Source organism: Athene noctua, chromosome 2 (genome assembly GCF_965140245.1).
Source record: "Athene noctua chromosome 2, bAthNoc1.hap1.1, whole genome shotgun sequence".
NCBI lineage: Eukaryota > Metazoa > Chordata > Aves > Strigiformes > Strigidae > Athene > Athene noctua.
In genome coordinates this window covers 129592205-129880562 of record NC_134038.1, presented here as the reverse complement: position 1 = coordinate 129880562, position 288358 = coordinate 129592205, and the positions used below count along the sequence as shown (strand labels likewise).

The following is a 288358-nucleotide window of genomic DNA, read 5'->3' as shown; positions in this document are numbered from 1 at the left end:
GGCACAATCAGTAGCTCTCTTCACTTCAAGGGACATTTTACACTTCAGTACACTATTCAACAGTTATTTTGGGAACCAGAATGATTAAAACTGTGATGTCTGTAAAATCCCCTTCCATTTCTGGGAAAGCAAAACTTTAAGTTGAAAATATATTTCCTACAGTTACACTGTGAATTTCAATGTTTCCAAGAGATACATGATAAAACACAACTTGGTAATAAATGTAAGGCATTCTCTGCTCTCAGAGTGTTTGGTGAGCAGTTTCTTTTCTTTTCTCTTTTACATTTTTCCTTCCCCAGATTCTGCAACTTCTGGTTTTAGTTATGCTTCTGTACTGTCAGCCCAAAACCAGTCCAGCAGCTGTCTCAGTCCTTTCCGCTCAAAACTGACACTCTTCCTGTCCCTCTTTCTCTCTCTTTTTTTTTTTTTTTTTTTTTTTTAAAGCATTTTTAAAGCAAAATATGTTTCAAGCATTGTTTTTAATGAAATCTTCAGAGAAAGCTGACATATCACTCAGGCCTCCATATTTAAACCTGGGGATTTTTTTCCTAGTTGCACAAAGTTGAAGGGAATGTGCTCCAGTTTTCTGATGCTGATGTGGCTGAAGGAAGGTCTCAGCTCATGTCTCCTTAACAGGAGAGAAGATGAAGAAGACATGTTAGCAAGCCAGAATAAGCAATGACCTATCCTTAGTGTGTGATTTAATGAAACATTTGAAAGCTAAGGGAAAAGAATGTCAGATCTATAAGTAAACCATTTACTCAAAATTTAGAATTTGGGCTACATACTTAGTTTTTCAATACTTTATTCAGCCCAAGATGGTGCCACCATAACACACAGGACAGACTTCAACTCACCTAACTTGAGTTTTTCTAAAGTCAGACAGGTAGACATGAATTTATCACCTCAAAAAAAGCACCTTTTGAGAGGGAGTAATCTTAGATGCCTCTCCACTAAAGGGGAGCATTTTTCTAGCTTTTAGAAATTGGGGTTGATTAACCCCATTGATAGTTCTTATGGATGATTCATGCTTAGCACACAGGTGAAATGAGTTCAGTCTGACAGCTTTACAGCAACACATAATTTACCTTGACTCTAAATGTGACCCATGCCATGGTACTTTCTATCAATTTGTTCAGTGGCCATTATTGCAAGACAGAGGATGCTTCTGTTATGCCTCTGCTTCCAGTCTTTAGAAAAGGAGGAGCATTAGCTGTTGCTCTGAAATAGCTTTATTGAACTGGCGAATGTTGAAGTTAATTGATCTAATGGTTGTTAGCCTGATCATTTCCAGCTGAAACTTATTAACAAATCATTTAAACCTATTTTTTCATGTGCCAACATAAATTACAGGGTTAAATAGCAAGTTCACTCTCTGATGTTTGTCTTCCCTATATGATTATACATAAAGTGCTATGTGATTGTAATTATGGGTTTTTTTGTGTGCCTAACACATTGTCTTCTGCATCCTTAGTTACAGTAGTACTGCTGTTATGCTACTTAATCATTTATCTAAATGAAAGCAGTTGATTTTTTGTTAATGAACCTTAGAGAAACAAGGTAACAAAAAATGTTAATCATAGTTACCAGTAGAGTGTGTTTGCATTGACAATAGTTACATTATTTTCTTTAATGACAGTTCTGAAAAGCTTCACACATTAATATTCAGCCGGACTGAAATTTATATATATACAGTTACCTACAGCCTTTCTGACAGCAGAAGAATTTGGTCACTATTATAAGGTGGGAAACATTTTAATTCCTTTCTCTGGAAGCTGAGGAAAGAGAACTTGCTTGCCAGCTTGCCACCTGTGAATTTTAAATATTCTAAGTTATCAAGCAAATTACACTGGAGATTGTATTTTAGTGCTTAACTCAGTCAAAATGTTTCATTACTATGTTTCCATTATCGTATCATCATTTACAGTCCAATCCTATACATTCCATCTCACTAAAAGAATGATTAACCTTTTCTCTACTACTTCTATGATTTTTTTTTTCTTGTGTAATGGCTCCCAGATCTACAGTAAATTAATATCCAGTCACTACTTTTCCTAAAGGTGTTAAAAGCCTGTCTTGAGTAATTTTTTAACCTTTTGCCGCTGTAAAACACTTCTACATCTGCTGATATTAGTTCTCAGGGATCTTCTTCTACTAGTTCAGTCACATGCTTTAAATAAGTTCTCACAGAAAGAAGCGATGGTAGCATTACACCAAAAATTATATTTCTACTGCTTCAAGGTCACTAAAATTTGCCAGACTTCCTGCAGAGAGACTGAGTTGCACTCTAGTATGAATTGCAGTCTTAACTTAGAGGGCTGATTTAAATCCAGCTAAAATCAATGTTAAGACATTAGCACTTCACTGTTTCTATTGACTCACTACCTAGAATAATTGGTCCATGATAAATAGAACTCAAGCCACCAATGAAAATTGTATTTTTATTTGTGTTATCAGTCTTCTTGAGTTCCATTGAAATTTTAAATGACAAGAAAGTACGATCTGTCCTACCCTATATCCACAGAGGAATGCATCTTCATTAGGATTTTCTTCATCAAGTAGCTATTTTTTAGAGCACCAATACTGCAGATTAAATTAAATGAAACTACTTCTATTTACCTTGTTCTCCTCCCCGGAGGTAACTGTGTCACTATATGTGTCAAGCACAGTAGAAATCTGGAGACTAATAAAAAGCCAGAGACTCAGCTATAGGACAGACAGGGAAAGGCCCGTAAGCGTTATGCAATTAGATGCTTTTTAGGCCATCACATGAATATATCCTCTATGTCAGTTTTCCTGTAGATCTCAGACCAGGGGGTTCTGTATCGCAATACACTTCATTGTGCAGTGATCTTACATGAATAAGTATAATTCACTGTATTATCAAATGGCAAGGATGACTGTCCCCCAAAATACAGTACTACTGTGGCATATACTTTCATACTGTGGAGCTACACTAGATGAGCAGAGAACAAAAGGGAGTCTACACAAATATAACCTTAACAGAAAGAAGTTGCAAGGAGCCTCTCTCGTCGGTGGTAGGACTGTGACTGTGGAGCTCTGCATGAGCCATTCCACCCTCTGGAGGGAGGGGAAATGAAATGATGCAGCTGGTATTTGGATTAAAGCTGAATGAGCAAGATGCCTCCTCCTAGTGCTCCTTGTGCACAACTACTGCCAGAGTGGGGACACTGTGCAAGTGGGGATGCAGTTCATCCTTGTTGCTTTTGAAAACTTCAGCACCTTTTTCCTCCTGGAGTGACTTCACCTCTTACAGCATGGGAGGGACTGCTGACTTCACTACAGATAGACTGAGGAGTTTATTTTCCCCAGCCACAATCTTGAATTTTTCAGGCACGCTAAAATTCATTTGAACCAGAGAGGGAAAGAAATAAAACCTAGAGGCAATTGTGCAAATCTCTATGCTTTAAACTTCTCCACATTCTCTCCATAGGCCAGTGTCTCTGCATTTGCTTCATTTTATATGAAACTGATGAAATTCATATGTAGCTCCTCCAGTTAGGTAAGTATTTCCATAAATATAACAGTAATTAAATTCAGCTATTGGCAGAAATGTAGAAAGTGAAATGTTGCCAAAATAACTGACTTTGCCATACTGCAAGTTTAGCCTTCTACAAAAGAAAAGAGTTTGAAAGTCTATGTAATAGCTTCATATTTCACAGCTTTAAAAGCACTTTAATTTTAGTGTGAGAGGACCATTCATCTCCTTTTATATACATTCATTGCGCATATCAGGGCTCCCTATAGCAGTTCCAGAACTGGCTGTCTTCAGTGCTAGCCTAGCATAGACTATAGATTGTTTAGTATAGAAGTTACTGCAGTGCCTATAAAGCAAAGACAACTCAAAAATCAAACTAACATCTAATTTAGAGATGTGACTTTTGTCTAATGTAAACAGACCTACATGGAAAATATTTCCTAAGTAAGTGCTTTTCTGAAGCAAGGCAATGATCTGTGGGATGAAGATGACAGGGAATTATCTGAAATTAAAAAATGCAAACTGAGGTAAGAGAATGACGTGGCAGTCAGTAACAACAGCTATTTAGGATCAACCAGAGGAGTTCAAGCCTCAGCCTTGGCATGCCAAATAAAGTTCTTCTAAATGATAGAGTGGGAATTCCAAATAGACTCTGGCCAGTCTGCTCAGATCTCACTGGACCACAGTGTGAGGCACGGCAATTATGCTCGCCAAAAAATGGCAGCAGTGGGGAGCTCCCTCTTGCTCAAACCCTTCTTCTTCCATGTTTGGGTAAGGGGCCCGTTTCACTCACTTCACCCATCTTCATATACACGTTGCTTCACTCATGCAGCAAGGTGGGATGATTCATGTGTATGCAGTGCTGTGTCATAACAGTCTCTCATAGCTGGTTTACCAGAAGCCTTAAAGAGTTCCTATTTTTTAATTCCTCAGCAGGCATACCTCATGTGAACTCACTAAGTGCAAGCCAAGGATTTATATCGATACCTGTGTTGCACAGCTTCTGCAGTGAGACCAGAGTTTCCTTTCATGATTTAATAAGCAGGGAATTAGTCACAAATAATTGGAAGTGGGGCAGACTCACTCCTTTTATTAACATTTTTTTTTAAAAAGAGTGCTCAGTAGGGCTATCTTTCAATTTTCTCTCCTTATATATGGAGAATATATATTCAAATACTTTAAATATAATTTAAAGATTGAAGGTTTTATGTGAGCTCTAAGAACAATAATAATAAATAGAAAGCAAAAGCAATTGAATCTAATTGAAGCTGACTTTAAGAGAAATGTATCCTCCTCCAGCTTCTCTTGTAGAAAGAATCTAAAATTAGTGGGAATCCAGAAAGGGTGTAAAAGAGAATAATAGTTCTGCTTTATGCTCCTACTGCTGCCTTCTTCTAAGAAGTGGCTACTTAGTCCAGTGCCATGAAACTAAGATAAGAACTGATTTTTCTTTCAAGGCAAGCAAGGGTCAAGCACTGAGTCCCTTGACTCTGGTTATAAGGATGTATGACTCACATACCATTCTTGAACTTTACTTGAAGATTTTGTATGACAGTTATTTACCTTTTGTTATTTTGGCCCATATTCCAGCAAGTATGTGCTGTCAGTTAGAACGACTTTTGTCTGAAGTGCTAAGAACAAACAACTGAGAAATACAATTTTTATGAGAGTGTGTCCTAGGTATTTGTATAGTCCTATAAATACATATGTGTCCATACATATAATTATGTGGGTGCATGTCTGCTTTGTACTGGTTCCTACTGAATAGACTATGGAACAGTCCCTTTTCCATAGGTGACTGTATTTAAAGATGTTTGGAAAATCAATGCATCCTTGATAGCAAACACTGAACCTTCATAGGAAGACACATGAAATGGTTTCTTGTCAATCCAAAATTAATTGCCTAGGCAAGAAGCAGGAAAGCTGTGCGCCTAAATAAACTGTTTAAGGCTGAAGTAATGACTGCACCAGAAACAGGTCAATTGATGGTCCAGAACATTTCCTGTGCTGTGGGAATGTCTAGAATCAGAGTAAAATACTAAATTATAAATAATTTTGCTGCTAATTATTGCAATTTACCACATTCTGGTCAGTCTTTTCCTTCCCCAGTTGCTCCTTACTTAGCCACTCATACTTTCAGTTCACCATTCCCTAGCAAGAAGCCCACAGCAGAGAGAGCTGAGGGTTGCTTTGAGGCAAGCTACAGCGGCAGATTGCAGAGGGAACAGGTCCCACACACACTCCCTCTGAGCTCTCTAGCAGCTTCTCCATTGCAGTTTCTACTGGGAGGAATGTTGCTGAATGCGAAAGAAACAAACCTGTGCAAAATAGTTTGGACTTTTATAGGAAAGAAGAGCTTTCAGATGAGGAGGGGAGTGGAGAGAAATCTTGGTTACAACTAACTACCTTTCCTCCTTGGTCAATTCTGTCTTCACGATGTCTACTCCTGTGTTTGTTGGTTTAGGCCTGTAGCAGGACAGATTTTAAAAAAATTTCCTCCTTACTAGACTGCTGGATTTGGCATTTATTCAAAGGGTAAGGGCCCACCCAATCAGCCTGCTGGGACCTTTCCCAATGAAAACACCTCTCTGCTGCAAGCCTGTAATCACTTGCAAGTGAGTACATGGCTGAGGAAGCAGGGGGAGAAAGGAATTCCTCCAGTTTTTCCCTTTTGCAGCTTTTCATTAAACTACACCTGTGTGTGCTCCATTTCTTCAAATATTTTTGTTTCATGCAGCAGAAGGGGGCTGGCTGTGTGTCTGTGGAAGTAGTTTACCACAACAGCAACATCCAGTCATTCTTTTTTCCCCTTTTATTAGCAGAAACATCATTACTTTCTTCGTGGTCCTCATCCCAGATAGAAATGTGTGGATGAGGAACTAATCCACAAGCAGCAACTGTATGGCCAGCACATTCCTCCAGGGCACAAAGGGGCTACCTCCAAAGCACCAACAGGGCTTCAGCTAACCAAAAATAACCCCAAACCATCAGATATCTGCAGAGAGAATTTGGAGCTATTTTCCCCTGCTTCCAGGCTATGTTGTTCCCAGGGGCTGTGACTGTTCAGCAGAGCGCATGGCCACGCGTGTGCTGGTGGCTGGCCCACTGCTAGAACCGTGCCTGGAAGGGAGTGGGGATCACCGAGAGAAGTTAGTTCTGCTTCACACAGCTTTTCCTGAATTTCTTTCACTGTCCTTAGAACGGGGTGAAGACAAATTATGCAGTTCAGTAACTGCCTTGTTGAGCTCCTCCCTCTGTCCATCCTTCCCCCCCCCCTTTTTTTCTTTGGTGTACAGCCCACTGACTACGTGGACACTGTGTGGAGGAGAGCCACGGCAAGGGACTCGGAAAAGTGTGTCCTACGTTAGAGCTTTTCCTCCCTTTCACAAAGCTATCCCTGCTCTAGCAATTCTTCTCACAGCTCTGCATTTACCAGAGGAAGAGAGACAATTTAAGGAATAAAGCTTCAAATCACTGTTTATCACACTGAAGCTGTAGTGATTTCCCACATCTTCAGCTTCAAATAATTTCAACTTGACTGTGTGGCAGGAACACTTAGCAGCATTTGACATTTCTCCCTTATCTCCTAATCCCTTAGACAATAGCTTTGGGAAACTCAGATCATAACCCAGTGCTGATAAAACCTGCGATTAATTGATACATAGCTAGATATAGTTCCATTTACCCAAGGTGAGGGATGCCTTGGGGATCAGCATGCCCCTTATTCATAAACACACACAAATCTCTCTAAAAGTTTTTATGTAGAGGTTGTGTTGTGCTAAAAGCATTTTTAATTGTTACTGTCTGTTCTTTTGGCTTAGTCTCATCATAAAAAAGTGTATGAGCTGCATGCTGAAGTGAGAAATGCATGTAATGTGCACAGGGAATCTCGGAGTGCTTAGAAACTGTATTTGGAAAGGCAGAGTATGAATGGGAGTGGACTGGGGATGACTGTGGGGCATGAATCTGTGACAAGAGGATTATGCCAAGAGTTTGTTGGTGTGGAAGCAAAACAGAGCCCTCCAGCCTGCTCAAGATTTGTCAGAACAGGGGGTATTGTCTTCAGGATGTTTGGTGCAATATTTAAGTGATTTAAGAATGTGCTGAGAAGGAAGAACAGTGTAATGGTTTGGCAAGTATCACGGAAATACATTGATAATGTGTTATCAGATGCAAGGGCCTTAAGGCACAACTCTGGGGTATCATAAGGCTCTGGGGGGAAAAAAAAAAAAAGTGATTACTAAATAACAGCAGAATTTTCTCAGAAACTGTGAGAAAGGACAAAAGTAGGTAGAGGGAAGGAAAGATGTTTCAAAACATTAAATTCTCTCTGTCTCTGTAGGATATCCCCACAGCAATGAAAGTCAGAAGCACTCACCCCTCCAGCTACAGCTGCTTTGTTTTTTTCTGGGAAGAAAAAGCCAACAGGGTATCTTCATCAGGGACTCACTTTGGTCTAACATAAACAGAATTTGCTTTTCAAACTGAAGTGAACTTGAGATTTAGGGCCACCTAATCTTCTTAAAAGATTCCTGCTATGATTTGTGGAATTATGTGACCTTCCTGCTCTGAAATCCTCCTGCATCCTTATTCCAGGTCAATTTTCTTTGTAGTTGGGGTAAGCTACCTCAGGGAGCACTCATATGAAGAGGCTGATGCCTTTTCCACTGTGGAAGTGGGGCACCCATACCAAATGGGGGTCCTACCCACCTTAGGCTCCTACGAGGAAAGGGGAGGGAGGGCTGGATGAAATTCTCTGGACACCTGATAAATACACACTATAAGTAAATAAATGCTTGAGGAAAGCAAGAAAGTGAGAGAGCACATAATAGAGATAACAGAACTCAAACTGAAGAGTAGGCGGTGGAAAGGAAGGGAAGAGAAAATGCTGGAAAAATGCAGAGGCCAGTATTGGGGGAGACCAGCTACATTACAGAGCTGCTCCTGGGAAGTCAGCCAGAGTATCTTTGTAGGAGTCTTCATCTCTCTCTCCCACTGTAAAACAGTGCTAAGGCCTCACAGAGCATCCAATTAATGAGCTTAACCAGTGGTAACAGGAACATTGACTCAGATACCAGATATCATCAAATCAGTTCCCTAGTCTGTGCCAGAATGGAAGTTAGTAGATGGAGATTGAGAGTTCTCCATCTCCTTCCCTGTAAAACCTGATGGCTTTCATTAACCCCAAATTATCCCTAGCATTTTCTACTTTTCCTTGTGCTTCAGGAGCACTCTGAGAGAATGGCTACTTTATAAAACTCTTCTTTCTACTTTTCTAATAATATTGCTGCTTCAAATTTTTACGTTTATTTTTGTAACCATTTTTTCTGAGCTTTGGAAAATCAGAGAAATCATGTAAGTTAATTTATTTTTCAGGAACACAGCTGCTGTTCTTACTTGGAAGAAGATCCTGCTGACCTCCACTGGAGTTTTACCTGCAAGGGCTGAAGAACATGAATGAGTAAATTGGACAAAGAACACACATTCATCTCCAGATAAAATAATGAGAACTGGCAGACAGAAAATACCATTATAACCAGAGCATTACAATACAGAGATGCAGGTATGTGTTCCTGGGTGATTAGCATCTGTAATGTCCTGGAAGGGCACAGCTGCAGGCAACATCTAAGCTCAGGCTGCGAAGGTTGTGGCAAGTCCTGGTACATGGCATACTTCTTTCCTGGTCCCCCGATCCCCTGTTTGCGGGCTACTGCTCCTGTTGCAAGGTAGATTGAAGGCTGCTGAACATCTTTGTGTCAGGCACAGTGATGCCCCTGTGCTTGGACTCTCCCTCACCCTCTCCTCTTGTGGCAGGCACTTCCCAGGGTGGAGCCCATGCCTCCTGCTCTGACTTTCATGCTGCTGCTACACCTTTACCTCTTTTCCTACAATCAAATCCGTCAAACCTCTGAATATCATTCCCCTTCCTGTGATACCTGAGCCCCTCCTTGAATGACCGAGTCAGTCTTTTTGGTTCTTTCTGTTTCACAGAGACTGGTGATAAAGGTCCACCAGTCCCCTGGATCGGAAAAAACCAAGCATGTCAGAACTCAATAGCTCCACACAGGAAAATTTGAGGTCATGTCTGATTAAATGAAAAGCCTTTGCCCCAAAATGTGGCTGTCTAAATTTTGGGCATGGTGTGTTGGCATATGTTTGTATGTGTCTATATGTGTATGGTGTGTGCTTGTATATATACCTAAGAGACAAAGAGCTGAACACCTCTGGAAGATGTTCAATTTGAGACTCCACATGCTCTACTGTATGTGAATAAAACCTCTAAGAATAAGACTGCAAACCCTGCTTCTATTCTTAATGACAATCTAGCAATTTGCCTGGCAGAGAGAAAATATCTACAGATACACATAAACCCATCTGTTTTTCTAGGCACCATGTGCAAGAAAGTGTATTTGCACCATAGCATTTGTGTGTCCCAAATAGCTGCAGATAGCAGTGCATTTATACACCAAATACAGATTTAGTAGATAAAGACTTGATATGAGTATGTGAACACCTGCCAACTATAATAAATATTAATGCCTGTTGTTTGACCTTGTCTGACTTGCATGTTCTTTCTGAAATGCCATGCCATGGCCTTCAGCTGTAGTTCATCATCCTGCTCCCCACATCAAGTTTCTATACTGGATCAGAGATACGCTGTTTAAAAGTGTCTTCTCCCCAGCCTTCCCAGGACCCTACCCTACACAGTGGGGACAACCTACAGAGCAGCCAGACCATTCTCAACCAGGATGTGCAGGGTGCTGTGCTTTCTAGCTGCTTTCTGGATAATGATAAGAAATCAGAGATGTTACCAGGGCAATCAGGACTAGGGTAAGGCAGATGTGAGAACTGAACATCAGGAAGGAAAATCAACAAACCTGGAGGGTCAATAATTACCCTTAGCAGGGTATGATGATGGAGGCATGATTCAGGGAAGGAAAGTGTAAAAGACATCTCATTAGCAAAGGAGGACAATGAGCTGACAAAAGGCATAAGCAGTGTGCAGATAAGAGAATTCTTCTGCTGAAGAGGGCTTCCGAGATTGTGAGAGGAAATAATCAGGGAAAGAGTGACATGGGCAGGGGAAGAAGCAGGTCACAGTTTCAGGGTTGCAACATAAAAAATACTGTATGTAATATGACCAAAAGTGTCATCTGAAGATCTCCCTGATGTGACTGTGACTATGCTTTGTGACTGTGCTTTTTTTGAAGATAGGTCATACAAGGGGTGGTAGGGTATGGCCTGTAGTCTCCAGAGGCAGAGACATAATACAGATTAAATTTCTCCTCTCCCAAGTTCAGAGGGACCTTCCTGTTGTTTGTTAGGAAAGCTCAGCTGTTGTTGAAACTATCCTGTTCAAGGCTCCCACCACCTTTAGGTGAGGTGTGTGGCACAGGTGTCCCAGCTGGGTTCACCGTGCTGGGTGCCAGCAAGGCCACGAATACCGTGGCAAAATGGCGCAGCTTTTTCCAGGCGAGGCGTTCCTCTGTCTGTGGTGCTTGCACCAAACTCCTCCACGTTGGCTGTGGGCTGCAACCGAGGAAATCCAAAATTTTGGAGCCAGCTCTCGTGGTTGGTGCCCAGCCCTCCTCCCTTTCAGGCAGAGGAGCAGCAGCGTGTCCGTGGCGGGGGGGATGTCTGCTTTTGCGCAGGAGGGATGCAGGCAGACGGGGAGGCCGGAAAGCAGGGGAGGGACGGACTGCAGGGAATGACAGCAGGGTTTGCCCTGCTCCGAGGTCTGGATACTCACACTGCATGGAAAAACAAGCATTTCACTTCATTCCCTGACTCCCCTCACTTCCAAGCAGGCTAAGGAGGGCACCTGCTCTCATAGCCATTATTTTTTACTGATACTATCAGCCAGATCCTTGTATGGTTTACAGCTGCTTGCTCTTTTGCTTCCCCAGTAGCAAGACAGCAAGCTTTTCCACCTCTTTTGAGGCTCCTCCTGCCTGACATTTTTCCGTTAATTTTGATGATGACCCATTTAACTTTCACAGGACTCACTTCAGTATGTCCAGAAAACTTCAGTGAGGGTTAACTTCAGATAACTCTTCCTCTCTTTAAAGACATTTACAATGTCTGTAACATATAATGCAACTGAGATCAGCCATGCCTTTGAATGGAAAATGTATCTGATTATTACAAGGACTATAGCTTTGAAGACTAACAATCTTTTCTAACTTCTCACATGGTGAAGAACTGGTAATATCAGAAAAAAAATATTCTAAACCATGACTGGGAGCTTTGCAAATAAATCTGACTTGAAAACATGGTTCAAAGACTATTTGCACAATAAATTAGGCTCAATTAATTGTTTCATGAATTCCGGAGTTTTATTTCTATAAATAAGATGGGGAACTGCTGCTTTCTTTAGTAAACCCTTACTTTGTGCAACACAGCTTCAAACTTACTCATCTGAGAGTGGAAGAAAACCCAACATACCATTATTTTCAAAACCTTTCTACTTTATTTTTATATCCTCTTTTTCAGCTAGTCTTTTTCAGTATAACAACCACTCTATATTACAGGGTGTATCCAAATTCAGAGAAAAACTGCTGGCCAATTGTTTCTGAGGAACTTTCCAACGGCCTGAGCTGCTCTGTTTGTGAGACTGAGTGCCACGTCGCTCCCTAGTTTTAAAGGCTGAGAAAACCATCATGGTTACTTTTGCAGTTCTTGATGTGGTTCTGGGTGGTAACTTCCGATGGCCAACATTGTTTTTTTCCCCTTGGCTGCAAGGACATGCCATAACTGTACTTGTTGCATCAACGACGGAGCACTCTGAAGTGTAAAACTGGATCACAGGGACCATCTAGTGTTCTCAGCCTGCAGTCGACACAGCAGCAGTGCTTTTTATCTGCGTAAAAAAGCTGTCAGTGTTCTGCAGTCTGCTGGTTTAAGTATCTCTACTTCTGGTTTGTTTTTTTGTTGTTTTTTTCTTTTTTTCCTTTTTTTAGTCATTTGGGGCTTAAAAAGCATTTCAGAGAAAGAAATCAAATAGCGCTTGAATACTATAGGTCAGCACAACTAGTTTTCAACTGTTTTGATTGATAAAATGAGAAAGGTATTTTTGAGTGGTCTTTTTAGGCATTCTGCTCTAAAGAAAATGAAAGCTGTGTTTTTCAACATATTCACAGAGAATCTGTCACTACTTTTCAGCTAATATTTTTTTTAAAGCAAAGTGGGAAGGATGTTGAGTGTGGCAAGAGGGTCCAAAGTTTCAGTCTTGGATAAATGTTTCTTCAAGCCTGCCTGAGACCATCCCAAGGCTGCCGTTCCCTGCACAGCAGCCTGTGCTTCTCTCTGCACTAGGTGCTGCGAAGGCAACAGCTGAGGTGTCCAGGCATGACAATCAGGACACGCTGTGCCAGAGAGCTGAGTGGTGAGGCCAGCGGGAGAGAGACGGGGTCTCTGAGAGATTTAGGTGCGACACGGCTGAGAATTAGGATACTCCTGGGTCAGCTGTCAGGTGAGGAGGAAAAGGATTTCTGACATGCTTGAAAAGAGGTGGAGAGGAGCATAGCATGGCTGCAAGCTGGGCTCCAGCTGGGATCACAAAAGGGAAAATGAGGGTGGAAACTGGAGCTGTGAGGAAGGACTGAGGGTGTCGAGGCTGTATTTGCCACATACCTCATCCCCACCCACACATCTGTAACAGAAACCCTTGGCCAGGGGACAAGCATATGCTGCTGCCCTTCCTCTCCGCCACAGGGTACTGCCTTTCCCCTCCTACTCTCTTTTGCAGACAGAAATTTGTCCCCTCAGAGGGTCAGGCTTCTGCAAAGGACTTCAGGTTTGAGGAGAAGAGATTTTCTAAGAATATAGTCAGCATTTATGGTTTGATCCCAGGCAGGAGTGCAGTAGTGTAGCTTTCCATGTTGGGACACTTACATACTGATTATATCCAGTTAAAAGGTAAATGGGACAGAAAGTTTTAGTAAATCGTGCTAACTTCCCAGAATCCCAGGGCTATTTCATCCCACTATAAAAGAAAAAGAGGCAGAGGGACTTAAGGAAATCTGAGGGTTGATTATATTTCAGTTTACAGATAAGAAATTCCTCAAAAGAATATCTAGAGGCCATGAAGGGAGGGAGGGACAGAGAGAAAGAGGAACATACTCCCCACAGTCTGATTAATGATGATTCTGCTGCACATTTTGTCTGGGTGATTTTTTTCTCTGAACAAGAAGCCTTTGCATGATCAGTTTGTGAAAGTGTTTTGATTCACAAAATGGTTCAGTTTGCCAAAAAAGGAAGAACGAACTGGCAAAATATCTGGAAAAAGAGAAAAAAATTATTCAGAACTTCAGAATAAAATATATTTCAAACTGTACATCAAAATGTCTTCATTTAAAAATAATTTTTAAATGTTCAAAACCTAAATAAAACATTTTGTTTCATATCAATCTGAACATTTGTCCAAATTAAGAGGAATTCCATACAGTACTTCTCATTTTATACATCTATACTTGTACTCCAGCTTCCAAGACTACATGTAAGCCCTGTTGATGTGTTGATTCATTGATAGAATGAAAGCCTGGACATGTCCTACTGACCCACAGCTGATTGGAAGGACTAAGGTAGGAAAAAATCTGTGATTTACTTTAAAATCTGGTCTAATCCATAGACCAGGACAGCAAGGTGTAGCCTTTATAGTGTATGGGATGGAACAAACAGCACAGGGTAGTTTTAAGCAACAATTTTCTAAAGTGTTAAAATCTTACAATAGTATTCAAAACCTTTTTTTTCTTTTTAGCTTTGTGAGATTGAACTTTCCTGAACTTCCACCATGCCAGTACATGCTCCTGAACTGGGAAATTTACTTTAATTGACTGAGATCAAGACACAGCTTTCATTCCAAATCAAAATGTTTGTTTTCCGTAATCATTTTAATAGCAGGATAATGTATTAAACTTAATAGTAGACATGATAAGAGGTGATATAATCTTACTGTAGACAATGTCAATCTCTCCACCATATGCATTTAACAAACGGCAAATTATGTTCTTTAACTGCAGCATAGAAGTGGGTGAGACCCCATTAGTGATATGTGGGATAACAGAAAAACTTGTGACTTCTTTTAGAAAAAAGGTTGGGAAATTTAGCAATTTTTTTCAAGACATTAAAAAAAAAAAAGAAAAAATAGAACTTCAGTAAAATATTTTTACTTAGAATGAACAATGAATTTATTTGAAGAATAATGTTCAAGTCTTCAAAATTATTTCTCTGATGAAGTATTTTGACACAAGTTGCTTTCTTCTTAAAGTTACGTTATTTCTTAATTTATGGCTTTAGTTTTTGCTGTTCTTGGCAACGATAGGCCAAGTATTGTTGGTCTTGCGCTGACGTGCATTAGCCACATTTAATAAATAGGTGTGAGTATATTCTGCTCGCTTTGTAAACTCTGCTCATGCCTCACCCCTTCCAGCACCACAAGAACTCTGTCTCCATGTCCTCTCTCAGACAAGCAGCAAAGTGGTCCTCGATGCATACAGGATCAGCCAGGATATGCTGACAGGCCCTCCTGGTGTAACTGCCTCCATGAAGGCACTAATTTGAGTCTTCTCCCTCCGGATGCTTTTCCAGGTGTTTTCAGGACCATGTCTCTGTGATTGCTGCTGCCCCATCAGATCTGGCTGAGATTAGTTATCAGTTCAGAATTTATTGGGGGTAGAGGGAGACACATGGAAAAAGCAATTGCATAAGGTCATAGTTTAACAAAAATAGGTTTAGCATATAATATTGGTTATGGATTAGGATAAGTGCACTGCAGACATTCAGATTCTCTGGCACTCCCTGTTGATATCTAGATCCCACGATCACTTTTGTCCAGTGTAAATCTGCTCTTTGCCTAAAAGGGAGATTGTACCTCACTTCCTCCTCCCCTCTGCCAGCACCAGCACTCATGTGGCTCATGTGAACAAGATCACAGAGCTGTGCAAACTGCAAACTGGCTAGTGGTTTGCTGGGCTAGCTGCCAGTCTAATTAGCCAACGTTTACTGCAAAAGAGCTGTTTGCCCTTTAGTGGCCTTCCTCTGTCAGACCAAATATCTCCAATTCACTAGTAACATGTCACAAGAGGCGGCTCTGGGCACTGGCTGACTGTGAAGATCAGAGACCCCATTCATGTCAGACCATCACAACACTTTTTCAGAAAAATCTCTGAAGCCTGTTTTTTAGGAGGAAGAAAGGGGTGTGGGGAGGTGTGCGTGTGTGTGTGTCGAGAAGAGACAGGAAGCTCTGCTAAGAGGGCGTGGAATAGAGCTCCCGCTGTCTATGTGTAGTTTTGCTGCAATCCTGCCATTTGAGCTGTGAAGTTGCATGCTTGTGATGTGCCTCTGAAGGCTGTTGCAGCAGCACTCTTTAGCCTCTAATGATGGTCACCACAGATGAGGCCTTTTGATTAACAGGATAATAAATACACAGAAATTTGCTGTTCCTGTACTTTCCAAGGCAACAAACTCACAAAGGCCAGATTTGAAGCAACTGGGCTAGTAAGTACTTACTAGCAGAGATCTTTTCCTCTGAGTGTCATCAGATTTTAATGGAACTGAAGTCCAAACTGCTGTGCTTTAAAATACACAACTTTCCTACTAACACAGGTGCTGTTGGGACTCTTAAGATTGCTTTTCAAAAACAAATGCAATGTTTTGTAGATGTGACTGCCTGTGGCTTAATGTACCTTCAAAGGCAACCAGTCTGTATCTCTTCAAGAAGAAAAAACTGTCACACACACGTATAAAGGCCTCTGTTAATGTTTGGTTTTCTGCTTTTTATCATAAATTTAGAAATTTTCCTTCTTTTCATCATGTAAAATTATGATAATTGAGAATGAAGCATATGCTTTCTCTTCATATATGAGGAATAATAACAAAAATAAAGTACAAAGCATTAATCTCACAGGTAATAGACTAGTGAAAATCATAGGGAGTTAAATAAGGAAGACTTTATGGCAGAAATCATAGTCTGGAATATTTTTCTGTTTATCTCCAGGCCTGAATAATTCAGTACAAATCACTGGAGCTATTCCAGATTTTAACTCATGTAATGAAGATCTAGATGTCATCCAGAATCAAGATAGAAACATATAGTTATAAACATTTGCAGTAATTAAAAATATAGATTACTCTTTCCTTGTGAAAATATGTAGCCTTCCTCTGTGACTAGTGAGAGTTCTTTGCAAAACAAGGATAGTTCTGCCCTTTAAGCCTTTTGTGGATAAATCAGTAGTGATAATTGTTTGTTTAATAAAAAAAATGAAAACTAATCTATTAAAATTCAAAATCCTGTTTGGTCTTTACTCTGTATAAACATCATATAAATGAATGGAAAAGGCATGGAAATATATGATAGTATTTTTGTGATAACACCACACTATTAATATTTGGTATGTTAGGAAAAATGAAGCCATTAGAGAACCAGCTAACTAATGCATCTTTGTTGAAAATTAAGAAATCCTACATGAGGTTGTGTGTAAGAGACCAAATGCTTGTCACTGTTACTGTTTCTTCATTCTGTAGGAACTGTAAAGTCAGCTGCTTTGGCTAAGGAAGGACATGATCTAAAGAAGTCATGCAGGTGATACTCTGCAGGTTTTAGAGCCTAAATGTCAGGGAAAAATCTTTTTGTAAAAGAGCTGACTGAGCATCTCTGAAGTTGCAACCATCATTGCAGCCCTTTCACAAACCAGGTAACTTGTGAAACTCAGAGTAACCTCAAATTGTATGAATCTAACTCTCGCGCCAAATACAATGATTCCTACCTTTGGTTCTCTTTCCAGTCTTATGTGGTTGCTAAAAGAATTCTTCTTCCTGACTTGCGGAGATGTACAGAAAATGTACCTGCAGAGCTTCACTAGATGTAATCTTGCCATAAGGTATTCCTACTAGTTAAGTACTATCAGAGACTGTGCAGTTGTTAGAAGCACCACATGGTGTCTGTAGTGCAAAAGAAAAGAAGTAATATAAAATAAAACTTGAAATTTTTTAAAAGATTATTTTCTTGGAAACCTGGCCACACTTGCACAGTGGGAAAGAGGGAGGAAGCATAGTGATTACAAGTAATGAAAGGAATAAGAAATTTGCAGGTTTCTAATAGGGACATTAAAGGAAAGAGTCAGAGGCTGACAACTTAGAAGCATGGAAGGATGGGGCTGGGAGGAATCTCAAAGGGTCACCTGGTTCTGCAGCTGTCTCCATGTAATTCTTGACAAGTGTTTGAGAAAAATGTATGAATGATGAGACAAGAAGACATAGAAATAAGATATTCCTATCTCTTAAAACAGTTGCTTCACTAGCCTTGGCACTGGATTTTATTTTTTTTTAAACTCAGTCTTTCTTGCTCCATGTCCTGTCATTATGGATTTACAGTACTTCCTTGAAGTAAAGCACCCCAGACTGAACTCAACCCTTTGATGGAGGCCTTATCATTCCTGAGCAGAGCAGACAGATTGACTTGTGTGCTTTGCTAGTTCTGCTTCTATTTTTCAACTTGGGGTGGTATTTGCATTTCCTTAATATTTTAATTTTTTTTTTCAGCTTACCACTTTTAAAAAATCTCCCTTCTTTTCTGTGTAACAGACAGACATTTGCTTCTTCTCCAGTTAATTATTCTGAACCAAATGAAGTACCTTGTTCTTGTCCCTGCATCATGATTTTTCAGAGCTTTATTTCCAACTTTTAAGGATATGATTGAACTCTAAATTGTCAGCATGACTGGAACTGTTCTCAAAGTGGTCATGTCTTCAGATGCAGATCAGTATTGATGATTCTGAGGATATCTGGATGCAGCTGAGACCTCTGCAGGACCTCAGTCAATAGAGTCTTCCATTTTTACAGTTAATCACTTACAGTTGCTCTCTGAGAATGGCTTTTCACTTACTCCCCTATAGTTTAATCTAGGCTATACTTACCTAGCATGCTGGTGGATTAATTAATGCTGATTACATTTTGTTTCCTATTCTTTTTTCTAGACACTTACGGTTTGTTGGATCATGACTGGCATTTTTTTCAGGTTAACTGAAGTTAAGCTACTGGGTTTTCAGTTCCCTGGTTCTTCCTTTTTCATTTTTTAAAGGCAAGCCTCTTGCATGCTGCTGAATATCTCCTTTCTCCTTGAATAACTAAAAATAATTGTTAGCAGTTCTGAGAATTATTATCCAACCTTTTAAGTATTGTGGGATGAAGTCACTAGACCCAGATGATTCAAACATTAAATACTCAAAGACGAGGTCTTTCTTTTCTGCCACATATTAATTATGCTACCTCACTTGATAACGTTGTTTTCAGTGAAGATTATCTTAGTGAAAATCGTTGTCTTAGTTTTTCCTTTAACTATGGATGTGCTTTTATTTTGGATGTCTTGTGTTAATTGTAGCTGATTCTATTCCTTGCCTTTCCAAGCAGTTGTGCTATACGTCTGTATTCATCCTTGGTAGCTCAGCCTTCCTTTTCATTTCTGCCTTATAGCCAAACTCCCCGATTGTCAAAATGATTTTGTCAAAATGATCTTATACTATACTTCCTATGCTCCAACCACAATTGAGTAATTAAGCTCATGTCCTTAATATGAGTTAATTCATATCCTTGCTCCCTTTAACTTTTTCCTTTAGTGGTGACAGAAGATGTTATCAACAAATCCTCTGAGTTCAATGGTGTCTGCCTTTCTGAAATCTGTAATCTAGCTTTTCATTCATTTCTCCTATCCTAATATTCATGAACTTTATAATGTAATGGATATTCTCATCTCTGTTACCTTCTAGTTTGAGAGATGCATTTTCTTTGTCAGAATCATATGTGCAATACCATCCCTTCTAGATGATCTCCCCATCTAATCTATCACAGAGTATTATGGCACATTTCAGAAGTTTGATGGACAAGTTGTACTCCATGTCTAGTTGGTATCTGGGTAATTCAAATCTCCACTAATGACAACCTGTACATTAGGGATGTTTCTTAACAGCTTCCAAAAATCTTCATGCATGTGTTCTTTCTTATTTAAGGGCAGTCTCCTTCCTTTTTGCCTTGCCTCTACCTTCTGAACAAGCTATACCCTTTTAGAATAATATTTGTTCACAGAAGTTGTCCCACCAAGTCTCCGTTATAACACCAATGTCAAGCCATGGCCACGCGCAAGGAAAGGTACAAGTGACTAAACTCACATGAAAGCAGGAATGGCTGAAAATGGCTGAAGGCCAGTGACAAAATGTGTATCTGAATCCCAGGTTAGACTTTGACTCAGTCTGTTCCAAATTATGGTTTGGCATACAAACTCTTCTGCATTGCTGGCTTGTGTTGGCACTTTAAGCATGTTTACACACTTTCACCATTTAACAACACTCTTAGTATAACTGATATTCAGGAATAAATTTATTCCTCATTTGGAAATACATTGTGCTTACTGAACAAATTATTTTTATTTAAGACCTATGCAAGTATATCTGAGATGTGCAATCATTTAAAAAAGAAGGGATAAAAGGGAAGAGGAACCTGATCCTGTCATCTTTAGTTCCTGTAAATAGCATGTGAATCCTTTCTGATCCATGCTAAGAGATGCAGAGCAAGGTCTGCAGATTTGCAGCAGGATTTTTGTCCTCCCTGAATAATAATTAAGTTATTACCTTTATTAGTGTGCTTGTGGTTGAACGATTTTCTTGCTAATGCTTTTAAAACATACATTTTCTTCTTAATGCTACTCTGTCTTTTGGGGATTCCTCTCTGATACCTGGAACATAAAGATTCAAGATTTATTATCAAAATCTTGGTTAAAAATAGATTATTTAATCAGCCGCCCACATCACATTCACAGCTGAAAGCTTGATTTTGGAGTAGTGTAAAGATATTAATGAGAAGAATTATAATAAGAAAAGAAATCACTGAAGATAAAGCTCAACTAAAAAAATCCACAGTTCTTCCTGTCATAGTCCACTACATTCACAGAGAGACTTCTAGTCTTTAAAGTATTTTTAAGAGTTGAAAGAACAGAGAAGGCCGGGGTCCTTTGCCACAACAGACACAGTAAGTGCCAAGCCATTGTCTGACTGCAGCAGCTGATGGGGACAGGAGCTGTGTATAGTAATGACTTCCAAGCTCTGCATGTTTTGAAGAAACACTGCAATCACCTGGAGGTGTGTGGAAATGTTGTTGACATCTTTGGAAGATGTTTGCACATCCCATAACTTTTGATTAGATTAAAGTGAACAACGTTTATTACAGTAAATCACAGTTTTACCCGCGGGCAATAATGACAAATCCCACACTGCAGCATAGCAGTATTTGAGCTAAACAGACTTAAAGATGTTCCTTCCTCACACCTCACAAAAAAATTATTCAGCAAGTCCTGCCAGTTTTGATTTGAGAAATCCAGAATAATCACAGATTGGGACCCACACTCATAAAGTGCCGCTGGGGCCAGAAAATTTCTTCCTTTAGTAGCCATGATGGCCATGGATCCGTATCTCACACTCAGAAGCAGCCTACTGAAGGTCCAGCAGCGGCTCTGCTTGCTAATGTCCTCACTGTCTCCACCATAAACCCATCCTCAATAAATAAGAGGTGAAACAAAGAGGTACAGTGCCCACCTTTTTCCTGCAGTGAACTGCAACAGTGAAAACAGCTGTCCTAGTCTCAGTGATGATCTCTGGGGAGCAAAAAACACATTAAAATTTTTCAGTGATAAAAATCTGTCTTCTCTGCCCTTGACAAAATCCTATGGGCCATCAACACAGCAGCCATGCAACTGGTATCAGCTGCTGGAAATAGATTGTCCTGGCAGCAGCAGGGGGCAAGAAGGACACTCTTGTAACGGTTATGGCACGAAATGAATGGGCTCCGACTACTTTACTTTCAGATGCTCGTTTATATCTGAACTGAGCCTCTGGAAGACTGAAGGCTGTATTGGGCAGGCACTATTATTTTATGCCTTTATATATCCTCTAGTGTAGCAGGGCCATTGTCAAATATTGGACTGTTAGGGCACATTTATGAAATGAAGCCATCAACCCGCTACAGCTATCAGTGCTTGGTTCCCTGAATCAAAGTACTTCAAAGCAGGAGCACAAATATTTTAAACAACAACAACAACAAAAAAAGCAAGTCAACCTTTTCAGACTGAGATGCCCAAATCCATGTTTTGATAAAGAGCCTGAAGTACTGAATAATGAAGTGAAAGGCCTTGAGTCCAGCAGCATCAAGATATTTAAGTATCCACCCCAAATCAGTCATCCAACTTGGAAATTTTTGGTTTGCACTCTCTTTCCAGAAGTATAACATACAAAATATAAGTCTATTTCTATTCTTATATAAATGATAGCAATATATTTAAAAAAATCATCACGGTGGTCATAAAAAGCAAATACAGCTAGCTTATATCTCCTGATCTTTCAGTGTGTTATGTGTACTCTAGCTTTTATTTATGCCAATAGCATCTCACACTAACTTTTTAGAGCTGAATTAGCCTGCTATAAAATTTGCAGTCTGGTATATCCCATGCTACATTAAGAATAGCATCTTTTCCATAAACTTGTATGCTTCTACATTGTTGAATTAAATGAAAGTTTTATATAAAACAGCACAGTTGCAAAATAATAGCAGGGGATTTTTAATTTTCATATTTTATAAACACTTCTTTCATATTTCTACTTGGATGGTATCTGTTTTCTAAAGGCAAATTCACTGCTGGAGCTTTGGTTGGCACCATCTTCACACAGCTTGAATGGAAAGAGGGCACACTCTGCTGGCAGCAGTCTTCCCAGCATTTTAAAGTAATGCTGTGAGGAACAAAGTTCTTTCAAAATTACTGACTATGAGTTTTGTTCAAAACTCATCGCTCATTGGCACCATTATAGTGATTAAAAATTATTTATAGCTTTTTTTTTTTAATTTAAATTGGACTAATTTACAGGTACAAAACACTTAAAACAATTCAGATATTTAATATGCATGACTGAAGTGCACAGTTTTGGTTATAAACAACAGATCTCAGGATTTAGGGGGAAAACAATGTGGTCAGTAGAAAGATTCCTGTTGTTGTTACAATGTTCAAATCTGGCTCGCTCAAGAAATTTAGCTCGAAAGTGACTGGGGCATAACTCACACATAGTTTTATGAAACTTAACATTCAGCTGCCTTCCTGAGGCTGAGAAGACCAACTTTTATCAGAACTTTAACTTGCACATACAGGAGGTGTTCTGTCTGAGTCATGATAAACTGAAAATGGAGACACCAACACTTAAAAATGCCTCACAGTAAATGCTGGCTCAATTAAAAAGCATCCAGGAGGACTAGACCAGTAATTTAAACTTTGTGAGTCAAGCTAAAAATTACTGCACTAGAAAGAATTCAAGGTAATCCAGTCAGCAGGCTGGGATCATTCAGTCCTGGTGTAACTCATAACTGATCCAATTTGGTTTAGTGCATACATTCCATGCATTCACAATCTTTTCTGGGTCTTAGTAAACCTAAACTATTTTCCCAGAGATTGTTTTCTCAATTGTGTGTTGGTCTGTGTTTCATTTTTCTTCTGTCTGAGCTTGCACTTAATGCGGGACCATTTCAGTGATGCTGTCACAGAAAATGTTGATTCCAACCCCTACCTAACAGCTCACATTTTGCCTCAAGAACATCACATCCCTCCTTGTCTTTGTCATTGCAACCCACATGGCCCCTGACAACCAGCTTTAACACAGGATGCTTTGGTAGACACCTCAAGAAGTTCACCAGTTTTGTACTAAGCAGTCACATCTACAGACATCACAAATTTAGCTACAGGTGTCTGAAAAGTGAATCTTCTGCCACCATCGGCCGTGTTTTCCTATCATCAGTGATCATGGGCCTCGAAAGGGTGTTTTCATTGAAAAAGGGATCATAAGCATCACCTTGGGGGAGGGAGGAAGTTTTGCCCATTCTCCATCTTGATTCTTTCTTTCCAGAAGATACTCTTTTTCCCTAGAAGCCTTTGAGGTGAACGAGTTGGGGGTAGAAGGGCTTTACGGCATATCTTTTTGTCTCCTGACATCCTCCAGTTCATCATTTTGGCCACGAGATGGTGATTTATCCCTCAGGATGAAGAGCTGCCTTCTCCACATGCATGTATGTGTGTTGCTTCCCTACAAAAACTTTTAACTGCCCATCTGAGATCTGGTACAGCGAACTGCAGGATCCCACCCTCACAGAAGATTTCAAACTCCATTCTGGTTTCCTGGTGGGATTTTTATCATCTATCACTTGGAAAACCACTTCAAGCTAGCTACTATGTCATACCTCTTTAAACACTCATAACTCCAAAATTATTACTTTCCTTCAAACTTTTTGTGTTTGCAGAGGAAACTATTGATCCCAGTTTGCAGAAGATGCAATGAACGCCATATATAAAAAACGCAAATCAGATATAATCACTAATTGCCATATGTGATATTAAATGACAAAACATCGCTCTGCTGTGAAATGAATATTCCAAAGAAGTTCCATGTTTTGAAATGAAAATTGATATTTTGCTCTTCAATTTTTAACCTTTCCTAAATTTTGTTTATTTTTTCAGTCTTCTCAGTGCATCAACACGAGAACCTCGTCAGTCTAGGCTGTGCTGCTGCATTTAAATTCTTCTGAAGTTTTGGTCTTTTGCTGTAGCCTGTTTTGAGTCTCATCATGAATTGATGACTTGCCCTTGCCCTAAAAGCGTAACAGAATAAATTCTATTCATAATTAAAATGTTAACTTTTTCTCAAGCCATATTCAAATTTGGACCTATGTACCAAGAAATTCCACAGTAAATATATACCGTGCCGTTGAATGAACCCGTGACATTTCATGAAAGAAATACCGACACATTCATTCTTTTTAATGATGCATAGTTGTTTTTTGAAATATTTGTGGGTTTTTTTTTCCTCTGGATATTATTCATATCATAAATACCACTAACATATATTGGTTTTATTGGATAATTACCACTTGTATTGATGTGAGCTTTCTCTACTGTTGCCACAGAAATTTTTTCTTTCTCAACACAAGTCCTAGACAAGTTCTGTAAGAAGCAAAGAGGTGTCACTGGCTTGATTTCATGAGATGTTCAGCACTTGATTTCAATGAGAATTGCAAGCCCTTACCTTTCTGGAAGAGGGGAAAAAAACCAAATTGCTTTTATCTGCCACTAGCTGAAATGCATTTTAATGTGAAAGAAACAAATTATGCAGATTGAGAGAAACTAGACAAGTTAATTGCATCCTTCAGCTTGTAGCATTCATGTAGGTCCTAATTAAGCAAACAACCTTCTTTTTGGAGGTTATGTTGTGAGGGCTGCTCTCACGTGATACTTTCAGTTGACTGCTTAAATAATGTGAAGCCTTTTGTATGAATGGTTGGAGCTCACCCCATTTTCACCTGCAGATCTCCCCCCTAAATATGAGGGCCACTAAAGTATCTGAGGTGAAAATAGTTTTCACCGTGATTTCAAATATCAGTATTTAATAAGGTCTTAGGCATACTTAACAAGAATCAAAGCAGAAGCAGGGACATGCTGTCTTTCTTTCCAGGGGACAGCAATCCCATCTAGAAGAGACCCCATACAGTGAGTTTGTCTCACTTGTCTGCTCAACTAACCCTGGAAGGTGGCCTTGTAAAACATCAACTTTTCCTACACAGTCTCAGTTGTCACTTTCCTGACATATTTAAGCTAAATTAATGTTCTAAGTCTTTTTGCACTGGAAGCTGCTGTTACTTATTTCTCATTAGAAATGTAATAGAAGTTGAATATGCTTTATTCAGTTAGCATAGTGTCTGGAAATGTCTCCTGTGCATAGCATATTTAATATTCCAGACCATATTGCTCTGAGGTTTCTCACATGAGGCAGCCCAAAATTCACAAAAGCTCTACATTTCTTTTATTTCCAGCAAAGTATATACAGACCATTCTCGAGGAGTTTTGTTGTCCAGTGTGATTCATTTGGTCTTCCTGTAGGATGAGATGAAACCAAGCTACACTAATTACGCCTGTTACTGAGAAAATTATAGGGCTTGTTAAAATGAAGGATTCAATGCAGGAATCATCAATTTTACCTTCCGATAAGCAATTAGCAAATAAGGGTGATATATTTAATAACATGTTTTATATGTGAAAGAATAAATTAATTACTATGATGACAGTGATTTAAGGCAATGACGTGTAATGAAATTTCCTTAACTACAGCTAAAGAATAGATGGGTGTCTTGCTGCCTTTTCCTCTTTTCAGTTTTTCTGCTCAAAGGACACTGATGCTCCACTGCAAACTATCAGCTAGGGTCTCCTATGACCTTTCATTCCAATGCAGCTGTTTTGCCACACTTAAAACTTTGATTTTTATGTTTTTTTCAAAATTAAGTATTGCTTTGAAGGAAGCATTTAACAGTCTCGCACTCACCTCCTCTCATCTCTTTCATTTAGAGTCAGGGTGGGATTTTCAGGAGCTGTGAGTCCAAATGTTTCAGTGAATTCAGATCCTGGGTATCCTGACAAAGCATCCTGACAAAGTACTCTCAGAGGTCAGGACTGGAAGTATTTGTCATCCAGATGACAAGCTATGAGACTGTGGAGTTGCCATTCATGTATTAGATGAGTTGAGTGTATGTAACTTAGGCAGAAGTAGTGCCCCAGCCCTCTGAGCCCTGCTCTATCTTGAACTATCCTATCTGCTACATGCCCTGGGGGATTTTATTTTAGATTTGTAAAGCCAGGATTAAAAATTTGCCTGTAGTTATGGGCTGAATTTTATTTCTTTCAGAAAAGGAACCTTCAAATGGTCTTCACTGCTGTTATTGACATCTACATTACACTAGTCACCTTTTATTAAAGCTAAAAGGTGAACAAGCTAAGCAGGTGGAAAAAGTTCTTCAGAACCAATGAATCACCTCAAACATCTATGATCTTCTCCTCTGTGGTTTTGACTTTAACACAAAGGAACATAAAGTTATTCATTTGTAAAAAGCAACTTATTAAAATGTAACATTGCAAATGCAATTTGCCATTCAGGAAATATTGAAGAGAAAGGAAACCAAGCACAGAGGAACACAAAGCTGTGATGGACTGTTTGAGCAATTAAAATCGATCTCTCTGCCTACACTGTTAAATGTTTTCCTTGATGGTGCTAGTTTGCTGCACAGATAATGGGGTATAAGACTCTTTAGGGAGTACTTGTGTACTGATATAGTCTACATAGAAGGATGGTGACCAGCAGATTGAGGGAAGTCATTATCCCACTATATTTAGCATGGTGAGGCCAAATCTGTGCCTGGTTTTGGGCACCCAGCTCACAAAGGAAGTGGTGAACAGCAGAAGCCTCCAGCAGATAGGTACTGAGATGGTCACAGACTGAGAGCACATGACTAGGCTTCTTTGGTCTGATGAAGAGGAGGCAAAAAGGTAAGCTAACAGCCATCTACAACTACTGAAAAGGTAGTTACAAAAATATTGGAGCCAAATTTTGCCAGGTTGTGCCAGATGCCATAGCAGGGGACAACAGTCGCATATTCAACTTGGTAGGTTCAGGTTGGACATTAGGAAAATGTTTTCTCTAGGTGGTTAAGTGCCGGGCAGGAACAGGTTACTTGGGGAGATTGTGGGATCTCCATGCTTGGAAGGTGTCAAGAGTCGTCTAGGTTAAACTACATCTGATCTTACCCTATTTTGGCAATAGTCCTGCTTCAAGTGGAAGTTTGAACTAGATAAGATCCTCTCCAAACAATACTTCTATGAGTCTTTATGGACATCCCCACTTGTGCTGCTCTACCTTCAGGACCTAGCTGGAATGGTTAGTGAACACAAAACACTTGAAATGGATTCATGCTTTCACAAGCTGGTCTTTATTATCAGGTTTTCACATCTACAAGAATCTTAATTTTTAATCCCCAAATAAATTTTTCAGCAAAATTCTGTTCCTATTTTGTTCAAAATTCAATGCAGAATAAAAAGTGTTTTCGAAAAGCTGATATGGAATGGAACCAACATCCTTCAGTTAATGTTCATCCTCTTGCCTTAGAAATAGCTCGGGAATATTGGATTTCAACATTTGCTTGCTGTGTTAGTGCTTGTGTTTTATTCCACATTTTCTTTGCTTTATCTTACTTAGTCTGCAAGGTTTTTGTAGTAAACACCACTGTTTTACAAAGCATGAAGCAAAGTTACGTTGCTATAGAGATGTTTGCTATAATGGTAATAATACCTCATTATGTATTAAGATAATAGAATATTATACTCCCTGAGAGGAAGACATGTACAAATCTTCACAAATGCAAAGTGCAGTGTAACGTGAATATTTAAACATGTCTGAAACACACAAAATATTCAGCTACAATCTTTCTGAGAAGAATTTTTTTATATATGCAGTGAGAAAGTGAACATAACCCCCCCATATTGTTGTAGAAGCTATTTCAAAATTTATGTATGATGCTGTTGCATTTAAGGTAATGAATTAATTTGGTAAGGGATGAATCCCCTTGCATTCTAGCCAGTCTTCAGAGATTAGAGGGGCTAGGGGCGGCTGGACTTAGCTCTTCATAGGTATGCCAGTTGGGGCTGTAACTATAGGCCTGACATAAGATACATGAACAGCCCGTATGCTGTGGGTCCTGTTGCATTCAAAAGAAGTCAGGTTCATGTATAGTACAGTTTAATCTTATGAAACATCTACAGATTCTTTGAGATCACCCACGATAAATGCACAAACTGCAGGTTGGCTATATAGCACTACACACAAAACCCAGATTGCAATCTCACACATTTAATTCCTGTATAATCACTCGGCATAGCTGAGAGCCCAAATTTTACCAAAAGGCGTCACTTCGGGGCGGGGGGGGGAGCACAAACCTGTCAATCTGTCACTCTGATTTGGTATCAAATTATAGTCCCTCTGAGTTAGATACAAACTCAGAGTAGTGTTTATCTACGTATATATGTGTGAGTGGGTGGGACTGTGGTCAAGCCATTGTTTCTTGTGTAATGACACAGCACATTCCTTGGTGCAAGGTGTGCACTGTTTTTGTGGGAAAAGAGGAAGGATGAGAGATAAGGTCCTCCAAGTACTGCAAAACAGTCCCTGAGAGAAGGGGAAGAGCAGGAGAGCAGGAGATAAATCTGCACAGTTATGTCAAATGTTCCTTGAGAAAAGTAGAAGAACAGGACTGCACAGCCTCCCTGTCACCTTACATTCCTCGTGGATGCCACGGCAACACAAATCACTGGATCTCCATCCTGTCCTGTGTTTGTTCTGGGCACCATGTGCTAAGGAAATGTGTGGTTTTCATATTTTTCAGTGTTTTGCTTTTCCCACACTTCCAACAGACGCACACTGCTGTCTTGGCCATAGTGGCATAAAAACAAAAAATGAGAGAGAAAAAGAAAAATGTCAATAAATTTATCCATAATCAGCATCTGCCATGAACCTCAAAGTTTAAAAAAGTCTCTGTGGTTAGGTGCCTGAATCATGATAGATACTGAAAAACTTGAATATTCTAAACTGCATGGTTAAGGACATCTGATGAAATGGGAGACAGCTGTATAAAGACCAGGAACTGATATATCAAAGGACAGATTGGGACAGGAAACATTTCCTTTAATCTAAATCTGCTCCAAGACAAGCAGTTCCTCACAGCAAAGATTGTCAGCTTCAGTAGCCACCATGTCTAGTGTCCTGTTTGAAGACTTGTGCTAGAATGGAGGGCATGGTGGCAGCGTTAGAAGGCCTTGCCTGAATCATCACACCAGCAGGCACACCATCCCGCCTCTCTGAATCGATCAGGATCGCCCAGATGTTAGAAGGGTAAAATCTTCAGAACCTGCGCACATTTGTGGAGCAGACAAGCCTGTTTTTATTTATTCCTCCTCCTCCACTTTCCTGGAATGCAGCACTCCTCAGAATAAAACTATGTGTTACTGGGTCACTATTATGGCTTTTTGGCAATTGCTGCATATGTGAACTTAGTGGAAGATTCCTGTATTTTTCAAAGTTAGATGTTTCACAGCAGGAGACATGTATTCAAACAGTCTTAAAATTAGCTTCACAGGAACTGTCCCTTTCCCAAGGAGTACAACAAAACGGCTGATAATATTTTACGTACAAAAAGGTACAGATCATTTAAACTATAATTATGAATTTCTGCGGATCCTTGAAAACATAAAACTATTGTCTTTCTCAGTGATCAGAATCAGGAACAGAGGTCTTCGTGATTGTCACCCCCTCATGGACCACAGGTATCTGGCTCCTCAGCACTTCCCTGCTAGTTGAGGTGACTCAGGCTGGGAAGCACTGGAGCAGCGCCACTGAGAAATGACACTGCAGCTGGAGGTTAGTAGCCAGCGAGCTCTAGTCCCCAGAGCATGGTAGTGTCCCTGCTCGCCATGGTTTATTGCCTTCCTTATTCACCAACCCAGTTCTGTTCAGTAGGTCTGTAAAAAGCATGGAAGGCCATCATTTCTTGATAAAAGTCAAGCAGCACAGTGTCAGACTATAAGCTCTTCACAGTAAGGTCTTGGTCACACAACGGAGTGGTAATTCTGGCTGGGGCCATGCCTCTTTGTACTGTAGTACAAAAATGAAAATATAAAATGTACAGTGCTGCCCAAATGGAGAGGCTAAGCACAATACAGATGCATTTTCACTTTCCAATGAATGAGCTCTCGGTGCAAGAATACAAACTGGATGTGATATCTGCCTTTCGTCTTGAGCTTTGGGAGTTCATCATACACATAACCAATGTTATTGCATAGAACATATCCCCTGCTTCTAGCAGTGCCATGTAAAAAAATTGTAGGGTGTTGTTGAAAATAATGATAAGTTTAGGTCCTCTTCCACATGACTGCACATGAAGTAAATAGCTTGTGCTGGTTTTGGCTGATGTAGAGTTAATTTTCTCCATAGTAGCTAATATGGGGCTATGTTTTGGATTTGTGCAGGAAACAGTGTTGTTTCCAACAAACAGGGATGTTTTAGCTGTTGCTGAGCAGTGCTTGCACAGAGTCAAAGCCTTTCCTGCTCCTCACCCCACCCCACCAGCAAGCAGACTGGGGGTGCACAAATAGTTGGGAAGAGACACAGCCAGGACAGCTGACCCCAACTGACCAAAGGGGTATCCCACACCATATGATGTCATGCTCGGCATATAGAGCTGGGGGAAGAAGAAGGAAAGGGGGTATGTTTGGAGTGATGGTGTTTGTCTTCCCAAGTAACTGTTATGCGTGATGTAGCCCTGCATTCCTGGAGATGGCTGAACACCTGCCTGTCAGTGGGAAGTGGTGAATGGATTCCTTGTTTTGTTTTGCTTGCCTGTGTGGCTTTTGCCTTACCTTTTAAACTGTCTTTATCTCAACCAACAAGTTTTCTCACATTTGCTCATCTGATTCTTTCCTGCATCCCACCGGCTGGGAGTGAGCAAGCTGCTGTGTGTGGCTTAGTTGCTAGCTGGGGTTAAACCACAACATAGCTGAACAGCAGATTGGCTCCTCTTCAAGTTTCCTAGCAACAAAGCAGGTAATGCAGCAAGCAGCAAGTCAGGCTATATAGTGTCAGCATCTGAAATTATGAATTATACACAAAAAAGTGCTCTTTATATAACAGATACTTGTTCCAAGACTGAGTGATGCCTGCAGGACAATATTGTGAAAGTGAAGTCAGGTCTACAAAAAGCTATGGCTCTCAGCACTCTGTTATATCGTTATCCTCTTTAGTCAATAGTTTGCAATTTTTGGTTAAGAAAATATGGGAAATTCAAACCAGGAAGGGTAACAGCTGCTTTGTCCCTTGTTGATGTGCTTACTATAAAGAGAAACATCCATATTGTTAATGGGGCTTGAAGGACAAATTAATATCTCTTTAAAATCTAGACAAATGTTGTGCCAAAAAATTACCATTAAATCATGACCACAATTAATGCCCTGTCATTCTGACTCAAATATTAATAAAATCAGCTTTGCTTTGGAGCTTTGGAGATTATTATTTTTTTTTTTTCAATTGGCAGGACTTTGGGAGCAAGGACTATCTGTTGGTTTGTTTGTACAGCACCAGCCCAGTGGGAGCCCTCTGAGCTAGGCTTAGCATGTATGTTAGTCATCTAGTTGCCTTGGTGCTTTGGAAGTGCAGATTGTAAGAGGCCTCCCTAGTCACCTCCTGCCTCCTTCAGGCATTTTTCCCCTACTGCAGGTTGCCTTCCCCTCTGCTATGTGCAGCTACGTGTCTGTACACCTGCCTGGCTCTCTCAAATCCCATCCTTCTATTTAAATTGCATCACGTGAAAGTCTGGTTCAGGAAGGTGGCCACAGAGAGAGGCGAGTGGATATGACTAAGGAGGCAGCAAGGGTCCAAGAACAATTAGCTTCAAATAAAGCAGGAAGGGTCTTAAACTGGCCAGGCAACTGCAAAGTGCACCAGAGCAGGAGCCGAACGGTCTGCCTGCACAGTGGCAGGAGCAGGATGGCTCCTGCAGATGACTGGGGGGGGGCGTTTTGCCCTTCCTGTCTATGACTTTCAGACCCTGTAGCCATGTCCACCAGGCCTCGCTCTGCAGCTCCAGAGGCTGGCTGCTGCCCAGGCAGCCCATCCACACCACAGCCCTTTTTGTTAATGTTTAGTTTTTAGTTCACCTCACCATCACTGATGGACAACTAGACCTTGAAGCACTCCTGTGAAGTAGGAAGGGAGTTCCCATGGCTATTTGTCACCTTTTCTGACCACCTCATGTAACTACTTCAGAGAACTTCATGACTAACTTTCAATATTATGCAGTGGCTTCTGTTTTTCCTTGTTTCATGTGTGAGATTAATTTTATATTGAATTTCCTGATGTCTTATTCACCTTCTAAGCCTTAGAGCAATCATGTTTCATTTTATTAATCTTCATTCAACACTACTCACTACCCTCAAGCCTAGTGTTTTGAGTTTCATAGTGATTCCACCAGAAATATGCCAGTTCCATTCACACTGAAGCCATGCTTTGTTCCTGTCACATTTTGCTGTACTATGACAAAGTAGGGGCAGTTTTTTGTACGCTTATCTTTCTTGAGGCTTTTTGTCTTTAGCACTCTCCCTTGAAGTTGTTAGGATATGTTTCATGGAGGAGGAGGTGACTATGCAAACTATTTTAACTGCAAGAGAAAAAACCCTGAAGTGTCAGAGGATCAGAAATGCCTCTGTAAGTAATGGTGGGATGTTGGGGTATTTATAAAGGGAGGGAGATGTTGTGGCCACATCTGCATGGCCTGCCAGGGACGTGACTGCACTGGGACTTTGTCCCAAGACTCAGGGAACTGTGGCAACTGAGGTTTTGGGATTTTGTGTGAGTGTTGGATATACTAAGGAGTTTCTAGTTATTGACTCTACAGGGTGAGCAGGGACAATAAGGCAACAATCCTTTTGTGCATAACGCTGGCATCACATGAATACCTCTCTCCTTTCAGATTAAGATATTTCCTTGACAACGAGGTTGGTGATGATGCTTAATCACACAAATAATTAACACTGTCCACTCATGCTCGAGAAGACAACAGCCTATAGCATGACATGTTCCCAAGGCCACTTGTCTCCTGGTGAGCCTCCTCATTGAAAGAGAACCTCTGGTGTTCCATGTGCAGCCCAGTCCTCCATACTGTTCTCCTTTGTGGAACCAGATGGGCTTCTCCCACACCGGTCCCACAGAAAGGTTTGCAATGAATTTAGAAATAGACAAATGTGTTCACTAACTTGCAATTTCAGATGGTGAGTATGAAAGTGGATTGAGGTTGGGGCCCACAGTTTTTGTGAAAATTGTGTTATAAAGCATTAGAAACCTAGCTCCAAACATCAGCAAAAATACCAGGGTTTCCAGCTGCAGCAGAAATAGTTCTGCCCAATCAAGGAAAAAAAAAGAACAATCAGAAATGCAACTGCTTCCTAAAAATGGAATAATGAAGCCACAGCATCAAAGAAAAGTCCTTTAGCAGTTTTAAATGATGTGCTGAAATGGCAATTCCTTGCCGACAGTGATACTGATTTAGAAATATAAGCACATTGTAAAACAATGGCTTTTAACTATAGAATCAGAATCAGCTGTATCGTAATGGCATTTTTTCCTTTATTGTTCAAATCAACTAGCATTCACACATGTGCCCTGAGGAGACAGCAAGCAATTTCAAACATCTAAATTTCTGCAGATTTTGCACACAGCTTTTTAACGCAGAGAAAGACGGGTCGTGCTTTTAATCAGTTCATATTGAAAATGTCAAATTATTAGCAGCAGCTAATACTACAGTTATTAGCTTTGAGAAGGTTCAAGTATCTTGCATTGGAGAATGTGGGTCTTGTGAAGGGCTCTGATTCTCTACCAGATTAATTTCTCTTGAATCCTTAGAATATTAACAAAATGTCAAAACTCCTACCTCTATATTTTTCAGGGCAATCCTACATGTTCAACAATGATGGTCACAGACAGGGTCTGGTTACCAGGAGACAGAGTCAGACTCTGGAGGGCAAAATAAGCCAGCGGGCACAGTGCATTTTGGGGAAAGGTGGGAAGGGTTAGGTCAGTTATCTTTAGGTGTTTGCTGAGGTAGACTGAAATCAGGGCAGTTTCCCCTGACAGACCTATGAGCCTACTGCTGAGTGTTGTAACTACTGCCACCAGAACTCTTGTTACCACACACATGTCTTCCCTGATCTGAAACTTTCCTAGACAGTGTTTGGGCTGCAGGTACCTGTTGTCCAGCTCCATGATGTCCACCAGTGAAGAGCACAAGCTGCAGCTCCTTCTTTCAGCCCAGGGGGAAAAAAAACAGCTTTTTAACTCTGTGGTTCACATGCACATAAGTGTTACTTAGAAAAGAAGTCAGAGTTGCATCTTCTGGTGATGCTATAGCTAAACTTAGAAAGAAATTAAATTATCTGGAAGACCCTAGGTCACTGTGATCTCTGCTGAGGTCAAATGAAGTGGGGTGGTGGTGGTGGGGCAACAAGTCAAGCCGATAAAAATTCAGGAGTGTTTGGCAATCCAAGCACAGGATGACAATGGCCAGACGTAGATCTCACACTAAGGACAGCACCAGCCTTTGCACAGTAATGAAATTTTGATAAAGGATGACATGAAACACACCAAAAGAATCTTGAAGTATAAGGACACATAGTGGCTGATAAGAGAGTTCCCCATTCAGCAGTGGTTTATCATCCATTGCCAGCTGACACAAGAAAATAAAAATCTCAAAGATATTCTTGAGACTAATGTTTTCCAGTTGAGTAAAATTGGAGTTAAGCCAAATTGTTAGCTTGAACATATCACAACATCTTGTTTCAATTTTAATGAATTTTAGACAGTAGCTTTTTAGTATAAAACAACTGTGCTGCATAAACAAGTCATTCTCAAGTGGAAAACAAAAATTTTCCTTTGAATAAGGGTCAATACATTGTATTCTGATGTTTTCTCCATTTTCTTATATTGCAGGATTCTCATGAATGACTTAGGTTTCAGTAACCGTACATTTTGCTATGAAAAAAATCATAGTTGAGAAATTGCTAGTCACATTCAGAGACCATTATACAATCACCATATTAAAACATGACACATTATCATTTTATGAAAGAAATTAAAAGCCAGAGGCAAACAGACAGTACCAGATTATAATGTAGGAATATTAGCATTAGAAGGCAGCATGGGACCCTTTCCGGCATATTGATGAAGATCAGCATATGCTAATCATATACTAGATCCACAGAGAGGGAATGTGGACTTATGTTCAAGTCTCTATAACCTGTCAGATGCAAGATTCACTCTTGACTTAGAAAAGACTTTATGGCTAATTAAATTTAAGCTGCAGTGTAGAGGGTTAGGAGGTGAAGAGGACTAGTGAACTGGAAGAAGAGAATGTATGAAGGTAAATGCCACAGCTTCCTACCAACCCTGACTCTGATGGGATCAGATTTACAATTTCGAGAACAGACATCAAGGGTACAAAGCTGTCAATAAAATTATCATCTGGATGTTGTATAATCTATAATGATGTTATTTTCAGGAGCGTTGCTCAGGAGGAAATCACATCCATTTGATAACACATTATGTCAGTTCACTTTACTATATACATGCTATATTTTACTATATTATTTGTATTTATGTACTGAAGCTACACATTTGAAATGAATACTGACTGCAAGGAAATACAAATTTGCAATGAGATTTAAATGATTTAAAAATAAACATATAGCTGAAATGAAAGCCTTAGAACCTGTTGTAACGGAAAGAGAAATCCTTCACATATAAACTAAAATGAATTATAAACATTTAAACTTCTTCCTCTTCTAACAACTGCCTTCAATTTTCTTCAGAAGGACCAAGTCTGCAACTTAATTCACTTGCTGTGGCAATTCAGTTCAGTTGCTGTGGCATTTCAGTACCTGGCAACTGAAAACTAAAAGTAAGGATTCCATTTCTTAACACAAATTTGGCACAGAGCTATCTGGAAAATCAGTGTGTTTGCTTTACAACATCCTTTTTAAAAATTTTGTTTGCAGTGCAGCATGGTGTGAGTAGCAACAGTCCATTCATCTTTGTTTCACCTTTTTTTTATCTTCCCACTCCTCACTGAAAAAGAGGAAAGTGAGTGAAGGGCAGAAGCAGATCTTTCCCTTCACAATTTCAGAGAATTTAATGTTTTACTTAGTTTTGGTTGTTTGTTTGGTTTTTTTCTTGACACTAAAAAGATTGGATCCAAAATAAAATTCTGTCAAAATTTTCTGGGAAAATGCCTTCCTACTTTTATTAGTTTTAACTGAAAGATCCTTATCATAGCACAAGGTTACTTCTTCAGTAGCATCACTTTTTTACTTGATAATACTTGCTTACGGCTTTTCCAATGCATTGATTTCTAATTTATTCTCTTAATTTTCTGGCTTCATTCTGCCTTTGTTGTTTAATCTCTTTTGGCCTCACAAAACAAAAACATAATTGACATTTTGTAAATAGTGAATTTAAGGTGAATGATATTTTGTTTAAATACCCCCTTGACCATCTGTTTTCCAGTTCATGGAATAGAGCTGCCTCTGAATGTGCATGTAAATGCCATTAGCATTTACGGGAGCTGTCACGTACATCAGGGAAAGAATGCATTCTCCCCTGCATTCCTCTCCTCTGAGCATTAGCACCATGTATTCTGTTGTGTTGGAGAGGCAGGAGGTTGTAACACTCAAAAAGTTTTTCCTAGTAGATGTGAGTAGCCCATCTTCCAACCAATGTTCTATTATTCCAAATTTCAGTATTTCATCATCTCGTTGAGAAACTTTGTGACATTAACAATACAGACACCTTTCCAGTTAATTTGGCACTTCAAAACAAATGTGTTTATACGGTTTTCAGGACCTGATTAGGACAATGAAGCCTACACAGCTGAATTAGAGCTGAAATCATTGCCACAGTCAAGTAAGGGATGGTCTCACCGGAACAGAACTCTATATGATTGTTATATCATTCCATCTTTGGCCCCTAAAGTGATATGTGTAAGATGATACAAGACAGTTATATGAACAAAAAAGATTTAAAGTGGTAATAACAATTAATGAACCTGAGGAAGTAACTCCCTGAATTATCTGAAAGGTTACTGAAGTAGAATGATCTTTTGAAGTAACCTTGCTTTTTTTCTTTTGGGAATATCTCATTCCCTGCACTCTTTCAAAAATGCCTGTTTTTCTTACTGATAGCCTTCAGCAGTGGCCTCTAGCTCTGCACCTCCTTGCTGTCACTACATTGTTGGCTGGACCAACTGCTGGACGCAGTTGAATTCATTTGGCAAGTTCCAGCAAATGCAGAAGATTATTCACTTCAAAGGATGCATACAGCATGTGCGACCTCCAGGGTCCATGGGATTTAAGAAGCTGGGTTTGCATTTCAGAAATACGCTCATACAGATGGAGATTTTAATAGGAAAGCCTCCGAGGAATGCAAAGTTTGATGCAAGGAACAGCAACAACAGAGCAAAGAGACTGGCAGATTTGCTGGGTCTTCCAAAATTAAGAAAACACATTGAGGATACAGGTGGTGAATAAATGAAACTGTCCCTAGAGACAGAACTCCTGCAGGTTCCTTGAAACTAAATCAAGGCAGATTTGTCTCATTAATTCTTATTAGTGGCTGGTTACAGACAGTGTGATTGAACAGGAAAATGTTAATGGTAACAATGGCTGACTTTGCACTAAGCATAATTGAAAGTTGATGCTGCTTAAGGAACAGGTTCATGCACTTCAAATCAAGATTAGAGTTATAGCATTTTCAAATCAAGTGAGATAATTTCTTCTGATAGCCTTAAATTCTTTTACATCTTAACTGAATAATTCTAATCAAAAGGGTATTGCTTTCTTTTGATGATGGGAATGAAGGAAAGCATTCCTTGTCTACTGACATACTTGAATTTCCATCATTATTTCCCCTTGGTTAATCTGACTGTTCTTTAATTTGTGTGCCCATTAGTTCCTGCACGTTTGTTGCAGAATCTTTTGAATCTGATGGCCAGTTTCAACTAGCTGTGGTAGCAGGATCAAAGTTAATCAGGTTCCTAAAGGTTTTGTGAAAATGGGTAGTCCTTACACTATGGCAGCTGCGTGAGCTCACCAGGCTATTTTTCCACTTACCCTGGGGTGGGCCTGTCACCATGCTGTGCACTGCCTGGTCAGGCAGCAATGCACCACTTGGGATTGGCAATAGTAGGCATCACCACTTGCTCAGTTCAGTAGTGAAGCAACAGGAGGAAGCTGAGGTGCTGTGAAGGGTGTAGAGAAAGTTGGAAAGGGGGAAAGCAAGGTTCATGGTAGTAAGCATGTGTCCAAGGACATAAGAGAGACACATACAAATAAAAGACTTTGTTCTATTAGATTGACAGCAAATGGAGTAACCTGGTATGCTCTGGACACAGTATTGCAAATGAATTTCAAAATAGGGTATATAGGAAAAGTATGTCTGAATATCTGCAATACATGCATAACTCATCTTCCCAGTTATTGTTCTTTCATGGCCTCTCCCAAAGCCCTTTTCAGTGCAGATTAATGTCACTGAATTAGCTTATCCAAAAGTAGAGTGAAATGTGGTAGGAATATAACAGCTAGCAGCAAATAAGACCAAAAGAAGTTGGGTTTAGGAGCTGCTTGGTGAAACAGCAAAGCTAGTCAGAAACACACAAGCAGACTACATAGAAATCTCCTGCAATTTCAGGGATAATGCTTTGTGTAACTATCATCTGTTTATAAAACGTCTATCTTGAAAATAGTAAACATTTACCCAGAATTTAATGATTTAACTTCAGGGAACTCAACTCTTTCTGAAGGGATTCGACAATGGTTGGTGCTAAAGCACTGTCAGATGTTGAACAAAGAGCATAGAAGATACTGATGGTCATCAGCGCTTAAAGGCTTCTTCCTTGCTCAGCTGATTAGAGATCAGAAGTAGAACTAGAGCCTCAGGGTCACACTTGGATTCAGGGAGTTTCCCTTTTGTCTCCAACCTCTTACATTCAAGAACAGGATCTGAAGATAGATTTCAGGCTCCTTTCCCATTTTTTAAGCTTGAAAACATGATAGCTGAATCTGGGCCCACTGGAGCACTGCACACTCCATGGTCTAATTGCCTCGTGTCTAATTACTTCCTTCTGAAACAGTTGTCGTAAAAATAGAGTTAAGGGTATGAGCCACCTTCTTTTTAGAATAGTTATATGAACAAAACTGTATTAACAAGTTCACTTCACTGTGTAGGAGAGCTGTGGTTTACGTATTATTGTGATTTGTTTCCTTTTCTCAGAAGATACAGCTCATTACTTTTTAATTGCATGTCATGCTTTATTTTGGGAAATTTTTTTTGCTGTGTTAGTCACATTCTCTTCGTCTACCAGCAGAGTGTGCTGACTCACAAGAACAGTATTTTTTGAGTAAATGTAGGGCTGAAAGGAGATTAGAAACAGAAAATAAGTTTTAGGATAGTAAAAAGGGAAAAAAAAAAAAAAAGCCTGTCTTCAGGACCACATATTAATTTTCCACTTTTTATCTCTGGTGGCCTTAGAAATTCTGTTTTTATGAGTCACCCAAACTGACTGGATGACGATAAAACCCGGAGATGATCATCCTAACTTTTAAATATGAATTTAAATTTCAGGATAAATGGAAATAAGCCTCAGTTGTTTGAAATTCACTCCAAATATTTCTCAGATTTTGTTCCCTGGAAGTATTCTGTTCCAAAGATTCTAAAGTTTGCCCCAGAACTGTTTGGAAATGCTGTTTGTTCTTTATTCAATGATGTGATGATCTATGATTACAGTTCAAATGTAAGCCATTAATGACTTCTGTTATTTAATGCTAGTTGAATTAAGTTACTTCCTGTTTTCGGATAACCACCTCGGCTAAATTTCATTGTAGATCTTTCTGGTAGCCTCGGGACTTTTTGTTTTAGGGCAGACCTCTGCAGAGAGCTGTAGAGTGCAGCAGAGCACAGCTAGCCTTGCTGTGTGCTTGTGAGATTTGGGAGGCTGGGCAGAGCTGGTTAGAGATGTTGCCATCTCAGTGACAAAGCTTTAGTTAGAAATAGTATACATTCACCAGCCAGTGCAGAACTGGATGCAGAGACAACCTCAGGCTGCAGCAGCAGCTGGGTGGTAATGGTATCTGCCCTGCACTGAAAGCTAAGGGTTGGGGTTTTTTCTGCTTTATGGTGGTCCCTATGGCACAGCTCAAAATTTACAAGTGTTTCCTAAGTTTGGGGCTTTCTGAATGTGTCCATGGAAGCTTCATATTATTTTCTGGAACCAATAAATGAGAATAGCACCTGCAGTCCATTATGATTTTATGGAGCTATCTCAACTGTTTCTGCCTACCTGAGTGCTGGAATCTTCTTGGTCCTAAGTTAAAAGGTGTGGGCTGTCTTCTCCAACTAAGCAGCTTCAAGCTTAACCACCAATGCTTTATCCTCTACTGCTTCTAGGCAACAGCTGACTGAAAAAAAATCAGCACAGTTACAGCCCACACGATGCACTCACCCACACACCAAATACGAGAAGCTTGCTTGAGGGTTTTCAAAACACGGAAAAGAAAGCTAAGTGACTTGAGAAAGAATTTGAATTGTATATTATCTGAGCTTATTGACTGATTCAAATAATATTCTCTTCCTAAAAATCTGAACACTGAATAGTAAGTTTCAGAATAACATCCCAAGACCAATTTTTAAACTTTTAGACATCTGAAGAGACTGTTGAAGTATCGAAGATGCTTTTTGCGAACATGAATGTACCAAAGAGATTCTTTAGCCTCCAAGTTGTCATTGGACAAGCAGCTCCAGACATTAACCTTGACATCTTACATGGGACAAGACTTATTCCACCTAACTGAGGAACAGTGGCATCCTAGGATTTTTTTTATCATGAGATTCGTAAGTAACATTCACAATATATGTTACACAGGGGACAAAATTTAGAGTTTAACTTCTAAAGCAGCTTGCATTTAACCCGATAGGCCTTAAATTTGAGGCCCTTTTCCTGGCCACAGATTGACCTTAGGACAGGCACTGCTTGTGCTTAGCTACTTTATACAAAACAACTGCATTAATGTAAGAATGCTCAACCTTATTCTATCTGAAGATTATTCCTGGTTCATTCTGGGCTGCTTTTGCTACAAGCTTTACCTGATCCTCTACTAAACATATTTGCCCTTGGGCAATATTCAGTCCTGAATATCACCAGTACGCTTTAGAAAATGTTAAATGACTATGGAAGCAGGTATATTTAAATTAGTAAGCAGATGTTCCCTTAAGGTTATGCAAAGGGGAAAATGTTGAGGAACACCAAGAAGGAGTTGCTTGCTAGTTGCAATTCCTTAGCTGCAACTAGTGATATAATGAGAACATTACTAGCTTACTCTGTGGCCCTCTAATTCTGGAATAAGTTGGGTAGAAGACAGAATGCTTAGATGACCCAGCTGGTCATCCTGTCTTATTTCTCATATGTATTGCTTGATATATCAGTAATTGTTGTACTAACTGCCTGAATTTCTCTGTCTGAAAGCTAAGATGTCATACAAAAATATGAGAGCTAAGGGTCATATGCAAAATGTAAAAAAATCCACATGGAACACATGGTTTGGATGTGTTCCAAACTTAACTTGGGACATCCAGAGCTTGAGTGCGCTGAAATACCCTTTAGACATGCATCTTTCTGTCCATCAACTATAGATGGGTTTATAACTTAAATATCCTGACTACACACATAAAGGTGTGAGGACTGAATCAAGACAGTATCTAGGTGGTGTTCCCCTTCCATATGGAAAGGATTCACTGGCATTACTGCATTGGGCTTATAGAGTGATATATTGATAAATCAATCAATCTCAAATACCACCTAAACTGTAAGTATTGTAGATGCATATCTGCATAACTTTTGTCTAATTTTCAGGCTAAACACAAAAGCAACAACCAGTTTAAGAACAACATCTTTAATTATATGTTATGCACAGCAGAAAACATGGACTTTTTTATTAGAAATGTCGCACATCACAGAAACTGTCAGGACCCTGAGGGCACCAATAGGCCTTAATGGCCTTGCCCAGCCTCACTGGGGACATCCACCCACACTTTCCGCCCACTAGTCCAGGAGCTCCTTTTAGGTGCACCTGGAGCCCTTAGATTGGGTTATTTAGGGCTCTGTCAATTCAAGTATTTTATATTTCTATTGCGGGAGATTTCACTACATCTCTGGGTAACCTCTTCCAATGTTTAATTGCTGTCATGATGCAGCATTCTTTTCTTGTATCTCACAACAGAGAACAGTAGAACAGTAATATCCAAACTCTCTAAATAAATTAAGCCTTTTCAGCAGTTGATATTTATTTGTTACTAGGTGTTTTCCAGTGGGTGCAGTTGTGTATTTTATGTGTTGAAACAGAAGCACAAACAAGGAAGTCCTGACTCATGTGGGATCAATCCTCTGTATTTTCCCTCTTTGCTATATGCTGCTGGAATTTTCGTCTCCTTCAGCAAAGATATTGGCTGGCTGAAGGTGTGCCTAGACTTCTGGGGAGGAAGCCATCAACAAATGTCACATTACATTTCTGTAGGAAAACACTAAAGAAAGCCATCAGGCTATCCCTGTCAAGTGATGGAGGTCAAAACACAGTTCAGTCTTTCCATCCAGGTACTGAGTATAACAAACCCTGCTTGAAAAACACCCAATTTTCAGACCTGGGAACAAATGTTAAAACATATTATTATTGCTGAGGTGACTGAGATATATTTGTATTCACCATTTGTTTTGCAATTGTCATCTTCCTTTTTTTTTTGTTTTTTTTTTCTCTTTTTTTTAATAATTTTTATTTTAAATGAGTACAACTTCACACATAAAGATCAGTGTTTCTGACAATAAGCTACACACTATTCGTGTCACACTGTGCTGACTTTACACACTTAGATGAAAAGAGCCATAATTAATCAGACCTTACTTTTTGGCCTGTTTCTGGGTAGACTAGGGTGAAAGCATCCCATTAACATGAACTGATTCAGAAGGCTTCAGGTGATGCAGCTAGTGATCTCATGTCATCTTCCTTGTCCATATCTCAGCCTATATAACTAAAGCATACTGAGAAGATTAGAAAATATTAGAAAAAAAAGGGATTCATATGAGATGACACTCATTTGCTTTCATTTACAGAATTATTTTTTTGTTTGTTTGCCATAGTTCTTTAGATCCATTTGGTAGTCAAACACAGATTAATTAAAGACAAACCCTTATTAACAACAATAATGTTAAAAAGATTTGGTTAGCTACAGTCGCTGACTATGAGATGACTGATGAACCATTGTGTCTCTTCAGATCTAAAGGTAATAAAATAGATAAGGTGTCCCAAAATCAGATCTTTCCTATACTCAGCCTATAAGTAAAACAAGTAGAAATACATAAACTGACAAGAATTCAATTCACCTGCTAAATTTTAAATTATGTCCTAGAGGTAGAATCGGCTCAGTCAGTTACGCTGCTGCAACTTCTGCTTCAGAAAGCATAAAATACTATTTTGCATAGACATTCACAAGAATGGAAGTTTTAGAGTAGCAGAGTTCCTTCTTGTGTTCATGTTTGGAAACTAGCCCAAAAATTTTCAATGGCCACAGTTTTGGTGAGAAGGGAAAAGAGAAATGCAGGATGTTAAGACGGGGTGAATGGAAGCAACCAGTGTTCTCATGCTGACATGAAAACTGAGTGGAGGATGCAGTAGCCTGAAAGGGTACAGTGTAGATAGCAACACTAAGTGCACAACAATCCTCAGAAAATGTATTCTTTGAATGGAATGTGACAACAGTGGCTGGGAAATATCGCTGCTGGGAAACACTGGGAAACAAGAGGTTAGCCTCTAGGTGGGAGGTCTTGGAAATTAGTGCAAGAGCCTTCATATAGTGTCACCATAATACATCAGTGAGTGTGAGACTGTGACATAGATATAGCCCCCTTGAGATATAGCCTATATCTAGGCAAGACAAGCAGGGTCCCACTGAGAAGCTAATTCTAGGCATGGGCTTTATCAATATCAAGGAGTGTTTGTCTTCACAAACCTCTGTGAGAATTAGCTGGTGATTCTCCTGAAGTTGTTAATCAATGAACACTGAGCCACAGTTTAGGTTGAGAGCTAGGAAAGAAATGTTGAGTGTAAAAAATGTATGTTTAGTTCTCCTTAGTCTATCTCCTTTCTCTCAACGTGCTAGTTTCGTGCAAAATTTTCAGGAAGCTTGTCCATTTCCATCCATAGGGAAGAGCTCGAAGTTCCTCTGTTCAGACCCTCCCATTTTACCCTTCTCACTCTGTTGGGTCAACTACATTGTTCTGCTCAGTTTTTCCCTTTTCTGTCCTAAAAGAGTTTTGTTCTCCTCTTCCTTAGCCCCACTAACCACTTTCTTCTCAGCTTCGTGTTTCTGTGTCCAAGACCATTCAGATGTCACCCAATTTCCCTGTTTTTTCATGCACCCATAAAAATCCTATTTGTACAGCATTTGTACAAGACAGGACTCCTCCAAGCCCACTCTGAATCTCTGAAAATCTCAAAAGGGCAATACCAAAAGTTATCAGTAATTTTAAAAGGATAAGTGAACTATTATCAACATTTTTACTCTTCTAGATCTGTCAGACTCACTCAAAGTCCTTTGGCAGGAATCCCGAAGAACAGCATCCCAATATGAAGTCTCGTGGCTTTTGTGGGAAAGGATCAGTGAAACAAGTATAGGACTGTTGACATCAGTGTCATAAATTCACAGTAGTAATGTGCATATACTGAACAGTGGGCATGCTAGCCGTTGATGCCTGAAATCAGAGCTTGCTAACAGTGCACTGAAGGGAAGCTATGAATGGTTCCTTTTCCAAAACAAAGGTAAGGTTGGGAGCATTCCTCTGAGGAGGTTGTTCTATGAGGCTTCCACAATATTTTTAAGGAGTCAATGGCTTATCTTTGGACAGAACCAGATTTTCTCAGGTGGCAGAGATGAAAAAATTAGTATTCTCCCAGGGAAAGGAGGCTAGCATAAATCTGGCAGGCAGCCAAACCGTGTTTTCCCACCTGGAAAGACCCAAAGTGCCTCCTCTGTACCACCTCAGCCAGCACCAGGGGTCCTCACTCAGTGTTCATTCTCCAAAGTGGCCAAAACTCTTCAAAGCCCAGTTTCTCTACAAACATTACAACTTCACACAGACTTGAAGTGCATTTATGGATTAGCCAGTAATTAATTTGACTGAATGTATATATGCAGTGTTCATTTTCCTCAAAATGCTGATCTTATGAAGTTCCAAATTGTGATAAGCCGTATTAGTGGAATTTATTATATTTTTAATTCAAAAAAAGCCTCAAAAGTGCTTGCTATGTTATATAGTGGTATTTTTTCTAATAAAAATGATTTATTTGGATATAAGTTGGAATTCTGATGGGTAGAGAGAGAGCAGTCCTGGGAAATAAGAATTATATCCATAAACGAAGCATTAGAGCATTAGGAACAGAATGACAATGATGCCTCACTTTGATGAATCCTCTTGTGGCTTTTGCAGATAATCACTTTTCCTAGACTTCCACCAGTTCTCTTCCTTTGAATTCAAAACAGGACTAAAACGTTTTCTCTCAATCTCTCTGCTCAGCAAGCTGGAAAAATACAGGAAGCTGTGTTGGCTGCTGTTCTGGGATGTGAGCTTGCCAGAGTTCAGCTTAGCTGAGGAATGAAACAGACCACATGTGCAACACTACAGGACTTTAGTCGGCTTTAACTGCCAGATAAGTATTAATTCTTTTAGGAGAAAGCACACCCATCATCATCATCCATAGCATCATGCCCTAGCATGGCTATGTGAATGGACTCTTTCCTCCTTCATCCTTTCATCTCTGCTAGGAGCTGGCATACTCCTAAAAAACCTGAGGGTGGGAACAGCACCACTGATATATTAGAGACAAGGATAAACAAGGCAGTCCTTTAACCTGTTAACTTATGTCCTGCAGTTGTACCTCAAAGCCATTATGGAAGTGATGGGTCAGTTTTTCTGCATATTCAGGATGCTACTACTGAATGGCAGTCCCTTGATATGAAGAGTTCACAATCAAAATAGCTAATATAGACAGAACAAGTACTAATATTTTCTCCATTTTGCCACAAGGATGTAAAATGTCTCCTGAAAAATGGCACCCAGATCGTTTGCAGCTTATACTGGGACCAGCTAAATCTGCATCTCTCCATCTTCCAGCAGATGCAAGCTACAGCCTTGACCCAGTGGCAGGTGCCATTTGTGTCACCACAACATGGGAGAACAACTTTGTCAGATGAACTTACAAGAACTTGGATTTTTCTAAAAATCAGGTATCTGACACAAAGATATTAATGCTGAAAATAATTCAAAAATGTGTCCATAATAAGTATATTATATATTTGAAAAATAGATGAGGCTAATAATTTTCCTTATACATATCTTTGTTACATTATCACTTCCAGCTTTGAATGGTTTTTGTGGACTTCTTCCTAATACACAACCTGTCAAGCAGCCAAAACCATAATTACTTATCAATAAATGGCAACTGTCTGCATCATGTATCTTCCCATTTAAATGTCTCCTTGAATCCACATGCCTCATCCAGTTTACATAAGGTCTTGCATAACTTCACAAAACAACTTACATAGTCGTTCCTTTGTTCTCTTGGTCCGAGAGTTTCCTTATTTTTTTTCAGTAATCATTGATGCTAAATTACAACAGCTTGGTTTTGGGTTTTTGTATTTATTTGTTTTCCTCTTTAATGGCCAGACCTTGCCAATTTATTTCAAAGGAAATGGGAAAATAAACATATTTATGCCTCCTTCATGGAAACTTTATTCCAGCTCCTTTGTAATAACAAAGTCTTCTGGTAGGAAGATACCAGAAATGCAACGGGTTATTAGCAGTGGAAAGACATGACCTTCAGATGGCAGATATAGATAATATTTCACAGTATTCTTCCAAACAAAAATACTGAGTGATGAATGGGAAACTGCAATACTCCGATCCCTACCAAAAACTAATGTGGCCATTTCCAGGCTTATTTTCAGTCCACTGCCAAATAACCGTCATGTCTGTTGTACTGCATCCTGTCATCCTGTTAAATTTATATTGAAGACACTAAACAGCAATTTTACATTTGGAATACCTTGGGTATTAGCTGACCTTTAGATTAAATGGCAGCAGCAGCAATATTTAAGATACCATTGGAGACACAGTGCAAGCTTATTGGACTGGTGCACTGGGAGTCTTTCCCCAGGATGCTCCCATCAGCCTGGTGCAATCATACCTCAGAGGTCAGTCAAAAAAAGCCTTAAATAGTAATCAAAGGGGTGCAGGTTTTGTTTCCTTCAATCTTATAAATGTAGACTTTGACGAACTCTCTTAGAGGAACGAACACATTTCTGAGAACACTTTGACTTCACTGTGTAAGGGAGGATATTCTGTGAATACGTTTTGGCCTTCTTAATCACGGTGACAAAGATACAATAACTGCACTGGTGAGAGCTATATGGCATAATAATTACTCCTCTGAAAATGAGCAGCACATTCTCAGTAGCTGAGAAGAGATCCATCTAATGTACCCTATTCTAATTTTTATTGCCAAACTCTAGGAAAAAAAATGTGGCTATTACTTGAGTCTAATACTGCCTTAAGAATGGTGGTAACTGCCTTAAGATTTATTTTGAATCGTGCCTCAAGAGGCTTACAGGTCATTATTGTATCTGGAATCACACAAGGAATATACTGCAGTACACAAGTAAGTTAGATACCAAGTTTGGTACTCCTTCAAGCTCCCAAGATATATTTTGGAGTGTAACATAAAACTACTGGTTCTGTGATAGACAATCCATCCTTCAATCTGCCAGAGAGGCAAATGAGTCCTGTAAACCCCTATTTTTATTAGTATCTAAGATGAAAACAGACAGAGGAAGGAAGATCTATCCCTCTTAGATGGCTGCCTCTCTAGCCATTCCTCTGTTTAGCAATAACAATGCAGTTCCTTTCTCTCCCACTTTTCCTGTTATTGATCACTTCTTGTGAAGATTTGGGTGTTGAAAATTTGGCTCTGACAGTGGAACAGCCCCTCAACTGATTCAGATTTTGCTACTTATTCTAAGCAGCTATGAGGGATGGCTGATGGTGAATAGCACTGACTACTGTGAACCTCTACATGCTCAGTCTCAGACCATCACTGACCAGCTGTCATGTCTGTATTACAGTAGTTGCTGTGCTCAAGAGATTAGAGACTGGAATTCCTCTGCCCTGTTAAGAGACACTTGAGAGGACACATGATACAGGTCTACAAGCCACATATAGTGTGATGAACATGACTAAGGAACAGTTGGTTTTTATCCATCATAATATATGAGCTAAGTAGCCTCAAATTAAAATAATCAGGCATCAGGCTCAAAATACAGTGTTTTTCACAGAAGATACAAGCTGTGGATCACTTCATGAATTCCAGAAATTGACTGAATTAAAAATAAGACATATTAATGGAGGAACAGTCTACAAAGGACTATTAAATTCCATGGTAACATTCTGACTTTAGAATCCATAGATGCTAGGAGACTGTATCAGTGAAGTATCACTGCATAGCTGCTGTTTTTTCTGTCTTCCCGGGACATCAAATTTGGCCACTTTCGAAGTTTTATTACTTTCCTCTGTTTTCCTTTCAATATGGAAATATTTCTAAGAATAAGTTTTAAAGAAGTCATTATCAGTGCCTTTAACTTTATTATAATTATTAATGGGAATTAGAGCTACAGAGCACTGTTCAAGTTCTTCAGTCACCTTTTCTTTCATTATTGGATTTATACAAGAAGTTTTTGAAATAATGCATCTTTTAGGTTGAAAAAAAAAAATCAATTAACATGTCAATGGCAATGTTTGTTTTTTAGCAAACAATGTTATTTTCCAATAATCTATGAAATTGTAATACGATGTTCAAGGAATATCATAATTATCATGTCAAATGAAAAATTCTTATTATTGCTTTGAATAAAAAAATGAGTATTTGTTTATTGTAGTTGTACAGTTATGTCTTTATTAATGGTAATGGCTTGGCTTCTTTGAAGGGTGTAACAGTAAACAAAGCAGCTTTTTCCTGTAACTGGTCTCATCATGTACCCATCAATAGAAAATCACCTTTTCAGTTCTGATCTGTTATTCACGGTTTACAATCAGGCAGCAGAAGTCAGAAATTACCCTCTATTTTATTATTTTGGTCATATTACTAAACACAATGCAAAGGTCAAAAGCCGTCTTTTTTTGATTGAATGATTCAAGAGTGCAAATGTTATAAGTAGATGTTACCTTTTTTTCAAGACAACAGGTAAAGGACATTTTTAACATGTTAAGATAATGCAGACTGAATAAATGTCTGTCTGAAGGATGGGAGTTTTATTCTCAAGTTATCCTTATACACTAGTTTGAATTGAACTGTACATTTATTCACTTTAGGAGACTCTTACTCAGTAAACATTTCTAGTAATGCCTGGAACTGTTTACTCCAAAACTACCGTCTAAAATTGATAAAGGTAAAAGGAGTGGAACTTTAATAGAAAGATTTGATTTCTCTTGAGACAGCTCAATTTCAGTCTTTCTGTCTTTAATAATGTTTTAGTGGCACTAGGTTGTCTAACTGGGTTAGACTTTATACAGAAATCATGTCATTATTAAAGTAAAAAACACAAGCTATTTTTCATCAGTAGTGTTTCCTCTAATACTATTTCTGCAGTACAGCAATACAATATGGTATTTTGTTTGCTGAATGCCAATTAATTATACGAACATGTTTTTGCAGATATTACACATTTGTACAGATCACTTCTCACATTAATGTTCAGAAAATCCATTTTGGGGGTCAGCAACTTTGGGATTGTCCATGCACCCTCTCCTCTGTTCCATCACTCTAAAAGCCCTATTTGAGCTCTGCCACAATCTCCAGTTGCATCTCCACCTGCTGGTAGATGTCGCTTCACTGTAGAAATCACTTCCATCAGATTCTACCCATTGGTAATGCCTCCTGCAGCTCCTGAATCCAGTTGTCTTCGGTGTCTAGTTTTCGTCTCCTTTCCTGTTGCTTCTGGCACCACTGCTGTCCAATTATTCTTGTTACTAGAAACCCTTTTCTCAAAGTTCTCCAGATGGCTGTTTTACCGATCTCTGTTGCCCCTGCTGTCAAGGCTGAATTTTTTCTCACCACCAGGATATTGGATCTGTTTGTCTTAGGCATGCTTGGATGGAGAATTATGTATTGTCTGCTCACCAAGTCCTGTCTGAACATTCATTGTGTCCCTTAAATCTGATTGATTTAATCTGATGGTTTTCCTACACTGGCTGCTCTTTTTTAGCGCTGCCAGCAAATGCTTGATCTATAGCTGACATTATGCTCAGAATGAGCATTTCATTTGCATTAAGCAGAGCAGAAACTGACATTCTTTTTCCTTTAGCTGCACTAAAACAGCAACGAAAACAGCTTTCTCATATCTCTATCAGGGCATAACTGTGAAAAGACAAAATGTAGGCATTAATGATTTCAACATGTAGAACAGAAACATGGAAACCGCATTAGCCAATTTTCAGCATCAAAGTCTACCTTCTGAGAGGAATGCTTTTTAATGCTGGATAAGCAAAGCTGTAGTTGGCAGGTCAACTATAAAAATATTCTTCCTGTTATTTTCCCAATACAAAAAGTTAATGAAAAAGAGGTTAGTCTATGTAGCCTTTCTTGTTTATCTTCACTGTGGACACTTTGACATTCAATCATGCATGAATGTTATGGCTTCAGCACCAACTGGCAGAATAATTTCAAAAGTGTCATTGCTGTTATACTTTAGAAACACTGTTCTTTCCAAAAAGCTGATCATATTTGAATGGGTGATTAATGGTGACCAATATATCCTGTACGCTATATAGCACCTAGACGGCTGTGCTGTGATACCCCCACCCCCTGCATGGAGTGATGAGCTAGCACTTGGTTTCTCAGATTCTCAAAATCACCAAAGCCCACTGTGCTTGAAGAACTCAATGCAAGGACCTTCTGGTGTGGCTCACCACTTACAAGTTGGCCAATGACTTAAAGTCAGTCTTTTTCTTGTAAGTTTTAAGCACATAAGCCTTCTTCCTAACATTGCCCTCCTACTAACTCTTGTGAAGAAAATAAGAAGGCCAGAAGGAATGGCTGTGGCAAATATCAGAGCATAAAAGGAAAATGTTGTTGCTTCAGGCACTGGGCAATGTTCCCATGATTCAGAGGGAAGGATGCATATCAAAGGCTGCAAACCATGTTTATCTCTCCTGTGGTTGATGGATATTGTTGGCACATTAGTTTCTGGAATAATTTAGAGCATTTTAAGAAGAGAGTTTCAAAAAGTTAAATCTTACCTGCTGTATTCAGATGTTTCTTTCTGTATGATGGTACATGAGGCTTGATTGATTTTTCCATACCTCAGGTGAAACAGCACACCTTTAGTAAGTAAATTAAATCTACATCTAAAGGACTGGCTTCTGCTCTCACATTTGTGTAAAACATACAATTCTCACAAAGTCAGAGGTGTAACCCTGGGAAAAAAAAACCAACAAAACAACACAAAACAAACCCAGAGGCTAAAGAAGACAAGGATTTGTCAAAATACTACTGGGTATATTTGAAACAGTCCCCAGAAGGCAATTGTCATGCATGTTACTGAAGAAAGTAGATAGGTTTGACTCAGAGTAACAATACTTTTGAATGTGATACCTAACTTGGCTAAAAAATTAAGAGGTTCCAAGTTTCACAATTTGGAGTTGTGTCTGAATTTTATCTAACTTCCTTGAAAGCATGACTTACCCTGAGAATAAGTTTGAAACTAAATTATTAAAAGAAGAGAGCAAGGACATATTTTAGCTACCACATATTCACTTAGATTTATTTAGAGCTCCTATTTTAAAGCTAATTTTTTCCATAAGATGTAAGACTCTTCAGCATTATTCCAACTTTTGGTTACTCATGAACTTAACAAAAACCCCTTGACCTCAAAGATGTTGGAGTTTGTTGATTTTCTAAAGAAAAAAAACACCTACAGTTTCTGTCAATATAAGTGCAGCATAGAGTATGTTATTTTATATAGAGCTTTTATAATACATAATTTGATTTATACTGAAGGAATAATGCTGTGTTCTTACTAGTATCTCAAAAAAAATGAGACATATCTTTTTAAGTTGCACTGTTCAGATACCTTGTTAAGTATTATGACCTTTTTTCAGTTTTTATTGTAATATGTTCCTTGATGACTTGAATTGTGTGAAAGTGGGAAAAAAATTCTTCGGAAGGTTTCGTTTTATACATCTAGTGAAATAGACACTGAGCATAATTTTGCCTTAATTGTAAGTAGGTTTTCTCAAAAAAACCAAGATAGGTATATCATGAGTCCCCCTGAAGAAATAATACCCATTAACATACCATAGTTGGAAATCTGATAAATTCTTATCACCCAGAAAACAAAAGTATTTGTAATCAGCACAGTGCCTATCTTAAATTTGTGACCAGGTTACAAAGGTGCTTGCTTTTCAATGTCATGAATCTAGGTGTTCTCCAAAAACATCCGTCTTCCCAGTACAAATAGTAAAAAATTTATTAAGTCACTGGCATAATGATAGTAAAAGATCCATTCCTGCTGCCTTCGTTAATTATCCTTACATGATCCGTGTATGACTTTCCCTGAATGGCCATTAAAACTGAATATTGCTTGTGGGAGCTGTTTAGTGATGTTATGCATGTCACATATGATGAGATACAGCAGAAGACATTTTAATAGGGCATGTGCTTCCAAATCCAAAAGTTCCCCCCTCCCATTCTACACACATATACAAAGAACCTTGTTCATTTCTGCTGCTTCCAATGCAAGTGAATGTTTTATTAATAAAGTGGGGTACACACGGAGTCAAGTCAGTTCATCAGAAATCAGTGATAAGAAACTTTTACAATAATATCTAATCTGTGTTAAGCTTAATTCAGCACCATTTTTTGGAAATTGTATGTGATCAAAAGGAAATCTGTAATTTCACACAAGCTTCCCTAAACATACCGTGGAACACTAAAGGTAGAAGAGAATAATTCACTCCCTGTCACAGAGCAGCCCCCTCAATGGATGAAACTCTACTGAAGTGTCAACTAAATCTCTTCCTGAACTTTATTTTCATCTTCATCTTCCAGCACAATCTCTTACCTCTTCAGAGCTCAGGAGCCTCAAGTTCTGCCTAATACTTTCAACACTTGAACAGTTTTGTTATATATAACAACTAATTCCTCTTCGTATTGTTTACCAAGGAGACAGAAGAAAAAAACAGATGCATTTAGCAACTCTCTATCTTAGAGATAAGACTAATTACATACTCTAGTTACATTTACTTATTTTGAGTTAAAGAACCACAGTATTTCCTTAATATATATGCAATCATATGCAACAAAACGATTTACCTATCTACTCGTTTGTAAGTCTTCACAAACTATGCATCCTAGCTAATTCTAAGATGTTCCTGGATAGTTTTACAAAGTCCTGCACAAGGGATGTGTGGGGTAACGGAAATGGTTGCCTAGAGATACATATGGACGTTCCACATTGATTTGGGATGAAGGGAAGTGTCTGGGCAGCCTCTTCTTGTAGGGTGACAAAAGCACATACCACATGTAGTGGTATTAGTATGTGGGAGGGTAAAGTTGCTGTAGTTTCCCTTCCTGGCATGGGTTTCTCTCTGACATTTTTACAAGGACAGTTTGTTGCTGGATCGTGGCTGGCTGAGCTGTTCTGGCCCTGCTGCGTCAATAATGGGAACATTATCTACCCCTGCAGAGAGAATTCCCCAGCTCGGCAGAGGGCACAGCACTGTCTCCCAGCCTTGAAATATCAAAAGCTGCCAGGTTTTCCATTTCTCTATCAGGTAGTGAACTAACATTGTAAAATAACTGATTGTAAAATAACCATGTTTCCTTTAGGGGCTTGATAATATTATAGCTAAAGATTTGCATTTTGAAATTGCCTTCTAAAGCCTGCTGTCTACATCTAATTTTGGTGCCTAAGAGGCACTTTTGCAGAGTTATTGAGCCCAAAGAAGTCCCAGAGAATGACTGAGTACAATGATAGGAACTTTGTCAATATAGATCTGCCAGCACTATTCTTTTATCTGCGTATGTAAGCAAGTTATTTAACTGAAATATTTAGTAAAAAGAAAATACACTGAGGTTATAATTTCTGTGAGGCAGCAACATTCAACATTTTAAAGTAAATTGTGAATGTTTTAAGTAATTTCTCCTTCCCTGGGCATGAAAGAGTAACACAAGCTTAGTGTAGGTGTTAACGCTCTGAGTTTTGACCTGCCTTTGGTAAACAAACATCAAATCAGATTTAAAAGCACAAATGGCATTAGCTTCACCAGTGCACAGACATGTGCTGCACATATCTGTCTACAGTAAATTCTTTTCTAAATTAACTTCCATATTAAAATCTGACAAGGTAGTTCATGTTTTTACCATGTGTTCTGCTCACTACAACTAAATATTACACATGGGAACCATTTTCCAAAGGAAATTCTGAACTATAAAGGTTAAAAATGTCAAATCAAATTACTCATAATTGGTGGTGTCATTTCTCAGCTTACACACCTGTTAATGTATTGTATATTCCCCTTAATTTTCTTGGTGAATAGCTAGCTAGACTCTTTGTGATGGATTTGAAACATTACTGATTTTTCAGGATAATAGTAATGTGATTCTTTATGGATTAATGAAGAATACCTTGATATTATGAGGTGTCAAACGTGCAAATAAAATTGCAAATTAGCATACAAATTACTCTCTAATACCAAAGATTGCTGAAAGATCTGTAGACAAGTTGACTGCAAATAGTTAACTGCAGACTAGCCATACTAATATTTATGTTTCTGAAGAAAATGACTGCTTTTAGAAAGGTGCATTAAGATGTAATTTGCTACATGTTTTGTATTCTGAAAGCACTGTACATTAACAACTACAATCATCCATTTAGTTAGTCATTCAGAATTTGCTAATAAGCATGTACTAGTCTGTTGTTTCAATTCAGTAGTACTCTATTTATCTAATTCAGATGTCTTGGGAGCTGTTCCCTGCTTGAGAAATGTCAAGAAATATTTGCTGATTTGATCTTTAATCTGATACTTGGATAAATTTCTCCATAATGTAACTCTTCCATTGTTTCTATTCAGAAAAATGAAAAGGAGTAACAATGAGAAGGGCCAGTCAATTATAATAATGAAGTGAAATGGTCTTTGCCTTCTGTCTTTCCTTTGCAATGGAATGGAAGAACAGTAGTTTAGCATGCAGAATAGCAACAGGATTTCACTTATGAACTCCAGGTAAATTAGAAGCAGCTTGTTAAATATCTGGCTCAGATATAATAATTTAGTGTGATTTTTACATGAATCTAGGTTTACAGACATATTTTCTTTTTTTATAACATGCCATTTTTTTTCCTTTTCACTTAAAATTTGTACCTTAAACATACTTAAAAAATATTGTAAACATGCATACCACAAGCCACTATTAAGCTCCATCATTTTGCTGAATAGGCATTTTGAGCACTCATACATTTATAGCAGATCTTGAGGGGTGCTGTGATAAGTGTGAATCTTCTCTAGACTGATCTAGAATGCTAATTACTGTGTACATCTGCATTACCACATCTTCATCATTACACCAGTGTTGGACAAAAACTGGGACATTTTGTAAATATTCTGTTGTAAATATGTTAATGTCTATTATTCTAAATTTATTTTTATTGTTCTCACTTCACAACTTGTTTGTAGATATCCTCAACAGGACATCCTTCAGTGACACAATTTTATCCTCTCTGGTCCATAGATATACAGTCGTGTGTGTGTAAATTTTTTCTTGAGGCCCTAATGTTTAAATAACTATATCCAGCATCAGAAGAATTGTTGCAAGGGAAGCTCAATATCTTGCATTTAGATTTAAATAACTTGATGGAGTTTGTTTTCTAATGACCACAAAAGTTGCATGTGAAGATAACAAAAACGACAAGGAAAAAAAACCTGTTTATTTAAAGCATATTTTGGTATGAGGAACTGGAAGAAAACTGCAGAAATCAGACAGCCTAATAAAACCACTTTTCCAAAGGTGTTGCCAAGGTTATTGAGAACACTGGGCCTATAGGCTGGCCTCTTAACGTGCTTAATTTTTTTATAAAATCTCATCTTGTTTGTCTACATCACTATCTCTGTTTTTCTGCTGTTTCTTTACATACAAAGGTACACTGGGATGAATTAATTAAACACTGGATGATTTAGAAGGTGTTTTCTGCTACTAGCATCTTCTGAAATTCATATACGTTTCACAATTTGTCTGCATAACTTTTATCCAAGACTCCATAGCTAAAGAAAAGCTCAACATAAATCACTTGGATATATGAAGGAAAGATCAGTTCTTAAAAGAAATAATTAGTAAAAGTCTTTGCTATACAGAACAGGTTGAGAAATTAATGATTTTGTAATGATTGAGTGACTCTTCTATTTACATGTTAACTGTCAGAACCAAAAAATTTTCATTTCTCTTGGCTGGGTTTCATCTTTCCTTCCCATAAGCCAAGTGGTAGGGTGGCACTCTGTCCCTCTCCCTGCTCCCTCTACCCCATCCATCTCAGCAATACCCCATAGCTACAGAGTATGGAGTCATGAAGTCCACACAAAATAGACAGTGGGATTTCTGACAAGGACAAGGACTAAATGTGTCATCAAATAATAATTTTGCCCATGAAATTAATGGTTTGATGATTTATTTTTTGACCTTTCTTCCTAATATATCTGTGCAATTTTAGTATGTTTCAGTGCACTGAATAGACTAAAAAAAAAAAAAAAGGAGAGATGAATGATCTCTGCCCTCAATAACCTGTGTAGGGATGAGCACAGACCTGCACAGTGAGACCTCAACTCCTTATTTACTTTGGAGTTCCCCTCACCTCCCATCACCTCCCATACCAGTGATTGAAGTGGGCTGGGACACTGACTTTTGGCAGTTTTCCCAGCAGGTCTTAGAATTTTGGTGGTGGCTTTCTCTTCATGCTTATCCTCTTGAGCATCTAGCACTGAGTGCAGCTGTCAGATGAGATCCTCATCAGCCCTGTCTGCACTCACTGAGGATTCGGCAGCAGCAGTAGCAGCATGCCCAGTGAGTGCAGGATATGCTTACACTGCTCCTCCCTCAGTTTCTTCATCCGTTTCCTCACTGCTTTGAGTATCAAAGTCTAAGGCATAATTTTCCCACTACATTGCCTAATAAATGCTACAAAGTGTTTGAAATGTTTGAAGCTATTACATATGAAAGAGAACATGGGACTTTCTGAAAAGATCATTAAATCACCTTGTTCAGAATTGTAATGAGATTTTACAGTAGTGTAATCACTTGATCTTTTCTTTGTGCTCTTTATGGACCCTTTTTGTTTATGTATTCAATGTATTGTAAAATGTAAAAGGTATTTACACATAAATTATGCCACTGACAATATTCAAACCAAACACAACTCCATTAATGTTACCGAGAGACTGAATAAATCTTTGATCATTTCAGATGGTTCTGCCAGAATTTAATATTATGAAGCGATTTGTAATGACATTAAAAGAAGGATAATTACTCTTTGTGTGAATACATGAAAAATTCTGTTTCAGATCTGAAATGGAAATAATATAGTAGATATAAAGTAGAATGTCTGGATGCTGCTCAGAGGATTACTGGCTAACGAAAAAATTACAAGCGCTAAAACAGGTGATATTTTAAATATTGATAACAAATCTCATCCCTAGGGAGACAAAATTAGCTATATTTTTACTTCATGTCAGAAGAATTTTATGAGAAGTCCCTGAAGAAATTTATAACTTTAATAGCAACAAAGTGAAATGAAGCAAAATAAACTGCAATTCCAAAATTGTTTTTAGTTCTCACTTACGTTTAGAATATCAGCATTTGGCAGCAGTTTGGCTTTCATTTGACTCCTATCTCAAGGTCTGATATTTTCAGAGGGAAGTGGCTCTGTGCATCTTTGTGGTAGGCTGTGTGGGGAGCTATCCTATCACCAGTGGGAAGGCTTGGTTGGCTCAAGCTTTTTAGTAGAGCTCTGAGATGATTGCACAGGGAGACCTTTCCTATTTCAAGACTCACACCTCACCTGAAAGATGCACAGATATATTCTATGTTTACAATAAAAACCTTGGGGACAAAAATCAAGTCTCAAAAAACTGAGAATAAATTTGTGAATTTTGATAGCATTTATACAAAATTGAGAGGACACAGAAAAAAAATGTCTCTCAACTCACTTTTTAGAGGGATTGACTTATCCAAAGCATAGGCATAGCTAGTAGCAACAAACAGGTACTGTCTTTCGATGACAGGGAACCAGTTTTTCTACATAGTCTAGATAAAGTTGGGCATGCCTAACTCTATTCTATTTCATACTCTATTCAATTCAGTTTCTATTCTATTTTCTGTTCCCAGTCTTGTTCCTAGCAAGACCACACAATTATGAAAAATAAAGCAGTGTTGTAGAAATCCTGACTTGCTTAGGTGCTAAGCTTTAGGATCAGGTCAGGGAATACTTAAGCAAATTTGATATCCATAAGTCCACAGGCCCTGATGGGATGCACCCAGAAGTGCTGAGGGAGCTGGCAGATGTCATAGCAAGAAATGGGTGGACAAGAGTATCATGTTCAGCAAAGGGAAATGCAAAGTCATGCATCTGTGGAGAAACAACCCCAAGCACCAGTATATGCTAGGGGCTGCCTGTCTGGAAAGTGGCTTTGCAGAAGAGGACCTAGGGGGCTTGGTGAATACCAAGTTGACATGAGCCAGCAATGTGCTGTTGTAGCAAGCAAGGCTAATGGTGTCCTCGGGTGCGTTAGGAGGAGTGTTGCCAGCTGGTTGAGGGAAGTTCTTCCTTCATAGAGCAGAGATCCTGCCTCTCTACTCAGCACTGGTGAGGTCACATCTGGAGAACTGGTTCTCGTTCTGGGCTCCCCAGTACAAAAGAGACATGGACATACTAGAGAGAGTCCAACAAAGGTCCACGAAGATGATTACAGGACTGGAGCATCTCTCCTGTGAGGAAGGAGAGAAGGCTGAGGGAGGATCTTACTAATGTGTACAAATACCTGAAGGGAGGGTGCAAAGAAGACAGTCAGGCTCTTTTCAGTGGTGCCCAGTGATAGGACAAGAAGTAATGGTCACTAACTGAAACACAGGAGGTTCAGTCTGAACATCAGGAAATACTTTTTCTCTATGAGGGTGACCAAGCACTGGCACAGGTTTCCCAGAGAGGTGGTGGCATCTCCATTCTTGGTCCTGGGCAGCTGGCTTTAGGTGACCTCCACAAGTCCTTTCCAACCTCAACCAGTCTGTGGTTCTGTAGGTCTGTGATTCTGTGGTCTTTCCATTTAAATTACAGGATAATGAATTTTTTTTCCCCTCCCCAGAAGTTCACCATCAATAACATAACAGGCTGCTACAGCAACTTCAGAAGCTTCCCTTGCTTCAAGGATGTTCAAGGATGCTCCTGTGCTGAGGTTGGAATCACTATGAAGTATTGGCATCCAATAATATAGTTACATCACCATGTGGTGCAAAACACTGCATGAAGGTCTGTGCTTAATATTTGCTTCTTTTAACTGTGGAAAACATGCTGTTTATAATACAGCTTTAGGCATATGTTCTGTAATTTGAGCCTCACTACTTTCAGGTGAAGTAGGAATAAAGGTAGATTTCTGTTCTAAGTCACTGTACACGTCCCAGTACTGCTGTGAAATGTAGCTGATTAAGATGGGAATAAAAATAATTGCAGAAAACATGAGAAAATAACATCACTATCATTTGTATCATCCCTATTTCTATTTCTCTGTTGGTAATGGTTGTCACTCTGCTACGTGAAAGAAAGCCTCAGGCCATTTCTTCCAAATAAGCTGACACTCCATTTCAGGCACTGGAATGCATTTTAAGGTAATTCTTTTGACTGAATGAAGCTATGTTTTAGAATGAATAGGTAATAAAGTGCCATTTGGCAGTACTTGAAATAAATATCTTTATCTAGTCTCCCTACAGTATTTTTGCTCTAGGTTTCTCTTCTTTTGCCATCCACTGGTTAAGATTCTAGCTATCTGCCTTCCATCTATTAAAGAAATTTTACCAATAATTGGCACTGTTGAATTCTGCAGTCTCTCAGCACTTAGGAACACTTTTTGCTGTCAGGGACTCCATCCCTCATGAAATAGTCAATTGGCCAATCCAGAACAGCGACAAATGCCTCCAGTGCTTGCCTGCTAAAGATAGTCCATTTATCCCATGAATCTCTTGAGTTATTACTCCAATAGTTTACTACTGATTTCACTGCTAAATGCCTTTAAGGTCTGTGCTGCAAGCTTTACTGAAATACAGTAATTAAGAATTAGAAAGTTATTTACCTGCAGTATTCACTTGTGCTCATGGTCTCATGGATCACAAAGGAACAGAAATCTTTCCTTATGTTGCTATTGAAGGTTAAATATAAATCAGAAATACAACAATATGTCAGAGTACTGCTTTTTCTCATCAACCACAGTATAGGAAATTTACAGAACTGTGCCAAAATACTGGAAGGTAAGACCATGACAATCAGATTCTCCCAGTAAAAGAAAAAACCTGCAAGATCTTTCTGTGTCCTAGCTCATTGAAACTGATCTTTGTTCATCTTCAACAGCATTTGGCTCTCATTTGTCTGCTATGGTCACAAAAAGTCTCTTGCAAAGTCAGGTCTCCAAAGATCTCATCTAGTGCTTCAGGTGCAAAACCTCTTTTTAAGGTAGTTTAGATCAGAACAACCCTCTGTGCAGTGACGTGAAACACTTTAAGAACAACAATAAAACAAGGAAAACCGTTTCCTTTTCTAAAAGATAAAGCTTTGTTTCTCATGCGACCCGATGAAGCAATCAGTTCAAACTGCATTTGCCTACAGGAAAAGAGGTAATTACTCAAACCAGTAACAAATTGCTTTATACAGTATGGTTATGATTTATCAAGGATTTGTATTTCTTTGCCTCCCAGAGCAGAGGCCAAACAACAATATCACTGAAATGAGCCAGATGGTTTCTGCTTGACTAGTGATTATATCTCTGTGGCAAAATACCAAGAGGCAAATACATCAGTTTTTCTTCAAGCAAGCTCTCATTAATGCCAACAGGAGGTTTGTCAGATCGTGGTTTGGCAACACGCACACACACACGCGTGCGCGCGTGATCTGACTGAAAGCCCACTCAGATAAGAAAACTTTTTACTGGTGTCACAGGCCTTTGTTGCCAGCTCTCCAAGAACATTATTTTCTTATATTTTGTATTTAATCACTATGCACTAAAAGTCTTCAGTTAGGCATTTGAATTCATCCATCACCAAGCAAAAATAGTCAATAAACTTACTGTTGCTTGTAAACACTGTACTTGATATTTTCTGTGAAAATCTGTAATTAATTCAATGCATATAATGAGACACTTTGTAAGTAATCAATATCACTTATGAGGCTAAAACTCTAGGAATAGAGTAATTTTCAATTCATTTCAATCTGTCCTGCACTCAATTTTATATCATTAATTTAATTTGGAATTGGTGAAACAAGATACTTCAACAGCTTCTGAAAGTCAATCATGACCAACCAGTTCTTAGCCTCTCTGTTCAAACTGGCAATATGTCAGGTAGCAAAAAGTTTGTTTTTAAAGTTAAATAAAGCCACCAACTCATTATATGGATGGCTATTATCTTCTTTGTTAGTCTTAACCTCCATTTAAGCTGTGACCTAAAGGATAGTCTATATTCCTGAACTGCTGCTGTTAAGTGCCTTAAGGAGGCTCAATATTTAGTCAATACTACTGCATAATAACCTTCACTCTTCTGCAGTCAAAACAGCAAAATCTTCTGCAAATCTTGAGCTGCTAGAGAACAGGATCCCACATTTAACTTTTTTGGTGGTTGCTGACAACAGTGCTATGGATATGCTATATTTCACAGAGGTGGCACTTTGCAGGCTCTTGTTGGTAGTACCACTTCTAAGGTTTCACTTGTGCATTCTGGTGTCTCTTAGCTCTTGTAGTCACTGTGCTAAGCAAACTTACACTGAATACATTTGTACACCATGACTACAAAACCCTTTTCACAGTCACTTCTCTCTGCAAGTGTAATTATATTATTTCATTGCAATGGCATGACTTTTGCTATAATAAAACACATTTGACAGTGCCCTGTTTACCAAATATTCCACAGCATTATTTACCACTCTATCCATCTGTAACATCTGTAAACTTTTCCAGCAACAATGTCATAGTGTCTTCATGGTCACTGAGAAAATGTGATTAACATTTGGCCAGGAAGAAGGTCACAGTAGTGCGTTCATAGCAGTAGCTCATCTGAAAGCTGCCTGCAGGCAGGAAGACATTGGTACAGGTAGGAAAAGGGAATGGAAAATAAAAAGACTTCCCAAAACATACCGGTGGGGTCTGTTAAGGAATAAGAACATGTAGTGTCTGAAGAAACAAATGTTCACAGTCTGTACATAGTTATACAGAGAGCTCTATGTGAAGACAGGTGTGACTGACATGATTGTAGAAAATAGCAATACTGGATGAAAATCACCCTTGCCAAAGCTCTCAGAAACCACAATCTGCCAAAGTATTTCCTGTCTCCTGTGCCTTTCTGGGTATGGTGATCAGCACTGTCAACTTCAGAAGACAAAGTAAAATGCAAAGTCAGTGACAACATTTCCTTGTGCCTATGTACTAATTTCACCCTGTCAGTGTGGTTAGATTAAATTAGGTGGTTACCTTCATAACCAGGTGCTAGAGCTCCTGCCTTAGAAAACAAACGTCTCTGCTGAGGTATATCTGCAATATACAAAAGCACGGACATGCTATTTCTAGTACTTCAGAAATCAGCTCAGGTCTGTCAGCTCAGATATTTCTGCTTTCCATGTTTTATTGTAGATACACCTTTTCAGAGCTGAGAGATTTGCACTGCAGAGAGAGTAACAGAACATAGCCTGATCTTAGCACATAAAAGACCTACTTTTGCCATCATCCACTTATATTTTATACACAAATATTTTTAATTAAAATCACATCCAATTGTATTTTTCTCTTCAGCTGTTGTATTTGGGCCTCTAATTTGTCATACACTGTGGAAACAGCATACTTGAAAGAGGAGTGGTAGTTTTTCAAGAGATATTCACATTTCAAGTTTGTGACATCACAACCCTTTGCTTACAACACATGACAAACATGAAAGGAAACAACAAAAGAGATACGATGACAAAAAAGAAAACTTACAGAATAATTATACATTGGAGTTTTCCTTGAAAAGCAGGAGATTTGAAGTCAAAGATTTTTACTGCACTCTTCAACAGTCATTTTATCATATCAAGGTTCAAAGATAATGATCTTAAAAGATTAGATGTCTATAACAGGACCAAGCCAATAACTGCCTTTTCAGCTCACAGCAGCCAAAAGCAAAACAATTTTGGCTTAGCATGAACTAAGTTTGAATATTATGGTCTCTCACCATACTAAAATTTGCCAAGAATTATCTCTATGTTGTGAAATAAATATTTTCTTTCAACCCAAACCAAAATATTACAGTTTGAAGGATCAGAATGAAATATGATTGGATTTGAAGTAGAGGCTCACAAAATCTGAATTACATGGGATAGGAAGATGCAGTTATTTCTCACCCTTTTTAGAATAATTCTGTGCTGAAGATATTCACCCACAATGTAAATTGTGAGAAGGACCTCACAAGATACACAAAATACAGCATTCATAAGGCACTATAGCCATATTTCTAAATGAAATACTTGTGGTTTGTTTTTTTTTTTTTTCCAAATGAAGATATATTTTATTTTATAAACATTTCTTTGTTGAAACAATTGTTAGGACTGCAAGTGCAAGTACTATTCTCAAGAATATACTAATTCCAAGGTGCCCTCCTGTCCCTTCTCTAGATGCAACAAAGCCAGAGACTGTTTCAGACTTGCCTGTAGTCTGAAGATAAGGATAATGTCATGCCCACCACCATACTGCTTTCAGCTCTGATGACAGAGCAACCTTCAAGTATGCCTTCATCTTCTCGTGATGTAAGGACATTGTCTGCCTATGTATTTCCATAACAGTTGATTAATCTTTTTTCTGCTCAGGGACCGCTATGTCTTACATAGACAGGTTGTTTGCATTCCAGTGTGTTCACATCTCCTCGATATTTCACACATATTTAAGCAGGCTTTCCTGTAGATAATAAATGTTAAATTAGGATCTCTTAGTCTTTTGCAGTTTTTTCATCATCCAACTCCAAGAGCTTGGTTTCCCATTCATGATATTCATGGAAGAAATTGTCTTGCTTTATTTCTCAGTCTACTGCCTACTGCTTTGTCCTGGTGTTGCGATATTAGTGTAGGATGTGAACTTGTTCTTGAAAACATGCGCATGGAAGCAAGAACATCAGGACTAGCAAGGCTTTTAGAGCTTCTGTGTCTTTTTGGCAATTATTGCTGGCTGTTAATAGTTAAAATTAAAATACTTATATATAAAATTTATTTTTTATTACAATTAGTGATGCACCGATTGAGGAGGCATTTATAAACTGTGAGTAACTGGTTTAGCTTTCACCCTCTGCTTCCTCCCCCAAGATGTACAAAGCTGTAGCAACCAAGATGGAACAAGTTAGCTTTAGAAAAGCAGTTGGATTTCATCCCTCACAGATAGTTTTTGACTTCTGTTATAATCCAATAAATTGTAACATCTACCCAAATAGTTTCTCATTAATAGGTGAATGAAGTTAAAGCCCAAGGTAAACTACCAGTTAGTCTTGTCTTTATCCATAATTTTTATTGAAATTAGTCATCCAAATATATTTTTTATGTCACATATTCTGCTATACATTTCTTGTCAAGAGAACAGCACAGAAACTGTTTCCATGCCCAAACAATTTACCCTGGATGTGACCTAATCACTAACAACTTGTCACTAGCCTGCATGCCAACATTTGCTTTTAATGAAATAAATTTCAGGAGTTACATTTTTATTTCCATAGAACCAAATGCCAGTTTGCACTGTGCATAACCATAGATGGGAAGGATGTATCCACTGTTGAGCTTTTCAAGGCAAATCAGCTTTAAGAGTCAATTGACAGAAAGTTGTTTAAACTGTCCAAGATAAATAAACCTGAGGACTTTATTACTTTGATATAATGTAATGGCTCTGCTATATTCAAAGGTGTCCTTTTTTTACAGTTCCTTTTATTAGCTTGATGACTTGGAATCTGTGTGTAGTCATGAATTAAGAGTGCCCTAAGTAAGCCAAAGCTTCACTGGAGATCTTCCAAATCACTCTTCACAAAAGTCTACTTTTATTTGGAAAAAAACTGCCATGAGATGACCCTTCAGCATCTTATCCTCCTTTTCCTCCTTTATTTTGTTTTTGATTCATTGTTAGTATTTCCTTCTTAGTTCGTGAACAGGAAGGGTAGAAAAAGGAATAAAGGGAACTCAGTTTAGGTAAACCTTCGGGGAATGTTTGACAAAGCAAAGACATTTGGTCCTTGGGAAGTGCGTACAAGGCAGAGGAGAAGAGATAAGCACACCATGACTTGTATTTATTTGAGGTGATGGTTTCATTTTGTAACATTCTCATGGTGCATTCTCTCATTCCTTCCCTCACATGAGCAGCATGGCTTTGCAAGCATGCTCAGCCTCCATCTCTTCTTTGTGCCCTACCATTACTCCACTCCTTTTCTGCCTCCAGGTAGTGACATAAAGTTTCAGATGGGCCATGGCATGCTGCCACATGGGTAGTACCTTTGGAATCCTGGAGAGGTTTGGTGTGGAGATTTGTGTAGTGTGCCTGCATTAGTCCCCACACACCTGGAATTATCTAATTTTCCAAAAAGCTGCTTGCCTGGTCTGTGGGAGCAATAGTGGTAGTTGGCTTAGCTCAACTTTCCCTGCAGGTCATGCAGCCCTGGAAGAGGTTTCAAGAGGGTCACAGAAAGCATTAAACAACTGACTCAGGTATACTACCCAAAACACATATTTTGAACAAAAATAACAATTTTCAAGGTAAAAAAATATGTAAGTACTAGATTATACTTTAAAAATTTTACTCATTTTTTGTAAAGCTTATCTCTCAGCTATGGGGGTTATAGGAAAGTTGGGACTTTTTGAGGTTGGAAACACTTCAAAAGCACAGCAAAAAAGTTAGAAAAACTGTGAAGGAGGTAGATCAGGTAATGGTGGAAAGTCTGATAAGAATGAAACAAGGGTAAAAGTTCACCATTCTGAAGTATTTGCCGTTTATAAATGGAAGTGTTGCCTCTCAAACTGGCATCCACAGCAGAGAACTGAGAATGAACATCCTGTCACGGACCCACCAGAAAACTCTCAGGTCCCTATCTTAAAAGATAATTAGGTCAGGAGCTTCCATTGATTTCCCATTTATATACCCTAAAAACCTTTGTGCCTAATTTGCTACAAGGAAAGCTCAGCATGCTGAGGAGTCTGCAGGAAATGACTCTAATTAGAGTTTTGAAGAAATGTGAGAGCAATGCTGAGATGCTGCTTTTGTGCAGCAAGCACAACAGTACATTGAAAAAAAACCATATTTGCTTTGGCAAATATTTCTAAGCAATTAAAAAATATCAATGCTAATACCTTTTTTAAATATATCAGCTGAATCTAAATGTAAACACTGCAGTAACAGGCAAATACTGAATATGAGCAATCATACAAAAATAAAAAAGATTTAATTTTTTTCAAGTTTCTTTGCATATTTTTAACCTAATTTTTACAATGTAGTAGTTTGTATGTGGTTTCTAGTATAAATTATCTTTCTCATAGAATTTCAGAAAGGTAGATTTGGAATTTTTTTTAATTTTATTTTTCTGAATTATGAAGAAAGCATAATGCATCTGCAATGTTCATAGGACCCCCAAATCAGTTCTTATGGAACCAAAAAGATACAGCCTTCATGGCAGAAACTGCTTCTGTTATGAAACATTCAGTACTGTTGTCTAACAAGTTACTGTCCAGGTCTAACATTTTAAGTTTAAAAAATCCTTCCAATGTCTTATTCTATTTGTTTAAACAAAAATTGATATTGTTATTTCATATTTTTGAATTAAAAAATAATTTTAAAAATCTAATAAAATTATCCAGGATGCCTAATGTTGTCATAAGAAGGACTGTTTTATGAAATATACACTTATTTACATTACTCTTTATCAATTTGTAATGGCACTCTATACTTTATAGCTGCCATAAGCCAATTAATTTTCTGACAGTTATTTTCATGTCTTAATGTCAAAAAAATGAAAAAGATCCTCCAAAATGTCAAATAGCTTTACCAGAATACCTTTAGAATACTTATGCCTTAGAATCATAGACTTGCAAAGCTGCTAAATTAATATGTCCATGCACATCTACACATCTGTGTCTGCATCTGGATTTCCTTTTTAAAATGAAAACATCTGAATTTGGATCCTCAGTCTTACTGATTGAAACTATGTTAAACTATCAGGAAATAGAGTTCTGAATATTGTTTCTTCCACGATATCCTGTCTAAAAGACCTTTTCAGCCATCTGTTTGGTCATACAAACATTTCAAACCATCTGGAAGGCATCAGTTTGCAGGCCTTGAGATGGCTTCTAGATCATATTAACTTGACATGATTCATGCAAGTATCTTTTCAATCCACTCCCTCATACCCTGGCATTAAATTAACTTAATCTCTGAAGGTGATCACTGAGCTCATGAGAAGCAAAGTGTATTCACAGCCCCTGTGAGGAGCAAAGATTAGGGAAGGGGGCCATAGTGTGACATACACAAAGCATACAGGTACGATGGATACCCAAGTGCCCAGAGTCAGGCCTCAAGGGACATGGATGCCTCCCCTTCTGGCCTGCAAAATTCTTTCTGTGAGGAGAGTATCTACAGATGGATGTTTTACTGAACTCTGAATTTGTTCTCAAATTTTCTCTCTAAATAATCTTCTGTTCCACATCCAAACCCCTTATCTGAAGCAAAAATTTTCCCTCTTGGCATTTTTCATACAGTGAGGGAGTGTCTTTGTCAGCTATAGCTCTGCTCCACCAGAATACAGATCTCTGTGGTCTCAGGATCCTGCATCCACATGGCAGTTGCCTCCAAAGGCTTTTTCCCTGGGACACTCCTGGATCAGCCTTCACAAACTGAGCTGTCAGCTGACAGTTTTAAATGTGGCATCTCAGCATACCCCAAGGCAAAACTGTTCCCAGGAGGTTGCTTTCTGGCTCTAATCAAGATGAAGGCTTTGGAAGATAAATTCTCTGACACAGTTCCAAAGTCAAAAAGTCATAGGACTTGACTCATTTCCCAGAAGGCTAGATATCTGGAGATGCTGAAACAGACAATAAATCTAATATCTAGTTTTAATAGTAAAAAATGCCAAGTGGATGATGTTGGTGTCGTGTCCACCCCCCCCCCACACACCCCCCCCCACACCCCCCAAATAGCTACAGTGGTTTTATTTAGAACTTTCCACAGCTGACGTACAATGTCAACTTAAGACTTTCAGACCTTTCCCATATGCTCGGGCTGGGTGTATGGAATATCTGGGACTAATATACCACAGCATCTGAAATACCCTAAACCACTGCAAATTTTAAAAGTTTATTAAGCTGATATATTTACAAACTTTAAAAATGTACAAACTTCATTAGGTTTGGATTTTTTTTTAAAAATTATTTAAATACAGACTTCCCAAATTGATACTTACACTTTTGACCATGAACTGAATTCCTTTGAGAAAGACTTTGGTTTCACTCAAGACTTTGTAAGGAAGAACTGCACAGTAAAACCTGCTGCAAAACCTATATGAATCTAGAGTATAAAAGTAAGAAGTGTTCAACAAACCATCTAAAAGGAAGCAACCCTTTTAGAATTTATCAGGCTAACTCTCATCAAAAGAGGAAGAAATAACATAGTTATTTCTCAAAGGAGCAGTCCAGTTTTGATCAATCCTTCATTGCATCCAAAGAATATGTGACTGGGGAAACCATTGCACTGAACAGAAAACTACTCAACTTTTTTATTTTTAGAGCATACTGAGTAATGCGGTTCTGTAAAAACATCTATAAAATTCCTCTAAGAAATGTGCCTGAAGGAAATGCTCTTCAGTTTTAAATACACCAAAAATCTGTCCTAAAAAGAAAAATAATTAAATCCATGGAGGGAAGAGCAACATGAAAAGATTGCAACACGGAAAATGGGGGAGGAAACCTCAGAAGTCAGGCTATGCACATTGTTGTAAAGGTAGCTTCAGCAGCAGGAAGTCCATCTTTTATAAATGGTCAGGTTACCTCAAAATATATGTGATCATCTTATGTTCCTTCCAACCCAGGAAGATGTTTTGTTCTGTATTTTACATTAGAATGTTAACAATCCTTAGATTTTTCAGCTGCAGTTTCTGGTTCATAAACGCTGAGAAGCAGAAATTTCAGAAGAGCTTTCTATTCCTATCCATGGCTTAATTGCTTTGTTGGGGGCCAAAAGAGGGTTATTATATGGAGCACAAAAGACATTTGTCTACGTGCAGGATTACACTGAAGATGTGTGTCTTGGCAGAGACACACATGGCAGAAGCAGCTAGTTGGCATCACATGGTATCTGTACCCAGAAGAGCTCTTTGGAATGTGACGTGTCTCTGCGGCAGCCCCTCACCATCCGCACAGCTCCAGGCAGACATGTAAACAGATGCTTTGATGGAAAGTCATTAAGTCTTTATTTTGAAATTTAGCTTCAAGGAGGAAGCTGTAAGTTAGATAGCCCTAAGGTTAGATAATGAATAAGTCTTGAGAGCTAAGCTGCTTCCTTTTCTTCCAATTTAGGATGCAGTTAACGTTGATAAAGTTGAAATTTGAAATTAAATATGTGATGATATTTTTAGAATATATCAGCTGATTGTTCTAATGACTACTGAATGATACAAGCACAGCTGATACTTAAATCGCAGGACCAAGACTAACTGGTTGATCTGATGATCTCAAATGGATATTAAATCAGTCATCTAAAATCTTCAGCAACTCCTTCTAATATTGATACCTGGATCTGCAGACCTTTTCACATATTACTTATGTGGAATAAGTATTCTCTGTGAAATAGCCAAACGTTCTCCACCCACAAGGTGGGCAATGGTATACAGATATTTACGGGGCACTGAACAAAACATTCTAGAAATAAGGATTTTTCTGTTGTTTTTGCTGCTAGTTCTGCTATTGATTCCTCTTGTGTCTATCTCATGAATACCATTATCACTTTTCTGTCAGAAGGCTTGGAAAGGCTTATTTAAACTAGGAATGACAATTGCAATTAGCCTGTTGTTCATACTGAACAGAGACCTGACAGAACCAGGAGTAGCTCCACTCTAAACTGTTCCCTTTGCCAGTCTCCTCTGTTCTCCTACAGCCAAAAACTTCCAGCAGTATTTCCATGGTTGTCCTGCCAGTAGATTCTTTCTGCCTTTATAAATACCCGTTGAAACAATGTTTTTGACCTTTTTAGATTTATTTTAAATCACTGCACCATATGGCTTGCTTGGCTTTGCATGAAATCTTATTTCTTTATTTTGGTATATTCTGCTTTTGCTGTTCAGTTGGAAGATTGGGTTTCTGTGCCTCATTCTTCCTCTAATCTTTACCCAACATACACACAACAGCTTTCATTCATGACCACAGTAACATTCTTACCAAAAGCACTGGCATCTTCACTGATGTATCCATGGATCTTTATAATGGAACCCCTCTCTCTGTTACTGAAATTTGAAAATTAATTATTTTCTATAGAAATTTTAATCTCTTTCAAAGTGTTTTGCCTATATTAGTTTGTTATCTTACATTATTTGCTATCTACCCAGCTATCCCACCACAAAACCAGAATAAATCGAATTTTCACTGCAGTGGTTTAAAGACACTTTTGATAGAACAGCATTATCGAGTCATAATGTCTGAAAGCAAGCCTAACATTGCATAAACATTTCAAAATAAATTAATTTTTGCTGAAAGACATTCTTGTGAGGAAATAAACATTTTCCCAGTGTTAAGGACAGAAAATAGAAAAACATTATCCAAGACCACACATTGTGTCTGTGGTAGAGACTTAAAATCTTTTCCCCTCGTGTTCATATACCCATAGGGCATCACCAACTCCTACTGCTGATTAACTATATTTTAAAAGAGTGGTTTATACTTAAGCAGCCTTCAGAAACAAGAAAAAAAATATTTAACTGAGCTAAGTCCCAAAGTATTTCTGAGAGCAAGAAGTGGCTAGTTTACATGTATGGCAATGAATGAATGTCTACACTTAACTTCTTACTTGGAAAGGAATAGAATTTTCCAAATGCTGCAACACAAGCACATATAATGGACTGCTTCCTTTTGCTTATTGATGTAGTTTACTCAAGGGACTGCATTCTTTATAATAATTAATTAACCACTGGAATATTCCCTTCCAAACACAAAATGGCCCTTGTGATCTAGCGTGTAAAACTTACAAAACCACTGATTTCAGTTTTAAAAATCTTTGGACAAAATTCAAAACTATCCTGAAAGCACAGATAAAAATCTAAGCCTCTGTGTTCTTTGCTTTTAACTAGAGTTAAGGTTCTTACTCTTTTTCTAGCCTCGTAAACATGTTCTTTGTGAACCATAAAGCAAATCTCCCATAAAGGTCTCATCTTCAGGTTCTGTTAACTTTAAAAGCCCCCCTGCACTGCAGAAGCTAGCTGTGGAAGGACACCAGAATTCACAAAACTCTGGCAACAGGTCTTTATTGGAGACATGCTGTTAGGAAACAGAAGGAGATAGCAGGGTACCTCAGAGCCAAAGCAAGGAACAGTGGTCTTCTACTAGCTGTTTCGTTTAATAGTCTCCTTAGGTGCCTTGGCAGGATTATAGGGTATGATGAAAACAGACTGTTCCTTCTTCTGTGAGTATGTGGGCATAAATCCTGTCCCTTGCAATGATAACACCAACAGAAGTTTTGTAGGATTCTGGAAAAAAAATCAGGATGAAGCTTGTACAGGAAACATGAATAACTGCATGGTCCTCATGTGAGCTTTCTTCTTTCATGCAGTGACTTGACTGGGCCCTGGCTATTAATTTGTATTGATGCAGAAAAAAGTTTCATTGGTTATCTATAAATTCTAGCCCATGAGTACGTTTTAAAGTTGCTGAAAGTATAAATGTCAGTCTTCCACCAAGCACAGAGAGCCCCACTTCATTTTTGTATGACTGCCTACGCTCTCCCCAAGGCACAATAGAAATCTCTAAGACAAGTAATTTAGTAATTTTTTTACTGTGTTCAGTGAAAATTCACATAAATCAATGTCATATTTTGTACTGTCCCCTACTTTAGGACCATGATATTTGCAAATGCTTAAGGAAATATTTCTGTGAGGAAGCTCTTCTTGAGTTAATCATATGCAGGCTTTACTGTCACTATGCTTTTATAATTTCGGTATGACCTACGGTGTGATATCTATGACAGTAGTGTCTGAGCTGTACTTTTATCAGTTTTTATTCATAGTTTTGTAATGTATTTCCAAGGTTGCTGAAGATTTTCTCTACAGACAACAGCCATGGGTCTGGCTGGCTCTGCTCCGCTGAGGGCCCTGCCCAGCCATCAGTCCCACACAGCTTTCAGGGCCCTTGCTGCCCTGGAGGCATTTTGGCCCTGTCTCAGTTTTGTTACAAAATTGTTCCTTGGAGTCCAACTTGAGCTTGTTGTAAGGAATTTTTTGGCAATGTGCTGTCTGGGCCCTGAGCACATCCCCCACTGGGGCTGGCTGCAGGGCAGGGCTTGCTCAGTGCTGGTTGCAAGCCTTGGGTGGCCCTGTTCTTCTGTGACCTGGGGAGAGGCTCCTGGATGTGTGCTAGGGAGGCTTTGGCCAGGGCCCACCCCCGGCCCACAGATGCTACTCTCAGCTGAGGCCCCACTGGTGTCATCCCTGAGCTCCAGCCCCGCCACCTCGCAGGCAGGCCTCGCTTCACCATGGGCCCGGCTGACCCAGGCCCAGGTGCACCCACGGGCTGATGTCCCGGCCCGGCCTCGGCCTGTGCCCGGGGAGGTGCCCGATGCCCAAGGCTGTGGCAGCCCTGGCTGCCTTCCCGCCTCTCTGCTGCTCAGCCTGGGCAGTGGGATGGGATGTGGCTGTGAGGCCCTGCCCCGCCCTCCCAGGGAGCCATCAGCCCAGGGAGCCATCAGCCCATGCGAGGCCTGAGATGCACACTCAAAGGAACAAGTATAAGCACATGTGGAGAGAAAAACAGTTGGTGTGTGAGACTCTGTAGCCTTAGAAAAGTAAGCTGTAAACATGCTGCCAAGGATCCTGTCATGGGCTTTTCCTCTAGCGTTCCAGAGAAGAGAGAGGGATTTCTATGTTACATTCACAAATTCTGCTCATCTACAGCAAATCTGGGCAATTTTATCAGCTTCTTTCTGCTTTAGCTGCATTTTCTAAGCACTTAATCACAAGCTGGGATCAAAATGCCAAAAGTCAGGAAACTTGTGTGCAGTTCCATATAAAAATGGGATACTTCTACAAACCTCATTTGTAAAGCATATTAGACTATCCAAAAGCCAAGAGCTATATAAGAGTTTAGTATTAGCATTATAATTCCATGCTGCTCTGTTCTTCTAAATCTCAGTTCTTTGTGCTTAGTTCTGCATCTTTCAATCCTAGTAAATGCTGGATCCAGTTTATAGGCTAATGAAAGCCACATGCATATCAAATGTGCAGTTCCACCAGAGTGCATTTCCACGTGGCCAAGACCTACACAGTCCTCTTGTCTCCTCAGGTATTTCCAGACTCCTGGAGTCCCTGAAGCTGTTGAGAAATTTTGTTCGGTCCCTGTAAAATGCAGAGGAATGAGAAAAGTACCCTTCTACCTTTTACATAAAATACAAGGAATCAAATTTGTCATTAACTTATTTGATTTATACACTAAATGGTGATATGCCAACATTGCTTACAGTCCTTCTTGGTAATCTCTTTTCTGTTCTGAAACCCACAGGACTATAACAGGACCCCTGCTATAAACTAAGAAATGTGCTTAGAAAGAGTGTTCTCTGTCATCAGGCCGGAAAAGGGAATGAATAATGACTTAGGATGAATTAAGATAAATTCTCAGTTGTGTTTATCCAAGTGAATGATGGAGAAAAAAAAAAAAAAAATACCCAAACCAATAGAAGGGACTATGTAGCCAAATATTCTTGAATATGATGGCTCTTGTATCCAAAGGATGAATGCTGGTAGCAGCCTATCTCCTGTAGTCAATAGACATTCAGGAATGAACTAACTTACAGGGTTTGTTGACAGAAACCTTTCTGTTTGTGTAGGAAGAAGTAAAATTAAATATTTATACTCAATTTACTTCTTTTTTGTGTTTTTTTTTTTTTTTTTTCATTTTGAGGCTCAGCTTGTGAACAAGTGAAAGCCAAGCACAGCTAAGGCAAGGACTTTTGTATTCCTTTTTCCTTTCCCCCATGATATCTACAATTAATAAATTTCAAAATGTACAAAACTCTCCCTAGACAAAAGGTTTATCTAGAAGCAGGTTTTAAATTTTCCTGATGAAAAGTTAAGGAACATCGATATAATGACACTTAGCTTCATTTTTAAAAACAGATTAAATGTTAATATGTAAATACCTTTTTTAATTCGTGGCAAGGAAAGGAAATAGACTATTTCAGATGTTGCTTATTTCCAATTCTAATATGTTTACTAGGAAACATTGCAATATGGAAGTATTCAGTTGGTAAAACACCCCTTTTTGTATTTATAACCTTAGTTTTCTAACATTCTCACCAATCTAGCGGAAAATAAATTGATGAAGAAAATTGAATTGGATGAATGAGCTGAAGCTCATCTACTTTACAGATTATATGCCTTAGAAGCATACACAGAGTGCTTTAACATGTGTCTTATGAACTGTAGAGGGGTAATTACTGTTCCATATTTTCAGAAGTTCTTCGACCATTATTAGTTCAAATATGTTTCAGAATTAAGGTTTCTCAATTTTAATCAAAGATAAACTGTTTCAGTCTTTTCTTTGTCAGTGTGCAAACAGAATGCTTGAAACAACTCTTAAGAGTTTCTATTTACCTTTGGAGTCTGTTAACTCTAGGAACTAGTGGTATGCCACGGGAACAAGAGCCTTGGGATCATTTTTTTGTTTTTAAAGATAAATCCCATAATGATGAAAACAGTCACACATCACTAAAAGTATATCAAGAGGAGTGAACAGAGTACTTATGCCACTTGCCAGTGACAAAAATCTCTAGTGTGCCAAATTCTAAAATGTCTTCTTTTTCTGTCATGATGCTAAAATCCTGGTATGAACACAGTTATTTTTCAACATATTTAAATCTCCTTTAATTACACTTGTAGTAGGAAACCTGTTTGTTCTTAGTAGGAGCAATATCTGTGGTGCATAGAAAATTTTGGAGTATAACATACAGTGACAACTGAAATTTAGCTATATTTGTTAAATTGCTTTTTTATGCTACACACTTCTTCAAAAAATAATCTGTTTCCTTTCAAGAAATTATTTAATGGTGCTGGATACCACCATCAAAATGCAAGAGAAGTCAGAAGACTTTCCTTAGAGTGAAGTTTAGTTTGTTTTATTGAATACATGTTATATCAGCTTGCTTTCTGTCTGCTGTGCTCCAACACTGACTGAGCCAAATACCAAAACAAATTAAAATATCAGAGACAATACTACTCTTTTTGAAGAATATAGGAACATTATCTGTAATGGAAGGAAGAAAAAAAACTTCTCCAAATACCAGTACTGCAGAATGGAATTAGAGTGAAGATGGAGGAGAAACATTCGAATCATCTTATTACTATAGACACCTAATGATTCTGTCCTCACCCCTCCACAGACAGCCAGAAAGCTGTTATTTTGAAAATAGCATGCGTTTCAGTAACATACTGACCTCTAAGAATCTGGCTTATCACAACCTCAAGATAAAAACGTCCTCTGTCTTCTAAACCAGTTCAAGAGATTTGACATGAATTAACGAATAACAGTACTTTCTTCATGTGCTATAACATCTCAGTGTAAAATTCTGTAAAATTCTTGACTGGCCTCAGGTGTGATCATTCTTTCTCTGGTACAGCAACATAAGGAGACTAGTTCTGAGTATTTTTTTTCAGCAGGTGTTTAGATAATAGGAAGCAGAAATAGATACTAAAGTGACCAATTTGCAAAGGCACTTCAGTACATAGAAAATTAATTGAAAATTAGACTTTTCCTGCCCCCACTGCTAATGTTTATAGAAATGAACTGGCTACACCTGTATCATAGAATCATAGAATGGTTTAGGTTGGAAAGGACCTTAAAGATCATCTAGTTCCAACCCCCCTGCCATGGGCAGGGACACCTTTTGCTAGATCAGATTACTTAAAGCCCCATCCAACCTGGGCTTGAACACTTTCAGGGAGGGGACATCCACAGCTTCTCGTGGCAAATCACATGCAGAAATAATGTCAAGGCCATTTTTAGTAAGTAGGCTAACTGGAATGTCAACATTCAGCTTAATTAATGTCAGTTAATTACAGTTATATAGTTCTTAATTTGGTAGTATTTGAGCATTCAGCTAACCCCATCAAAACTCAACTAATTCAATGGCAACCTAATAATTTGGAGCCTGAGTACAGTTTCTGAGAAGATGTAAAGGGAAAATAATTATGGCTACAGTACAGGGGTGTGATATTCAACTTTTAAAGAATATAATGTCTCTATTTGGTCACCTATTTGGTAGGTGACCACTTCTTACTTTGAGACATGCTAAGGAATCTGAGAAATGAGCACAGGGCTGGTAGCCATGACAAAGGACTTACAGGATGCCTTTGGGGCCAGTAGCTGATGGTCAGGTGGGAGCATTTCAAACGCATCTAGACCCCTCGCTTCGTGTAAACATGTGACTTCTACCCTGCCTCTCTCCATTATTTCAAATTCTGCCTGCTGATGCCCAAGGAACATGGTAGACGGTGCCTGAACCTGGAACTGAACTAAATCCAGAACTGCCTCTCCATGAATTTTTGGCATTTGGAAAAATAAAAAAGAAATAAAAATTGAAGAACATAAATTTTAAAAAAAAAAAAAAAAATTGACACTTGTAAAACCTCAACATTTATTTTCAAAATTGTTCTTGTGTGTACTCGGCATTGTTTATTTTTCTTCTGATTTTTGGTTTATTATTTTTGATCTGGTTTCTTAAGGAAGTGAGGCTTGTACAATCATATGGACTTCCCATCTGTCTGACTCCCCAGTTGTCAAATAAGTAAAATTTCCACAACATCTGAGAAGTTTCAGTGACTTTGTAAAAAAGAATTAATTGGCACCCTCTCTGAGGGACAGGAAGAGGAATGCACTGTTATCCCTTCTGCTGGGCACTAACCCACAGTCAGTTACTACATACAAACAGTACAAAAGGACTTCCAGACTCTCTGCAGACTGCACTGGCTCTTGGCCAGCCAGCAGGCTAGAAAAGGCAGCTAGAGAACATAAAAGGAGCCAGAGCATTGGAAGGTGCTATAGACTAAAGAACTGAGGGAACTGAAGAAGAAAGAGAAGTACAGAAGAGACAGATATGGGAAACACTGGGAGTGATGCAAAGGACCATTGTGTGGGAAGAACCACAGTTATTCCAACAAAGTGAGGGCGTGTAAGAGCTTTATCAGTTTTGTTGTTCATAGTATAACTATTCTTACAACCTGTCAGTGGTAACAGTACAACCTAATGTGAAATCTCTATGCTATTCTGTTCTAGCTATGACATACTATTATTCACAATCTGAAAGACTAAAAAGTTGTGAACTAATGTTACACACATCAAGACAAATTGCATTAACCACTGGATACCCACTTGAGTAGATTAAGGGTAACTATGTGTTTTGGCACATGCACTCCCAGCTCATACATTGGTGCTATAAGAGATGTGTGGATATTCGCACACACAAAAGCATTCACAAGAAGAGCTGAGTGTATTGACTCCACCTGATTAGGAAGAATTTTTTCTGAACTCAAGGCTGACACAAATGACCTGATGAGTTTTAAAATAGGACAAGAGGAATCTGAAAGACAGATGATCTCTGGGCCCATTTCTACAACACAGAAAAAATCTCCAGTGAAAGGAGATGAGGAAAAAATAAAGGAATGCTACATGATGACAGGATGAGAAAGAAACTAATACCAGAAGAAACAGTCAGATAAACTATACTTAAAGAGATGGGACTGTACCACAATCTGGCCAGGAATCTGCAATGAGGTCAGGAAGAATCAGCTGAGCAATTCATACTTAAATTTGAACAACATAGATAAGAGCTGAAGGACTGAAGAACATGAAAATGGATATTTTAAAGGATAAAAGAGGCATGGAAGAAGAATAGTAATGAAAGGAACAGTTATTACAGAAAGCAAACTTCAGAAAATAAAGGTAAAGGTGGATTAGCATTGTATATTACTGCTATGATAGACCATATTTAGAAAAAGGTATTACATAGATAAAACAAATCTTTTGTGTGCAAAAATCAATTTAGGGAAAAGGTTATTAAGAAGGGATCTCTCAGGGACATATGAGATGTCTGGTTCTGAATATAGATATATCCAGCTATAACTAATAGAAAGATAACTGCCACTACAAAATATTTCATTATAGGAAGCTCTACAGTTTTGGACAGAAATTGAAGAAAAAGATAATACTAACAACAGCAAGTTCCAGATATATCCTGAACATTATACCCAACAGATTTAGTTTTCAGTTAGTGAATCAATGTTCAGTGGTATTATTTGAAACTATGTTTTATTAAGTGATGAAGATAATAAGCAGTCATAGAAGCATATGGGTGCAGGGAAAGCTGCCAAACATCAAGCTATACTAGATTTGTGAATGGAATTCGTGCAAGTAGCACCGAGTTCTTTAGCAATCTAGATTAAAAAGGAGTGAAAGAAAAAATAATTCTCTGCATGTAGGATGATATAGGATAAACAGTAGTCTAAATATGAATCCAGAATAAGTGAATGCTTTACCTCACTTTCAGTGGGCAGAAGGGAAAGGATGGGATGCAGGCTAGGAGTAAGAAAGAGAACAAGTACTTACAGGATGGAAGAACAAGTTCTCAAGCCCACTGTTCCTATGCCAGTGTGACTGGATGAACTCTAGTCTAGAATTTGGAAGACTCTGGTAAAAACATAGCTTTGTCAGCAAAGATTTTTTAAATATCTACCAAGTCAGAGCTGTAGCACATATCTGGTGAAGAACAAATGCAGTGTGTGTATTTAAGAAGAGGATAAAATGATTTAGGCACCTCTATCTAGTTCCAATATTATACATTACTTTAAAACACAGTTTGGAAGCAAGGCTAATTTAAGACAAGGAGTTGAAATGAAAAAGCATTCAAATCCAAGACAATGATGCCACTGATACAGTAACTTACATTATAGATACATATTGGCATTTTATCTGACTGAGGGAAGGTTTTGCTAAGGTATTCAGATGGAACACCTTCTTAGGTAAACTGAAGAAAATAGCTGTTAGTGCAAGAAATGGGAGATGGGCAGGAATGGGCTTATTAGGGGCTTTTAGATGGCAAACTGGTTACATCAGAATTACATTTTTCCCATGGAAAATTCTCTCCATTAAGGATTTTCATCCAGCTCTGCACTTAATGGCAGATTTGTTGCCAACTTAATGGGAGTAGAATTGAATGCTCCAGGCACAATTTTATCCATGATGAACTGAAAAAGTCAGAGAGCAGTGGCAGCAATAAATAGCAACAAGCCATTTCCTTACTCTATTTTTCATACATTTCTTTTAAGCACATACATGCTTGGCACTTCTTTGTTCAGCTCAGCCTGACCAATTGCAGCAGAATACTATAGCCTCTTTACCAAATTAACCTCTATTATAAAAATGATTGTATTACAGATACAGGAGGTCAGGACTATCTGCTGCAGATGGTCAAGTCCTGGCTCTGCCTGCATGCCCAGATGCTTAAGAATCAGCCAGACCCAGATCTCAAATCTAGCTGGACATGTTTGCACATGATTTGTAGTCATCTACTAAGTTGTGTCTTTCAGATGGACTTGATCACACAGACACAGCCTGACATAAATATGACCACATGGTTTCCAGACCAAGACTTGTTCATGCCCCATAGCTATCCCTGCCTGAGCATGTGAATAGGCCCAAAAATCGTGACTGATCACCATTTCTGCTTCAGAAACCAAAGGGATGTTCCTTTGGTTTCTGAAGCAGCCATGCTGAAAGTTGCAGGTGAGGAAGGCCAGCTTTAAACCTGTTGTGGGTATTTAGCACTTCTCCTTCCAATTAACAGAGAAAGAAGCAAGGAAATTGTCATAAGTGGGAGCTTACTGCTTAGCTGTTATCTTTGTTTATGATTACAGATAAACTTCACTTTTCTGAAGCTGATGAATGATGTGTAAGAGAAGTTTCAGCTTCCCAAACAAGCTTCCACCACCATTTTGGCTGTTTGTAGTCAGTAAGTTTGTGACTCATTACCAGAGCCACATGATTTTATTTTGTCTCAGGCTGAATAATTTTTTCTCCTCCCTCAACCTCCCAAGAACTTTCAAGATAGAGGCATATGCACACATGAATATTCATGACCCCTTTGGGAAACATTTATGCAAATAGATATCCACTGGTATGAATGCTTTTGAAAATGAGAACAAAGAGTTCTAAGTGCAAAAGCAAATTTGCATTTTGGTTTCAATAAATAGGTGTGGATTTTTTTTCCTGAGTATTCAATCAATTTGACAAACACACTGAGTAGACCCTTATTGCCTAAATACTGTGTAGGTAGAGGTTTGCATGTTCTGGTTCATGGTTTGCTGGTAGATCATAGTGAAAGTTAATGGTGAATTGTGAAATTTGTGTTGTAGTGACTTCAGTCAGAAGATCTGAAATGAGTTCATAGATGTTAGTAAGGTAATTTGGAGGGTTTAGAGCCATCCACTGATGCAAAATGGTTAGAAACCCCTGGCTTAATAGAAAATGGGAAAGGGGGAAACTTGGAGGTTTAAAAAGAAAAAAACCCTCTAATATCCACTTTGTGATTCCTGAGACTCAAAGAGACTAACTGAGGTTAAACAATGCTGTTTTCCTATCTGCCCCCTCACAGGTCAACTCTGCTTTTTGTACAGCAGGCTGTATGAAAAATCATTAGACTTTCTCCCTTGAGACTCTTCATGTTCCAAGATTCAGCACAAAGCCTAGTAATGGTGACAAACCTAAATCTGGTGTGTGTTACCAGTCATCCTCCTGCTGGGCACTTGCCAGAAAAGCCTGGCTTCAGCTTCTCTATCATCTGCCAGGTAACTGAGGACATCACTAAGATCTTCTTGTAGCTTCCTCCTTTGTAAGGCTGAAGGAAATTAGTTCTCTCAGCCTCTTCTCATATGCCATATGCTCCAGCTAACAACCTTGGTGGCCCTCCCTTGGACTTGTTAAAATATGTCCATGTCTCTCTTGTATTGAAGAACACAAAACTGGACACAACATTCCAAATGTGGTCTTTGTGATGAACAGATGGAAAAATCAACTCCTTCAGCATGACAAGCTGGATCGCTGAGCTAAGGTCAACTGTAGGAGTTTCAATAAGGCCAAATGCTGGGGGCTGCCCTTGGGCCACAACAACCCCCAGTGGCGCTACAGGCTTGGGGAGGAGTGGCTGGAGAGCTGCCAGTCAGAGAGGGACCTGGGGGTGTTGACTGACAGCAGTCTGAACAGGAGCCAGCAGTGTGCCCAGGGGGCCAAGAAGGCCAATGGCATCCTGGCTTGTGTCAGCAATAGCGTGGCCAGCAGGGACAGGGAAGGGATCTGACCCCTGTGCTCGGCACTGGTGAGGCCACACCTCAATTCCTGTGTTCAGTTTTGGGCCCCTCACTACAAAAAGGACATTGAATGACTCGAGCGTGTCCAGAGAAGGGCAACGAAGCTGGTGCAGGGTCTGGAGCACAGGTCGTACGGGGAGCGGCTGAGGGAACTGGGGGTGTTTAGTCTGGAGAAGAGGAGGCTGAGGGGAGACCTCATTGCCCTCTACAGCTCCCTGAAAGGAGGGTGCAGAGAGCTGGGGATGAGCCTCTTTAACCAAGCAATAAGTGATAGGACAAGAGGTAATGCCTCAAGTTGCACCAGGGAAGGTGTAGACTAGATATTAGGAAGTATTTCTTTACAGAACAGGTTACTAGGCATTGGAATGGGCTGCCCAGGGAGGTGGTGGAGTCCCCATCCCTGGAGGTGTTTAAGAGTCGGGTCAACATAGCGCTTAGGGATATGGCGTACTTGAACACAGTCAGTGTTAGGTTAATGGTTGGACTGGATGATCTTCAAGGTCTTTTCCAACCTAAGAGGTTCTGTGATTCTGTAACTTTCTAGTGCAGTCATACTGTATGCAGTTATTCTTCAGTGTCTCCTCTAATCTACACTTTAAATCATCACTGGTATCACTGAGTATAAAAGGTAAACTTTCAAAATAACTCAGTATCTCACAAAGCCGAGATATGCCTCCTAAATATCTCTGAAGTAACTCATTAACACAAATTGCATGAAGTATTTGCACAGGAATCGGCCTGCAATGTCTTTTATTTACAGAGAAAAATCCATGGACTTGAAAGAAACATTATTTCATCTAATCAAATCTTTTCATAACTGTTTCCTGACTGAAACTATTCCCCTCTCCCAAGAAAAAAACAAAATAAACCTAAAAAACCCCCAAACAAAAAAAACCCACAAAACAAAATAATTTTTATTGAAATGCATTTCCATGACAAAAATAATTTTAGGAAAGATTAGGTAAAAAGATCTTTCTAGCTCCTGTTTTTTTTGTTTGTTTGTTTTTTTTTTTTTTACGTTCTGCTTTTTCACACTTTGGATGACTGAAAAAAGAATAATGGTATTTAAAAACTCCAAACAAACCAAAATACAATCATTCATTTTCTAACTGAAAAAGAATTGTGAAAGCATTTAAATTCAAGGAATTTTAAACAACTGCTTTACAGTTCACATAATCAATTTTGTTTGCTATCATGCCATGAGAACAGTGATTAAAATTTTATTTTTCCTTTTCATTCTGTTTTAATTAAAACTCATTTGCTATTTGCATACTTCTTCATTAGTTCTTCCAGCATAAGCATATTCAGGCATAGTCAGTCTTCAGAAGCGTAACCTCAAAGGTATCTCTGGAAATAGCATTTCTAACTAGGTAGTTTTTATTTATGATGGTAAAAAAAAAAAAAGTCAAATCTTTGGTAAGCAGCAGGCACATATACTATTAAGAGTTTTCTTCTAGACCCCAGGTAGCTATAGACTACAAAAAAGATTCATGCCAGTTGACCATGCTTTTAGTATCTTAAAAAAAAAAAAAAAAAAAGCAATAGTTAAATTGTGGCCTTCAGTCTATAAAATGTCTTCTATCCACACACCTTAATGAATTTGATTATTAAAAATTGCTTAAAAAGCACTTATATTAAATATTCCAACTAATATTTAATGCTTAACTTTTGACTCTTCTGCTGTAAGTAACACTCTAGAGCCTGGAGTCTCCTGGAAATCTCATTCATTTGACGAGGGGGATAAAATTACTGTGAAGATGTCAGATCTAAAATGTGACAGGACTTAAGCAATACTTGACACTTAATACCTAGTAAGAGTCAGCAGAAAATTTTGATGGGAGGGGGTTAACACCATACTAGTGTGACAATTACCTCTTTTCTTTATGGTGAGGAAGGGGACCATATTAGTTTCCTCTGATTCACTTACATGAAAATGTTTGCTTCAGTCTTATAGACAGTTCTCTTTACATTGTATCTAGGAGGTTTTTTATCTCATGGTTGTGCCATCCTTCATTGTACTCCTTTGCATTTTAACAATTTATTTGATTTTGTTAGAAAACTAGAATAATGAATATACATCTCCGCATTGGATATAGATGAAAAAAACCACCTTAGTGATTTGTTCAGGGGTTTTGCTTTTTGGAATACACAAGTGTGAATTCACTGAAGTCAGGGAAGTTGCAGTTCCTTATTAGTGTCATCTCATATAGCAAAAGTAGGATTCAGTATGATTCAGTCTTGTGACTTCACAACCTCCATTTAAATTGATGTTGAATCAAATCTTTGTTTTAAATAGAGGCTAAGCCTCAGGGATGCAGTAGGGATGCTAAGATGTTCTATTTTGGAACAAACATATCTTTGCATGTGAATTTTCAAACAGAATTGGATGGGGCAAAAGCTCTTATCTTGACATGAGATGGCAAGATGTGAAGACACATGTCTATGCTGCAGAACAGACCACAGGTATATGATCTAATTTTGAATGTGTTCATGGCAGAACCAGAAAATTCTTTCAGGAAAAAAAAGCTAAACTGCTTTGAATACTGAATTCAATATTTCTAGCTTCACTAAGCCATAAGAATATGAGAGACTGGATAGCGCCAATTCAGCAAATGCTGGTGCTCTCCATCGCAGACCTCAAAAGTTTGGCCAGAAGAGCTTCTACCTTGGAATATGTAGTCTTCAAAAAAACCCAAACCTATTAGATATACTCTGAATAATTCTATATTTAATGGTATTGATTTTATAATGGGGTTAATTCTGATCTACATCAGTGAAAGACGGAAGACAATGATGGTGCATTGCAAATCAAAACACTGTATTCATATATTTTACATTGGAATAGGAACGGACTTGCTTCTTTGGTAAAGAGCTGCACATGTGTTTGAGGCACTTGACCAAATGGACAAATACATTCCCATGCAGTTCAGGTTTGTTGTGTTTTGAAGAGCTTTAGTTGATCTGATCTTTACCATGATGATGTTTTCTGCTAAGTGACTGTAAAAAATTTAATGAGACGGAACAAAGCTTATTATTAACAGTAAGTGCAGAAAGGCACAGCTGACTTGATCTAGTTTTCAGCAGCCTCTCTTCAAGTGGAAGGTTGGATTATAGACCTCCAAAGGTCATTCCTATGATTCACACTGCTTTTTCATTTTGCATAAAAAATGCAATGATTCTTCTTGGATTTTTGCATTATTAAAGCCTTCACTATCTAATCATTAATTATTGACTCATTAAAATGGACTTCTATGCATAGGAAACATTTCTGTATAGAAGGTTTGTCAAACATTATTTTCAGTACCCTCTTTATTTTCAAGAATATAACAACTACAGTCAGTTTCCTTTCTGACATTTTGAAAAGAATCTCGGGAGCCCTTGTCAGCCTTTTTTCCATTCCTACTTGGGAAAAACTTGACTGTTCTAATGCTCTTAATACCTCCCAAGATCTTGCTCACTAACTGCAACAGTTTCAAAAATCTACATTTTTATAACCAAGAGTGATAAAGTCACAAATTGTGTGTTATAAAGTAGATTTAAGCAAGATAGTGTTTACTAAAATATTGCAGTTTTAAAATCAGTAAATGCTAACTGATGTATTTTGACTGGATGGAATAAATTTACTAATAATCCAGCTTGCCATTAAGACATAAAAAGGTGGTCAAGCTGCATTATATTAATTTATTTTGTTGATCAGCTATAAACAGGCAAGTAGGATGTGGCACAGAGTTGTGTCCTCTGATATCCGTTTACAACAGTATGTTCAGCCTCATTTACCATGCTGTTACTTCAGTTTCAGAAAAATCAAATACCACCAAAATGAGGTGTTAAACAGTCACCATAAATAGTTATACACATGCTAAAGCAGTGTATTCAAACACAGGTGTTGATACACATAGGTAAAGAAATAGAATTTTTTCCTGTTGGTATCATTGATCTACTCTGTAGGTTTTGCAACATTCCTCAAAAGCGGAGTGTTGTGATGATCACTTGTGTTTTCAATATAGTGCCTGCTATTTTGTACACAACTTGTCATATTGCCAGTAAGTTTAGAAGGACAGTATTGCTTTCTGTATTTACACACTCAACGGCATCCCTTTATTTCTCATTAATATGGCTCCTGAACTTGCTCTTATTTACAGTTCTTCCATGGCAGCTGACATTTCTTCAGCTTCATTCATTTGAAATGCTGTTGTAATGAATGTGGATGATACCTGTCAGTAAAAGCTGCCTATGTTTTTAAATAAACTTGTCTAGAGATCAATTGCTTTACCTCATAGAGGGCTTGTGCAAATACTCCCTCTGGATTTATTTTACAAGTCCTTCCCCTGACTCTTGCCATCAGCAGTGTTGGAAAGTCCATAAGCCCTAAACCAAAATGCTGTCTGAGTAAAACTTCAAAATATGATTGAGGCGCCAGCATCTTCCGCAAGTACAGGAAACTGCTTGTACAGCTTTTGGGCAAGCTGTCTTCAGCTTAGCTCCAGCGTTTATGTAGACTTAAAAAGTTGCAATCTTTATTGCTGTACTTGGTCCTTGCTTGGAAACCACTGCTGCTTTATCCTGGAATAGAGATAATAAAGACTTATCTGAATAAAATGTTATAATTGAGACCTGTCAGGTTGTCTACCACCTGTCTAGCTGTCTATCCATGTGGAAAGCTCCTTACAGATAATTTCTTGTTTCTTTTTCTGTGTAAAAAGCATTTAGAGATCTTTCAGAATGGTAGGCCTATCCAAAAGATCTTTTTCCTTATTCAAAGCATAAGGTCAGCACTTCTTTCTTTCCCAGTGAATTTTGCAGTTCCACAGTCTTCTTTTTGACTTTGGCATAAAAAAACTTTTTTTTCATGTGAAAACTTTTAAACCATTGCTGCAAAAATCAAACTGATTGCTTGAATTACATGGCTACCTCTTTAACTTCCTGCAGTGGTCTCCTGTTTTCCATTCTTCTCTTGGAGATTTAGTCCCATCTGGCCTGTCATCTCTTAGAAACTGTAAATAATCTCCCCAAACCACTTCCACCTTCATTTTGCCAAAGATTCTGAACTTAGTTGTCTTGTATTCAAGTTTTACCACACAAAAAAAAATGCGCTTTTTTCAGTCTTGTATTCTATGTACAGGAGGGCTCTTCCACAAAATGTTATGAGTGCACTTAACTTCTTTGCCTTTAAATCTCCCCTTCAACTCCTAACAAAATGCCTGGGAGGGGGTGGGGGTGTGGGGTAGGAAGAGATTTTGGCCCTAATTCATCCTGTCTACCTCTGGATAATTATTATTTAAATTAGGAGACTAGCCACACTGGGTTGTCTTTATCTGTCAGTGAAGAGAAATAGTGATCACCATAGAAAGGTATTTGCTTTCATATTGCCATAAGCAATAAGAACATGAGCCTAAGGCAGTAAAAGTGGACATCTCACTTCAGTTCCTTGATAATTCCAGACACTGGCAGGCAGCTGGCTCATGGTGGCTCATTGTTACCATGACCATTCTACTTCAGCTTGTCCTAACTCCATCTGTCTGAATCACATTTGGTGATTGTCCTTATTAAAACTGGTTCTTGTTTGGGCTTGTCTTTGGAACTCTTCTGCAAAATGGGTTGGGAGCTGCTCCGGAAGTAGTCCACGTGTCAGAGCTCTTCAGCAGATTTTTGGCTCAGGATGTACATCTTAAATGGCTTTTATTTTCTCGTTTCCAAACTTAATGCCTTTAAACATGTTGAAGCACTCATGAAGTTTAAGTCCTTCCCATGTTATATGGAAACATTGCAAAAAGATAATAAATGCATGTTTTGTAGTCTTGCATAACTCAGAAATGGCTGACCCTATGAAAGACAATGTGATGCTGAAGGAATTATTTTTCATCTCGTGGAAATATCAAATTTTTGCTCAACTGTGGAAAGAAAAAGGATATGAAGATGGATCCAAGTCTCCACTATGCTTTCAAGTTTCTATTAATCCCCCATCTTTTATGTCCTGGACATTAGTACGAGATATTTTCCTGGAATTTATACTGACTAGACAGAAGGAAGGACCAAATTATTATTCCTTTTTGTTTGAGGCATTTTATGGAAATGTAGTTAAGTCTTCCTTATTCTTCTGCTGAGTTACGGAAGAAAAAAAATCTGGTTCTCAAACAGAGACATTAAATATATGTTTCTGAGAAAATTTTATCATGCCTGGAATTTGGGACTGAGCAGTTATGAATGGGAGAAATTCCATGGAAACACCTGGGATTACAGCTACATGAACGTGTAACTACACCATCACTTGACTGGTCTTTCTGATCAGTTTATTAAATCCTCATGCTCTACATTTACCCACTGTCCTTATTTTTCAATTTGTTACTAACAGATTAATTCAAGGCACAAATATAATCTGTAGAAAAGTTAGGCTGGGTTTTGGCTGTAGACCTCACTATCTAGGATTCTTCTTATTACTTCTCTGTGTTTACTTTTCTTCCCTTTTCAGTGTTTTTGGATGAAATTTGCTTGATGAATAAATATCACAGTAATTTGAAGATCAAACCTCAAAATTCAGAAATCATTGCACACTGGAAGGTTTAACACAGATAAAGAGTGCTCTAGTGAAGACCAGACTTGAATTTTCCACTAAGTCAAGGATTTTTTTTTGTTATGGCCATGTGAGCCAGGATTTCTCATCGAGTTCATAGTAAAATATCACAGCGAATAAGGGTTTCCCCCATTAGCCAGACATTAAAGTATTTAGGCAGACTCTGAAGCTGCAGTGGCATAAGAATAATATCTGCTGTCAGTAAGTTTTTGAGATGTGCTGCACACATTACATTGGAAATGCCTATGGTTGCACATACATTTAAGTTCCTGATGATGCTCTTGGCAACCCAACAAATAGAAAGGTTGGGGTGTTGGACAGTTCTTTCACTAGGTAAAATAAACGCCAGAGGCCTTCAGTTATTATTTGTTGTACAGAAGTTACTAGATTTCTGACATAGCCACTTGCTGCAGTATTACAACCACTTGTGCTTTTTGGAGCATTATTCAGGACCAATGATTGCTATCTCCTTAAAACTGTCTGAGCTCAGTCAGCCAACAGGAAAGTCCAAAACTGGGAAAACAACCTATTGTTTTTAAATCTACTTTAAATAATAGTTTTTCTAGACAGTCAACAAGTGTGTTTCAGTGGGGCTTTTGCCAGTTTCTTCTGTGTGATGCTTATGAGGTTGTTTCTGGTGAGATGTGTTACTCCAGGGGTTTGTTCATTTTGATAGCCATAGCCTCCTGTTCTGAGGGCAAGAACAAGACAAATAGTGTCTGAATGTGCAGAAAAATCATGATATCTCTGTAAGCGTAATAGCCACTATACATCACAAGATGGATGCCAACTTCTCATGGTCTGTGATAGAAAAGCTAGGAAACTGGATTATCTGCAGTGATTTAAACTATGTAATGCAAGTGGCTTTCATGATAGAGCTCATGAAGTTCTGCAAGGACAGACATAACCATGTGTTGCTGTAATAAAGTACCATTTAATATGTGTACCCTAAGCACATGGCTATGTGGAGAATAAACTTTAAACATGCAAATCAACAACCTGTTCACCAATCTGAAATTAGAAATGAAGTATGATATAGAACAGACTTAGGAAGTTGGACTAAAAAAGCCTGACAACTCACAGGCCAGAAAGAATTGATTTATCAGACTGCATTCTTTCCTCTATGCTGAGGGAAAATCTCCAGGAAATACACTTCTTGAGAGATCTTCTGTTTCTGTCTGTGTCAGAAAAGCCACAGAAATAACCTTTCTGGTGGCTTCCTCTCAGTCTCAAACTGCAGACAAAACTATTTAATGGTGTCTACACTCCTTGTCCACTTTGTAGTTGGAGAAATTCTACTGTTGTTTTTTCATTCTTTTTGAACTTTGCAAAGAGTGCAAGGTCCAGAGCCATTTCATATATATGTGAAGATGTACACAATTTATTTTTTTAGCTTATCCATTTCCTATATTTCTGAACATGTAATGAACTGTTCATATTTTCTGGGTGGAGGTGAAAATATTGCGAAAACGTTTGAGCCTTGATATTGCTTCCTGTCTTTACACAAATAAACCACAAATGGTAGGACTCTAAGAAAGATAATCTTAATTATTTTTGCTTCATGGAGCCTGATTAATAAGTATGTAACAGTGGTGATCTTATTGCTATTGTTTTAGACCTCTTGCTTTCCCATTTAAAATTTTCTATTTGTTTCAGTACATTTAATTCATGGAGCTGGTAATGATCAGACCCTAGATGGGATTTGGAGAATATCTGTTTCCACATCAAATGGTTACAGGCAAGAATACAGCTTCCGTCTACTGAGAAATCAGTCACATTTCCAGGACAGAGGTAGCTTCATCTTATCCTTCTATTTTTCTCTTTTAAGCCCACTGTAATGATGGTGAACATTTCCATAGCTTCCAGAACATGGAAAAGACAATTACAAATAACTAAAGTTTGAGCTCAATGACCTTTGAATAACCAAAGTTCATGAAGTAAATTGGCATAAATCTCAAAGGATTCAGCACTCACTTTGAATGTTTCAAAAATTAAATCCATTAATTAAAGTAATTTAACTTGCATTAGGAAGTTGTGCTGCAGCAATACCATTTCCAAAATGAACACAATTTAGTGGGATTGTTTGGTTTAATTAGATGCCATCCTATGGCATTGTTTTTATAGTAATGATGTTTGATGGCTTGGTTGAAATAACAGTTTGTTTATATGAAGGACAAGACTTTTATTCCTTTCAGAATGATCTTTTTCCAGGAAAGATCCTAAAAGAAATTGCCTTTGCCTTTGTACAAAATGACACAGCCCCACTAGATTTCTTGAGTTTAGGTCCTCTAATGCACCAAAAAAGGTTGCAATAACCTTTTATTGCATTTTATTGATATAGCATCTAATTTTTAAAATGGTAATTACAGATGAATGAAAAAGCATGAACAATTTTAAACAGTTTAGCAGCATTTATATGCCAGTGAAAAAAACACAATATGCCAAAGAAAATGAAGTTTATCTGGCCTTTTCATTTGTCTTACAAATCATCTACAAATTAATAACAACTGACAATTGCATGGAACAGTGTCGGTCTTCATGATGACTGTCTGCTGTTCAAAGAAAAATGAGGAATGAGGGGATAAAAAGGTTTTATAAGAAATCTCTATTCAAAAGCAAGCACAGAAGGAGGGGAAGGTGAGATGAAACAATGGAAAACACTTACACTAGCTTTTAGTTAACCAACAAAACTATTATTTAGCTTATAGCACCAAAGGAATTTGGCTATATCAAAATGTAAATCAACATAATAGGTAACAATTTACCATATGAAATGGGAAGTCGTTAATGCAAAATATGGTGGGTTTCCTTTACAAGATCACTGAATCCCAGAGGTCATAAAAAACTTCTGTACTTATAAAAGTTTCTGTGAAATCAAATGAAATATTTCCTTCCTATCACTTTCCATCCAGTGAACATTGAAGCTTTGGGAGCTATCCTGTCCTCTAAGCCTTATGGTTTACTAATACTAAGGGCTTTTTAAAGAGTTTCAGTGTTTATAAATCAAGGTGATGACTTAAGATATTTTGTCTAGAATAAATATCAGAAAGACTGATAACTTCTCATCGATGCATCAACAGGTCATCAATTACAGTGGGGAGGCAACTTCTCACATTTGGTACAGATTTTAGGAGAGTGCTATTTATATGGACAACACAACAATTAACCAAGTGCAGAAATGTTGTCCTTTCCACCATGCTGACTTCTGTATCTTTATCTTTCTAGTCCCAGCTACTTATTCCTTTCATTCAATTTCATTCTAACAGGTCATCAGTACATTTAAGTAAATATCTGAAACTATCAGGAACCATTTCCAGTATAGTCACCATTCATTATCTTAATGGAGACCTAGGAGAGAGCACTCACTGTTGAAATGGGAATGCTTGACAACAAACAGATCTTTCACCTATAATGATTTGTTATGCTAAACTTAATCATTCCCTCAGAGCATTACTATTTCAAATAGCTTTGTGACAGAACTGTAGCAAGTGTTAAAATTTTGAAATTGCACTTTAATTATATATTGCATGTTACTGAAACAAAGACTAGTGTTTCCTAGCAATTCTAGCCAGCACAGCATGTATGAAAATGTCAGTTTAGATATTGCCTACCAAAATGATGCAGTGCCCTTCTTCATAGTGTTTTCACAGTGATGTGTTTGTGTTGGCTTGTAAGTGTATGCGTAGGAACCATATTTAATGATTCTAAATTATTTTCATTAAAAACTTACTCCATTTATGAATAAATATTGTATTAGTTTATCCTGAAAATTGCAGTTGAGTTCTGATTCATTTACAGATAACCCAGGTCTGCCTGGTAGGATTCATCTCCAGCTAGCCTCAGGTATCTACATCTGAACTAGACACCTTGGAATCCCTTTAAAGTCAACACAGACCAAACTGGTCTCATTGGAGTTGAATGTACAGTGCTTCTCATCCTAGAATACACATCCAAATTAGGTCAGAAGAATCAGGTCCTCATCTCTTTTCTAATTGAGCCAGAAGCACCCAGATGGTGAGCCCCTAAAGAAGGTGAAACTAATTCAGGCTCTGAAACCTTTGATTCTACTTATACATGGTTGAGTTTGTGTAATCCTAATGCTCTCAGTAGGTAGTGCCTATGGAAATGCTTGGCACTTGAGAAACATATATAAGTTGATATATAAGAAGTAACAAGTTCTGCTCATTCACCATCATAGAAAGTCACTAAGAAGGAAGTAACTTTGAACTTAGTAATGATCAAATCTGTTGAGTAACAAATTTTGGCATTTATATAATCACTTTCCATGAGACCTTGAACTGAAGAAACAGCAACAGAAAAAAAAAACAAAAAACAAAAACAAACCTGGAAAGAGTACTGTGAATAATTTTATTTTTATTCTTTTTCTTTCCTTTTTTTTTTTTTTTTCTATGCAGCAATTATTAGGCTGATAAAGTAAATAAGAATTTCTATTGCAACAGCTATAGCAAAAAGAAGTTAGCACCATATGAGATGTTTGACTTGGATTCTCACACAGATTCTGTCAAAACTGAAGTAACAAAATACTGGAAGGATATCTAAACACAGGATACGACTTCATTCTTCACAGAGAATGAGTGTATTATTGTTGTTGTCTTCATCTGGAGGTTTACCAAATGCTGTACACACATGTGCATCCAATAATTGAAGCATCAGCCTCTTTTAACACTGGCCAGCACTTACCCAGTCTGTATAGCCAGATGAGCAGGTTACTTGGGCAGATTTTTCCTCATTTCAGAGGACCAGCATACAAATCCATGCATCTGTTTCTAACTTGCTGATTTTTATTAGCATTTTGTTTCTCAGTGCAGTACTTCACATATACCTTTATTGAATTTCATCGAGCTGCTTTTGATCCATGTCTTGTCATGTGAATTTTGAGCCTGTTGTCCAAGCCCTTCTCAGGGCTTAGTGTCAGCTAAAACCTCTATAAATCATAGTCTGCATTCCGTTACCCAAATTGCTGATGAAAATATCAACCAGTTGTGACTCCAGTTTGGACCGTTGTGGAGTGTCACATGAGACAGTCTTCCAATTTAACATCAAAGTCTGCTACAAACTGCTCTCTATGCATCTGTTTTATGACTGTTGAATTCAGACTCCTTCACTACATCTTCGGCACCTCTTCTTAGGTCCAAATGTACAATGTCTGTTACTGCTACCTTTCCTGCTGAGCTATTTACCCTATAAAGAAAGAAAATAGTTTGACAGTGTTTGTTTTTGACAAATACATTTAAGCTCTTGATTTACTACCTTATTATCCTCTAAGTGCTTGTAACTTGATTGTTTAACAATTCCATTTAATCAGATGACTAGCTGGCAGAGAATATTTTTCTCTCAAAGGTTTTCAAGGTGGCATGTAATTACACCAACAAAATGTTATTGGAAGTACATCACTATGTGCATGGACTGAAACACAGGGTTGTCCCAGGTCATGCTGGAACTAGACCATCTACTGCTGAACAAGCTGCTCTGGAAGTGACCCCAGTACAGACCTACACTGGCAAGTCTGACCTCAGGGCAGATGGCTCTGATGGATACCCTGCTGCATCACTCACATATACCTGTTTTCTGGAAACTAGTTCAGGGATCTCCAACGTGGTTGTCGCATACTGAAGAATCTGCCCCTCTCAGTCCAGCACGAGCACTGGTCCACAGTCCTGACCATGCAAGGAGGCCACATCAAGAAGCACACATAAATCCGAAAGTAAAAAATACAATAGTATAGTGTAGTGACAGGAGCCACCATGCAAGAGAAGTCACAGCAGCTGCTTCTTAAATGTGGTCTTTGTGAGCAGAAACAGTTTCAAACATCTGAACACCCCAGAAAGTTTGAATTTCCTCCTAGACATTTTTCTAAAGGATGCAACTACAGTTCAGCAGAGATTCCAGCACACCATACACTATGCAGAAGGACTAGTTTGGTGACCGAAATATTCTTTTGTGGTCAAGAAATCTATAGAACTCAGAGGAAACAAGACAACCAAATGAACTCTGAAACATTTTCAAGTCGTGCAGTTTCCTTAGGTGATGGTAGTACTGATAGCTCATGATGTACCACACCAAACACAAACATCTGAAAATTGTCCTGGTTAACTGCTATGGCCTGAAAGTAGTCTTTTAGGCACTGTGTCACATTTCCTAGCAATGTTAACAGGGAAAATCCTCAGGGCTGACAGATTTTTAATGGAAAGCATTGGTCTATGAGTACAACTAATTTCAGCAGCCCAGAGAAATGTTACAAAATATCTACTTATTTTCCCTGCTGACAGGGTGCTCTTACTAGTATTTTATTATGAACCTTCCTTTCCATATGTTAAAATACAACCTATGTCTTAAAGAGGATTTTCTGTTTTCCTTGCTGCCAAAGAACTTATGTAGTTTTGCAGGTATGCAACAGGAAGGTAAAGTACTAATAGCCTATTTATCATGCACATAGTTGATAACTAAGGTTTCATTTTTCTCATATGTTTTGCTGGTATTTCTGAATTCCATTTGAATAAAAAGAACATGGTTTCACACGTTTTAAAGGAGAAACACATCTTAAAGTTATCTGTAGAATCCATAAAGTATTGATTGTTGTGTATTGCAGACCGTCATGCTACTGTGAGTCTTGAGAATGGATCTCATATGAACCCCTCTGTGTCATTAGGTGGCACTGTAGAGCAATTCTGACAGCCAAGATTTCCTTCAGCTCAAGAGACCTTTTTGACGGTCTAATCTTAGTTCTCACATACTGTAGGCTATAGAAATCCAACAAAAAGTTCACGTCTCACTCCAAAACTTTGTTTCAACAAAAGCATATTTTTAGATATAGGTTTTGATCTCAAGGAAAATTAAAAAACCCCCAAACCAACCCAAACATATATTACTGTGAGTCCCTGATTTCCCTTTCTGATAACATAAAACAGTTTGTGTCCCAGATCTTAATCTCTCTGTTAAATAATTTGGACCATTTAAACAAAAGTAAGATAAAATAATTGTTTAAATTCAGAGTAAGCAAAAGGATGCATGTTCTTAGCATGGCAGTAAACCAGACCAGCACAGTGTGACAATTCAGTGTGACAGTGAATTCTCATTAAGTGTCTCCTTATGGCAGCACCAGTCTCAGAAAGAAGCATTTGCTTTTTATGAATGCTGGTACTCTGATGCTCCTAAACTTCAATTTCATTTAAACCACTTTTACTTTTGACTGACTTTATCATCTCCAGCCTGTCCTTTTTGCTAAGAGCCTATTTTCTACTGCCTTCACAGAAGGTTGCAGCATGTCAATTTTTTAAATATAATTCCTCCAAGTGTGACTGTACACAATTTCCACTGTTCACAGTGGCATCAGGCTGTGCCTTTGTGCTTTCCACTGAGAGCTCTGAAGCTTCATACTAAAGAGCAGGTGAAGTTGTATATATGCTTTTATCAATTGCTGTTTAGTATCAGGGCCTGGACTACAAGAGGGAAAGGTGCATGTTACACCCTCTTCAGTTTTGTGATAAATTCAGGCCTTTCTGTCTTTGCTGCCACTATCCAACAACACATCTTGTGGAAGCAGGTTAGGAGTGCTTATGGATACATTTATAGTAGGAGATCTAAAGAATTGGTTCCTTGGGTAGAAGATGACAAGCTGGTGGAAGACCACAGGCTCCAAAGCTCAGTAGCAGCCAGAACGACCTCCAGCCCCAGTCTCAGGTGACTGCCTGAGCCAGCCTTGATGTTTAGACCTCAGAAACACTTCAGGAAATGGCTTTTGGGTGGAATGGTGACCAAAAGGCATTTGCTGGTGGGATCAGAAAAAAAAGACTCTTCTTTATCATTTCCTCTTGTACACAGGAAAGAGATTTGGTATGCATCTATAGATAAACAAGTTCTATCAGTGAAATCTGACTCCATCATAAATCAGTTCTTCCTAAACTGAAATAAGCAGTAAAACCAGTCAAAATAAGCAGTCAATATTTTACAATATACAGGGTTTTTTAAAAAAATTAAAAGCTGTTTCAAAGTGGAAAGATTAAAGTATTCCATTTTGGAATGGTAAAACCCAGAACATTTCAAGAGTATTTTTTCTTTTCCAACCAGAAATTAATTTGGCCAAAATTGACATGTTTCAAAATATAATTATATTTTCCATTTTGAAGTGCTTTGTTGAGTCTCCTACCCAGTTTTATTGTCTTTTCCTGAATATTTTAGAGCTTTCAGGCTGGGTTAATCAGCTTTTATGACCTTCTCACATACAAAGTGAAGAACTGTCTTTGATTCTCTATCCAGAAGAGATGAGAGGGGTTCCTTCCCATGGAGATTAGCAAGTGAAATCAAAAGACCTTGAGTTAGACTTTTCATTTCTTCCTGTGCAATTTCCAGAGCCACAGTCTATTTTTGTATGAAGTCCCTGTGGGTATCTATGAGCTAAGCAAATATACATTCAGAGCTTGCTTATCGTCAGTAATGAAGTAAAGGTCAATCTTTTTATGAAGCCAGTGCTTGTGATCATCAGAAAGAAAAAAGGCTTGTATCATTTAGCATCAAAAGTAAGGGATGGGAAATAAACAAGTATGCTACGAACAAACACTTTTAACTTGAATTAAAAATGCAAAACTTGTGAGAGCCAAATCAGACTCTGTTTTGTCTCTGTGATACCTAGTTCTGGCAAAGCACACTGACCAAGACTATGCGACCCTCTGGCCAGTTCCACTCACAAAAAGAAAATGCAGCTGGAGGACTGAAGGAAGTAGCTGTCAGCATTTCTCAAGGAATTAAGGCTGATTGTATAGCAGGAGAAAAATCAAGTTCATCTAGAGCACCTTTGTGATACAGAATCCTATAGTAACCCAGCACATTTACTGTTTTCATTAATGACCATGGCCCCATTAGAAATGAAGGAATAAAACTGATGACACAAGGTGGAAGATACTGGGAATATAGATGAATGTCAGAGTATCCTGCTGCAAGAACTAGATGACCCAGAGGACAAAAATAATAGAAATGAAATGAAATGTAACAATGCTGCATGTAATGTCGTGAATTTAAGAGTAAAAATCTCGCTGTTAGTGGGGAGAAGCTCATTAGGTGGAAATGGCAAACAGAAAAAGATCAAGATACATGAGTTTATCACAAGATAAACAGTCAGAAATGTGATGTGGTATGAAAAAAGCAAACATGATACTAAGATGTATCAAGAGAGGGCTTTCTAGTACAGCCAGAGAAGTGATGGCACATACAATTTCAAAAGCAGAAGGCTGGATGGGAAAAAAAGGCAGAGAAAATGTGAATATTGAAAAATATAAGCTCACAATATAAAATGAGGTCTGTAAGGAATATCATGTCAAAACCCACTGATGCAGACGGGAGTTATTCTATTGAACTCAGTGGAGAATGGATGGATCTCCAGACTCAATAAATGTGGCCTGGAAAAAAAAAAAAGTCCATTTCACGTGTTTTAATCAAAACCACCTCTTTGTGTTATTTTAATCCAAAGGACACTTAAGTCACAGTATTCCAGTAGGACATATAGGCTGTTTGCTTAGTCTTTCTATTAATCTGACTGAAAAAGTTTATGAAAATTATGTCCTGGAATGCACCATAGTATTTATAATGGCTCCTGTTCTTTGTTTTAGCACCTGTAATTCATCAAACAATAGAAAAGTGTAGAACGAAAGATCACTGATACTTTCGCAGCTTATTGACTGACCTTTATGCCTACTTTTGCTATTTATCTTGGCAGTCAAGTATGCAGAACAAAAGTAGGCAGGAAAACTTCTGATTTTTAGGAAAACCCTTTTTAAAATTATGATTCCATTGAAATCACATCTTACCTTAGCTCTTCAACATAAAATTTACCTGGCAATTTTCTATTTGTAAAAGTAGAAGTTGTTTGGTTGTGTGTGGCTTTTATTTTGCTACATATTGCTGTATTGGCCAGGTAAACAGTTGCTAGAATGAAATAGAAAATAATTGGCAGTCTTATTTTCCCAGGCCAGAACAGAGCAAAGTACATTCTTTTCAAGCCAAGAGTAATGGAGTAATCTATGAAAGTGTAAAGATATTAATAATAATTTTCCCATATTGCTATGCTCTATTTGCCCTCATCAAAGATATAAAGCAGAAAGTAAAAAATCAGAAAAATCAGGAAATCAGAAAGTTCATTATTCCACTCATGCTAATTAATAACTACTAGTAACACTAAACCTTTCAATTAATTTCTAGGTGACTAAGGTCATTATGACTTTTATCTAAATAACTTGTGTTTCAGTGTAAGTTTCAGCCAGTGATGCTAAGTAGCAACTGTGGCTTCGTTAAACAGAAATATCAGAGTGAACATCACCATAAGTTTCGTTTCCCCTTTTTGCTATTTTAATATGCATCCCATAATTTTTAAGCTGTTGCGATTTGCTTCTGAAAATGAGTTAGGTGAAACACATATTTTCTTAATCTTAACTTCTTCCACGGTAGATCAAGCTCTTCAATGCTGTGAGCAATATGAGCACTGCATGAGTTCTGAAACTGAGCCCTTCAAACTGCTACTGCACTTTATGACTTCAGCTATATGGACAGTAAGGGAAAAGAGATGCCTCCACAATCTGGAGACTGTAAGAGTTGAAGGCAGACTGGAAAGCAAGTAAGCAATGCAAAGGCTGATTGAATTACTTTGGGAAACATCTAGGGCAACAGGGAGTAATCCAATAGGCTACAACGATGGATGAGGAAGAAAGGAAGAACAAAAGAAAATGACATCTTTTTATATCTAGCTTGAAGAAATGTCTTAGTCCTGTCTTAAAATTATCTAATCTTATATAGAACTACTTTAGATTTAACAGGAGTGAATAAAGAAAAGGCCCCTACTTAGTCATATAATCATAGAATTGTAAAATCATAAAATCATAGAATCATAGAATAGTTTGGGTTGGAAGGGACCTTAAAGATCACCTAATTCCAACTCCCCTGCCATGGGCAGGGACACCTTCCACTAGACCAGGTTGCTCAAAGCCCCGTCCAACCTGGCCTTGAACACTGCCAGGGAGGGGGAAACCTGTTTCAGTGCCTCACCACTCTCACAAGAAAGAATTACTTCCTTACATCTAATCTAAATCGCTTTCAGTTTAAAACCATTATCCCTCATCTTATCACTACACTCCCTGATAAAGAGTCCCTCCCCATCTTTCCTGTAGCCCCCTTTAAGTACTGGAAGGTCTCCCTGGAGCCAACCTCAGCTCTCTCAGCCTGTCCTCACAGGGGAGGTGCTCCAGCCCCTTCATGGGCTCCTCTGGACTCGCTTGAGCAGGTCCATGTCCTTCTTATGTTGGGGGCCCCAGAGGTGGACACAGCACTCCCGGTAGGGTCTCATGAGAGCGGAGTAGACAGGCAGAATCCCCTCCTTCAACCTGCTGGCCATGCTTGTCTCGATGCAGCCCAGGGTACAGCTGGCTTGCTGGGCTGTGAGTGCACATTGCTGGCTCATAGTCAGTTTTTCATCCGCTGATACTCCCAAGTCCTTCTCTGCAGGGCTGCTCTCAATCCACTCATCACCCAGCCTGTATTTGTGCTTGGGATTGCCCTGACCCATGTGCAGGACCTTGCACTTGGCCTTGAACTTCATGAGGTTCACACGGTCCCACCTCTCCAGCCTGTCCAGGTCCCTCTGGATGGCACATCCCTTCGCTCCAGTGTGCTGACTGCACCACACAGCTTGGTGTGACATGGGAGAGGTTGTTATACACAGATCAGCTTTAGGCTGTATCCTATGTGATGTAAAAAAATTGAGAAACTCTGAAGTAAAACTTGTGCTCTCAGCAAGCCAGTCTATTATTCCTACAGGATGTTAACATTTAGTCTTGAAATGTATCTGAGTGGCTTATAGTTTAATTGCTCTAATTTGCACATTTAATTCTGAAAGAATTATTCATTGCACATCTCTCTCTCTTGGGCTGTCAGTCCTGTCCTTCCATTTAATGAATATACAATATTAATATAGAGGCAACTTTCTTTTCTTTTATGAGGTTTCAATAGATTATGTAAGTATTTTCATGTGAATTTCCTTTTATAAGCGGTTCTAAGCCACTGTTTAAATCTAGGTGAATAGTACACAATGAGTCATTTATTGTGGAATTTAATCTCCTTCTATACAAATAGGTAGTAGGCTGCAATTTTCTCAAGCATTCACTTTCAAAAATAGTCATGCAGTAGTTGATATGAATGTATATATTCTGGGCCTCTATCAGATAGACAAAATTCTGATTTGTGTCTAATCTACAAGCCATTCAAGCTTCTATTTTGTTTTGGATACATGTCAAGTTTCTGGTATGAACATTTATAGGTTTGAAGCTTGTTTTCCTTGTATGAGCTCCATCCAGACCTTGTCAGTCAAATCCCTAAGTAATATTGCAGACAGGAGGTTATACTGGTAAGCATGTTCAGAGAGAGTGCATAAAAGTAGTCAGAGCACAACAGAAAACATAGTCTCTAACGTACCCACTGGCATTCTCACAGCTTCTCCTCTCGTTTTACCTCTGTTGCTTTGATCAATGGCCAAATCATGCACCGTGCAAAAGTTTAGAGGCTTAAGGCTTTCATTTCTTTCTTTCCTGAATTCTTCTCTAATTTACAGCACTGGAAGTCCAAAAGAATTTCAGAAGTTTCAGCCAGTTTTTTCATACCCACATCTGTGTAATACATAGAAGCCAGAGATTCTTGTCTCTATGTGATAAAAATTCTGAACTCACGTATTATGAAGGTAACCCCAAAAGCTATTGTAACTATTAATATATATGACCTTGCTTAAAAATAATCTATTCTTCAAAACATCAATGCACATTGTCACTAAAGCTGAGTATTTAGAAAGCATTTTTTTTAAAAAGCAGCATTTACTTCATCATGAATATATTATTCAGGTTTTTCTATATGTTGATTTGTCTGTCCCAATAAGACATTTTTATGAGGATTCATGTGCTAAGACCATCTCTTAGAAATTTACAGTATACTGATTCTGTATGAGACAGCCTATGAAGGAGGTGAAGAGCCTCATTCAGATGCTGAATGTCTGATTCCAGGACTGGATCCTTCCTGTGCTTTAGCAGTCTTTTAAATGTTGTCACTTTGAAACAGGCTCTTTCTATCTTGTATTTATAGATGTAGGCAGCTAGTAAAAACCTCAATGTTTATGAAAAAGAAGCACTTAGAATACACCAGATTTAAAACTATACACATCATATTGTCATGGTGTTCAGTGTGTCTCCAGCTCCTTTGTTAACAGAAAAAAATGTTAATAACTAGATTAATATATACAACCTGGAAATTTTGTTACATAAATGAAAAAACGGAGCTGAAGTTTCTTCTCAGTTGTGCCTGAGATGAAACACCTAAAATTTAACCAGCATTGTTATCATTCTGTGGAAGGTTTCCATTCTTGCTCCAAGATCCCAGTTGGAAATGTAGAAAACCCAGTCCAGGTGCCCTGTATCCATCTAATTCCCTGTACTTGCTATGTCATTTTTTAAGGTCCTGGACATTTCCTGGCTGACTTAGCATGGTGTTTGCAAAGCAGCTGCATATAACAACAGCCATCTCTTAGGGCTACATCTAAGCTGCCACAGAGATACCTTTTCATTATGCTGTTAAAACAGTGCTTTGCCTACTTTGATGGCAAGAAATTTCACAAGCTATCTCCTTAGCAATGCACTTGTTCAAATTTTTGTGCCGCTGTTCTGAAACTTAATGTCATTCATATTAGGCATCTTAAAGAATTTATTCCATTCTTTTTCTTTTTTTAAAATTATATTTTTCTGGGACTCTGATGTCAAAATATATCAGTATAGCTAAAAATCCGTACTTCAAATGTAGAGGGAAGGCAGAGGTGTTTTCAGGTTGACTGCTGTGATTTCTTATACTGAGTCTCAGTCATCTTGTATCAACACAAATATACCACAGAAATGCTTTATAAATTGAGTCTTCTGTATTCTTCCAAACACATTTTTGCTACAGCAGACCCAATAATATCTGCCAGAGGATACGGTGTGATTCATGTTGGCTGAACTGAATACTGAGGAGGTGGATTTTTAGTGATAAATGAGAATGAAATAGACGCAGCATATAGACATATTCAGAGGTGATATTGTAAGGACCAAATGAGATAGATTGGATTAGCAGAGATAGTAAAGGACAAGAAACTTCTCAAAATGCAAAAGGAGGCATACATTATTGTTCACTAACAAATCTGTCCTCTGAGCATCCAACTACAGTACCAGAGAAATGTTCAGCAGTAGGTTCAACGGGCTCTCTGGGTCTGGCCCCAGCTCCCAAGTTCCCTTCCAGCTTATCTTGTGGGGTCCCTGAGCTTTGGGACTCTGCCAAGGGCACTTCTCACCTCTTTAGCCTCCTCCCTACTGCAAACTAGAAACTGGCACATGGCCTTGTTCAGGGAATACCTTGGCTCACGTTTGCTGCCCTTTCTACTTCTTTCCTTTAAGTCTTGAACAGGAAGCTACCTGTGAGACCATAAGTAATTAGCCAGCATCCAAATTTTCCCAGCCTCCTCCATTTTCTGCCCAGCACTACCCCTGGAGCTAGCAGTGGTTATCTCAGTGTGTGGTGGCATGGCCCTGCAGTGCCAGAGCAGTGCCTGGGAAGGTGTACACAAAGCCATGATCTGAACTGAAGCCAGTTAAGAAGGTGATGAAAGTAGGGATAAAGTCAGGAGAGCACATGGAATATCTTGGAAAAAAGTATCTCCAGTAAGGCAAAACTATACAGTAAAGCTGAAGAAAGTGACCTATGGGGCAGATGAGCATAAGAGAGTGGATTTCTGGTTCAGATTACTCAGCTGCAGGCAAACAGCTAATGCCACTTCATGTCCTCATCTCCTTGCAAGTGCAATCCAAAGTTTGGACCATGAATGGAGGAAGACTAACATGAACCAGAACGCATTGCATTTTTAAGCTCGAACTGATGACTAAAGAAGAGTCAGTCAGTTTTACAGTTTAGCAAAGAGGCATGCATGTCTTGGAAAATGTTGTGCTTTGCAGCTCTTGCACTGAAGGGCAGTGAGTAAATGTACAAACATTAGCATTTTGGCATTTCTCCCAGAAACTTCTCTAAAATATCCTGCAGATGAATGAAAGGAAAGACTTCCACCAGGATGGTGATGATCAGTATCTTGACAGCATATTCTTGGCACTAAGGTGCAGGTAGCACTTTGGGCTGCTCCGTTTCCCTGAAGCCTGGTTTCCTGGGTATCTTGTTACTGTTCCCTTGCTCCTGGCTGATGGGACTTCACATGCTGGTGAGGTTCCTGGAAAGAACTACCTCCTTGCCTAGCTCACAGCCAAGAATTACAGCCAAGCTGCTCCCTGCAGGTCTGTGTTTTGATTGTTTTAAGGTGCACCAAACCCCAAAGCCTGCCTGTCTTTATTTATTCATTTGTTTGTTAGTTTGTTTGTTTAAAGCATGCTAAATAAGAGATCCCTCCTGTGCTGGCTGTGAGAAGTGGACTAATACTAGTAACTTTGCCTCAGGCCAGTGGTCAGAACTACACTAAATGTCACCTGGTGACCTGGTTATGACAGGAAGATGTGGAATGGAAAGCTGCTTTTTTTCTTCACACAGATTATAATATGCTTTTCATTTCTCTGAGCAGTTCTTTTGCTGGACTTAGATCCTAACGGGCTGTGACCCAATGGGGAAAAATTTGAGAAGAAATGAATGTTTGAAGTTCACTCAGTTTAGCTTTAGATTTAGAAGCTAAGGGTACTAGAAAATAGGAGAAATTGAATAGGGAAAAGCTATGGAATACAAAAGAATTGTAGTGCTACAAATGAAAAACTAAATTAGAAGTCTCCATTTCTACTCCAAATTGAATTGATATGGTGATAAAATTTTTTTTTAGTAGTAAAAATAATCTGATATGACAAGAAGGGAAATTCACTGTTGATTAAAGCATCCTGTTTTATCAATTGTCATCATAGCCTTCTGAACAAAGCACTAAGAAAACATTAATGTTTGAGACCTAATGTTTAAAAGCTACATGAGTGTGCTACTGATATCAATGAATAAAAAGAATGTATATGTTTTATTTTTTGTTGGTTTCTCCTCCCCAGTCATCCTGTCCACAATCGCACTGCACCCCCCCAAAATTCAGGTCCCTCTGAAGCAACTGGAGGTTGTCTCCCCCTGTTCTTGTTCAGCTGCTGTTGATGGATATGAGTGCCATTCAGAAACTGCTGGCAAAGCGTATATGAATGAAGAATATGAAACTTTTGTCAGATGCTGCATTTCCAGATCAGCTGAGTATTCCAGTATTTCACTAAGACCAACTAGCCCGCACAGTATCATCCACGGAAAAGGAAGTCTGAGCACATTCCCTGAGACTCAGATCTTCAATTTGCTGGGAGCTTGAAAAGTTAAGTTCTAAAAGGCAAAACAAGTAAGCACCATGGTGCAAGATCTGGACAGGTAAGGCAAAGGCCAAGCTGTACACACAGCTGTGCACCAAGAGGCTGCCTCCTGCACCTGTGCTGCAAGGAGGCAGCTGAGTAGTGACAGAGGCAGCAGCATCTTCGCCATCTCTTGGGTTTTCCCCTATGCTGGGGTGACAGAAGTCATGTGGGGAAGGAGCTGGCTACCCCTGGGACACTAGTTCTCTGTGGGCTCAGGATGGCATATTGCATGCATCACATGCCCTTGGGCCCAGGCCTGCATTTGCAAAGTCTGTAGCAGGTAGAGCAGCACTACCACTGGTTCATTCACCAGATTTATACTACAGACATGACATCTGCCATCTTGGGCACTTTTTAACTTTTGGAAATCATATTGGAGTTTGTAAAACAGTTTCCCTAAGGAATTTTCCAGTTGTTTCTGCAGGGCCTGCTAAAAAGAACTGTGGGTACAACATCTTTCATCCGTTGTTGATTTTTGTTGAATGTTCATTTTCTGTTTGCAGTAAGGGTATGCCTACCTGTTGTGCTGAACTACATGGCATCCCCTAAATGAGCTGTCAGCTTGAGTATTACAAGCATTGAAGTCAACTTAGCTATGTATGCTATCCAAATATTGAGCCATACTTCTTGTAGTACTTAAGGTGTCTCACTTAAAAGCAGATTAAGCACCTCTACGCTATTATGTCACATAGACAGTATGTCAGCACTAATGAAGCTTTGGAAAGTCTCAAATAATTTTATCTATTAAATACAGGCACTTCTTATATTTGTCTCTCTTTAGGGGTGACAAGGGCCCACAGCTAACACTGTGTCATTAAATATAGAGATAGGAAGGTAGTTATTTTGTCATTCAGAATAGTAATTATGTTACTCACTGCTGCTCTGCAGAAGCCAGGCTGGCTGCACACTCACTGCGTTGTGATGATAGCTGGTTGGATGTGGTAGGCTGGAACAATGAAAGCTGTAAGAGAGAATACCAATTGATAATGTAAATGGGAACTGCACTCAGCTCTTCTGAAAGTTAAATTAATTAGAGCTGTGAGAATTTATGTCAGAAGATGACAATTCTTTATAACCAAAGTTTTTGTTATAAAAATAGATTTCATTCACTGACATCTCATAGAATCATAGAATAGTATGGGTTGGAAGGGATCTTTAAACATCACCTAGTCCAACCACCCTGTCCAACATGACCTTGAATGTTTCCAGGGGTGAGACATCTACCACCTCTCTGGGAAACCTGTTCCAGTGTTTCACCACCCTCATTTCAAAAAATGTCTTCCTTATATATCTAGTATAAATCTACTCTTTTAGTTTAAAACCATTACCCCTTGTCCTATCACAATAGGCCCTATTAAAATGTTTACCCCCATCTTTCTTATAACCCCCCTTTCAGTACTGAAAGGCTGTAATAAGGTCTCCCTGGAGCCTTCTCTTCTCCAGTCTGAACAACCTCAACTCTCTCGGCCTGTCCTCATAGGATAGGTGTTCCATCCCTCTGATTATTTTTGTGGCCATCCTCTGGTCCTGCTCCAACAGGTCCAAGTCTTCTCTGTGCGGAGGGCTCCAGAGCAGGACACAGCTCTCCAGGTGGGGTCTCATGAGAGCAGAATAGAGGGGCAGATTCACGTCCCTTGACCTGCTGGCCTCACTTCTCTTAATGCAGCCCAGGATATGGTTGGACTTGTGGGCTGTGAGTGTACATTGTAGGCTCATGTCCAGCTTTAATATATAGCTTTTAATACAGCTTTTAATTATAGCTTTTAATGTACCTTACAAAGGCTTCTCAGCTCTAGGATAAGGTTTATGGTGTAAGTCAGATATGTACACCTAAAGATAGGCAGGATGTTGAGGCTCCTCTGCCCATGAAACACACTTTGGTCCAAATGAGCAATTTGAAATGGGGCCTCTTCCAAATGAGTGCACTGACCACTGCTGACTTGGATAGGCTTGCTCCAGTTCTTGCAATTTCTGAAGGATCAAGTTGAAATCTATGAAATCTAATGTGCAGAGAGTTTGGTTTTGTGTGTTTTAAATCTTGACATTTTTCATTAAAAAGAATTTCTTAACCAGACAATGTATAAGAATTTTTACATTAAGTATTTTTAAAGATTCTCTGAGGTTTTCCTGCCATCAAAGGTTCAGAAGTGTGCATGATTGTGTAATATCACCAGAAAGTCCTTTCAGGATCTCAGATTCATTTCAGAAGATTAGTTCAGGTCCCTAGGTCTTAACTTTAGTATGAGTCTATATTTATTTTCAACAAAAGCATTCCCAAGAACTGCTTCACAACAGCTTTTTTTTTTTTTTTTTTCTCTACACTTTCATTCCTTCTGTATCTGACCTTGTGCAGTCTTTCTCCAAAAAACCCAAAACTAAAACCCTCAGATTGATTGTTAAGCTCTGGTAATCAGACATAGCAGATTACAAATTTAATTGTGTTGCAGTGTTACTAGCATGGTTTTCTGTGTGAGAGATTGTACATAGTGAAGCACACAAAGGAAGAAGGACACTAAGGAAAATGAGGTGAAGTATTTTATTGCTGAGCACAGCTAAGAGCTAATCTTGCCCCATTGAAATTAATAAAATTGTTGCTATAGACTAAAATGTGAAGAGTCTGTCTTGATCTAAATAAAAGGAAGTAAAATCATCTTAGGCTCTTGAGACTCTCACAGAACTTTTTCCATCCATGCTGGTGATCATACAGACCCTCTCTTAATACACTGACATGCTGTGATTTTTTCTTTTTAGAGTAAAAGAGATTAAGAGATGCATTAAGGGGAAAAAGGAAAACTGGGTGGTAGGAGAACAATAGGAGTCAGAAGACAGCTAGCTTTACAGGCATATTGGTGAGTTGAAAGAGAGGGGTCATCATGATGACAATAACCTTTCTTGGCAAAGCTTTACTTTTACTTTCCATTGCATCGTGTCTCTTGTTCTTCTTTTGCAATTATTACTAAAAGAAAACCCAGCATTTTTAGTACTGTTTGTTGATGTTATTTATACCTGAAGTCTTTGCCATTCCCAGTACTTGTACGGAAGGATGGGTGTTCCCTTTCTCTCCTTGCAGTACAGCCACAGGCTTAATCAGCAGCAGAGCTCCCAACCCAAACTCATCTCTCACAGCTGGAGAGCCAGCCAGCCCCACTGATGTCTGCAAGATTGTCCACTTTGCTGTGCTGACAGCAGGTCTGTAACTGTATAACCTGCTGTCCCTAACAGACAGAGCGAGGCATATGTGCAAATGGTATTTATTTTCACCTCAGACCTGAACATACATCATCTCCAAGAGTAACCTGTGAGGCAGAAAGAAAAAGAAGTGAGGCTTTTCATTCAAGGTGTTGTGCAAAATGAATTTTAAGAGAGTATGTACTATACATACCTATATTGATTAATATATAGCTACCAATCTGTCCAAAACCCAGCATCTATCTAGTCATTTAGCTGAGAACTCCTCCTCTCAGAGTAAGCCATTACTCTTGATAGCTCTCAGGACCGTATCAGCACTTTTATAATCACATTTGCGCTCATTGTTATGGAAGAAATGAACTATTTATTCTTGAAAAAAAAGAAATATGTTTGGGCATGTCCAGTGAAAATTTAAGTTACATAATCTTTTATAATGCAGAATTGAGACTGCCTTCAGGAACCAGAGAAACATGACCAGTAAATACACAGTGAACATGCTGATAAGACTATCTGTTGTGGTCAGGTATGTAGAAGTTGAAGAGAGAGTAAAGACCATATTTACTTCTAGTTTATTTTACTGTAGCCAGCTAAAAACCAGAAAATATTCTGTAGCATCTTTGAACTGGGTCTGGTTAAAAAAACAGATAAATATTTCATTGAGCTTATTGGCCAGTTTTAATCAGAAGGGTAGAGGTCTTAATGATAATTAAGTGCCTACAAAATTTATAAAAAGGAGCAGAGGAAAGGTCACAGCTGAGGGCCTTAGACCAATTTTACATCAAGGAACAAGCCATAGCCATGCTTCACCAGGCTTCTGGTGCTTGTGGAGCATTGTTTCCAGACATATTTCTTCTTACTTCAGAGTTCTAGGAGCAAGAAAGGCCTTGTCATTGTAACTGAACTTTGACAAAAAGGTCCAGCTGTGGGATAAATGGTCTCCATAGCTTCTGGCTATTGCCTTGCCCTCGCTGTCCCACAAAGATCTTTCGGGTTACCTCAAAATGTATTTTATCTGACATGACTCCTACTTATCCCTGAAGTGCCCTTTCCTAATGACTACTTTCCATGTCCCTGTAGATAATTTCCTACGTTTGTAGTATGGTCCTATTACTAACCAGGTTTTAGTACCCTGCACAGACTTGAAACATTTGGTAAACCAATTTTTCAAATAATGGGCCACAGTATAGTTACTAAAGATCTTCTATTAAAAACATTTGAATAACTAGGAACAGTGGAAAAAATATTTATAAATGTTTGCCCTCTTCAAGTGAAAATAAAATGTATTCATTATTGCATCTTTGAAAAGACAGCTGTTCCTATTAGCAGAACAAAATCCTTGACTATTTATAGTAAGGGAGCACTGTGTCATTTTTTGACTTAAATACATATTATGAATTATTATCTGTGCCTATTTTCTTCTCTGGTCTTAATTTTCCCCTTCTTCCCACCACTCCTACATTTTTTGTAATTCCTTAATTATTTTTTTATTTCTGTCATCGAGTGAATAAGGAAGTGCAGCTTTCTAAAATAAACTGGTACTTGCTTGGAATAATTCAAAACAAATGACATTTTTTGCAGATAACAGAACTTCAATATTTCCAGAACACCTGAGGTTTTAGGGTCTTCCTCAAAGTTTACTGAATACATAAGAGTTGTGATCTCTTCAGATAATATCTGCAACAGAGATAGAAGTTTAATGATGTTCATAAAACTGCATAAAGGACAAGGAAGAAAAATCTGATCACTACACAACAATTCTTTTTTTTTGGAAAGGGTTTCAGCTGATTCTAGAATGACAGTTGATTTATCAAAGAATAAAGTCTTTTCATGGAAAGATAGATACCAGTTTTGACTGTTTAAATATTCAGAATATTCATCTTTGCATAACTAACACAAGGGATTATAAGAAACTGAGTGGGCAGAAAATCTATGTCTCTCTCACACCCTGGTTTTAGGAGGAGGGAGAAAAGCTTTTCTAGGGATATTGATTTAGCTTAGTGGTACCGTGAAATACTGTTCATTTAAAGGAAAAAATGAAAACAACAACATACCAGAATCAAGAGATTCTATAATGTATGGTTATCAACTGTGACGTCTGAGCAAAATAAAACCCACAGGAAATAAGAGCTTGAGAAATTACATAAAAACTTTGAATATTAACAAGTTTGTCATAATTTATTTTTTTTTAGAAATCTCTTGTATTTAAGAGTGACCAATGAACCATATTGGCCTTGTACCATCATTAATACTGTTTGGCGCTATCTCAATAGGATAAATAATTGATGGGCTTTTTGATGTCTCTCCATACAGTTACAGTTTAATTGTTCTGTCTCACCTACTGAAACATTTTTGGGTCTGTTACCACCTGCCATTCTGAGCACCTCAGAGGAAGCTGAGGAAAAATGGATGGCTGAGAAGGAGAATTCTTGGTAAAAGGAATTCCCTACGGAGAACTCGGGGCAAAGTCTGCAGCCCTGCCACTTGCCTCACAGACAGCTTGATAGACTTCAAATTGATAAAATTCATTTGAAGGATGGCTGTAGTCAGCCACCTACAGATAAAAAAAGTGTACAAAACCCAGCTGAAAACAAGCCCAAAACTGTGTAGGGAGGTCCTTGATATGGAATCTTAATGTAGTATTTGTCTTTGTATGAAAAAGAGAGTTGCTTCTTGCATGTAACTAAGGAAAGTATCTTTTTTTCTCAAGGTATTAAAAGCAGGGTCTAATTAATTATTAGCTATGGATATTTTATACACTCATTTTTGGGTTTTTTCCCATTGATGACTAGTTCCAGATTTTTCCCAACCTGTAACAGGTCTCTGAATGGTATATGCGGATAATTTGAACCACTGGGTGGCTCTTGAACCTCACTCACCTATTATTTCTATAAGCCTGGCATAGTTTTTCCTCTGACAGAACTATGAACTTTAATAAACTGGAGGATAACTATTGCCTAAATGGGAATATAAAAGATTTTCTACAGTCTGTTTATGATTTATCAGATGAAAATCCAAAGTTCCTCAAATTTCTAGGATACGTTTTCTTTTTTAAAATCTGTTTGTGCACATTTATGCATGAATCATTTGTTCTTATGAATACTGTAAAAGCAGACTGAAGCTTAGGGCAAGACTATCATCAAATTTCTCTCTGTTCTGGCTAAAATGCTTTAGAGAAAAAAAATTTAAAAATCAGTGGTCTCAAGGAGAAAGTAACATTTCTCCATTGTAAGGAACCCAAATGTTCTGCATAGGTGATGTAAAGGCCTTTCCTAAGGATAAAAGAAGTCTTTACAATGAAATCTGAGAATCCTAGAAGGTACTTTATGCACACTTTTTACCTGCTTTTTGGGAACTGATGTACAATTAGTCTTTTTTTTTTTTTTTTTTTTTAATTCAGCACTGAATTTTTCACCCTTGTCTAAAATTTATTTAGTGACAAAAAAACACACACAAAAAAGCTAGACAATGAATCATCACACAGAGGCAAAGATTAGTGATGACTACCTGTGAAGATAGCGCTATGAACCTTCTGAATGCGAGGCTGCTGAATGATAATATCATAGAAAAAAGAAACTGGTTGATATATTTCTTACATTAAGGTAACACCTATGAGCTGTTAAATCATGGCCCCACCGTGTTCAGCAAGTAGTAAAGACTACTACCTCTGCCCTAGAGTGCTTTGTATTACTGAGATCTTGTAAGGGCTATGATGCTGTCAATAAATCTGGCTTAAGTGATGCCAGGTGTGACTCAAACCAGAGTGACCCTTGCTAAGGAGACATTTCTCTTCCCCAGGCTAGTTCCACTGTGGGCAATACTCTCCCCCAGGCAGAAGAGCACTGCATTTGCCCATGGACTCATCTGCAGAGAAGGAAGCAGTGTAACACATGCACAGTGTGTATCTGCTGTATGTTGTTTATCTTAGGCTGGACAGAGACTTGTCAGATGCAGTGAAAAGAGGATGCCTAGTTGTACCTCAGACTAGATACAGTGCAGTGATCACATACCATATGGATGCTCTGTGCCACTGCACCTTGGGCCAGGGAAGCTTGTGAGCAGAGAAAGGGAAGAGGTCTAGTCGCACCACCCATTCCCTTTCTATGGCCCCACACACTGCCCTGGTCAGAGGCACAGCAGAGCCACCCTTATTTTTTGTGCCCAGCAGCCAGGATGCAGAGAGGCACTTTCCCGAAGGTGCTTCTCTTCCTCATCTGGCTACTACTGTTCTCTTATCTTTTTCTTTAGCAATCATGCTGAAAGAGTTCAGTAATAGGTATCAGTGATGCCCTAGGTATTACTTGTATTTATATTACCTACAATATATGCAAATTCCCTATAATAGCTATTATAGGTATGAATAACACCCTAAAGAACATGCATGTGATATGCATCCTCACTCCATTGGTAATTTACCTTTAAAATGTCAACATAACGGAATGCATAAAATATATGAACATCCTCTTGTATGTAATATCCCTTCTGGATTCTTCCACTGCAGGGAACTGTAGAGTTGCAGACTAAGATGGGTATTTACAGTTGAGCTCTGAAGAGACAGCAAAAGCCTATTAGCCCTGACCCTATGACACTCCACAGGGAAAAAAAAAAAAAAAAAAGCAGAATATTGTGTTAATGAAGAACGGCTCTCAAATTAAAAGGTAAATAGTGATTCTCAAAATCTCACCTAAGAGGCTGTTTTAGCTTACTCTGAACAGAGGCCTCTCAGCCCAAATGGAGACAAACAGGAAGGGTACTGGGAAATATACTTAACTGTCCTGAAGCAGGCACTAGGGACCAGCTGCTATTTATTATTTGAGGAACAGTCTGACCTTCAGGATTCTTGTAGTAAGAAGTAAAGTTACTGACCTGCAAGACTTAACTACTGTGCCTGAAGCTATCCGTGGAGAACTAAGGGAATGAGAAGCAGACAGCTAGAGAGCTGCAGTCACAGCCAGAGCACAAAGGGGCATTCAGCTCAGAATCAGATGTCAGAAAAAATAAAGCAAGGAGTACAACTTCAGAATGAAAAGACTTCCTAGAAAAGCTGAAAGAGAAAATCCAGTCTGGCATTAAAAGTGTTACCATAAAATTGCTAAAGTTGAGCTGTCTGCAAAAGACACTTCACACTTTCAAGTGATGAAGTCGGTGTGAAATGTAATGTCACCATTTCTCACCTTTGGGCTCCACTGTAAAGCTAGCAGCCTGGTAGAGAAATTTCATCGTTTTCAACACAAGGTTTAATTATTAAAGAAATTGAAATAAATTACCTAGAGGGACATTGATTTTTTTTTTTTTTCCCCATAATAAAAAATGAACAGGTGGAGCAGCAGTCAAGAAAATACAAATCTGCTACAGCTAGGAAAATCCCCATTTGGAGCTCTTATATAGTACCAATTCTAGAAGATGAGGTTATTTTCAGGTCACTCAAGACACAAATCCAAATCTCAGGCTATCAAGAGAATACTAGTGATAAGCTATTTAAAAATACCCAGCAGAAGATAAAAGCAACAAGAAGGAAGATGCAAGGGAAAAGACTCTTCAACACATGGCAAGGGGAAAATTATAAAGACTAGTAATGAATGTGGGTTTATGTGAGAAAAGCATACTATTTGAGGTGGAATACATGAGACTATTTTTTCTCTAGAGAAATAGAAGACTAATAAGCAGGAGACCAATGTCAGGGCTAACAAAGACGGAAAGAAATGGAAGAGAAAGCCATCAGTTCTTCCTAACGCACACCCATTTACCAGAACTGTTCATAAGGGGAAGAATTAGATCTCCAAGATGGAGAAATACTTGTCTTGGACTGCAATATAATCAGCCCAAGCACTGACAGTGATAGATGTATACAAAAATATGTGCTATGGGAATTTACAAAGAGAAATCAAACTACATTCAGTTGTGAATATGACACAATAAGAACCAAAAGGCATTTGTCACTGCAGTCAAACAAACCTGCTTCCAGATTGCCAAGGCCCTTCATGACTTCCGTCTCTTTGATGAAATTGAAAAGTTATAATCTATGACTTCTGCTTTCCAAGTAGAGTTTACAGACCTAATGGTGTGGCTCTCTCCAGTAGTCAGAGTGAATGGTTGATAATCTGAGGACATATAGCACTTGCTTCCCTATTTACTTTCTCTTTTAATTCAAATCTTTGCACACAGCCTGCCTACAGTTTTCCTGAACAGAAGTTTTTCTGCCCAGCAAACACTGACACATAAAAAAGAAATTCTGAAAATATGTCCTGCTTTTGACAGAAGCATACCTTAACCTCACTGTTATCAATAACCCAGAAACTGTACTCTCTGAAGATTAGAAGTGAATTAGGTTGTTAATCTGATAAAGTATGACAGGTACTTCTCTTAGCTTATTCCTAAATGGATGCTTAAAAATTGTCTTGAAACCATTTTTTAAAGAGCTGTCATCTGCACATCCTTTAAGTTCTTTGACATAAGGCAACCAGAACGGCATTGTCTCCCTATCCTTCCTTAATCCTTACAGGGGTTTTCTCTTTCAAGTAACAAAATTTAGCCCCTGATAAACAAAATGTTATTTATTTTACATTCCCTCTAAGTTCTTATGCACTCATACCAATGTCTTGACATCCTGCAGCATTTAAATCAGTCTATATCAGGTTTTTCCCCTTTAATTTTCTTCTCAGACCAACAAGCATTCATTTTTCTTTTTTCTTCTCAGCTAATTATTAATGTTTTTATTTTGATATAGAAGGAATGGGAAACCTATAATGATCCAAAGTTGCCCAGGAACATCATTCAGTCTTAAAGGAGATCAATTCTGTCAGATGTTTTTCCAGCAGATGTGCTAGTATAACAAGGAGTTAATGCTAATTAGTCCTATGACTGGCATTACACAGAAGGTTGCAGTGTTCTTTCCGTGATCCTGTAATAAACTAAAGCTTTAAAGTGCCATAGATTGCCAAACAAAATAAAGGCCATCATGCACCTCATCATGTTCTATTCCAAGTTTATTTAATTGTCTCATCAAATGCCCAACATTTGTATATTTAAAATGAGTAAAAACTGTCCTCCTAATGAAAAGTAGATGAAGTAGAAGTTCTTATCACATACAGGTGATGACAAAGGAGCCACAACAATACACCAAGAACAGCTGTCTAATAAGCTAAGTCCTTAATAAGTATCAAAGTAAAATAAAACTGAATTAAATAATAATCAACACATGTCAAAGCTGCCCAAGATGTCTCAGGGAAAGTGGAAGAGAGCATTTCAGAGCTTAAACATTTCAGTCAAGGGCACAGAAGTACACTTATAGTATGCGTTTACTGTTACCAGAGGCTTCATCTTTGGTCCAATGAACCTCCTGACGTCCTGCTGACGTGCTCAGACTACAACCTACACATATGTCTCAGAAAGCTGGCAGAGTGCTGTTTGTGTGTAGCTCGTCAGTCTCATGGCAAACACCAGGGAGATCCAGACTGTCTCTCTCCCTTATCACTCCTCTCACAGCAGGTATCTTTGCTGATATCCTGTCCTCCAGGTATCAGGTTTTTCAGGCATAGTCTTACAGCACTATGGAGGGCACCAGCCCCAGACGGGAAAGTCAGCTATTTCAATGACTCATTAATTAGAGCTTTAACTTGGACATGAGTTTGGGCCTAACTGTACTTGGTGGCACAAATGAGTCTGTGATACATTGGACTACATGCATCTGAGCCAAACAAACAACAGACATCAGAAAGCAGAGTACAGAATGCAACTTCCTCACTAGAGTGGAAGGCTCAACTTTTCTCATCTCACAGTAAGTGCCAAAAGAGTTCAGCTGAAACATGGCCCTGTTGTGCCTAATTGTCTTCCCTGACTATAAAGTGACCTTAGCATGACTAGCTTAGATGGCAAGTGCTATATCTGAAATTAAGCAAGATGAAAGCCACTGCTAGTTTCAGAGCTCAGGGAGCTTGGCATGGTTAAGACAATACTGTTTGATTCAAGCCCATGTGCCTTCCTCTTCTCTACAGCTGCACACAATTACATTATTTACTGAGAAGAGATCCTCAGCTCTACCTGAGTTCTCAAAAACCTGTAAAATAACTTCCTGGGAGGTATCCAAATGACTCATTATATAAAAAAACCAAAGACAAGACAAAGTGGAAATTCTGATCTCAGTGGCTCAACAAGCAGCAGGAAACCCTTGAATGGTCCTAACAGCTATTAAAATGTTAAAAGCAAAAGAGACAAGGAGGTACTTTCAGTTGTAAAAACAAAACCATGACTTTTCAGCTCTGCACACTGCACAAATAAAGTATCAAAGACCCTACAGCCTGATAAAGCAATGTCTAAACTGAATAAACTGTTATTCAAAAAAATTTCCTCTTGAACACTTGTCAGTGAATAAACTGCAATTTACCTTGTTACACTGTCTAAGAGTCTCTTTTGCAGAAGCTTCCATTTACAATGACTGAAAATGTCATTCTGGTAATTTACTACTCCTTTCTCTTATGTAGCTTGCTCTTCAACAGCAATCATATTTTTTTTAAGTTCATTTCACCCTTAAATCATGTCTAATGCTAGTATATTCCTCTAGCAATGCTGCCGTCATTACTGCAAACTATATTTTAATAAGAAAACCTGTTCACTCTACCACCTTTTAAATGATTCATATTACTAAGGATGCTTTGCCCATATGATTTCTTTTATTCTCCATGCTTTGCTTCCACTGCAACTGCTTAAGCAGTTTACAGAGCTTTGTGGAAACCTGAAACAAATGTGTATTCCATATCCCTACTGGTGGAGGACTTCTAACATTTTGTGCCATGTAATGCTCAAAGCAGAAAGTTCTGCCAGCGTTTCCTTTTCCATGTCTGGTTTTTGGAGAATTGGACTATGATTTTCTCTTACAGTACAAAAGTATGAAGAGGTTAGGAATTCTCTGGTTCATTCCAAACTCACTCCATGCACCACTTTCCATCCTGATCCAATTAATCTAACTGCTTAAAATTCAGCATATATTTAAGCATGACTGTTACACTAGGATGACTTTGATTATTGCCTCTACTTCTGTATCATACTTCCTGCACTTGCAAAGCCTTTTCAATTTTTTTGCAAGTCTTTTCTCAGATACAAGACAGCAAAAGTTTTCTTATGATGGCTTAGAAGTCTTTTCTTTAAAGACAGTGAAAAAGAGGATTCAGTCACAAACATTTTTTTTCCTAAGTTATAAAAGAATTGTTTAAAATATGTTGACTGTTTTAAAGATTGTTCAGGCAACTTCTCTTTCCAAAAGTAGAATTAAAAAAAAAAAAATAAATGATTTACAAGTACTGACTTTAGCTCAGACATATAGCATGCAATGTATTCATGAGTCTACCTTATCATTTCAGCAGTAGGTTATGCTTCCATAGCTAGCTTTAAAAGCAGCAGTTCTCAAAGTCATAATTCGTTCTTATTCTGTATTCATTTTGAAATGATGTCTATAAATAGGGCTTTCTGCTCTGGTTCTTTATAATTATCAGAGCTGCTCCTAGACACCTGAAAATAGTCAACTATAACTAGCTTGCTGTAGGTCTTAAATAAAAGTATGATGATTAGTATTTTTAGACTGACACATCAGCGAAATGCTAATGTTGAAAAATTTTAATATAGAACATAATTAAAGTATATCCAAGCACAGTGGCTTCAAATGCATAAATGTCCCTTGCTTCTAGTAGAAATTAGTGGGTTTATGGGTCATAATTAGTACTAATGTTATTAGTTACAGCAGAGTAGCACTGAGAGTTGATGTAAGGTCAGGAGTGACCCTACTGAAGCCGAAGAAAGCAAGGATTACATGATGGCTCTTTGAAGGAGCACAATATGATTCCATACACTTAGACTCTGGAGTTCTAAAAAAAATGCATTTTTAGTCACCTATTAGCAAATTTAAAGTCCCCATTTCTACAATAAAGCCCAGTAGAGTAAGTGGTTTGCTAGTCCAAAGGTAATTCAGTTCAAGAATCATTACTGACTAATCTTATCCATTTATTAAAATTTATTAAAAGAAGCACATCATGGAAAGGAGGTAGCCCTTTAAAAATTAAGAGTGTCAGGGGTCATATTCTTATCATAACAGAAAGCAATAATAACAGCTGCTGGTCTTTATTGCTGGCTATGTCCTACGTTTCCCAGGAGACTTTGGCAAAGCTAAAGACATTGGTAATGCCTCCAGTCTGTGTATGAGGAGAGGAGAGGGTAGGCTGGAATAAACAAGTCTGAAATTCCAGAAGAAGAAATAAATAAGCGTTGCTCTTCATCAGAAAGACTGCTGCAATCTGTCATCACAGAATAAGAATTGCAAAAGATGTATTCCAGCCTTTCAAAATGACCGTGACCTCTCTTTCCTGGAGACTCTGCCTTCAGGTTTCCTTCCCTGCAGCCAAGAACACTTGCAGTCTCGGCAGTCTTGTTCAAGTCCTCTTGGGCTGCCATTTAAGACTTTCTGCTTTAGAAAACGGCTATGTCTTGAATGCGCAATGTTGGCTCTAGACCATGTGGCAGCTTTCTCCCTCAAGGCTCCCTGGAGTCCTGGGGCAAAATAAGAGGAAACATTGTAATGCTGCAGAGTATACATAGTCCCATAGAAAATAATTTCATTGGAAATTTTTAATCAGCTTTAATTACAATAAATCCGTAGTGCACATCACAGCATGACCATATAGCTAATTTTATGAAACCCTTTGGTATTTCTGGGTCAAACGTGCTATTACAGGGTTATACTAATTGAAGCTTGGGCAAAAGGTCCTGGTACCACTACAGAAACATCCAGAGGAACATGTAATTCTTCTGTATGAGAGAGGTTTTAACCAGACTCTTACTTAATCTCTTGTTGGCTTTTACTACTGAACCAAACACACCAGCAAAAACAGAGGACAGTGACACGTGAGACATATTAGGAAGCCAGGTTCTCCCCAAATCAGAGGGAATTCAGCCCTCCTCTGAGCATCTGGCCCAGCAAGAACAGAGGACCTATATTCTCTACCTCCAGTCACATCCCCAGTTAGACGTCACACCTCTCATGCTTGTAGAGGCTCCATGTTTGTGAGGAAATGCTCATTTGTTCGCTCTTGTAATTTCTTTGTTCCTGAGCAGCTTCATTCACAGTGATCCCCTTCTGCAACATGCCCAGCAGTGAAAGCTGAAGACATACTTTGCTGTTCAGGACTCTTCTGTTGTAGGGGGTATGTGTGGAGGCAGTAAAAACAGAGCTCTGAAAAAGCAACTATGGAAAGAGAGATGGGTGCAAATTTCCACAGCATTAGATTCTGTCAGTTTTGTTCCTTGCACTGTTTTCCCTTGTCTTCAGCTCAAACTAGTTGCTCTCTGGCCTTTTCACCCCACCTGTAGGGAATCAGCAATACTTCTTTTGCTGAAAGAGGCACCCCTGGGCTTCTGTGAAAAGTATCCTAGAAAACAGCAGGATAGCCCTGGTGCATGAAAACTACCTTTTCTGGTATGGAAAACAGAGCCACAGCAATGGTGGTAAACATAGGAACTCATTGGCAATGGCAGAATTCCATTTGTGCTGGAGAATGGAAAGAAAACAGATAAATTGGACACTTCTAGTAAGTATTGTTGGGAAACTAACAATTAAAGCACATAAATGTGGAAATTAAACTTAACTGAACACCCACATGCTCTGTGGATGTGCTCAGTACCATGCGTGTCTCCCACAGACATTTAAAATAAAACTCAAGTCTTCAGTTAAACTAATCACTTGAATGTAGAAAGACCAGAGAGGAAGAAATGGTGCAAAGGAAGGTACACGAGCAAAACCAGGTACCAGACCAGGTTATTGTTCTGCTGCTTAAGGATACCAATTAAACTCAGACACCAGAGTGAACAGAGCAGGTGTATTTTACTAGTGATAACAGTGTAATACAGAAAACATGCAGTAAGAAAAAGCAGAATAGTGCACTTAAAGCAGCAAACAGCAAAAAACAGGGTAATGCATTAAATCATTACTACACGAGAGAGAGAATGGAGATTAAGAAAAATACATCACCACTTGCATATATTATCATCATTCAGACCCGCAGTGTCTGGGCAGCCCCGGTTACAGCGAGGGTTTGGGGGGCCTGTCCCAGCAAGTGGGAAATCCTACGCGGTGCGTCCACCCATAGGTGAGGCGTCCAAAGTCGCTGCAAACGGGCCCAGCCTTATATCCCAGAGATCGACAGGCCAGAATAGCTGGCACCTTTGTTCTGAGCAGAAGATTTCTGGTTTCATTCTCCTGTTGGATTCCACCCACAGCCTGGCCAGGGCTCAGGGGGGGAACCGAGGGAGTTTCTAACAAGGCCAGGTACTTGGGTTCTCAGCCTTGGACAAGGCTAAAAAAGGGAAGCTGGATACCTTCTCTCCTCACTCCTGATTATATTTTCTCTAAGCTGCATCTTTCACTAGCGAGTTTACACACTTTGTTAATGATTACACACTAAGCAGCTTGGGCTTGGGGCCTGTTGTTCAGGCTTCAGTACTTCAATGCTTTAGCACTTTTTACATCAGCATGAGTGCATTGTTATAACTTAGTACAATACCTACTAGCACAATGGTTTTCAGTTATAAAATATACAGGATTCATCTATAGGTCACCTCTGGCTTGGGCCAGTCGTCCAAGCCTTAGCACTTCAGTTTTTAGTTGTACAGAGAGAAAGAATCTTTTCTTCATATTAAACTGGGTTGGTTTTCTGCTGCCATGCAGTACTGTGGAGAGATGGGGAACTAAACAGTAGATGCAATGCATGTTATAAGCCTGATTCTTCCAGATCTACCTGAAAACACAGCATCTGAGAATAGCCCTCTGTATTGATTTTGAGCCTGCAGGCTTATTTAGCCTCTGGGGAGACAGAGATTGCATTAAATATAATTAAATGAATCATAGCAGATAGAGTATGGCAGCAAGGTCCTGATCGAGAGCTAATGATAGACTAATTCAATTAAATCAATTGTTGGAAACAATACTCATAATCTGATTATTGCATTTTAAACCCGGAAGGGAAGACTGCAGCAGGGGGAAGGGAGTGTAGCACCAGTACTGAATGCAATAAGATTCAAGACAAGCCCACCTTCTACCCACATTACATCTAAACCTACCACCTGAGAGGCCATGGTACCTGCTAAATCATCCTATCTTGGATAACTCCATACACAACACCCATATTTTCAATACTATCACAAGGCAATATTTGACACGATAGGCCAAGATCCAAGGGGCAGTGTTTGCAGGCAGCCTGAACACATGGAGAAAGTGTACATAGCCATTTCACTAATACGAGAAAGAAGAAAACAAGCAGGGTGATCTTTTCCTTGCACCATGTATTAGCATGGGCTACCTCCTCTTTGGACTTGATAGGATCTCAGTCTACAACCTTGAGAATAACAAAGCTGGGATTTTTCCCCACCCCCGGTGCTTTGTTGGTGAGATTCTCATTTTATACACTTTTAGCTGGAACAGGCATATACTGCTGATCAGCTGAGCACTGAACCAACTTAGTCCATGTTATTGACCTTAACTTTAATTTGCAGCTGATTTACATGTGTTTTGTTTCAGTGTTGAAGGGGTGGTGGTGTTTGTGAGGAGAATAGTTAACTCACTGGGAGACCTGTCTGATGGGGTCTGGTTTCATCCTGCTCTTTGTATAGCTGAATAGACTGGGGTAGGAGCTTAATTCACCACTGAGTTTTCCCAAGTACAGCCCAGAAACTACTCTTAAAACATGCATTTATAAGCTATGTAAAGGACAAGCTGATTGATGCTGCATGACCAGATTCAAAGCTGACAGAATTGGGTCTAGCTATTTATTAATTTTGATTCATAGTCTCCGGGGTCAGCATTTACAGTAAGAAGTGACTTTCTCTCACTCAGACTGACAATAGCAGGCGACTCTTTCTACACTCAAGTGCCTGAGAGGAGATCAGAGAAAGCCAGGTTGCTGGCAAGATGGTGACTCTTTTGCTGGGAAAACAATAGCAAGGCTTATACTCCTAGTTGGGTCCCAGCTGGTGAAAAAGTAAGCGGAGAGCTCGTAATTGCTGTGTACAATATTGCATCACATCTAACAAGGTGTCACCACAGCATTTGGCATTTAATAACAACTAGATAATAGATTACTCTCAGAGCAGCTAGTATTCCAAGTTTTTTTACAGAAAGATTTTTGCAATGTCATTTGCCTAGTTTAACAAAGCTCTGAGATTAAATAGATGACTTGAACATGAAAGCGTCATCTGCAAGCTACTGAAAAAGTCAAAACTTTACTATATAAAGACTAGATTAACACAGTTTGTGGTCTTATTAACAGCAAGGAAAAATCAGATGCTACCTTCAGATTTCACTAGGAAAAAGATTGTTCTCCTCGGTTAAAATTTTAATAAAAGCTGGTGTCACTAGTCACCCTTTGCAAAGGCCTAAGTGGGAGGCTTTGCTTGCAGTCAAATCCTATTTCAGTGAAATAAATCCTACTTTAAATGAAACTAAGTACTGGAGGAAGAAGTTGTTAAAAAATCAGAAAACTAGCACAGTTGTTTACTGCACGTTTTATCACATAGTGCAAGTTTCGATGCTAAAGAAAACAAATAATTAAATCCCAGTGTCGACAAATTCCTAAATTCAACTGTGTTCAAATTAGTAGATGTACCCCTGGCTAAAATATTAGAAGATAGATTTGAGTCTCCCTCCTCCCATTCTCCAGCTAATTCTGGCTTTAATGAATGAAACAAGGAAGGCAGCAAAGTATAATAGAAGGAAGTTATATTGGGGTGGGGAAGGTGTTACTGGTTTGTTTGGGATCGTTCAACTCAACACCCAGGGAAGTTAAGTAAGAGTCTAATATTCAAGATATATTTTCCTATTGTTACAGCAAACTTATTTTAATGCAGTATTTGTATATATTTCTTAAACTACCAAACTGAATTTTTTTGAAAGGTGCTGATGTGACATGTCAAAATTTGTTCTTGTTTTCTGTCAAAACAGTGGCGACCGTGACTCTTTTAAAGTCTTTCTCTGCCTACATAAACCCCCTTTTTTCCCCTATGTGGTAGGCACTATCAATTTTTTCTCTTCCTGGAGATAAGGAGTCAAGGAAATGAAAACAAGCACAGGAACAATTAATTTCACTAGGATGCAAAAAATGAAGTGCCAGTCTCCGGTATTTAAGTAGTATTAATGTGGTGCATTAAAGCTAAGTGCTTGAGAGAGAGAGGGATTCTAGTCTCCCATTAATTACTTTGTCTCAAGTGCTCATACGTTTGCAAGCAAAAAATTCAGAGAGCAGCCCCCAAGTTTCTGGTAGGCCTGATTGCACTGGAAGCAAAGTGGGCTGCTGAGAAGCCAGCAACAGCCCCCTGGGTTGCTTTTCCACCTCCGTACGTTTCAGCATATGGCAGTGATGCTCACATTCCAGCTGTGCACTGATTCTAGGCCTGCTGTAATGATTTAGGATTTGATCTTGAATTGCTATAAGCAAATGTTTTCCACTGGATGGTGGCTTTCATCTGGCAGTAGTGAAGCATTAACATAAAGGTTAAAAATGATCCTTAGAAATTTTTTATTGAGGTTGAATAAACTTCATTGGCAAATGCAAACATCACTTAGGAAACATGTTTAAAATAAGCCACAGTAACAGATCAAATGCAGCTTCTAAAATATGGACAAGTTCAACTCAGATATTTTTCTCCATTAAATCCATGTTATTTCATCTTCCCAGTTTGTCACTTTTATATCTTGGCATTGTAGAAAGGCCAACATTTTTGTATTCCCTAGAGCTACACAGAATCTGGCTGGGTAAATCAGAAACTGTACAGTTCAAAATGACAAACTCATGCTTCCTAAGATGAATAGTATGAGACCTCTGCAGGAACATAAGCATTCATTTCTCTGAGATTTACTGTAAGCTGTCAGAAATAGTATCTCAAAGGCAAAGAACATTTTCACTTACTCCTAGTCTTTATGTAAATAACTTCTACCAAGATCTAGCAGTAGTTTTTGTATCATTGTGAATGGACAAAAACTGCATTTCAGAAATCCCAGCGTTTTAGAATCATTAGGCAAATTAGGCAAAAGAAGAATCTGTCCTGTGAAAGGCAGGTAGGTATCTGGAAGCTATTCTCCTTTGGAGCAAACAGGAGCTCCTTTCAGAGTGCTATTCCTCTCCCCCATGCAAAGTGACATCAAATATTCCTCAGCCTCAGGCCCCCAAAACAACCTTTCCATGTACCTCCTAAATAGCCCAGAAATTGGGTCACTTACCTAGGACCGATACAAGTCACCACAGCCCTTCAGATACATAATTAAACCCGGCTCTCCTACACGCCTAGGAATGCCAAGCCGTTGGCTGTTACAGGTAGTAGTTTTTCAATCAAGCCTGTTAGAGGCTAGGTAGTATCTTACATAAAGGGGAAAAAAACCTGTAATTTAATGATTACTACACTCTTTTTGAAACCTCAAATTAAGGGATGCCTAATTAAAATGTAGCTGGCAATTACATTTCTAGGCATTACATAATTAATCACTCAATGTAGCAGTTCTTTAAGATAAATACTCCTAAAAATATTCCTGAGAGCATAAATATATAACTGCTCCAGTTAAACATGTACAACATGCATACCACCATGAGGTTTCTCTGGATAGCTAAAATTTTAGACATTGTAAAGTATTCTTTATTCTGAGGCTGTTCACTCTGCTGGCTGTACCATAAAGAACCTGAGAAGATAAAACACCGCGACAGAACTAGGTACATGAGCCTTGGTTACCTTCCTCTGCAGACATCTGCTGTAAAGAAGGTTCCTGCAGTGGGAGCAGTTGTCCCCTGCTTGGAGAAGCACATCTCAAAATGCTCTAAGAGACCAGAGAAGCCAGCCTCCAACATTGCTTCATACTAATTAGTTTCCCTCCACATTGTTTCCTTAGAACTATGCAGTGGGAGGAAGAGGCCAGAGCAATTTCATACAACTAAGGTCCTATATCATACTTCATTGCGTTGCAACACAGCTTGATGCCCTGGCACCAAGCCACATCCAACATTCAAATTAAAGAGGATTTCTCTGCAAGACAGAAGAACCCCTTTTATGCAGACTCATTTCCTTCAGTTCAACTTCTACAGAAACATTGCAACTCAAGATGGATGGGGAAACATCAATACTCCATTATAACTTTTGAACAAAAGATCTTGCATAGATGCTTTATAATGCTATCTTCCTAGCAGTTATGCTGAACCATGGGAATTGTTGTGAGAACATAGCAAATTATGATCAGAGGGCACACTGGGTTTAGAGCTTTCTTAGAAAGTTTGCAAGCATAGGATTTAACAAAGACTTCCAAAAATAACACATCAAGAAATGTGCTAATATCACTAAGACAAGAGAGAGATAGCTCTCTACAGGTAAAAACCAAGATAGATTACTGAAGAGTCTCTGGACTTACCTGTCTAAAGTTAGACCCCTCATTAATTTGTAATAGTTCAAGGTGAGATGCAGTTTTCAAACTAAAGCAGACTTTCCCCTAAGGATGGAAGAGTCCATTATCCATTACAGTACAACTACATAAGAACTCAGTCAATTCTGCTCTTTGAATGAAGGTTATGGATTTGGCCCATTATGAAAGACGAGGCTTAAAAGGGTGGAAATTAGCACCTGCTGCTCCTCACTGGATGTTCCCTTATTAAACAGCAGAGTCACCACCATACCTAGATACTCCTCACTTTTCTTCTGCTCTGTATGTGTTGTTATGTATTTGCAGGCCTGTTACTTGACTTCATTTGAAACATGTTCCTATGCAAAAAAGCACTTACACATGCAAGATACATGATTTTGTAGATAAGAATTAGACATTACCATATATAATTATCATTTGCATGCTCAAGTGCCTCTTTGTTTAGTCAGTCATTACATGCATGGAAATAATTTGCTTACATGCAACTGAAATCCTGTAATCTCTGCTGTTATTTGTGGATCATTTAAGCTATTTGCTCAAATTTCTGTGAGGAATCCTTAAATAAGCATTCATTATTTTTTTAAGAAGTGGAAGATTAAAATACCAATTTTCTTTTGAATGGATGATTTCCCTTAAGACACTGAATTTTCTTTTTTGGCTTATAATTTCTAAGGAGCCTCAGCTGGTATATGTCAGAAAGCATCAAACAAGATCACAAAAATCCACTATCCTGACACCTGTAGCACATAACTGAAGAGCTGAATGGGCAAGACTTTATGATTAACTTACCAGTCAAGAAACAACTTCTCCAGGATGTGACTGAAACGGAGTATACAGGATCTTGGACTGCAGCTGTCTATTTAATGTGTTCTGTTGAGTTTACAAATATGACAGTTCTCCAGTATAAACAACCTACTTTAGTTAATCTTTAAAGTTGGCATCACACACATCTTGTTGTTTCACAGTGCAGCTAGGAAGAAAGCAGCTGTTCCAGTTCAAGAAAGATTTGAACCAGTAAGGCAAGGAGGAAATTAGATGTGGTTTTTAGCCGCTGGTGGAGTGACGCTGGATATCCTTCTGGTTCCTGATGAGGACAAAGCGCTCGCTCACTGCATTTGTGTAAGGGCCACAGCTCATGCTGCTCTTGGTCACATGACTGTGGGAATTGGTATGGGTTTATGTCTATAGCAGCTACAGAAAAAGACTGTGCTTTTTAAATGGCCTCTGCTAGCCTCTCTTACCTTGCTAACATCCATATCAAGCAATTGTAGAATTAGAAAGAAATACTGTAATGACTTTTGAGGGTGGTGAACACATACAGTTAAAGAATTTGATGAGGAAACTGAGCAATGCTTTTGTACACAGAGATCTGCAGTATAAATCCTCTTTATGGGGTATTTCTCTTGCTGCATGACTGCACTGATCTTCCCTGTTGCCCATCCCCTTTTCATCTTTTGATTGATTGACTAGACTTGGATTTTTTTAAAACTTTTTTGAAGAAACAAGTTTTGTGACTACCAAGACCTTTTCCTCAAGTCCCATACTTTGCAACCACAATGGAACACATTTACATCTAGTTAATGTTTACCGAAAAAAGTAATTTCCTATAAAATGCTGTTTGGTGACTCAAAATATGACATTGAAGATTCTGTACACTTTCAATGGGCCTGGCTTGCCGAGATGCTGACCATCCAGGTCTTTTAGTTACGCTTTTGGTGCTTTGCATTTAAAAAAAAAAAAAAAAAGAAGAGTTTGTACTCTAAATAGACACTAACAGCTTTGTCAGCCAGCAAAGAATCTCAGGGGTGATTTAACCTGATGTTATTGGATTTTCCTCGATTGGAAGTAAAGTTGCCTGGCATCTGAAACAGAGACTTGGGCAATTGTTTTCAAAGCTCATTAAAACAGACAGCCACAAAGGACTGTTTCCCAGAGATACTCAAATTGCTTATCTGGTACAGTATGGAGGAAACAACCTCAGTAGCTTTTTTACACTGCTGGCCACAGTCTGATCATGAAGACTGCAAATAATCAGTTCTAATTGCCTTTCAAAAGTCTGTTTTGACATTTGAACTACTTCATTGCTTGAACTTCTCTCTTCTTTATCTCACAGCTGCTAGACTCAACCTGGGAGTGATCCCTGGGAAAGTGCAGTTCAGATCAAACAGCTGCTGAGAGCACAATCATTCCAATGCTTCTGGTCGAGGATTACGGGTATAATATTATGAAATAGTAAGCACAATGAAAAAAATCTTTCCTTCACATAGGTTTCAAGCAAGGCACCTTTAGAAAGGTAGAAAACCCAGATGATGATTTATAGCAATCCATGCTTCAGAATAGAAGGGGGAAGGGTAGGAAAAAGCAGATTACATCACAACCCGTGCTGATAACCAAGCAAGGAGTTATTTGCCCTCAAGTAGAGGGTTATCTCTACTAGTAGTAATGAAGAGTAGATAAGTACAAACAGATCAAGCTCTGCTCTCACATAAGCCTGTAGGAAGTCTTGAATTCGGAATTGTAGTTGTTTTTTGATCTGCCCAACTTGCAGAAGATAGCGGAAAAAAACACTATCTTCCTTCCTGAAAAGCATGCTTTCTAGCAGCAAACTAGTGCTCTTCCCCATTGTTTTGAGCTGGTACTGCATCTGATAGAAGCCCTCCTGCCTGTTGCTGAGCAAACATTTCTGGGCCAGCGCAAGTGTGAGGCACTTTTAAGCAAGCTGGTTAAAAGACAATAGCTCAAATCAAAAGGAAGGTGGTTTTAACTTACATCCATTTGCTTGCCAGGTTCATTGCACAGACCCAGCATGACTACTTTGAAACAGTGGGGAAGGGGAAACAGTAATGATGGCTTAACTGTCATGAAGCTATCCTGTGAAGCTAATTTCATTTAAGTAAAGGTAACCTGGAAAATGTAGAAAAGTAGATGGATCTTTAAGAGACACAGATGGGCTCTATAGACTGTACACCAAATCCAAACAAGATTAGAATGGAAATAATGCATGACTACCAGTGCCAAAAAAACACAGAAATGTATTACAGACATGAGGATTCTTCCTTACTTACAGACATTAAATACAAATGGGTTCACTTTCTAGAAGACAGGCTCTAGTTAAAAAAAAAAAAAAAAAAAAAAAAAAAGTCACAGACTTGACATATATATTCCTGAAGCATGTTCCACAAACTACACCAGCCCAGGTCACCAAACCAGTCCCTGTCAGGGTGGCTAAGTTAGAGCTTTGCTTGTGAAGAGACATTAGAGCTCACCCTGAAAGGGCCATGACTACACAGTTGCATGTACCTTACAGAGCTTCGCAGCAAAGAAGCCTTCTTACCCTTGAAAATAAAAATACTATTCTTCACTTTGATTCTAGTGCAAAGAAAACATTTCTTTACACTGAGAAGTTTGTATCTGCATTAATACAGCACTGAAACTGATATCTAAATATGTTATTATTTCTGATATTTATCTGGCTGAACTAAATTGTAAATTGCAGATAAAACTGTCTAATTTTAAAAGTCTTCATGGTGAGACTTTTGACATTTTTGACAGACCACCAAATACTATGAAAATGAATACCTTTTGCAATAGGAAGTCTTAAATTATAATTTTCAGTTGATGCTTGCTGAGAAGAAATTATAAGAGAAGAAGCAGCAAAATCTTTTTCATTTACAATTGAGATAACTACTAGTAAAGATTAACTATGAAGACGCAGAAAATTACTTCCTTTATATAAGAACAGTAGCCTAGTACATACCATTCTTCAGTCAAATTCCAGTAACTACCTCTGCGAGACCACCAACAGGCCATACTGTTCAACACTGGTAGAAAAAACAGCTTTGTATCTACAAAGAAGTTATAGTGAGGGTGCTAAAACACTGTTAATTTTCAGCAGAGTACATAAGTCAACTGATCTAAGCGCACGCTGATCTCAAGTAGTGTGATTTGAACACTAGCATCTGTATACCTCCTCTTGATTTAAAAGTGACGTATCTGTGTTTTGTTATTATCTCTATAGCAAAAACTGACACATAGTCCTTCACACGTGAAACATGCTCTGACATACTTAGAGATCTTTTAAACAATCCCCTCTATTTCTAATTTTCAGTATTTTTATAGTGGAAAAGGTATTCATTAAAGCTAATGCACTTCGCAGAAAGTATTTGATTCCCAACTCATCTTTTTCCCTTCCTCTCAGTTCTAGAAAGCCTTGCACATCTTTACCCCCAAAATGAGAAAAGGTATAAAAAATATGCCTCTAGATGATGAACTCTGTTTACTTCCTTAAATGTCACTGTGGGAATGCTTACCCTACATTAGTCTGTATTCAAGGACAGTTTAAGAACCATTTTCTGCCCAGAGTGGTGGTTCTGCTCCCCTAACCCATCCCTTCCTCCATCCAGGCTCTCAGTCAAATATGATTCTACCACACCTGCTAGACTTCCCCTAGCCTTAAGAGTTACCTTTGATTTGGTTCCTCTGCCTTGCCAAATTATCCAAGACATGATAATTGCTCTCTGCTGTAACAAGAGACAGAGCCTATGGATTTTCTAACTCATGGCTGGCTGGTGGGGTAAGCACAAAGCCGGTGTTGAAGGAGGAGATGATAGAGGTCAGTGAAAAACCTCCAGTGTACCAGGGACAACAAATCAAAGTAAGACGACATTTATTGCTCTGTCTTGACTAACGCAGAGGAAATCACTTTCTCTTTGAGTTTTCTTCAGAGTAACTCATCAGCTCCTTGCTTCGTTAATGGGTTCATAGATATTACATAGAGCTGAGTCAGCCATGATCCCACTGCTGATCCTGAGGATTACTCATGATTTTTGAGATCAGCAACAGAAACTTCTCATGTATCACTAACTTTTCCTTAACACATTAAAGCAACTAACAATCACCTAATTGGGCCCCAAACCACAGTGGAGTCACAGCTATTGTTGATCAGCACAAAAAAGATGTCTTCAAGGGTAACTCCTTGCTTGCTGAAGGTATGTCTGACCACAGGCATGCCTCTGTGTGCTTGAAATGTCATGGGATGTATTTCTAAGCCACATTTCATTCTTTATTAATATTTAGTCGAGGATATTAAAGGAAGATTCTCAGTTAAGTGGTAAAAAGAACAGAGAAAGACTTTGGGAAAAGCCAGGTAACAGAATACCCTGACTTAACCCTCATTAGCAAATTTTCAGTTGAACTGCTCATCCTATATTCAATATTCACCTTTACTGCTTTTACTGAAATCTTTAAGATACGAAGGCACACACAATAAACATCTTTGAGTTTAATTAAAGACAGCACACATGATGTTCAAGAAATCCAGAAAAAAAAGCATGTCTGTTCTGAAGGTCATCTTTCTTCCCTAATCACAGACAATACAGTTTCTTTGATAAAAGATGGGACTTAGTATTTCTGGACATGATTCTGTTTTTCCCTATGACATTTTAAACGGTCCTAAACAACTGATTTGAACATTATGTGCCTGAGCTTACTGCATCCATAGAACACATACCAGATACTACCAATAATATTCCACCAACACACTACTTGGACATACTGTAGACATTAATCAGGTTATGAAGCCATACATCAACCCCTCAGTTCAGGCTACAACTATACTTTGTGAGCATTAAAAATGTGGGTCCAGATTTTGTATGATTTTTGTTTACAGTGGACTCAAGAGCCAAAACTGACAACTGCTAGTATTCAGCTAAATCTAGTCCAGACTGCAAGTTATGAAATTTGGCATTCTCATAATTGCCCTTTTATAATTTCATAAACTGCAACTTATAAATTCATAAATTGCAATTTCATAATTTCTCACTTGTCTTATACTGTTTTCTGATAGTACAAAGAGAAGCAGTACTCAAAAAAAAAGCGGGGGGCGGGAAAGAGGAGGGCAACACCACCCCACCCCCCCCCCACATGCTATGTATCGCTGTCCCCTTAACCCTGAAAACCCCCACCTACAACCAGCTGTATCCGTTCTAGACACTAGAAAATTATCTGGGGACTAGTTACTTTGCACATATCCCTGTTGCAAAAGAAATGCAATCGTAGCACAGTCACCAGATAACCACGACGCAGCTACCTATGATACATCGCTATTCAGAGACGTTGAGGAAGACAAACGTAAGTTTGACAATTTAGCAAGCTCAGTACTTCCAGCATTACACAAAATTACTTCTTGTTAGGGCTTCAAGCCTTGCACCTTTCCCCTGCAGAGCTACTGTTCTAAGCAAATGAGGAACCATGTGGCTCTTTACATCTATTTAATTTACTTGCTGCTAGCTCATAATGACTTGCTAATAGCCCACACCTTGGAAGTGATTAGCACATTGATTAGAAAGTAAATAAGCTCAGTAATCATAAACACAGACCATAATACTCAGAGGAAAAGCACAGGCTATTTTATAGCTTCATAAAACATACACGCATGCACATGCACACACACATCCCAAACTCCCATCAGCTAGAATATATTTTAATACTTTCTCATTTGAATTACATGAAAAAAACATTTTTTCCTTTAAAAATGAAAATCAGCTCCTATTCCCACCCCGTATTTCTACATTTTAGATCTACAGGAGGATGTTTCTATAATAGTATCATCCATTTAGAGTCAGTCATCTGACAGAAAACAAAAGCAATATTACTAAAAGGTTTTGTGATACCTTTTCTTCTCTGTTTCTGAAACTTCAAGATACCTCTTCTGAAAATTAAGGCTATACATATGGTAGCTGAAGCAGCAGATATTTTTAACATAGAGCTACTGCAAATAGCCATGAAGAATTATTTTTAATAGCTATATTCCCTAGCTTTTCTTCACAAATGTCATACCTTCAGCACTTTCCCTACACAGAGATATAAACATTTACCACAGAAAAAAAAACCTTTTAAGTCAGACTTGTCTTAAAATTCATTCTCTGCCAACAAATTTTTGGAGGGTGTCCAAGATCATAATATAGAAAGCTGTGAAATTTGAAATAAATTATTTGGTTGAAAGAAAGTGGAAAAACTGGAAAATGGGCAGATTCAGGCAAATTAGTAAAACATTACTCTCCTTCAATGTCTGACATAAATATGTATTCATTTTGTGGAGTGTAATATTTCTGACTTTGTAGGAAGACATATTGTCCTGGATTCTATTTAGGATTTTTTTTTTTTTTTAATTAAAACTTTGGGTTATCATTATGTATACACTTCACAGCATCTATTTAAAAAAGAGCTCTCAAGCCCTTAGATGTTCAAGACAAAGCGAAATTTTTTATCATGGTTAGTTATTGGTATATACTACAAATTGGAATGAGGCCTATATATGAGGGGACTTCTACATCTAGAGGATTTCTTCAGTGTGGCTAAGATTTCACCATTCCAGCAACTCAGTTATTTATCACTGAAATGTCCTGTCTTCATAATGATTGCTCCAGAGTTTTTACTCTTCTTATTGAAAGTCAGAATACCAAAAATGATGCTTATAGTCCATGAGCAAAAACATAGTACCAAGAATTGCTCAGAACAAAGTGGGAGGAAGGATTCTTTTCTCAAGCTCATATATTAGCTAAAATTTTCAAACTACTGAAGAAGCAATGATATTTTAATAAAGAAATTAGAGTTACTGGTAAACATCTCCAGCTCGGTTGAGGAAAAAAAAGGTAATGAAATTAAATAAAAAGTATGAGTGGAAATATAAGATTAAGTATTCCATACAGCAACCAACAGAACTAGCCAGGTGAGGGTACTGACTGCTAGTCACCAGCATAAATAGGAAAACAAGTATGAAACATTAAAACGAAAATCCTATTGTAGAACAACAGTAACAAGAGACTACCAAATAACTGAGCTCACTCTGCTGCTTCACTGAAGGAAGAACCAATTAATTATTCATTGTCTTTTCTGTCTCTCAGAAGCCAGAATTTTGTAGACCTTAGTATGTATCAGTCATCAACGCACACACACATGTGCTAACTCATGTACAGCTCCTGCATACAAATCTTACAACCCATAACTGGATGTTCTTTTTTCCTCCATTTTTTTCATGGCTGTTGACCAATGGAGAATAAATGATGATGAGGCACAAGAAGTTCAGTTGTGTTTGAGTTAGCCTGCTGAAGCTTGAAAAAGTACCAGAAAACTTGCTGATGCTGCCCACAGCAGTGCTGATTTGTCCCAAGTGGATTTGGAAAGAAGGGTCCAGAACTGTGAAGCCAGGCTACTGAAATGTATATCATACATACTAACCCAGACACATTTTTGTCTGTTTTTATTTGACAAGAGCTCTCACTTTTTGGATCTTATTTTTAAAAAAAAAAAAAAAAAAAAAGCCACTTGTTTATTAGAAAGAAGCACCACTACTGCATTGGTCTACAGCCTCTGTGCACAGCCCAGGCAGGGCTGTGTACCTGCATGCACCAAAAATCTTACGTATCTGATCAAATTGAAAAGTGCTGAGCTGGTCATCCTTGTCCAAGCAGAAATGCTTCTGGGTATGTGTAGGAGGCCTTAGGAGTCTAGAGCAGTGGTTCTCAACCCGTGGTCTATAGACCCCTGGGGAGCCGCGATGTCGTCACAGGGGGTCTGCGAAGGCTTAAACAGGGGTGGGGAACATTCAGCCCAGAAACATTTGGCGTGGCCCGCAACAAGCACTGCACCTCCTTTTCCCACAGCTCCCTCCCCTCAATGCTCCCCTCATACGCATGACTCATGACTACTCATGAGACACACTCTCTTACTTCATGACACACTAGTATATTCGGTGCTAGTATGGTTGGTGGGACTCATTTTAACTAGGTGATTTTTCTCTTGAAGATATTTTCTTAGTCAAACAGCCCTCTTTAGGGCCACAATGGGGCTGAAGTCTGTTCCTCCAAGTGGTGGCCCTGGACCCATAAACAAAAATGTATGGTGACTGAACACAAACAAGGGAGGAGGCGAGAAGAATTGTAAAAAATTTCATCAAGTTTTAATGTAAAAATTGGTATCAAATTCAGAAATAGCATATTAAAATAACATAAAATGGGCCATTTGATCAAGAGTGTTGATGCTATTATTTTAAATTCACATGGAATCATTGCAATAAAGATATTATAATAGGAGTACGTGCATTAACAGATTAACTTATTTCCCCTTCTCTCAAAATTTGAAGACCCTTCATGAGAAAATTGAAATAAATATTTGATGCAGGCTAGTGCTTTAAATCTTGAATTACGTCTTGGTGGTCCACAGCCACAAAAGATATTTAAAGGGAGTCCATGGTGAAGGAAAGATTGAGAACCCTTGGTCTAGAGGACTGAGGGTCTTATGAGTTTAGGTGTGTGCATTATGAGACAGCAGCTACGGAGAGGTTCTTAGGATTGTAGTTTGGGATCTGAAGGCTAAGTGTTGCCTAAAGCCTCTTTCAGAGAGACACTTTTTTTTTAAATGCCCCTAATTAAACTTTTAAAGTTTTTTAGTTTCCACCCACAATGCAGAGACACCAGTGTTTCCTGCATCACTCGGACAACGTGAATGAAAACGTTAAGGACTACAAGATGATCCAGACACAGCTGCAACTATACAAGGACTGAAGACGAACCAGTTCACCCCAGTGTAGTTCCAGCCTTCCAAGCATCTGAAGACTTGGACACTCACTTAATATGTGGCAATCCTGGTGGAGCAAATGTGATGATCCCTCTGAACAGACATTTGACACTTTACAAAATATTTGAAAAAGGCTTCAAAAGTGGTGAACGTTAGAGAAATAAGATATAATTTACATTTTCTGTTGAGAAAAGCGGGGTCTTTCTGACAAAATAATTTCTAACCACTTATTTAGATATTCAAATATATAAGAAATATATATTTTCTTCTAGATTGTCTCAAGACAGATTAATTATCCTTGCATGTGGAAGACTGACACTAAAGCAGCATAATGCAGTGGTAGTCTGTAAACTACAGAAGAGATATTTGCAGTCTGGGCCTTAAGCAGAAACAAGTAATAAACCAGCTATGATTCCTGAATCTACTGAAAAGACACTGAATGGACATTTAAAAGCCAGACAATGGAAATTAACACAGAAACCCAATATTTAGCTGACTCTAATAGCACATCTATGTATCTATATCACATCTGATATGTACAGTAGTAGGATATTAAGCATTAACAGAGAAAATAATAACTTTGCTTTTTGATCAAGTCGCAGTACAAAAATCTTTATTCAGCATAGATGGAGAGATTAACTTTTTCTTTCCTCTGTCTAGGCTACTTCTTCCAACTAAGTTTCTAATTACTTCTTTGGCACTCTGTAGTACTTTTGTAGTTCCATATCCTTTCAACTGTCCAGTCTGGAGTTCTCTCCATAGGAAATACATCTTCTTTGAGATGCTCGTTTTCATAAGCACAATTATTATTGCCTTGTTCTCATGGAACACTGTCTTCAAAGAGATTTTTCATAGTTTTTGTTAATTCTTAATCATTTATAAAACTACAGCAGAATATTAGTAATAGAATCTAATTACTACTTACACAACCACCAGTTTGGGGGTTTTTCCTCTCTTTAAGTGTAATTGCAAAACTAAATTATATCTGTTAGTTTGTTGTAACCTGACAATAGACTCAGAAATAGTTTCAAATTGCTGGACATAAAGCCATGCATATGCTGGCTTGCATACTTCTGAACATATAGGGTACAGCTATGGGAATACAAACAGCCCTATTATTCTGTGCACAGAAATTTCTCCCAGAGCCTCCTCTGCGGTAATTGTGAAGTTGTTATTGCACTCCCATTGCTGATGCTGGGCCCAGTATTGCTATCTTCTACTTTCTGTAAATCAGGCTAAAGCACTTGACTATCAATTTCTAATTGTGTGTGATAATACAAGGGAACACAGCATTATACTTAAGGAAATTCAAAGACCTGCATACTCATAACTTACTGAGAATGTAGCCCTTATTGAATGTGATTAGATGGTCAGTAGCAATACAACTGCTGGATACTCTACCTCATCCGTTTAGTTTGGGGTAGTGCATCAGTTCTGCCAGTTTATTTAATAGGAGGCATGTGAAAAAAATGTGATTGTTACCTTCCAGCATGTTTTTCACTCTTAACACTTCCACTGACCACATGAATCTTGGTAGTTAGCAAATAGCAATTAAGCAATTGTTTACGTGAGGTATAAAAATACACATCCCTGCTAGGATACTAGACACACGGTATAAAAGGTCCACATCTGTCAACTGAAAGAAAAGGTGCCCTAATTTTGTGCTTTGTAACAAATGTACAGCCTAACAGTCTGATTTTCCCTATTAACGTGCCATTATTCAAGATTAAATTTTAAACTGACATAGTTTATTAAAAGCATAGAATAGAATTAACTATGTACAATAGAATTGTATATTAGGAGTTATTTATTTGTTCACTTTGAAGAAATCCTCTGCCCTAAAATCAGTGTTATTTTCTGATGCTATAAGAAATTGCTGCTAAATAAGTTTTTCATTTGCAGATTTGTCTGGTGTAATAGATGTGTGCAAGCTTTTTATTTGTCACCATATTGACTAATATATAATCATTACTAAAAAAGCTGCTTGGTATCTCAGATTAAGTTTTTTGTAAGAGACAGGGAAAACAACCAGCAGAAATCAGGTGATAAGTGGAGTGTTTGAAATGAAGCAGAGAATGATGTCAGAAAACTGTTGTGTGTTTCATAAAGAGGCTGGACTGGAAATATAATTTGAAAACTCATAAAAACCTATAACTGCTCATGAAACTCCTCAGCAGATTTCTCCCAGTGACACAAATGAAACACAGTAGGAGGCAAATATTAAGACATAATGGACCGTTCCAATGTGTTCAGGAAAATACGAATCTCAATCCAGACTCTTAGCTAACCCCTCTGTATAGTGGGTGGTGTAATCATTGCATATTTCACAGCTCTGAAGTAGTCAAAATTGTCTTGGGGGCTTTCTCAAAAATGCTAAGCCTGCTTCAGAATAACTTTAAGAGGTAATCAATTCACAATCTCCATCCTTGGAGATATTCAAAAGCCATCTGGGCATTGTCCTGGGCAGTCCACTGGTGGCGATTCAACTTGAGCAGAGAGTTGGACCAGCTGACCTCTAGAGGTCCCTTCCAACTTCAAACCTTCTGTGATTCTCTGAATAATTTTTATAAGGAACTTAAAAGTTCAAACTGAACTCACGCACTTTTATCAGTTCTACAAAACAGTTTATTTTTTCATATTTCTAGAGTCAAGCACAAAGAGAATTAAATGGTCATTGCATTGAAGCTATAACACCTATTTCATTAAGACCCTAACTTCTACATAAACTGTCAAGTAAAACCATCTAATTCTGACTTTCAAGTCTCAATCAACATCATCCATGCTGCTAAGCAAGTTATCATATTGAATGTCCTTTCCACTAACAGTTTTACCTCCTCTATTGGCTGTTCAGAAATTAATTGCCGATTTCAACCTGTAAGTTTGAAGTGGCATATCTCAGCTCAGAATAAAATTTATTAATCAAAATAAAAACCATTAGAATCAACACATTTTTTGCCAATGGGAAACAAGCATATTTATTCCGGTTGCATAAAATTCTGGACTTCTGGAGGCGATGAAGTCAAAGGCAGTTTCGGCCTCCCCTTGGTTTCTGAAGCGTCTCCCGCACAGGAAGCTGTCGAGATGCTTGAAGAAGTGATAGTTGGTGGGCGAGAGGTCTGGTGAGTATGGTGGATGAGGCAGAGTTTCGTAGCCCAGCTCGTTCAACCATTGCAGCATCGAAAGTGCAATGTGTGATGGTGCGATATCGTGGAGAAGGATTGGACCCTTTCTGTTGACCAGCGCTGGGCACGGCCATTGAAGTTTCTGGTGCATTTCATTGATTTGCTGGACATACTTCACTGTTGTGATTGTTTCACCTGGATTCAGGAAGCTGTGATGGATTAAACCAGCAGCAGACCACCAGACAGTCAGCATGACCTCCTTTTGGTGCAGATTTGGCTTTGGGAAGTGCTGCGGAGCTTCATCACGGTCCAACCACTGAGCCGATCGTCGCAGGTTATCATCGAGCATCCATTTCTCATCGCACGACAAAATACGGTCGAGAAACGGATCGTTCTGGTTGCGGAAAAGAAGCACCGACAACACTTCAAAACAGTGATTTCTGTGATTCTCATTCAACTCGTGTGGCACCCATTTGTTGAGCTGCTTTGACTTTCCAATCTTCTTCAGATGCTCAGAAACAGTTGATATGCTTACCCTGAGTTCTTCTGCAAGTTCTCAAACAGTTGTGCTATATCTGCTTCCACCAGAGCCTTCAATTCATTGTTGTCAATAGCAGAAGGACATTCGAGACCTTCTTGATCTTCAAGGTCAAAATCACCACGCTGAAATTTTTGGAACCAAAGTCATGCTGTCCGTTCATTAACGCTTCCCTGGCCATATACCTCATTGATGTTTTGAGCAGCTTGCGCTGCATTAGGTCCAAGTTTGAACTCATAGAAGCGGATCTGTCAAAATTGCTGTTTTGACATCTGAACTTCAAACCTCCAAAATTTGTCAAAAACACAGTTTATAATTATACAGCGTAAAAGTCCGTAACATGAGCTTTTCAAAAATATATAACAGTACACCTGTTGAAAAGGTACTATTCCTGAAACATATACAGTGAAAATCACACTACAAAACGGAAATTAATTTCCAAACAGCCTATAGTTTATGTGGGTATAGCTTCACTTTCCAATCTGCAGTTTGCCAGATCTGCTAAAAGCCTACCAAAGTCTAAAATCTTTTCCCAGAAAGTAGATGTAGACCACAGTCTGGAACACTACAGTGGAATGATTTCACTGTAGTTGAAATCCTTAGTTGTTTCTGGTCTCCAGCAATGTAGAACAAGATAGCCATTGCTATAAAGCACAAAACACAATAAAAATGTTACATTTTCTGTTGTCTCAATTCCAGTCAGTATTGTGGTTTGTGTACAAATTGGACTTTTAAAATCTTATGTCACTGAGTCTTAGACCACTCAGAAAGGCTCTCTGGTTTTGTAGCATCCTACATACATACTAATTTTACATATTAGTTAAAAAAAAATATGACCTCATCTTCAGAAATTTAACAGATAGCTTTGTATGTGAAAAAAAACCAGAAATATTTCAATATGACATGGAGACTGAAATTTTTGCAGACTCTTGGAACTAAAAGTCAATTGTTCAGAGATGGCCTGATTTCCAGGGGAAGAAAAAAATATTCTGGGAAGAGTAGGTTTGAACATAAACTGAGAAATCTCATAAAGCTAGATGCCAAAGGATAAAAAAGGAACAAAAAAAACAAAGACAGGACTGTTCCTTTCTCCTCTGTTTCCTAAATGCCATCCTTCCTCATAGCTGTGTGCCATACACTGTGCACTGTGTTAGCACTTTGTCTCCATAAATCACCCCTCCTGTTACTCCACTCTGAACAGCAGAGTCATCCTAAGCAGCACAGTCTCTCGCATGGGCTACTTGTGTGTGGTACGTGGTGACTGAGAGGACATGGGACTTTGTAGGCATCATTGGAAACAGTACCTTTAATTATGACCAACCCTGGGTATGGAAAAGAATCATCTCAGAAGCTTCTAGTTATTATTATAGTTGTGTTATTCTCTGTAAGACCCAGATGTATAAACATTATTCACTGTCTTATTATCAGTCTTCTAGTTTAGCCGCTTTGCTGGTCCCTCCTGCTGTTTTATCCTCGAGTTTGGTTTTGTTTTTCTTTTTTTTCAGAGAGGCAAGGCAACAAGATGAAAATTAAAGAAAATAAAATCCCCATGCTCATCACAGTACATATATTCCTATTACAGACTATAAATAGCAACTCTGCTTCACACAGCTGTTAGAAGTCAAGGTTCGCATCACAGAGTGGTGCATATCACACTATATCACACCCCCCCCCCCCAAACCTTAATCTACAAGCCTTGGAGATTAACTGTGAAATTGATTTTTTTTCTGTGAACCTGTCAGTCTTTATTTTCACTTCATCAGAAAGGGGTCTGTATTTTAGTTGCACAGATCAGCTTTCAAGCCCCTTCACCTGGAGAATTTTTAATCAATTCATATAGATTTTTGATACTTAGGGAAATTTTAACATTAAAAATAAATTGTGGTAGTTGCTGCCAGCTTTGAAGGTTGAAGATAAAGAATGCATCAACATGACATATATTCGTAACAGTGAACTGGCAATTTCATTAAAATCCAAAGAATAAAGTTAGAATAGAAACATATATGTACAAATAATAGCACCTTATTGAGTGGCACTGGCCTTACATTTTTTTGGGGAAGCCACTGTAATTGCCAACTTCTAAAATCACCATGGTTTGTTATTATTATTTATCTTGACAGAAAATATAATTCAGTTAACAAGAGGTTATTAGCATTTTTGAATCAATAAATTTAAAAGGATCAGTAAAACCCTCAAGAAAGCATCTAGGACAGGGTCCCTATTTCTTACAGAAGAAAAATATGGCTATTAAAATTGAGGAAGGAGTATTTTTTAATCTATACTATTACATATGTACAAGCTAAAACCTAGTACCTGAATCTGCTTCACATCAGTCAGCTTTCTAGTCCTCTTTCAGCTATTCTTTCTGATTTCAGGATGGAAATTCTGCCTTCTTTAAGGTCAATACCAATACTTCTCTTAATACCTCTTAGGTCAGACATTCCACCCGAGTTTTATGAACACAGTCAAAATAAAGACTGTCCAAAGAGCAGCAATTACTGATTTTACTGAGTTAAACCTACTAAACTGAGTAATAAGGTCTCACATTACATTATGTGAAACATTAATAATCAATGACTAAAGCAAATTTAGAGCAGGAGCTCATGACAAGTCTTTAATATAATGGACAACATACCAAATATTAGCAAATATTTGGGACTTGTGAAGGAAAAATATTTATATTTCTTTTTGTCAGGCTGCCAGCTCTCAAATAGTTTAATGAATGTTTAAAACAGTGAATGGTTTCAAAGATTCTTTATATTTCTTTCCAAGCCTTTTTAAGAGCCAGCTACCAGTAAGGAGTGTGAAACATTAATCTCTTAATTTTAAACCTATTTCTGTTTGCAGTAGGCTTTTTCCAGGGGATCACCATATAGTTAAAACTATTCCTCTCTTCTTTACATGAGAGAAAACACTCGAGAATGAAAAAATACTTTTACTGTTTTGCCAATTATTAGGCCTAGCATAAAGATGAACCAATAACTAAATTGTATTTGACACAAAAGGGTCAGTACATGGGTGAGTGCTGGGGGTACAAGCAAGTCAGATATTATAATCAACATCAATCCCACTGACACCAACAATACCACACAACCTACAATAGGTGGAATAAATGGTGAAATGCAGTTTCCCATAGAAGGGACAGGAGACAACTGAGTCACAAACCAAATACATAAGACAAAGGAAGCCACATACTGACTCTCTACCCAGCCCACGTTTACAAAGGCCAGACCCGATTGGAGCCCAGTCCCAGGGAGGCAGGAGGTCCTTCCCCAACAGGGAACTCTGCAAAGTGCATCCACCTCACAGACAGACACTGCCCCTCCTGCAAGTGGTCCCAGCTTTTATCCCCAAGTGGGACACCTGACCTTGGGTTACTTAATGCAGGACACCTGGGGCTCATTTACCCCATGGCTCTCCCTGCCAGGCTGGCCCACCCTGGAGGGAAGCCTAAAGGCAAACTCACCCCCCCTTTGTGAAGGGCTGTGGGAATCACCCATATGTCAGCCTTAATTTGGGGCTTGGGGTTGAAACCCCAGCATTTTGTTTACAAGGGAAAAGGGTGAGTGAGAGAGGTATCCTCCACCTACCCTAGCACTGCCGAAAACAGTAGCTAGTTCTTTTGTCCCCCATCTTGTGGAACTCAGCTGATTCTCCTAGTGATGCTTTTCATTCAGGTGAAGTCAAGAGATGCTTTCCAACACCACTGAGGTAATTCTTTCATTTCTTATACTTCTCATCTTGCACACTATGGTTCAGGTGATTTGCATAAATAATTTCCATTTTCAGGACACATTTATAAAGTCATTTACATAGCTGACAACTGCATTTCAGTGAAAGATTCATAGCGTGGCTTCTAGTCTCCTGCTAATTGAGGTTAGAAAGGCATTACTGATGTAAAAACAATAATGATATTCTGCAACTCAGTACAAACTTACTAATAATTCAGCTTTGGAAAGAAAACAATCTTTTCATGTTCTCTTTTTAAATGTCATTTAAAATCCTCATTAGTATTCCATGAAATAAAATCTTAACTGTCAATGTGGTCTGGTCTCCCAGGAAGATTTTCAATTGTTTTGCTGTTCGTTCACAATATATGTAAACAATTTTATTTGGCTTTAAGTTTATATTCTCCAGAGTTTTAGGAAAAATAAGCTCTTAAAAGATTGAAGATGGACTATTTTTTAAATCTTAGCTAGAATTTATTGCTATCAAAGTTCACATGAAATATTCTTGAAAACCATTTTTAAAGAATACATTTCACTGAAGAACCTCAAAGTTAAACTGTAACAACTCATCTAATTAACCTCTTACCTAATAAGTGGCAAAAATGAGTACAAAGGATCATATTCTCATTTTCAGGTGCCTATGATGTTCACAGCCCTTATGCCATGTGTGAGCATCCAGCAAGGGTTCAACATCTTTTGAGAATTCTGCCAGGTAGGAATGGTATAATATCTCAGTGCCCTTCAGACCTCTCCAACACAGCACAACCTCCTTGCTTTTGTAACTGTTCTGACCATACACAAGGCTTTAAGTTACTTCTGCCTTCCCACATCTTTTCTTCCAGCCTAAGGAGGTCTCTCTCTTCTTTACTCCTCACTTCCCAAGTAGAGGAGTCTTGCTCAGCTACTGGGAGAATATCTGTCTCCCAGTCAGATTGCCTTCAGTCCCCTGAATCTATTTGAACACAAGCACTAGCTAATTGCTATCAAATTTGAGAAGGGTTATGACCTTAAAGTTGTTAAATTCCTACAAGTATCCTGAAAATACCTGACTAGTAAAAAAAAAAACAAACCCTAATAATGTGCTGGTGAAGGAAAAGCTGTTATGCAAGTTCTCAAGTATTTTGGACAACAGAGAAAAAACAGAGGAGAAAGACTTCATTGCCTTCATTGCTCACGGTAAAGCTTGGTGCTGACTACACCCCAGGCAGCTCTCAAGGTCCCTCCCTTGCCCCTTCCTTCCCTCTCTGCTCCTGGTTTCTCTCAGGACCAGCCCCAAGGCTGCTGTCTGATCTGGCCAGCAGCGGTGGCAGTGGGTGTGCTCCTCTCGGGCATCGTGCTTTACCCTGGGCACCTGAGGAGCAGCAGGTGTTACCTGCCCAGGCTGATGGCGCTGGAGAAGTTCAGCCTGAGACAGCAGTGAAACGTGTGTCACTTCTGCCATGCTGGGGTGCAGGGATACTTCTGAATCTTACCGGCTGCTTTTGTTCCCCACTGGAAGTCCAGCCACTCAGAACCATAAGGGACAGAGGTATTTCCCCTTTCTGACAATCACTGTGTTTGGGGGATGCAGGAAAAGGTCGGGAGAAAGCTTTGATGAAATCAACTGGTAGAACACAATACAGCACACCTGTCTATTTTTAAGCCAAACTGTCTAAATTTTTAAAAGTTCTTATTATGAATCTGTTAAAGGGTGATAGGTTTTGCATATTTCTTGATAATTCTTAAAATGGACTTCTGCTCCATAAATTACATGATTCCTAGAATAGATTCTCATTACCAGCACTGTAGGTGCATCCACGGAACTTGTATTTAGTCCATAATAAATCATGACCTTAAACAGCCTCACATGAAAGTTTGGTGATATGGGTGAACAGGATTTTGCACATGCTGTATTTTTTTTTTATAAAACTGGCAAATCCAGTGCAACATCATCAAAACAAAGAGCTGCTTTTACCAAGATGTACATTATTTCTAACAAAAAGCTTTTCCACTTTATTCTAAAAACTTAGATATATTAATATATTTTATATATTATATATTTTTATTAACTTTGTGCCCCTATTTATTTTTCCTTCAAGTGGCTTATTCATTGCTAAAATGTAGCAGAAAATGTAATACAATAACATAATAGATACTACAGGACTCATACAGGTTATAAGGTATCTGGGAGAGGTGTCACACCTTTTTATATAATTTACAAGATGGATCATATCATCTGACTCTATTGTAATGCAAAGAATGATCATTCCTCTCCCACTGACTCTGAGGGAGGAATCATGTCTCCCTACATAATCTACATGATGGATTGGGTCATTTGATTCTACTGTAATGCAAATAGTGGACATTCTTCTTCCACTGACTTTGAATAATACTTTTCTTTCCTAAACCACATTTCAAGGCCTTAGAGCATATTAGTAAAAACAAATAAATAAGCCTCTTAACATCCTTGGCAAGAAATTAATGTTTTAGTGACAGAGAAACAGAGATGTTAAATTCTGAGATGGAGCCAAATCTTTATTTGGAAGTTTAGAATCCCATTATGCTCACCCTCCATTCCATGTATCTAGCTAGCCACACTCTCCATCCACTTTCTAGCCACACTTTCTGAGTTGGCATCTGCTCTGTGTGCTGCAGGGGATATGAGGAAATACTGTCCTCCAGGCAGTAGCATGTGAGCCTACACTGAATCTTACCTCTCACCACCATGTTCTGAGGCACAAATCTAGAATTAGAGCTAGACCTGCTCTCCTGGCAGGCCACCAAGATTTTTCTCTGGGAATTGGCCCAGGATCTTTTGTGTTTCCTATGATTCATAAAGATCATGAGTCAAATGCGAGAGTTGTAGATCCAGCTGCATGTGTACAAGCGTGTTAAACTTGCACAAACACGGCCTATGGTGGATATGTTAGACTTAGATCAGATCAACTGCACGCCAGCAGTGGCTCCAGTGTCTCTCCAGTCTGAGCTTCAGCTCAGGACAAGTTGATCTGTATGTGCCAAGCAAATGCCAGGCATGAGAGCCAGGTGCCCCAGACCTACCTTGTTTGCTGTCTGGTTTTGCTGTCCTTTCCAGACTTCTTTCAATTATTAATTTCTTAAGAACTGTAATCTCTGGAAAAAAGCCTGAAGCAATATGCAGTCTGTCACATTGTAGTTGGTCATGATTTGTCCAGATACAAAAACTGAATTTCCTAAACCAGAATCACGCAGCCAGAATCATCCCTATCTTTACTGTGGTCAGTGCTGATCCATGAAGGAGGAATATGGTCTGAAGTTTATACTGCTGACTGTACTATTTGTCTACACCGTTCAGCAGGAAATCATCAGAGTAACTCTTGAAACCAGATCCATGACCACGTCTAGGATGGAAACAGGGCTGCTGACTGGGGCACTAGGAGAACACTTCATTTAGAAATTACTAAAGCATGGCCTTTAAATATATATGGAATACGTAACTTTAAGGACAGACTTATTCAATAACAGCTTTTATTTTCAATAAATTAGATTATCTGAGTAACCTCATTTAAAGAAAAATTATCTTTATAAATGAGGATTCATGAATATAAAATTCAGATATGCTGTCTACATTTTCTTTTACAACAGTGGGGTATATGGACCCTCAGCACTGCTGTAATAAACTAACATTTGCATTTTAACTTTATGAGTTTCCAACTAAAGTATAATTAATTAGAATGATCATGTAGCATATGGATTCAACCCAAGAGCATCACTCTGTGTAGAGTTTGCTTGTGTATACTGTCCTCTCCATCCCGTCTGGGAAAAGCCACTCTAGAAACCATCGACCTGACCCCTTCCTCACATTCAGGATCTCAGGGAAGAGATTTGGATAAGAGGGTTCAGTTGAATAATTGGATTTTCTGAGTAAAAGGATTCCAAAATAGCAACCCATCTTTAATCAGCTATGTAGAACTAAAGATGGCAATTATTCAAGGAGATGGTAGTCATCTGATTAGCAGGGATATAAAATGGTGTTTTCTAGGATAGATAAGCTGAATAAGGCCTCCTTAGCAAACCATAAAAGGGAAGGAAAATGTGTTGGGTAAGATAGCTGGTTAATTTGTCACAAGTCAAATGGCGGGATACAGAGTTCCAGTAGACCAAGGCCAGAACTCAGAGATAAAAGACGCAAGAGCAGTCTGGCAGAGTTCGAGCTGTAAACCAGGATCTAATCCACAACAAAGCACTAGCTGGTGGACCTTGAACCAAGGAGCAACCCGCCTCTGGACATGGACAGGTGGATCTCAGGAATCCACAACAAGATACGGATTTGGTGGACTTGAACTGGGGTTAAATGGGGTAGAAACCTTTCCATCCTGTAAGCAGTTCTACACACCTTTTGCCTAACAATGATCCCTAAAGGGACAGAGGATTCTGGTTATTGTCCGATTATGAGTTTAAGACTATGGCTTGTATCCATACAGTAGATGTTTGTATGTGGTGGCATGAATGTGTAGGCTGTAATTTAATTTCAACTCATATATCATGTCTTTTTTGACCATACAAGTGACAATGACTTTTCATGTTATTTTCAATCAAAGACTACTTCTGATGGTGAATGGGCTGTGGGAAATGTAATCTTTCTTCATAGTATAGCTTAAAACATAACCTAAGTTTGCTTTTATCTACGTTTACAGAAACCCATGAAAAGAACCTACGACTTAATTCTGAAATCCTTTCTACACTATAATTAACGATCCCTTCCACACTATAATTACTTCAGTCTTCAATCCCATGCCATAGAAACTGATGAATTTTTGTTACTGATTTCATTAAAAACTAGATAAGGTGCTCAGATTTTCAGTAAGTTATAAGAGCTTTTTCTCAGAAGTGCATCGATGCATCTTTATGGAGAACAACATTACACTTTCTTCCCAGACGCTACACTGCATCTGGCAGATAATATGAATACAGAAATTAAATATTTACTCTTTTGGCATAACATAGTGCTATGCAGAAATACACAAGTAAACTTTGAATGAGCCAGCACAGTACAGGAAGCCATGTTGTCCCATGAGCACCATGCTCCATCCAGTACAGGTAATTAGACCTGCTGCTGCAGTCCATGCAACAGCCTAAGAAAATTATCTTTATAAAGGTGCTTTGAATGGGTAATTTGTTTGTAATGGTCCTTCTGGAAAACGAGGGACTTGCAAGAGCATTTGCAGATCTATGTTCAGGCATTAGATTTTCTAATTAGCCATCAAACAAATTGTTTTGTGCATGATTTGTTGGCCTATAAAGAGAATAAAGAAGTACATGATGTTTTTAATTTTTTTTTTTTTTTTAGGTAACTCCCCAGTGGCCAAGCACAAAGCTAGCAGGAAGCTGGCTCCAGCATCCAGTAATCTTGATTCACGTTCTCAGTTTTGCCTTGCTGGACAAGGAAATAAGGATGATGTCTGCCCCATTTCTCGAGAAATGTGCTGTAGGAAAATGCTCTGCCTGATACAGGTCTGAAAAATTGCTCTTCCCTCACTGAAATTCATTGTTCTTGAAGTTTCTGGTTTTACTGAATTCTCTATTTTGACTGGTGAAAGCCTTTCCCACATGTCTGAAAGGTCAAAATAAACAGAACACAAATCATCAAATTACTGTTTCATTGCATCTTACAAAGCATTGGAAGTGTATGCACCATTCATCCTGTACATTTGTTTCAGTGAAACAAAAAATTACTTTGACTTCCACTTTTCATTTTAAATGTATTAGTCCTCCTCTTTAGACATTACAGTTATTAGTGCTCAGGCTGCTGCAATGGCTCTGAATTCTTATCACTCATTCAGCTGATATTATTACCTAGTCAAGGCTGACATCAGAAATGGTACCTTAATATTAGAGAAAGAAATCATGACTGGAATTATTCATAGATTACACAGCATACACTACTTGGAAGACAAAGACTCAGCAAAGCTGCTTTTTTAATAAAAACTTATAGCCTGATCGAAAGTCAATACAAAAATTCTCCATGAATTCAGTAAATTTTGATTCTAACCCTACCTAATGAAATTTAGGAGGGAGACCAACCGTTGTGTCCCTAGCCTTCCTTCTCCTTTCTGATGTAATTTAACAGCACTGACAAGAAATCTATAAAAATACAGCAGATCTCTGGGTGTGTTCCCTGCAGATTCAAACAAGAGATGGAGCAGCTTATGCTACTAAAAAGTAACTACAGGAAAGAATAAGCAGAATCACAGTATTTATCAACAGCAATTAAGTAAAAATAATTATATTTAAATGATATTATACATGAGCCAATACTTCCTAAGCTCAATACTTCCTAAGCTTATCTTATACCAAAGTGAGGAGAAAGATGCCTTCACTGTTAACAAATTTTTAAAAAAGTGTTGTAATGGTGAAAAAGACTATACTTTCTGACTAAATGCAACTATGCAAATTGCTTCTCTTTCCCTCAGCTGGTCCTTCGCTTCTGACATGTGTCTGACCAACCAAGCTCCCTGAGGCCTCCCTCAGGATAACATTTACCATGACTGGAAAAACTGAGATGATACTGAAGTCATAAACAAGAAAATAACATGGAATGCATTACAGCCACAAATTTATATAAATACACGCTGTAAATTTTGTTCTAAGCTTATTTACTGAGTTGTAAAATCTTACTATGAGTTTACGTGACTTCTCAACCTGTAATCATATATACATGCAAAGCTATGAGATAGGAAGTCTTTATACGTACAAAGTGTTAATGATCCTTTGAACTTGTGTATGAAAAGGTGTAAGATAACTAGGCAGGGATGAGTACACTTGCATATGTTCAAGGAAGCTCCCCTGATTCTCAGCAACATGGTTTTATCAAAGATAACAGAGGTTCCCAGAATCTTGTTCAAGTATCTTCTCGGTTATTTTCTAAAAACAATAAAAGGCTGTCTTGGCAGATACTTGATAAGGGTTTTATTAAAAGAAGATAATAAAAAAATTAATGTAGTTTGAATACACAATTACATGAGACGACTCCAAGCCTTATCCCAGAAAGAAGCTGCCATCTATGATGGAAGTCCATTAAGACCAGAAACAGCCATGGTTCTCTTTGACAGCATTTAAAGAAGTTTTGAATCATTGTGATGAGTGAAACTGATGGGTTTGTTGTACTTGCAGCAACTTACACATGTTCTCATCATTAAGGCCCTTGAATAATAACTGCACATACTATTCCACTTGTGACTTTCACGATTAATTCTTTCTTGACAGTCTAGGTGGCAACAAGAAGCAGCTGCGATCCGCCCCCTTCAGCCATTTAAAGTCTTATGGAAGGTAGGGATTTACACAGCATCTTCTGTTTTTCATGACAGCACTATTATCCAGGAAGAACAAGGCTTGTAACATCTTAAATCCAGTGTCAGTTTTGTCAGCGTTCAGGATATGGGAGGAAACACCTGAGTGATACGAGTGTGTTGGAATAGGTGCATTTTGAGGGCTCTCATTTGCTGAACAGCATTAGAATAAACCAGGATATTAAGTGACAAGAATACCGATGAAAGATGACGACATTGCTCCTTTTTGAAGACACTGAATCCTAATTAAAAATATTCTGTGATGTAGTTCTGCTTCTAGGTGGTTAACGTATTAGTTATATTTAAAAATGTCTCATCAGCTGTTACTTAATTGCACAATGAATCAAGATTTAACTAGCAACTATTTTAATAATTGAAGCTTACTGCTTAACAAAACAGCGATTGAAATATTTGATACTAACATAGTATCATGCAATATTAGCTTTTCAACTCTTTAATGATGCCTGTGACTTGTCAGGCTGTTTTCACGGCCTATAATTGTTGAAAGTAGCAAGTTAATCATGAAGACTGTTTATCAAACATGTAAGAACACTGACATCCTGGTTATTTATTTAACAATTCAATGATAATCATGTAATTATTATTATCATGTTAATAAGATTCCTGGGCTTTCAGTTGTATATTGGAAGTTTGATTTTACAGGATCTTTTCAGACAACTTCCCTGGTGGTTTTTTTTCCTTTTCATTGCTTTTGCAATGGAGTCATGGAGTAATCTACTCATAAAATATATGAGCTGTTTGCTATGTAAATGTATTCATCTAGTTTAACTGGAGACAATAAAGAGAACCAAAAAATGGTAGCAGTGGTAGGACAGTTGCTAGGACATGTGGATCACCCCTTTTATAAGAGATTTCTCTTTTTAAAATTGCTTTTAAAAATTTAAAATTTAGAAAAAATTTAAATTTTATTCATTAATATTTCGGAGAAAGGAGAATGACATACACATTGCCTAAGTAGGGTGTATGACAATAACACACCTATGTAGGCTACTCTTAAAAGATTATAAAAACACAGTCAAGACAGATAAACTTGCAGACTGCATACTTTTTTTTTTTTTTTTTAATGTGCTTTTTCTTGCTATATGTTGTCACTGATAAACCAAACGTTGATGAGTCAGTCACCTTAAAACCACTTGCTGACTTCTGGTTTAAGCTCCCTGGCAGGAAGAACTGCAGATGCCCAGGAACAGCCGCAGCCAGACCTGCTAAGCAGGCACAGCTGCTCTGTGCAGCCAGGGGGCTTAGGGCACGGCCTCTGAGTTGGAGAGCTGCCAGGGAACAGGCCAGAACACCACCAGCAGTACAATTAATCATGTCGACAGAAAAATGGTATTTATTTCGCAGACTCATTCTGTGAAATGATTAATATAAATAAAACCGATCAATGGAAATAAAATTTAAACATAGTAAATATTAATGATATCCATTTGATCTCTATGTCCAGCCTCTGTTGTGAGATGGAATCGCGATTTCATTATTGTCATGTCAGGAGAAGTCTAAAATAAACTTTTCTAAGAGGCACTTTCAGTGTATGAAGAAAACATAAATTCAATATTATAAAAATGGATTTGAAACGTTAATCATGTATCGTTTTCACACCTTGCTGTAAGAAACTGTGAAGAATTAAATGTGCTATTTATAAATTGCATATAGACTGAATTCGGAACATCCTACACAGATTATATATATAAGCACTATGAGTTGTGGAGACTTTACACGTGGCTAATTGGGATTTTATTTACAGAAAATTTAAGTAAAAATGAAAAATGATCCCCTTAAAACAGTGAATTATAACTACAGTCCTAGTGGGGAGATGTACTTTTTTTACCTAGTCAGGTATAAATCCATATTTATTGAAAAATGGAAGAAGAGTCATGGAGGGTGGAAAAGCGTGACATAGAACATGCAAATACTGTAAAGAGAAATCTTTTCACATAGCAATGCCACCAAACATAAACATTTTCTTGGATAGTGTATGAATAAAAAAATGTAAATAAAATTATACCTAACAATGAAAGACTCAGCACAGCTGCTACTAAAATAAGCTTTCCTACTGCCTCCTGGAGCCTCAATTTTACTCTCTGGTTATTTAGTCTGGTTATTTAGTTACTGACTATAGACTGTTACCCTAACTCTCCTTTAAAAGTTGTGTTTGATGAAGATATTGCTCCTAACAGAGCCCTAGGTCAAATCTGAAGCACTCATGAAGAAGGTTTTCTCAGAATTCGTTAATTTTCTGTAAATTTTACAGTATCTAAATTTTGCTGTTTCAAGCATGTAATCCTTGAAGAGACCTCTTTGTCCTGGCAAGGTAAGAAACAGGCCCATCTGTGAACTTCCGATGGTTTTAGCATGAACAGCATCTTTAATCTGGTGTTAGTACTTTTCCCTTGTTTGAAACAACTGATGTAAATCAAGTCTCGAGTCACCAGTGATAGCAGCTTGCAAACTTCTGTAAGAATTGTTGAGTTCCAGACAAAATCCCATTGAAATAGCTTCACATTGCATAATATGGGTGACAGTTCTGCAGTTCTTTTCTTCTCCTTGGCCTTCTCTTCTGTTTTGTATGTGCAACTGGTGCCTCAGTTGAAATTTTGGATAAACTGCTTCAATTATTAAATATTAAAAAAACTAAAGGGGCAGTTTCTACATTATACTCATTTTACTCTGTATAATGCTGTGTGAGTTCTAGGCATCCAGATGTGACTGAGAAGTAAATAAATGTACAACAGTTTCTCAGTGTCTGTCCTGAAGTTGGGCTGATAGAAGACTAGTGTCTTAACTGAACTTTGACAAGACAAGTGGAGAGAAAAGAAATGCTGCAATTGCTTTTCTTTATGCCTTGCAAAAAGATACGTGGGGTGTCTTACAGCAATTACACGGGATGTCAGCAGGAGGGCATAGGCCTTCTTAATGCCATGACATTTTATTCTTCCTTCTACAACTCTACTGGCCTAGGTGAAGACTCCTGTTATACTACAAGCACACTGAAGTAGGAGCTTTGGTCTGTGTTTATATAGCTTGTATGGTACAAGTGGAACTTGGTCCAATACTGGGTGTCTTAGTTCCTACCAGAACACAAATACCAAAGCAATGAATGATATGGCAGCATGTTGTATTGGAAAAGCCAGTGCAGCTTCTTTAGTCCAGTGGATGCCACACTTGAAATAGCAAACTCTGAATGGACTCTGTCATGTTGTTTGCTTCATGCTGGAGTACTGATGATTCATTCTGGTATCATCCTGGGAAATAAATCCAATCTACTGGTATACAAAGTGAGTCACATCTTTAATAAAAGCAGGTAAAACCCATTTCTGATAAAGCATTGCAAGGGGTTGAAGAATGAAGGAGAAATTATCTTTGCAAATGAAATTTAAATAATTCAGAGAACTGAAGATTCAATAATGAATCTGCAGGTTTCCAGTTCGAGTTGCCATATGCTGCAATTGCATTCCTGTTACTTCTAAATAAATGGTGGGAAAATAAGAGGTGGTAAAGCTCCACTCAGCACTGAATTTTAATTTTTTTGACTGCCTGTTATAAGACAACCACTGAAAATTTTCCTTTTTCAAAAAATAAAATTGTAACGTACTGACAGCCTCCTCAACTGAAGGCCGAGATTTTTTTTGCCTTTCAGGATCAATTCTTCGAAGTTGAATGCAAGCTGAAGTAGGTAAGGTATCGAGTAAATTCACGACTGGTTATGTCTAATAGAATTTGCTCTTTTCCTGAAGCTTCAGGGAGGTGACTGCGTGCGGAGGGAGCTGCTCTGCCGGCTCCCGCCGCACCCAGCCCCCAGGCTCTCCCTGCCCCCGAGGCCGCTGCCGCACAGTCCAGCTCCCCGACACGCAGCACGCTTTCAGCGCACCGCGCCGGTGGCCACACGGACAGCGCCTGGGCCGAACGAGGGGTCACACTGTCCCCTGACAAAGCCCTGCTGCGGCGAGGCCCTGCACACCCCGCGCTCCTGCCCGGGGAAACCGCGCCCACGGCGCTGGCGGAGCCGGAGGCTCTGGCAGGGACCCGCCCGCCCCGGGCCGCGCCGCGCCGCGCCTCCCCTGCCCTGCCCTCCGCGGGGCCGGCGCTGCCCCGCCTCGGCGCGGAACTACAGCCCCCATCAGCCCCTGCGCGGCCCGGCCCGGCCCCGCGGAGCCCCGTACCCAGGGGGCCGCGCGCCGCGGAGCGCTGTCGTGGCGCTGGGCGGCGGAGCCGGAGCTGGGCCGCGGCCGCTCCGCCGAGCCCCGCTTCGCTCAGGTGCCCGGGGCGCGGGAGCCGCTCCCGCGCCCTCCTCTTCCTCCTCCTCCCTCTTCCTCCTTCGGCAGCTTCGGACACCGCGATGAGGCGCGCGGGGCTGGGTAAGCGCGGGGCCCTCGGCCTCGCTGCGGGCCGTACCGCCACACCCGCCCGGCCTGGCGGGGCAGCCGCTGCGGCGTTGCCCCCTCGGCTGGGGCTGCGGGCTTAAACGGAGAGGGAGAGGGGGTGAAAGCACGGCGGGGCGGGCCGGGGCAGCCTGTGATGCCGTGTGGGCCGCGCTGTGCACAGGCCTGTGGGAGCCGCTGCCGGAGCCGGCTGGGCAGGGCCCGGCCCGGCCCCGCGCAGGGGCCGCGGGCGGAGGGTTGGTTTCTGCGGGAGAGGGGGTGTAAGGCTTGTAGCAGACCTCGGGAGGTTTGGGTGGGAAAAGTTTTGTGTCCGTTACCCGTGCTGCTGTCTCTCTTCTCTTTCAAGCTCAGCAGGATTTACAGAGCAGCGCTGGGATTTCTGTTTAATCGTGCTTAGGAATGGTTCTAACGCTGTGTTAGTTTGAGCCACGTTTCCATGGGTGGACAGATTTGTCACTCCAAAGTCCTTTCAAAATTCTCAGTTGTTTTTTTAGTACTTCTGTATGCTTTCCTGATATATTGGGGGGGGGGAAGTGTTAATTTATTACAAATAAAATCTGATACAAAAGCAGAAATCTCCCCAGTTTTCAGCTAGCAGCCACGCTGATGACTGTAAACTCTGAATTCCTGTGTCATGTCCTAGAACCACGTATGTGCTGTGACCTCATTGTAAAACTTAAGTAATGATTATGCCTCAGATTTTTATGACTGAGTTCTCGTACTTCATCCTAGAAAGTGAATATTTAGAGGCTGATAAATGCCCTGTGACTAGATCAGGTGTGTCTGTAACACCCCCCTAGATTTACTTCTACCCTTTCAATCTGTGTTGTATAATAGTATTTTCACAAGATGAAGCAAGTCTTGGATACCCTTCTATCTAGACCAGGAGAGAGGTTGGGATGTTTATCATAAAAAGGCGGGCTTTTGATAATGCTTAGGTCTTCAGCCCTTTTATTTGCCAGACTAGCAGCTCACTCTTAGCTGTGAACTGAGAGGGGTTAGACTGAAGGCCATCCAGATGAGTATGCTGTTTCTGAAAAAGTGAAGTGGTGGATGTTTATGGAAGGAGTGCAGGGGAAAGAGCATGCCTTCTTTTAGCATGCCTCTCGTAAACAGTGCCTTCAGGAACATCCTGAAACAACTCCTTTAAAAATCTGCAGAAAACTTTAATGTCTATTATGACTGTTATCAGCTGCGGTAGAATTTGCTGCTTTCCCTTGACGTTTCAGCCATCAGTCTGGAATTCCTTTTTATGTAGTATGCTGGAAATAGAAGCTGGGAACCAGTGCTTATGCTGTGGGCACTAGCTGCTTGGTACTACTTTTTTAGCCTGTGATTATGTTATGGTCCTTGTCTGCATTATATGTCTTGTCAGTGAACAGTGTTGCAAGACAGCCCATGAACAGAACTGCCATGCTGAAGTTTCTGTTTTTCCTGTGAACAGTAGCAGCCAGGCTCCTACATATGCTTTCTATTACATATATAGAAGTGGCAGTGCCTGTGTAAAAGCTTTGGTGCAGTTGTTCACATCTGTTAAGGTACAGTCTACGTAATAATCATAGTTAGGGTATTTTGGTCTGAAGCTGTAGGGTATATTAACTTGCAAACATACTCAAAATTGTGCATCACTTGGTGGGAAGTACTGTACTTAGATGCATTTGTAAAACAAGACAAAGGGAATGGCACTGACTCTAAATTGTGTCGTTTTAGTCAACTTTCTGTACTTGGCATTGGTACTTTGCTTTGGGGGAGGGGGAACTTCTTGACTTTCTGTGTGATGAAACAGAAACATACATTTCACCCGCTCTTGTTGAGAATTTGTTGTTAGCTTAATTTATAGAATAACATTAAAACAGTTTACAAGTGCAAACTAAAATTTGTCTTTACTTGCACTTAAAGAACAGCTTTATGGGTTAATATAAAATTATAGCTGTTATGAAAGTAGCATTATACTCCTCTCTCTTAAAATCTTAATATTATGTGTGCCAAGCACATAATGAAACTGTTTGAGACAGAGCTCTATCTGTGAATGTGCTTGGTGTCTCTCTTTTCTCTATTCTTCCTCAAAAAGAAAAAAGACACCTAGACACAAAAATCTTCAAACTGCATTGAAGAGGAATTAACCAAAGGCGTTCAGACAATTTTAGTGTGGCATTCTGACTAGCCATGTTAAATGTTGATTAATGTTATAGGTGAATTGCTAGTTGGATTAATCTAGTAGGATCTTTATCATAAAGCTTGTAATAGTTCCTTTCTGTTTGCCTTTCTCAGTCTTGGTCTCTCTTCTTTGGTTTCAAATCTTTGATTTGATGCCTAAAACTGTTTTTTCTCTAGACAGGACATGGCTTTAATTCTCCTGTGCCCATGCTGCTGTCCAGCTGTTGTCTGCAGGAGATCTTTTATTAGAGGTTGGAGGAAGCGAATGTGTGGAGCTGAGGAGCTTTCATTCCCTTTTGCTCTGCTTGCTCTGCTGAGTCAGTTGTCTGGATAACAGTCCTAAAGCTCCAACACCCAGAAAACAGAAGCAGGAGTGGGAATAGAATTGCATCATGGTGACAGAAATGGCCATGTTCTGCTTGGAGGCCTGGTCTTGTTTGTAGAGAAATACATGTAAGGATCAGAGTATGCTCTCTCCTTTAACTATGGGTGTGATCAAAGGGTATTTGTCTTAGAGAATTATCTCAACTTTCCTATTTTGAGTTAGGTTTACCGTTCTGTGTGGTGGCCTCAGTGCTCCCTTCAACATCTCCATGTAATGCCTAGGTTGATTGCCATAGATCTAATTGGAAAACACTGCAGGGAAAAAATTTATAGTATTAAATTACAACCATGCCTCAGTTTTCCGTCTTTGATGCGCATACTGAAAGATAACTTACACATTTGGAAAAGGTTGAATTTCTGTCTTGGGAACATGTGGCACCTCTTCCTGATTGCCAAGGGTGACATTAAGGAAATGCATTTTTAAATGGAAAGAGTGCTTTTCCACATGTGAAGAGCACTCGCTCCAATGGTGTTTTCTGTCTAACTACTGACTCTTGTGTTTATAGGCGATGGAGCACCTGCTGGTAACTACGGCTATACCAATAGTGGGTACAGTGTTTATGAAGAAGAAAATGAAAGGTTAACGGAAAGTCTGCGTACAAAAGTCAGTGCCATTAAATCTGTAAGTATTCAATTATAGTGGTATTGTCACATTTATTGAATTAAATTATATGGACCAGCAAATCAGTAGACTTAGTTTAAAATATAAATTTAATACAAGAAAGACTTACTGTCAACCACAATGTACAATCATTCATTTGTATAACTGATTCTTACTTTAATTAGGTTTTTACCTAGAGGTATCCTTTTTTGCTAGTCTTGAGGACGGCTGTGGTGTTGCTTATGGGTTACTGTCCTACAGAATTAATTACTGTCCTCACAGAAACTAGAAAATTTGAGTTTAGGTCAGTAAACTGGCTCAGGTTCATTTAAGAAAATGCACTACTTGGTTTTGATGTTCCCATTGTGGCTCATCAGTTTCTGCTGCATCTGCTGATAAATCTGTAATGTGAAGACAGCTGTTAGAAATAGCATGCTAATATACTCTCAAAGATAAATTTGTTGTTTAATGATTCTGATTCCTTCCAGAGATTGAGGACTTCTTTCAAGCAAGTCTAACTGAAAGATAGCTCTGTGATTTAAAATTGTATGGGTTTTTTTCCTTAACAAGACTTTTTAAAAATACGTTCTTGGCAATAGGTGCTGTTTCTATGTATGTAGTACAAGGCAGTGAAATTCTAGGCCTAAATTCATTCAAATTCGTATTGCTAATAATACCCTGTTGCTTAAAAGTATTTTGTTCAGTCTCAAATAGAAAATAAAATCTTAAATCTAAGAAATTATCCACCTGACTAATTTAGAAAAAATTAAGGAGGTAAAAAGAAAAGCTTTTCTGTGACCTTTGTTACAGAATTTCATTTCTTGTCTCCTTCTCTGGTATGTTACACGTCAGATCAGTGTCCCAGGGTGTGTGTACAGAGCAGTTGATAGTGCCTGATGGAGTAGCATGTGTGCTCTTTCTGCAATGTCTTGGGAGTATGGAATAATCTTCAGATAATCTTCCTAGGATGTTTCATTCTTGATGATAGATTGTGGTGAAATGCAGCAGTAAAAAACAAAGAGATTTAGGTTGTGTCACAAAAACCATGGGTTTTGACTAATCCAAAACACTGGGGCCTGGAGCACATATCCCTCCCATCTAGGAGCTGAGCTGGTAGTTCAGGGCCAGTGTGCTGCTAAGAACTGTTACGGAGGAAGAGCTGCTAAGAAGCCTCAGTGGAGGTTCTCCCCTGTTTCACTTGGGAGCTGCTTTTAAGAGGTGATTCTCCTGGCTGGCCTCCACTTTTGCTGTGTTGCAGCTCGGTCTGCACCTGGTCTTATACTTCCCCAATTTCCACCTTAACCTGCAGACTTGACCTCCTGGCTTTACCTTGGACCTGCCTCAGAGCTGTGGATGTGCTGGGCGGTCACCAGGCTGTCGCTGACCCTGGTTACTGCCTCGGGACTGACTCTTGCTTGCGTACACACGGCTTGCCTCCTTGTGCTGCTGCGCCCTGGCTGGCATAAAGCAGAGAAGGAACAGACAAGTTCACAAAAGTGATTCCCGTTTATAGCATAGCAGCAACTTGCCAAAAGAGATGTGTTAGTGGGTTACAGGTGTCAACTCCAGCAACACCGAGTCGAAAACACCGCTCATGGTTTTCTGTGCTGTGTGCCAGTAGTTTTAACATTTGTTCCAGGAAATGGATAATTGCTCTTAGACTTGACTAGATCTTGAATTTTTGAAAGTCCCTGCAGTAATTCTAATTAGGAATTGTCTGTTGAAGGAGAAAATGGGAGGAGGAGCACTGAGTATCTTCTGTGACTCTAGACTCATCTAGTCCAATGAGGTATTGACAGAATATTGTGGATGTTACTTTGGTTTTTTTTTAAATACCAGTTACTGTTTTCACATTTTACCTGGGGAAATGCTAGTCCTGTCACATATTTTAGACTGCTTTCTCTAGTCTATGTATAACTAATTGCTCATATTTAATACTTTCTGGGTTTTTTTAATAGCTTTCCATTGAAATTGGAACAGAAGTTAAAAACCAAAATAAAATGTTATCAGAAATGGTAAGTGTTTAGCCACTAACTTTGTTTACTAACTCCTTAGTCCTGCCCCATATTTAATGTAAAGCGTTCCTTCTTTTAGTATGAACATTTGACAGCTTATTGTTGACAGTAAAATGTGATTAATACAGCACCAGTATTTCTGTTCAAAAAGATAATGTGCAAATTCGTTATTGCCAAGGTCTTTACACTTCAGATACAACTATTTGTTTACAATTAGCAAATGTATAGTATTATTAAAAAGGCAGTTCTGTATTGTATTTAAAAATAGAAAAGGGAAGCAAAAAATACGGAAGTCAGAAATGCCTTTTTTGCTTGCATCCATTGGGATAAGCAGGTGAAAGTTTTTCCTGGTTAGTTTTCAGAAACTGCCTCTAAAATAATTTTAGTTTGGGAAAATTTGAAAAAAAACAGGAAAAACTGCACTTAGCAAGATTTAGGGATAATCTTTTTTTTCCTCGGAGTGACATGGTTTTTGTTGGTTTGTTTGTTTGTTTTTAAATGTAGGATAATGATTTTGACTCTGCGGGTGGACTTCTGGGTGCAACTATGGGCAGACTGAGAACACTTTCCAGAGGAAGCCAGACGAAGCTATTATGCTACATGATGCTCTTTTCATTGTTTGTTTTTTTTGTAATATACTGGATTATTAAACTGAGGTGATGCATTTTACCTTCAGTTTAAATTGTGTAATTTCAGCTATAAAGCAGTCTTAATTAATGAAGACATTGATCTAAAGTGGTGTATTATGTTGGTAAAACACAGTGAAATTGTTGTAAATTGCATTAACTGTTAATGCAGTGTTATATACAACTTTCTTAATGTATCAGAATTTTTCCCATCATCCCCTGTTTTGGGGGGATTATTTGTAAATATGCAGAAACTGCTAGCATAGTAGGTTACTTTTTTAGGGGAGAATAGTTTTTAGAACTGATTTTTAAAAATACAGAAAGCAGCGGTTCCTCGCATATGAAGTAATTGCAGAATTACAAGGCTTTCTCTTTCATTCTGCTTTTCATTCTGGGCCATGCTCTAAATTAGAGCTCCCGTTTCAGGCATATAGTAATTTACAAGTTGCAAAAGCGTGAAGAATACTTGGATCTTTCTAAATTGGTTTTATCTGAGGATTTGTAAAAGGCTGACCTGAAGCTAACAAATGTAATAGTAGTACCCCCAAAAATTATTTTTGTGAATAGGCCTGATAAAACACATACACTAAGCAGCTTAAATTGTGCGTTCTGGAGAGAACTTACTTAAAACTGGATTTTTTTTTTTTAATTTAAATGTCACAAATCATGCTTATACATCTACTCCTTTAAGCACATGCCTTTGATCATAGGATCAATCAGTATGGACACAATACAAACATTTTCTTTATATTTAAAGTATCTACTACTTAATGATTCCATTGAATCACTGGAACTTTTACCATTAGTATGTTTACTTTTCAGTCTGTGATGATTCCTAAATCTACACTGCATGATGTCTGAAATATAAGATCAGATATTTTGAATTTTATATTAAAGTATATTATGATGCACCTGTTGGAGGTGCTGTCTTATTAAAGTTTTTTTTATTTTGAAGACTTAACTTTGGCTCACCAAATAGTTTCTAATAGTTGAAGCTATTACAGTGCTGAGTTTAACATTCAAAAAGTTAAGTTTCCTAGATATTGAAATTGTATCTACAATTTTTGAAAAACTTTTCTAGAAATACTGTATAACGTGTTGCCATTAATTACAAACTGAGAAATAAAAGTGTCCTGTAGTGTCCCAGCTAGTGTTGTTTATATACATTCTTTTCTACTGTAGAATACCAATGTATGTTTTGGAAATAATCCTGCATTTAGGGCACTATAGTTGTGTGGGGAGCAGTATTAAAATAAGAAATGGAGGTGTATGCTACATTTCTTTCATGTTAGATTTCATATATAACAGAAGTGTGACATGTACGTCACTTATCTAATACAAAACACACAGTATGTGTAAAAGTAATGAAAGCTCAAATATTTCTAGCCAATTTAATCTTTGACTATTAAAAGGTCTACTACTACAAATAACAGAACATCTAAGTACTAACACCAGGATAAGGCATCGTCTTTATAGAGAGAGTTGCTAGGCTTGTTAAACAAGTATAGCATTCCCAGAGCTAGTCAGTAGGATATAGTTTGCCATCCAAAATTGTTGCACTTGTGTAATTTTAATGAGACAGTGGAGTGCAAGGTACCTAACAAGTGAGATTGTCTGTTTGACAACCACATTTCCCTAATAGTTGATCATCTTCTAGAAATATTTCTGGCTCTTAAACATGATGTCTGAACAATTTCTAGGCTTTTTTTATTATTATTTTTAGCAAGAAATTTTCCTTAACTAAAAAGTTAAAGTTTTTAACTACCTATGTAAAATAGGGAAATGGGTGAATGCAGCTAGTTACACGGCTGATAGATTTCCTGTGCTTGTTCTGAAAAATATGCTAGGGAGTCCCTTAAGTCCTGACAGCACACACTTGTAAAAGATTTTTACCAGTCCTTCAGATCATGTATAAAACCAACAAGATTTTAAATGTCAAACCAGACTAAAAGGTAATTAAAGCAGAATAGAAACTAGGTCTTCTTCCTTCTCCCCATCCCCAGTTCTTTAGTGGTGCAGAGGAGTGAGGGGAAATGAATTGGGGGGTGCAGAGGGAATCTTAAGCCTATGTCATCCTTTCTGTGTTTCTTCATTTAAGGAGGGTCGTCAATGTTTTTTGTAGTTTTCTAGATAGGATGGGAAGTGAGGAGAAAGCTTAAGCACAAGGAATATATGAAGCCTCCAAGCAACTTTCTACGTCTCCGTGTTTATTAGAAAACATGCAAGGGCTTTTTAATCTAAGTGCTAAACCACAACTCTTGTTAAGCTCTTTTAACATGAACTTTATGAATTGAGATAACTGAAAGTTATGCAGTCAAAACTGACATTTCTGTATGTTTTTGTTACTTCTGGAGCAAGTACAGGATGTAACATGTTTCCCTTTCTTCACTTCCAGTAAAAGGTCAATTTTCAGTTTAAAATCTGAACTGAAATGCTGCAAGTTTGCTTAGAACGGTTATGGCGACTTAACATAAAGGTGAAACTTTGAGAGTATTTCAGTCAGGAAGGGAAATGGTAATTGGTGGGAACCATGCATTGCAGCCTTAGAATTTTCCTCAGCATCTGCACTTGCTTTACTGTTTATTTTCTGGTAGAAAAGTATTACTCTGACAGTCCTTAAAATTCACAAATAGCAAGATTTCAGGATGCTATAGTGTGATCTTATAGAATAAAACACACTATACAGTAGATATGATACAACAATACTAGTGGCATTTAATTGTACTTTCACGAAGTTGCGGTAACAGCAGCTGCATAGGAATACTGCAGTTGTTTATTTTTGGTTTTGAAATCTTGTACATATTTTTTACACAGTATTTATATATTGTGTTTCTCAATTTAATATGTTAGACTACCTGGCAACCATACAGATTATTTCCAGGTGGAAGAAAATACAATCTTTTAACTATCAAACTGTTAACCTTACAGCATCCTGGAGATTCCTTAGAAAATGCTTAACATGTCCATTTGGTTACTAGGAAAATCCCACTGAATATTTTTTTTGCAATAAGGCAGGTTGTCTCTTCTGACTTAAATGGCTGCTTTAGGAAGAGGTGCTGATGTAGGTTTTGAAGGTATGTCTGATATACAAGTAAAAAGAATAAGATTTAAAAAAGATCAGATTAAGAATTTATGCTTCTCATAGCAGATGTGTATTTCAGTGAGACTTTTTGTGTAACAAATCACAGTAATTTTGAAAATACTTTGTATGCATTTCTGCTCTAAGGTGACTGTGGCATATAACAGAAATTGTACCATCTCATTTAAGTACTAACACAATTTTCATATTAACATGGTTTTTTTTTTAATATTTTTCTTTAATATTTACACACGAAACGATGCCTTGCTGATGAAGTTCAGGCCTCCAGAAGCTTCAGATACAGTTAGACAGTTGTTTGTAGAATTCTAAAACTAAAAATCAATCCCCTACTCCTACCACCAACCATCAATGACAGTGTAGTACAAGTCGATGTGAACTTGACAAAGATGACAGAGCTTATTTTTATGGTTACTTGATAAAATTGAAAGATAGAAAAGGTATTTGTAGTTGAGAGCAAAATCACTGTCCAGTATTTGAATATATCAGGGAACAATTTGTGGCATAATTACTGATTTGAAAGCACAGTTACACTGAAATTAGGTTAGGCTACTAGTGAAATCATAGCTATATCCATATGGAAGTTATATTTCTTAATTGGTGGCTTAGATGCTCTAAAATGTAGATCCACCTTGATTAAAGAAGACATTTTTTCTGAGTGTTAAGTGTGGAATCACTAGACCCCTGAGAAAAAAAAAAATTGCAGGAGGACATATGCTTTCAGACTGCTTTGTATCAACAGAAATGTGATATTGGAGAACATGTGGAATGATTATGGTCGAAGACCCTGGTAAGCAGTTCACTGGCAAAATTATTTTTATGTTTTCTACTTACTTTACCTTTGAAACATGTACTGGCTGTTACCTTCAGCATGCAGTACAAGTCATGCTCTTCCTTGCTTAATTTTCAAGCAAGAGTGGACATGTGTCACTGTCACTTGCTTGGAAGTGTTTCCATGTATTTGCATATGATGGAAAGCATGATTTCATCTGTACCACCTCCTATTGACATTAATCTCAAGTCTCTGTAGGAATATAAAGAGGAGATTTAAACATTTACATCCTGTACCGATGGAACAATATAGAAGTACATACCCATTTATTCTATGCATTTACTGTAGAGCTGCTTTTATGACATTGAAGCCCCTTATTTACAGAAGTGTATTAATGCTGTGGACAGATGTTTTGTCAGCAGTGTAAATACCCTTTTGCGTACAGGGACGTTGCTAATTCAAAATCAAAAGGCTTAAAATATGATTTGGCACGTCCAATTTTCAGATTGTTCAAAAAAATAGCCTTAACTTGGCATAATACTATTTTTGTCTTGGACTAAGTTAAAACCTCTCCTAGCATGCAACTGCTCCTGCTTAAGCCCAGCCAGGCCTCCTGCAGCTGAACTTCATACGAACTTCTGTTTAGGTCTTACCACATAAAGCATCACAGGCTCTTCCCAGGTTTCCTGCTGGACTGCCTGCTCAGAGTACCTACACACTACATACTAATGCCAGTTGTCTGCAGAACACCTCATCCACTGCCTCTTCCTGCTGAGATGGTCTGCAGCACTTCCCACAACATCCCTGCTGTTCCTTTGCCAAAGCTGTAGGTGCCTAAGCCTGCAGTTGAATTTTAGGAGGGGAGGGAACTTTCGGAGGGCCAGCAGCAAAAAGTGTTGCAGCGCTTAACTTTGCTTAACTGTGTGGTAAAAAGTCAATCAGTACATGAGGTATTGGAGAACTGCACAGAGAAGGTAAAATTTTCATTCAGGTTTTTTAACCGACAAGCATGCTGGTCTCCCTAACGGCTCTGTGAGATCTGGCATAATCTGTACGAGTATTATATAGTAGTAATATAGTATGGTATTAGTATTCTAGGAAATTACAGTATTACATAGTATATAAAGCTTCTCTGCTTTAAAAATAAATGGCTGCTCTAAGCTTATTTACTTTTGCTTTGATATTTCTAATCACACTCATTTAAAAACTGACATTAATATCACTGAGTCATCCCTAACAGTATTGCCTAAGTTCCCTGTGCTAGCCAGACTGTGAACTACTGCAGCCTTAAGCAATTTTCTTCACAAATCTCTCTTCTTTGGAGAGAATAAAAAAATCCCCAAACACTGAAACAGTTCTGCTAAGCTACCTCTACTTAATTCAATCACCTGAAAATTCCCCACCTTCCTATACGTCTTGGTGAAGGCAACAGAGCTGGAACAATGGTAGGTTACTTGTTTGTCATGCTGCTGTGCTGCCTGCTTTTTCAAGCTGCAGAAAGCCCTTGCCAGGGTTTAGCACCTTACACCTTCCCAGAACTGTAGCAATAGTAAGTAATTAATCCTCAGAACTCCTCTGTGATGCTGATAAAAATCCATTTGCAGCAGGAGTCCTGGACGCATGTGGCTCATTTATATGAAGTTATAAATAGGCAGTGGTTTGGTGGTGACAGACATGTCAAGTTATCACATATAAATACATGTTTTAAAAAAGCAAACCACATTTCACGTGTGTGATATATATATATATGTGTGTGTATATGTATATGTGTATGTCTTTACAAAATTGTTGGTGATTATATTTTTGTCTGTGGGTGAGATAAGGAATATTTCCTCTAAAATCTACAGGAAAGTGACTAATGCTGATCTCTTCCCTGAGGAGACAGGACACAAGGTTTCACCTAGTTTAAAAGGGTTGAGATGACAAAGGACTCAAATTATTTTAATGTAGCAGCCCTCTTCTTGGAAAGAGACTTGCTTTCAGCATAAGAAAACAAAACCACAGGACTAACTATCCTGCCATGAACTCTGTGAGGAAGTTGGGGAATATGACAAAGTGAGCTTGTGTATCAGCTATTTTTTGTAAGTTTATGGTCTGATAGTTTGTATTATACCAATAATGCATTATTGATACAGCATATAAATATTTTAATTTATATAAATATTATAATTTTATTGCCTTAGGTAGGCTACCCCTGGAATGCTTTGATCTGGTACAGCAACACTTTACTTTCTGATTTCTCCATTGCCTTGTTGCTGCCCCCATGACAGAACAGCACTCCTGCACAACCTGTAGCCCTGCTGATCTGAGCACCAACCCGTGACAGCTTCACCCTGACCAAGGACAGTGAGGAACCAGCCTGCAACACGCCATACGGTTACGTAAAGGTGTCATTTTGAGGGAGCAAACCTCTAGCTGCTTGTTGAATGCTGTTTTCCTTAGAGATGGGGAGTTTGCCTGAAGAAAGAGAGAAGTCCTGACCATTGTGTTCTGCCCCCCCTAAAACACTCCCAGCAAAGAGTTTTCTCTCATTTGGGAATGAAACATCCACTGCAGATGGTAAGACTTATTCCACTCAACCAAATCAAGAGATGTAAATGTTAAAAAGCAATCCACTTTGACAGATTTAAAAAAGAAAAGTTTCTTCAATGCTGAGTTAAAAAACTGTACTTATGAGGGAGGGTGGGAAGGGCTTCCCACCCACCCAACTCAATCAAGATTATCAATAATTTCTAGTTAGGCAGCAAAAGGAACAAAAAGGACCCTCCATGTCATCAAATCAAGTTTCCATCTCCATAGGTCCCATGTCATATAAACTTCTTCAGAAATGTATCAAGCACTGCTTTAAGGAGAAAAAACAAGCTCCCTTTAACAAAATTGTTCAAATGATTAGGAACCCTCTAATTTACAGCCTGGATGTGTTCCTGAGTAGTATAATCCTGCATAGTCCTTCAGTTTAACATTCCTCTTTTGGCTGGTGTTGATCCCTCTGTATCCAGAGCACCATTCAGCCCTTGTTTCACACAAGCCAAGCCGTGTCCATCACCCTACCTGTAAACTTTTGGTCCCATTTATGCTGACAATGTGGGCTGGTCCTTGCTCCAGTCTGAGCTCTCTCTTGTGTGTGATTTCACTAGCCATGAAGGAGGGACAGGTACCTATCTCACAGTGCAAGGAAAGCTTTTGACCTTGTAACGTGCTATATGGGTGCTAAGGCCACAGCTGATGGCACGCCAGATCTGCTTCTAGCCTCAAGCTGATAAAACGTGATGGTGTTTGCAGTTGTGCATCCCACTGCCATTTACTACCTGCAGCCGAGGAGTCGTGCCTGCTCAGGGAGCCGATCTACACTGCATTTTCCTCTTGAAAGCTGTATGGCATTGGGATCTAAAAAAGCCCTTTCTGTTCATAGACACCCTGAAAGGAGGCTGCTGTGCTATCTATCTTCACGTGGAGATGTTGTCACATAAAAGTCCTGAGAAAATAAACAGTCATTTTTCTTTCCCTTTTCTGGCAGTGATCAGTGCTAGTCAGATGTGGGGAAGAAAGCAAGTTTTGGTGACCCCAGTTCTGGTTTTCCCTAGCAGCCTGGCTTCACGGCAGCAGCCCCTCAGAGATGCTGCTCCGTTCTTCCTTGGTTAGGAGGTCATTGGTAAATCCTTCCCAGGGTTTATGTGGCTCAGAGCATCAATGCTTCATAGAAGGCCATTTACATGCTGCTTTCTTTCAGCACAAATTGCACTTGATTACAAAACATGTACCCTTTTTTCTCACAATTACTATTTTAAAGTTGTATTACTGGCAAGATTTTTCTCCACAAAATATATTAATGTAGCCTCAAGTTTAATATTTTGTGACTTCTTCCATCTTCAGACTCGGCTAGATTGCTTATAGGCTGTCCAAATTCAGCAGCATCTGAAGACGACTTTGATCCAGAGGGAGAGTTTGAGGTGATACCCCACAGCACAGCAGGACAATGGCTGTGCCTGCCAGTTCACATGGTCCTGCCCGTTTCCCCTAAGGGGCATTCTGAAGGGACAGCTGAGCAGGAAGGGGCATCACCTTGGCCTGCTTTGGAGTGTAGATCTGCTTTAAAGTCACCACTGTACAGTTATCTACTTTAATTTGCTGTATTAGAGCTGGATGTCCTGTGCTTCATCTCCTAAATTCCCTCTCAAGGTACTTATAAAAGTCAACCAAAGTGGTAGACAGGCATCTGTCTTGACACCTCTACAGAAAAAGGTTGAAACTACAGATTTGTTTTCACAGATGACTGATGAATCGTTATTAAGTCTTGTCTCAACAGTTAGCTACTGACTTCAGAGCAAATTGGTTTTGTCAGCAGAAATTGATAGGTTTTGTTTCATTTGGTACAACCATAAATTGTGATAATGACAAAGACTGATTAAAAAAAAAATCAACTGTCTAGACTCATTCTAGTTTAGACATGCTTTGTAAAGAATTAAAGAATACAAAAAATGAAATGAATGAAACAATATTTCAACTGACTTTTTAAACGTGAAGAATAAAAAAATAATTTAGAAGGAAATGCATTACTTATTCAAAAAAATTCCACTTAAACTATATATAAGTTTGATTTTTAACTATCCTGAATTACAAATAAAACTTCATATTGCAATACCTAGGTGACAGTTGAGGGAGAAAAAGAAATCTGTTTTTCTTCTGCAGTTACGTGCATTTGCAATGCTGTTTACACTTTATCTATTTCACATGAGTAGTCAATATTTTTCACTGCCACTTTCTCGAGTCTTTCACAATGCAGCAAGTAAAGAAATGATACAGCATTCTCCTCACCACACCCCCACAAGACTAAAGCTTGTAAGAACTAGCAGCAGTTAGACAGTGTTTAGTACTTAGAAACAATCTTAATTTAAAAAAAAAAAACAAACTTTTTTAAGAAGGCCAGACAAGCTCTTCCTATAACAACTGAAGTGTACATAATCACTATTAAAATACATAGAGTACTACCTGAAATTTTTTAAAACTCATGTTTTGAAGTCTGAAAAATTGCAATATACTCTCTACAAAAAGTTTTCCTCTCTCTGATCTCTCACAGCCTCAGGTTTTCATATAGGTTGTGGGTTTGTTCAGTGATTGATTTTTCCTAAGTCATGATGTCTTTGAGGCATTTCATACAGGTGAGAGAAAAATAAACACAATTCCAGTCTGGCACTCTCCTCCAGAATCCCCCTAGTAGGGTAAAGTCTGGAAAGTCTACTCTTACTGTTTTTTTTATATTGTCTTGTATTTTTTCATTAAACCCTTTGGGCTCAAAAGTTTTTTTCAAACCCATTCTCCTTCTCAGAATCCCTACAACAGAAAATGAGACATTTATGTATATAAAATCAGGCAGTAAAGGCACCTACGTGGCAAAACAGCTATCTTTACGCCTTCTAGATAATAGTGCACTTCAGAAAAGTCAGTTGTTGTTCAAAGTTTAAAAGACTAATGATTAAAATTACAGATATGAACAAAGTCATGGGGCAGACAGTTTTGTGCCGGGCCTGTTTATTATCTCCCCGCCAACATTAACAACTAAAATTCTAAGACTTCACGCACTAACCGTACATTGTGCTGTGTGCTCTTTTGAGGAGTAACAGCCTGACGTGTCAAAGATTAACATTTCCTTGGAAATTTGGTAAGGATTATTCTACAAAAATCTGTACATTATGACTAGATGTCATGCTGTGCGGTTATGCTCTTTGCTACTTGACAAATATCACAGTGACGTGAATGGTTACTCAGACAGCTGTACAAAAACAACGGCTTTAGGAAAGTTACTGCTTTGCTTATCGTTACAGATTAAAAAAAGTCTGACTTGAACCTGTAATTGTTTATTTACTCTACTTCTCTCTACTTCTCCCTTTCTGGAGCTTATGGTTACTCAGCGATGGAATTCGTTGATTCATAGAAAATTTCAGAGTATAGATACCACGCCACCTTTAGCCCCATCTACAACAGTGTGTTTTAGAGTCAGAACGATATGTTTCTTTAGCCAGCTGACACAGTTTATACAAATAGAAAATACTCTGAATTTCTCAGGAAAAATGTGACTGTGCTGGTGTACTTAGAAACCACTCAGATTTACACAGAAAAGCCCTGCCCACAGTTAGCAATAATATACTGCGTTAGGAAATCTAAAGACTTATTAAAGCTATATAAAAGCACATATACGTTAGCCTGTACACATTACTACTTTGACAGTAAGCGCTTCAAGACAAGGATTCGTTTTATCCAGAGTGCCTACTGCAGTAGCTTTTAATATGTGCATCACCAGGGACCATTAGCTGCTAATAAAGAGGCTGTGAAAAAAATAACTAAGGAAAACGGTCATATTGATAGCTGACTTAAAACCACTACCATACAGCAGTCTGTACCTTCACCAGAAAATGTCAGGAATCCACAAGTTAAAAAAGGTTGAGAACCAGTCTGACTTACCACAATGACATTATTGTTCATAAAATGCTATTAAAAACAGAAAAAGTAATTCAACCTACCAAAAAGAAACAAGTATTTTACAGATTTTTTTTTTTGAAGTGTCCAACTCTCATTTTACACAGATACATTTATGAAAACATTTAACTAACTGAACCACTAGCTGACTCTGCTAACCTTTGATTAGGTATTGTATATATATGGGCTGAACTGAAATCCACTACTGCAAGAAAATGCAAATTCCATTTTGGTCCTTCGACAAAGTATAAGACAACTGGGCCAGGATTTTCCTAACAGTTGCCAAGAAACCTGTTTGCTTAGAGAGAATTTTGCTCTAAGTAGAGATATGGTAAAATCTGAAGGGATTTTAATTAGTTTGCAGAAAGGCCTGTGTACCCTTTTAATGATCTAACAACTAGCTGGAAGCAGCTGCATCTCTCATATGTCTCACACAGTATCTGGTGTGACTAATCAGGTGGAGACTGCTACCAGAAAAGACTATTGCAGGAGCCTAATGGTGAACTGCAGTTTCACACATAGATTTGGGGAAAAAGATAAAGCTGATTTGCATTGGTCTTGGAAGAAAGCTTCCATTTCGGTTTAGTTCTGTTCTTGTAATCAAGATTACAAGCAAACAAAGAGCAAAGAGAAAAAAATATCACTTGGTAGGCTTCCCCTTTTTTTTCCTTGTCCTGGCAGGTACCAGCGGACCATCAGGGAGACATGGAGTTTACTTCTTTCACCTGACATTCAAGCTAACCTGTGGGTAGTTCAAACTACTCAGTTGTAACACAAGATTTGACAAAGGAACAGTCAGTCAGTCTACATCCTGACACTTCCACATGTCACTCCAAAGTCAAGAGGACTGTGGATGCCCTTGCATCCACAAGGTACATCAGTGACATGCCATTCAGTGGAACAATACCATTCACACCAGCTAGCAGCTGCTGCGTTTTTAAGTGGGTGATCCTTTAGTGGGGCATTTAAGAGGCCAAACTTCAGTAAAGTAATTTCCTACTTTTACCACTCGCTTGCTTACCTGTAAAACCTGCTCACCAAAACCTCGCTGGTGAATCCCATTCCCCCCCAAAACTGGAGACAGCTGTCAGTCACTTCACGGGCCAGACGACCTGCCTTTAGCTTAGTCATGGAAGCAAATTTTGTCACATCGTTGCCTTCCACATATAGAGCTAAAAAAAAAAAAAAAAGAAAAAAAAAAGGCAAAAAGCAGATACACACACACAGAGTCACTGATCACAGCCTGCCTCTCTGGCAATCACCTCCCCATGTTCCTTTAGCCTGACAACATTCTTTGCACAAAGAGAAGCACATGTGGGAAGGCAGATGTGGGAGCTCACCAACAGTGCGGTACAGCAGCGCGCGCAGGAGCTCCACTTCGGTTGCCAGCTCAGCCAGGCGGAAGTGCACGGCTTGATTGTGCAAGACGGACTGGTCAAACACTTTCCGTTGGCGAGTGTAGTCAATAGTTTCTTGTATTATTGTTTCCAGAGGTGTCAGGACTTAAACAAGGAAAGCACAGAACAAGACATCATTTTAGCCAAATCTGTTGTTTTTGTTGAAAAAGATGGTTTTTTTCACATTGTACAAACTATATAATAGGTTTTCTAAAGTGAATTATTCCATACGCTCAGTTTGGGGTGTAGTTTCAATTCTGAAAGAAGTCTGGTGTTTCCTTGTACCTTGAAGACCTCTTTATCCCTATTTCACCCAAGCCCCAAACTGCCAGAAATTGGAGGAGAGTGAAGGGGCAGGAGAAGGAGGGGAGGCAAATCATCAAGAGCCGTATGTAAACTTTGTCCCTAGTGCCTCATTTGGGGCCCTAGCAAAAGCCTGTGGCAACTCTTGCTTTCCATGATACCTGTGTCCTGAAGGTCTGTTACAATCCCAAAAGAAAATTTGAAGGCAGACAGTGTGCTCACTGAGGAATGCTGTAGAAATGTAAATTCAAGGAAGCTTTCAGGGGGGAGGAAGAAACCTATTCAGAGATCAAGGAAGAGGAATAGACTGCTTACTACATCTGCATTCTGTGATTGGAACCCAGTATAGAAAGGAAGGGAAAAACATTAAGCCTCACAGCCACTTTTAGTAAATGCTAAACAGTGCTTCTAACAGAAACAAAATCAGATTAGGATACTGATGGAAGATAGGTGAGAGAGGTGGCAGACACTGCTTTAAAGCAAGAGAATTAGTTCTCTGCTACTTTTTGAGCAATCTCAGAAACACCTTGTTTTAAACAAGAACAGGGAAATGTTTCTTTTCCAAGGCAAACCAGTGGTGAAGTGAAGGGCTAGGCTATCAGTATTCTGCAGCTTAGCTAAGCTAACAGCAGGTGCTGAATTTGTGGAGAATTTTGTTTGGCATATGTGGACCCATGTCACTGTGGCAAGCAGTAGGGAGAGTGAGAGAGTTCACAAGTCCATCTGTATGAGAAGGGTCACATCTTCTCTCTTCAAAATATGCATATCTAATCTATTTATATTTAGAATCTAAACCACAAAACTCTGAATCTGATGCAAAATATAACCAAGCCCTGGACTACTACAAAATCTCTTTTCACACCTACCAGTTACTCACGTGACAGTTCCTTACAGGAGCTTGGTGTGCTTTCATATTCCTTTTTGTGTCACTTTCAAGATGACCTCTATTTAACCTTCATCCCTATACTGCTCTCATATTCAGGCTCTGCATCCCACCAACTGCCCCCTGCCATAACTGTTCACCAGCTCTTCCACGGAGCGTTATTTTTCACATGCTGTCCCCACATTCTGTAAGGTCATCACCTTTTCTCATTCCTTATTTTCCCCTCCTTTCTCAAACAACTAGCCTCAACGCTTATTTTTCAAAAGGGCATATACAATAATGTCCTCATTTCTTCTGTGTTAATATAGTATGCTGCCACCCTAATGCTGGTTTTCTGGACAGGAAAATAAATTGCTGTTTTCAGGGGCATCTCCTGTACACAGGAAGATCCCTGTTCTTTTAGAGGCCCATGTAACCTGACACTATAGCATGTGTAACGCTAACAGCTTTTTCACCTGTATGTCTGCAGCTTGAGAGATGCTGAAAAGCAAGAAAGAAGTGTCTAGGCACGTCTCATCCTTTGCCGACTGAGTTGCTGGGAGGAAAACTAAACAGTGCATGCCAGTACTAGGAGAGCAGAAGGGAGTTGGGAGGGGATAAGGACAAGAGACTAGTCTTGTGTTGGTCTGTCAGAGCAAGGTGCTCCAGCACAGCTTGTATGGTTCCCAGCATCCAGCATCAGGGAAAGAAGAGATGGGACACAGCAGAGAAGAGGCAGGAGCAGGACCAAGTGGGAAGGAGCAGAACAGCACTTATTCAGGTCCTGCTTGCAAAAGGGCTGAAGATCATAAAAGGGTTTTGGCCCATCTCTGCTCAGGCTGTCACCACACATCAGGGCTCTGAGTGGGGGGCCTGAGAAAGCTGCTCTCACAGTGTCCACCTCTCTGCTTCACTGCCTCCTTCCTGCCCCAGCTGATCCATCCTCCTGTTTCCTTAGCCACCATCACGGCCCTTCTGCTTATTCCTGGAACTGCCATTTGCACACAGAAATAAACAGAGGAAATCTTCTAAGGACTGTCCTGGGCTCTGAGGGAGGTGATTCTCCCCCTCTGCTCTGGTGAGACTCCACCTGGAGTACTGCATCCAGCTCTGGAGCCCACAGTACAGAAAAGACATTGACCTGTTGGAGCAGGTACAGAAGAGGGCCACAAAAATGGTCAGAGGGCTGGAACACCTCTCCTGTGAAGAAAGGCTGAGAGAGTTCTTCAGCCTGGAGAAGAGAAGGCTCCAGGAAGACTTTGTTGAGGCCCTTCAATACTTAAAGGGGGCTTATGAGAAAGATGGAGAGAGACTTTTTACGAGAGCCTGTAGCGAAAGGACAAGGGGCACAGGTTTTAAACTGAAAAAGGGTAGATTTAGATTGAACATAAGGAAGAATGTTTTGGGGTTGGAACTTGATGATCTTTAAGGTCCTTTCCAACTCAAACCATTCTGTGATGCTCTGACTACAGAGCATAGCCCTAACAGCTTAGCTGTCCAGCAAACAGCAACAAAATGCAGCATGTCTTGTACAACGTAATAGCGCACAATAATTTGCCAGTCATAGAAGTACAGGGAAATGCTGTTCTTAACAGTGAAATTCATTTTCCCTCTGAACTTTATTTTTCCTCTGGTATATTTGTTTCCTCTTTTGTCATACAATGTTCTCCACATCCTCAGACAAACGGCCCCAGAGGTTTCAGCTGACGGCACATGCAGGATATGTCACTCTAGGGCAGCCTAAGGAACATATGGTCTACCTCACAGCCAAGAATTGTGAAAGCACTTGAAGTGGCCAGATGCAGAATAATTTTCTCCTTGCACCTCCATGCAACTTACATTTTTTCCACTTGAAAGTTCTGTTCACTGTAAACACACTTTGCCTTGCTATGTCTCCTCTCAAAACAAAAGGAAATTAATGTAGTTTTCTTAGGTTGTGGCTGATCACTCTCTAGTGAGATGTACAGTGAACTCCAAGCTGAGCAATCTGTCTCCTAAGGATGTGCGTTGCCCATGCAAAAGGATCTGTCATCCTGATTACCGGTCATGACTCAATGGTGCTCATAAAACTGAGACTACAGATAGAAGTCATTAGAAAAGTGTCATTCTGCTCTCTCACATACATTGAACTCCCTCTTTGCCTCTAAGTTAAGCAATTCACAAAAAATCTGGTTGCCTTAGCAACATTCTTTTCCTGTGATCAGTGCAACAGGTCCACAAACGGACTGTGTGTACGGCGTGTCACAACATGGGAGAGATATGTAGCAGCTCTTCTCTTTCAATGAAGCAAGAAACACAGTGACTTTTACCAATGCCTTTGATAACATGTCACTCAGAAGAAAAGGCCACACCTGTGACCAAATTTTGCAATTCCTGGAAATTAGTTTTCTATTTATGTTTTAAATCTGTTTGACTGAAAATTCCTTAAAAAAACCCCAACAAAACCAACAAAAAACAAGAAGGTGAGGCAGGGAGGAAACTCATTCTGAAATCTGGCCACAATGAAGATAATAAATAAACAAAGAGAAGGCTGGAGCATGTGATATTTGATAATAAATAAAAACCAAAACCAAAGTCCCCAAACAACAACAAAACAAAACAATGCCCAAAAAGAAAAGAATGGCAGTCAACTGCCTCTTCCAAGTTTTAGGAAGCAGTGAAAGTGAGAATGCCAGGACTGGTCCCTCAAGTGTTTAAAAGCAGACTGATGACTTTCAATGTCACATGAATAGTCATGAACTGAGAAGGAACAGTAATGTCCTTCTGAGGTCCAGAAGTGAGGTCTAGAATTACACATACAGACCTAATCACAAAACTACCGAAGGCATGTGTGTAGTTTTGCACATCTGAGCCTTCAGCAAAACACTCGTGTTTCAACATACGTAAGACCATTTGCAGGACTGGAAGTTAACAGCTAGATGTCGTGGTGAAACAAACTGCATCCATCAAGCACCTAGCTCCCTTCTGAACATCAGTTACTCTTTTCTTTTGTTTATCACAACTGGTTACCTCTGAAGTTTGCAACTTGGCCCAAACCATGGGTCTTGTCCCAGCTCCCAGGGCTTCCATGCATTTTATGTCAGATAGTGGATAAAAGCAAAACCAGGGGCCCAAGCAAGGTATAACACATGCCACTGTGCTGCAGGAGGCAGCTCCCTCTCCCTTGGTGAGCTCCAAGGCTCTTCCTCCCTGATGGCCCCTGCCTGGCCATGGTGGGGGGAGTGAAGATGCCCTTTCCAGACTGCTCATCCAGGGCGAGGGTTTGCCTGCTCCCGCTGTGTTGACCTGGGCAACAAGAAGAATTGAAACCTGGTGTCCCACTTCCTGGCAGAGCACGGTCACTGCCAGACAGTTGTGCAAGGCTGGACTGTACCAAGCTGCCAGTGGTTTTAACAGGAGTGATCTAACCTGTCAGGCTTTGTGTTTTGATGCTGTCAGTGCACGTCACTTTTGCCTGGGGCATGAGTAATGCCTGGGCTACTCTGCTGCCTGGGAAGTATCACTGCAACCCAGTTTCTCAATGTTTAATTTAGATTTCAAACTGAGCATAAAAATGCACAGTGCACATCCTTGCAGTCTGTGTACACCTCAACTAAAGCAGGACTAGCAGTAGGACCATGTCTCCTCCTTGCCTGAGTCTGCAGTGGCAATCCCTTGCAAATTTAATCTGTTTTTTGCTAAAACTGCTCACATTTACTATTTATCTCCAGCTGAACTAAGAATTTTGGCCCAACCCAAAGATTTTTTAAAGCATCTGAACTCCAGAATATTTGGTCTGTGATCAACCCACAACAGGGAGTGATTTTTATTTGGTCACCGAGTCAGAAAATCGCTTCTTAAGAGTTCCCGATCCCCTAGCCACACACAGACAGTAAGAGACATGGTATGCACTGAAGCATGAATGCGGTGAGATTATTTATACAACCCTAAAATTTAAAAAGGACTAATCTTCTTACAGCGAACCACATTATATTTAAGTTGAAGAAGCAAACACTGTGGGGTGGGGGGAAAGGCTGGGAGGCTGAAAATCCAGACTTTTGGTTACCTGGAATATCCATAATCCCTGTAACTCAAATATGCGGACTCGAGTATGGCCTGAGTTCAGAGTGACAAGAACTGTGTGACAGCATAACTTCAGGGAAAGGAATTCAGTGCTGTACCACTTATGTCCAAAGTGTACAGAGGTAAAACAGATCTGCAAAACAAAGCTCTTGCATCCTGTAAGAGCCACTACTTATACAGCCACTAGGTTAATTTTCTAAAATCTAGGATAAACATCATAGCTGACTACTACAGGAAAAGTCACCGTCTTTCTACTTCATGCCAGTATTTTGATAGCCTTTGTACTGTATGTGTAGCAGACATAACATGATGCTGTATTTTCTTATCAGCAGAAAAGCACCAAGAAAAAGAAACAAGGAAAACCAGCCGCTGTGATGCCTCACAAAATAGTTTCTATTTCAAGTTTTCCTACAGAAAGGGAAGGTTGTCTGTATCCAGACTCTGACAGATTTCAAAAACAGTTCGTAAGAGGTTATTGCAATTTACAATAAAAGGAAAGTGCTGTTAGTCACGCGTAGGGTGACCCTTATGTCCCTGCCCAGCCCCAGAAGCACAAATGATGACTTACCAGTGGCTGCTCCCCACAGCCGCTCTTCTTGGAATTGCAACATCTGATATGTAAAACCCTTTCCTTCCTCACCGATGAGGTTTTTGCTGGGGACCCTTACGTCTTCAAAAAAGATCTGAGCTGTGTCCGATGACCTCATGCCTAGTTTGTCTATCTTTTTAGCAACGTGAATGCCTGAAGAAAAAGAGGTATTAGAAAGGCCACAAAAAATAGAAGCACTATGTACAAGTACAGCATTTTAAGAAAGCAAAGTTTGCAGATGTGAAAGTATGTGCCAAGATTACAGTGAAACCTGCCTTTAGGAAAAACATAATAATACTGTGGAATTTAAGAGTTAAAGGGTCCATATCCTATTTTTAAGAGTTTTTCCATTTTATTTAACCAGCAAATAAGAAACTGCAATTGTGAAGGTCCCGCTTTTCATTATGTCCCCAAATAATAATTGTGTACTAGTAGTAATAATTTTGCTTCACACATCTTGAAACAATGCAATATTTGTTTGCTTACATTTCATTTTTAGTGCAATAAAATAAAATGCTGGAATTCAATTTAGCGGTATTTGATGAGTTCCTGCACTGCTGTGAAACAGTAGAGAAATATTTAATAATGACAAAAACAAAGCTATGTTTTAAGCTGCAACTAGTGAATTTCTCCTCCTAGAAATCCTCTTCCTTCCCTCTTTTCCACACTTATCCTCCCCTGATTTTTCCTGGTACGTGTAGAAGACAGAGTTTATAAGCACACCACACCGCTTCTTCCTAGTAATAAAAAGACTCAAATTTGTAACTGCTACAAACATCCAACAATTCCATATCAACTCCAAATTTTATTAAAACTATGTATGTGAGGCCACACCTTGAGTATTGTGTCCAGTTTTGGGAACCTCAATACAAGAGAGATATCGAGGTGCTGGAGTGAATGCAGAGGAGGACAATGAAGCTGGTGAAGGGCCTGGAGAACAGATCCTATGAGGAGCAACTGAAGAAGCTGGGACTGTTTAGTTTGAGGAGGAGAAGGCTGAGGGGAGAGCTCATCACTCTCCACGGCTACCTGAAAGGACATTGTAGAAGAGGTTGGTGCTGGTCTCTTCTCACCAGTGATTAGCAATAGAACAAGAGTAAATGGCTTTAAACTCCAACAGGGGAGGTTTAGACTGGACATTAGGAACATTTTTTTCACAGAAAAGAGTCAGACAGTGGAATAGGCTGCCCATGGAGATGGTGGAGTCACCATCCCTGGATGTGTTTAAGGGTCGTTTGGATGAGATGCTGGGGGATATTGTGTAGGGGAGAACTTTGTAGAGTAGGACTGATGGTTGGACTCGGTGATCCCAAGGGTCTGTTCTAACCTGAATGACTCTGTGATTCTGTATTTTATGATGGCCTACAAAATACTGTTTTGTTCATAATGATCACAGTTCATTCCTCTGAGTTTTCACATGGAAATGCTTGTGAAGAGGGTTTTCTTCCCCACAGACCTCCCTACACAGCACTGACTCAGACCCCATGTTCAATGGGTTGTTGGAGATGAACCCAGTTCCTTCAGGTTTCACCACATAAGACTTGAACTACCAAGTCACACCAGGTAGAGCTCCTTCCTGTTGTTCATTTTCTTCCAGATACAAGTTCTTTCTTGCTTTTGTTCAGATGAAAGCATGGCTTCCCACTGTGCCATGAGAATTTAACAGACATCCACTGATTTTTTTGTGGCAACTCCATTGGTCTTCAGTTTTTACCTCCTTGTTGTTCTGGGGATAATGCGAATATTCAGGATGGAAGTCAAGAATGTTTCAGGGATAAACTGAAGCCAACAACCAGGTATGAGGATTTGTACAAAACATGCTGATTACATCTGCCAAGTCAATATACTTAGAAAAACAGTCCTCCAAATCAGCATGTATCTCTTTGCAGAAAACCAAACATTTTACTACCCATGTACATGGTATTCTAATCAGTTTTGTGATGAGGAGGTATTCTGGTAATATTTTCCTCTTTATTCTATTGTTTTCTTCAACCCTCTAATACTCTCTACAGTGGCTTAGTAGGAGTTGGTCACCACACAGATTGTTGTGGTCCCTCTCAGTACTTGTCTGTACCTTGCTATACTTCATGTCTTTTGGTGAACATCTCTTTCTGAAGTAATACAGACATCTCAACTTCTACTGACAGGAGGCCTTCAGCCATATGAAAATTACTTTGGTTTTGCGGGCAGAAAAAGTTAGCAGTCATTCCCTTCATATTCACTCTCTCTGGATGCACCGAATAAGGTTTTGGAAAGTTTCATCTTTCCACAGGGATGTAATACCAACACTATTTCCAAATGCCAAGACTGCTCTCAGAATCAGGTCCACATAGACTTCCACACCTTCCACTCAAGATTTTTCTCCAACAACCAATCTATAAACAGATTATGTGTTAGTAATACTTGCTTTGATATGTGTTCAACACAGGAAGAAAATAAGGACAGCTGTATAAAAACTTTTGACTCATGGATTGAAAATTATCCAGCAATTTTCACCCAGTCATACCAAAAAAGCATTTGGGGTTCATTTCTGTATTAAAATTAGAGCTAAACAAACACACACTGAACCATTTACAGGCCCAAATGATTTCTGGAACATCTTTTGCTGTTGGAATATTACTGGCCGGCTTCTTTGAGATTCTCAGAGATCGTGTCTTCCATCTACTTCCAGCTGGTTTTATGCAATCACTGCTCCTCATCCATATGAATATGCACTTACTGCTCTTGTTAGTAGTAGTTTACTAAGGACTCTGCTGGAAAAAGTACAATGGCTGCCAGTTCTTTATATTGCTAAATCAATCCTACTGTGCAGTTCCCCAGATCCACACACAACAACCACTGAAGAAAGCTTTTACAGGTTTGGTTAGAGGAGCTAAATATTAATGATTTCTATCTATAATTCTTCCAGACTGGGTTGTGTGTTCAAGTTTCCTGAATCTAGAAGCACCCCCCTGCCCTTGTTGTGCCTTACCAGTTTCACTTGCTCTTGATTAATTCTTGTTTCTCATTCAGGAAGAGGCCAAACTGCATCAGCCTCATGTAGTGTCCACCCTGTGGCTAGTACACACTTTAGATTTTCTCATTTTTGAAGACAGTGATAAATAATCTTCTCTTTGGCTACAATTTGGGCATCAAAATCTTCCTTTATGTAGTTTAATTATCTTCATTCTCTTCATAAGGGGTACTGTATCCTAAAAATTACCAGCAGCAGTAGAAATCATCTGCCCAGATAACTCCTGGAGTTTGTCTGTATTAAATAAATCACAAGCCATCCAATCACACACAGATCTCAATCTAGCAAGGCCAGGTGCCTGACTTACTAAAATCACTCTATCAGCCATTTGTGCTACTTGCACCAATATCATCGAGATGGATTACTGTATGCCTTTCTGGGCAGTTCTTCCCAGGTGTTTTTCGTTTTCTCCCACTCCTCCAGGCTTCTGACAATCGCTTTTATTTCCTGTATTCTATCCTGAGAGAAAGGCAGTCGCTCTCTCCTGACATCATTTAGTGCCATTACAAATGGAAAGAGGCACATTTCAAGTTGCAATCCAACAAACATTTTCTTTCCCCTTTCCTGGATGTTGTTCTTTTTATTATCTTCTTCTTGCAATCTACCCTGGCACTATCTGAGGACTCAGAGGAGAAACCAGCACATAGTTACCAGATTAGGGCTGCAAGTCATTTGTCTATATATCTTACACACAGACATTTTATAACTTGTTAGGTTCTCTTTCATCATATAAGAAATTCAGGGGTTTTAAAAGACATCATTAGTATGAGGAGTATTCACCTAATTTGGATATCTACTGTGAATCCACACTGTCATTATCCAAATTCCCTTTATGAGAAATGTGTTCAATAGTGTCTGTCAAATCGAGACCATGATTTGCTTCACTCAAGAATAGAACCTGTACACAACTAAGATGAGAAGAAGAAAATCCTACTTAATATCTTCAATAAACTACTAGTTGTTGAAGTTAATAATTTGCTTTCAGATTTGGAATTTCTTTTTTTTTTTTTTTTTAATCACCACATTATACAAGTATGAAACAATTAAGAGTTTTGTGAAAAATGCTGGACTAGTCTCCCATGTCCTTCCAGCTGCTAGCAAGGAATGCGTTACCACTGAGTCAAGGATCCCTTCCTTACCCTGCCATACAGGCTGGTGACTACAGCAATTCATCAGACATAACACACTTGTTCTCGAGCTTTGACACACATACATCTACAGACGTTTATAGTGCATCATTCAGTGATGTCCTCTAGACACTTCCTGGACAGTCTTGGTCTGCTGCCCTCCAAGGAGCACAATCTTTGGCAGACAGACATCCTTAGAATGTATCAAAACAGATGGAGTTTCCTCCTCATATCTGTGTCAAATGGCAGCCTCTTCCCTACTTTTCCTCTTTGTGTCCTTGAAAAATCTCACTTCTGATATGACTCATCCAATGCGCACAATTAACTATCTTAATACTTCATTTCAAAAAGTCACCAATCCTGTTACAGTGACCCTTTTGGAGATCAGTAACTGTATCACACAGAAGAATGAAAGCACATACATTCTTGAGGAGTGCAATTTTTGTTTCTAGGAAGACTTCTACACTTCTGGAGATGAGCTTCAGGTGACTCAGGCAATTTTTCTACTCAGAATCTATTTACCACAGGTAAAGAAGGTCTGTGTATCGGCTGTGTGACCTAACAACACTCCCTTCCCAAAGCTACAATGACTCACATAGCAAAGTAGCTGAAAACCTCAAAGTCAATTTCTGTACATTTGATCAGCCTCTAACAGTGGGTTGGCTGCTTTGTTGTTTTTGGAGAACTGATCTCAGAGCAACAATACTGAATTTACATTCTGACCCCTTCATGAAAAAATCACAAGGAGGACTTCATGCAGATGGCTGGTAAGTGCATTTATCTGGAAATTCAGGGAGATTGTGGCTCTGAGTTGCATGTTCACTCATCACTATCAACAAGGACAAAGTCAACAACTAGTGAAACATTTCAGGTCCATCTTCTGTTAGCTCTCATTCAAAGCCTGTCTTGCATGAGCAGAGGTTGTAGAAACTCAAAACACACTCAGAACTTGCTTAATTCACAAAGGAACTCACTCACTTGCTTGACTTACTCCATACTGAAATTCATTTACAAGTAGCTCTCATCACCCTCTTTTGCAACACTGGAGACCTGGGTTTCGTTCTCAGTCTGATCCATTAAATGAACATAAGGGCCTTCACTTCACTGCCATGGTGGTGTCCCTAATGTGTGAAATGCTGATAATGATATATATTTTTAATGTAAAATACTCTTGAATGGGATGAACCAAAATATTTTATATTAGAATATAAATATATTAATAGACATGTTTACATATTATTTATAATACATGTTAATATATATTATACATTATATATTAACAAATGAATACATAATGTAATTTTTTAAAATATTAAAATGAATGACAATCAAAAAATGTTTAAAAGCTTTTGAACAGGTGTTAATATTGCAAAAGGTCTCTGCCAACAGAATATTAACTATATCCTCTCTGAATTATGTCCTTTATGCATACGGTACGCTACTGCTGCAAGGTCTGCAGACTACTCAGAAAAGCCATTATGTGAACTGCACCACTGGTACCCTTAGATCAGGTTATGTTTCTTCAGTGTCTTCACCCAAATTACTAGTCGTCTTCAAAAACAAATCCCTACTTCCAAGATCTTTGAAGCTTTCACTCCAGCCCACATTTAACTCACAGACTATTTTTGTAATTTAAACTGATAATGATAGTAGCACCCTAGCAAAAAAATCCATTTGCAGAGCACTGCCATGAAGCACCTTGGGTATGCCTGCACTTCTTTTCAGCAAGCCCACCAAGTTGGATGGTGGAGGAAGATCAGAACCATCCACACAATACAATCACAGCACAGTATTGCATGCTTCTAGTAAGCTCGTCAGTAAATCCACCCTAATGGAGTGAGATACTGCCCATGAGCTCCTGGGAGTCACGTATTGGCATGTTGGATAAGATTGGGGAGGTATTTCCCAAGTTTGAAATTTCTAAACTCTTTTTTTCTTTTTATTTTACATTTGAGAATAACTTTTAATATTTTCTGAAGAAATAAGACAGCAAGCTTAAAAATACTTTTCCATTCATTAATAAAGGAGTATATATTCTTCTCAACAGTCCTTCTACAAAACAGGAAAGAGTTTAATGTTATTTGGAAAGACAGTTTAAGAATATTTTACATATAGTTCATACGTAGCAAAGATCTATGTAAATAGAGTAATATGTTATTTGTTTTGCAGACTGTTTGCATCTTCATGCTGTTTGGGGACAGAAAACCAAGATAAAAGTTTTGTGGAACTGCTCCAAAACTAAAAGACATTGGATGTCATAACTTTAAAAAAAAAAAAAAAAAAGTTGCATTTATTTTTAATGATTTCTCTGAGGCATTAATTTTGTCCTTGGCATTGACTTGTCTATTCATTCTCAGAGAAGGTTTCGAAACACTCTCAAGAAAATGTATCTGAACAACTTTTATAAATTTATTTTTGGCAAAAAGGACTCTCCATATAAAATTATTTGGGAGTTGCAAGCTGAAGCCTGCAAAATATTTAACTTGCTTCTCGTTTCCTCTTGTCCCCTACTTTTTTTGTGGAAGTTTGCAAATGCATTTCAGAACCAACCCTGTGTGACAGTGAAACACCTAACTTAAAAGAGCATATATGGGTGCAGTCCTTTCTGTCAAATACCCTTCCTTCTTGTATTAAGCATACACAAGAACACCAATAAAATCAAATTAGAAGAGAAAGAGTTCTGTGTTATTACCAGGTAGATTCATTGGTAGACATATGAGAGATTTATTTTGATGGCGAGGTCCTTCACTGGTGTTTGCCAGCAGGCACATCCAGTCTGCTTGGCACCCGGATGTAGTCCACATCTTACCACCATTTATGACATATTCATCACCTTTTCTCACAGCTGTTGTCTTGATATCTATTCCAAAACATAGGAAATGAAGGGTTATTCTTGTGAAGGAGGGATAAGCTGGTCTCTGTATGACTGACAGAGTTACTCCCACATTGCTCTCAGACAGCCATATTTGGTTCTCTCACCTGCTACATCCTCTCACCCTTCCAGGCTGCACAAGGCAGACCCATCTGGACAAATCTTGGAAGGCAAGCCAGGGAAACATGACCACTCTTCTCAGCTCTTCACCCCAGTGGATGAAGGCAAAAAACTTTCCCTAACTAAATTTGGTCATCAAAAACTCAGGCCAGAAACATTTCAGTCTGAGATGATCTATTACATGTTTCTGTTACTGTGCACATTAGTCACTGATGAGGCCATTAATTTCAGAGTCCTGACTTAAACAAACATAAGCCTCAATATCTGTGTATGCATAAAGACATACGTACACGCACTTCCTGCATGTTCTTGGTCAGAATGGCGTAATAAATTCAAAGCTAATAAACTTTCAAAAGGCCAAGTTTAAATGCTATGAATGTCTGTACGTTAAGAAGTTCTAAGCACCTGCTATTTATATCCCCTGACAAAAAAAAAAATCTCGTTTTCATCTGTGAGTGTTCACATCACACTGCAAGCAGCCCTAGCTGCAACAGACAGCTGGAATGAGTCATTAGTTATTACATACAGTCCAGCAGAATTTCCAAAGGGCTGGCTTAATTCCCCTGCAATTGAACTTCTTCAGCTAAAACCCCATCTGAGGAAGTCTCTCCAACAGGTATCTAACTATAAGCAGGTGATGGTATAACAGAACCCTTCCACACGCCCTGTAAATCTAATGAGACTATGAAGTTCACAAGAGCCCACCTACTGAGGGAGGCAGTGGACTTGGACAGTAGGAGTCAGACACCAAATGTCAGTCAGTTATACCTTCATACACACCCACCTCAGTCTGCACCTGAACCTTCTTTCCAAAGGCTCTAAACATAAAGCAAAGCAAAACCAAGTATCTGATCTTCATTTACAAGACAAACTGGGACTGAGGTCAGCATGGCTGAAAAGTCTGGTAAATGAAGAAACGGGAAAAATGATGGGAGAAAATTGTATAAGACATAACACAAGGGAATATCGGATATAACTATGGCTAAAGGAACTTACAAGCAGATGATAATGAACAAAGTACTAATGTGGATAAATAAAGAGTACTAATGTGGATAAAAACAGTAGTCAATGCCAAATCTGCCAAAACTATGTCAAATCTGTCCAAGAGACTTGATATGAAATCTGTATAATAATGAAGGCCAAAAAACTGAAGGAACATAAAGTACTGATGCTCAGCATACATGGACACAGACACTGGACAATCATATACACGGAGACTAAATAATAAATGAAGGACACATAAGAGCTGGAATAAGATATGACACCATACTGAAATAGTATGAAAAGGATGGGAGCATACACAGAGATTTACATCACACATCCCTTTGCTGTAGAACAGCTACTGAAGAGATTAGATAGAAGTCCCACAGAAGGTCTGCAGAGTAACAATGAGCCCTGTGATGTTATCACAAATGTAAACAGTCCTTGGAAACCTGGCGTCACAGGCGACTAACCACCCAAATACAGATTAAAGAACAAATGCCTTACTAATGGGAATGTTCAAGTACTCCCAGATGTGACGGTTGACAGTTTGCTTCAAACATGTGAGAAACAACTGTTTAAAATCAACTTATGAAGAGTTTATTCTCTTTAAATTTAAAGAACAATGAACAAGTGAATAAGAAAGTTTTATGTTTAAAATACTTTAAAATGGGCTTTGAAAGCCTACTTAACAATTTACTAAAGTTAGGAGGACTCAGCCTCAGGGATATGGCCATGAAGATAATTTGGAATATTTGACTGTAATTATTCTCCCTGATAGAGCATAGCTCTGGGAAAAGGCTACTTCAATGGGTGCTCCATAACTCATTTTGGGCAGGTCTACACCACTGTCCCTGTAGTGCCTATAACTCAACAACTTACAGAGCATGCTGTGAGGACCCCTTCTAGGAAAGGCCACAAGGCATCATCGAAAGGCATATGATACAGCTAATGACATATAAGCAACCAGGAATGGTCACCTTTCAAATAACAATGTACTTGAGCCTCAAGTTTTCCTCTCCACTGTGCTATTGATTCCAGCCATGCATCTAAATAGATCTGACAAAAGACAAGGTTGGCTTCAACTTTTCAGGTCATTAATACGATCAAAGATAGCCAGAGCATATCCTTAAAGAAAAAATAAAGACCGCATATCTGGAATTTACATCATCAGTACAGGAAAAAAAACCCCAAAACTTGCATGAAACAGTTTCAAGTCTAACTGACTGAATAATCACTTCAAAACCCAGGAGATGGCCTACAGGAAAGGAAAGAGATTAATCATCAAAGTAAGCTACAGTTTGGAGGTCAGAAGGTAAGAACTGCCACAGGACAAACTAAGTTAAATCTTGCACATGAAAACCAACAAAATCGAAGAAGACTGAGGTGGCAAACAAAAATGTTTCAGCTACAGAAAGGAAAAAATGTGAAAAAACATGAAGATATAGAGGATGCCTCAAAACAAAAGCAATATTTCATCTGAGATTATAAAAAGATTCACAATATAGCTGACAAAGCAAGACATCTACAGGAAGGATTGTATAGAAATTAAAATTAGTGAAAACAAAGGTTGTTGGTTTTGGCAATCTGCCCAGCCTCAAAACACATTTGGAATGAAAAAATAATTCAATTTAGTGGTGTTATCTTATTTAAAACCAACCTGATTTGTTTATTACAAAAATGGATTTTCTACAAAAAAGCAGAACAGGTCCAAGCAAATAAAATTGATGCTACTAGGTAACTATGAGTTAAAACTTTGCAAAGATAAGAATTAGAACAAAAGTGGAAATGTGGGTAAGTAACTTGGCAAAGGGGAAATTGCATCAGGTTGCATTAAAAGAGGAAGTGTTGATGTGCAGGGAGAGTACTATTGGATGGAGATCTTCTTTGGCTATCAGCCTTTGGACAAAACCTATTAACTATTTCCATTAATGGTCTTTAAAAGAAGAACAGGAATACACTAATGAAATTTGCTGGTGACAAAAACTGGGAGACATCATCAACACAGACAACTGAGGTATCGCCCAGCAAGAAAGGAATGATCCTGAGTTTTCAAATTCAATATGGCAAGTACAAGTACTTAGGCACAAAGTAATAATAACTGCTGTATCTTACTATGTTTCAATAGCAAACTGCTAATGAAGATGATCTGCATAGTTAATCACAAGATTCAGAAGCCAGCAAACTGTGTGTAACATTACATTATATTACATCACGTATCGGTGGGTAATATTTCTATTAGCGTTGGAGAAATATTTGTGCCATTATAGACACCATGTGCAATTTTGTTTTTTCACCATCAAAAAGATGACCTAAACGCAGAAAAGCAGAAAGACTGGATTCCACTGTGTTGGGTTTGTGTGTGGTGGGATTTTGGTAGCAGGGGAGGGGCTACAGATGTGGTTCTGTGAGAAGCTTCTCAAAGTTCCCCTGGCTCCAAGTCAGACCCACCTCTGGCCAAGGCCGGGCCAATTAGTGATGGTGGCCGTGCCTCTGTGATAACCTATTTAAGAAGGGGAACCTGAAAGAAGGAGGAGTGAGGGAAAAACCTATGCAAACACTGAGGTCAGTGAAAGAAAGCAAGAGGAGGTGGGTAAGGTGTGCTGGAGCAGAGACTCCCCTGCAGACCGTGGTGAGAGGGCAGGCTGCCTCCCTGCAGCCCATGGAGGTCCATGGTGGAGCAGATGCCGACCTGCAGCCCGTGGAGGACCTCACACTGGAGCAGGTGACTGCGCCCGAAGAAGGCCAGGACTCTGCGGGAAGTCCACACTGGAGCAGTCAGTTGCTGGGAGGACTGCAGCCTACGGCAGGGACCCATACTGGAGAAGTTTGTGAAGAGCTGCAGCCTGTGGAAAGGCCTCATGTCGGAGAAGCTTATGGAGGGCTGTCTCCCATGGGAGGGACCCCATGCTGGACCAGGGGAAGAGTGTGAGGAGTGCTTCCTGAGGAGAAGTAGTGGCAGAAACAACAGGTGATGAACTAACCGCAACCCCCATTCCCTGCCCTCCTGCACCACTGGCGGGGAGGAGGTAGAGATATCAGGAGCAAAGCTGAGCCTGGGAAGAAGGGAGGGGTGGGGGAAAGTGTTTTTATGATGTGGTGGTATTTATCACTGTCCTACTCTGATTGGTAAATTAAGTGGTGGTGGTGTGTTCAAATTAAATTGATATTCTTTTTCTTCCTGTAATGAGTCTGTCTTGCTCGTGACAATAATGGGTGAGCCAGTACTTGTCTCGATCCCTGAGCCTTCTGTTTTATTTTCTCCTACCTACCCCTGAGGGGGAAGGAGTGAGCGAGCAGCTGCATGGTGCTCAGTTGCCCTCTGGGCTTAAACGACAACCCCACTGAGACAAAATGGGGAAAGATATCTATGTGATAGAGGTAGACATGAACAGGGCTACTTGGTGCAGTTGGCTGAAAGACATAACTTGAAGAAAAAGGAAATGCCTTCCATGATGCATTCTTACATATCCCCCACAGACCATCAGCAAAGCATTCTATAAATTTCAGAATAGTTCTGAGGTAGCATGAGATGAAATCAATAAAACTGAAACAAATGTATATATGCTTTGCAGTACCAAGAATCCTTAAAGAATGACACTTTCTATGCCAACTGTTCTGTACTGTTCTGCTTCTCAGGTCATCTCTGTGTTAGTTTTGTTGTACATGGACAATACTATGTACAACATACAGCAACTACTTTTGAAAGCAGACAGGTGCTCCTTCAAATTGACTTGAAATTTATCATAGACTAATATACACAGTCCTTTTTGTTATGCACCTTTCACTTCTCACTCCTCATGTAGAGAAACACTTCCTTTTTCTCCTGTGTTTGCATCACCTTCAGTAATTTTGGAACTGGCAGAAGAAAATGCTAGGGATACCTTACTCTGTGTCATTCTTCAGCTTAAAATATACTGGCTCACACAGCAGAAGCATGTCCCCAACCTTCACATATGAACAGTTGCTATGCTTTACTACCCCTTCACTTACCTAAGGCAGACAAACATCCCAATAGCCTGAGTAAAGAAAGTATCAAGTGCAGTTTCACGCAATTCAGTCTACTGTAAAGCTGGGCTACCTGGAGATGATATGTTCTCTCCGCCTCATGCAAATCAGTGCTACTCAGAAGATAAGATAGTGCTGCCTATGCCTAAATTGTCCATTTAATTACCCTTCAGAAGCATTTTAAGCTGGTTTCTGGATTTATACCAGGCATCAGGTCTTCCATGATAGGTGAAAAAGTATCGTCATTTCATGCTGGAGTCTGCCTCCCAGCTGCAGTATGGGTTCATCAGATAATCCTAGTTGATTCCAAATGTCTCTTTAACTGTATTAATCCAAGTGCATCATACCAATTAAACTAGATGATAAACAACATGCAGCTAAAAGAATATTTATGTTACTTACTATCTGGAACACTGCATCAAAAAATTAATATCATATTTAGAAAGTTCTGATAATCATCTAATTAAACTAGAGAGGCATTAATAAAAATAAATGATGTTGCATTTTCTACACTAGCAAAATTCAAATTTCAAATTATTTTAATGAAAAACGCGTCTATAAAAATTATGGATTTTTTTAATGAACAAAATCAATTAACTAGAAAGGAAAACAGCAATGGATCGTACAGGAAGATTTAGTTCCATTATTTTATTATCCCCATTAACTCTCTTGAAAACTACCTGCTGCACTCTTGCTTTAACACTGAATAATTGTCTATTTCTTGAGAAAACAACATGAGTTTGGTCAAGAAGATGGACATAGAACTCTGCTGATCAAAAAACTTCTGTCAAACTTGGCAATTTTGTCTTCAGGAAGACATCTCAGTAATTTTTAAGAGCACAATGTATTCACCTTAGCCATCCTGTGTCCAACCACAAAACCTCTATAAGTGGTTTCTTGTAATTTCCTTTTCCTTGAAGTACACAATTCACAGTCTGATGAGATATCTTTTACTTTTTCTACAATATTGGTGCTAATTTAAGTGTTCAATTAATCTACTGCATCAGGCACTTCAGAATAATAGTTTCATTTGTCCATGTTTTTAAACATATTCTTGCACTAAACCAAGAAAAATAGTTGCATTCGAAGTAACTAAATCACAAAGCTAATGAGGTAAGAATGAGTGAGAGAAACCCATTGTGAAAGTGAAGCCATCATTCTCAGAATGGACTAGCTCTGCAACTTGCCCACGTTCAGTGGAGAGGTCTGTTTTAAGGAAGTGCAAGTTTTAGTACAGCTGACAGGCCACATCCCCTATTACATACGCCTGCAGATTTGCGCAATCGATGGTGGCTGTGCAACTACAGCAGGTGCTGGAGTGCTCCCTGGCAGTGGTGAGCTTGGACAGAGCAGGGGAGGCAGCAGCAGGAGGACAAACCCTAGGAGAAAGCCAGGGCCAGCATTACAGCTGCATATTAACCTGTTGTGCTCAGCCGATACAGAGTTATAACCATTGATTCACTGACAAATATGCGCAATTTGATTAATCTGGATGCATTAGAGGAATGAGTTACTGATCCTGGTATATTACTTTTTGCCCTCACTACACCTGACTTTCCTTCCTTTGTATTTCTTACAAATGATAGCAGCAAAGGGGAGGGTCAGGGAAACCAGATCCTTTCCATTAAAATGTCAGGCTGTCTAAAACTGAGTTTGCTAGGTTAACTTACTTGCAACATCTGACCCAGCTCCAGCTTCGCTGATTCCCAAGCAAGCCACAAAATCTCCAGCTATAGTTGGTACAAGAAACTGTTTTTTCAACTCATCAGAACCAAACCTGCAACAATATAATGAAAAAGATAAGATATTAAAAGCTTTTGAAGGCAAGCTTTATTTACAAGTGAGTTTATTTACAATTGAGTTTTATTTACAGTTTCATTCTACCCAGACAGTGATCAATTTTCCTATGACTAGGTAAAACCTGTCCCAGAGCCAAAAGACAGAATACATACCCTCCAAAGCTATGATTCAGAGACTTCACCAGAAGTGCAGCCATGATCTTTTTAAAGAAGGTTTTTACAAGTATTCAGGCATCCTACTCCTAAGAAATGTGTGATCTAGATGCCCAAAATCTGATCTTTATGACTTTTGTTTTGAGAGCTATCAGATCTAAATAAACATTGTCCCTTGTGGTTTCCCCTCAACGCTCCTGCACTGGTCTGCTCTCAGCCAGGATGGAGGATCTGCTCTCTACGTATCTTCTGACTTTTGCACCAGGTCTTTGCCAGGTTTTAGTGGTGACTGGAAAGTTATGACAGCTGATGGCCACCCTCTGCAAATATCTGTATTTACATTATTAATATTTCACATCTGCATTTAAATCACACAGTGAAAGTCATTAGTGCTTCTTCCCAGCCATTCTTCTAGTTCCCACAAAAATAAAGAGGGAAACAGAAAACTGTTGATGGCATTTTAACTCAAATTCTCTTGGCCATATTTCAATTCAGTTAAGAGGCACCCTCTTTTTTTCTAACGTTTAGTTGCTTTCATCAATTTAAAACATGGTCCATCTCATTTCACGGTTGATTGAGTCCTAATTGACATTCACTGATACGGTCTTGCAACATGAATGGTAAGTTCATGGTGTAGTTCTTGAACCTCTCTTGTGTTAGACTGAGAAATTCCTTGGGCCATGAGATGTCTCTTCTGTGAGCAGAAATCCGTAAGAGTTAAGGTCCTCCTCAGCCTCCTCTTTGGTATGAGGCTTCTCAGGTCAGCATCTCCACTCATCTCCTTAGGCTGCCTAAGCAGGCTGCAGTTGCCTGGGCCCTCCTTCTAAAGCACTGTCCCAGTACTTGCAAAGTAGAATCCATTTCAGCTAAGACTCTGACCCTTCCCCTCCACTCCAACTCTGACAAAAAACAGTCAAAGAACAAGGGATGGCCAGAGAGCAGTGGGAACTGGCAGACAATTTCACTTTGTGCACACAAGGAGCTCAATTCCTAGTCCTGTCCCTGTTGATAATCACGGCAGCAATCCCAAATAAATATAAAAAGCGAGCTTGGAGTGTTTACTCCTTCCTCCAGCATACTGGGACAAAGTCCCCTGGTTTGTTTGCAGTGCACCTTTTTTTTTCTTTTTCTTGGGACATGATCAAGTATGGCCAGTTGAACATTCATTAAGACAATGAATTAAGACAATTTTTGGCAGTGTTTTCTGTTGCTTACAACTTTGCCAACCTTTAGTTATTTCAACAGGATTTCCATGACAAGAACTTTCCTCAGAATAATGTTTTTGGTTTAATATCTTAGTTTGTTTGTTTAAGTTCCAGAAAACAGTTCAGCTCTTCCCAAAAATGAGGCTACAGAAGAAGTTATTTTGCAATTAAAAAAAAAAAAAAAGTCTGGCAACACGATCTTCAGAAGATCATGCCTTGCAGAAAGGACATGCAGCTCAGCAGGCAGCTAGCTATTGTGTTAGAAATATGTTGTTTCTGTAAAATTCTACCCATCTTAAATGCATCCCAGAAAAATACTGGGTTTGCATAAATGCAATACCCACTTCTTTCCAGTTCAACAGCTCCAGAATTATCAAACTCTGTTTGCAGTGAGATCATGCTTTGGCCCAACAGACCAGGCTGCTTTCTGGGCTGGGGCCATACCCCAGAGCATAGTTTCCCACGTGATTAACTGTGCAGCCTTAGCATCATTCTAAAATATACACACACACAAGTTTACAGTCAATAAACTGGGGCTGGGTAACCCAGAAGTCCCAAGTGTGAGATTCTGACACTTTAAAAGTTACATGGAAGTGGTCCATCCTTTCTTGCTCCACACTTTGTAAGTAACATTGGTGGGATGTCATGAACACAAACACAAAAATCGCAATGGTATGCAATCTTGTAAATGGTGGTTAAAAGGAAAATAAAACCATGGCAATATATAGATGTAAGAACACTTCCTTGATCCACATAGTTCTGTTTATGTGCTCTGCCAATGAGAAATTTGAAGTCACCTTTATTCATCTCAGATATATACAAAAATCTGGTTTGTGACAGGTTAAATTGCTACATTGAATGAAAATATGTCTATTGCACATCACTTCTGATTTAATTGGGCTGATAATCATCTTGGTAGAACCACGGATCCTATTCACTTTTGTTTCTTCTGCTTCTAGGGAAAAAGCTGAGGCTGAAGTGAAATAATTAAGTTAGTAAGGCAAGTTCTGAGTAGAACTGGCAGATATACTCGCATGATACACTATTAAGTGCAAATTGAAATTCTGAATACGAACAGCTGCAGGCAGTTCTAACACGTCTCTCAGCATTTGATCAACTCAAGCTTTCTTGCACTGGAGCTCACACATTCAAGTACTATCCACCACCAAAGCAAAAATAAATTTAAAAAACAAAAAAAGAGACATTTTCAGATGATCTATGCACTATTCTACAGTATTTGAAAGATGACATGATACTTTACCCATGGACTTCTTAGGAATATAAAGATGATTTCCTTTAGACAAAGAGGGTAACTCTGACCTACTGTCACCTTGCTTCTTACATACCAGCAAGAGGTGAATTTCTCCCATTTCTTTCTGTTCTGCTCCTAGACTCAAACTATTAATAAAACAGTAGCCACATGCCACGCTTTTGCCTCAGCATAGTCCCAAACAGGCATCCTACCATCTTATGTCCAAGTCCAGCTTAGCAGTACTCCTTGGATCTTCAAGATACAGGAAAAGAAGCAAGAAAAAACAAAAGAGATGCACTTTACAGGCACAGAAAGGGTTAGAAATACATGGTGAACAGCAGCAAACACCCTTGGGCAGCATGGAAACCTCATTAAGTCCAGTAATTTACATAACCTGGATTTAAAAGAATCCACACCACAGTCAGGTTTCTCTTGAGTCCCTATTTCAGTCAAGATAAGAAAACATGTGAGTTTAAAAAACCCACATTTAGAAAACTTATTTACTTTTTGTGAAAGATGGCATAAGAAAAAAAGCTATAAGTGCAGTGCTCTGGCTCACAGTTTTTATCAAGCCTTTGAGCTTCAGTTATTTGAAGATTTTATGAAATAAATTGCTCAGTTCAAGCTACTGCTACATTCTGAAAAGAATACAGATGAGAAGCCTGTATGAGACTACCTGATGGGTATGACTACCTCATGCAGATGAGACTACCTGAGTGGTTTTGGTTAAGAATGATTATGTCAATCTTCTCTTTATTTAGGAATGCATTTTGCACTCAAATGCAGGTATTGTAAAAGAGGAGTCCTATTAAATATTACCCTTTTCAGATCATGCAGTTTTTAAGAGCCGCTTATGTGGCTAGTGTCTTGCTGCTACCACATCAGCTCTGGAGTCCTCAAGGCTGCCCACCAGACAACCTGCCACGCAACCAGGCTGTCACCAGGAGTTGGAGAAACCTCCAAGGTATAGGAGCAGCGTGAAGCTGTTTTGAGGAAAGCTAGTTCATAAGCAGATGCTTGACTTCATATTGCTGCACCATATTGCTCTGGCCTGGTTAGACCCTCGTGGGTTTTTAAAACCACAAAGCAGCACAACTAGCTATGGATGCAACGTAACTAGCCATCATGACAGCAATGCTTAATGATACTTTTATTAATGATATGCTGAAAGCTGCTCCTGTAACAGTCTCTGACCCACCTTATGCACACTATACAAATTAAGTATCAAATATGAGAGTGATACAACTCAGTATGCCTGTTCTTGAACAAGCACAAAACCAAGCTTCCTTTGCTATGCCAGTGGGAAAGCCACATAGCTCTTGAATGACCTCTTCCCATTTCCACCTTCATCCCACCTGATCAAGTGGATGATCCTGCTTTTCAAAACTGCTGTTCTGATTGTCTTCTCTCATTTACAGCAAACAGGAAAAAAGATAGTTAAACTAACTTTTTGGACATTAATTCTCAGGTATGATGCTGTTCAGGGTGGAGAAAGAATCAGTGACAAGTAAGCTGATGAAACAGAAAAGCACTCTCTTCCCACTAAATAATGATCACTATTCTTACTGTCTTCCTATAAATAACAGGGGGGGAAAAAGAAAAAAAATGAAAGTTTATTGCTTACTGCTGAGATAAAGGAGCTCTACTGATCTGGTATCATTATGGATGTGCCACCCTCTAGGTTTGTTTAGAAGCCCAAGGAAATGTATCTCATTCACTGCCTCAGCTGAGAGCTGCCTTCTCCACTCTGCTAGCAAGCATGAAAGCATTTCTATCTGAATTCTATCTGAATGCATTTGAAAGACCTGACAGAGAATTACATTCAGAACCAGGTACATTAAATGTCAGAACACTGCTGAAAAAACGTTTTATATTTAGTTCTCAAATTTAGAAAGCACTACTCCTTCACTTAGAGGAATCTGGGAAAACAAAAATGGAGCATATTCAAGTGAAACAAAACTATTTTCTCCTATATTTGTTTGCACAATAGAAAACCATATAAATCAAAATCTGCACAGTTGCTTTAAACTGTGACCGTGAATATAACTTTCTGCAGGTTGCCAAAAAAAAAAATCATAAAAAATTAACTAAAAAAGGGTAAGAACAGTTGACAAGCAAACAGATACAGGTAACATTTTCAAAATCTATTATTTATATAATTAAAACTGTTACTACAATGTACTTGCCATTTATCGGTGTATCTCAAAGCCTTGCAACAGTTTGTCACTGAAGAAACAAACCCATGGAAGTTGCAGAAACAGCATCAGGAGAATCCTGACTCTAGATCTTTTAAGACTTCATTTTTCCAAAGTATGAAAATTCAAAAAGCTCTGTGTGTGCATACATGTATCCATCTGCTCAAACTACGGTGCTATCTATATATCTAATTGAGGGAACATCTCTAATTTATAGTGGCAGAGCATCTTCATGGTGTATTGCATTCACTGAGTTTGTTTGCAGGTGCACTCAGTACCTGCTTGAAGAATGCTGAATAAAGCCCAAAGTTAAAGAAAGACATCAAAGGGCTCCAGACTTCTTTTTAGAAGTTTCTTAGGGGATGACGGTTGATTCCCGTATTACTACTTATTTTGTGCATCACTGATGCATCATGTGTAACAATGCATGGTTAAGATGCAAAATTTGGATTATCTCTTTGAACTTGTTTAGGATCACCACAGTATACAGATATGTTTAAGTAACCATCCAGATTGTGAATGCAATTTGAATCCATGACCCAGAACAAGCAGTTAGCCCTCTCACTATAATGCCTGAAGTAAACCTGCACCCATGCAAATCTTCCTGTAGCAACCACCTTTCTCTTTTCATTACCAAGTTCAACTTTTACATCTGAAGAGTGGGACACTGTACTGTTTAACTAGTCAGTGGAATTGACTTAACAGTGGAGGAAAAGTTCACTAATAGAGATGCAAACTCACTTACAGATTTCATCACGTTAATGACATTTTCACATTTACTTTCCAAGAACATCCACTTTAGGATTTCACTCACACAAATATATGTAGCTTCACAGCTTTACTACAGCAGAACAGGGTAACAGAAGGCCAAAAAACTGCAATGGAATGAAAACCTGTCTTCTTTTATTCACATTTTTTTAAATCCCTGGGAATAAAAGGCTATCATGGGGGCAAGGTGCTATTCTCTAGAGTATTTTAAAATATCAGTTTTATTCTCAGATGGGCTACAACTAAGCTACTGTTGCAGTAGACATACTGAACTTCAGGCTTTCAGCAAGATTTTAATGTATTCCACAAAGGAGAAGACAACTTTCAGAAAGATTTCCCATGGCTGAGACCTCCAAAGTTGCACATACCTAGAAGGATAAATGGATGTCAAGGGAACAGAGCCTACATTCCAGACTACAGTGGATTTACAGGCATTTTCATTCAGAATGGGAAAAAAACCCACAAACCAAAACACCAACTCAACCCTAAAACCCCTCTTCTGTGCAAAAATTCTCCTCTTGTATGTCTGTTTTGTGCTGAGAAATTCCTGACTTCATCATCATCATCATCTGAATTTAATCCCCACCACCACCTTCCAGAATTTGAACTGTATCCATATTCCAGGAGCAAATTGCTAGACCAGCCTGTCACCTCCCTCTAGTTTTGCAAACTGCTGCTTTGAAGCAGAGTGTCTGGGAAACTACTACATGAAGAAGTTGGTGGTAACAGCTGCTTTTATTAAGAGAGGGAATAAACAAATTCAGAAAGTGCAGGAGTCTGAATGATAGCAAGTAATAAAATGGGAACACTGACACGAGCAGGTGAGAAAAAGCAAAATGAGCAATTGGATGGAATGGGCATATTTAGGAAGTATGATACACGTGCTACAACTTTAGGACTTACACCAATATTGATCACTGTTTCTGAAAAGTCACAGCCAGTGAGGAGGACCTTGTAAAGCTGGAAAAAAGCAAGTAAATTATAGAATAGAATTAGACTGATCCTAGTCATTGCAACTAAATGCATCCTTAGAATGACTGCACTGGGATATCTGGCTAAGAAAAAACACAAACATGAATAGGGGAATTCTGGAATTAAAATTGTTTTATTGGTTGTGGCACCAAGGTTCTGTGTTTGAAAATATATACTAGTAAACAATGTCTATGTTTTAATATACAATATTCTAACATTAAAAAAAAGTATTTTCTCCCCTAAACCAAACTGAGAGAGGTAGAGAGTAGGTTCCTTCCTCAAACGTTACTGAAGAGCAACTAGACAGTAAATCTGCACAGCAATGTTTTTTCTACTCATATACAGATTGGGTTTTAGGCCTAAACACATGACAATTTGGGTTTTAGGCTAAACCAAACTTTCTGAAAATTACCTTGTAAGAGCAGGAGTAGCCATGACAGCTTGCACTCCAATAGCCATAGGAATACCTCCACAACGGATACTTCCCAGCTCTTGTGCCAGTGCAATGTTATAGGAGAAGTCCAAGCCCATGCCACCATATTCTGAGGAAGAAACAAATACATGACACTCATGTTGTAGAGTGGCATAAACAACAAGAAAAAAAAAATATTGCTACTTCAAGGACTTGCCAACTGCAATTTCACCGCTAATTTTAAAATATTTGACAATTATCAGCTTTCTTTTCAGAAAAGTGACGCCACACTATTTTTTACAACACATGATTTTAAAATTACACCTGCTGTAACTACCCACATGCACTTCAGGTCACCTCTGAATATCCTAAGTAGCATCACTGCTTTTACTGGAAAAAGTGACATGCTGCTGAAAACAACATTAGAAGGCAATGTTATTCTTTCTAATAGCAAGGTCATATGAACAAATCACCACCAAGGTAAGAAGTGCTTTTATTTCTCCACAATAACTCCTGACACCTGCTCCCACCCCTCTGTACACTGAAGTGGATCTCATCTTTCTCACACGCAGCAGTCAAATCAGCATACAGCAAGACCACATGCAGGTCATGTCCCTGTGTTAAGTTACAGCTGTAGCTCAAAATCCACACCAGTGCAATACTGAACACGCACATTTCATATCCTGGCACCTGGACGGTGCAGTCATTAAAGCATTTTGCATTAGCAGGACACCAATGACCAGGGCTGCTGGCTGGGCACCAGCACAGGCCATTCCTCCTCCCCACATTCCAATCTGCAAATTCAATTAAAGAGGATATTATTCTTCACCTCCTTCCCATGCCCAGCACTGATAAACCCACCATACAGCAAAACACAGAAAAGGGCTACATTGCTATGATGGATGAGGTAATTCCTAGCTGTATTAAAGGGTTTATAACCCAAAGGAAATAGAGTGAGAAAGAGAAGGTTACAGCTTGACGTCATTAGTTGACTGAGAAGCTTTGATTAGATAACGTTCTCCAACTATTTTGGTTTTGTTTGGTTTTACTCATTTTAAGACCAACTAAGAAAATTTCAAATAAACAGATACAATCCCCCACTCCTCACACATACAATAAGGGGCAGACAACCCTCTTCCATTTTCACTTGCTGACACCAAACTCTATCTGAGCTCACCCCTCTGTTGGCCTGCTTTGAAGTTTTAAAAGATCATCATTAATTAAAAATCAAAACACCACAGCGCATATAAAAACAGGGCTTTGTGTGCTATCACCTGATTCCTAAATGCAAAAAACCTCTTTGTATCTTTTTTTCTGCAGACAGAAAGGAAAACACTAAGCATGAAGTTCAGTTTTCAAGTAACATTTCTTCTTCAATCATCCTGAATAGTCTGGATTGTCAAAATGAAAAAAAAAAAAAAGCTACTTTTCCAAACTTTTACCTGAAAATAAATAATGTTTCCTAAAAATATAAACAAAATTAAAATTCTTATTGGGAACTTAAGCAGTGCAGCAAAACAAGAGTAATATGGTAGTGTGTTTAGTATAATATATAATCCAATTCTCTTGCCTTTACAAAGCCTCGATCAATAAATAAATGTTCTGAGGAACAGTAAGGAATGTATGAGCATGCAAAGGCAAGGCTATTTAAAGATGTGTGGTATGGCAGGTTTTGCTAATTTTATATGAATCCATAGCAGAGTTATAATAGAAAACCTCAGTTTTGACACTGCACAAATGCTTTCCATTTGATTTTATTTTTTTTAAATCAGTCAATCATTTTATTGCCAAACTACAGTTATTACTAATTTTGTCTTTGGTTTTGTCTACCAAGCAGTTAAATTCCTGTCTTAATCTCACAAATCAAAACCTGTTTCTTGATTTACCCAAAGCAACTTCACAGGAGGAATGCTATGCCTAAAACTGACACAAAGAAGGACCATTTATGCAAGTGTACAGCTTATATACATTCTTTGATCATATGACAATTCATCATATATTACTATGTAACAGACTTGATCTCACTTGAGATTAGTTACTAAATGGTACACTTTAGAACCAAAATGCTTCAAAATGTCAGCTCTCAAAGTGATGACACCGAAGGAATTTCCTACTAAATGGAGAAAACGATAAGAACAAAGCCTCAGAAGCTGAGAAGGTGGAGGAGGGAAGCCTACCAGGCAAAGAGATGACGCATTCTCCGAAGACTTTATAATCTGGGGATAGATAATGCAAGAGACAATCACAGATGCAGATAGGCAGGAAGGGCAGAAGCAAATGGTAAAAACATTAATCAGATAACACCTAACTTTTAATCAGTTCTATTCCAGGAGCCAAGGAGAGTTTCATAAAAAAAAGTGAGTGGTTTGGCAGACAATTATAGATAACCCCTCCTTTGAACACAAAGTACTTGATTGAGAGGGGTTCACTTGTCAGTGCAGGTACATTCCCAAGTAATCTGGGTAATTTATGCCATGGCTAAAGACACTGCACTGAGACGTGCTGCCAGCAGTGTCACACACAACAGCAGGCAGCGCTAGCTCCTAGCACCAATGCAACTTTCTTTTTTCCCCAGCACACGGTGGCAGCCTGGCTTTCATAGCCCTGCTGCTGGCACTCCAGCCAGCTATCTTGGGGCTGGTCTGAGCACATCACCTTGTGTGCCACAGGACTCAGCTCTTAAATTCTTATTTCCACCTGCTGCAGCAATGATGGTGAATGTTTTAAGGAATGAATTTTCAATTTTTATTTGGAATAAGACTTACTCTTTTTGGAGTAATTCTTATTTGCAATAAGTGAATAAGCTAGCGTTAGAAGGGTCATGTTTGCCAATCTCATCAACAAACACCACCTCCTGGAAGTATCTGTACAATGATGTAATGTTAACAGGTCAATTTAATTTTCATTCAGAAAAGCAAACACCATGCCTTCTAGGTGAAAATTCCGTAATGAAAGGAACCAAATAAATTTCAGATTTATCTGCTTTTTTTAAAAAAAACCCAAAAAACAAAAAACCCAAGAAGCTAAACAACCTATATGTTATTTACATGTGAAACATTTCTAGAGCAAATATTTCATTTAACTTTAAAATGAGATGAGTGACCTTCAGAAAATTCTTTGGCTACATTTCCATTCTTAATTTGCAAGAAATATTAAAACAAAGCAAAGCAAAACTAGGCAGAAAGTCTAATGCACTAATGTTTTTATAATTCAAAACGAGTAGAAAAAAGGCAACTCCGTTATATTAAAATTGTTACTGTTTTGCTGACAATAGCACAACTTCCAGCTCTTCAACAGCTTAATTTGATATCTTATCCATAGTTTGATTTCAGGTTCTTTTACTAAGAAATTAAATTATAAAGCCCAAAAGCAAGAACACATGAACATGCAAATAAAGATTCTGCACTACAGACCATAGGCAGGACCCACGCTGGAGTTCAGGAAAAGTGTGAGGAGGAAGAAGCAGCAGAGAGGAGGTGCTATGGACCGACTGCAACCCCTCACCCCCCAGCTACACTCGGGTGGGGGGAAGGGAGATGGCTCAGGAATGAAGCTGAGCCTGGGAAAAAGGGGAAGAGGATGGGGTGAACATATCATTTTAGTTTACCTTTGTTTCTCACTACAAATGTCAGCACTCACTACAGATTTTCAGCAAATCAAATTAATTTTCTTCAAGTCAAGTCTGCTTTGCCGATGATGGTAACTGGCAAGCATCTCCCTGACTCTATCTCAATGCCTGAGCCTTGCCAATGTATCTACTCTCCTGTACTGTTGAAGAGGGGGAGTGAGTGAGCAGCTGGGTGGGTGTCTGGCTGATGGCCAAGGTGAATCCAACACACCATGGCCAGTGTATTCACCTATTTTTCTTTTAAATTGGGTCTGTGCTTTTCTACTAATCACCATGACCGCATTATTTTAATACCGCTCCCCCAGCACCCAAAGAAAAACCTCATGCTCATTATTTTATGTAGACCAGCTTATTTCTCCATGTCTATTTAGTGACACTGACAGTGGAGTGGGGGTCTAAGAGAAAATAGCAAGTTTTAAAAACCACCATTTTTAAAGGATGCAGATGTACATTCTACTAAATCTGATAATTTAGGGTATTAGGATTTTTGTATCTGAATACAGGCAAACGGCAAAGATGATGCCTAGAAATACAAATAAAAGAGCAAGACCATCTGATCTTCAGCTGCAACATGTCAAAACAGAAACACTGAGATCATCTGGGAAAACAAAGGCAAAGAATTTCTATAAAAAAGGACATATGAAGGCAAAGGAGAAGCTGAGGTCTTTCATATAATTGTCTCATTTTTGTGAAGACTAACACATTTCTTGTCACTTGTTCAGCTACAGTCTCCCTGTTCAAATATGACTCTCAACAATGAGACAGGCTTGAAGCCTCTAGTTCAAATTTTCTAAGAGTTTAGAAGTGTCTCTGTTTGAAATTTGCTTCTGAACCCCATCTAATAGCTGTCAGTGAAAATGACAACATCCGTGGTGAAAAGGGTCTATAAATGAGTTGAAGCAATGTGAAACAGGGGGTCTTAGGAGTGTTTTAATAATGTGAGTGAGCCTGGAAAAAGTAATGGTGAAAACGCAATACAGCCCTATCAATAATTCAATCTTAAATGCTTATATAATTTATCTTGTTTGTTTACATAGTTTCCAAAGGTCACATAAAGCGTATCTACACCAAAGGAAATCATGCAGTGTTATTTCTACTGTTGGCCCCTAACTCAGCGCAAGAAAAAACAAATGTGTGCTCTTGTTTCTAGTGACTAAAATAAGACAAATAAAACATGAATCAACTCCCATTTTGAAGATAGGTCTGAGACACTCCTACATCTGACACTATGATGACAGACCTAATTGCCAGTTTTCATCATCATCTACAATTCTAAATCACAGAAGCAAAATTTAAGTCTTCAAACCTTACTCACCCGTCATAAATATAGTTCAAGAATTTCAACTCCAGAGGACCACAAAGAGCCTTGAAGCTACATAATTGCAAATGTCATCAGATAGGACAGTACAGAAATCCTACTGTAGTTCATTTAATCTTCTTTACATAAAAGGAATTTTAAAAATTACCAAAGGTATACTCTCCGTGTTGTGCAATTTCCTACTAACCCATTCGGAAAAGTTGAGGCTGATCAAGCTCAGAGAACACCTCTTGCCTTCTTGGTTATTTGTATCTTGCTGGATGCAGTGGATAAACCTCTCATTTCATGTAGCAGAAACACCGTGAGTCCACTTTGATCTTGCTGAGATGAACACACATATGTATTTTGGCTATTACCCCTGCATCAATTCACAAACACCCCCCCTCCCCCCCAACAAACCAAAAAAGAAACAAATAAAGCCCTTGTACCAGATAAAGAGTTCCCCTTAACAGATTCCCTCAGTCAGGCAGATCAAACTCCTACAGTTTGACTGAATCTTTGTCCCAAACCAGAAAAAATTACAGTACTTTATAATTTTGTTTGGATGATCCTACAAAGATCACAACCACATACAGTACTTGATCTCTCATGATACTCACTGGTTCATCCAAAAAATCCAAGGCAGATAAAGACCTCTTCTGCTAACCAAAGTTTTGCTTATAATATCACTCTTGTAATACAGTATTCTTTGGAAAATGAAAAATATGGATTGGCTGTTCATTCCTTTTCAAACATTTACAGTTAGCACCTCAAGTACCATCCCTGAGCAATTAACAGTGCAAATTGTGTGTTCCCACAATACTCATTGCTATAGAAGTCATTCACGACTGCCACTTCAGAAACTTAATTTACTGAGATAAGTAAGCTGATCAGATCTGCCTAGCACCATTTCAGATTAAGACAGAGCTGCACTGGAAAACACAGGAGAAACTTCCCCCACAGTGTAATGATAACCCCCCCACCCACCCTATAAAAACAGCACAAAATGCCAAGTAGGAACTCAGCAGTGCCTGCCACTGAGCAGATACATAAATGCACTACACAGACCTGACCCTAGCTGGAGGCAGCGTGGACACATTTAAAGAAGATTCAAAGCTGTATAGGACACTGCTTTAGAAAACCAGGCCAATATATTCTAAATCACTGGTTGACAACAGCTGCACTTGTTACCTCCAACTTCCAAAAATATCCCTCAAAAATCTGTAAGCTTTCTTTATTTTCTAAATGGTTATCAAGCGTCACCAAGTGCCATCTGAGTCAGCAATCACATCTGCAAAAATCTTAAAACTCAGAAGGATATCAGACCTCTTCAAAAAAATCACACAGCCTCCCAAAGTTGTGCACAAGCAATGTTACAGGGAAAGAAAAGCTCAGCTGCACAGTACAACAGAATAAAATGTCCATATGACGACACACAAAGCATCATAGACGCAATAGACGCAATAGACAGAAAAAAAAAAAGAAAAAAGAAAATCCGAGATTGCACACAGTCCCAAGCACCATCTATTGCATCAGCTCCAACTCAGAGAAAAACTTTATGCAATCACTGGTCACAGATTCCTCAGCCATCTTCTGCCTACTTTTAAACTGAGGTTATTTTTCCCTCTCAGCTCTGACCGAGTATCAGTTCCCCAGAATCCTAGTTAAGGCATCCTACAATTTTATTTTTTAAGATTTCAATTATCATAAGTTTGAAAATGTCAGTCAAACTAAATGTCACAGCCTGAAGGAAACAAGAAAAAAAACCCCAAACACATGGAAAAATGAAGTTAAGAAGTGTATAGCCTGTATATCACACCTCCTGAGCTTCAAATGCAAAGCCACGCTACTTCTCATGGGGTTTCTCTTTGGGGAAGCTCATAAACAAACCACAGCCTAGGTTTCAAGAATATAATCTCTACAACCTCTTTGCCCCTTCAGGCCAGTCAGTCAGCAACAACTGCCAACCTCCTTACGTACACTGAACACGTATGTTTCTGTAACATGTTGCACGTTTACCTGGTTTAAGCTTTGCTTTTGGGATGCTTGGTTTCATTCTCTGAGTCAGGCTTACCCAGCAGGGAATACTACTTCTCTCCAGCTTGAAGGTTGCCACCCTTCTGACAAACAGGCAAACACTGCATCAACATCCTTCAGCAAAGTGTGCATCCCCTGCAGTCCGACTGACACCACTGTGAATCAGCCCTCAGAGGCACTGACATCCACCTTCAGGCTCCATGAAGCATCTGTCAGCCACATGTAATATGTGCTCCTTCTCTGAAGAAAATGTCTGCACAGCTGCTCAGCTAGCTTCTTTTAAACATGTTCATTCATTTTGAACAGGTAATAAATCAGTTAATCTCACACCCGTACAAGAATGAAGTGGGTACATAATTTTTATGTGCTGCTGGTTCTCCTACTCAGGACTCTATCTCTCATGAGAACTACCACAAACTAGTACAAAAAAGTTCATGTTTCTCTGCATCATAGCAAATTTTCCCCCAACAGGAACTGTAGTGTGAATACACAAATATATTATAAGGAATCTACAGTAATTTATGGACATTCAACATCCCATAGGTGAACGGGTAAAGAAAATAGGAATAGACTTATCAATGGGTAACAGAGAGAGAAAGCCCAAAGAACACGTTCAAGCAGAAGAGAGAACAGATGAGTAACAGGACTGAATACAAGTATGTATGTTTCTGAGGATTTTTTAAAAGCTGGGTATAGAGGGGTCAAGATCTGAAATCAGAAGAAATGGTGCTTGGTTTTGTAGCAAACATTATGAGCAAAAAGCAGACAAATTACTTTCATTTCTTAAAGGCATTAGGATATATAATCAATATTCAAAAGACCCAGAGCTCATTCTGTCTCTTCTGAATTTCACATAAATAAACAATTAAACTGAAAAGCCATACTATGTGATTCAGGGATTAAAGAGATATATTACATTTGCTATTTATTAACATTTCTACACTAAAGGTTTAATACAAAGGCTATTTATCACCTGAAAGTTGTATTTACCTTTCTTTCCTACAAGCTCTTTTATTCCAGTTCAAGCTGATAAACAGTTTTTTGGAAATCCATATCTGTCTGACATGGAAAACTTTAGCCACTTAGCTCAAGATGTCAATACCCAAAGGCATAAATTTTATTAGATCAAAAGTTCCAAAACTTGCAATCTCCAAATGGAGTTATAAACTGAGAATTAACATTGCTGGCATGGGGGAAGAAATTTAACAAATGCTGGTTTTGAATAAATTCCAGAAAAAAAAGTTTCAGAATGTGTGCAGTGACAAATTAAATAAACTTTGGACATGCTCTGGAGCTAGCTTGGCTAGCACAGGAGTTTTAGTTCACTAGCACTGAACTCTGAACAGAAGCACACTGCAGGAGGCTTCCACAGGAATTTCTGATCAACATAGGCTTATAGAACTAAACGATTTTCCAGTGGCTGACACCATAAGTCATTGAGAAGCTGAGACAGATACTGAAAAAAACCATACCATGCCATCCCAGAATACCTGTCACATTGCAGACCAACCTATTCTTCACTCTGTCAGAGTGAACAGATTATTATAGATGCATCTATCAACTAATGCTGCAGCTAGCAGCACACCCCTCTGTCATTAGGTAATTTCATTGTTTGTAAGTATTAACAGGCAAACTTCTCTTCAGCGGGCAATGTCTGCTTTTGCAGGGGTGATGCAGCCATCAGCACGGGCAGGGCTGGGACTGCCAGTATTTGTTTATGAAATCTGGTTGGTTTTGAAAACCCTTTGAGTTAGCAAAAGTAAAGCCATAAAAAAGCATCTCTATTTCTAAGCAATGGAGTGGTTAGCTGTTTAAGACAAACCCCAAATTTTCAGTTTTTCAGGAAAGATCATGAGTTTGATCTCAGACCAGGGAAAAAAAGTCAAATAAAAATGCAAAAATTTGAATATTTTTATGACATCAAATTGCATTCTTTTGTCAGTTTGGTTTTGTTTTTCATAAGACATACAATGGAAATTTCACAATAAAAAACCCTTCTGGAATGAAAATGGAAGATTTTTCACTGTGTGAAAACAGAGCATTTCCCCTTTTCTCAAAAATATAGACATTTCAGTACAGCTGACATGTTCCCATGTTTATGTTCTATTCTTGATAATTCTAATGGAAAATCATTTAATCTTTTATTTGGTTTAAGAAGTGTGGACAAACACTTTAAGCACTATTCTATGACTAAAAATACCTTGTTTAGTTCTAATTTTTTGTACTTGATTTTGTGTGCATCCTTGCTCGTCAGCCATACTGCATCATAAAAAAGATTATCCCTGTTTGTAAAAGAGCTAACACAACAGGATTCTAATCTGAACTGCAGTCTCCAATGTGAAATATGCTATATTGCTATTTTTATTTATGTTGAAATTGGAGACTGTGCCTTATATGTGGTACTGGCCACAGATTAAACGATTTTCAGTATAGTGCAAAGCATGCTGGAAATCAAATTCCCTATTCAAGACTGTTTTCTTCAAAAGAACCTTCTACTCAAAACATTACATTGTTTCTATAAGCATTTCATCATCCCCCGTGCTAAGCTCCAAGAAATTATTTATAGAGTTATCTGTTTCTTCTTGATTTGGTTCTGAAATCAGTAACAAATTAGCAGCACTCAAAACCATGAAAATCAAATTACTCCAAGGGGGAATGACACCACCTGGCTGCGGAGCAGGTAATATTATAATATAGTTTACCACTAAAAAACACATCAAACTGCCTAATACACAATTACCAGACTGATGAAATGAGGTCTGTAACATACACAGAGAATAACACAGGGCAACAGGGAACAATGACATGGTTAAAAATATCTGTAGAAGAGTGAGATGAGTTAAGAAAAAAACCCACAAAACTTCCCAGAAAATCCTTTCCACGCTCCTGACTTCCAATCCTACCTGAATTATAATTAATGACACTAAGCGTTTATTCACTCAGCAGTATAACTACCCTTTTACTATACAGCTTAAGTGTAGTTTTTTACAACAGATATAGAAAATAGATTTAGCCTTAGCAAACTAAAGCCTACAGTAAAAGTGCATTTGCACTACTGACTTGCAGCTGAAGTCAGACCTCTCCCAGTCATGAATATTATCTTTGCTATTTATGTACCATTCAGGAACCCGAGCAGGGACATTCACTCATTCAGCTACCACTCAGGAGCTCCAAGAATGTCAGAGGCTGGCTATTCATCCCAGTGATTTGCTTTTTTATAAGTAGTTATACAACAAATTACATCTCAAATTCTTGTTCTTAAAATATCACACAAGTTACATAGCAATAAATGTATTCTTCAGGAAAAGAATACCTTGAATATGTGGTCGCATAGTAAATTTGCAAAGGATTAAATTTTATTGTGTACGCTGAATAATTCTGAAAGGAAAAGTACATTATATCAATATATATATTCTATTGTGTGTATTCATACTTATGGGGTAGCTCTGGAACTGAGGTTTAAATATATTTCAAAATAAAGGCAGCAAAACAAGTTCATGTATATATGGAGAAAAAAAAATATTCTTCCCAGAAATTTATAAAATATTCCAGGAGATATCTGAAAAATAATCTTAGAAGTATTGCCAAATACCTGAATACATATTAACTTCATGGCTCAATAATCTAGCCAGTAACATACTTTCAAGTCAAAAGGAAAATACCAGTGAGGTTGAAGTCCTCTCTACCTTCCACCTATCAAGGAGACAAATGTTCTGGAGTCATCGTGCATCCCCCATCTCTCCCACACATCTACAAATAGATGTAAAGCGGGAAGGATGGGAGAGGGAAAGGTAGCTTTTTCATGAAGGAGAAAGCACTTATCAAAACTACATATTACTTTTTTTTTTAAAAAAAGTTGGTCGTGTACCATACACTTTCTATTAGATCCATCTAACTGCAAACAATTTTAAAACCATGATAGGCTTGGCAACCTTCCATCAGATACCAGGAGTTTATTATAGTGTTGTGGGTACTGTTTCTAAATAAGTAGCTGAAACATCTGAAATAAAAAAGAAAATCCCAGTCAATTTATTGGTATGTAGGTGTCCAAACCTCCAGGAACAGAACACACAATTACAAAAATATATTATATTAAAGCTTTTTGGCATGTTTTGTGAGAGTTACATTCCTTTCCATCTCATAAGTGGCACTATTTTAGAAACACATCTGATAGTCACAGAAATATTTGCCATCCACCCAGCTGTAACACAACGGGATTCTGTGGCCATGAGACCCTGCTGAGCAGCACAGGGCTGTAAGAAAGGGAACTGAAGAGGATTTTATTACCATAGACACTTTTTATCATGGTTAGATGTCTCACTGTGTAGCCACTCTACTAAGGTTGCTGATGTATCCTTTGTTTTCCTATGGTCTTCTGAACACTATTTCTGTTCAGAAGGATAAATATTTTCCACCACCTCCTTGTTAATGTTAAGTCACATCTCCAAAGAGTGGCTCATAAGGTTTCCAGTATTTCAGAGACACCCTTAAGAGGTGCTGGGCTGAAGCTGTTTGCTCATTTAAGGACGGTACATAACATGGGAGGTGGATGGCCATGCAGGGATCCTCCTGACGAACCATACGGGGAGCCCATTGCTGGTGGATCTTCAGAGTTCACCAGCAGATGAGATGCTATGGGCTTTCCACATTGTTCAGAAGAGGCAGCATATGTGCAGATGTCTGCCTTGGAACAGCTCTGGCTTAAAGATGCATTTCCAGTACAAAGCTTTTGTCTCACACCTGTGGGAAAACGTAGCACATTCAATCTCTGCATACCCTTAGTCTGATGGAGACCCAATCCCACGCTGACTCCAGACTGTCTTCATAAACTGCCAAAGAGCCAGGTCAGTTGTCAAGTTTGTGAAGCAGCTTTTTCAGCAACATTAGCGTGATCAAAGTCCAGAGCTAGATGCAGAAGCAGCAAAGTGGTATGTAAGAAGTCACAGATTTTAATCAGTAAACCATTCTGAAGCTTCTGCAATGTCTTACATGAAATTATAATAAATGTATTAAAACTCATAAACCTCATAATGTTGAGCATACTGCATATCCTTTCAGTGCTGCATTATTATCAAGTTTTCTTACCTTCTTTTAAGGACCACAACTATTTGCTAACTCAAAATCCAGTTTATAGCATCTCTCAGCATTAGGTGGTCCCAAATTGAGTGATTCTGGCAACTCTAAATTCACAGTGAGCAAAGGAGAAGTGGCTGTGCCTCCTTTCTCCCAACTACATCATTATACTGAACCATAAAGAATGAGAAAGCTCACACCAAAGATTGTGATTGTGATTTATGCTCAACTCTCATTCCATGTTTAAAATAGTTGGGGAAAGAACAAAAACATTATTCATTGAATACTGAACGGCCTCAAAATTAGCAGTAAGACTAAAGACCATGCTATACTTCACTGAAACAATGAAAAGTTGTATGAACTGTTCCTCAAATATAAAGCTAAAATTCTCTTTCCATTAAAAAAAAAGATTAAAAAAAAAAAAAAGTGAGGTAAGTTTTTCTGTCTGGAAAACATCACAGCATCTCCTAGGCTACAGCCTCACCACTTGAAGTCAAGGGACATAAAACAAGTCAAACAGGAATTAATCTATATCTTCCTCCTAAAAAAAAATCCCAAACCCAGAAACAAAGGAAAAAACTGGCTCATTTATTTTGCTCACAATTATGCAAACATGGCAACTGCAATGACTGAGCTATAGATTTTCTGTTTCTCTTACAAAACCAAGTGTTGGTGAAGAGTCTTTTCTTGTTTGAAACCCTCCTCACATTGTGACTGTGGCTAATGCTGTTTCTAAATTCTAGAGTAGCACTGATGTGGACTAAACTGAGAGTGATTAAAGCAAGACATGAATTAAAGCAAGGCATGTAAAATGCACCAAATACAAATTCACCTCAATAGCATGTTAAAACACAGACCTTAGCAATAACACTTTCAAACCAAACCAAGTCACTATTCTCTGTGTTTTAAGGACGTTTACATAAAAGAATCAAATACATTTCCTTATTGCACAGATTCTTCTTGTGTATTAGAAGTATTGCCATGAAGAGAAAAAAAAGAAGAATCCCCAACCCCCCAATCTATTACCATTTCAGGGAAATTCCTGTGTTTGGGAGCATTGCTGCTGCAGACTGAGATTACCATGGCTAATGTTTTTTCACCAGAAAATGTTTCCCATTTACAGTTTAATTGCAATCCACTCTGCAAGATTTAACTTGCTCCTGATTTTGTGTTGGTTAGTACTGTTGGAGACCTCTTTAAACCAGCCCTGCAAGTTGAAAAGATGCATGCAGCCTGTCAGTTTCCAGAAAAATTAGTCTTAAGGCTAAATAACTTTGAGCAAAATAGAAAAAATACTACCAAACTTTATTATATTGGAACAAATAGCTTTAAGAAACTGGTTACTCTTATTCAAAGATGAGTATAGATAAATCAAACAACACATCTTGCGGTTTTTATTATTCTTCCAGTTGTTTTCCATCTGTGCCCTTCCATGCTGACTCTCCAGAGCTAGGCTGAGTCTTCAGACAAATCCTGTTCTCTGGTTTGTGTTTCCCATCCTGACCTGGAATGAAACTGCTTCCTAATTTGTCCCTCATTGAAAGGTCTTCATCAGTGTAAACCCAGCTCTGGACACTGTGCATCACACCCAGGCCTGTTCCTTATGCTAGTGAAGATTTATCTTCTTTTTTGCCACATTCAGGGGGCTTTTGGAATATCCTTGCGACATGAACAGGCATTGCTCATCTGTTTTGTTGATTACAGACACAGAAAAGACGTCCATGAAAATCTTTACAGATTTTATAGCTGGATTGGGAGACCTCTCTGTTTAGCCTGCCAGCAACGGAGAATGTGTGACAACAAGGTTATATAAAAACTAATCATATTGGAATTTCATTATCCCTAATGTTTCCCCATTGACTCACTTTTTCTTTTTTCTTTTTTTTTTTTTTTAATCTGACCTCTAGCTAAGTTTTTCAACTTAGCAGCAACCACAGCCATAGTGCTGTGCCCTGCTGATTGCTGAGCAGAAAAGCCTTCACCTCCCCACACTGCCCTGCAGCTGTCCCCATTTCTTGATGGTCAGGTTTCACTTTGGAGATACAGCGTACTACCTGCTATCAGGTCTTTGCTGCTGAAAAAACATCATACAAAAGAGAGGGGCTAAACACCTGTACCTCTTACCTCTCATTCACTCACTCATCTACCTTTTCTCAACTCCTTGCATAAGCACAGAAGCATTTTGTATGCCTTTAAAATAAATGTCCAGTGAGGCAATAAAGCTGTGATATTATACCATGGACTTCCTTTTAGAACACCTTACTATTTAGTAGAAATGCAAAAAATTATTTTCCCTTAATAATGACAGCAGGATCCTCAAAACCGGAAAAAGGCATGGAACAGGATGGCATGGAAGGAGAAAATAATTTAGAAAAAGATGTGTTGCCTGCAATTAAATATTGTGTTGTCTATGGCAAAGCAGATGCTACAAGATACCTAACAGAGGTATAATGAGCAAGTCTCCTGACACACAGATTATGGGATTTTACCACAATCTTGAAGAAGTCAAAGGAGAAAAAAAAGCCTGAAGCTGGGAAGAGTATAATTAAAGAACACAATAGAGGAGTGATTTCAGGGAAGTGCGTGGGGAAGGCAGGCAGACAGATGGGGAGAGTGATGCTGTCCATTGCATGAAACAAAGGAGAAGGAAGTTTAAGAAGAATACAAGTATTTTTTTTAAAACCTAATTAATGAAGCAAGGGGTAAAAGGAAATATGAATCCTCACAACCAACTTGGTATGTACTCTAACTGGTGATCCTTTTTGGTAAAAGCAAATAGTAAGAGAAGGCTGCTTGAGAGGCAGGTGGAAACTCTGGAGAAACACAAGCCAGATCCACCGCTCAGAGTAACTCACAGCCACTCCTCAAACAGCAGCAGGGTAAGATGCAAGCAAACCAGCCCTCAGGTGGAGAATAGAAGTTGCAAGTGTCCACTGCCCAGAGTGGTGATATGGACACCACAGAGATTGTCTTGTTAATTAAATCCATAATTTTTTTAAAAAATAAAATTTTTTTCTGCATTTCCAGTTTTGCAGCCAGGCATCTATCTAGTTGCATGTTTTAATAGATTAAGCTTTTCTATTGCCATCCCAGAACCACGTCTGGTATGAGTGGCCTCCATGGAAATAGGCAGACACAGAACAAACCTAACAACAGGGTGAGGGCATGCAGCCCTGCAGAGACTGTTACCCCAAACACACATTTGGGACTTTTATCAGCTGGGACTGTCATTTTCCTCATCCTACTGTGAAGATTGGTTTGAAGGTAACAGATTGTCCCTAAGTAAGTATGAACCACTGTGCCTTCTGCAAGCAGGAGGAGAATTTTTGACTGCTGGAGCAACAATGACTGTCACACTGTCCTGCTGTCAGCAGCACTGCTGCTAACAAGTTGAAGAATAATTTGATTCCCCCTGTTTCCCCATCCCTCAGCCATACAGTCACAACTGCCTGAATAGAACAGAAAAAGTTAGTAAATAACTGCCATTGAGAAGTGCCAGATGAGTTTACATTATACTACAGTATACTTCAGTGGTTACTCTGTCTTTCAAAGAACCTTTGTGGCAAGAAGGTACACTTCCACTTAAAAGCTTTTTTCTAATGTTAATAGCCATGCTACACATCCTTTAATGAGTGTCACTAACCACAACAGAAGGACTGTCTAATTAATGCAAAATCAAATTAAATGTATATGAAAAATTTCCTGTCCCATATCCAAACTCTATATAGGAAATTTCAGATTTGTCTGTTTAATAATCTACTTGGATTTTTATATAGCAGAAGCCGTTTGTTCATTTTGTTGGTTTTTTTTTTTACAGAAACAGAGCAAAACATTAAAAAAAAATTTTAAAAAATCACTAGAGAATTCACTACTGAGAATTTTCTATGTGACTGAAATATTCACAGCAAATAATTTGCAGTCAGAAATGTTTCTTCTGCCTGTTTGCTAATAAAAAACAAACTTAAACATGTATTTTAAATTGTTTAATAAACACTTTCTGGGAACAAATTTATGAAGATTCTGAAGACAAACTGCCTATTGTCAATACCAATCTGATTCCCTTTTTATTATTCATACTGCAACACTGTTCACTTAAAAGAGATTTATAACTGTATATATACAGATGCTCTTACTGATGGTTAAACTGTAGGATGAAGGATGCTCTTACTGATGATTAAACTGTAAAGACTTGAGAACATGAGAAATAAACCCAAGTAACTCTACAGATACATTAAATCTAAAAGTAGTCTGAATATAAGAAGAATATTAATTTTTTGAATTCCTACTTATGTATTTCATATATAAGTATTAACATTGATCATAGAGTCTCCTCTGTTTTTATCCTGATTTACTGACATTCCAACACTAAATTATGGAGACTGGATTTGAAATGACTCATTGCTCTGTTACTTTATTGTTATTTCAAACACAAAACCTTTAAAGAATTTCCTGAGTTTAATGGAAAAAATATATATGTAGAAAATGAATTTAAGTCAATGTTTTTAAAAAAAAATCTGAAAAAAAATCATTAACAATTAGATAGCATCATAACACAAAAAGCATCATAGCTAGCTGCACCACTGAAGATTAGTAGAAGCCAGGACTCCCCAGGCACTGATATCAGGTCAGTGCTTTAGCAGCTCCATCACAGTAAAAATTCAGCACAGATCAGGCACAAGTACATTTCTGTCACTTTAGCCAGACTACATAGGATGAGGCTACCCGTTCTACACCAGCTCCAAAAATGAAAGATGCTACCTTCTCTGGACTGAAATCTGCTGGAGATGTTACCCTTTCAAATATGTGTTAGTAAACTTATATTGGTATGTTACTTTCTGATACCTCTATGGTAGTTTTTGGTCTCCCTGCTGTTACCTTGACTCCATGACCTAAGTAATGATTCAGAAGGTAGATCCAGAAGCTGAAAATAGCAAAATTGAGTCTTCAAACAAGACTCAGATTTTCATCAGTGAGTATAGCTAACTGTTACAACAATCTTGCCAAATAGTGTGCTCATCATTCCTCTACAAAAATTAAAGTCTGATGTGTTTTAAAGCATATACAGACATGCAGTATATTTACTGCTTTCCTATTTTGTGGGGTTTTTTTCTCCTCCTTCAGGGATGTAATTTTTTACGGTAAATATTCAAGGCTACTGACAAGAAGATTGTTGTCTTCATTAACTTTTCATGTTCATCTTGAAAGCAATCTACAGCAATCCATAGGCCACAGGCTGAAACCTACTTCTCTAATTTATCCACAAGTACTGGATTTGATCAGTTGATTACTGTATGGAACTTAATTACCCATATGAAGCCTGAAGTTAGATGACATGCTTAAGCAGTCCCCTGCTTGCTACTAAACCTGAATAAAAGAAACAAAATAATTAAAGAGTCCTGTGAGTTCCACAACAGTGAGTCCCAGCTACATATCACCTCCTGCCTATTTAATACAACTCATATGTCTCCAGCAGTAAGGTTTCCAACTTTTTGGTGGTGATAATCTCAGTTTTATTTGCTGTCCATTTTCCAGGCTGTATTTCTCCTTTGCTTCCACTGTCCTAATCAGCTCCTCCCTTCCTTGTTTATGCCTGACATATATATTGTAATCACACAACTTTAATCACTCCCTAGCTCAACTACTGAGCTCTTTTAACTGCTCCTACAAATCAATCCTTTGAGATTTGTTTCTTCCCTGAACTCATTAGTTTGCCAAAAACTTTCAGGCCAATACATGCCCAGCTAAGAGCTCCCATTCCAAATCTGTCTCAGTGTTGGTAAAACATGCAGTTAATTTTGGGTTTGGGCAAAGAGCTATAGATGAAAATTCCCTGAAATACAGGAAAGGTTGATTCCCTCTTTTTTGAGCTTTCACGGGTGTGGTAAACAGCTGTAGAAAGCAGCCTTGTAGCAAAGAGGGAAAATAAATCAACTTCTTAAAATAAAGAAGGGATCAAATTTTGCTCACACTTACATAAAGGGTAACTGCAAACTTCAGAACATGGTTCAGTGCTACTTACTGAACTTAGGCCTTTTCCTGCTGGCAGTTCAGCACCACAGCAAAGTTAGTTCAACAGTCAAACATGAACAGCTTTCAAAACTGTCTCTCTTGCTGATGGTTTATAAAAAAAGTTTGAAATCAAGATCACCGATCAAATAAGACTATAAACATATATATAAAAACTTCTCTCAGGCAGCATGTAAAAAAACAAAAAGGTCATTTTTCAATATTTCTATTTGGGAAAAACAAAAGCAGGATAAGAAATTATGCTGAGCTAAAAGATTGAAGCCAGATCTAAGTTCTTTTTATTGTCACTAGACATAGAACATGCCAGGAAATGGGCTCTGTTGTTTCTAAGCTCTTAATCAAATAAAACACAGCTTTCCCGGTCAATAATGTATACTGCATTAACTACAGATAATCGACTAGAAGACACTTCACTCAAGAATATCCTCAACTGCCACTTAGGATTTGGAGCAGCTGATGCATGGAGATCCAATAAACAATTCTACTGCAAGTAAACAATCTTACCGTTCCTCCTCCTAAATATGAAGGGTGATAGAAACTGCAGTCACCCTTCCTACTACAGACTCAAGTCATTCAGCCTCCAGGCTCCTCCAAGAAACATGAAAATAGCTATTCTTGATCTCCTACATATTTCAAGAGATAGCTCTGCTTCCTTCATTCCCTCCTGAGATGAGGAAAACATACTGGAAATTGGGAGACTAACGTGAAAGCAGTCAGTTTTGATGTCCGAGTGAAGAATAAACCCTGACACTGCATTACCAAGATTTACAGCAGCTGAGGGTCTCCAAAATGTGGGGCACCCCTCCAAAAAGTAATTAATTTAGAAATATGTGTTGCCACTACACCAGGAACAGTTGTAAACTCACAGAAAAAAAGTCTTGCTAATATTTTCCCATCACAGTTGCTACTGTACTGGTTTTAATCAGGCAGATAGTTGGTTCATGCTGCCATTCAAACAAAATAATGGACAAAAGAATCTAATCCCCATGTCACTAAGTGACCAGACCCCACAGCAGTGAAGCAGTTTCTCAGACAGCTGGCCTCTGCTCTGCCATCCATACCTTTTGCTGCCTGGAAGGGTTGCAGGTACATGGGAGAAGAGCCAGCCAGGTGGGATTTGCACTGCATGCCACAGCAATGCTTCCCATGCCCGCAAATCCACTGCTAACAACTCATATCAGAGCACTGAGTAAGATGTAAGACCTTAGACTAAAGTCACAGGCAAGAACCAAGGTATCAGCAGAAAAAAATGGACAGCATTGTTTTGAAAAATGTCAAAAAAAAAAAAGAAATCTGAGCCTCCACATCTTTTCTAACAGGGAGACTCGGGTGTATGCTCTTCATGACAATTTGAAATTGCTTAAAAAATGCTTACTCAAAACTGCGAGTGTTATGAAGCATGAGCAAGCTTCCTCACTGTAATCAAACTGGCAAGTTCTCAATTTTCAGTATGACACGTTTTTTGCAAATTTATAGTAATGTCCACCTGCCTAATAGCAAGAATGCAAAACTTAAGAATTTGTAATCCTTCACTGAAATTGCACTTGCTGATTAACAAACAGCAGTATGTCTATTAGCCAAACGAAAAGCACACTGATCCTCTAAGAAATAAGGCCTCCCCCCCAGACCACCCATACCTATAAACACAGTCAGGAAAGGGCCTCAGAATAAAGACGACATTCCATAAGCAATGCATTTTTTCATGCTTTAGAATTCATGGCAAAATAAAAATTGTTCATTAATACTTCTTTAAAGTTGGGAAAATATATGTACGTCTGGATGATGCTCTTAGTCATATGGTTTAGTTTTAGATAGTCCTGCGAAGGACAAGGAGTTGGAATCTATGATCCTTAAGGGTCCCTTCCAGCTTGAGACATTCTATGATTCTGTGATGTGCCTTAACATGCATATATACATACACACACATATATGTATAAGATGACACACATGTATCCAAAGAGTATGCACGTACACACGCCAGCTATGTATCTTGCCACTATTACTCTCATTACAGATAATGTGACAGGACCACTGCTTAGGGCTTATTTGGTTCTCCTTGTAGGACAAATGTCAAGTACAGCATCTAGGCCATTATGCCACTCACCCCTTCCCTGTCTGCAGATGACCAGTAGGGGTACTGAGAAAGCTGGAGAGATTTCCCTAAACCTACTCAGCCACAACTGAGCTTCAGTCTTGACCCGGAACTGCACCCAGTGCCTTTACAGAGACTGACTTCCTACCATTCCTACATCTGCAGGTCTGGGTAATTAACAGTCAGTGCATTAGTCCAATTAGTTTCAAATTACATCTTTTAAAAACTCACTGAGAATTACAGCAACTAAGACATGCTAATTAAATATTGAAGCAATAAGTGGAAATAAGCACCAGGAGAGGTTTTTCTGTGCCCCACTCCCAATACACAAAGGATTTAAGGGCATTTACTGAAACTCATTAATTGGATCTGTGAGCTTCTGCTTGACCCTTAATTTTTCTTTAACATATTTAGGCTGTGTAAAATATGTATAAACACATACTACTGAAAATGGCTTTGTAAAGGTTTTCTTAGAGAAAACAAACCAGTGAGATCATCTCTAAAATGTCAAAAAAGCTTCATTGCTGTGTAACTAATGTAAAAAAAGCCCCATTTGACAATAGTAACATACCATCTCAAGGCAATATAGAAACACTCTATTACCAGTATGCACAATATATAGCAAAAAAGCACTCATCCAAAAATAGTACCATAATTTTTCTCACAATAACCTGAATACATGCTATATTACAGTAGCCCACAAGTGTAAGAGTGAGGAGTATATATGATGAAAAATGAATCGGATGGGTAATTTGACCATAAGCAGAGAAACAGTGTGGATAAAAAACATCAGTGAAAGGGAAAGATGGGATGGAATTTTTTTTCATAAATATTTATGGCATCAGTGATGATCATTACTCTGCCTGGTGACCCAGCAAAGGAAAAAAGTATTAGATTGACACATCTTTTGTCATCACGTCAAGCAGAGCTCTGTGTGCTCTGCCCCTACCGTCCTCTGCTCCTCAGGGCTCTGCAGCACTAGCTTCCCACTCCATGCCCCCAGGCAGTGGATGGGCAAGAGACAGCATGTGGGGTGAGTGACTCCAAACACAGCTGCCCGAGCTGGTACAAAGGGAGCAGGTAAGATGGGTATCAGGCCAAAGGAGCAGACAACTTCGGCTCACAACAAAATGTTTCTCTTCTTGGTGGCATTCCTTGCTGTCTCGCTCCTCCTACTGTTTAATGACTCTCTCAGACATGCAGGAACCAGTTACCTTTGGAACCTTGAATTAATCTGGCTAAGCTTGGTAACATCCAAAAATATTAAAGAAAACTGAGCACTTAAAAATGTTAAGTGCCCTTTTTTTTTGGAAACCAAGCTAAAACACATCACAACTTCATAACAACAGCTCTCAGTGCCCCCCTGGCCCCCAACAACCACTGCTGCAGCCCAGGTAGCATCAGTGTTATTTCATCACAGGTAAAACTCTGCCACAACTTTAAAAGGTGTTCTGGACAAGAAAGGGGGTATAGTGACATCTGCCTGTTCCCAGAGCTGACACATCCATGGGTGGCTCAGGGAGCTTCCCGCAGTTAAAGAGAAGTTGCATGAGATGTTTTCTGCCCTTTAATCCAGGGTTTATTAAAGTCAGCAAGGATGCTACCTTTAAAATCACTGTGAGCAGGACTCACCACCTGTCTCATCTTCCCCTTACTCTGCATTGCACCAGCGTAATTGATCTGGTTACGCAGTACAAGGCAGCTCGAAGGCTTTGTTAGAAACCAACAAAGAAAGATGTGCTAAGGAGGTAAACAAAGAGGAAGGATGTTTTCACATCGCTTCCTTTTTCTCATTACAAGCTCAATTTTAAAAAAACCTACAATTGCAAATAAGTGCCCAGCTCTCACAGTTGTTCAATAGAAAAAAGACAATAACCAACACTCAAGCCTTTGAAAGCTTATCTTGCACAGAGGTTATTTAAACAAAGGTGATATTCAGCCCTAAGCAGATAAAAAGGCTCAGGTAAGCAACAGGGATGCCATATTCCGTTATCTGAGAGTCTCAGCCAGCAGCCTGAATGCTTAAGGCAATGCTGCAAGAACAGGATACAACTCTGACATATGGTCTTCACAGAGTACCATCTTGAAAATGAGCTTAACTATAATCCCTTGAGTTTGTGTCATTTGCAGAGCAGGTTGCAACACACATCTCACAAAAAAATAAAATAAAATCAATGCTTAGATTCTGTTTTTTATTATCCATCTTCACAAACATGATGAGTTCAAAGTCTATGTTGAACATGGATATTTTCATCTGGGCCTGCACTTTAGAGTGACTTCATGAGAACTGGAGATGAGTCTCTTTAACCAAGTAACAAGTGATAGGACAAGAGGGAATGGCCTCAAGTTGCGCCAGGGAAGGTTTAGACTGGATATTAGGAAGCATTTCTTTACAGAACAGGTTGTTAGGTGTTGGAATGGGCTGCCCAGGGAGGTGGTGGAGTCCCCATCCCTGGAGGTGTTTAAGAGTCGGGTCGACATAGCGCTGAGGGATATGGTGTAGTTGGGAACAGTCAATGTTGGGTTGATGGTTGAACTGGATGATCTTCAAGGTCTTTTCCAACCTAGATAATTCTGTAATTCTATTTGTTGTCCTAAATGATGTTCTTATTAGTTGCAATTTTTTATTTACGAGTAAAATTGCAGCTGACCATTAAAAATGTATTTGTGGTATCCTTCAAATTCTCCAGGGTCAGCTGAAATAAAAACATCCCTGCCAAGTGATTTCACAGCCTGCTGTCTGAGCAACAAGAACATTTTTTAATGTTTTAAAAACATTCCCCATATTTCTGAAATTAACCACTCTCACAACAAAAACAGCTTTACTGAAAAAGTCACAACAAAAATGGGGAGCTAGAGGAGAAGCTAAGCAGGTATGTAAGGAGATGCTGGAGGTAAGCACTTCTCTGCATGGTTCATCTGCTGGGGTCTTTCAAATCCTGGACTACAGTAATTCCCCTAAGATTTTCTGAAAGCAAACGCAAACCATCTTCATCAGGAATTTCCCATCTCTCATGTACATCACAGCCACCCAGCCTCCTAAAACTAGGGTCCAGTTTCTGGCTCTGCTCCAGACTGCCTTTGCCACCTCTGCATTTCAGCTCCCAGCTGTGAAGCCTCCTCTGGGCAGCTGGCTCAGGCCAGCGATGAGCTCTGGGCACCTACCAATGCCCCAGCATCACAGGCCCTGCTTACAGTGGCGGCCTCCAGACGAAAGCAAGAATAATTATGACCATATGAGAGTTTCCATCCCACTTTCATAAGCCTGCAAGTGTAGTTCTTGGGTTGTTTTTTGCCTTTTAAAATAAGCCAGTATTTCTCTGGCATAAATAGAGATAAAAAGCAATCATGTAGGGGCTTGTGCAGCTCCAAAACCAAGGATAATTGCAAAACACGAGCCTTACCTCACCACTGTTTGCTTTACAGTGCATTTTGCAACTGTGGCCACAGACAAACTGGTGTCTGCTATCTACATTAAGTTTTGATTTCTCCTCTTATTTGCTGTATTAATGTTCCTCTTTTTTTTTTAACAATGCATCAACTAAATTTTAACTTCATTTGGGGTTTTTTGCGCACATTTATGTTTACATTTGCATGTCCACGGCAACTACTTCACAGCTAGTAGATATTTGGGACTCTGAGAAGAATCTGGGTGTTTCATTTCACCTTTTCTCACTGACCTATGTTATGACTAAAAATTTAAATTAATCCCTTTATTATTATTCATCAGAACTTCTTCCTTTTATTTCTTTCTGCCTTTTTTTAAAAAAAATTATTCTATTTCTCTTCCCTCAAAACTGTGTTAGTATGCTTCAATAACTTACTTTAAGGATATTCCCTTGACAGAAATTAAACTGCAGAGCTTTGTGGTTATTTCTGAGTGCTGTCAGATTAAACTTAATATTAAATTAAAAGCTGTTTTGTAATGTCAAAAAGAATGTTCTGTATAATAATCTGCCTTCTGACGGTAATTTTGTCTAATTAATGCCACCTTTTCAGGCAGTCTTTTGTGTTCTGAAGTTTATTCTGTACTCCCACATGGAAAATGAGATCATTCAGCATGTGGAGGCATTTACAGAACACAGCTCACTACTACCCATTGAATCAATAAAATACTGAAAGGAAGGGAAAATTATTTTAACATATCAACTGATTTTTCCCTTTAAGCAGTAACAGCATTCTCATTCAAAAGACAGCAAAGGGGATGATGGTAGCTAGGTGTTAGAGATCATCATCCTTCACATGTGCTGCTCCATCTCCACATGAGGACACTGAAAGTTTCAGCTGGAGGTTTTTTCCATCTTTCATTACAGACGAACTAGTTACAGTGCTTGGTGGCAGGCAAGGGGGCAGGCTCATCCCCCAAAACTACAGCCATGTCAGCATACCCACTCTCTATCCAGTTTCTCCTCACTAAATCCATCAGTGGAGGATAATCCACACCACAGCAAGAGATAAACACAAATCTACCCAAATCCTGGCAAAACATTTTAAATCCATGCAGGGCAGCCATATCCACAGTAATCAGCATGAGCCCCAAATGGCTTGGAAGTAGGACAAAAGACCTCATGCTGTCTCCTGATTCCCCATCATGCAGGCACAAGGTACAACAGATCATGTCCCACCCTATCCACTTTGCTCCACACTTTTCCTTGCAGAAACCACACTATGCTATAGATCTAGATAACAGTCACTGCAATGGTAAAAGTCTCCGTTAATATTAATAATCTTGTATTTTTAGTTTGGCAGTCTTAGATTGTTTTAAAGTCACTTGCCTTAAATCTGGGAGCAATTAAAACCCGTTAAAGCTTTAGCAAGATGGAAGATTTTGGAATTCTCTACATTTTCTTGTTTTATGTTTCAGACACATAGCTAAAACTGCTTGAAAAATAACCTCGAAGTTCAATTCATTCTGTTCCACTCTGTTTCTCCTGTTTCCAATCAGAAGCCTGGCATTTCACCTCCTTTCCCTAATTTAGCAGGCAGCACCAGAGAAACCGTGCAATAGCCCATTCTGATCTCCACAGACAGGTGTAACTCTGAAACCCCTGGAGTCACTTAAGGGCTACACAGTGCAGTGAGTCTATGGGCCAGGTCAGTTCTTGTGCATGTCAGTTTGCATGAGCATGTTGAGTGGGCATCTTCAAAATTGAGGGTCCTTTCAGTTTTAAAAGTACCACCCAGCAGAACTCATAACACCTTTTTTGTACATTACAGATCTGCTGTGACTCAAAGTTGATGATCAGTAATAGCAGATGAAGTTTTCAAAAACCAAAATACACATCTCTCTTCTAGGAGAGAAGAAGCAAGAAATAGCAAGAAGCAGAAAGAAATAAATGCAAAACTGGAATAAAATTAATTAGCATCTTGAAAATAGTTACAACACAAGTTTCTCAAAAGAACCAGAACATTTCCTGTTGAAATGATTCCTGCTTAAAGAATTTTTCTCCTGATATTTGTTTCCTCTTGTATTCTCCTCTCTCCAACACATCCTCCTCTGGGACTATGGGACTTGATGACATCCAGCAGGAAGAGAGAGAGGATGGGATTCCCAACACTGTGTTTGGAAGGAGATAAGGAGAAAGCATAGGAAACTGCTTTTACTCCTGAGAGAATCCGGTTTATCCAGACATCTTCTTAGCATGGTGACCAGGAGTCCAGGAGAGACCTCTCCAAAGGTAGCAAATGCATCATACTTCCTTTTACAGGTCTACCAGCCCACAAGTTTTACAAGCATAAACCAGGATGTATGATTTACGCAACTTTTCCCAGACAGAGCCATGTAAAGAGAACAACACAATGTATAAAGGGGTCAGAGCTCAAATCCTCCACAGAGTGCAAAGATGCAATCGTCCTCTCTTCTCCCTTAGAAATGCAGCACTGCTACAAGCATCAGCTGCCACAACTATATTTTAGCAATGCAGAACCTGACACATGCAGAATAGGAGTTAGTCTATTACTTCAAGAAGGACAGCACACAGGTGGAATGGAGAAGAAAGCCAAAGGAGTCTTTCAACAGCTAAAAACATTTTACACAGTTCCCTTTTGTTCTTCCAAACAACCCCAAGCACAGTGACACTGTCCAACCAGCAAGACTATCCTTCCTTCATGGTGCCAAAGGACCTGGCTAAATGCAAAATAAAAAGCAGTTTGAGTGTGATTTTTTTTTTTTTTTAATCATGTGCCAAGTATGACACCAGTCATACATGACACAGGAAGCATCTGGACACATTGGAAAGAATTTCCTGACTCGCTGCAAGTAACAGCTTCTTTCCATCACCTACAGAAAAGCAAATTGCTGCCATTCCACTCCCCTTGAATAAAAGGGGAAAAACCCCTCAGTATTCTACTTAAAATAGACAAAGCCCAAAAAAGTAGTAGAATGCATTCAGAGGTTTTTTGGTTTGGTTTGTAAACACAGACTTCCACGATACCAGGATTTAGCCTGAACTGCTCAGCTATAAGAAGACAGACTTGGAAAGCAAATCCCTATTAGAATGCCAAAGGAGTAAGATATTCTATTTATCTTCCAAAATAAAACTCCTGAAAAGGTTATTGCGCAAGAACAAACAAAAGACCAGGTAAAGGAAACACAGCATGGTACTAGCTCAAGGAAAAAATATGCAATTTAATCTTTAGTAAGTTTTCCCCACAAAGGAAAGCCCATCTGTCTAAATTTCTCTTAAATGGCACTGGCTTTGAAAAATAAATCCACAGCAAGTAGATGATAAAAAAAAGCCTCAAATTTCTGCCTTCAGGATCTTACAGTCTTTAGTAATGCCATGAATAACTGACCATAATAGATTATTTTTTCCCCTTATGACCAGAATTTCATTAGTTTTTTGCAAACTATTTTTATTAACCTCGCAGCAAATAGCAGTTGTTAGAGAAGTAATACAAAGACCCACCTGAATCCCCTGAAGAGGGGAAAATAGGCAAGAAGAAACAGGTAAGAGGCTCAGTGGGTAAACACAAGTAGACAGAGGTGGCTGAAAACAACTGGTAATGTTTAGAAAACAAATATGATTAGTAATGACCTGTAAAAAATGTGATCATAACCATTCCAATAGATAAAGAAGGATGGAAGTGTAAAAATTAAAAGTTTCCTCTCTTGAGCTGGGGGACGATCCTGAAAATCTGAAATACCCATTGTGGGTTTTGTTTGTTTGTTTGTTTAATTACTTGAGCTTTTCATTCCTGGCAAAATGGAATGAGTATTTTCATGACAGGAGTTCCCCAGGATATGATTTTCTTTCCACATGAGCTCTGCCTCTGCCATGCTCCACCTGAACTCCTAGCAGCTCTGGACCATCTGGCTGCAGCCTGATGTCATCTTCCCTTTGTGCTCCACCAGCGCATGGAGAGGGCTCTGATGGGATGACTGCATAAGCCCGACCTCAGATGGCACTTACCACATAGTTCTCAAGTAGGGAAGAACACTCAACCCTTTCTATCATAGTGTTGAAGCTGCAAAGCTCCCCATGGGTCAAGAGATAGTGAGAAATGTTTCAGTCAAGAAAATTGGACCATCTTCCAGAGCTCTTCAGGGTCATGTGCCATCCTCCCCAACTATAGTACCCACACTGTCCAACTGAAGCATCAGGGCTGCAACGGGCATCTCAGTGAAGCACTAAACTCCATCCAGCGGAACACAAATCACCCTTGAGCAGTGTCTGCCATAAACAAATGCTGAACACTGCTCTCAGACATGTTGATGTGACCAACATCCTACAGCACATCTCAGCCCAGAGGGTTACTAATGTGATGAGATAAAGTCCAGATTTCTGGCATATAACTACAACCTCTTGCTGGGACTATAGGTGTGATCCACCTACTTGCTACTATCCACCTACATGCTACTTGACTTGTGCCAGTCTTAGACCCCAGCACACAGAGCAGTGCTGGATGTGCTATTCAGGGGGGTATTAGTGAGCTGTAGAGGCCATAGAGTGTAAGAAGCTGTGAAATGCTGTATCCACCAGAGTAAATGAGTAGCTGATGATCAGAAATACAATTACTCTCCCTGAAGTAACTGTGGATGGTCCCACCATCTATGAAAATATGTAATAGTTGCTGGATTCCTATTAAACTTTGTTCCTTGTGACTTATGTGGGATGAGTTTCAGAGGTTATACATAATGTAAAAATTTAAAAAAAAAAAACAACTTCCTTTCAGCAGGCTTATTACTCACTGATCTTCTACTCTGCCAAGAGACCCCAGTTCTTGAATAATAAAGCAAGGGTGAACATAATAGTCTCATTCATTTCCTCTGACGTACAGAATAGGAAGGAGAAGAAATGCTGACTGAAGTCACCTTCAGAGATTTTTAAACCATTTAATGATGCCGTAAAAAACTCAAATACCTGCCCCTGTGATACTCATTCAAGGAAATTTTCCATTAATTCTGCCCTTTGTTTCCCTGTTCAGCTGTACAAGTAAAGCTAATTTGTAAACGCTTGACGTTCTGGGCAAGTGCACATTTTCTGTCAGCTTCACAGGCCAAGGAAGTGCACATACACAGATCATGGGTTTCAAAGGTCCTACACAAAAAAAGTCCCTGCCATACTCCATGAGCTGTGCTGTGATCCTGGCTCCTGCTTTCCAGCACTGAAGACATTTCCCAGAGCAGACAAGACCCCACAGCAGGTTTGCGGTCTTGTAGGAAACAATAGCTACTGTAATAGAGATGACTGAGAAACCAGCTCTTCTAGACTACCCCAGGAAAGGCAGAAAGGTAACAAATAGGCATGTTCTTCAGAAAACACCACTGTTCTGCAAGAAAGACTTTGTCCCAAATTATATCCCATGCATCTGCTTGAGAAACAAAACAGAAAAAAAAAAAAAAAAAAAAACCTGACACTGAAGTCCAATTTCAAAACTGATTCTGTGAAACAGGAAAGTGGTATTAAATTTCAGTGTATGTACAGTTCTGGTGTTTAGTAGAACACTTTCCTTATCACACTGTCCTTCACAGTTGATCAACATTTCAAATACTTTTTAACAACTCTTGGCATTCCAAAAAGGCTCCAAGCTCTTTATATCACTGAAAAAAACCCCTAGTAGATTAAGGTATTTAATGGATTTTTTGAATAGACAGAAAGAAAATAATAAAAACACGAAGTCTTAATTAAGCCTGCCTTTTCACATGGGTTTGTCTGGGTCTGGGTTTGGGTTTTTTAAATGACATGTAGTTTTCCTATTTTTTTGCTTTCTTCTCTTCAAACAGGGTGAAGCTCTACTGCGTCCAGCTGATCATGATTTTGAAATGGCAGCTCAAAACACAACACACTTGGAATAGAAGCATTAAGCAAATCTTCACACTGTGGGGCATTTTCTTCCCCGTTTCCTCCTGAAGCGCATTATTGCATGCTCACTTCCCAACCTTTGCCCCATTAAACTTCTCACGCATCTCCTCCCAATGTCTCTGCCACAAGGTCAGCTGCAAAATAACTGAGACAGCTACTCAGATTTCACTGGCACCATGCCACAAAGGCAAGGCTTCAACAAACTGCCCAGTGCATCTAATCCCCCAGTCCTGCTTAGTGGTCCTTCTACCCCCCAAGACTGATATTGTTCCACAGAGCCTTGGAGTTGTGGTATTTTCCCATCCTTTGTTTTTATATTGTACACCCATTCCCCATGGAGGTTGCAGTGACACCTGATCCAGTTTGCCCTGAATGTTAACTGCGCATTTCCACATAAAGATGATCTCTGCACCATTCTTTCAAAACACGTAGGAGACCAGATAAACAAAACCCACTAAGACTACTACGTTAAACTTCCAGCATGTTGATGCTAGTCTGTAGAGAGAGCATCATACCTAAGCAGGGCTTAAAAAAAAAACCAAACAAGAAACCAACCAACCAAAGAAAAAAACCAAACCCAAAACAAGCAAACTAATCCCCCAGCAGCTTCAAAAAGGCACTTTTCTTATATTCTTTTTTGGTCCTATGACATTCACAAAAAAGGAAAATCTGAAAAACTCAAGCACAAATAAAAAAATTTCCTCTGCTTTCATTCAAAATTTTAAGAAAAATAGTTATTAATTCATCATATCTTATCAATGTCCTGTCTATATTGGATTACAGTTTGCAGGAAACATATATGTGTTGTTCTCCTTAGACACTATAGATTACATTAGAAAAAACAGCTCAGGTGTGAATACCTGATATCAAGTGGCAATCAGTTCACAGCCATGTCCCTTAGGAACCAAAGCAGTAAGACCAGACATTTAATGCATTTAGGTATATATTTAAACAAAAGGGCTAAAGGTATCTGCATGATCAAAGGCATGACAGGTAGCTGACAGGCCAAGGAGCACCAGCTTTTCTGATTGACTCTGTCTACTGTCAGGAATATGCTGTCCATGAGAAAAAGTCAAAACATTTATTTTATGATAGATTTAAAAAGACTAGGTAAACTTGCATTCTAGATTTATTTCTTCTTTTAGTAAAGGGGACTCTCAGATCTTATTTTCTTAAAGTAGAACATTAAAACATATATCTACATGCTTTGCTGAGAAGTTGTCTGCTTGGCAGACCATTTATGGTTTCTAGGAACAGCGCAATGAACCTAACTGGAAAAACTCTCTGACCCATGAATAATCCTTATTCATGTGAAAATAAGCCAAAATAATAACAATAAGACTCCAGATTAAATAATTTTATGCATCAGGCAAGAACCCTGAGCACTGGCTGGGACAGAAAAGCTGTAGGTCAGACAGACAGTTTCCTTCTGGTAGGTCCAAGGTTCAGGTACAGCTCAGCCTGGCCACCTCCTGTGAGACTGCCAGCTCCAAGGCACTACTGAACCCCTCAGCTCCTGGGAAATGTTACAGAATTGAGTAACTGCCAACAAATTTCTGAGCGATGCTCAGTAATGGGCTGCTGCTTCTTGTAACAGCAGCGCAGAAGCAGCAGAGTCCATGCTTCTCGTCTGCTGTACGTATGTATAGCTATCTGAGGCTATAAGGAGATAGTATGGGTAACAATCACAGTAGTGTGGTTTTGAACACTAATTTACTGCTCCTTTTTCATCCAAGTCACAATGGGACACAATTTCTCTGGAGAGAATAAAAAAACAAATTAAAAATTATATGGGAAAGAATAAAAAATGTTCATCAGAACTAGTATTTGTGAATAATCAGCCCATATATTGCATTCATCATTTTTCTTATCGCTGTGAGTGAAGCAGGAAGAGTCACAAAAGAAGTCTGTCTAACTAGTGAAGTTCCCTAAAAGACAGCCAGGACAAGCAGTCTGTGGCAGGCAAATCTTTGGGGTCTGAAAGGTTTGACGGGGGCCATGGTGCTCCCCAGACAGAGCTTACCGGCTGGGTCACAAACTGACTGCTGTCCTCTTCCTGAGGGAACTATATGTACAGGGCAACCAACCCAAAGCCCTTACTAACTCCAAATCTGGGTGCAGGTTTCCATGTACTCAGAAGTTTGAGGCATGTACATATGAGCACCTCAAAACAGTCACCCCACCAGCAATCCCTGCAGCAGTGGCAATTATTTTACAGAAAAAGAAGTAAAAGACTTCACAGTAGAAAGCCTCCCTATTGCAGCAAGTCTCCTATGTAGTGCTCATGATATCTCAGCACTGGGTTAAAGCAGTGTTATTTTAAATAGTAAAATTTGAAATATGAACTTTACACAGAAAGCGGGGAGACGCCTTTGAATATGTTAAAACCAAACAACTGGGTAACACTGGGCTGAACTGACTACCTCGGTATTTCTTTCTTTAAAATTGTATAGAGGTTTAAAACAACAAAAATAATCAAAAATTTATTCTCTGTATATAAAAATATATTTATAAAATGAAACATACTTTAATGCAACATAGATATAAATTTGTAATGTATGTAGTAATAAGCATGATTGCATAAAGTAGTATGTAGGACAGAATATTATTTTTCCATATGGGGTATACATTACATCTGGACAGAGCAGTCACCCACTTGAGCCTCCAGCTCAGCTTGCACACCCCACTTATGAATTTACACAGTCCCCAGAGTTGTGAATAATACAATTCAAGTTACAATGGCACCAAACACCTGCTTGCCTCCCCACAAATGAGCCAGGTGGTTGTCTTTCACTGGCCAGATTGTCCAGTCAACACAAGAAGTTTTGAACTTTTAAAGCATCACTCGCTCCTGCCTCCAATGTATCTTCACTTCAAAAACAATTCACGTCTTTAACATTTAATAATCAACTGGAAATGAGAAACTAAGGGTACATAGATTGTTTGTTGGGACTGACCACTAAGCTACAAATCAATGCATTATTTAGACTAAGCCTATAAAAGACTTTCAACCTGGTTGTGCCAACACAACAGAGTGTAGGCTCCAAATATTTTTCAGACCAGTTTAAAAGACTTTAGAAGTCACTTACAAGAGGATATCATGCAGTCTCTGATGTGCGTATCAGTATTACATGATGGTTAACAATGAAATCAAAGTAGACCTTAAAGCAGTATGCACAAGCCCCATGTCACATAACTAGACATGGTTAACTTCCAGGTTTGTTGTGAAATGATGATACCTATTCCACACAATACAGCATGATTAAAAACACGGTGATTTCAGTTCTCTACATCTTTACCTCAAAACTCATTTGTTCCGGTCCATTAAATGAGAAAGCTGCAAATGGCCAGCTTCAACCTTATCTAAGTATTAAATCCCAAGGAACCAAATTCCTTGTATAGCTATCCTTCCCTGACACCTTTTTATTACTGTGTAGCACATAAAGTTATTGAACACTGTGTGTATTACTTATCCTGTAAGCTAATTGTCTGTCACATACAGGCTCACAAATACTGGGTCCATGCCTTTCCCTGTCCTCCTTTCTGGGATAAATGCCAAAAAGGATTAGTACTATCCCCAGAAGTCCAGTTTACAGCAGGGGAAACCCTGCAGCTGTGTTGCAAGGGTAACAACAAGATTCACAAAGGTGGCTGCAATGTTAGCCATCTGTCAGAAAGGGAGAAAGATATTACCAATACCTGTTTTTCACTTGTACGAAAAGGCACTTCACTGGTGTGGGGACCTCTGAACTTCCTTACAGATGCTGGAGCGACTAAGGGCTTATGCAAGATCTCCAGGGATTAGATTATTAATGATGCTTATGATTTTGCATGAACTGGGTCACTAGCAATTAGAAATGTTAGATCAGAATAGGAGAACCAAAACTAAACACAGTTCTTGTCATTTTCTTTCCTCATTTCTTCTTATTCAGCTACACATGTTCTGGTTTGTGAAGGCTGGACAGAAGCTTCTTGCCTCGCTCAAATTTGGGGGATAGAAACACTTGCCTAGGCACAACACAATCTTACTGCAATCTTGCTAACCCTCTTTTCAAGCCAGATGTCATTCAAAGTTTGTAATTTGGTTATTGACCTACGAGATCTGCAAGTGTTGGCAAGTCAATAGCACTTCAGAGACTTTCCATTGCAAACTCAGAATGACTGTTTCATAACATTTTTCCCCATTTCAGCCCCAGGAAAGAAATGAACCTTCACTCCCAGCAGTTAATAATGCAAAAGTGAGTGGGTAAAAACGAATCAAGCCTACGTTTCACAAAGGCAATTTTCCCACGCTCTCCACACTTGCTGGACTAACATGTCTCAAAGCGTAAAATGTGCATTTATACCTTTCAGAAAGCTTTCCGATTATGCCATCTGGGTATATGACAGATGTCAAGAACCTAGCATCAAACTTTTGAGACTGGGAAAAGACAGTTATGTATATATTAAAGAGACTTATAATACCAAGGTTATTTTAGTATACGCTCATTCATTGGCCCATGCTTTGTCAACAGAGAGTCTTGCCATTTGATCCACAGAAGCACAAGGATAAACTCAATTCTTTTAATGGAAAGTCCCAAACAGTATGTTTTACTTGATAATGTCTCAATCCCTATATTCTTCACAGGTGTTATATTTCATATTTCTCTAATCTATTCAGTTGCTCGCTTTTAATGTGTACTCTTCTTCTATTCACATCTGTAAGATTAAGAACATAGACGTTTTTACCAAATGTGCCTCTTCAAAAACCCCCAAATCCAACAATTTTCTACAAAACTGAAGGAAATTCAAACCAAAGTTATATACAGAAACATTCGGAAGCATGAAAACAGGAGGAAAACAAAAACAAGAATACCCCACAAAAGGATAAAACAAAGTCATCACAAAAGTTAACTGAAGTATTCAACTCAATGATTAAAAGCGTATAGTCCACAGCTTCTGAAACAGGTCAATTTCCAAATGATCATAAGGTACTGTTAAGAGTCTTGATTGCTTCTTCGAGAGTTTTATCATAATGTTATGTCAAGAAATACCATCTGGCTTTTGGTCCAGTTCAGTGCCAACTAGTCAAATTAGTTCTCCCTCACAGGTTACGTCTGGCTCCTGATTCAGCACCTGGACCTCAGAGCAGTATACAGGTCCTCCTCTCACTTTTTTATAGAGAAAGAAAACTATTATTGTTGCAACTTCAGCATTAGGGAGAAAATAAAACTCTAACTCATCTAGTGATGAGATTCATCTGTCCTGAAGCTTGAGGCATTAGTACAAAAAAAAGAAAAAAAAAAGACAGAACCAGGTAGGTGATAGATAAGACCACAATTTGGATTCTGGAAACCGAGGTTCTCACTCTGACACCCTTTTAGTATGACCTTCCAACACCACAGCTGTATCTTTACTTCTCCTCCCTGGCTTTTCCTTCTTTATTTCTGGACTGCATTTCCCCAAAGACACATACTTCATATGTAAATACATAAAGTTTCGTGCAACCATGAAACCTCATTAACAAGCCTCATACAAAGCACTCAAATTGGCGTATGCTTAGCCTAAAATAAAGTACAAGAGAGAACAATGGACTCTCCTGTACCACCTGAAGCACAACCCCGCACACCATGTGGAACAGGGATGGAATAGGGACAGCTGTTTGTAACTGTCTCTTAGCAACAACCAGTGACTAAGCACTCTCAGTCAACTTCAAGACACCACATGGATCTGCCAGTTTGTGCAAAGCCTATGATACGCAGAAGTAAATTTGGCATAGCAGGTATGGTTGAGAGAAGTGAGCATCAAGAGCTCAAGCACTTAACTGCACGTACATAGCTGAGCATTTGTTCCCAGTTAGACACTTTTAACTTCTTCCAGGAAAGAGGCATTTTTAATTTCTTTCTCAGTACCATTTCAACATAACCTGCAACTACCAGTGGTACATATACCACATTTCAGAAATTCCTAATCTGCCCCTAAGGTATTGGTAGATGCATACATGAAAGGGATGAGTTACTTCTGTGTCCTGCATTACAAGCCACAAGTGTGAGGATTTGCTTTATCTCAAGCACAAAAGCAGAATCCCAAGAACTAATCCGATCCCTTTATCAACAACGCATTTAAAGGAAGATTATCTCTTCTACAAAGACTCACTGTCCTTCAGTAAGTCTGTTTTCTGCTGGGTGTTTCTACAAAACTGCTGTTGATAGCTGAACAAGCTATTCCCAGAGGTACTGTTGCACTTCCTAAGCAGCATAAAGCATTCATGTTTACAAGTCATGTGCAGAGTCAGGAATAAACAAAGACAAACTCAAGTGCTCATTTCCATGTCTGATCAGAAATATCTGATGATTGGTGAAATGCAGCAAAACAAACTGTTTTCAATTGCATTTCATCCTGCACATGCAAGTTACTAGACAGAACTGGAATTGTAAGCATTTCACAAGAGGGGAGGGGAAAAGAAGTCTCGGATACACAGAACTTGTATGTACACATACAAAACCCTGTTTTCCTTAGATTTCAGTTCAATCCACTGAATTAAGAAGGTCAGATAAGCACCTGAAATTTCTTATATGTATCTGACTGAGGTCTCCAAACCCCTGCCATCTATCACTAATTTTGTCATCAATTTGATTCAAATAAAGCAGTGACCGATTTTGGTCTACTGTTTTTTAGAAGCTTATCAAAATTGTTTCTTGATTGCAAAACAGGTATACCTCATAGCTGGTAAACATTTAAGAGTGTTCATTTACTGGTTCATTGGTATCTGAAAATATGGCATGATGGCTTTTCTCCCAAACTTTCAGAGAGCATCTATTATTAATTAATTACTACACTCCTTTCTAAGTGAGAAAGAGATCAAGCAGTTAGTTGAGCTGGCTATGCTTAAATCTACTAAATCAAGCACAAGAATTGCAGCTGGTCCACTCCTGCCATACAGAAATAGCTTTGGGCAAATTAATTATCTTCTGACAAATACACCCCTTTCAGCTTCTCTCCATAGGTCTTTTCAGTTACTCTCTTAGAGGCCATAAAACCCGGTTTCATCTGAACTACTAAATTCCTTTCGCTGTTCTTCCCAGATCCTTTTTTGCACATTCCATATAATAACAAGACTTAGTGTTAAGGGAAAAGGGGGAAGGGAAGGAAAAGAAAGAAAGGAAGGGAAAGGAAAGGAAAGGAAAGGAAAGGAAAGGAAAGGAAAGGAAAGGAAAGGAAAGGAAAGGAAAGGAAAGGAAAGGAAAGGAAAGGAAAGGAAAGGAAAGGAAAGGAAAGGAAAGGAAAGGAAAGGAAAGGAAAGGAAAGGAAAGGAAAGGAAAGGAAAGGAAAGGAAAGGAAAGGAAAGGAAAGGAAAGGAAAGGAAAGGAAAGGAAAGGAAAGGAAAGGAAAGGAAAGGAAAGGAAAGAGATACCCCCACACACACTTTTTCCAAGTGACTCTCCACTACTGAACTCTCATAAGGTCTCATCTTACTGGAGAAATGCATACCTATGAGGAAAACAACAAGATTAACCTTAAAAGGATAGTCCGGATCTATATTCCCACATTCAACACACAGACATTTGCAATAAACAGGCTTTCTTAAGGAAAGATATTGCATCATTTTCCAATTACACTGGAATCAATCATCTGAAACGTTTGTTTTGCTTCATCAGATGCTTATCTGTCTCAAGAGACAATGTACTGAATATTACTTTCTCCAGTCCTGTATCCAGCATATATCCCAGCAGTAGGGGAAGGAGATAGTGTAAAACTATTTTCCCATCCATGTAAAATCTTACCACACAAGTTTCTTGAACTTCCTGATATATTTAGGAAGGTATTCTGCAAGTGCACTGCTAAATGTTTGACAGGAATATGTAAAGGCTACTATTTGGACATACCTGTCACAATTGCTTCTGCATGCCAATGCATTCTGCTAAATATTCCTACAGGACTGCCAGTGAAAACACTAATGAAATACCCAGAGCGGACATCATTATCGCTCATGCCTCACAGTGATGCTATGTAAATATGCAGGACAGCAGACACTGACCTCTTACAAACCTTTCTCTTCCCTTGTCTTTGCTTTCCCTGAGCCTTTACAGGAGGATTCCTGTATTTTTGCATCAGCTGATAAAAACAACTTTTAATCATCTGCATTGGCATACACAGGCAGGCACATAACAGTACGTTTTGAGCCTGTATCTTTGGCAACACATCTTAAAATTTAGAAACAGCCAAGGCTTTGATTCATAAACCATAAAATAACAAATGACCATGTAGATCTTTTCAGCTTTTACTCCAATATCTCATCTAATGTGCACGTAAAACACTCCAAAGAATATGTCTTACCCACTTCCCTTAGCAAAATAGACAATGGCCAACTACCAAGACTGTTTAAAATATTTTTGCTGCCTACCCTAATATTTTCTGCCCTTAGTTTTGGGTCTGTCAGTACCTCAATAGCCTAGAAACTATAATTTGAGGAGAAACACACATTAAACATAAATTAAGAATAATAAGTATATAGAGATGTTGGAGGTTTTTCTCCCCTCAAACTAAATACTTCAGGCTGAACTGAGTGATTCTGTAAAACACATTTTACACAGAGCAAAAAGACATTTTTTATGCATAAAAAATGTTCACTTTTTCCGCATGTATTTCACTAGTTGGGAGAATTTCCTAATATAACAGAACTACACGCATTTTTTTCCCAAGGAAAACCAGAGTATGCACTATTTTTGAGTCATGTAAAGAATAACAGAGCAGAGAAATGGTTCAAAGAGAAAAATCTTTCTGTGGCAGAGAACTGACCAGACAGTGTAGTAAGTTAAATCCACTGATCATCTTAAGGATTCTCCAACTATGGGTGGGTGGCTGGGCCTTGCCCATAGTGTTTACATGACCCCTCCAACTAACATCCTGAACTACTGTACTACAGCCAATGTTCACTACAGTTGTAAACAACTGTGAAAAAATATACAGGAAAAACCTCGACAAATTTATAGCCCACAACTGCATATGGTGGGAATTGATGAAGCCTTTGCAATACAAATAGTGCCCCAAATCAGTTCTCCACACAGAGAAAGTTTCCAATGATAAGGGACATATGTAAGGCATGCTCTTTTAAAAACCTTACTCCCATTAAGCAGCTCATTGTTCATAAAGGGAATGGTGTTTACACAGGAAAAAGGCCAGTTTCCACAAATCTGAGTTCCAACAGATGTTTCCTTCTATCTAAGCAAAACAAGTTTGTGACCTGTTTCTGCCAAATCAGAAAGCTTCAAAATTAATTCTACAGAGAAAAAAAAACCCACAAAACAACAAAACTGTACTTGACAGAATGACCTTGGAAAATAAATTCAGAAAAACTTTTATTTCAAAATTGCAGCTGCTATTACAGTGAATTAACTTGAAAAATTCAGTCTTCTTTAAAAAGAATGCTTTATGATCTGGGTTTGGAGGGATACAACATGATAATTATAATTTTGGTTTGTGTTGGAAAGAGAAAGTAGGGCAGGTTGTTACTCTCACGGCTCTGTCGCAATCGCTCTCCTCAAATAAATTTAACCCCTCTTCTTCAGACCTCCCCCAATATCCCTCATAAATGCCTGCTGCTGTTGGCTTCCTCAAATCTCTTAAGACCTCTCTTCCTCTGCACACAGCAGTTAAATAATAGAAGTGGCTGAGCAGAGTATAAAAGGTATATCTCTTAATTTTATTTTTAATTATTACTACCAGTAGACAGTAATCATACAGCAAGCACTTTTCAGAAGGTAAAGAATTTCAGGCTTTGCCAAAGTCTTGCTGTCAAGCCTGTGCTGTCACACATCTGACTGTTTCACTTACCACCATGGGGAAGTTTCAGGACTTTCAGGATGTACCTGATGGCATTATACCATTACAGAGCAAAGCTGGATCTGGTGACATTACGTTACACAACTGAATGCTGCAAAGGCAGCATCTTCCAGGGAGTTGGGTGCATTTTCTGTACCCAACAATACCTTGCTACAGAGGATGAACTGAAATGGAACTTATGTTGCTAAGAATTTTATTCATTTTTTTTACAGCTGTAATCATCAGTATGCCAAGTGTAGTCAGTGCATGCAACCTGCCATGCCCATCTTTGCTGCCGCAAGCCCCTTCTTCACTAGAGTTCACTCCACTTATTTCTTGTCCTAGTTATGTTGTCAGCATTATACAAATTTCCTACCTCCACAACATTTTATGTACAGCACACTCAGCACTGAGGTTCCTTACCCCAGCCGAGGCCTCTGCACGTCCTGAGATGAATATAACAAGACAGGGCTGTAATCTGGCAGCAATGCAACACACCATTATTACAACCAACATGAATATTAGCAGTTGAAAGAGACCCCACCGAGACACATTTCAAATTTGCCTATCAAACAATTATAGCAAAAGGTAGAGGTGGTTTTCTCCCTCCCTCAGTAATCTTATTTGTCCTTTAAATAGATCTCAAGTATAATCTCAAACTGTCAGCATTTTTATAAAGAAATACCAGCTCAGACCTAATTGGATTTGTCAGACAATCACAGCTAAACAGTTCTGGGAGCTCTAACAGCTGAAGAGCTAGAGAAAAAATCTTCCACATTGGAATGTACAAGAAAATGAAAGTTCATTTCATGAGGAAAAATTTCCTCTAAAAGTAAGTGGTAAAAAGACATAATTTCTTCCACAGTTCCAACCCTGTCCCTTAGCAACATAATGATGTGGTGTGGCATACATAGCTAAGGTTGTGATCTCCTCTATATAGATAATTATCTGCAGTTAACTGCTCAAACACTGTCACTTCAGGCTGCTCTGAATTCACCACAATTGCTAAAGGTTTACCTATGCAAACTTGCTTTTGTTTTAAATTTTTTAACTGCAAATAAGAATACAGGGAAAAAACCCCCACAGAATTCTGAGAGGAACACATAACAGTAACATTTGAAAAACAGAATATATTACATCCCATACAGACAAAAAACTAGGGGAGTATGTATTTTAGCTGAAAAGCACAAATATCTTCTATTCCTCTGGACTTTTTGATATTTTTCCTCACAAATATATATATACGTACACATGAAACTTGCTCTGCCCTTGCTGTGTGTATCATCAGCTTCTTGTCCTGTACATGCTTCTGTGGGCTGAAATAGTGCATTCTAAAGACAGCCTAGGATATAATGGCCTAAAACCCACACAAACCTCATCCTCTGAAAGGTAAGACAGAATACATTACAGTGGTGTAGAGGTTACAGGTTAAGAAAGTATAATAGGCCAAATTTTACACTTTCAGTGACTTCAGATGGTGATTTCTTTAATGAAGACTGAGATTATTCCATATACGTCCGGATCCAGAATTGAAGTGATGTCCATTTCACTGATTTTAAAATAATAGTCACACAGGTTTTTAACATTTATATTTAGGAGAATATAAACTTGAGCACTCAACAACATTATTTTCTGTATTTGCACAGTTGGTAACCAGCACACCTGTGACTGGGGAATATAAGTAAACTTTGCATTGAATTCTGAACCATGTTTTGATCTGAGGCAAAAACAGTCTGACATAATGTAACAGTCTTTCACCGTCAACATCAACACTCAGGAGTTACACACTCTCCTACCTGTTGGCTTATCTACACCAAAGAATCCAGCTTGTCCCAGGGTTTTAAATACTTTATGTGCTGGGAACTGTCCTTCTTCTTCCCACTTGTCCACAAAGGGATTAATCTCCTTGTCGATGATCTAGATTTGAAAAACAAATTTTCAAAGTTATTAACACAAAAATTCCTGCAGAAACACCTTTGACTACATTTGTCTAAAAACTTTAATTTAAAAAGAAAAAAACATAAAGGGAAAATTTTGAAAGTACATTATTTTTCTTACTCGCTGTAGGATGTCCTTATTCTCCACCCACCCACAACAACTGCAATAAGGCAAATGTAAATAACTCTTCTAGTAATTATAACTGCAACAGGAAGTCATCAGAGCTGGTTTAAGCCTCTCCAAGACCTATGAAACTGGCAGTTCATCCTCACCATTTGTTGTCTTTCTGGGTACAGTTTCTAGAAAGTAACAGGAAGGGAAACCCGGATTGTGCCCAGAGGGACCTTGCCAAAGAAGGTTGATGATCTGTTCACAGTGACCACACACAGTACACAAGACAGTCAAACAGGAGACACCGCATTTCCCCTCCCTTTGCCTAAAATGCTCTCAAAGACATCAGTGCTGTTCAGGGCACTTGTGTCCAGTCTGCATTTAGACTTCCCTAGCATCTGACAAAACACGTACTGGAAAAATATGGTCTTCTTCCAGACTTACAGCATTTCCAAGTCTAGGCCCTGGGCAACTCCCAACTAGGCTATTGCTTTACACCTTCCAAAAGTCAATGTCCTAAGCTGCCTGGCTCCTGCTCTTGCTCTGTTCAGGTTGCTGTCTTTCCTTCCAGGTGTTGCAAGCAAAACACATCTGGAGTACAGCCACTACATTCAGTAACACTTTCAGGTTTCAGAGCACAAAGTCTCAGATTTCCATCACCATGGGAAGGGAGCAAAACAGGCAATCTGCAGTTTTGCAGCCAACCTCTAAGTCTGGGAGTAACTCCCCAACAGACCAGGCTCCATGCCAGACAGCCCCACACTGCAGGGTGCACAGGGCATTCATGATTTTGCCATCTCATTCTTGCTGCCTACCAATCTGGCACAAGGCAAACGCGGTTTTAATAGCTCTCAAAAGGAGTCAGTTGTATAGTGCTCACCTCTGCCTACCTCCACAGGCCAAACCAGGGGTTGGCACAGGCTGTGGTGCCAAGTGCACCGTGCACCTGGGTCAACAGGCAAAAGGGGATCCAAAGGTGAAAAAGCCACCATCCTTCCCTCAAACCAAATCTTACCAGAACAAACACCAATTCCCAATAGAAGGCTAGTGCCTTTAATCTATTACCACAATTTTACTGCTACACTGTTTCACAGAAAGACAATTTCTCCACACTAAATAAACAAGTCCCATGGTGCTATTTCTTAAGCTGGAAATAGACTCCTCTCACTCTGCAACTGCTGTGCTCATGAGACCCTGCGGAGCCTTCTTCCGAACTATCTATTTATTGCACATTCTTTGGAGAATTTCAGCCCATATATGGCTGCTTTCTGCTTCCCAGTCAGCCGCAGAAATAAGGATACTCCTCTGTCGGTAACAGAAAAATAACTTTTTCACTTCTTTCACCAAATACTGAGAAATGTATATATTGAATGTTCAACTCATGGGTAATTATCATCTCTCTCCCTCTCTTATACTGAACAACACAGGCCTCATGACCAATAGTAACAAAATACTCACCAGGACACTATCTAGCAGAGCCCACATTTAACTTCTATCTTGCCATATCCTAGACGCTCAGATTCTAGGGTGCTGATACTCAATGTTCAGTTACAGGGAGTGAAACACCTTTTTGATCGTTTGTAATAACATCTGGTATTGCTCATCAGATAACATCCAGGGAAGTGCCTGAAAGCGGTTATGAAGTACATACAGAAAGTTATCCCAGTGTTTTGATGGATCTTCGCAAAAGCATGAAGTGAATGTACTAACAGAGTTTTGTGCTTGTTATGGCTGGTACTGGGCCAAGTGTTTCGCAGCCTACACACAAAGCTACCTTTGAACTTAAACAGAGTCAGAAAAAAGACTAAGGCATGAGAGAAGTTATTTTACATGATTTATGCAGATTATAACCTGCTTGCTCCTATGCCTTTGAGTAACACTCAAATTGTTTAACAGAGCTGGTTTAATTATTACTAGGTGAAGTTTGCCATGCTGAGTAAAACAAGACCTCCCTTGCACAACGCAACAAAAAAACCGAAGACAATCTCACTGCACAAACCACAAACAGTGCATGCCTCTAAGTTCAAGAAAAATTAGTATCACAATCCAGATAATGATATCAACAGCTTTTTCTTAGCCATTGGACCATCCACTTTAAACTGCATTTTTGCAAAAAAGTTAAATAGGTCCTGTCAAAAGCTTCTCCCCTTTAGAAACAAATTGTTTGCAAAAATCATGCATGATATTTACAATCATAAAGGGATTTGGGGGAACATTTCCCCTTGTACTAACACATACAAACATAAGCCACACTGCTGGAGAACTGCAGCTCTGGTCAACTGGCTGATGCCTCAGTACTGATTACTGGATATTATCAACCCGTCATATTAAAAGCAAACTGAAGCAGAAATAGATATTTTCAAAGGGTCAAGCCATCAACAGCTGAAGGAACACATGCAGTTATGCAATATGTGCTTAAAACATTGCTAAAAGGAGCTTTATTTTAGCTCAGGTCAAATAATGCTGCATACCTAACCATTTGATTTGCCCCTTCCTTTGGCTTTTGTGACTTGCTCACATCTGTGCCTCCAGAGAAATATTTCATACTTGAATTAATTTAAATCTTGACTAATTAACTTTGAATTTGTTTATATTTTTTGAATGCACACAGCTTTTAGAAGCAAACACTAAGAGCTGCAGACACCTCAACCTAAATCATACGGTATACATGCAGTGTTTGGCAAATATATAGAAGCAAGCTTTCAGCAGTATGTGAGCAGCTGGTCTGTTTATTTTTATATGTTTTATCATGAGTGATAGTATTTAGACTTGCATCACTAGGATACTGACTATAACAAGACCTAAAACTCCTCTCAGCAGAAATACTTTAACACTGCATACTACAGATGCTATCTGACAGATATTTTCAGCCACAAAGGAAACTTTTCACCTGACCCAGCTGGCCAAATCTCAATGGCACTTGTCATGTAAAGTTGATTTAGGAGCCATATACCTTTCCCACTTGCTGATAAAGTACCAGAAAACCACAACAGAAACTCCCTTATTTTCCTGAGAGAGAAGGCACAGTAGCCTTATGTATGGGACCAGTGTTTTTCTTGGGCTGCTTCATCTGAACCACAAAGATGCAAAGCTAAAGGACTCAGCTCTGGAGGCAGCCTTGGTTTAGCCCGCATCCCAGCAAGAGCTCAGGCTGCTCTCCAGGGAACCTCTGAGAGAATGGCTTCAGGGCTGAGATCAGCTGTGAACTATTTCAAAAAACACTGTGGATATTTGCCCAGTTGGCAACTGATCAAGCCAACAAACTCACTTTGTGTTGAATGATGGTAAGAAAAATAAAAGTGTTTTCATTTAAAATAGTCTTGACAAAGTTTTGTGAAAACAGCACCTGTAGCTTCCTGCCCAGGAACAGGGAAATGCAGTAGCAGTGTTGGGGAGGGGATCGAGATGGAAAATCAGAGGGGGGTTTTGTTACAGATTTTTCTAATTTCTCTCTAAAACAGAGCAATTAATATATCTCCCCAAAACATTGCCTACTGTCTTTTGATTACATTTTGATTATTTTCCACTAGAAGTTAGTACACTACTTAAATGAGCAAAGAAACAAAGCCACACATTTGAGGATTTTTCTTCCCAGGATGCTCAGTATTTTGTGCTGATATCGTACCAGCACCTACCCAGAAACGTTAGCAATTGCCATTTAATTCTCACTGGGTTCTGAAATAAATACACTGTTTCTACAACAGTAGAAACAGTAGAAACAGTAACTGAATTAATTTGGGTACGGAGTGTTTACAGATGTCCTTTATGGCAATTAAAGATTTCTTTCCATTATTCACCACTAAGTTTACCTCTATTAAGCAATTAGAAACAGAAATCAAGGCCATACACCACTTCTACACACAATACCTTTTATATCTATCCCTTATAATACTGTACAGTGGTAGCATATTTCAGCACAGAATTAGCAAGATGATGAATCTTAAAAACAATGAACTGAATTCTTACAAACTGACAGAAATTTTTACCAATGCTTCCTGTAAATTACATCTAAACTGAGATTAGATTTAGTAGAAAATCCAGGGAAAACATCTGAGAAAAAAGGTATTTTGTATTAAGAAGATTAAACGGATTTAGTGGTGCCTAACTGTATCATATTATGTTATGAGGAGAATTTTTTCCTTTAAATCAAGTTACAGTAATTGAACTTAGCTCTATTAATATAATAACCAAAGATTACACAATTAATGGGATCTTTAATGTAACAAAAAAGCAAATAAGTAAGCAACAAATCACTAATAATAGTTCTTCAGTGGTTGTATCTAGACATTAGCATAACACTGACTTGAAAGGAAGGAGGTAACAGACCAGAGAGCCCTTTGCCTTTGACATCAGCAATCACTAAGGAAAACAATTAACAGCCCACAAAACATTTCTTCTTGTAGTTTTATTCACAACCACCGGCAGCAGTAACTGCACTGGGAGACAACTCGACATCGTAGGGACACCAGTGCTGAGGACAAGGCAGCATTTTAGCAAGACCTGTCAGAGCTGAGGGGGTCAAACCCATGGACCAGCATGGGTGATAGCAAACCTGCCCACCAAAACCCACCTCATGGGTGCAAGGCAGCCAGGACCTCACCAGCCAGCTCCTTGCCAGCTGCTGTGCTGCAGCCTGTGCAGGTCCTCTCCGCTGCTCCCCAGGGTGGCTGTATACGTCCAAACAGCTGCTGTTCAATTTCCCACACGTTGGTCTCCACTTGGGTCCCCCCAGGGCATGCAGCCCAAGCACACCAGAATTAGCTTTCCAGCATATATTCCCTGTTTCTTCTCACTCCTGGTCTTGGAGGCCACGGCCTTCCTTGACTCCCTCACAACTCCTCCAAAGAGCTAAAGAAAGTTTGGTGGCCAATCCTTTCCCAATAATACTCTTCAGAAAGGTAGGGAAAGGGTGCAGAGGAGGACACTGGGATGTGGAAACACATTCAGCGGGGTACCACAGCACCTCGCTGATGAGAACCATCTACAAGCAAGTGGTGGACAAAGCAGGGTCCTGCTGTCCCTCCTGCACTTGTGAGGTCTCTCCAGTGCTGGCAGGATGGCAGTTGCTCCTGTGATTCCAGTCCCCATGACACATGACCCTAGCAGAAGCCCAGAGCTGACCGAGTGCCTGGACCACCCAGCCTGGTGGGTGGTGACAAGCCTGGACCTGCAGAGCCAGCAGAAGAGGCAATCAGTCATTCAGTCTCCAATGACATCATGTGCAGAAGCAGAATGTGACTTAGAAGACCACAACAGGTTATAACAGCTTACAAATAACCCCATTGCACAAAGCTGATTTAATCACACAGCAGGCAGAAAACGTTCCCTGCAGCGCTAACCTTGCCTGCTCATACGAAGTTATTTAGTGCACTTTCTTCTGGCAACCAAAATCCAATATTACCAGCTTGCCTGAGGTCTGAAGTGATCCAGAGAGCAAAGCTGCAACCTACCACTTCCTCTTTCAGGATGCATCACTAACACAGGGTGAAGGTTTACACAAGTTTTGCAGGATCATTTTCTGGGGATTGGGGTGTTTGTTTGGTTGGGTTTTGTTGTTGTTGTTTGGTTGGGCTTTTTCCCTTAATACAAATTGAAACAAGAGGGATAGTCTTTACTCCTTCTCTTATAAAAACATACACACTCTTATTGGTTAGGACTTACCTAGAAGTTCTGTGTAATAAATGACTCACCACTATGCAAGGGGTCCTGTCAAGGTAGCGAATGTCCTAGATGCTGCCAAAACACTTCTCCCCTTTGCATGAGGAAGACAAGTCTCACTCTTGCCCACATCGTGGAAGATTTGGCATTTGGATACAATCTGCGCATCTTATTCTGTATTCGCACTTGACTAGCCAGACAAAGATATGACACGACACCTGGGCAAATGACTGTCTACAAGAGTTGTCACTGAAGAATTTGCCTTATTTGCATATGGGATTTGGGACTGGGCCTCAGAGATGATATGGAAACTTCTGTACTCTGAGCTGTCATCAGATTGTTGCTGGGAACAAGCCAAGAAAATGTTTTCCACAATGATACAGGACTGAACTAAAAAAATTCAATTTAAGTGTAGACATCCATTTCATGACCTTGTGAAAAACACTTGGCAGGAAGAAAAAGGTCCTAAAAGCAGAATATCCAAATAATTAAAGAACAGAAATGAAATAATTTTGACTAAAGTTTTTTAAAGCCAAATGATTCATTTTACAAACCCCAAACCAACAAGTTATAAAATTATAAACTAGATGGCAGTTCCCTGTAAAGCCTTATATTTTCAAGCCATCACTGAGGTACTAAATATTAATGCAAGTGCAGCACAAGAATATGGAGGAAACGGCAGGAAAAAAACACAGTATTTAAGCATCTGGCTAACCTAAAACTTTACAGCTAGTAGTAATGAATGTAGAAAGTGTGGTCTAAATTTCCATATAAAAGTTTGAAATAAAAGAGCTTTGATTTCTTTCCGTATTTTTCTATGATTAGTGGAAACAATTTTTTCAAAACATTCTGTTACTCTACTAGAATTTTCAATCTTGTTTCCCCCCTGTGAAAACAAAAAATAAATGATGAACTACCACACATATCCACATCTTTTTTTAAAAGCTTTTACTGTATTTGAAGAAAAAATGTCTCCCAAGTTGTATCATTGGTTCACTCTATCTCTTTTTATTACATTTTTTCCCCCATTATAATTGAGGAACTAATAGGCCTAATCTGAAATGTGATTGATTTAGCCCATATAAACAAGCTCACTGATATCACCCCAAGCACATCCCATGAGCGGTATGCAGAGGAGAAATGCATAGATTCATGGAGAAAAAGCAATCGCATAGAAGCCATGGGTATATAAACAGTATTAAACAGTGGCATGGGCTGTTCTTACTGGCATCTTTTGGAACACTAAACAAATACTTCTGAGCAAGGAATGCATGGTTGCTGGATTATTTAAAAAGAGAAGGTAGGAAAGTCACTCTCAAAACTTTCTCCTTCATTCATGAACTCTGAAGAACATGCCAGGCACATACACCAGGCAGGGTGTGTCTACACACCCACCCTTTGGAAAGGTCCAGAAGACCATGCTCTGCTCTTCAGTTCATTTTCGTCCCCCCAACTTTTCATGCATTTCATGTGCAGAACACAACCACTCTACATGGCACCTGCAGGACAAGATGTGACCAGCACAGTGAAAAAACAAACTGCTTCAAGCCAGCGAGAAGATATCACTGAGAAGAAAAAAGAAAGCCAGGTCAGATACAACTATATTTTATCTTTCTTTTTTTTTTTTTTTTTAATTCCAAAAGGAAAAAAAGTAATTCCAGCTTAGCACTATAAAGCCAGTTCAAAGGGGCAGATAACATGTCACCACTAGCACCTCAGGTATCTTTAGGATATTTCTACTTCTCTGTTCATTGCTGCAGAGCAAGTGTGAACAGGCCTGGCTCATGTCTGGGTTTCTCCACTGCCACTGCACATAGCTGTAGCCAGCACTGAGCTTCCAGAGAAACTTCCAGTGGATTTAAATCCAATATTCAGTAGGCTCATATAAGAGAAAAACAGACAAATTTCCTGAGTGCTGGAAAATATATGGCTGAAATAGGAAGACATGTATTTAAAACTGATTAATTAGAGCACCACAATTCCTTTTTGTACCTTCAATTAAGCCGTGCCACAGGCAAAAAAGGAATCATACATTCTGCTATGGCGCTGGGTACCAAGGAATGCAGTGATCAGCAAATACAGGAACAAACTGTTACTAAATTAAATTTTCCCTTTCTTAAAGGGAAAAAAAAAATAGTGCAGGGAAAAACCCTATAATGTAAGAGTTGGCAGCAAATTATTAGATAATAAAACATACCTGTCCTCATCTATTTTTACAAAAGCTGATTTTCAAAAGAAAAGCATGTACTTTATGAGTATTCTGCAATTTTGCCTGGTCTATCCATTTGGCAGCAACTGGACATGCTTCTGTTTAAATCATCATGTTTCTTCCCTTTCACTGTAACACAGTTCCTTGCAACATACCTAATACATAAAGCAAAGCTCATTACTGGTTCAGAAATCTTTTGGTCCCATACATCTGGCTACAGTTTTTATTTCAGGAAACAAAAAACCCAAACCCTGAATCAACCACAAAGTTTTTGCCAATGCTTACTGAAAACTTAAAAACCTACAAGTATGCCAGGGAGTGCAGAAGCATTTGCTGCCCCTCCACCCTGTGCAGCTGCTGGCACATCTGGGAGCCCCACCACTGGAGCAGAGAGCACACATCATGGCCATACTAAGGAAATAAAAGGCCCAGTCCAGAACCCGAACCTTTTCCTGAGGAATGAGATGCTGGAAAAACAGCTCCAGCTGGGGAGGGACCCACATGATCCCAGCCAATCTCTCCTCCCTCCTTGTCTTTCTTCCCAGGACAGTTGCACAGGCAAATCCCTCCTGTACAAGACCTGAGTGTCTTGGCAGTCCCTGTACAATCCCAACCACAACCCCTTCAACTTCTCCGTCCAAGAATATGACAGAGAAGTGAGAATCCCAACCATTCCGGACTCACAACCACTGCAGCTACCATACTGAAATCTGTTCTCCAGCAGAGAAGGATAGCAACATTTGCAAAGCCTCCCAAGATCAGGCATTCAGGTCTGTATTTAGTTCCATGGAATTTCTTACCTTCTCTCCTTTGAGGACATGTAGATTGTATTTTACTTAAGCTACCTCTCTGCCTCACTGGTAATATCTACTGCATCTTCCATTCAGCAACACCACAACACGCAAAGCAATATGCAATCGAAAGAGCACTTCCCACTCAATACTCAACACCGTGGGTTTTAAGCCACGTGGAGCCCTGTGTTCTTGGACAAGAACCATGTGTGCACGTGGTGTTACTGTGGTGGAAAAAAGTAAGTAAAAAAAAATCCCCTTTTCCATCTCCAACCAGCCATCAGTTGACTGAGTTCAGACTCATCCACAGCAACCACAGATTCTGTTCACAAGAAGCGTGATTCTCTGTATCTGGTAATGGAGCAACCTCTCCAGGTGCCCTGTGAGGCTGTCCACAGCACACATGATTTCACAGCTTAATCTTAACACTAATTTTCCCCCCCACACAAATTACAACATACCTAAAAACTCCCACATGGGACTGTCCCAATCAACTTGACCTTCAGCTGGAGGGCTCATCCCACAAGAAACCAGAACAAGCACAAACCACACACTTTCACAATATAATAGGCAAATACTTTTTTTTTTTTTTTTTTTTTCCTGGTCTTACATATAGGGAACACAGAATTAGTGAGAGCAAGTGAGTGCCAAGAGCATGGCTATTCCTAGGACCTGATGGCAGACGCATTCAAACCAGAGTAGTCCTACAAGAGCAAAAATGCCATGTCAGTCTAGGTGCTGATCTCAGAAAAGCCTTTAGGATCTCTGGGACCTCTGGCTCCTTGTATCCACTTGTGAAAGCAATGCAGAACTGAGCAAGTGAAGCATTTTTTTTTGCCCCTGCAACTCATACTTTCCAACTCAGAGATGCTGAGCTGAGGTATAGTGTAATGCCCACCAGAGGTTGGGATGTTGGAGTTGGGATCCTACTTTTGACTCTGGGTTACATCCCCTCAGGAACAAGTTATCTCACTGTGGCCCACACCACCTCTCCACCGCAAGGTACTAGGACATTATGGAATTACACAAGGGGCTCCAGTTTCAGAGGCATGTGCCTCTGGAGTTTATCCATCTCTGCCACCCACACACTGCTCCCCATCACAGGGCTCAGAACTTAATGCAGTACCTAAGCACAAGTGTATCAAGAGAGACTGGCTTTGTTAAGCAATGTTGTATCAAGTGCTGGCTGGTCTATACCATTCATCTGGACTGATGGATTTCCTTCCTCAAGGCATCTATTTCCATTGGTAGAGCTTCTAACATTCACTGAGGCATTTTCACCAACCAGGACCATAAGTGGCAACAAGGCTCTCCTGTCATACTTCTAGGACTTCTCAGAGCATCAGTGGGCAAAGATCAGACAGGGATATCTATGCTGTCACACCTGTACCCAGAGTAGTCCTGAAAATAAGACACAGTTTGCTGACTACATCCAAGAGGCCTACCTCACAACTGAATCTTTTAGATAAAACAGAAAATACTAATCCTAGGAACTAATCCTAAACTCTATTGCTGCCCCAACCTTTTCTGTCTTGCATCACTGAAAGAGGAAAAAATATTCTCTAGAGCTATTCAAAGAATGGCTCTGCACATGCCAAATTGTAGATGGAGACCCACCACAGATCTGCAGTTTATGACAGTTTGTATGTGTGCTGGCACTTAACCTATGCTCATCACATATCAGCCAAGTACCTAGCAAAATTCGGAGTATCCTCCCAGATTAAAACAGCTGACCTCATTGAAGGTCTGCTAGTTCGTAATACTGAATCATCAGCTAAAGATTTGGACTGTCATCTGAACCTCAAGAAGCTTACGCAGGATCTACTTACTGCATTGTTCCAGCATCACACAAAATAGTTTTATTCAGCATGCTCCAGTTCCTTCTACTATCTTTTTTGTTTGGTTGGTTGGGTTTTTTGTGGCTGGGAGAAAGCTAACCTGAAATAAAATGTTCTGCATTTCTTTCCAAACGAGGTGATTTTTCTCCAGGAATTTATGAGCTTCCCCAGGAAAGTCTGATTTCTTCTCAAGAATAAGAGAGGAGTTTCTAATTTTCTTTTCTGCCTTTGAAAATGCAATCACAACATATACCATTGAGCTTATCCCACTGCACAATTCTAACAGCAATACTTGTGACAACAGGTCTGAGAGGACCTGCCTCCGGGAAACCCTCCCAAACCTGCCTGAAGAGCTTCTCTGCTCTCAAACACTGCAGCACTTCTCCAACCCAGCCTCCTGTCCACAGCAGGTTTCAGCGAGGCTGACAGAGGAGAAAGGCGGCTCCTGACAACAGGCAAAATCCTGCTGGTTCTGCAGCAGTGCCAGAGACCAGACACGGCCAAAAGTACATCAGAGCATGCTCTATACTCCAGCCTTTCTGTCCTTTAGCTTTCACAGACCACGTTCTTCTCAGGTGGCCTGGCATGCAACGTGGGCAGAGAGCAGAACATCTACCCCTGAAGAGCAGCTTCAGGTGGAACAATTTGGCTTCCCTACTACTTGCTTCTCCTTAGGATCCTCTGCATCTCACCATTTCAGGCACTTCTGGCACTTTCAGGAACACAGTATTCTGGCCATACTGTTTTGCCCAATCTCAAGTTTACATAGCATATTTTGAAGGCTGCCATATTACAATGGCATTTCTAGAAATATTTAAAATTATTAAGCTCTTCCTGAATTATTCCTACAGAGAAACTAATTTTTGCTCTAATTTTTTAATAAGATGTTAAAAACTAGTCATTGAAACCTATCTGAGGAAACATACAACTCATGTGGTGCTACCAGGGCTAGTGACTAGGGATCTTTAGCTCTTAAAGGACATTGGAAGTACAACAATCACTGTCTAGATGCCTGACTGCGTGATACCAAATAATTTTAAGAAGAACACTAAGTATCCTGGAAGTCTCTTCGTGTAATCTATCAGCATTCATCTATCAAATTTCATCTTCAACAACTGGAGCTAGATATAGGCTTCCACGATCCTTCTGAGCCTAGAGAGGAAAAAAAAGATCTCCCAGAAAGTCAAAGTCCAGAGCAAGGTGAGTTGAAATACAGACCAGCTTTCAGACCTGACACCTGTCTGGGAGATGTTATATCTGTTAGTATGGATACATGGGCAGGGGAAGAGATTTAATCGCACATTTCCAAGCAAACGTGACCTAAAAAGATTTAAGCAAAGTCACATTTTATCAACAGTCATGTCAAAACCTATATAAACCTCACACGTTTGCTCAGTCATAAACTTCTTATTAAGACAGGATTTTAGTTGTCAGAAGTACGTAACTGTATTGCTAAACCAATCAGGTGTAACAATGATAAAACAATATAATAGCTAGACCTGAGCCACAAAAATATACCTTAGGCCCAGTTCTCCTACTAAAAGATGCTCATTGAAAAGTCTAACTAAATGCATTCGAAACTTGTTCTAGCATGAATATGGGGTAGAAGAAAAATTCCAATGTTTGGACACAGCAACTTCAATGTCAGATGTATGCACTACTCTGACACTGAGTAACAAATAAGAGCATTCTTTATAAAATTGCCTTTACTGCATTTTTGCTACACAATGAAGCATTTGTATGTTAAGTGCCATTCTTCTGATTACCAGAAAAAGCTTTTTACAAAGCTTGCTTAACTGCTGAATGTAATTTTTTCTCTCTCCTACTCTCCTAAACCAACTTAAAAGCAACTCCTGGTAGGCCACTAGAGAATGTATTGGATGGTCCCCCTTATGACTGTGGTATATCCCAACTGCCCCCTTCAATAACAACAAAAATCAATCATTAAAATTTCCTCTTTGTTAAATTACCACCAAAAATTCTTGGTAGTAGTAAAGGACATTGCTGTGTTTCTTTATACCAGCAAGAGAACTAGCCCCTAAACATTTATGTTTCTGTCAGACACAAGATGAGAAAGGCTATTGTAAATACCCCAGAATCTAGAAATACATGTCCCTTCCCTTAGATAGAAGGACACTCAGTGAAAAATCTGTGAGCCTTACACATTTTTTAAATCTCTCCTTCCTGAAACTTTTACCTCAGGTGCATGATAAATAAGGTTTTAAAATTACAGATGCAAGTCATGTATTTTGCAGATTCAGCTGTGTCTTTTCTCCCTCCCAGTTTGTAAGAAACTAACTTTTAAGTCATTTATTTGTAATACTAGCAACCTACTACTTTGCTGTTTTGTTACTGGTTTTTATGATTTGCTGCAAAGATAAATAAACCAACTCCATCCAAGGTGCTCCAGTGGCAACGGTGGTCACCCTTCAATATTTTGCAGAAGGTCAAAAAGAACCATATTCTTTTGACATAGAATTTACAGTAATTTTGCCAGAAAGTTAAAGTGAATGTCGATATTTAATTGACATGACATGCTCTAATATGAAGGGGCTTTAATTCTTGTAAAATACATATTAATATATATATATATAAAAATATATTAATAAACAGAGACCCATGACATACAAGCCAAGAGTGGCAAACAACGGTGTCCTTTGATGAAGTCTCACTGTCACAGGGGAAATCCCCCTTATCCTACAGAGATACAGTGTAACTAGATCAAGTCACCACTGGATATAAAATGAAATCTCATTTACATTACATGAAACTCCAGCAAAAAATATGCCAATCCTTTCAAACCTATTTCCCAAAGCTTCTTACTACTAATGCCAGAGGAATAGAAAAATACACACCATGTATATATCCTGTATGTATATGCACACCGTTATGCATGTACAGGTTCAATCTTTTTACTTCAAGCCAGTTATGCTACAATTTAATTATTGCAGCAAGCCATAGGATACCAGTGCACTGCAAGCATCGTACAACCAGTTAAGGAAAAGTTACGTTTTCAATTTCCAAGAGGAAGGGTGGTGACCTATAAAGTTGTAAAGGAAACCACTCACAGGGTTACTTCAATACCCTTGCTAAAAACAGCCTCCTGGAATTATAAGAGTCTCTTCCTCATCCTGCTCAGAACAATTGGAAAATTACAGATAGTTTAAAATATGTTAATTTAACAGATCAAAAAATAAAATGAATGGAGACAAAAAAAACCCAACCAGTTCTCACTCATGGAACTGCATTGCTCATATCTCCAATTTCTCTGGTAGTTGCACTGGATTTAGCTAGTGGAAAGAGTGTCCCAAGCTATGTAACAGGTACACTTAAAAATGTGTTACAGATCCTGTGCTGTCGTTCCCACAGACTTAACTTTTCAGTTTATACTAAAGCTATTGGGGACAGGCTTAACTTAAGCCAAAATAAACATTGATTGCTAGAAGCTTTGGGGTGAACATCAGACTGGATTTTTACATAAATTGGTGATTTTTTTTTCCCCTATGTGATCATATAAAATCCAAAATAAACACTATATAATCATTTTGTAAAATACAGGACAATGATAAAATTGGGTTTGTACTGTAATTTCTTCTACAATATATTCATTAAAGGGATTTGTGTGATAAATGTAGAATCGCATGCCCTCTTAGCCCATGATGCAATTACCTGCACTAAACCCAGCAAGGTAGGGCATACTGTTAGCTGCACTTCAACAGGTGTGGGGGGAATAAAAACAAGAGCAGGAACAAAAATATTTGTAGAAAAATGCACTGTGTCACACAGCAGAGCAGCAAACATTGCACCAGCAGACACTAATATAGTCACTTTCCTCCCCTTCCCTTTCATCTGACCCCTCAGTAAATTCACAGCTGCAAACACCTGAGATATAAAACAATGTGTGCCTTAACTATCCATGACAAAGCAGGACTTTAAAAAATCTTCCAGATCCAGATTACTGCCTTCACAAGGTCTGGCCTTGTCCTCTGAGCTTCAGGAGGACACTGATTTTTCACTAATGCAGTTGTAGTGCCCGAGCAGATAACGGGGAACAGTGTGCCAGGGAACAAGTTGAACGGGCAGATAATTGCAGATACACAGAGCTCGCTCCAGATGGGATCAGCACAAATTTGATACTATGGGATTAGCTACAAAATCCTGCACTATTAATCCAACTTCTACTGATCCTTTCTCTGGCAGCTTCCACCTGCTTTGCAGAAGGTCTTGGAATTTAGACTAATGAAACTAATTTCTCAGGACACAGACTGGTCATGCATCTTTTCCTTTATTACTCAGGTTTCTTTTTTGTAACACAGAAGATGAACCCACAGCTGCTGAAGCTCACAGAATCATTTAGGGTGGAAAATACCTTGAAGATCATCCGGCCCAACCATTAACCTAGCACTGACAGTTCCCAACTACACCATATCCCTCAGCGCTATGTCAGCCTGACTCTTAAACACCTCCAGGGATGGGGACTCCACCACCTCCCTGGGCAGCCCATTCCAACCCCTAACAACCCCTTCTGGAAAGAAATGCTTCCTAATATCCAGCCTAAACCACTTGAGGCCATTCCTTCTTGTCCTATCACTTATAGTAGGTACCGAACCTCAGCACTTTTCTCGTCAGTTCTTAGTGCAAAGGCAGACCTTCTCTCACACGCAGCCGAGCCCAGCCCTGCAGCATGCTCCACACCAGTGCTTTCTACCCCCAAACCATCTCCTTCTCTAACTTTGATGAGTGTGCTTAATTATACCACAGTCTTCTCCAGGGGACATTGACCTCACTGCTGGGAACAGGCAGAGCTCACCAACACCACCGTTACTTGCAGATTGTCATTTGTCACTCAATTTACACGTTAGCTTACCAGAAGTGTCTCCTTTCCTCTCGATTTATGACTCAGTTTTACAGGAGCCTCCATTAGTCCCCTTCTAGCAAGAGCCCAGTGACAAGCTGGCTCTGTTCTGCGCTCCCTCGTGCTCTGTATCCCCAAAGGCACCTCGACCCTGCGTTTGGCAGCAGCCGGGAGGAGGGAGCTGACGGCCGCAGCTCCGCGGGCAGCCGCCGGGCCCGGCTGGGGCGCTGCGCGCCCGCCCGCCACCCCTCACCGCCCGGGCAGGGCTGAGCCCACCCGCGCAGGCCGTGGCAGCCCACGGCCGGGAAGTGTCGTGCCACTCCGCCTGTCCCACGCAGGGGACACACGGTTTCCGTGCGGACAGGGGCAGGGGGAATTTGACTTAAACACACCCCGAGCCGTTCCGGGAAGTGCCCCCACCCCGGCCCCCGGTACCTTCCTGAGGGCCGCCCGCAAGTCGCGGTACCGCGGCTTGTTTGCGTCGTCCCGCCGCCCCGAGCTGCCGCCGCGCAGCGCCGAGGCCCAGCGCGCCCAGCTCCTGCTGCCGCCCAGTGCCATGGCCTCCGCCGCCGCCTGCCCGCACCGCTCCGGCAAGGCCAAGGCCCGGGACAGGTGCCAAAGGCCTTAGTGGCTGGCCCGGGTCGCCCCGGCGGCCTTTGCACCGCCCCGTCCCGTCCCGTCCCTCCCCTCCTCCTCCAGCTCCTCTCCCCCGCAGCAAGGCCAGGGCAGGCTCTCGGGTTACAGGCAGATTTTCTTTAATGCCAACGAACAGCCATGAAGCAACCGACAAACGGGTGGCGAAAGCGGGCGCCGCGAAGCGAAAGGAGCCGTCCCTGCCGGGGCAGGAGGGACGGCCCCGCCGGGGAGCGGGGCACAGCCATCCCTGCCGAGCGACCGGCGCGGGTCTCGGCTGCTTTCGGGTTGGTTTCTTTATTTTTCGTAAGAAAAAGAAAAAAAAAGAAAGAGAGAAAGAAATCCAGAAATCCGCTCCTGTGCTCGTTCAACAAGGACCGGCGGCAATGGGGACTCGCTAGTGACTCCCTACAGGTACAAGAAGAGTGTCTGCTCCGGTGGCAGGCGCTGGACTCGTCTTCCTAAGCGATGACACAGCCTCCCTTCTCCTTGAAGGGGTTCTTTTCTTCGGGAATCCCCTTCACCAGCGGGTCCTCACCCGACCTCTCCTCAATGTAGTTCTTGATCTCTTCGGAGCACTTGGACACCTGGAGGAAAAGAACAGAGAGCAGCTGCATTACGGCCAGGGCTCACCTTGTGCACAGGAACAGCAAACCAGGGAATTCACATCCTCCTTTCCCTTACTTAGCTTCCCCTCAAATGTAAAAGATCTGACCACAGAGCCAGCACTAAGCGTGGGCAGACTCATTTTCCTTCTACTTTTTCACAGCCCGATATTCACAGAACAGGTGAGTATCCCTGAGAAGGTATATGCCACTTGGATCAGCAGTTGCTGCATAGTTAAATTTGCGTTTTTTCTAATTCCAATATAGTCTTACTAAGCTGTGGATCACACTCTCCCTCGGCATCAGCATGACTTATGGTCAGTGGGTTCAGGTTCAGTAACTTTCAATTCAATTTTGATGTATTTATGACTTCACATGTTTTTCCCAAACAAAACAGTAATGATTTTTCAGTGGTACTACAAATTCTCACCTTGCGGTTCTAGAATAGCAACCATGGGTCTTGAATGGGAGTAAAGACCTGACTAGGAAAGACAATGTACTTACAGGTTACCTGGGGTTATTTCGAACAACGGTTAATAAAACAGCCGGTTGTGTTATGAGAGAGCATAAGATGCATGACACTTTGCATGACATTTACAGCAAACTAAGCACTGATGTAGATATGCCTGCATGGAACCTGCCTGTAGAGAAGAAATGCATTTAGTTTGTGTTCACTGAGACACGACCACAGGCAGCACATGCTGTAACAGCACCTGCGGAACCTGAGGCTGCACAAGCAAATCCCACCAGCTCCAGAGGATCCTTGTCCATGCACATCTCTCGTTTTTCTTCCCCATGTCAGCAGAAACCATCCTTAGGTGCTCAAATACCTGACATGTCTGAGGACACGCTCTGGGCTCTATCCCCAACTCCTCCCTTCCTACCCACAACCCCCGCGAAGGCCCAGCAGTGCAGAGTCAGCAGCAGGAACCAGCTGCAGGCCAGGCCACGAGATGACTAGTATTTCTAATTTAAGGTCCCTTGCCTTCTTTGTTAATTATATTTTACTCCATAGTTAAAATTATGACAAGAGAACCAATGAATTTACCTGCTGTATCACAGACCAACAGAGCATGGGCTGTGCAAAATTAAGCTTTACGCCATCAGAAAGAACTCAGAGTTAATGCCCAATTAAACAATACATAAAATAAGGTCTAACTATTTCTAGCTGCCTTACAGCAAAGAAGAATTCAGACCTACAAATCCCTTGCTCTCCTGTGCCTCACAAACCCTATGCATTCAAATTGGGACCTTGTGCCATAGTAAGGTTGTGCTCCAAAGTATATGCAGGACCAGGGTTTGTTTCACTTCAGTCAGCACTATCAGTATCTTTTTCACATACAAGAAAAAAATGTCTGCTTAAATACACATTCAGACATTTTTTTTCATTCAAAAAATATTCAAAAGGATATTCCCTCTTTGTGCTGTAAAGGTATAGGAAGGGGTCAAGAAAACTTTGTCTAAATGTTTTTATTTTAGGTGACAACAGAGGTGTGGCTTCTGCATTTCCCTGTCCCTGTAACACCCATACGGTTACCAGGGGACTGTGACAACTACAAAACATTTCATTCTCACAGTGAAACTTCTGTTATAATGCACTGCTAAAACTATGTTGTCTGCACTTTACTACAGGTGATTTAAAAATATCCATTTCCCTAAAGGCTTATGGCTTATTCCAAAAATTTAGGAAATAATTTAAAGTTGTTATTATTGTACATCCTACAGAGTATATTTCAGTTGCTTGGGAACTCTCTGAGAGATGATACAGATAAGTCTAGTCGTCGGGTGTGGAGCCCTCAATAGTGCTGGGAGCTTTAGACTATACCATAACGTCTACAATCACCAATACCTAACTGACAGCTAAAACGTAACTGTGGCTTTTTTAATTTCTAGCTAAACACCTAGATCTGTAATGCAATTAGCGTGACTAATGCCACTGATTCCGATATACAAATGTATTTTTAGTCCTAACTAGAAGCGTTTATTTCGATGTAGTTTGCTTCTGCTGTCATGCAGAATAAATAAATAAAAGAAAAATACTATTAGTTTTGTCGTGGAGCAAGATCAGTTCTGCATGTCATTCATCTACAGAAAATGTGCAAAAATACAAAGAGCTCACAGGACTCCACTTCACCTGTGGGAAGGAGCAATCGGTGTAAATGACTGAAATTGCGACGTTCCCATCGGACGAGGCAGGGTGGGTCGTGGCTCTGCACCCGCAGCCCTTCGGCCCCCGCCCTGCCCGGGCTCCGCGCAGCCGGCGAAGTGGCGGAGCGGGGCGGCGGCCGGGGGGCAGCGGCTTCTCCCGCAGCCTGCCGGGGTGCGGTGCCGCAGGAAGGCTGCCCGCCGCCACACCACCCCTCGCCCGGCACCGGCAGATCCCAGCGCGTTTTACAGAGGAGAACGGAGCCCGACGCGTTCCTCCCTCGCAGGCAAGGCTGCCTGGTGCTGGCGCTGGGCTCCGGGAGCTCTCAAGGGAGGGGGAAGCCGCGGGGTGCCCGAGGCACCGGGTACAGCCGCGGCCGGCGAGGCCGTACCGGCCCCTCGGGGCGCCGTACCCCGGGGGCGGTGCGCCCCTTCCCCCCGCGCTCCCCAGCCACCCCCGGGAAGGACCGGCTCTCCTACACGCTGCTAGCGGTCATACGTCGCCAGCGCCGTCCCCGACCCCTGCCCCAGAGGGGGTGGCAGGACCCGTCGGTGCAAGCTGCGGTCGCCCCAGAACAGCCGGGGCTCGCCCGGAGAGCGGCTCCCGAAGCCCCGCTGCCTTCGCCGGGCCTGCTGCGGCGGGACGGGGCGCTACCGCCCCGCGCTGGGCTGCCGCGCCCGGCCCCGCCGCCCGCCGCGCCCCGGGGCGCCGCATGAGCCTTCGCACCCCCGCCCGGGGAAGAACCGGCTGCTCCCCGCTCCGGCCCCAACCCGGCGGCCGGGCAGCCCCGGGCCCCTCTCCGCGGCCACTCACCGGCTGCCGCTCCAGCTTCACTTCTTTCCGGAGCTGCTCCACTTCCATTTTCAGTTTGTCCTTCTCGCTCAGGTCCTCGATGTTGATGGCTGGCATCTTCTACACTGCCAAAGCGCGGAAGGAGGGAGGGAAGGAGGGGGAGGACAAAAGGTTACCTCTGGGCAGCCAGGGCGCCGGGGCCGGAGGCCCCGGGCGGGCGCGGAGTGCCTCCCCGCCCTCGGGCTCACTCACAGAGTGCCGTCCGGGCTGCCCCCTGCTCGGCTGCGGCGGCGGCGGCCGCTTCCTCTCCGGCGCGCCTAGCACCCCTTCCCCGCGCCGCTCCGGCCTTTAAACCACCTCGCTAATCCCCCGCCTAACCGGATTAAACCCCGCCGCCCTCCCAAACCCCGCTGCCGGGGCGCTGACACGGGCCCTGCCCGCCCAGGGAGGGTCCGGCCGCCCCCGGGCAGGGCTCTCGGCCCCGCCGCCCCGGGACCCCGCCGGGCACGGCGGCAGGAGCGGGGAGCTGCAGCGACCCGCTGGTGCTGGCTTCTCCCCTCCTCGCCTTCCCCGCCGCCACGGTGGGGCAAACGGAGCGAGGTGGGGCGGGTGTTCTGGCCCAGCAGCGAGGTCCTTCCTCCCCCGGCACCTCCTTCTGCCCCTCGCCATGGTTCTCGTTCGCCAGTGCCACCGGCATCCCTGGGCTCCTAAGGCGGCAGCAGGTGGTTTGCACGGGCACATTCCCCGAGACGTGCACATCACAAGTACGAATGGACTGGACTAAAATTTAGGTAGAGAGAGGAAAGGACCGCTCTCGGGTCAAGTGTCCCGGCAGGGGGCCAGCCCTTCAGTGCCAGACGCAGCCACTTCTCTCGGTAGGTATGTCTGCACAGCGGAGTTGCAGCTCTGCCTGAGAGGGCTGTTGTGCCCGGCCTGCACTAAGCGTCTCTGGAGTCTCGGAGTTCTGATGGGTGTGGAGGGTGGAGCACTCTCTGTAAGAGAAGTGATGGGTTCGGAAGACGTAAGAAGGAGCTAGGAAATTCTTCTGTGGTTGCATATTCTTTCGAGGTCTAGATCCCAAATAGGGCTCTATGCTCTTTAGAACAGGGTGCCCTCCACGAGTGTTTGTACAGCACTCCGCTGGCCCTACACCTGCTTTCCTACGATACCAGCAGAGGCAGAGTTCACGATGCTTTACACTGAACAAGGCTGCAGGCCATTAAAACGGGCCTGACTGAGTCCTGCTATCTGGCACTTCAAAAGTCCCTATGAGCAGTAGCTCCTCCCTCTTTCCACCTCTGTCTTTTCTCCTTAAAGACACTCCTTTCTTCTTCTCCATACCACTCACCAGATGTCAGCAGTATGGAAGATTTACATCTTTCTTCTCCAGTGCTGCTCCTGTAGTGCTCCTGGGGTTTGTATTTGTTTTATTTTAGACAGTTCACTAAACTCAGTTCCTCTTCCCCTCCCTCTGACGATTATCCCTCCCCAGTCCCAGCAGTTGGTATGCAATTTCTACATAATCTACACTGGCAGCTGCATCCCCAAACCCCACCAGCTGTTGGTCCTGGGCCAGTTAAAACAGGTGGAAGGAGCTGGCCAGCCAGGGTCTCAGGGGAGCCAGGGCTGTGATGGGAGCAGAAGCATTGCAGTGCAGAGCAGCAGAGAGCCCACGGCCTGGTGTGGTGGCGACAGGCGGGGGGTGCAGGCGCAAGCTGAGGGTGGGAAGGACGGTCGCAGCTTGGTATTGATAACCCTGTAATGGAAAGCCTTCAGTGAGCTGTCTGCTGACATGACTAGCTCTACTGATGACAGTTAGTAAAGGACTTTCTACGACTTGCTGTGATAAATTTTACTCTAGTTCATATATTTTTACAGATACTTACCTAATGTAAGTGAACTTGTCCGCTGTTTACAGCAAAGGAGCTGAATATATACTGTGCTGTGCTGCAGCATTGAGGGATAGGTGGGTTTAGCTCAAACTTTGCGTGTGTGCACAGACAAAATCGAAAATATGGAAAATGGTATTTGCATGACAGCATTCATTTTGCTGCTCTTGTTTAAAGAAGTATTTCAATGACTTTCTTTGCAATTCCAATAAAATCCAATGAAAACTAAAGGACATCAGTCTAATATTAAAAATCACTTGAGAGCTGACTAATATTAGAAAGATGTCTTTTGGATTTTCTCTGGAAATAGAAAATATATGTTGGTTTTTTGTTTGTTCTTTCCATCAGAGGGACATAGACTTTATTACAGTTGCTGTGCTTAATAAGCCGAACAAAACCCCTGAAAATGAGGACACCTGTTACTAACAGTTGCAGATATAAGATTCTAAAACGTGGCAAATGTGTCCCATGGTGATGCCTCAAACTGTACCAGGGTTTATTTTTTGTCACTAAAGCACCTACTTATCCTTTGGCAACTGAAGATTCTGAAAAATCTGGAAAAGGAGAGAGGTGCCATTCATATCCTCTCACAAGCCACATAGGCTTCTGGGACAGGGGTTAAATTTGCTCCTCCTTCTTGCCTTTATTAAAACATAAAATTATGTCAGAAACCTAGGTCACATTCCTCCATGATATAAGAAAAGCGGAGAAGCCATGGATAGAAAGTCAGTTCCTGAAATAATCAGGGTGCTATGAAGTTCCTCCTCCATACCTTGTCCAGACTGTGGCTTCTTTCCTGCAGGCCACAGATTTCCAGGACCCGGCCTTTCAATCTGCAGCAGCGCCTGCCTGAAGGACTGGGGCCCAACACTGTTACTGTAAAGGGAGTGGAGAGGAACTGTAGGAGATCAGATTAGTTTATTGTTATCTATAGAAAGCACGCCTAATTTGCAGCCACTCTTATCTCTCTTACTGTATTAAATCTGGAGTAAACACTAATTAATGTAATGGCCCTAATAGATTAGAGAGGGAAAGTATGCTATTTGCTGCTCACCCCCAGATCACACCGGCTTGCCTGGTGGGGTTAAAATCTACGGAATAAACCAAGTCATGATGTTTCCTGAAATACAGCTCTCTTTGAACTAACCAGAGGTTTCATCCATTCAGACCCTCGGGTTTCCCAGGAGTCTAAGCCCGCTGACGGTGCCTCGGTTTTCTCAGGTTCATTAGCGTTGCACCCAACGGTACGTAACTAGTAAGTAAGGCGGGTTGATTGGCGTTATCTCTAGCGGCATTTGCCGAGCGCCCTGCGCTTGACCCGGCTGGCTCGGGACCTGAGGGAGGCTCCTGGGTTTGATTTTCAGCGTCCTGCCGCCCTCTGCCTGGAGCCGCCAAATGGGCGAGGGGGGAGAGGACTTTCACTAAGTGACCGTTCCCGGATTTCTCCGTGATTAACAGGAAATGCTCTTTGAGCATCATCCCGTAACGTGTCTGTATTGGGGGGTGGGGGGGGGCGTGGGGGGAACGGGACGGGACAGCCGTGGACCACGGCCAGCTCCCCGTAGCCCCGCGGCGGAGGCCCCTCCGCCGAGCCAGCCCCGGCGGCGCCCCCCGGCTGCTCCCCCCGCGGCCGTGGCCCCCCCGACGGCGGCGGCGGGGCGGGGGGCTGCCCGCACCTCGCGGCGCTGGGGCTCACGCAGGCGCGCAGCCTGCGGTGACGGCCGGGTCAGCGGGGACCTGCTGCCCCGCTGAATCAGCCCTTCCCCTCCCACTACATGCGCAAGGAGGGAGGCGGCCCGGGGAAGCCGTCTCGGCGCATATAAAGCGCTGCCGTCGGGCCGGGCAGCGCCTCTCTCTCCCGGGACCCCGTTGCCTCCCGCCCTCCCTCCCGCCGCCGCGACATGGCCGCCGGCCGCCGCCTCCCGCTGCCCGCGCTGCTGCTGCCGCTGGCCTGCGCGGCCCTGGCCCCGCGCACCCTCACAGGTAGGAGCGGGCGCTCGGCGGGACCCCGCGGGCGGCGACGCGGGGCCGGGGCCGCCTCCGCCGCCGAGGTGGCTTCAGCCCCGGTCGCCGGTGTCTCCCGCAGAGAAGCAGCGCGCCTGCCTGCTGCCCCCCGACGACGGCCCCTGCCGCGCCATGGTGCCGCGCTGGTACTACGACAGGTACACGCAGAGCTGCCAGGAGTTCACCTACGGGGGCTGCCACGGCAACGCCAACAACTTCCTCACCCTCGACGACTGCGAGAAGAGCTGCTGGACCATCAAGAGTGAGTCCGGGGACCGGCCCCGCCGCCCTCGGCCGACCCGACGGGTCCCGCTCCCTCGGGCTGGCAGGGGGCAGGAGGGGGCCTCTGGGAGCAGCGGGACGCTTCGCACCCACCCCCTCCGCCCCTCCTGCTCCTTGCAGCTTCTCGCCGAATGCCAGTTTTATGCAGAGAAACTGGAGCGAGCCCGTCTCGGAGGCGACGTGCGGAATTTAACTATTCATATTTAAAATGTGACTTAATATTATACCTAGTTGTTAACTGATGCATCAGATTCGTCCTGTAAATCGTATCTTACTTTATTAAACAATGCAGATAGTGGGACACGCTGGGGCTTGTCTGCGACAGGAGTAATAGCGTTTTGGCTACACTAGCGTGTTGTTCAGTACGGGGAGCATGAAGGGTTAATTTTAACGAGGATTTTTTTTTTTTTTTAATTTTTTTTTTTTTCCCAGAAGTGCCCAAATTGTGCCGGATGGAGGCTGATGGAGGACCTTGCAGGAGTCATCTAAGAAGATACGCCTTTAACTTGAGCTCGATGAAGTGCGAGGAGTTCATCTATGGGGGCTGCTATGGAAATGGCAACAACTTCAGAGATTTGCAGTCTTGTGTGGACCACTGTCTGCCAGAGAAAAGTAATGGTTGTTCCAAATTTTTAATAAAATAGATGGTTTGAAAGCGATATGAAGATGATATTTTATTTGCTATTTTCCTCTGGATACTCATACAGTGGTATTTTTGAAGACTTCTGTGAAACATGTTTGTGTTGTCTGCAGACTTTCATGTGTCACTTGTCTCAGCTGTTACTGAAAGAGCAAAAATGCTGTGTTAGTTTAATATTGTGACCTTAAAAATGCCCACAGCTACACCCAGCCGGTCTCTTGACTTTTAGAGAGCTGTACATGTGTAATCTGAAGGGAAATAAGGTTGGAGATCTGTGTTGAGGCAGATGTACGAGATGTTGTGACAGTCATGTTCAGGGCAGTGATATAGTATTATAAAGCAGAAGTGCCTTTCTAAAATTCAAGCCTGAGAGATGATGTTAGGTGGCTTGTGTTTGGGGCACTTCCCATCTCACCTTCTGATGGTTTTTTGCCTGACATGACTCTTCACTGTCTCTCCATAGGAGCTTTAAAGAACAGAGGTGCTTATTATGAGCAGGTGACTATAGCTAAGTGTTGTCATAAACACCAGGTTAATATCCAGTGCAAGACAGGATCTTTGAAGAAGAGAGACATTTACCAGAATGTATAAAAACTGTCACTCTCTAAACTTTATTAGTGCTTGATGAGACAGTTATTTCTGGCTGATGACAGATTTCTTAGGTGAATGCTGAATTATTTTTAATTTCTCTGGTGCACATCCAATAAATTGATAAAAAGTCTCCAGAAAGAAAAAGTAAAATTTTGTTGAGGCAAAATGAAACATGATTCTTGTGAGGCAAGTGGTGGAGTTTGTACTTTTTGCTGCTAGTGGGCAGGATTTGCTGGCAAAATCATAGCAAGGATAAACAAAATAGTGTCTTTTTCCTCTACAGATGTAGTTCCACTGGAATTATTGTTATATTCCTATATATGGAATAAGACTTTTGATCAGACTATGCAAATATCTTAGCTGTTGTATGTATGGCACCACAAATGGGGAAACGTGATGAATTTCATTTGTGGCATAGTAATTCTGTTTTCTGGGACTGACTGTTGCTTTCTCAAATTTGTAACTCACAGGAATAAGATGTAGTAAGTCTCTGAAGTCATCAGTAACAGTCATGTCAGTTCAACGAGAACAAGAGCTATTTGGCTACAACATTTATTGCAGGGTAGATTTTAAGAAGCCAGGCATAGAGATTACATTTATGTAATTTGTCTTTCTCTCTCGTGTTTGTTTTTTTGTTTTTTTTTTTTTCCCAAGCTGGTCCCTTGCTATGCTATAGCCCAAAGGATGAAGGACTGTGTTCTTCTTCTGTGCCTCGCTATTACTATGACACCAAGACTAAATCATGTAAGGAGTTCAAGTATACTGGTTGTGGTGGAAATGCCAATAACTTTGTTACTGAAAAAGATTGCTACAATGTCTGCAGAAAAGGTAAGAGGTTTTGTATTTTGTCAGTCAAAAGCAGATAAAGCAAGCCAAATACCAGTAAGACAGTGTTTTTCCTCACCTTGGCTTGCTACAAGTGTATGCATTTTGCATTTTGGACTTGATGTTTTCAAAGGCAGGGAAAACTGCGATGCAATGCTAAATCCTTCTGACAAGAACAGCACCATGTGAGGCGGTTACACTATTTTTGAATGAAGTGTAGAGAAGGGCACACAAAAAGATTAATTAACTTACTAGAGACCACAAGAAATCAGTCTTTAAACTGTTCAGTACCAGCATGAACACTAATTAAGGTATCATTTTCTTCTAGACATTTTAAAGTAGGATTAAAGTAAGTTGTGAAATCAATTTACTTTTTTCCTTTGCATTTTCAGCAGTTACCATCCTCCCTCAATTCCTTGCTGCCCATTCCCATTTCCCATTCCCATTACCAAAGATTTCTGCCTCATCAGTCCTGCTGAGTCAACTGTGGCTGTGGGAGGTTGGGAATGATAATTGATTTTTCGTAATGGTTTTATTCAAATCAGCTGCTGGTTGTGCTTGTAAGTCAGAACAGTTGTGCTTTTATCTGCAGTCCTATGTTCATACCAGCTATTGCAAGTTTTAATACTCTAGTTTAATTCATTTGATATGTAAATCAATGAAAGAGAGAAAAGCATAACTATATGTTGATCCCCAGAGCACTCAGGAAGCAGACACAGCACAATACTTTAAAAAATGTTACTACTGAAGAAAAAAAAAATAAGGCTCTATCTAGCATGTACGTTGCCTTTGGAACAAAACTAAAAAGTCAGAAAGCAGCTCTGTTTTAAACATGATATGCACAAGGTCCAAGTACTTCAGTATTTAAGATGCATAGTCAGAAGTCTTAAGTCAGGAGATGATTCTTCATTTCTGGGCTGGAAATTCAGGGACAGGGTAAGGATTGCACCCCAAGCACAGACCTCAGAATTAAAAATATTGTCTGCCAGTTAGTCATGACAGTAATATTTCTGTGGGTGACAAGTCTGAGTGAGTCTCTGCCATTCTAGTATTATAAGAGAGTCTTTAATGGCATGCTAAGTCTATCTGAGATGCTTGTGATTAACTAATTTGCATCTATTACTACCTGGAAAATGGTAGGGCCAGGCTCCAGCCTAAGCATGAGGGAGAGAGGAGGAAGGAAACGGCCTCTTCAGCTCTGGCACTGCCCACACCCAGTCAGATCCACCTGGGGGTTTTCCCTTCTTCACTCTTTTTGTGGAAGAAAGAAGTAAGGAAACACTGTCTGTCTCATAACTAGAGTGCCAGATAGCCAAACGTAAAGGTTCAGTTAAAAGCTTTTTTACCAACTGGTGGATTTCACAATTTGGTAAGGCTTGGTACAACCAAAGCCCATAGTTAAGGGTGTAATTAGTGCTAATGAATGTTGTGCTATACATATTAATTTCTATAGCTTGGGAGTGTACAGCAACATTAAGCAAATCCTTCAGGCAGCTTAAGCCACTCCTCCTCTCCTGCTCCCATAATTCCCTCCTCAGCATCTTTCCTGTTACCTTTTGGAGTCTTGAGGTCAATTCAGCTGACCTTCACTGTACAAATGTACAAATGCTGTTTAAATTGATCTATAGCTTTTGGAATTAAAAGGCTTCTGATTAATTTAATTTTTAAAAGTTTATATTTGAAAAGAAAATAAATTTATTGGGGTGACAGTGAAAGGATTGCGAACTGGCCACAGGGGCTCTGCATGCTGGTAAATAGGTAGCATAAAAACAAAGATTTGGGGTCAAATTTGCAAAGTACTTGTTTTCTGAACTGCACTCATATGTTTCATGCAGTTTTTGTAAGCATTTCTGGAAATAACCCCAACAGTCTTTGGCCACTTTGCAGCTTCTGTGTGAAACCCAGTTCTGTGAAGAAACCCAAACCATTTTACCTTTTTGTCTTCCACAAGCACTGGTTCTGTTTTAGACTTTACTCCACTGTTGTTCAGAGAAATGCAGCAATAGTTTATAGTTTTGTGGTGTTTTGTTTTTGGTTTTGTTGTGGGTTTTTTTTTTTTTTTTGTTTTTTAGATTTTTATATTTTATAGATAGAGCAGCATGTTTACTTCCATTCTGCTGTCACTGCAGGACAGCTGGAAAAGACTGATGCTTGCTCAGGAAAAGAGCATGAAAGTAGGACTCCACTGCCAACAGTGAACACATTGGAGACCTTACAGTGTATGAGAATAGGGTGTCTAGAACATATTTTACAATTTCTGATATGTTTATTATTATTGGATCAACTGCTTAAGCAGCATAACATGAAAAAAACCCAACCCAAACAATAAAGAGTAGTAACAGTTTTGTCATGCTGTTTCCCTAACTGCTTCTTTTGTTTTCTTAGCAGGGACTCAGAAACCAGGAATCAACAAGCCAACAAATGTATTCCGCAGAAAAATAATGAGAAAACTGATTAAAAGCCCCCGGGTGTATAGCCTGAAGTCTTAAAGCTGGTGTGCACTTGGATGTTTGAAACTCCTTTTGATTCCACTTTCTTTTTTTTGTAAGATAGTTTCCACAGTTTTATACACCAATGTAGTTCTGTCTTTCAGAACTGCTTTTTATTTCCAGCTTACTTTTTATAAAGAACTGCATTTAATAGAAGAAGAATGAACCTAAGTTTGGTTCTTCTGCTCTGTTGTTTTTGCAGTAATACTTTGGCAAAGCCAAGTATTTGATTTCCATGTTTTTATGGGGGAATGTTACTACTGCCTTGGAAGAATATTTCAGCTGTTATAAATCAATTAAGATTTGAAAAATCAGTTTTCTCTCACTGTAACTAAGGAGAGTACAAAGCTAAATTTCTACCATGGATTTTTTTTTTTTTTTTGGCATCCTCTGCTTGCTAAAGAAAAGGAACATTTTGGAAGTTTCTTCAGAGGTTTATTGCCCTGCCATACTTAGGCACTATCATTTAAGTAGACTGTTCATAGTTAAGACTTCCCTTCATAACAGTAACAGAAGTATAAACTTAAACCTAGCTCATCCCATAAGAGAAAGCTGGGAATAGGGATACTTTGATAAGCACTCTGACAATGGCAATGAATAAGCTACCTGAGTATTAAAATTAAAATCTTGCCATTACTTTTTTCATGATATTTGAAATTTCTGCTAATTTACATCCAGATCCTTGTATGGCATAAATCAGCATATTTTTATTGATTTTAACGGAGCTACATGGATTACATCTGCTGAGGATCTTGATATTTAGTTTGTGGTGGCTGTTAAAGCAGAAAAGGAGAAGCTTCTGTAAATCTCATGTAATTCCTCTTTTGAGGCACTATTGTATTGCTTCTGGTAGATTATGCCTATGGTGATGTATTACACCTTCTTTTATGTTTTGTACTTGAGCCATGTCTGAATTTCAAGTAATTTCACCTACAGTATTTTCTAAATATAAATTCATAAGTAATGTTAATAAAATGTTTTCAGCGAAAAAAGGAGAGCTTGTTCTGTCACTATCCTGAAATAGTTGTATACACCAATATGTGTAATGGAACCTATTATTTATTAATTGTGAGTCTAGCAGAGTTTAGTTGTCTCTTAAATCATTTCCTTATGCTGAGGTCTTTATTTGAAGAAAGCCAGTAAATTGCATTGATGTCATTCATTCCCAGCAGTTTTTATGGCTCACCTGGCTCTCCCTAAAGAGCTGCTCTCAAAGGGTTGCTTAGTTAAGCTGATTGTCTGGTGCTGGGTCTCCTGTTTGATGTTGCACTATCTGAAGAGCTTTTGTGTGGGTAGCAGGCTATTTACTTGAAATGGCATTGGCTTTCAGTTAGAAAATTTCAGGTGTATGCTTCGTACCCACTTCAGAGAGGGAACATAATAGGGAAACTAGTCCAGATTTGTTTTTCTTACCGATTTTTCTCCCAGTGCTGGATTTTCAATTAAAGCAGTCAGCTGTGCTTGCCACAGTCTTTCTACCACTCCATTTCTGGTTCTTGATCTTAAAAAGCTTTCTTATTTCAATTAATCTATTGCTTAGTGCAGGTGAATGAGCATGATCTGTGACAGAAAATTGCAGGTAACTAGTGAAACAGTTTTGAGTGTTTGTCCCATACTAAATCTCTTCTCTGGTAACCAGCCTTCTAACAGGAAAGGGGCCAGTCTAACCTCCCTGGGGGAGATAAGGCAGGCTACCCCTGAATGCTGCTCATGTCCCTTCTCTCAGGCTGTGAATTTTGGCCATGCTGCTTAGAGCAGCAGCCCAGAGCATCCCTCTGAATACTTTTCCATACCCAGCACTATAATTTGGGGGAACCCAGCTGCATTTGTTGCAGATTTCTGACAACGGCTTAAAAAAATCACAAGGCTCATTTAGAAGTCAAAGTTAATTTTAAACACTTTTTAACTGTAGAGGATGGACATCTTTTAACAGCATCAGTGTGGGGTATAATCTCTTGTAACATGATTGAGAAATGGACTATTACCCATTACCTCTCTGGGTCTTTGAATTTTATGTGAGTATCTTGGGGTGGGATACAAAAGTGGACCTGTGATTTAAAGGGAGCCCAAAATCTAAGAGCAATTCCATCTCACTTGGCTTTTTGGTCTCAGAATTGGGTGCCTGGTCACACATCATGACATATCTTAGCAGTGTGATACTCAGCTAGTGTTCTGCAAGGGATCCAAGAGTTTGATAATCTTATACGCATGCCCCCTTAAGGGCTCAGTGGGAGCTTTCTTGATGGACCAGGCTCCATCTAGGATGCTGAAGTGGCTACTGCAGCCCTTTGCAATGTGGCTGCTCCACATGCTCTTTCTTTTCTTGCCTAAAAACATAATTCAAAGTCCAAGGGCTTACTGCTGGGGTATTCAGTGAAATATCAGAGGCTTGAGTTTTAATCCCTCATCTACCCGGTATGGCACAGAAATCTAACCTAAACCATCCATAATTCTTGTAGGGTTTCGTAGTGAGCAGGCTGTAGAGTATTCTGGAGGACTGGCAGGGGAAGGCCATGGAAATTTCTTTCAGTCCCTTAGTGAAGCCATTCCACTTTGTATAAATTATACCTTCTTTCAAGGCAAATGCCTTAATCTCTCTCTCTCTCTTTTTTTTTTTTTTTTTTTTTTAGCTACAAAGCATTTCAGCTGCCATTGTGCTGCTTTGTTTCATGTTCTTAAATTACTCTAATATCCCTCCAGACTCCTGTGGCCTTGACTAATCTAACTAATTCTCTATTATCTACAGCATTTTATATGACTCATTACTTATTTCCTTTTTCAGTTTGCTGATGAAACAACACTGGCCCAAGGTTGGGTCAACTGTTAACATTTTGCCACATTGAAAATTAACGCAGCCCATGCCATCCTGCAAATTAACTTTATTATAGTAGCCAGTGTCCAGCAGCTGGTACTGTGTGTCACAGCCCAGATTTCTACTGCAGAGAATGGAAGTTGTGATTATGATTGGTTGGGTTCATCTTGTCTTGCATAGGCAAAGTGCCAGTGAAACTCATGACTAGTGACTTGCATGGGACAGTCATACCTGCTGCTGAACAGTGGTTGCTGAAATAAGCAGATTTGACTAAACTCCATTGCAAATAACATCACTGCTCTTCAACTTTCCATTGCAACCAATAATTCCAGGTTTTTTCTTAGTGATATCTTGTGAAGAACTATAAAAAAGGCTATATAAAAATAAAAATCTGTGCTGATACTTCATCCTTAGTCTGTGGTAACACTCAGGGAATTGCTTTGTAAAGCCTTTCAAGAGTAGGAGAGTAGCTTCATCTTTATATTTCAGTGGAATCTTAAATGTCAGAAAGAGAAAAACAAATCCATGTGGAAACAGGTAATCTTTTTTATTGATAAGATAAATGATGGAAAGCAAAGTTTCACCACATCTCATTTTAGCAGCGGCTAGCACCAATAAATTACTTTCTCACAATTCCATACTTTAGGGGCAAAATGGCAATGAGTTCAACTTGTATCCCTGGAGTAAGATTTCCGACTGTCAGAAATGTCCCTGTTTCTCTATTGCTTCTTGTCAGCTGAGGAGATTGAAAATATGGAACATTTATTAAAAAAAACAAAACAAATTTATTAGACATGATGGGCCACATTTTAAAAAAAGTAAAATCACTGAACTTTTTGTCTCAGATCACAGATGAAAGATCTTGTCCCTAAGCCTGAAGTCAGCTATACAGCTGAGGGCAGCTGTTCTGGATCGAGCCAGTGACAAGAAATCTGTTCTACTAGACAAATGCGGTCCAGCTATGGTTATGTGAATCTGGAAGAACCACATTGTGGATGTGACAGAATTATTTTGCATTTACATGACTGCTATTGAAAGCAAAACCTGCCTCATTATCTTTTCAGAAAGCTTTTTATTATTATGCATAACTATCACTGGTGATAATTAGTGCAGAGATACTTGTTTCTGTTGAAGTGACCGTAATATTTCAGTGTATGGTGGTCCTGTACAGTAATGTATATCATCTGATAAATTACTTAATTCTTGAGGAGAAGGGGTGTTAATCATAACCTAATGAACAGCAATGTTATTTTAAAAAAATCCTATGTAAATGATGCATAAAAGCATGCTGTTTGAGGCATTAGCAACTGATGTGATCATGAGCTGTGATTTCCAAATAAATGCCAGAGAAATGATCATTCCCAGCTCATGTCTGAACTATTCATAAAAGAGAGATGGTTCACAGAAGTTAAAGACTAATTTATGAAATATAAACATGGAAATAAAATAAGTCCTTTTTAATGAGGGTTCCCTTTTTACTGTCAGTGCTGACTGTAATTTCAGATTTATATGGACAAAATGGATGCTCTTCCAGACACATCTGGGTAAATGCCTATCTGATTTTTTGTGAAAGGGTTTAAATGTAATTTGAACTCAAAGGACATCACGTTGTCTCACTTGGTGGGGTCAAACTTCAAACTGATGAGCATACAGTAATATTAAGCCCTATTTTTTTCTCATGCTAGATCTTCATTAAAGGCCTTAATGTATTAACTACAGGGTAAATTCTTTCATATATCTGCCAGCTAAATTACAAGTTTTTTGCTCAGTGAGCTTTCTTGGAGGTAATGTACTACTCAAGAGGTGTGCAGCATCTTTTCTAAGAGGCCAATGCATGTTTAAATTTTAAAAAATTTAGTATGAAGTGCAGTAATAAAACTCATAGTAACTAATAAATGCATATGAACACTATTCTCTATGGGATATTTTTCTCTGTGTGTGGGAAGTGAGATAAAGAGGATAGATTATACTAATAAAAGCTATTTGAAGAGTCAAGAGAGTAAAGGGTGAAAAATACACCTCATTATCAAACCAGGGAAAAGTTTTCCATCATTACAGTAGCTTTTAACAAGGAGAAATTCTGAGTATTACTGATGTTAAAAAAGAATACTTTATAGAAATCCTCCAGTGGAAAGTAATGAGACTAGCAAGACTTTTTTTCCCCCTTTTATCCTCTCTAAAAGTGGAGGGAAGTCTGATGAGAAAGACAGTGATCACAAATGGTACTTGTTGCTCTCATGGATTCAGGCTGCTGCACTGGAGCATAAAGAGCCTGTATAGTTTCTGCTGTGCTAGTCAGAGGGACTCTTACCATGATTTCAACAAGACCTGGAGCCAGTCCAAAAGCTTCAATAAACTCATGTAAGTGTAGAAACAGGATCTTGCACAGAGCAGCACTGTCCTGCAGCAGCACATGTATCTGCTTTACCTGAGCCTTTCTTTGTCAGTGTTCATCAGTGGGTGCAAGCAAATAAACAAAAGCTAAGCAAAAAATTTCTGACCTTTATTTCAGCACCTGCACAGTTACTGGATGTACAATATGAATAATTGCATGCTCTGGTGGGGTAATAGATTTCTTTCAGGTGAGAAAGGAAATTAACTCATTTCTTTACTTCAATATGTCTCCAAATCAGATCAGGACCAAAACTGCTACAAAGTCTATTATATAAAAAATATTGGAAAATACCTATTTTAATATTAAAGGCATTTCCTTAATTAGGTTTTATCAGGAATTGGTCCTTTCAACTTTTCAAGACTCTTCTTTTAAAATCTGAAGCAATATTCAGATAAATAGAGATTGATTTTTATTGAAGGAGGAATATTTAAATCTCCTTAACTTTGTTTAGTCATCAAATAACTTGGATATTTTTCCTTCTGACATAATTATATGTTAGTAGACACCTGAGTGTCACTTCTGTATCGACAATTAAACTCAGTTCCTTAACTGATCTCATAATAGCAATTCTGCATCCTTCTATTGTGGATTAATCTAAGCAGTACTAAAATAAAACTGTGCAGTATGAATCACAATATTTTCTAATTCTCATTGAACTATTTAAAGCTACAAACACCTGAGAAAAGTACATGTGTTGCTGAAGGAAAGCGCACCTCATTTTGCTTTTTGATTTTGTATTTTTAAAACTGAGATTGAAAAAAGATCACAGACTGTACTCTGCTGTTTTGCTGATGGAAAGCTGTTCTTGATCTCCAGATGTATAATAAAGAAGCACTTTCCAAACCTATTGCCATGGAGCTGACAGAGAAACATCCCAACTCTTTATTGCCTCATTTTCAAACAGACACCTGTAGTTAATATTTCTAACCCCAACAGAAAAATTTATGCTTCTGAATGTGATAGTGAGCAGTCAGTAGCATTTAGGATTGAGGTTTTCTTCTTTAAAAACCTAATTTGATTTTATTTTTTCCTGTTTGCTGCTTGCTCATTTCAGCCTGAAAGGCGTGAGGGTCCAGGAGTGTGTTGAGTCTTGGCTGCAGAGGGTGAGGCTCCAGACCTCAGAGCCATAAAACACCCTCTATTTATTGCTGAATCCCTTGGGCCCATGAAGAAAACACTGCAAAACAGCTCAGATGGCTCCTTGGGGAGAAAAGAGGTAGGACATATCTGAAACACTTAAGAAAGGTAAATCAGAGGAAAATAAAGTAGTCACAGCTTTTGCAGGATCCCTTCTGTTCATGAGAGACTTTTTCGCAAGCTGTGCAGCGATGTTTATTCCTTGGCTAGGGAAGCCTGAGCTGGAGGGAGGAGGGGACAACCTTCTCTGACTCACTGCACTTCCTCCTGCTTTGCCCTCATGAACAGTCTCTGCCTGTACTGTGTTCATGTAACAGCCAGAAAATTCCAGATCTGACCATGTTCTTGGTGCTTATTAGCCAGATGACCTCCAAGCTCCTTTCAGCCCAAATTTTTCCATGAGTATGCATGACTGTCTTAAGAGAAGAGTGGCATAATGCTGGAAATGCAGATAAGTTTTCTGAGGACATCACAGAAGAACTAAGGATCCAGCTAAGTCCACCCTTCTGGGCATACGGAGCACTTCCCTTTGCCATTACCTGGGGAAATCCCTATTCCCAGTGCAAGTCACAGCCCATGCTGGGAGCTTTGCTTTGATTTGGGGAGGATGTCTGTCCCAGTGCTATGCAGAGCTACAGGCAGGTCACTGCTGGGGAGATGGGCTGGGCGTTACAGAGCAAGAGGAGCAGGGCTTGGGGTGGGATACAGTGCTGGGTGCATCACTCTGGGTGGGAATGGGGAGGTAGCTATGGGCAGAAGGAGAGCAGGAGTGAGCAGTCCTGGCCTGCTGGGTTGCTGAGGCTGGTGATAGAGCCCTCCTTCTCTATCTCTTCCAGCAAATCCATTCCCCTGCCTTTTCTGTACACTACACTCTGTGGTCAAAGAAGCATATTTTATTCTAAGGAACAATATTGATTTACATCCTTTGAGCACTACGTGATAAACTTGTTGGCCACATGCCATATTATAACACTGTCATACACCAGCTAATCTACAAAAAGCAAAAGAAATTAAAAAAAAAATCATCTATGTGGCCTCTCAAGAGGGAGCATATAGTATTAACGGAGCTTTGAAATGCAGCACTGTACTCAGCAAAAGCCTGAAAATAATATTTTTCTCCTTCAGACACCCAAACCCATAAAATAATGACTTTTTTTTTTTTTTTTTCCCAACTGATGCAATAAATCTCAGCAGCACTGGAGTGAATGCTCCCTAAAGCACACCAAAGCACAACTTCAAGATTTTTGCAACTGCTGAATGACTGTGACAGCTCCTCCTATATTTTATTGCACTCAAACTAAGCAGACGTGAAGAGAAATTGCAATACATACATGGTATGCATTATTGGTAGCATTCATTCACCATTGTCAAACCTATTCCTATTCTTTTACAGAGTCACGTTCCAAAACATGATTAGTACTCAATCTTTCTGTGTGTTTTGTCTGCTAAATTTCCATTTAACAATCAGTTAATTTTCAATAAAAATGGTATTTTCCTAATCAACAGGTATGGAAACTCTGCCTAATCTCAGAGAGATCTTACTGGATATGTGTGGTCTGTACATTGTCCCCTTTACTAATAATGCCGATTTTGCAGTCTGTACTTTGGTCTCTGTCATTTCCTCAGTTTTAGTAATGAAGGAGAACAAAAAGGAACTACACATCCTGTATCTGTACAGAGAGTGTTTGCACAGCTGAAGGTGAAAATGGAAGGGATCAGGAAACAAAGACCACATTGGCAAAGGTGTTTGATTTGTGGGATTTTAATAAGTGTCTATCTGCCTAACTCCTATTGATAGAGTGGGAATTTCCCAGGCACTTTTTAAAAGTGTCTAGGGCACCTTATCTCTGTCCTTGGACATTTATCTCTGTCTTTATTTACTGAGGTAAATATCTTTGAAGATCTGGCTCCATCTCTCATTTTTAAAATGATTGAAGACAAAATGATTCATGGTTCGTGCAAATAATCCTGCTCAGAACCTCACAGTTTGACAGTGCCTAATGTTGAGACTCTTACCCTTCCTGTGTGCCAAGTGCCAGGATCCCACCGTACTCAGTGGGCTAGGCGACCAAGAAAAGGATGTGCAGAATTTCACCCATTAGGTGGGCAGCTGTCTAGAACAGGAAAACTGAAAAACAGGCAAATAAGTGAAAAGGCATGTGCACATATAAATTCCTGACTTGGTGCAGCTGCTGAATTGCCCAGAAATCATCGTCTATGCAGAATTCAGGGCCAGATCCCAGTCCACGCTGCCTTCTGCCTTTGAGTCAATAAATCTGGGTCAGTGCATTTTGTAATATTAGGAGTTGCCTAATATTTAATTAATTTGAATAAACTCAAAAAATAGTAGAATTTCTGTAGTGAGAAGTTATCAAGATGTGAACCACCACTGGTTTCAGTTTTGCAAACCAGAAACCTGTCTGGCATTTTGCGCAATCAAAACCACACCCTTTTCAATCCAGGTCTGTTTTATTAACTAAAAAGCTCTATATCATTCTCTCTTTCCACAGTTGCGTGTAATATCTACGGTTTCAGATAACATGAAAGAAAGCTCTCTGTCACAAAGATGGCAGTAATAATAATTTTCATTTTTTAACACAGTTATCATTTTTACGTTTCTACTTTCTGTGTTTTCCAGTCCTGAAATGAATCATACATATAGAAAAATAAACCTCTTCATATTAAATTGGTCTCAGAACATTAAGAAAAAACATTCACCGCACCCTGTGATTAATTCATTAATCCATCTTTCAAAACAAGTAATCTAATTAGCTTGCAAACAAGAACATGACGCACACGTGGCTCTTTAAATAGTGTTGACATACTGAATAGTTCAGATTCCTGTGATGCCCAGCCTTTCACTTGCTACTTACAGTTCCAGTAAGACCCAAGACCAGAACATTTTTGCTCTTGAAGGTTACTTGGTGTACTATATAGAATGATCTCATGGTCCAAGGCTGGGATGCAAGGAACAGATCTCTGAAGAAAGTTGAAATTGCAAGTGCCTCTAACTGACAGCCTTAAGCACAGCTGGCTAAAAAAATAGGCAGATTAGATAAGACCTGAGAGCTGTCTTGGCTTCTTCATGAGCCCTAAAACTCAGTCATGCCATATGTATGTATTTGTACACGTGAAAGAGAAGGAGAACCAAGGGAAGCAGACTGACTGGTGAAGAACGCAAGGAGAGATAGGTCTGTCAGCTCAGTTAAAAGAGCTACACCCTGTCAAGAGGCCACAAAGCAGTGTAAAGTAAGGGTGATAGTTTTGGAGGGTGCGGGGTGGACACTGAAGTTGAATTTCATATACACCTATCATCCAGTGGAAGGGCAATCCAGAAAAGGTACTCAATAAAAACATTACCATTCTATTCATAATGATACAATTATCTTTAAATATTTCAGAAAAACTAGTCAGGAAAAACAGGCTGGTTTTAATGAGTTATTGTAATATATTTTTGTACTTAGTTATTTTTTTTACCTTTTCCTGTCAGACTCTGCTGTCATGTTGCAAAATCTCAGAAATGGTACTGAGGTGAACATTTGGTTACCATCAAGGTCTCTGTCATTGCACACACATTCTCAGTCCTTTCAGCTAATGGAGGTGCTGCTACACTGAATTAATGATCCTTGCCACCATCCAGTGGGGAGGACTTTATTTTCTGGTATTAACTTCTTGGTTTCTTGCTAACATTTTTTTTTGGCAGACTGTGATATAAGTGGAAACTATTTCTAAATTCTTTTTTCAAAGTTCAACCCAAAAGAGAATTTAGGTGCTAGCTGTGTTGCTCATTACCTTCTTTATTTTTGAAATCTGTAGGAACACAATCAGTTTCTGAGAATTAAATTATCCCATTGTCTGCTGAAAAAGGAGGAAAAATATAAATGCTACAGCAAAGACAAGGAAGCTGAATGATCTGTCAGATTTACCTGTGTCTGACAAGATGTCTTCTGTCACACCTAATACTTGGTTAGTGGCTGGGATGGGTGGAGGTTAGCATGGGAAAATACATATACACCTCATGTGTTGTGTAATGGTTCTTGCATTGTTTCTCTGTACATGAACTGAATCAGAAAGCTCTTATGGGGTAGCCTTGTAGCAGATTATGGGAAAAGCCACTCAAGTTCATGGGTATGCAGACATGCTAATAAAACAGCAGGAAGGTTCACGAGTGCATTGATGGTTGAGAATGACCAACAAAAGAGTAAATAACAAACTGATGGAATTTGTCCTATAGAATCTGCCCAGTAAGGAACTTCCTGAACTTCCAAGAACACAGTCTGGAAGCAATCAGAGCATTCCGCATGTATGAAATGCAGGCCTGGTAAGCAGCGTTGATTGTCAAAACAATATTCCTGTCCTTTGGATAATCCTGAAGTTCCAAATATTTTCTCCCACTGCTGGGCTGGAACAAAAGAAAAAAAAAAAAGTAGAAATACCGGGTTTTTAATGGAAGACTAGTTTTGTAAGACTGAATTGCATTTCAGATGTATTATTTTTCCTAAGTACAAGAGTAATCAAGTCCAACCAAAATGTATTGAATGCAAAGAAACAAAATGCTTTGTTCTTTTCTCCCCTATGAAGTGCTGAGAGATGTTCTCACTAAAGAGTCAGTCTCACTCGGACAGATTTTCTCAACAGAAAGGTTTTTCCTTTTGTAATGGTGTGACAAAGCCATGACAGAGATTTCATGTATCCCTGTTTGTATATACTTCTCATTTCAATGAGAAATATATTGGAGGCCTAGCAGATGAAAATTCGGTATGATCATTTGACTGAGGATACCATGAAGAAATATGGCCAAAATACAGTGTTACATCATCTGAAGATCTATGAGGACTAGCAGTAGTTCCAGGGTGCTTCTATGTCCACCATTAGTGAAGTTATTAGGGATCTTTAATCTACAGATGGGTTCCCTTTATATGGGGCACTGGGGCTGAGGTTGAGTGGGTAAGTGAACATACAGAAAGTGTTTCAGCTTCTGTGGGCACAAATTCCTGCAGAGCCAGCTCATCTGTCTCTGCACTATGCCCACAGGGCTTTCAACCTGGAGCCTGCAGTTACCAGCCCAATCTCAGCCTTGTGTGAAAGCAGCAGCCTTGGTACTGACTTTGAAAACTTAATAAAGCTGCTGCATTTGCTTGACCTTGTACATGAGCTAAGAAATCCTATCAACAGGAAAACTGGAGACATCTCCACATCCAGCAGTTGGCTAAGCCTCAAGGTGGTGTGTTGTTGGTTCTACTTATGTTCCCCTGTGAAGGAGGAAGGTCCTTTCATGATCATTTTGCAGCGCTCCTGAACAACAGCTACACATGTAGCTTTTACTTAGTTAATGAAAATTATTTACAAGTTAGATCATAGAAGAGCTAACTGATTTGCCTAAAACAGCACAGAAAGGCTGTGGTAAAAGACAAACTTTACTGGGGGTAATTCTGGTACCTAATGCCAACAAAACCAGTCTCTCAGATAGGTTATTGGTTTTAGCACTATTACTGTAAGGTCCAGCTGGATCACAACTCAAGCAAGGCAAATATTGTCTGTCTGCAGAAAGGAAGATCGACATACTCTTAGTTTATTTAGTCAAGTGTTTTCTATTTCTATCTTCAGTGTTAATGCTATTTTATTTTATATTTAGTCTTCTTACATATTTTTTTTCTGTTCTACATTGAATATTTGAATTCTTTATTCTTTTAAACATGTAGGTTTGGAATCTGATATAAAGGAAAAAGCTGATACTGCAGCAATATTTGACATAGGCAGACACAGGTGGGAGTTCCCTCACATGTTGTTGACCCATTCCCATGCCTCAAAAGTGTTTTAAAAAAATAAAACCCCACCAATTTTTACAAGTTGCAGAAGTAGCTATACTATTTTTCCAAAGTTAAAATAGCTCAGCAGTTCCTCCTTTTGTACAAGACTATCCTTTTTTACTTAGATTAACAATTTATTTGGTATTTTGCAAAAGACCTGTGTTGGTTTAAGCCCTGCTGGGACCAGAGACCACATTGCCGTTGCCCCTCCCCCACCCTCAGCCGGTCAGGCTGGAAGTGAGGCACAAACCCCGGGTTAAAATAAGAAGAAATTTAATACAACAGAGTGATAAACAATCTGAACAACTGCTACAACAGCAGCAATGATGACAACAATAAACAGCAATAACAGCAAACAAGACAAAAGATATACAGAGAAATACCGACAGCTCACTCGTGATGCTCCCCATCACCAAAGCCACAAAGGAAAAAATTCCCACGCTCCCGCGCCCAGACCTGACACCAGCACGGTATGAATAACCCACCTGGAGATCCCTTCCCCCTCTCTGCTGGGGAAACTTAACCCTATCCTAGCTGAACCAGGACTTAATCCACCCCTTCATTCTATACCATCTGCGTCATGTCCAGCTGCCATTTAGCAGTCAGCAATAACAAAATCACAATTTACAAAGGCACAGCATAATTCACGGCATGTTCTCACCCAGAATCAAGTCCCCCTGTGGTATGCATCGGACCTCTCCATTGTCCTGCATCACCCACCAGGTACACCCAGGTCCTTGGGCAAAAGCAATCCTGTGGATGGGTTTGCCTTTACCTTTGCCTGGCGCAGGACTAAACCAGACCATTTTTTCCAATAGATTCCTCATGCGCACCACAGGGACTTTATCCCCACCTACAGCACGTGGAGGTTTCGACTGAGCCGGGCCAGCTCGACTGGCAGATCCTCTTGTGTTGACTAGCCAGGTGGCCTTTGCTAGATGCATGTCCCAGTCTTTGAAGGTCCCACCTCCCAATGCTTTCAATGTGGTTTTTAACAGTCCATTGCAGCTCTCGATCTTCCCAGAGGCTGGTGTGTGGTAGGGGATATGGTAGACCCACTTGATGCCGTGTTCTTCTGCCCCGGCACTTATGAGGTTGTTTCGGAAGTGGGTCCCGCTGTCTGACTCAATTCTCTCTGCGGTGCCGTGTCGCCACAGGACTTGGGTTTCAAGGCCCAGGATGGTGTTCTGGGCGGTGGCGTGGGGCGCTGGGTAAGCTTCCATCTATCCAGTGGTTACTTCCACCATTGTGAGCACGTGGCGCTTCCTGTGGCGGGTCTGTGGCAGTGTGATGTAGTCGATCTGCCAGGCCTCTCCATATCTATATTTCAGCCATTGCTCTCCATTTCTCTGGGGCTTCACCCGCTTGGCATGTTTGATTGCAGCACACGTCTCACATCCGTGGATGTTCTCTGCAATGGTGTCAATGGTGAGGTCCACCCCTCGATCTTGAGCCCACCTGTATGTTGCATCTTTACCTTGGTGGCCCGAGGTCTCATGGACCCACCGGGCTATGAACAGTTCACCTTTGCGCTGCCAGTCCAAGTCCACCTGAGCCAATCTAATCTTAACAGCTTGGTCTGCCTGCTGGTTGTGTCGATGTTCATCAGTGGCCCGACTCTTGGGTACATGAGCATCCACATGGCGCACCTTCACAACGAGGTTTTCCACACGGCTGCAATATCCTGCCATACTTCAGCAGCCCAGACGGTTTTACCCTTACGTTGCCAGTTGTTCTGCTTCCATTGCTGCAGCCATTTCCACAGGGTATTCACCACTGTCCACGAGTCAGTGTAGAGGTAGAGCCTTGGCCACTTTTCCCGCTCAGCAATATCCAAAGCAAGCTGGATGGCTTTCACCTCTGCGAACTGACTCGATTCACCCTGTCCCTCAGCAGCTTCAGTGACCCGTCATGTGGGACTCCACACAGCAGCCTTCCATCATCGATGTTTTCCCACAATGCGACAAGACCCATCAGTGAACAGGGCATATCGCTTCTCCTCATCCGGCAGCTCGTTATATGGTGGGGCCTCCTTAGCAAGTGTCGCCTCCTGTTCTGGTGACATCCTGGAATCTTTGCTCTCTGGCCAGTTCGTAATCACCTCTAGTATCCCTGGGTGGCTGGGGTTCCCTATTCGAGCCCCCTGTGTTATCAAAGCAACCCATTTACTCCACGTGGCATCTGTTGCATGATGTGTGGAGGAGGCCTTTCCTTTGAACATCCACCCCAGCACCGGCAGTCGGGGTGCCAGGAGGAGCTGTGTTTCAGTGCCGACCACTTCTGAGGCAGCCCCAACTCCTTCGTACGCTGCCAGTATCTCCTTCTCAGTTGGTGTATAATTAGCTTCAGAGCCTTTGTATCCCCGGCTCCAAAAGCCTAGAGGTCAGCCTTGGGTTTCCCCAGGTGCTCTCTGCCAGAGGCTCCAGGTAGGGCCATTCTCCCTGGCTGCAGTGTAGAGCATGTTCTTAACCTCCTGCCCTTCCCAGACTGGCCCGAGGGCTACTGCTTGGGCAATCTCCTGCTTAATTTGTTCAAAGGATTGTTGTTGCTCAGGGGCCCATTCAAAATCGTTCTTCTTACAGGTTACGTGGTAGAGAGGGCTCACAATCAGGCTGTAGTTCGGGATGTGCATCCTCCAGAACTCCACAGTGCCCAGGAAAGACTGAGTCTCCTTTTTAGAGGTTGGTGGGGCCATGGCTGTTATCTTGTTTATCACCTCCATTGGCATGTGGCGATGCCCATCTTGCCATTTTATTCCTAGGAATTGAATTTCCCTTGCAGGCCCTTTAACTTTCTTTTGATTAATGGCAAAGCCAGCCTTCAGGAGGATTTCAATTATCTTCTTCCCTTTCTCAAAGACCTCCTCGGCTGTGTCCCCCCATACAATGATGTCATCAATGTACCGCAGGTGTTCTGGGGCCCCACCTTTCTCCAGTGCAGTATGGACCAGTCCATGGCAAATGGTGGAGCTGTGGTTCCACCCCCGGGGCAATCGATTCCAGGTGTACTGGATGCCTCTCCAAGTGAACGCAAACTGTGGCCTGCACTCTGGCGCTATCGGAATGGAGAAGAACGCATTAGCAATGTCAATCATGGCGTACCACTTGGCTGCCTTCGACTCCAGTTCATACTGGAGCTCGAGCATGTCCGGCACTGCAGCACTCATCGCTGGCTTAACTTCATTCAGGCCACGGTAGTCCACAGTTAGCCTCCATTCACCATTAGGCTTTCTCACTGGCCATACAGGGCTGTTGAAGGGTGTGTGATCACCTTCTGGCTTTCTAGTTGGCGGATCAGCTGATGGATGGGGACCAGGGAATCTTGATTGGTGCGGTACTGCCGCCAGTGCACCGTCCTGGTAGCAATCGGCACTCGCTGCTCCTCAACCTTAAGCCGCCCCACCACTGAGGGATCCTCTGAGAGGCCGGGTAAGGTGGACAACTGTTCAACCTCCTCCAGGGCGGCTACACCAAAAGCCCACCGGTACCCTTTTGGGTCTTTGAAGTTCCCTCTCCTGAGATAGTCTATGCCCAGGATGCACGGGGCATCTGGGACAGTCACAATGGGGTGCTTATGCCAGTCCTTCCCAGTCAGGCTCACTTCAGCTTCCAATAGGCTCAGCTTTTGGGATCCCCCTGTCACTCCGGAGATGCAAATGGATTCAACCCCACTGTAGCTCGATGGCATCAGGGTGCACCGTGCGCCAGTGTCCACCAGGGCCTTATACTCTTGTGGGTCTGATGTGACAGGCCATCGGATCCACACTGTCCAGTAAATCCCATTATCCCTTTCCTCCACCTGGCTGGAGGCAGGGCCCCTCTAATCCTGCTCATCATCACTCACTTCTTGTAAGAATGATTTACTGGTCCCCTCAAGAGGGTCAGACATAACGTTGGCCATTCTATTCTGTCTGGGGGATTTCTGACTGGACACTGGAGGTGCGCTCTTCTTGGAGGACTCCCCTTTTGTGATGGTCTTCTCTTCCAGCTGCTCTACTCGTGCAGCTAGGGCGGCAGTGGGCTGTCCATCCCACCTCCTCATGTTTTCTCCATGGTCGTGGAGGAAAAACCACAGGCTGCCTCGTGGTGTGTGCCTTCTGCTGCCTTTCTCTTGGGTGGGGAAACGTTGACTTCTAACGGCTGAGACATTAGTCCGTGCAGGTGGAGTGTAGGACATGTCCTCTTCCATTTTTTGGATCCTCTGAGACAGTTCCTCCACAGCTGAGACCCAGAAATGTTGGGATGACGGGAGATTTCCCTCATATTGCTGGAGCTTGCCAACCACTCCATCCACTGTCAGAGTGTGGGTGTCTGTCCACCAGGACACTATTGCCAGTGCTTTCGAGTGTGCTTCTGGTGCGCTCTTCAGGAACTTTCGCCACATCAGGTGTGTGCAAGGGCCCTGATCTGGGTCCATGGGTGACTGCTCATCATTCAGATCACCATAGATCATATCAAACACAGCCAGTTCCCTGAGATTCTGAATTCCCTTCTCCATGTTGGTCCATTTGCTTAGCTGATATACGATATCACCTTGTAGGGGTACCTCTCCCTTACACTGAGCAGGAGTCGCTTCCAAAGGCTGAGGGTTTGAGTCTGTTTCCCTATTTCCCTATCAATGCCAGCATCCTTGGCCAAAGATCCCAGCTGCTTGGCCTCTCTCCCCTCCATCTCAAAAGCACTGGCTCCATTGTCCCAGCATCGGAGCAGCCAGGTGCAAATCTGCTCACCTCCCAGGCGGCCAAAATCTCTCCGCATATCTCGCAGCTCAGTCGGGGATGGAGATCGGATGATCACCACTGGCCCTTCCTCCTGTTCCTGGGCTTGGCCTGGCTTATCCCCATCCCCCACTTTGTGAGCCGACTTTCTGGTATATTTGGTTTTCTGCATTGGGGCGACTGACACCGGCACTGGCTGGCTCTCTGGCTCAGCCACTGTGCTGGTCGAGGTGACTGATACTGGCTTTGCCTGTTCCCCCGGCCCAGATACTGTACCAGGAACTTCACTCTCAGGTTCTACAGCCTTTTCTCCCCTTCTGAGGGCAGTGGGTGGTATTAAAGAGGACATGGTAGGCATGGGCAAGTCCCCAACACATTGCAGGGACAGATTTGTGTCTCCTGGGTTTTGCCAGCTTGGTAACACACCCTTTCTAAGCACCCCATCAGCTTATCAGGGCTCTGCATTTGTTTGGGAGAGAAATTCCAAAGCATTGGAGATGCCCACCGACTTAGGCCTTCGCCCATCTTTTCCCACACCCCTTGCCACTCACTATTATCTGACCTCGGGACAGGTTTCTGGGCTCTGCTGTTAGAGAAGTGCCGCATGGCCAAACCCAAAATCATGCAGACATTCAGAAAGCATTGTGCCGCAATCACACTGGCCTGCAGGCTCCAAGGATAATTGAAACTCCCAAAACCCGAGAGGATCTCTTCCCCTGGCTCACCCATAGAGGGGGTGAGACCCCTAACAAAAGCCCAGGCAGCAAACAGGTACAGCCGCGCCCCCCCCCAGCGATACAAACACATTATAAGCAGTCAATAGCCAGTACATCAACATAAGACCCTTTATACATTTTCCACCGATAACAAACACCAGCACTGGGATCATACACTGGATATAAGGATTAATCCAGCCCCACCACACAAGCAAATAGGCCAGCATTGCAAACATTTTCTTATCAAACAGTACAAATACAAAGAGAAAAATTACACCCAACAGATTGCTCTAACACACTCTGGTCAGGGTCTGTCCCTTTTTGATTCTTATTTCAACCCTCTTGTGCCCCACGTTGGTGTGCCAAAAAGGCTGTGATGGTTTAAGCCCTGCCGGGACTGGAGACCACGTTGCTGTTGCCCCTCCCCCACCCTCAGCCAGTCAGGCTGGCAGTGAGGCACAAACCCCGGGTTAAAATAAGAAGAAATTTAATACAACAGTGTAATAAGCAATCTGAACAACAACAGTAGCAAAGATAACAACAATAAACAGCAACAACAGTGAACAAGACAGAAGATATACAGAGAAATACTGCAAGGGTTACAGACAGCTCGCTCGTGATGCTCCCCACTACCAAAGCCACAAAGGAAAAAAATCCCGTGCTCCCGCGCCTGGACCTGACTTCAGCATGGTATGAATAACCCGGCTGGAGATCCCTTCCCCCTCTCTGCTGGGGAAACTTAACCCTATCCCAGCTGAACCAGGAAGGACCTTATCCCTAAGGGTTTGTTATCTAAAAGACATATGTATAGAATACAAATTATACTGAGAAATGTAGAAGTATAGTGAGCTCACTTGGATTCCTTTTACTAATCATCAAAGTGGGTTCAGAAAACTAAATGTGAGTAATAGGCTATTCCTGTAATGTCATAATCTTAGGAGCAAGCATTTATTGTTTTGAACTAAGGGTTATTAATATACTGAAGCGTGAAAGAGGCTATTGTCTCCTACTTAGTTTACTACATTAAATACTGGCTAGTTAGAGATTTTTTGAAGAAACATAGATGGTTCCTTCGCTTCCTAAGTCACATTTTCCCCAAAAGTTAAAATAGAAAGATTAGTTTATAGAGTGTTTGCAGTTTGCTTTTATTATGCACCTCTGGTTTTATAACCAGCTATTTTATGACGTTCCATAAAACTAACCCAGAAACACTCCACCATGTTCTTGGAAATTTCAGTTGAGTAAAGACTAACTTCATACCACAGGATTTGGCTTTAAAACCTTCTTAGCTAATTTGACTTTTTCATTTGCTTCAGCAGTTTTAATTTCAGGCATGCCCTATCTCAACCAAATAGGATGACAGCATCTTTCAGAAAATCACACTACCTTTGCCCCATTGGCTTGCTTACCCTAAATCCTTGTTTTGCACTGTTTTACCCCATGTAACTCAGCTCATACTTTACTGGTTTTACTATTGATAAACATTACTTAACAACTCCGCACACAGGTTTAGCAAAAAATGAAAAACAGTTGGCAATGCCAATTAAACCAGGAAATGTTCTTAAAAAAACCCCCAAAACCAAACAGGAAAATTTCTGAAATAACTCTTTTGGTATTGCAACAAGATTTTCTTTCCAGGTTCAAAAAAATCCTTTGAATTGTTCTGAGGACTGTCCATTTTTTTTTCTTTTGATTGTTATGACCCAAAAAGATGTACAGTCTCCAAAATAAAACTTTTCCTTCTGTAAAATCATTGTTTTCAGTAATGTTTGAAAAAGCATTTTTATGTCTCAGAAGAGGAATAAATTCACTTTCAGAAACAGATTTCTGTCATATTTCCCAAGTCTTGCTGTCATAGTGCCGTGAAGCTCAGCCCTTGCGGTACTGTTTCTGTTCTGCTGGGGTTAGGCAGCAGACTGGGCTGAGGAAGTGATCACCTTATGTGTGAAGAAATAGAAGAAACAAGGTCTGGATCATATTGGGATGAATTTGGACAGTCTAGCCGTGTAACACTGTGGGACAACCACACAATTTGAATTTCCACTGTGGGGTAGACCTTACCCTGTCCCTGATACAGTTCCTCCTTTTATTCCATTCTGGTTCCAATGCCACACAGAGCTGACATTCCACAATGAAATGAGATACCATTTCAACGATTACTGGAAAACAGAATGGGAAACTATGCTCAATAAGCTTGACTGAGTTTTTAAAAATACAAAATTGAACCCAGTTTGAAAATCATTAAAAAAGCATATTTATCTCACTGCTCATTACAGTCAGAGATGATTCTTGATAAATGCTGAACTACTGCCAAGCACAAATTCCCTCATGTTCCAGGAAAGCCAGTTTTCTGTGAGATCCAACCTGCACATTATAATACAGCAAGAACCTCAGAAGTATTTGGCTGTCTAGTTCCCCACGATACATACACACACAGCTTCTTGTGTTGTGCCTCCCTATCAGTGTGCAGGGACTTGTAAACCATCCAGAAGTGCAGTTGTGGGCTGTATTCCTCCCTTTCAGAGTCAGAACTCTATAAGATGTGCTGCTTCCCAAACAAATATAGTGAGCACTGGCCTCAGCTGCTGCAGTGCCCCCTCATCCTGCTCCTGCTTTGAACTCTCCAAAACCTGATTAGAAGACACCTTCCCTATGTGCTCCATGGGCTACCTCCTTGCACCAGGCATGTGTGCCATGCAACCAAAGCCCAGAATTGCTGGGTCCCGAGGCACAGCAGCT

The 288358-nt window shown here is 39.7% G+C and overlaps 4 protein-coding genes across 9 annotated transcripts; 2 read left to right on the top strand and 2 right to left on the bottom strand.

Moving 5' to 3' along the window:
* The first annotated feature begins 154040 nt into the window (after positions 1-154040).
* On the top strand, positions 154041-160086 carry BET1 (Bet1 golgi vesicular membrane trafficking protein). Its single transcript, XM_074900293.1, has 4 exons — positions 154041-154236; positions 157308-157423; positions 159361-159417; positions 159922-160086. Exons 1-4 carry the CDS (start codon positions 154218-154220, stop codon positions 160075-160077), a joined length of 348 nt encoding a protein of 115 aa, XP_074756394.1. The 5' UTR covers positions 154041-154217; the 3' UTR covers positions 160078-160086.
* Positions 160087-162735: 2649 nt separating this feature from the next.
* LOC141957963 (putative acyl-CoA dehydrogenase 6) lies at positions 162736-255792 on the bottom strand. 3 transcript variants are annotated; one of them, XM_074900290.1, is made up of 9 exons: positions 255572-255792; positions 239533-239653; positions 198477-198606; positions 191391-191497; positions 184432-184599; positions 177579-177752; positions 171727-171888; positions 171408-171558; positions 162736-164164 (listed from the first exon to the last, which is right to left on the bottom strand). In XM_074900290.1, exons 1-9 carry the CDS (start codon positions 255692-255694, stop codon positions 164074-164076), a joined length of 1227 nt encoding a protein of 408 aa, XP_074756391.1. In that variant the 5' UTR covers positions 255695-255792; the 3' UTR covers positions 162736-164073. The 3 variants fall into 3 exon arrangements, with proteins under 3 accessions (XP_074756391.1, XP_074756392.1, XP_074756393.1); XM_074900291.1 differs by having other exon boundaries at positions 255149-255690; XM_074900292.1 differs by lacking the exon at positions 255572-255792 and adding an exon at positions 239947-239965.
* An 82-nt stretch (positions 255793-255874) lies between these two features.
* Positions 255875-259703, bottom strand: LOC141957962 (guanine nucleotide-binding protein G(I)/G(S)/G(O) subunit gamma-11). Of its 2 annotated transcripts, none has more exons than XM_074900289.1 (3): positions 259565-259703; positions 259334-259432; positions 255875-256356 (listed from the first exon to the last, which is right to left on the bottom strand). In XM_074900289.1, the coding sequence occupies exons 2-3, from the start codon at positions 259427-259429 to the stop codon at positions 256231-256233; spliced, it is 222 nt and encodes a 73-aa protein (XP_074756390.1). In that variant the 5' UTR covers positions 259430-259432; positions 259565-259703; the 3' UTR covers positions 255875-256230. The 2 variants fall into 2 exon arrangements, with proteins under 2 accessions (XP_074756390.1, XP_074756389.1); XM_074900288.1 differs by having other exon boundaries at positions 259334-259437; positions 259565-259698.
* A 3149-nt stretch (positions 259704-262852) lies between these two features.
* Positions 262853-269027, top strand: TFPI2 (tissue factor pathway inhibitor 2). Of its 3 annotated transcripts, none has more exons than XM_074900287.1 (5): positions 262853-263184; positions 263288-263467; positions 263920-264099; positions 265373-265546; positions 267932-269027. In XM_074900287.1, exons 1-5 carry the CDS (start codon positions 263103-263105, stop codon positions 268030-268032), a joined length of 717 nt encoding a protein of 238 aa, XP_074756388.1. In that variant the 5' UTR covers positions 262853-263102; the 3' UTR covers positions 268033-269027. The 3 variants fall into 3 exon arrangements, with proteins under 3 accessions (XP_074756388.1, XP_074756387.1, XP_074756386.1); XM_074900286.1 differs by having other exon boundaries at positions 262857-263184; positions 263923-264099; positions 267929-269027; XM_074900285.1 differs by having other exon boundaries at positions 262860-263184; positions 267929-269027.
* Positions 269028-288358: the final 19331 nt, after the last annotated feature.

Coding starts and splice junctions, on each gene's coding strand:
- BET1 (XM_074900293.1), top strand. Junction 157,424..159,360: donor AAGTCAGTGCCATTAAATCT/GTAAGTATTCAA, acceptor TTTTTTTAATAG/CTTTCCATTGAAATTGGAAC. Junction 159,418..159,921: donor ATAAAATGTTATCAGAAATG/GTAAGTGTTTAG, acceptor TTTTAAATGTAG/GATAATGATTTTGACTCTGC.
- LOC141957963 (XM_074900290.1), bottom strand. CDS start 255,694: ATGGCACTGGGCGGCAGCAGGAGCTGGGCGCGCTGGGCCTCGGCGCTG. Junction 184,600..191,390: donor AGCTGGGTCAGATGTTGCAA/GTAAGTTAACCT, acceptor GTTTTGGAATAG/ATATCAAGACAACAGCTGTG. Junction 164,165..171,407: donor TTGGTGAGCAGGTTTTACAG/GTAAGCAAGCGA, acceptor ATATTCCTACAG/AGACTTGAGATTAATGTCAA.
- LOC141957962 (XM_074900289.1), bottom strand. CDS start 259,429: ATGCCAGCCATCAACATCGAGGACCTGAGCGAGAAGGACAAACTGAAA. Junction 256,357..259,333: donor TGAAGCTGGAGCGGCAGCCG/GTGAGTGGCCGC, acceptor CTTTTCCTCCAG/GTGTCCAAGTGCTCCGAAGA.
- TFPI2 (XM_074900285.1), top strand. CDS start 263,103: ATGGCCGCCGGCCGCCGCCTCCCGCTGCCCGCGCTGCTGCTGCCGCTG. Junction 263,185..263,287: donor GGCCCCGCGCACCCTCACAG/GTAGGAGCGGGC, acceptor TGTCTCCCGCAG/AGAAGCAGCGCGCCTGCCTG. Junction 265,547..267,928: donor CTACAATGTCTGCAGAAAAG/GTAAGAGGTTTT, acceptor TTGTTTTCTTAG/CAGGGACTCAGAAACCAGGA.